We start from the raw sequence: 288,358 nt of genomic DNA, 5'->3' as shown, positions 1-288,358 counted from the left end.
AGGAATTCATATAAAAATCAGTACTTTTTTCAGGTCCTCCAGGAAACTTAGAAGTTCTGGCAACACTGAGCTAGAGGTTAAGTAATACCTGCTCCCCTTAAATGAGGCACGTGTTTCTCTCATTTACATAAACTGCCTGATCATTCAATGCATCTGGGTCCAATCCCTGGATAACAGCATCGTTGCTAGTATTACGTAGGTCCACACGTATATAAAATAATAGGTAACAACATTAATTCTGTGGGTGGTGTATAAGACTAGCAGACAGCCCTTCTCCCATGCCACCACGTTCCAGATCTTATACATTCCGTCACTAAATGTGGGGAGTCCTGCCACACTCTGCCAAAGCACCTCCCCTGACATTCATGTCCAGCCCTAGGGACCAAGGGTTCTCTGCTCTGGGTCACCCCCTGGCTTCCCAGGCTCACTAGCCCCTCAGCAGCTGACCACATTTCATCTGAAACTCACAGAGTGGTGAAAGGTGGCTGAGCGTATGAGGACCTTTTTTATCTCCTTTATAACCCCATCTTCTCCTCTGTTCCCTCTGATTCTTCTCCCCGATCCCATTTTTCCAATAAGAGAGTCACGTCCAGGCTCCCTTAGAAGCCTTTACTTGTCACCAATCTAAAGCCCCACTCCACTTAGCACAATGCACTTACACCTATTTAGTGTCACATTTGTCACAGAGGTACTGTAATCAGAAAGTAGCACCTCAAGATTTTGGTGAGTTAGAGGAGAGCACCATTTCATTGGACCACCTTCTTCTCTTCCCCAATACTGTCACCTGTTCCCTGCATTGGGGTGGTCTCACATTTTGCAGAATTTAGGAAAATAGCCAATAGTGAAACTAAGCCAAAGTGTTTAGCTACAAGTACCAGAAAAACAGAGGAACAGTGGATCTCATTTATTGGGGTAGGGAGACATTTTCCTTACATAATAAAACAGTCTGGAAATAAGCAAACCAAGGCAGGTTCTTTTGTCTTTTTACTCTGACTTCTTTAGTATGCTGGTTTGTTTTTTACCTCATGGTTTCAAGATAGCTGCTAAACCTCCAGGCATCACATCCATGTTCCAGGTAGGAAGAAAAGAAAAGGCTAAAAGGCCCCATCTCATGCAGCTTTTTCTTCCCCACCCCACCAAAGAAGGCCATCCCCTGGCAGACTTCCACTTACATCTAGTTCATCAAAACTGGGTTATATGGAAATACTTAGACCAATCACTAACCAAAAGGAATGAAATTCCCTTAATTGATTTCAATGCTTTATCCTATAGGCTGACAAAGGGTCTGTGTTCCCCAAGATCAACCTGCTATTCCACCTGCTCCCTGGATAAATCAGGGTTCTGTTAGTAGGAAAGAAGGGGGTTGAAAAAGGAAATGGCTCGTGAGTAGGCAATAGACAGTGTCTGCCCCATACTCTAGTGAGGCCCAGGGACTGTGAGGAGCCTGTGTAGCTACGTCTGGGTGGAGAACCCAAATGGGTGCATTCGGATGCTGTTGGCACAGTGACGGAGCACAGAGGCGAGTGGATAACTGACGCCTCTGTCTTGGTATTCCAGCCTCCTCCCCATTCCCTGCCACACAAACACACACACGCACGCACGCTCGCTCACGTGCACTCATGGATGGTAGAGAAGGGACCAAGAAGCATGTGGTCATCCCCTGGACCCAGAGGTCAATGGGAGAAGGGCAACGATCCCTCCCTCTCCAGGTGACCCATATGCGAAGCTTCCCGGGAGGGCCCCTAACAGCTCTGCCCTCTGCTGGGCAAGACCACATCCCCCTCCAAGTCCAGGAGCCCCCTCTCCATCTCCAGCCAAGGACTCATGTTTCCTAACCCACACCCACTTCTCTTGGCCAGGAGAGTGTTTCTTTGCACAGCAGTGTGTTGAACAAAGTAGAGCTGGCTCCAGGCTTTGCAGGGGAACCCATTTTACTAATCACGCGTGTTTTCACATAAAAGTTTACATTTACACCATCAGAAATTTGTAATCGCACAACTGATGGAAACTATTGATCTCTTTCCTAAAGTTTTCAAGATTACAAAGGACATCCACAGCTAACAGACACAGAGAGAGTCCCTGAGTCCATCTGCAGTGTGCACTCCCATTGTCCATGCGGTCCTTAAAAGGTCACACCCTGTCCCATCACTCTCTGCCTAGGGGGCAGCTTGCAACACTGCGTTCACAGGACTCTCAGGAAACCCTGAGACCTTAGCAGAAGCTGCACACTGGCTCTTTAAGATGAAAACAGTGAGCTTCAACAACATGTGACATTAGCTGCATCTGTGCATGCCATGTAGGTTGGAAGTGAGTCATCATTCAGAAATCATTTTGGTACAAAAGTTAAACATAAAGACTCCACCAAATAAACAGTTTTTATGAAAAGGCTTCACGTGACAACAGTTCCTTCTCTGGCATCAACTCCCAGAAATGATGAAATCTGACTCGTTAGCATAGAACAACTCATATTCCAAACAGAGTGCAATTGCTCCTGGGGAACCCGTTCTTATCTCTCGGCCAAGAGGTCAGGCTGGTGATGACGCAGTATCCTTTGCTGTGTTGTCTTGACCTGATCAGCTTTTGCTTCAAAACTGAGCTGGACTGTTTCCGCTCTGCAAAGGTAATGGTCCTGTTCCACTCCCACTGCTTTCGCGAAAGCCTCACCGAATTCTTCTTCCCACAGCAACCTCCCTTCGGGGAGGTCAAAGCACTTGTCTGCCTTGTTTATTGCCACCGTTGTGCACTATCTTAATACTGAATGTCCTAAATAGTTCTCTCTCCTGATAACTGAGCCTCTTTCATTCCAAATTCTAATATAACAGGATCATCACCGGGAGAATTTCTTTTCTGGTTTATGTGAATTATGCAAAACGGAAATTACTTGTGCCGATGGAAATTAGCAAAAGCGGGGGAGGAATATGAGGCATAATAAACAGAAGTGAAGCAGACGGGAGAAAAGGAATGGAAGTTCTATAAGGACAATAATAGTTAACATTAACTTAGTGCTTGCTATGTGCTACATACTGTGCTAAGCAGCTTACATGCCTTTAATCATCACAACACCCATGAGTTATGTACTTCTCGGTAAACCCATTTATACAGATGAGGAGAAAGTATTACAGAATCCCCAACCAATCTCTTCTTCTAGACTCACGGCAAACTATGTTTTCGTAGTAGGTTGAATTATTGGCCCATTTCTTTACCTCAACCCTCTGTACACACCCTTTGTCAAGTGACTGCAATTGCCACCCCCCCTCCAGAGGTGGGACTGGGCTTAGCCATGTGACTTGCTTTGGCCATCATGAGCAGATGTGATGTGCTTGCCTGGTTGGTCTTGCCCTCCTGTAGTGAGTTGAATAGTGTCCCCCACAAATTCATGTCCCTCCAGAACCTCAGAATGTGACCTTAGGTGGAAATAGAGTCTTTGCGGTATAATTAAGGATTTGAGATGAGAGCATAGTGAAATATGGTAGACTTGAAATCCAAGGAGAGTATCCTTATAAGAAACAGAAAAGGACATAGCTGTACAGAGAAGAAGGCCATAGAAAATGAAGGCACAGATCGAAGTTATGTTGCTACAAGCCCAAGGAATACCTGGAGCCATCAGAAGCTGGAAGAGGCAAGGAAGGATTCTTCCCTAGAGCCATCCGAGGGAGCATGGCCCTGTCGACACCTTGATTTTGGACTTCTAGTCTCCAGAACTACGAATGAATACATTTCTGTTATTTTACACCACCCAATTTGCGGTATTTGGTTATGGCAGCCCTAAGAAATGAATACACCTCCTATGTTTCTGCCATCACCTTAAGAAGAGCTTCCTCCAGCTAGTGGCTGCTCTTTGAGCCTGGACCACAGCATGAACATGTGGGGAGCGGACCTGAGCCCAAGCCACCCAGACAAGCCCAGCCCAGGTCATCCAGGCTGCAGCCAACCTGCAAACCCATGAGCGCAACAATGAACGCTGACTGTTTTACAAGCCGCAGAGTTTGGGGTGGCATGTGAAGTAGCAATGTTATGCCTATAGCTAACAGCTAAGGTTTCCCAGGCTCCTGTGAGGCCATTTGACTAAATCCTAGACAATGAAACATGAGCCAAGGTGATACAGACAGCTCTAAGTCCTGGCCCTGAAAACCTCCACATTGACTCCTCCAGGCTCTTTCCTTCTCCAGAGCAGCTTTGGAAACCACATCCCGAAGAGGGAAAACCTGGGAGCCCGCATCACTTCACTACTCAGGAGCACCTGATTTTTTTTACTTTATAGAAATAAGCTTCTACCGGATCCAGCCTGGGCTTTGAAGGTTTACCAGTTACAGCAACTAGCATGACTTTAACTACTAAAGGGAAGGTGAGTAACTTGTCCAAGGTTATATAGTGAGCAAATGATGAAACCAGGATTTGAAGCTACTCTGTCTGACTCCAGTGTCCAGACTACTGCCACTTAAAACAGACGGCCTCCTACATTACCTGTAAAACCTTGGGAAAGGTGAAGGAAGACACCTTAGAGCTGGGCTCTCGTGACATCTAACGACAGAAGAGTTACTAGTGCCTGCCTAACAGTTGATGGAGGTAGATTGGAGAGGTAGGGGGTAGGAAATCAGAGGCAGGCCCTAAAAGAAAAATCTGAGGAGACAGAAATTAGTAACTCCCAAGTAATGTAATGATCATAACTATCGTACACAGCCCTCACTTCGTGGCAGGCGCTGTTCAAAGGGCTTGGCAGATACCTCATACAGCCCTCTCAACAACCCTGAAAAGGGGTAATGAGGAAACTGAGGCACACAGGAGTTGAGTGACTTGCCCAAGAGCACACAGCTAGTCATTGACAGAGCCAGAGAGCAAGCCCAGGCAGTCTGGCTCCAGAGTCGCTGTGCTATGGGGATTCTCTAGAGTGATAAAAGCATCGAACCCTTGGACAAGGACCAAACGCATGGGAGAAAATCTCTTAGCATTTTTACTATCCACAACACAGTTTGAAGTTACAAGTGTCTTGATGAAACTGCAAAGAAGGGTGAACCTGACAAGTTTTACAAACAAGGGACAGAAAGGGAAATGAATAATACAGCACCCATTATTTTAAATCTTCACTTAAACATGGAACATGCCATTGATCTTATCTTTATTTAGCATCAGGTCATTATTATTCTGGTTTAAGGTATAAAATCAGATGCATAAAGGCTTTGCAAAGGCTTTATTGGGCTGTAACCTGGAGGGGTAGTGTGGCCTGCTTGTTCAGAGCTCTGCAGGCTGGCTAATGGTGATTCCAATCCAGACTCTGCTATTTACAGCTAAGTGACCTAAGCCAGTGACTTAGCCTCTAGAAAATACCGTTTCCTCTTCAGTAATGTACAGACAATAAAAGTCTCTATCATAAAGAGCTGTTGTGAAAATTAAACAAGAAAACACACTTAGCACCATGTCTGGCATATAAAAAGGGCTCAATAAATATTTGCTATTCTTTTTAAATATTGTTATTGAATTGTATTGTCTAATTAGCTGCCTCTGCAAGGTCCCTAAATCTAAAACTGCTTCCTAATGCACTTTATTTTAAACATTCATCAACTCCCCTTGGGGACTACTTTAATTGCTTCCTAAATGGATCTCCCCACCTACTGTCTGTCTCGTCTAACCCATTTTTGTGACCTGCTTCCAGTTAATCTTCCCAGTTCACAGCTCCTCTCTCATGCCACTCACCCACTCAACAACCTTCAATGGCTCCCCACTGACTCCAAAGTCTCCCCTCTACATATTACCTTACACTTCGTTGAAACTGGACATCTCACTCTTCCTTAAACATGCCTCGTGATTTCCTGCTTCTGTATCTTTGTCCCCTCATTGTCTCCATCTCTTCTAAGCCAGTTCATCTTTCATGCCCCAGCTCAAATACACTTTCTTCATGAGTTTTACTTTCCCCATCCCCTCAGCCCACTAAGTGTATGACCTTCCCTCTCTCATCCCCAAGGCACTTGCTTTGTGCCTCTTTTATGTCATGTATCATAATATGCCTTTTATCATAATTATTTTGGCATTTGACTAATGTGGTGACACAATGTAAACTTGTTGAAAGCAGAGAGTCTTCCTCAACTTTTTAATATATACATAATGTGTTTCATGTGAAGTAGATTATAAATAAATGTTCACTGATTATTTCAGTTTAATATGCATATGTTTTATCTCCCTTCTTAAATCTGTTGATGGTGGGGACCATATCTAACTTACTGCTATATCCTCCATAGCATTTAACCAGTGTCCTGCATAGCAGCAAGTACTCGATAAACATTTGTGAAATGAGCAAGGTGGTAGACTGGACCAATGGGTGAAGGAATAGATAGATGGATGAAAAGGTAAATGGATGGATGGATGGATGTGGGGATTTATACATTTCTCTAAAGTTCTTTGGTTAATATTTCTTCTAGTCATTGGCCCAGTTGCCAACTCATTTTGAAAGAAGCAATACTCAGTGGTAGCCACTGATGAAAAACAGGGCATAGAGGGAATTCCTGATCCACTTTTGACAACCTGGGCACACATATAAAGCCAACCCTCCTTCCTGAAAGACTGACAAGCTTTTGGGGAGGGAACATCCTCCTTTCTGAACCTCATTTCACCCCACAGGGATCCAGGGTGTTTATACTGCCTTGTTCCCGTTATGGAAGAACTCTAATAAAGCAGATAAAAACTAATTCACAGTAACACGCTGGTGCCCTCTCAAGGGGAATTATACTTTAAAACAGAATCACTAGGGACTGCCCTGGTGGTGCAGTGGTTAAGAATCCACCTGCCAATGCAGGGGACACAGGTTTGAGCCCTGGTCCAGGAAGATCCCACATGCTGCAGAGCAACTAAGCCCGTGCGCCCCAACTACTGAGCCTGCGCTCTAGAGCCCATGAGCCACAACTCCTGAAGCCCACGCGCCTCAAGCCCATGCTCCGCAACAAGAGAAGCCACCGCAAGGAGAAGCCCACGCACCACAACAAAGAGTAGCCCCCACTCGCAGCAACTAGAGAAAGCCTGCACCCAGCAACGAAGACCCAACGCAGCCCAAAATAAATTAATTTTTTTTAAAATTTTTTTAATAAATAAAAATAAAGCAGACCATGAACCCAGACATGTATTTTAGATACAGTAAGTCCACAGAGGCAGCCACTGAAAGGACTGTTCCTATAAGGATGAAGCAGGCCATGGCCTGGCCTAGAATATATTATCACGGTGCTGGCCCAGCGAGAACCTGGACCTTCGACATTCTGCTTGCTGAGGGGGGCAAATTTTTGCATTATATGCCCAAATAAGAGATTTCTGGATGCCAGGGTATAAAAGGCAGTTGATTCTGTTCTCTTCCAAGCTGGCAGACTTCCTACTTCTCAAGGTTGGCCAAGACCAACAAACTGTGGAAGCACCTCCCTGAAATACAAAGGACGCAATGTGACCCATACCCACTCAGGTCCTACATCGTGTGCACCCTTCATACTGTTGATAAGCCACCACAGGAGAAAAGTCAAGTAAAAGCAACCTTGAACCAAATCCCAGGCCTCATTCTCACCCATCCTTCAACAAAGGCCAGTCTCTCTGGCCTAGCCTAGTGCAGCAGTTATTGGGATCTGCTAAGCAAATTTTAATAGATATTAGGTTTTAGTTATGGATTATCATTAGAGCATCTATGAAGATCACAGGAAGGACAGGGTCCACTTTAAAACACTATACAGAAAAGTCTTTATCTGTCCGAAGGTTAACTGATTATACTACCCTCCTATATCTTCTGGTGTAATTGGTATGGCAATTTAGAATTACAGGGCATGCCAAAACCCTAACATGCCTTCAGAATAATCCAAAAACATTAAATGTTTAGTGGAATTTTTACTATTAATGTACTTTACTGTGTTCATTTTTTGGAAAATTGCCACTCTATATGTATACATTATGCTATAACTAAAAATTCCCTATAGCCAAAGTATGTATTAACCAGGACATTAAGTAATATTTATAAAGTTATTTTTCTATTAATAAAATTGCTTTTACATATGGCATCTCAAATCCTCAAAACAACCATGCACGTTGGGGTTTATTATTTTTATTATTATTAACATCATTATTATTTTATAGGTTTGGAAACTATGCTAGCCAACTTCCCTGAACTCATGGTAGCTAGTAAATGATGGTTTCTAGGACTCAAATTCAGGTCTTGTAACTCAATTTTCCATGCTCTTTTCACTGCACTATGATTCTTCAGCAAAATCTTCCAGCATTTTCCCATTTTCTACTAGGCTGGTGGCCCTGTGGAGTCCTGCAGATAAGTTCTCTGGGAGGCACTATTACCCTCAAGAGCCCCCAAAGAGCCAAAAATATGCTGATCAGTTCACTCAGCCTAACTCTGAGGCCCTCGGTAAAGCCTTCTAACTGCAATAAGCATTCTCTGAACGAGTGAGTTCCTCAGAATCTAGACCATACATGCTCATTCACAGGACCTCCATCACTTTCTAGGAATGAGGAACAATTTGGAATATATATACACACATCACACACATTTGTGTATCTGTGTGTGTAAGAGTGTGTGTGTGTGTGTGTGTGTGTGTGTGTGTGTGTGTGTGTGCCTGTGCACCTCTCTCAGTCAATTACCACCAAACCTCTCAGGGGCTAATCAGGACCTAATTTGTGTGAGGTATCAAGCTATAATTTAGGGATCTCTGAGGTTCAGGAATGCCACAATTACTTTCAGTGACTAAACAGGAGGTGCTGACAGCCATAAAATCTCTTGTTTCATCAACATCTCACTAAAATATGGTGGAAACTGCACCTGCAACTTGAATTCCTTAATCTGTGTCACTGTCTTTTCGAAAAGCACTAATAAATGTCAACGGCATGAAGGGCAGAGATTATAGGCTTCTTTCTTCTGGTAGAAAAATACCACTATCTACCGGCTAGAAACTAGCGGCGTGTCATTAGCTGGGATTGTTAAACCATGGCCCTGCTGATCTCTGTGAACAGAGGTGTTGGTGAGGGACTAGAAGCTGGGCCTGTGTGTGTTCTTCAAAACCCATCCAGTCTCATGGACAAAATTCATACACCAATAGCGGAGCAAAGCTCATAAATTAGGACTGCACCTAGGAACCCTTCTGCATCTTAATCTACAAAATTGACCTGTTGACTGAATTCCTAGGGAAGTTGACGGGGATGGATTGTGAGGGTAGGTATTCTAGACCAGAGCTGTACAGCCATTTAAAAAATAAAATAAAATAATGCCATTTGCAGCAACATGGATGGGCCTAGAGATTATCATACTACGTGAAGTCAGAGAAAGACAAATACCATATTATATCACTTATATGTGGAATCTAATATGACACAAATGCACTTATTTACAAAACAGAAATAGACTCACAGACATAGAAAACAAACTTATGGTTACCAAAGGGGAACGGGGGACAGAACAAGTTAGGAGTTTGGGATTAACAGATACATACCACTGTATATAAAATAAACAACAAGGACCTATTGTATAGCACAGGGAACTATATTCAATATGTTGTAATAACCTATAATAAAAAAGAATCTAAAAAAGGAAAATGTATATATATAGCTGAATCACTTTGTTGTACACCTGAAACTAATACAATACTGTAAATCAACTATATTTCAATAAAAAATTGTTTGTTTTGAAAAGGGGGGGGGGGCAATAGACCAGAACTGTACAAAAGAACTATATGAAAGCCACAGATGTAAGCCACATATGTAATTTTTAATTTAATTTAGTTTTTAATTAATTTTTAATTTAATTTTTAATTTTCTTCTACTCACATTTAAAATGGTAAAAGAAACAAGTAAAATTAATTTTAACATTATATTTTATTTAACCCAATAGATCCAAGAGTGTCACTGAGTGTCACCGATCCAAAGAGTAACATATAATCAATATAAATATTATTGAGATGTTTTACATTTTTTTAGTACTAAATTTTTGAAATCCAGTTTGTATTTTACACTTTCATCTCAGTTTGGACTAGTTGCATTTCAGAAGTTTAAAAGCTGCACGTGTATGGAGACAGTATAAAGATCAGTGGTTACCAGGAGTTAAGGAGGGAAGAATAGGTAGAGCACAGAAGATTTTTAGGGCAGTGAAACTACGCTGTATAATACTCTAATGGTGGATACATGTCGTTATACGTTTGACTAAACTCACAGAACCTACAACACCAAGAGTAACACCTTCGAGTAACCCACGGACTCTGGGTGACGACACGTCGGTGCAGGTGCATCAGCTGTAACGATGTACCTCTGTGGCGGGGGATGCTGATGATGCGGGAGGCCGTGCGTGGGCGGGACCGGGGGGAGTACATGGGAAAGCTCCGTACGGTCTGCTCAATTTTGCTGTGAACCTAAAACGGCTCTAAAAATTAAAGTGTATTTTAAAAAAACAGTTACATAAGCCTAATGGCTACCATATGGAACAGCGCAGTTCTAGAACTGCATCACACTGTAGCCCTGCATAAGGGTAGGACTTCTTGGAAAGGCATTTGGGTTGGCCAGCTTGCCCATCGCAGAGATACAATTCAAACTACCGTGGGCAAGGAAGGGAAAGGGCAGAGAGAGCGCTCAGCCTCAAAGATCGCTGTCAGATATCAATGTCTCTATTTCTGCTTCCACATGCCAGCTTTCTCCACAAGCTTAAACTACAACTTCTAGAAGCTTCTGGACCTCATTCAGCAACATGTCCAGAGCAAAGAAAGTTCCTCTCCATCAATTTTGATGTGAAAAATCCCAGAGAAACACTGATTGGGCCAGACTGGGTACCACGTTCATCCACGTGGCTCGGAGGGCAGGGTACTGTGTTTGGTGCTACTGTACTATGCCCCTGAGAGTCTGGTGTAGATTCCAGAACCTTCTGGCTGGAGGGGAGAGGAGGCTCACTTTCCAAAAGAAGTGGCAATGCATGATGCCAGGCCAAGCACACTGTGGCTCTATGTTATAGAAATCAGGGAGGAGGACCTGCCTACGGACTGGCTCCCACTCGGGGGGCCCTTTCCAGAGACCCATCAGGACATGCCAGCAGCTACGAAAACCTCACTGGTCCTGTTCACCCAGAGATTGCTTGAGAAAGATGCGACGTGTGTCCAGGTACTGAAGCTCAGAATTCAGCCTTCCATTAACTACAGGAGTGATTTTCAATGGGACTGGTACCACACCTTAACGGGGTTTTTTAATTTTATTGGGGTAATTTTGATCATCATAGTGATTAGGGGGTATATCGGCATTTAACAAGCAGGAGCTGGAGACACCTGATAGGCAGATGTTTCTCTAGCCCTTATGCACACTTTCAAATATGCTGAAAATTTCTGAGGCCAAAAATACCCAGTTGAATGCTATTTCTCTTAATACCAAGCGTATTCATTATCAGTAGGTGCGAGCATCTGTCTCCTTCATAGAGACTTCTAGTACAGCTGTGCCTGAGCATTTGTGTGTGTGCCTGATTTTATTTTAAACTGATTGCCTTTTATTTTTTCTTTACCTTACACTTAGAGCATCATAATGATTTCTTTAAATTATGCGTGTTGAGCTTCTATGACCTATAGATTGCATTTCAAGATAGTAAAAGGTACATTACAAAATACGTATTTAAAAGGTAGGCACTGCTGGGGTTCAGGATCTCTGAACTACACTAACCTTGAGGGGAGAGCCATGAAGAGAGAGGTAAAGAAGGAACCGGAACAAAGGGTAGGATAAGCAACAATGGGTGCAGACAGAGCTTGAACGTGGGCAGAAAGTCAAAAGAAGAAAGCTGCAGGGCAAGGATGAGAAAGGAAGCCATCTTCCCGGCCCTGGCATCTCTCCCTCCTCCCCCGAGCTCCTCTCTCTCCCACTCTCCAGTCCCGTTTCTCCTCCTTCACGGGCTTCCCCAGCCTGAGGGTGGCATGAAATGCCCAGTGAGAGCATATCCTTGGCAAAATCAGCTACCAGCAAATATTATGAAGATCCTAAACCCAAACTTTGCACTGACTCTACCCCTGGGCTGTGACCTGACAACCAGAGAGAAAAACAGAAGTCACTGGCCAGAGGCAGGAACTGAGAGGAAATCCCTACCAGAATATTACAAGACAATGTTAAAAGTTAATCATGGAGACTAAATAGAAATATCAACATATGTCAGGCACATCCTAAGTTAAAAGGCAGAATACTCCATTTTACGTACCCTATACTACAACAATGTTTTTAAAATTGCATGATTATGGACAGAAACTTGGCAAGGCAGGAGTAAAATATTTTCAGAAAGCAAAAATAATTGCTATGATAGTGTAGTAGGATTTATCAATTTTTTCTTTAATGATTTTGTTATAATTAAATATTTTGCCAAAAAAAAAAACCTGTTCATTTTACTCTTCTTCTGCTTCCCTATTCAAAGCATCCCTCCTTCCCATTGGTTTATTACTGGACTTTCCTAAACTTCCAAATCAAACGGGTCCTAACTTTCCTACAAAAAACGTATGAGCTTTACTAGGAGACTAGCAATTAGCATCAGCTGCATCAGTGTTTCAACTTAAAAACTGTTTTCCATAAATTTCTCTCAGAATGTTAACATTAGTCAAACCCCTCTGCCTAATGTCGAAATAAACCACTTAATTTTAGTAACAGGCCAGGCTAGGCTACAGCAACTCTTTAACATAATAAAAGCCTCCAGAACACATGCACCAGACATATGCATCCTGCAGAAGAGCTGAGTTTAATTTTTAATATGTGGATAATGGTGAAAATTTTTAAATAACATATATACGAGTCACTGGAAAGTTTGTTCAAGCTCGTGCAGGACACCTGGCAATGCCTGACTCAGATTATCTGCACCCCCTTAATCCACAAAGAAACGAATAAATTATTCTACTTATCGACCATAAAAAATTAGATTCTCTAACCTCATTCTCCTCGACTTCTTCGCATCCGTCAAAACTGTTGACCACTCTTCCTTCTTAAAATCCTTCCTTTGGTTTTCACAAAACAGCACTGTCTCAGTTTGCTTCAGGCCACTTCTTGTAGGCAAGGGCAAGGCCACCATTCAGGATGAGGAAGCAGAGAGGAGAACCGCTCCAATCTGGATCCTGCCCAGTAAAAATCCAGCAGGTGAAACAGAACCTCAATCTGGCCATCATGACCTTCAAAGAAAGGATGGTCGAGCAGGGTCAGACGCTTACCTCACGAAAGAAATTACACTTCCAGAAATTCAGAGAAAAGCGCTTGCTCCCTGATCAGAGATTCTAGGGATTTTTTTTAACTCGCTTTAAGGTGGTGAAACCGAGGGTAATCATCAGTTAGATCCATTACACCTGTCACCTGCCTTCACTGATCAAGCTAATTGTGTTTTACAAAAGCCTGCTTGTCCTCCAAGCCTCCTGTAGCATAAATAATAAGATGTTTGCCCGAATTTTCTTCAGGAACTTGGAGTCCTGAAGTACGAGCTCGAGCCGGTTAGGACTGGATTACGGACCCTCCAACCGGGCCTGCGCGAGTGTCCTCTTGGTGACCTTTTGACGTCAGAGGGCCAAAACCTCCACCCTCAGGTGCCGATGCTGCCATTTTCTGCGCATGTGTCTCTTAAAGAAGCACGTAGCTTAGTTGCACCTGCGCAGAATGACGATTCTCTTCCCTTTTTCCTTTCTCCAATTAGCTTTCCCCAGCGCCTCACAACCCAGCTTTATCTCATAAATATCCCGGGCTCCTTGCCTTCCGGGAGGCAGATTTGAGATCTGTGGTCGGGTAATCTAACCTGGTTGGGTAAAAGTGGTACCTCCCTCTCTGTCATTACACCCCACAGGGGCACCCCCCCCAACTCCCTTCGCATCTGTCAGCCTGGAACTCACCTGCTCACACCTCTCTCCACGCCCAAATCCCGTCTTTCCTCAAAGCCCCAGCTCAGCGTCCTTCCCCGTAAAGTTACCTCTGCCAGCCTCAGCCTCAGCAACAGTCCCCTCCTCTGAACGACCTGTCTGAATTCTTTACTTGGCGCTTAGGCTACGCTAGTTTTGTCTACTTGCTTTTGCACATGAGGCAAAGTTCTCAAATGGAATTGGAAGCTCCTCTAGGGTAGAAACTACCTCCTCACTCTCTGTAATCCCCATCGTTCAAAACAGTGGCCAATCAAAATCATAAAGATAACGGTGGTGCCCACTGTCCCTTCTCGACAGCCCATTCCACACCACGATTATTCCGAGTGAGAAGACTTGGCACCTAGGATATGTTCTCATACATTCCCCTGCTTCCCTTTGAGTCACAGGGTCAAACCTGCTAAAATTTGGCTTCTTAATCTGTAAATGAGCTGTAGATACAGCACAGGTGTGGCACACGGCTTGGTGAGTGAGTGGCCATGAATGCTTTGAGCTCCCCGGATGACAGATGCCACTTATTAGTGTTATTCTTCAGCGGATGTTGTCTCGCTCCTGGCATGTTTTGTGGGAAAATAGATAGACTGCTTTGATTCTCCATGTAACTCACTCACCCTTCTGGAGTTCACAGTAGACTCCATGCCCTCAACCAGCAATGCAAGTACGACCTAAACTCATTCCTAGATGCAACTGGTTCACCCTCCTCTTCTTCCTGCTAGAGGCCAGTCTCTAGAGCAGAGAAAACTAGCTACGAAAAGGATGGTGGGGACTTCCCTGGTGGAGCAGTGGTAAAGAAAACACCTGCCAATGCAGGGGACACGGGTTCGAGCCCTGGTCCAGGAAGATCCTACATGCCGCGGAGCAGCTAAGCCCGTGTGCCACAACTACTGAGCCTGAGCTCTAGAGCCCGTGAGCCACAACTACTGAGCCTGTGTGCCACAACTACTGAGGCCCACGCACCTAGAGCCCATGCTCCACAACAAGAGAAGCCACCTCAATGAGAAGGCCGTGCACCACAATGACGAGTGGCCCCTGCTCGCCACAACCAGAGAAAAGCCCGAACACAGCAACGAGGACCCAATGCAGCCAAAAATAAAATAAGATAAAATAAACAAATTTATTCTGAAAAAAAAGAAAAAAGGAGGGGGGGGGGTGCCTATATTAAAGGACTGTGATGTTACACACTAAAAAATTCACACAATGGCAATTACTAGTTGTAAAGACCATTTTAAGTTTAATTCATGGCCTAGAGCATTATACCCACTGAAGCTGCCAGATATGGACCCTAAAAACACTCCAAGTGTTGCAGTGTCTGAAGGCCTGTGCACATTAGAAAAGACTGAAACTTCTCAGTTAAATTAAGAAAGGTAATGTACAACCTGAAACTGTAACTGCCCCTCTGAAAATTTTCTTGGATATATTTGTTAACTACCCTGAGCTTCACCTCTTTGTTCTTTAAAAAAAAAATGAAGAGTCCAAGCTCTCATGAAAGTGATGGCCAAAAGTCCAAGCTCTCATGAAAGTGATGGAAGGGGCGGGGGGGGTGGGAGAGATAAACTGGGAGACTGGGATTGACATATACACATTACTATATGTAAAATAGATAACTAATAAAAACCTACTGTATAGCAGAGGGAACCCTACTCAATACTCTGTAATGACCTATATGGGAATAGAATCTAAAAAAGAGTTGATATATGTTTATGTATAACTGATTCACTTTGCTGTACAGCAGAAGCTAACACAACATTGTAATCAACTATACTCCAATAAAAATTAATTTTAAAACAATTAAAAATAAATGCCTTCTTTTGTTAAGAATTTTAAGAAATTTTCTTCCCATTTACAGTTATAGCTTTTGGGTTGGTGATAATGAAAGCAGTTCTATCAGAGGTGAGAATGATTTTCCCCAGATTTACTTATGGGTTTTCAATTAAACTAATATAAATTTTAAAACTTTCAGACTTTTGAAAAATTCAGACAGATGTTTTCACTTGAGCGGTGGGTTTTGAGCTCTAATTTGTTTTCATTGTTCTGTTTTTAGTCATTCCTTAGGGACAATATATATTTTCCAAGTGTTGTGTCCTAAGTCTTATTTTGGCTCTCCATTCATGGTGATGCAAGGCCCCTATTTTCCATTATGCTCTCTGGTTCGAGAGTTTAGGAGAATTAACAGTCATAGACACAAATGAACGTCAATAAATGCTGCTAATAAATTATCTGAAAATGAGAGTCACTTGGCTGAATTCATATTTAGTAAATATAATATTAACATCTTAACGGATATTTATTTTAGTCCAATCACACACCAAAATTTATTGAATAGCTCTATATTCTGGGCCTGAGGTTGGATACAGGACCCCACAGGCTAGTGAGAAAGACAGACAAGTAAGTAAGCTTTGTACTAACGATAAAAGCTATAATTGACATAAACTGTAAGTGCTAAAAAAACACTAAGTCCTCTAAAACAATCTTAAACTCTGAAGAAGATTTGAGAAGAGGAATGGAGGACAGAGAAAGGTCAGGGAAGACCTCCAAAGTTCAGTGACTCCTGAGTTGAGCTTTTAAAATAAGTAATTGCAATATAATAGTAACAGCAATAACACAACTATGAGCACAGCATTGCACCTAGAATTTTTGCATGCATCATCTCATTTGTCCGGATAGGATCTCTACATTACACACGAAGAAAGTAAGTCTTAAAAAGGGCAAGATTACACAGCCAAGTATATGGCAGTTCAAACAATTTCAACGAGCTAGCCAGAGAGACAAGAGTTGGGGTACATTCAAATTTTCTCTAACTCATCCACCAAGACCAAGTGGATTGAGCTCTCATTACTACACACTTCTAGGAAGGAGGAAGGAAGGAAATGTATTAAATGCCTCATCACCACCACCCTTTCCCATGTTGTCTCATGCCCCACATCCCACCAGGACCCCAGAACAGAATATTTTCAGTCTGAACGCCTTTTCCAGGACAGATGTCTAGGAGGTTGGTCATGTTTATTTATTCAGAACGAAACATTCAAATCCAAAATATATTCAATATCTTAGCCTAAACTTTTTCAGACTCATGCTCGCTCCACTTTTTCCAAAGGCAAAATAATAATAACAATATTCTTCACGAATCCCCCTACAGTGGTGAAAGTAGGATTTGAATCCAGCTGTTTGAATCTAGAGTCTTTCACAAAAATCCATTATAAAAGCATTGTGGTTATAACCTCGCAGCCACCTTTTAGTTTGTATATACATTAGCCCAATACCTTAATTCTTTTCTCACAGATTCTATTTCCCAAGACATCAATCGATTTGTGTATCTGCTTCTGCTCCTTCACCGGCCTCATAGTCCTCGATGTGCACATCCCAGAATCATTAACAAACAAACAAATACAAACTGCCCAACATGATATTGAGGGGTAGGAAAGCAAATTATGTAAGAATACATATTGTTATGTAAAACTTTTTCAATGCAAAATTAAATTATATTTTGTTTATTGATAATACAGATATAGAAATATATATTTTAAAAAATCAATGGAATGGTCAACACACAATTCAAGATAGTGATTTCACAGGGGAAGGGAGGGTGCATGGCACGGGAAGAAAATGAGACTGGGGAGAGAGACTTACATGGGAAGGGTTAATACCCATCAGTCACGTTCTAGTTTTTAAGCTGAATGGTGAGTACATGAGTGTTATTTTGCTATTCTTTACATTATCAACATTAGCTTATATATATGAAAAAATTCATAATTTTTAAAGCAAGCCAATAAGATATTCATGTCAAGAAAAAAATCAATATTCAACCTTTCCATCAAAGGATGTTTATACATTAAAGCTTACATGTCACTATCTTGAAGTCACTTGTACCCATATGGACACCAGATAAAAATATCCCCAAAAGAAGCCACTGTGAGTTTAAGAAGACAGGATCCAGTGAAAGCTCGGAGGTCTAACCTTGGTTATACATTATCACAAAATAGCTGCTTTGACAACTGCTGAGACCAATACTAATTACTTCAGGAAAACTGGCTGGTTATTCGCCCCAATTCCAAAGCATTAAAAAGGGAATATGAAATTTTAGAGGCTACCATCAACAGACAGGCCAAATGATACCCTTGATTTCTATTTTGTTTTATTTTGTTTACTAGACTCACTCAGCCATCTGTGGGAGATTGTACTGGGAACACAGCCATTATTTTATTCAGTTTTTTGTTCTCTGGCTTTAATAAATTAATGAGGTGTTAACCAAACTCACACATGATAGACTACAACAAATTCACAAGGTCTGAGGATCTGTATCAAGCCCTACCAATCATTGTCATTCCTCCAGGTGCATCTTTCCACCCCTTCCTGGAATGTACTGACATGCCAAGCTACATTAAATCTATCACACATACAAATACTAAAAGAAAGATTGTCTACGTGTTGGAGACTAAGAGTGCTTCTTCAGGGACATCAGTAATTTTATCACCTGCACATAATGACCATATTAGCTTTACCACAAGTTTCTAAGGGAGAATGATATAAACAAAATTGGGGGGGGCGGGGAATAAGAGAAAATCAAGAGTTCTGAACAAGGATCTTACATAAGAGGAAAGATGGGTTTGTTTTAATTATTCTGTCCAGATCCAGAAAGCAGTGAAGTTTCCTAATCATCCGTGCAGACAAAAAAAAAAAAAAAAAAACAGATTCTTTCTTGGCTGAAGCCCCACAATCTGGTCCTAGTGGAGAGAGGAGCCCTCAAATCAGGCCAATTTCTAATAGGTTCTAACAAACTCTTCTACCCCCATAAAGACAGTTTCTCTCCTTGCCCCACAGCCCTCCCAAGGGACAGACTTTGTTCTTTACATTTGGAAATAACTTTCCCACCAAATTCCCTCAATAATACAATAAAATAATAAAATTATTATCCTAATAATTTTTCTTATTGTTCATATTTATTTTAACACATACCTACTAACATCAAGACATGATGTTTTGGGGATTCTAAGATGTGAGCTTTATAGATCAATCTTCACAGAAGAATTATCTGTCATAATCATCGATAAGATCAATAACTCATTTTTGAACACTGCATTTCAGAATGGTATGATGGGGATGAGAAAAAAAACTCCGTCAAAGATTCAAAATTAACTTTTCATCCATATCACAACTGCTCTTAATAAAGTCATGATCACAAAATAGATGTCTACCCAATGAATCACAAGGGATGTGTTAACACATGTTCATAGGAATCCAGTAAATATGATGCAGCAAACTTGCAGAAAATCCGTAGCTGTCTTTCTGAGTCTCATGGTACTTGGAAGGAGGAAATTCCATGTCCTATTCCATCCAAAATATCCTAACCTGAGAGCAGAAACATTGGACCTCAGAACAGAAGACTCAAGTTTGAATCCTTGACTCTGCTACTGTGTGACTTGAGGCAACTCACTTGCCTGCTGTGAGTCTATTTCCCCATGTGAAAAATGGAGAAAATAACCCTATATCACAGGGTTGTTGGAGATTAAGTGAGATGATATATATAGGGTCCTGGTTAAAAGTAGATGTTTAAAAGTGGTGATTATCACCTCTGGGGTTTGCTTACCCTCCCAGCCCTCCAACCTCCAAGTTCATTTTCAAATTGCTCCCAAACTCCTCTGTAGTAGTCAGGACTCTTACAATCGCAAACCACAAATACTCAATGCAAACCAGCTTAGGCAAAAAGAGAACATATATTTAGGGATTGAGAAACTGAATATATAAATGGACAATGGTCAGACCATATGTAAAAACAGAACTCTGATCCACAGCCTCTCAACCAACCCAGGAAGTCAAACCACAACCTCTGCAGCAATCAGCCCAAAACATTCAAAACTTGGTCAATAACTTCCAACTTCCCAAGTTTCTTGGTTGAGCGTCCAACTTAGGATCAACCGGAGAAAATCAAATATGTTCCCCTAACCAATCATATAGGATGATCTACTTCTAGTTAGCCTGCCCCCAGTTTCCCTAGGCCAACAATCTCTATATTAGGGCACACCTAAGCCTTTCCATTTTCCACTATAAAGCCTTCCCACTCCTCTGCCTGCCTTTGACTCTTTGCCAAATACAAGTGGTGGTGGCCGACTTCTGTGCTCCAAATAAATAGCCTTTGCCTGTTCTCATTTTGGTGGTCTTTGTTTATCTCCTACCTTGAAAACCATGGGAGGATGAATGGAGGGCAAGGCTGGATCCAGCAGTTCAAGGGATGTACCCCGAACTCTTTCTCCCCCTGTTGCCTGCCTTCGCCTGCCTCTGGGTATCAGTGCTTTTCTCCCCTTCTGGAGTCAGGCTTCTTCCATACATGTGGGCAAAGGACCAGGCTTACATGGTACAGCTTAGGAACCCGAGCAGAAAAAGAACTTTCCTCCCTCACCTTGTTTCCTTGGTAATATCATCAACCACCACTGTCACTGCAGCCAGCTGGCCCTCCTCCAGTCTGAATCCTGGCCTCGGCAGGATAACAGAGACACACAGAGCTCCAGCTACAGGTGAGAGCCTGTTCCTTCTCTAGCCTCAACACCACTCGCCTCTCCCCTACAAACTGCCTCAGAGAAGGCTCTGGTCAAGGTCACCAATGACCTCAGTTTTCCAAATCCAGTGGTCTATTTATTTACACTCCTCACATTATCCAAATTGACTGTTCACCTTAACTTAGGGAACTGCTGCATCTAATCCCACAGCTAATGATCTTGCTTCTTACTTCACTAAGAAACTAAAAGCAATCAATAGAAAACTGCCTCATTTTCCAGTCAGTAAATTTACCAACCTGGCTTCGCCTGTACCATATACTCTGCCTTATGTCAGTGACAGAAGATGAACTGTCCCTAATCCTACCTAAATCCAAACCCTCCACTTGACAGTCATCATATCCCCTCTTACTTTCTCAAGGTCTTTACTATTACAGTTATTCGCTCCCTTTCCTACATCTTCAATTTTCCCTTTTCTATAGGATCATTCCCACCAACATATATGTATGCTGTAATATTTCTTTTCTAAAAGGCAAAACAAATCAAAATTCTTCCCTTAACCCACATCCCTCCTCCAACTACTACTCCATTTCTCTGTTCCCCCAAAGGATTAGTTAAGCTCACTCTCTCCTCTTCTTCAACCCACTCTCTCTTCCAACCCACTCTCTCTTTCAACCCTCTCTAATATGGCTTTTAATCCCCACCTCTCCACCAGAACTACTGTTGTCGAAGCTGATGACCTTCACCTTGCCAAATCCAACATCAGTGCAGTCCTCAATTCACACAACCTCAGCATCATGTATGCAGTTCACCCCTCCCTCCTTCTTCACTTGCTTCACCTTCCTTTGATAAAATTGATCCTCTCAAGGTTTCTCTATGGTTCAGAACCTTTTTCTCCTCTCGGTCATCTTGTAGTGCTAGATGATGCCCCAGGACTCCTCGTTTGGCCCTCTCTGCAACTAATGGAGACTCACTCCATAGGTGAGCTCATCCAGTTCTAGGTCATTACGTGTCATCTACTCAGATGGCAACTAACCTCTCCTCTGAAGTCTGAATTTATATATCCACTGCCTACTTATGTATCAAGCTCTCCACTTAACATCTCCTTTGGATATGGGTCACATACAAAATCCCATGACCCATAGGGGAAGAGTTTGCCAAATGAAGAGAATGTTATTTCCAGTAGGGAGGTGGGAAAGCCTGTCGGATAAGCCAAAGCAATTGTTCCCACAGCCCCTACGTAACCCAGCCCTCAACCATCCTTGCCACCCAGCAGGGGACTTTGCCTTCAGCCACGCTGAGAAAATTAAGCTTTTAATTTTCCCTACACCTGTACTAATCTTTGTCTCCTTTCCTCCAGTTCAAAGCCAGCTCTCCACTTGTTCCCTTGGTCCTTTCCTTCATTCTTCCTCCTTGTTGTTGCTTTATTGTCCTTTCCCTGCATTTCATTCTCCTCCTCCCAACTGAGATCTTTCCATCAGCCTATAAACATGTCAAGTCTGCACCATGGTAAAAAGTTCTAGCTCCTGCCTCTATTTCTTCTCCTCTTCTCGGTCAAGCTTCTTAGAGGTATACTTCACTCTCCATACTTGCTTCCCATTATCCCCTCAATGTCATAGCAACCTTGTTCCTGTCCCCACTGCCCTTCCCCTGCTGACTCACCTTCTCTGACCCGCACCATTTTGGCATCACCTTGTGCTCTTCTCCGCCAAGGCTGGACCCTCGGTACACAGCATGTAAAGTGATCTGAAACAAATAGAATAACTGAATTCTCAAAAAAACAGGCCAGTCCTGCCTAAAAGTTCAGCCTGGGGTGGAATAGCTGAGAAATATGGTTCTAATTTTCTCATATATTAGCTTAGAAAAATATATATATAAACCCTTAATTTTGATTAATTTTATGATAAATATTACTGGCAGAAATAATCAAGTAAAAATAACTGACAAAGTAAAAAATGTTCATGGAAAAATTTTAACAGAATTTTTTTGTAAAAAAAACCTGATTGAAGAATTACTATTTTGTCGAAAACTAAAAGCTGTCCTGTGAAAAATAATCAAAAGCATATGAAACTAGCCACAACTAAAATTTCACATGGTAAAAAATTTTAAGGAGGGACTTCCCTGGTGGTGCAGTGGTTAAGAATCCGCCTGCCAATGCAGGGGACATGGGTTCAAGCCGGTCCAGGAAGATGCCACATGCCACAGAGCAACTAAGCCCATGTGCCACAACTACTGAGCCTGCACTCTAGAGCCCGCGAGCCACAATTACTGAGCCCGCATGCCACAACTACTGAAGCCCGTGCGCCTAGAGCCTGTGCTCCACAACAAGAGAAGCCACCGCACTGAGAAGCCCATGCACCGCAACGAAGAGTAGCCCCCGCTCGCCACAACTAGAGAAAGCCCGCGCACAGCAGCGAAGACCCAATGCAGCCAAAAATAAATAAATAAATAAATAAATTTTTTAAATTGAAGGATTAAATTTGACAGATAAATCAACAATTCTTGACTAAATTTGGGTCTGTAATATTTTAATTGGGCAAATTGGGCTTGGTTGACATAATGACCACAAAATAAAACAATGCAACAACTGTAAACTGGTAAACTGTCTTTGTAAATTTCCCATGAAAAAGAATTGCTCCAAAGGAAAATAATTTTGATAAAATAAGAATGAAAATGGAAAATAATGGATTATTATAACTGTTCTGATGATAAAATTAAGGCATTGACTTGACTGTATAGAATTAGCTCCACAAAATATGCTGTCATGAAATTTTACCAAAGTGGGGATAATATTAAATATGTTACATTCACAAATACAGAGAATGAACATCCACAGAATCAAGTTAGCAGGGTAAAAAATCTATTTGGTTGGAACTGCAGGATTGAAATATCCTTTCGATTCAGGTAGTTTTTTCATCTCCTGCACTGGCCTGATGCTTTGCGTACATTTTTTTTGGCCATTACCACCTTGTACTGAAATTACAAACAGAATGTAAGCCCCTTGAGGGCAAAGTTGTCTTATCCATCTTTGCATCCACAGTGATTAATATAAAGCCGAGCACTTAGTAAATGCTCAATGATTGTCTAACAAAAGTGAATTCAGTAAGTCAACACCTGAGGACAGGATTTTTCAAATTTAATGTACATCAGCCTTAAGGAAGTTAGAGTCTCTCTGAGATTCTCTTGGTTTCCCACTTGTTTGCCTCCTCATGGTTGATAAATGCCTGCTGTAGTTGCAGACATCACATCCATATTCAAGGTGAGAATAAAAGGGGTGAGTTAGAACCGTGTATAGGTCCATCCCTACCTCGCCATGGGGGAGTCAAACTGCAAACAAAAAATATACAATATAATGTCAAGTAATATACTTGTCAAGAATGTCAAGTTAAATAAATGTCAAGAAGAATATACTAGAATAAATGACTAGAGAGGGATGGATGGTGCTAGAATCAGATTTGTGTCTTAATTATTTTGTTTGACATGGAGAGAATATATTGGAGAAGGCAAGTGTGGTATCAGAAAAACAGTTAGGGGACTATTGAGGTGGCCCACATTATTTTTAAAAAATTAATATAGCTTGAATTAGGGTGGTGGCAGTGGACAGAGAGAAATAGATGGGTCGGAGAGAAATGTATTAAGTAAAATTTACCGGCCTTGGTGATGATTGAGTATGGGCTTAAAGGATAACGCAGTATCAGGATGAAGGATGACTTTCAGGTTTCTGGTTTTGTGTAGCTGGCAAGATCATGGTGCCCTTTACTGAGAAAGGGAACCTGGAAGAGGGCAGCCTGGGAGGCGAAGTGGCAAGCTTGCCTTTGGACACGTGAGCCTGGGTGCCCTTTGGGAGATCCAAAGACGCTGAGCAGGCAGTTGGATAATAGGTCAATCTGTGTGTCTGTGAACAATGCTCTGGCCAAGGGATGCAATGTCGGAGAGGCAAGAACTGCCCTGCCAGGGAGGGGGCTGAGCGGTCCCCACCTGCGCTGAGGCTCAAGTCCAAGGATATGGCTCTGCATCCAAGGATGTTGTAATGATAATGATAAACGCTGTGCTTCCACATTTCATGTTAATACCATGACAGCTAAAATTTACCAAGTACCTATTATGTGACAGGCACATGGATTATCTCATTCAGTCCTGACACAGTCCTCTAAGGTATGAACAATTTTATTTATTTATTTTTTAATTTTTATTTATTCATTTATTTTTGGCTGCATTGGGTCTTCATTGCTGTGTGCGGGCTTTCTATAGTTGCAGTGAGCGGGGGCTACTCTTCGTTGCGGTGTGTGGGCTTCTCATTGCGGTGGCTTCTCTCGTTGAGGAGCACGGGCTCTAGAGCACAGGCTCGGTAGTTGTGGCTCGTGGGCTCTAGAGTGCAGGCTCAGTAGTTGTGGTGCATGGGCTTAGTTGCTCCGCGGCATGTGGGATCTTCCTGGACCAGGGCTCGAACCCGTGTCCCCTGCATTGGCAGGCAGATTCTTAACCACTGCACCACCAGGGAAGTCCCTAAGGTATGAACTATTATTCTCTCCATTTTAGAAACGAGGAAACTGAGTCTGAGAATTTTAACCAGCACAAGGTCACAGGTGGTAAACAACAGAGCCAGGACCCAACCCAAGTCTGCCAGACCTCCAGAGCTGAGCTTTTACGTACTGACAGCAACCTGCTAGTGATAAACTCACAGGGGAGACTGGTAGTCTGGGCTAGGGGCAGAGTACAGCCCAGCACAGAGGGGGTTGCACCATCTGAGTGAGGAAAACAGTGAGGGGAAGCCAGAGCTAGGAACCTAGCAACAGTGACAGCCTTGGGGGCGGGAGGACATTTGGGACATTTGGGAAGATTAGGCCTTTCATTGCTGCTAGTATTATTTTGACACAAATCCTTCATTTTAGCACACGTGGGATAATAGAGTCTAGAGAAATACCTGGAGATACGTAGGCAGAGCCTAATGATTAAGCTAAAATGAATGTTGTCCCTAAATCAGTGGTTATTAAACGTTTATATGCTTAAGACTCTATTGGGAGGTTGTTAAAATTTAGATGCTACAATCCCACCTCTAGAGATTCTGATTCAGTAACTCTGAGGTCAGCATTTTTACAAGCACCAGGTGATCTGGTCTGGATGGTACTCAGATCATACCTTGAGAACCCTCCCGGAAGAGCTTTGTCTTTCTTGGCCTTTCATCAAAAGCAGTTCCAGCTTCCCTACTAATTCTCATGAAGTTTCGACTTAGTCTTACCTGTTTATGACGAGGAAGGAAGTTTGCAATGATAAGCAGCAAAACTTGCAGGAGGACGTAGCTGCGTCTCAGAATCTTCCACATTTGCCTGAGTGGTCCTGGCCTCCAATAAAGTATCACAAGGACTTTCTTCTCTATAGAGCAAAAGGTCTCTGGCATCCACTGACAGGTTAAAAATACTCAGAAATGATCAACAGTATTTGGGGAAATTTTTTCATTGACTCAAGAGAGAGAAATCTCAATTGAGGATTTCAGTTTTTCAATGGAATAACCAGTTCTCTGACCCTAGAGACTAAGTGCCCAGATTTCCAGATGTCAATTAAATGACAGGCTCTCTTCCTGGTGGGTAGCAACAAGGCAATTTGGGATGGTTAACAAGTACACAGCAGGCTGAGCCTTCCATAGCTCTCAGGTGAACAGATGACTGAGTATCTCTCTGCAGTGTGTTGACTCCCAGGATTCTCTTTTGCTATTTGTCTGTCTGTTTTTCCCCAGCTGGCACGTATTGATTTTTTGTTGTTGTTGTTGTTGTTTTGGCATATCATCACGTAAGGGTGAAAACTGTGGGCTCAAATACACAGGTAACTATCTCATCTTTGTAACATGAATACCAGTCCTAGTAGGTTCAGATACAAGTTATGTCCACCCGCACACCGCTCCCAAAAAAGGAAACGTAAAAACAGAGACTACACATATACGGGCATTAAAAGCTGTAAAGAAATAAGAAGATGAAAGCACTGGCTTTAATTCCCCCAATGAAGCAGCCAATGCTAGCACTCATTTACTTGGCTAATTGGAACACAGCGTCTTATACACAGGGCTGCTCAAAGAATGATCCTCATACCATTGAATTACAAAGGGAGTCAGCACCTAGAAACTTCTATAGCAATTTGACAATGGCATGCCATCCAGGTGCACAATTAGCGGACTCATCTCGTTGAACAAGCTGGGGACCAGTGGGGGTATGGAGCTCACCTAGTGAATTTCAGGTGGAGTGAGCTGAGTATTAGCACAGGTATGCGATGGATTGGGAAAAACCAGCCTGGTCCTATGCCTCAGAGGGTTTGAGAGCATGACTATAAACAATACGCTGTATCAGAAGAGCCGTTGCCTTGTGACACTGTGGAATAATGAGGCTTCGTCAGGGGACCTAACTCTAACACTCGGAATGTAAGGACCCAAATTTCTGTTACAGTAGGTGCTTTCTCCAGCTGCTATTTTTCAAGTCCCACCTAGATGATTTTATGTTTTAGAAAATGGTGTCAAATACTTAGAAGAAAGCTCTTACAACCCTGGTTTGGGGACCATGGGGGAAGATAGGAAATGACCTTATGAACCAGAGAGTAAATTCCTGATCCTCAAGCACAATCTTAGGCAGGAAAGGGACTGACTGGCTAGAAGGCAAAAGCAGACCAAGATTAGGTGACAACTTTCACACCAGAAGTAAGCCAGAGTGAAAAGGGCAAGCTATCCAAACATGTCTGCTTCCTTGATGGAGTCATTCCCAGGAGCTATTCAACTTGTGAGAATTCTTTTCTTCACATTGATAAAAGCATTCAGAATGTGAGGCTTGGGGTCAGGCTTTGAATCCCAGCTCCAACATTTACTATATGTGTGCCCTTGGGCAAGTTACTTAACCCTGCTGAGACTCAGTTTTCTAAGCTGTAAAAATGAATAATAACAATTTTATCATAGTTTTGTGAGGAATAAAGGAAATATTACACAAAAAGTTATTAGAAGAGTAACTTGTATTTAGTGAATCTTTTAATATTACTTACCATTATTAACATCATTCGAGAAAAAAGTTTCACAGTATGAACTGCTTTAAAATGCTTGTCTCAATTTCTTTCAAGACCTATAGTGCAAAGTGATTTTTTTTATATATGAAAAGCTAAAATGTACCATTTAGACCCCCAAAAGGTAACCTACACCGATCACCTATATTTCTCATAAAACCCCAAGTGAGATTATTTACTAACTTCTCCAAGCTCACTTCTCTAGGGTGTTTCTTACTGCCTATTTTTTAAGTCCATGGAGGAAGAGGGAAGATATATGTTTATACTTATAAATGCATAGAATATTACCAAAGGAACACATGGGAAACAGGGAATGGAGATTGTATCCGGTAAGGGTCAATACATTGCTGAGGAAGTGGGAAAGAGGGAGGAAGAATTATTTTCCACTCTATGTCCTTTGAAACTTTTTGAATTTAAAACCATAGACACACATTATATAATAATTTAAAATTCATTTAAGTTTTTAAAAAGAATATGAATGCTAAAGATGATTTGGTGTAATGTGAAAAATACTACACAAGGACCCAGGAGACCTGGATTCTATCGCTTACGTGCTATGAGATCATGGCAAGACACTTAACATCTTCTTGGATTTCACAGCTGTAAAATAAAGAAAATAATGCCTCCCAACCCACCTCACTGGGTTTACATGAGGGTCAAATAAGATTATAGAGGCAAAGCTGCTTTCCAGAGTACAAAGCATTATACAAATGTAAGATATCCTTATTGTTATTGGAATCCGTCCTCCTCGTTTGTTTTGGCTCCTAGAATCACAAAAGATAGAAAAGTTTGGCTTTGAGAATCAGGAGTCATCTATTATCAGAGTATATGGTGGCCCTCTTCAGGTCAAACCCTTCTCTACTTTATAACATCCTTCACTTCCCACTCCTCAATTCCCTCACCAAGTACAACAATATCCTAGAGACGTGACCAGAAGAGCTAAGAGCAGGAAGCCAGCAAACAAGAGTCCACTGTGGAGATGACCGTACATAGGGGTCTCATCCAACAGTTTTATCTTATTTTTTTGGACCTCACACCTCTTGGGTTTGAGAGCATTTATCCACTGGGGATGCCCCAACATGTTGGCCTTAAAGACAACAATTTGGCCTAAATATCACCTCCCCAATGTCCAGCATCGATAGATGAGATGAATTCCAGAGGTAGACATGTGCTGTGTGCCAATCAGGAGAAAGAAAGATCTAGCTCTAACTATGTGACCTCTCTAATCACCAAAGGAGGCTGTGCAAACAAGAGGAATGCCTCTTCACCAGACGGCCCTGTCAATAGATATAACAACTCAAGATGTCAAAGAGAAAAGCACCAACCAGGGAACAGTTTTTCAACAATCTAAGGACTTTACACTTCTATCCCTGGAGCTGAATGCCATGTGCAGCCAGCCTCGACTCCAACTAAACAGCCCTCTTAAGCCTCTCAAACAGTTCTTGTTGCGTGAAGACATTTCTAAACCGGCATCTGAGAGGCTCACCTTTCTAAAAATTCACATATAACAGCATTATAAGAAGCTATTTCACTTCTACGAGCTTTGCCTTGTAAGAGTAAACCAATATTTACTAAGCATTTATTGTGTGTCAGGCTCTTTCAAACATGTAATCTTGTTTACCCATTGAAACCTACAAAAAAAGCCTCAGTTAACCCTGTTTTACAGTTAAAAAACCTGAGGTTCTGAGAGTCCTAAAGAAACCTGTTCATAAATGTCCAGCCAAGGTTTGAATCCAGGTCCCCAAATACTAGATCCAGTGCTCTTTCTCCTCATCCTGGTTCTCTCCAAATTAAATTGACCACAGAGTACTCTCTGACACTGAAACATTGTAAGTGAAATGTTTAGCTGTATTATATAAAGAGCTAAAGTTAAAGCAAAATTCAGATAATTGAAGGTAAGGCATAAGCTATACAGAGAGGCCAGACCCAGTGGGCAATGGTTAAACTTCACCTGAATTCTGCCACATCAGTGCTGGAGGTGATTGTGGCCCCTCCTTGGGCCACTGCACTCAGTTGTGCAGGTTGTGCACTGCATAATAGTATGTATGGATGTTGCCTCCTACAGATGTCAGTACACATCCTCAACAACTCTCCACAGCAGTCCTACTCCCTCTTGGACATCACTTGTAATTGTGACTACAAAATGTTAAAGTGTAATCATCTTTAGAAAGATAAACTCCCCAAATTCCATATCCAGCAAGTTTGTATTATTATTCAAAGGTCCATTGTGTAAAGAAAAAAAAAAAGCTTTTAACCCTAATTTTCAGCCTGGAAATTATCTATAATTTTGCTACTCTGAGAAGGGTTGGAGGAGCTAAAGAATAAGAGATGTGGAAATGATCATCACTAAACTATTTTATTCACATGAACACTAAAGCCAACACATCACTTTCCAAATAAATCATCCTCCTTGTCCCAGTCCTAGAGCTCTAACCTCCCCAAAATCAATGCTCTGAACTCATCCAAACTGCTGGACACCCAGAAGAGGTCAGGGAATTAGATCATTATTGTCAAGTCTTTGCATTTATCTCCTGAAATTCAGGGCTGAGGAACTGAACCAGAGTAATCCCAATTTCTCACTTTCAAGTGTTGTAAAGGATGACATCTCCCATGGAGATTAGAAGAAGTATCTAGACCTGTAACCATCAGGGTTCTGTGGGGAAGCAGATGGCACATTTGAAATAAGATACTATAAGGAAGATTTACTTACAAAGCTGTGGGTATATGAGGAACCACAGGGACAATGCAGTAACCTGAGGCTTATTAGTAGCCAAAGTGTTACCAACCAGGCCCAAAGAGAGGAGAAAAAGAAGTTACCAAAGAGAATGTGTAGAGGCCATGTCTTGGGAAGAGCTGTGACTCATGGATGGATACAGCGATCCAGGCAACCTAGCAGCAGGGAGCCGGGGGATGAATGCTGGACCTCATTCATCCCTCTCCTCTGATCTGCTGGGACTCCTCGTTGAACAGGCACAACTGGAAGCCAGAAGACAGGGAAACCCTTTGCGTGATCCACACAGATCAACTTTTCAGAGCAGAGCCAGGTTGGGGGAAGAAAAGGAGAGAATGGGGGGAGGGGAGAGAGGAGGTGGTAGGAACCAGGTGACAAAAGGAGGATGTCTGGCACAGCACCTGAACTATCTTTAGAATAAATGTACCTTAATAGCGTCTCCATCCATTTCTGACTCTGTTTTTCATCTTCATGTATATGACTCATTAACAGGCCTCTAGATTTTACTCATGATTTTTTTTTCAATTTTGAGGACAGAGATCTAAAGTCATCTTCACAAATACAATCCACACTCAAGCCATTTATCCATTAACACGTAGCCGCTGGAAAGATCATATTTGAAAAGGGTATTACCTTTTAAACACATACATACAAAGATCATGTTTATTTTTATTTGGGGGAAAAAGTATGTTTAAGTGCCTTCAACTCTTCTTGAATAAAGTGCTATGAATTCATAGCCTACATCTGAGGAGCTGCCTTGTTGGGAATTCCCTCCAGCTTGCCCAGCAGGACCATGAGACACTGTGGTCTTGGCCATTGGGAGCTTGATGAAAAATAGTAACAATGCCATGGGTCACATGTTCCTACTTCATTAAACTTGTATTTGATTGCACCCTGATTTCTTCCTGGAATCACATTTTAAGTCCTCTTCTCAGTTATTCCTCCAAGACTTGGAAATAAAGTGTCCAATTACTTCAGCTAAGGAGAACTGTCCACCCAGGCAGCAATCTCCTCTCCATTCTACTCCAGGCTACTTAGGGAGATTTGGATCCCTCTAGAGGTTCCATACCTCAACAGGCCTCAAAGTCAAAACCTTTATAGTATGTTGGACCAGGGGCTGGGAGGGGGAAAATTGAGGAACACATCCTCTGCCAGACTGGGGATGAATGCTATGCCTTTATTTTTTCTCTGTAAATTTGCCAGAGAGGTAGGACTGGGGTCAATAAACGAACTGGAGATCCGGAAACGGCACTCTAGGAAATACTGTACTTCACTGAATTTAGGACGTCAGCAATTTGTAGGACACACCATTATCTTATGAACCACCAAGAAAGAAAAAGCACCACCAATCAGTGACGCCAACTCCTTGCTCTGTTAAAATTTCTTTGATTTATCCTAAGGGATTTGGGGACGCCCAAAGGACGCCTGCCCTTAGCTGCATCACTTATCCTGTTTAGGCAATCCTGTTCAACGAGGAGTCCCAGCAGATCAGAGGAGAGGGATGAATGAGGTCCAGCATTCATCCCCCGGCTCCCTGCTGCTAGGTTGCCTGGATCGCTGTATCCATCCATGAGTCACAGCTCTTCCCAAGACATGGCCTCTACACATTCTCTTTGGTAACTTCTTTTTCTCCTCTCTTTGGAGACGCCCAAAGGACGCCTGCCCTTAGCTGCATCACTTATCCTGTTTAGGCAATCCTTTTGCACACATCTCGGTAACACGCATAACACAGCTCCAGCTGCTATGGGATCTTTCTTTCTTACGCCCCATAAAACCCTTTAAAAATATGGAATTGTATCCATTCTGCCAAGATGAATATTTGCTTCAACAAGATAAAAATTATGCCTCGCTGCTCTATTTCGTGCCTTTGTGTACACAATTACTTCATTCCAGAGCTGAATCATAAGGTAAACGTTCTGAAAGCATTTCAAACAGCACTAAGTAGTACCAACAATGAACATAACTCACTTAAAATGAGGACTCTGGGACCAGCAATGACCACGTTCACACATCCACGGGAAACAACAACCACTACCTCGCTGGTAGCAAGAGTAAAAACCACCACTTGCAAATCATCCTAATTTTGGAGATGCTGAAACCTATGTGGGAGAGGTGGGGCACATCTTAGAATCACTGAAATATGATATATATTTAAATATAACTACATTTTATTGGCTAGTGCTCTATGATAAGGGTACATTTTGAAAACATTTGATCTAAAGAGTACATGGGTAGGGTTCCTGCAGAAAATAGATGGCGTAGGCAAAAAGGGGTGATTAAAGAGAATTTCATAAAGATACTATTTATCAAGGTGTGAGTAGGGTTAAAGAAAACCAGCAAGCATCTCTGGCTAGCAAAACCAGGAGACTACTACAAACTTTGGGCCTACAGATGTAAGAGGAAAGAGGGAACCCAGAACCCAGACAAACCCACGGTGTAGAAGGGGGCCTTTCCAACAGGGTCTAAGGCCTTTGGTAGAGGAAGGCAGTTTCTTCTAGGCAGCCGGACAGGCAAGGAGAAGAAGGAATAAACAGCCGGACCCCTCTACCTGTCTGCCCTCCAACCTCCTGCCTTTGCCCATGCCACGCTGGTGGTGGGAATGTGGCCCATAGAGCCAGATCCTCACGACAGAGCAGCGTAGACAATGGAGTGGGGCGTGAAAGAGAGTACCCAACACTGAGGGTTCGCCAGAAAGCCGAAAAGCTTTAGCTTAAAGTTAGTGATTTTGTGGTTGTCTTACGACACTTTTATGACCAAGGTAGATATTTCATAGCTCCTAGATGAAAATTATTACAAACAGGAAAGACCAGAATTTTGAACTTGATTGCCCAGTTGTCTGAGTGTCAGATCAGATCCAAATTTGTGTTCTGAAAAAAAATCTTAACTCTACCTCTAGCTATTCCATCTATATATGATTGAGATAGGTAGATGGGCAGGTAGACAGACAGATATAGACAGAGGCTAACATCACCTTGTCCCCACAGGCAGCTCCAAGTGGCTTGGATGAAAATGACCATGGTCAGAATGAGATGAGTTTAGTGGCTCCAAAAGCCAGCTTTTTTAAAAATTACAGTACAGTATAGCTGATTTACAATGTTGTGCTAGTTTCTGGTGTACAGCAAAGTGTTTCAGTTACATATTTTTTTTTCAGATTATTTTCCAGTATAGGTTATTACAAGATACTGAATCTAATTCCCTATGCTATACGGTAGGTCTTTGCTGGTTATCTATTTTATATATAGTAGTGTGTATCTGTTAATCCCAAACTCATAGTTTATCTCTACTCCCCCACTTTCCCCTTTAGTAACCGTAAGTTTTTTTCTTTCTATGTCTGCGAGTCTATTTCTGCTTTTAAATAAGTTCATTTGTATCATTTTTTTAGATTCCAGATATAAGTGATATCATATGGTATTTGTCTTTCTCTGTCTGACTTACTTCACTTAGTATGATCATCTCTAGGTCCATCCATGTTGCTGCAAGTGGCATTATTTCATTCTCTTTTATGGCTGAGTAATATTCCATTAATCACGTATACCACAGCTTCTTTATCCGTTCATCTGTTGATGGACATTTAGGTTGCTTCCATGTCTTGGCTATTGCAAATAGTGCTGCTATGAACACTGGGGTGCATGTATCCAACAGCCAGCTTTGCATGTAGAGTAATAATGATGACAATATGCTTCACCTTGCTGTGTGCTGGACCCTGAGCTAACTGCTTTATAATCAGATCTCATTTACTCCTCTCACAGCCCTCTGAAGTCAGTATTATCAGTATTCCCATTTGGCAGAGGTTAAAAACTAACTGACAGAAACTTCTTTTAAAAATAAACTGTATTATATCACTTCCCTTCCTAAACTGCCTTCTTCTGCACTTAGATTCCAAAATCCCCGACACGGCTGGGTGTGATGAGACCTCCACCTGGCACCCAGCTCCAGGCCAGACTCAGACATCCTGTTTCACACACTCCAGCCATGCTGGGCTTCCTTCATTCGCCTCCTCTTGTGCTCCAAGCTCTCTCTCCTCCGGGCCTTTGTGATACTGTTCTGGCTGCCCAGAATCAGAATGTCCTCCCACTGTTGTGGGGCAAGAGCCTTTTCACCTTTTCTCAGCTCAGCTGTCACCTCCTTAGAGACGAGCCCACCCTCACCTACACCCACCTAAAGTAGATTCACCCACCAATGTACCCCTTTCTTTCCCTCTCCTGGGCTGTTGTTCATTTTTGCCTCGTAGCTTTTCATGACGTGTGTGTGTGTGTGTGTGTGCACCTCCCACCAGGGCATGAGTCCCCTGACTGAAGGAACCATATCTGACTCTCTCAGCCCGTGTTTCCTTTTTAATCTTTATTATAATTGCTCTTCTTTTGTTTTCTCTTTACCTGTCCTTAGACTTCCCCACTAGAATCAAAGTTCCTCTGTTCAGCACTCTATCCTCAGCACCCAAAACTCTCCTTGGCAAGAAATAGATAGTGGAATTTGTTTAAGGACTTGGGGGTCCTGAATGGGCAGGACTTACACCCAGATAGTCTTTGTCCAGAGTCCTCCCTCTTCTCCCCCCTTCCCTCCCCCCAACCAGGACTGCCTCTAAGATGGTCCTCCCCTCCCTGTGAGGAACAGATCACAAATGTTGTGTGCAGTCTGCCTCTGTGGATGGAGAACAGAGCAGACATTCACACTTGTATCTCTGGTGTCCCCACCCAGGTTGGCTGAACTGACGGAAAAGGCCCATGCCGCTGGGCCACAAAAGGAAAACTCTACACCTTATCTCCAGTCCCAGCCGTTCTAGGCCGTGTAGAAACTAGTTCTGTTTCTCCACGAGGCAGGAGAAGCCACTCCTGTCGGCATTCAGAAGACAGGGACAAAGACAGCATCGCTACCCCGAGATATCAGGCTCTGGACTTGTGCCAGCTTTCCCTCCCTCCCCACATTATTCATCTTTCAGCTGAATCACAAAAAGAAACAGGGTGTACAAAGCCACAAACAGCACCATCTCTTTCTCCCGGGGAATATATCACCGCTCCTTTTTTATAATCTCCTGAAGCTTTTATTTCCTTCCTCTGGTGCTGCTTTCTGCTTCTCCCGGCCTAACTCCTCTGCTTTCTTTCTGCCAGAGAATTTATTCAGTGTGAGCCTGTGTGCACGTGTCTTTTAAAGCACAATGCTGGCTGCATTCCCAGCAAAGGAGGAAGCAGCCTTTGTGGCCCGACTAATTCAATAAGTTTCAATTATTCGTGGAATATTTATTAGGTGGGAAGGAAGCAATAGTTCTACCATTTGTTATTAATCCACAATCTATCAGAGGAGTAAATGAACTTCCTGTCACCACAGAAGTCACTGTATCCTCAAATGCAGGAGTGGCTAATGACCAAAGATTGGAAAGTGTTTTACAAAGGGGCCATGACACGCATCACTTACGCTGCGTGGTACACACAGAAAATAGGATTGGGGGCCGGGGGAGATGCCAAGCAGAGAAGTAGCAGAGGGTATACAGTCCTCTGCTCTCCTTATCCCAAGAGCTTCAACCAGGCGTATATTAACCCTGACCCCAGGGTCAACTGTTTTATATTCTTTTATGAGATACTCAGAGGTACAGCCAGGAGAAAAGACACAGGAGAAGCTCAGGAAAATAAAATGTGTTACACTCACAGGCCCTAGAGAGAGAAGGCATGCCACACCACGCAGGACCACACGGAAAAACACCAGCACAGTCAGGAGGCAGAAGACAGGAGGGAGGGAGCACTTAGGCCATGGTTGTTATTGGGGTGTCCTTGGGAAAGGCGACGCAAGGCAGGGGGAAACAGCTTAGGATCAGTTGTTTGAAAAATTTCTGCAGGCTTTGGGCTATTGGGGTGGTCCCTAGTTGCCTGGTACCTGGCCCTGGGATGGTTAAGACAGAGGAATATTGCTGCCTGGGGTGTTCGGGCCAGAGAGAAGAAGTATGGCTCTGGATATCAAAGGCATACTCGCAGCTGAGCCCTTGCTATCTCTAAGAAGTGGCAGTCTCTCCCCCACCAGAAAGGTTTTCTAAGATGTCAAAAATAATAATATACAGAAAAATGTTAAATATATTCACTACATCAGCCTTCCAGTAGAGTAGAGCCCAGCACCATCCAGCTCCAAACATCTGCAAGGACACAGGGCAGGGAATATCTCTGCAGGCATAACCAGGATGCTCTCGTGTCACGGAAGTGGCCCTTTTAGAAATGGAAGCTGTGGAACTCAGGGGCCAGAATCAGCCTGTTCCTCAATCCAGCTAACACAGACCGGCTGAGCCAGGTGGGGAAAAAATGAGCCTCTAGGCCCATGGGACTTTTCTCTCCCTAGAAGCTAAATGGGTTCATTTCCCAGTAAACGGAGCCTGGAGATATTGCCCCTGGAGAAGAAACCAGTGAGGGTTGCTTCATTCATGAGCTCTGCAATCTCAGGAGAGCACAGCAGCCAAACAGTTTGGGATTCATGGTCTATGGGATTTGACAGGGGTGTTCTAAAATGTAAGCTTCATCCAGTACACAGATACAGGGAGCAGACTGGTAGTTGCCAGAGGCAGGGGGTGGGGGAGGGCCACTTGGGTGGAGGGGGTCAAAAGGAGGTACAAACGTCCGGTAATAAAATAAATATGTAATGGTGTAATGTAATAATGTACAGCATGGTGACGACGGTTAACAATGGAGTACTGCATACTTGAAAGTTGCGAAGAGAGTGGATCTTAAAAGTTCTCATCACGAGAAAAAAGATTCTGTAACTATATATGGTGACAGATATTAACTAGACTGATTGTGGTGATCATGTCACAATATATACAAATATCAAATCACTACGTTGTACACCTGAAACTAATATAATATTGTGTCAGTTATATCTCGATAAAAAATAAATAAAATGTAGGTTTTATTCCTTTTCAGGTATGGTAGACCAATGGATCAGGAGATCATTACCATTGAAAAGATAGTTTGGTATACTCAGACGCCAAAAGGACGGGCACGTCTGGCCCGTCCAGGCCTTCATGGCTCTCAGTCAGAATCAGAGCCTTGGGGACTCCTGCCGCAGGTGTCTCTCCATTGCCGCTTTAATGCCTCGTCCGTCCCCCCCCTTCAGCTTCACCACCTTGTCCCTCCCCAACTGCCCCTCCACCAGGTATCTTGGAGGACGCTCCTTGTCCCCGGTCTCCCCAGCCTTCTCCCCAATCCCCACCTGCGTAGCCAGAAGCGGACCTTCCCTCCCCTTCCCACACTCGGTCATGAACGGCCCAACGCTCTGAATCGAGTCCCAATATGCTTCCCCTACGAGAGGTCGCTAACGGAGACCTAGGTACTATTAGGGTTCATGGCCCCTTCCCCATGTCTGTTCTCCCTCATATTCAAGGGAAACTGGGCTCCTTCCGCCAGGACCCCTCCACGTTCATCAGGGAATTCCAGGCCCTAACTATAGCCTTTGACTTAACTTGGCAAGACATTCACGTGGTCCTAACTACCCACTGCACTCACAAGGAACAGGCCAGGATCTGGGCCTTGGCTCAGTCCTGGACAGATGAGGCACATGCCCGAAATCCTAATGAGAACCGAGCAGGGGCAGAGGAAGTCCCACGGGCAGACCCAGGATGGAGATACCAGGCAAATGAAAATGGGCCAGCAGGAGGGCTCACTGGGAGAAATTACATGATGACCTGTCTGCTAGAAGGTGTGAAAAAGGCAATCATCAAACCTGTCAATTATAATAAACTCAGAGAAGTCACACAGGAACCCTCTGAGAATCTGGCCCTTTCTCAGACCTGATTAGCAGAGGCTATGAGGAAATACCTAGACCCTGAGACCCCTGAAGGTCAGGCTATACTTGCAGTTCACTTTATAAGCCAGGCATCCCCAGACATAAGACAGAAATTACAGAAACTAGAGCAAGGGCCACAGACCCCATTCTCTGTCCTACTTGACATGGTCTTCAAGGTTCTTAACAATAGGGAGGAGGCTTCTAGGAACAGACAAGAACTAAGAGAGGAGGAAAAATTAAAACGACACGCTCAATATACGGCTCTTGCCATTGCTCAGTCCCTCCCACAACAGGGACCCACGGGAGCCCCTCTCCCGTCTCGGAGACCACCACTGACCTGCTACCAGTGCGGTCAGCAGGGACACACTCTCAGGAATGGCCGCACCCCACCACCCGATACCCCGTGCCCTTACTGTCACCAAAAAGGCCACTGGAAGAGGAGTTGTCCCTCCGCCCTCAAGCGGGTAGGCCAATTCCACAACCACTCAACACCCGGGGTATTTCGGGTCCCGGCCCCTGGGCCGAAGTCAAGGCCGATTGCCCCTGTCGGTGGTAACTGGCTATCAGGAGCAAGAACCGGATTGCGCTCTAGATCCGGGGCTCCTGGATGCGGATGACTGAAGGTGCCCGGGGTTCAACCTACAGGCCCCTATGTTCCCCATAAGACCGGAGGAGCCCCGGGTAACCCTGGATGTGGCAGGGGCTACTATAACCTTTCTGATTGACACTGGGGCTACCTATTCAGCCCTGACCTCCTTCTCTGGTCCCACTCGCCATCCCTCCATCCTCCTAACCGGGATGGGAACAGGCTCCGCAGGACTCTCAGACTCTATTTCCACTGCCCGACAGCTCTCTCCTGAACTCACGCAACAGACTGCCGACCTAGCAGCTCAAATTAACACGCTACAAGAACAAATAAATTCTCTAGCAGGAGTGGTTTTACAAAATAGAAGAGCTCTGGACCTCCTAACAGCTAATCAAGGAGGGACTTGTGTAATGTTAAAGGAGGATTGCTGTTTCTTTGTCAACCAGTTGGGTAAGGTCCAGACCAACCTTCAGGCCATGTATTTTTAACCTCCTGGTTAAGTTTGTCTCTTCCAGAATACAACAAATGAATCTCCAAATGGTGATGCAACAAGAATACCAGCCAGACAACACTCGTACAACCCTTGAACAAGCCGCCATCACTTTCTATAGGGCCCGCACTCCTCCCTAGATACACTCTGACAGACAGCAGGCAATGGGAACCCAGGGCCCCATGACGCCCCCATTCAGCAGGAAGCAGCCAGAGAGAGTTCACCGCCCCTTCTCCTCGCAAAAGGGGTTCCCGAATGCCTGAGAGGGAATTAAGCAGTTAGGTAGATATGAGCAGGGGACGTTCAATGGGGCCCAGGAATTGGCCCTATAAATAGAGGGGAGGATGTGGTGCTCAAAGGACAATGGTGCTTCAAGGACAAAGGACGACCCTGCCTGAAACAGTTTCAGCGTTACACCCCCTACCGGACTCTTAATCGCCCTCCCCAACATGTTGCGATGGTTACGAAATTCCTGAGCCCACCTGGGCGACGCCCACCTGGGCAACAGGACCGGTCCCAAATAAGGAAAGACATCTGCCCTGTCCCACTCCCACCCTATAGAAGGAAGGTATATGTGCCTTGACCAATCAGTAAATGAAATTTTCACCTCGGACCATTCCTTTGTTTTCTGGCTATAAAAACTGATCAATAGCACATGTCCGGGCTTGACTCTCCCAGACTGCTAGGAAGTCAGCCCGCTGTTCTGGCAGCAACGCTTCCCTCTAATAAATTATATCTTCTTTACATTAAAAAAAAAAAGCCATTCCTTTTCTCTGACTCTTGTTTAAATTAAGTATTGAATATATGCAAAAGAATATTAAAACATACGTCTGGGGTCAATGGGAATAGCCCCACTACCTCACAGGGCAGTAGCGAGTATTACATGAAGCAATACTTAGACAATGGCTAGCACAGTGCCTGCATATAGAAGGTGCCAGGAGAGGTCAGCTTCTTCCCATACCCTCTCCTTCCTCTCTTCTCTGATTCTCCCTAAGCCCTGCCTCCACATCTGCCTTTACTCAGCCAATCCTCTGGGTAATCTGCCAGCACCATTCTCAGTGATGCAGAATTCCCCTCTGTTACGTTTCCCCCAAAACTCATATGTTGAAGCCTAACTCCCAGTGTGATGGCATGTGGGGTGGGGCTTCTGGGAAGTGTTTAGGTTTAGATGAGGTCATGAGAGTGGCATGTCCTCTTGTAAGATGAGGACAACACAAGATCTCCCTCTCTCTCAACCACGTGAGGACACAGCCATAAAGCAGAGGTAGAAGATGGCGGTCTGCAAGACTGGAAGAGAGCTCTCGCCAGAACCTGACCATGCCGGCACCCTATCCCAGGCACCTGGGCTTCACAACCGTGAGAAATAAAAGTCTGTTGTTTAAGCCACCAGCATATGGCATTTTGTTGTGGCATCCCTAGCTGATAAAGACACCCTAAACCTCCTGGAAGGATAAAACTCTCAGTTCCAAAACAGGAAAGGAAGATGAATGTGCCTTTGACGAAATACTCCTGGGCCATAAAGATTACTAAAATGTCTCTCCTTTAATGAATTAAATGAGACAATTTAAAATGAAAAATCCCAGAATGCCTGGATCTCATAGGCCTATGATCTGAGAGGTTAAGACCCTCACTGGCACAGACTGCTGGGGAACCTGGTGCCGATATTTCTCAAAACGTAGCTCCTAGACCACCTTTATCAGAAATTACCCAGAGTGTCTGTTATAAAAATCAGATGTCCTGTGTTAAAAAAAAATAAAATAAAATACCTGGGAATAAACCTAACCAAGGGGGTAAAAGGCTTATATACTGAGAACTATAAAATATTGATAAAGGAAATTGAAGATGATTCAGAGAAAGGGAAAGCTATCCCATGCTCTTGGATTGGAAGAATTAATATTGTTAAAATGACCATACTACTCTAGCAATCTACAGATTTAAAGTGATCCCTATCAAATCACCCATGACGTTTTTCACAGAGCTAGAACAAATGATCCTAAAATTGATGTGGAACCACAAAAGACCCAGAATTGCCAAAGCAATCCTGAGGAAAAAGAACAAAGCTCGTATAATATATGATATCACTTACATGTGGAATCTAAAAAAAAATAATACAAATCGACTTATTTACAAAACAGAAACAGACTCACAGACAGGAAACCAATTTACAGTTGGCAAAGGGGAAAGGGGGGTGGTGGAGGGATAAATTGGGAGTATGAGATTAACAGACACACACTACTATATATTAAATAGATAACAAAGATTTACTGTATAGCACAGGGAACTATATTCAATATCTTATAATAACCTATAATGGAAAAGAATCTGAAAAAGAATATATATATATACCTACTGAGTCACTTTGCTGTACACCTGAAACTAACACAATATTATAAATCAACTATACTTCAATTTTTAAAAACTCAGATATCTACAGATGGCTAAAAAGCACATGAAAAGATGCTCAGCATAATTATGAGAGAAATGCAAATCAAAACGATATCAATACAATGAGGTATCACCTCACACTGGTCAGAATGGCTAGGATCAAAAAATCTACAAACAGCAAATGCTGGAGAGGGTGTGGAGAAAAGAGAACCCTCCTGCACTATCGGTGGGAATGTACATTGATACAGCCACTAAGGAGAACAGTATGGAGGTTCCTTAAAAAACTAAAAATAGAGCTACCATATGATCCTGCAATCCCACTCCTGGGCATATATCTGGAGAAAACCATACTTCGAAAAGATACATGCACCCCAATGTTCATTGCAGCACTATTTACGGTAGCCAGGACATGGAAGCAACCTAAATGTCCACCGACAAAGGAATGGATAAAGATGTGGTACATATATACAATGGAGTATTAGTCATAAAAAACTGAAATAATGCCATTTGTAGCAACATGGATGGACCCAGAGATTGTCATACTGAGTAAAGTAAGTCAAACAGAGAAAGACAAATATCATATGATATTGCTTGTATATGGAATCTAAAAAAAGGGTACAAGTGAACTTATCTACAAACAGAAATAGAGTTACAGATGTAGAAAACAAACATGGTTACCAGGGGGTAAGGGGAGGAGGGATAAATTGGGAGACTGAGATTGACATATACACACTACTATATATTAAAATAGATAACTAATAAGGACCTACTGTATAGCACAGGAAACTCTACTCAATACTCTGTAATGGCCTACGTGGGAAAAGAATCTAAAAAAGAGTGGATATATGAATATAACTGATTCACTTTGTTGGACAGCAGAAACTAACGTAACATTGTAAATCAACTATACTCCATAAAAATTCTTTTAAAAATCAGATGTCTGCCACCTGTTACATACAAAGCAGTAGTTGGGATCCTAGAAGTCTGTATTTTAACAACTCCCCAGGGCAGTCTTATGAACAGTAGTATACGCGAACCCCTGACAGACACACTCTGACCACCACCAGCCCATCTCTACCTGAATACCCTACTACAGACTGGGACGCAGAAGGCCATAGGAAACCTTCCCTAAACCCTTGCACTGAAAACGTGGTCCGTGCTCCAGCAGCATCACACCACTTGGGAGCTAGTTAGAAATGCAGAATCTCAGGCCCCAGCCAGACCTATAGCCACAGAGTGCATTTGTCCATTAGAGTTTGGAAACCATGTTCTGCTCCAGTGAATCCAGGCTGACCCCAAGCCTTGTGAATGCCTTCAGGATCTGCCTAGGAATTCCTACTGTCAAGATTTCAAAATCAAATTAAGGTACTCAGAAAAACACAGAGAAGAACCTAGCAGAGTGTAGCATAGATAGTTAGAGAGGAAAATAATGTTTTCATGAGCTGGGTGACAAGCCTTGCCATTGAAGATCCCACCTATCCATTTTACCCCTATGGCAGAGACTACAAGTTGTCCCCTACTAACCATTCTCCTCTGCTTTCTTTTAATAGCACCCCTGGTGTTTAGCTGGTATTTAACTGCCCGAGATAGAAACCACATTACTCAACCACCCCAAAGCTGACGGCGTGTGCATGGAAGTTCTGGTCAATGAGATGTAAGCAAAAGCGTCTTTTGCAACTTCTGGGAAGTGTCCTTATAGAATGGGGCATGCCATTCTTCATCCTGTCTTTGCTTCTGGCTAGAATGTAGACATGATGGCTGGAGCTCAAGCAGCCATCTTGGAGCATGAGGTAGAAGCTACATGATGAGAATCATGGTTCCTAACATCATGAACTGGATATCTACTTCTGGACTTCTTAAATTTCTATTTTGTTTATCCCATTTTCATTGGGGTTTTCTTTCACTCTCAGTTGAACCAATTCCTAACTGATTTGTACCCCCTTTATACTATAATATGGTTCAGGCAACATGAGTTTAGTGACCCCTGTGTCCTCAGACAGGCAGAGTATCTTGACTATAAGAAAAAAAAATCCCATTACTCAGGAGGATCTAGTACCATTCTGGGCTTGGCTGTGTCTCTTAGCAGGTAGCAAATGGAGGGGGAAGGGGGAGTAGGGAGCAGAGCATCAAGGTCTTACCCCTTTCTTCTACAAGGGCTATGCTTAACCTTTCTGTTGCCATAGGTATCTCCAGAAAGAACATTAACCTTCTTGAAGCTCTTACCAATATTTCTTTCTGCTTGCAGCTGGTAATTCTAACCTATATTTCTCTTACTGCAATTCAGACAAGTCCCTCTTCACCTTTAGTGGAAAAAGAAGTACAGGGACTGCCTGCTACAAACAACATTTCAATATAAAATCCTCTCTTCATTCATTAGACACATGCTTATTTGAGGGCATGCTATGTGCAGGTCACTGTGGTAGGCTTGGGACAGGATAAAATCTTCCTGAAAGCTGTTTTTGGATAGCGTATTTGTCTCTAAAAACCAAACTCCTCACTCCAGGCAATAGGCCAATTAATTATCTCAAAGCCAAGTTTGGGCCTTGACCTTAAAAACATTATTCAAGGATTAGACCCTTCAGAAAATCAGGGGAAAAAATGCCTTCTTTTGATACATAATTACCATCTTTATGCTTCCTCTCAAACTCTTAAATGACTTTTCATAACACTCACATAAATTGCCCTTCTTTCAATGATACAGGATAAGTTCTCCAAAGGGATCTAATCTTTCCCTCTTTCTCTCTCTCTCTCTCTCTCTCTCTCACACACACACACACACACACACACACACACACACACTCACATACACACATCCTAAGGATACACGAAGAACTGAGTGCATTTCCTGGCACGTTGTAAGTGTTCAATAAATTTTCCCCAAATGTGACTTCTTCAGTTTTATGCTTTATGTTCTATATTCTATCTCTTGAATCATACCATGTAGTATTTATATTTGTATAAATCATGACATTTTTTTACTTCTGTGTTTCTAATATTACTGGAAATTACCAATTACACACACTGGTCTTCAGGAGATTCGTACAGAAGGCACCATAATTCAAAGTACAAAGAAATCACATATAATGTCTATATGTCATTGAAATGTGTTTCTGTGGTTACATTTGAATGTGGAAATGTCTCTTCTGAAACCGTTGTAAGAAATCTCTTCGACTAAGTGGAACCATGAAGCCATGAAGATCTGCACCAGAAGCAACTGGAAGGCTGGCTGGCTTCCCCGGGGCTGTGGTTTGGGTTGAAAGGAAGAAATCAGACAAACACTGTGTTAATGGGGTGTGAAATTGGTATGCTCGTGCCAACCAGGAGGCAACCTCCTTCCCAGACACAAGCCAATGGAACTGCCTTCTTCAGAGCTTGCTTCCCTAAGTCCCTGGCAGCTAACGAAATATTTTACTTCGAAAGGGCTTTTCCAGAGCAAAAGATGAAGCTGCTATAGAGCATTCACATGATGATAGGAAAGAGCATTAACTACGTGGGGCAGCCTGCATTCAGGGAAGGAGGAGTCCAAAATCACCCCTACCCCCAGCCCAGGGCCAAGCCCAACTCTCTTTTCTTGGAGTGGCTGAGCTGGGGTAGACCAACTTTTGTACCTTCAACTTGACCCACTCACCCTACTTTCCAGCCTGGGGCAGACAGGCACATAAGCCAGTAGTATAAGACGTCTCCATTTAAAGCCTGAAGGTAGAATTTCAGTGCAGGTCCCTGTATCTAAAAGGAAGCAACCAGGGTTAATTTCTAAAGGCTGCCCTTTGTATAAACAATTTAGCCACACTTAAGGGCATGTTCACTTAGAGGGAAATTTTCTTACTCGTTTCTTTTTTACAATTCTGAAGTTATACACATAAAAAAGAAACAGGGCTTTTTCCATTCATCTGGTTTCATGTACTATTTTTTCTTATCCCTTTCTCTCAACATCCTGTTGGGCTTATGCTGCTAAGAAAGCCTCTTACATATTTGGGGTTTGTGGGGGGGAGCAGGACACGGGGAAGGGAGGATGTAGGAAAGCTCTTGATGAATTTGAACAGGAAATGTCTTTAACAAATGAAGTCTCTCTTCCCTTGCCTAATTCTGAAATGCCTCTGGCTTGAAAATCCCCCATATGCTCGTTATTTATGTATACCACGCAAATTCTAAACAAAGAGTTCCATTCTCGGTCCCCCCTACATACCCTCGAGCTGTGAGGAAATTTTCCACCAGAGAGATATAGGGGGATCCGGAGCAGAACAAAACCAAGGGTCACTGCACAAAACATTCTGGGCAAAATCCAAATCTAAGGTTGTATGTAGAATGTGCAGCTGATTAACCCTGCAGTGATGAATTTGTTTTCTTCCAGAAAGCCCAAACCTTCAAGTAGGTGCCTAGATTCATTTTCTAGGGCTACTGTAACAAAGTACCACAGACTGCATGGCTTAAACAACCGAAATTTCTTGCTTCACAGTTCTGGAGGCTGGAAGTCCGAGATCAAGGTGTTGGCAGGGCTGGTTCCTCCTAAGGCTGGGAGGGAAGATCTGTTCTACGCCTCTTGCCTAGTTCCTGATGGTTTACTGTAATCTTTGGTATTTCTTGGCTTGTAGAAGCATCACCCTGATCTCTGCTTTCATGTTCACATGATGAATACTCCCTGTGTGCATGTCTATCACCAAATTTCCCCTTTAGATAAAGACATCAAGTCATATTGAATTAGGACCCACCCTAAAGACCTTCTTTCCAAGTAAGAGCACATTCACAGGTACTGAGGGTTAGGACTCCAACATAAGAATTGGAGGGGGGGGGACCACAATTCAATCCTTAATGTTGCCCAGTGTAAAGCACCTGCCCACAAGGCTGAAAACGCTGCCCAGGGAACAGCCAGTGGGATGATTAGGTGTCAGCCTTTCAAAAAAAGCTGTGGCCTCCCTGGGCTGGGAAGAGCAGGTTTCTGGGCCGCAGGGATCCTCCGGGAAAAGCTAAGCACTGAAAGGTTCTCTTGAAGAATAAGAAAGCGGACAAATCAAGAAGAGCAGCTCTCCCCGCGCCCTCTGGTTCTCAGAGTGCCGGTCCCATCTCTCCGTAAGCAGGTGGGCAAAAACTAGGTACATCTGAGAGAGCTGCAGGTCTGCTGGGTGCTAGGCTTCCCCTGTTCAGAACCAGCCTTTCCCATTGCTTCTCAGAGATGCAAGGCAGGAGGGAAGGTAGAGATGGGGACTAATCACCAGCCTTTGTTGCCTGTCTGCATTCCACTCTGATTCCTCCCTCCCAGTCACTCCTCCCTGCTTCCTTCTCCTCCGCTCTCTTCAACCCTGAATACCAAGAATGCTGACCATAGGAAATTCAAAGGAAAGTACAGTGAGACAGTAACAACGTTGCAGACAGCAACATGTTTGATGTCTCGGAGTCCCAGCTCGTTTGGACTCCACAGCCGTGGAGGCCCGTCCATGCTGGCAGGTACGCAGGCACTGGGGACCTGAGGATTTTTTTCCTTCTCTGTTTTGATTGAACTTCCTCAGGACTCAAAGGAGTAGGCAAGCTATTTGTGGAGAATCGTTTTCCAAGTCGTTTGTTTGTTTCTTTCGAAGCATCTGTGCCTCCCTCTGTTACGCAGTGCAAGAGGAGGGCTCTAGAGAAAGAAGGTGCAGGAGAGCCAGGGACAAGATGGAGAGGCCGGCCTCCTCTCCCGTGGCCATGCCCGGGCCGGCTGAACCCCAGCGGTCCCTGACCCCCCTTCACATCTAAGGAGAAAGCACTAAAACGGGGACGGGAGCTCTGGGGCATCAACACAGCTGGTCAACTGGTGGGCTTAGCTGTAGGGTAATCATGCCAAACCTCACTGTTTCATTGAGGGACCCCCCCCCAAATGCCAGTTTCCCCAGAGAGGATACATCCCCTTCTCCTGGGGGATGCAAGCCTAGGATGGAGGATTCCAGGGGTCCAGAGGAGGAAGAGGGTAAAGCCCTCGCTGTCCAGGAGGTTGTGATAGGAGAAGTGGGCATTAAAACACCCCACAGAGGCAGCAAATGCCCCTTCTCATGACTCCCGTTTCTCCACTGGATAGGTCAGTTGTCTGGTCTCTCCCATCACAGCTGACCATGAAGTCAGCCATGTCCTACAACTTAGGCCAGCTCCTGATTCTGCCCCTTCTATAGATCTTAACCACACCTTGACCCAGGCCCTGTCACCTCCTGCCTGAATTGCTGTAAATGCCTCCATATCAAAGGTACTGCATGTTTTGTCCTCTGACATCCCAGCTCCCTGCTCCAGCAAAACTTCCATTTCACCCAATTTGCAGTTAGTCCAACACCATACACACCCAGTGGATGGAAAGGCAGACAATCAGTCTCACCTGATGAAAACCATCTGATACTTTTTCCCAGGATATCTGGTAGCCTCAGCATGGGCAGGCCTGAGAGGGTAGAACCCTTTGCCATCAATTAAAATCAGCCCTGGGGAAGCTGGGGGCTATTTAGTCAATACATATTGACTTTTAATATGCATTAAAAGGGAGTATATATGCTCCCTGTAATATGTTAGCTCCAGACTCCAAAATCTGTTAAGTTACAGTCTAATCCATGAATTCAGAGCTTCCGGTTTGTCAAACTGAAACTGAGCAGGACCCTGCGGGGAGCTTCCTAGAACAAACCCCCATGTCCCTCGCCTCTTGTTTGTAGAAAAGCTTTAGCCTCCTAGGCCTTCCTGGAGTTCCAAAGAGCAAATACTATCAGAAAAGTGAGAAAATGCAGAAACAAAGGAAAACCATCCAGCAATACAAAATAATAATTGTATAGCTATAAAACAAAGTCAAGGACCTTTAGTTCCTCATCAAGGGCTATAGATAATATCCTGAGCCGTATCTTTGAGTTGTTTCACAGGTACTAAAACCCCCGCCAGGTGGAAGACGTTAACTGCATTGCTGACCACAAGCACGTAGACCCCAGACCAGCTGAAACCGGAAGGCTGATGACGTGGACTCCCAATTACCTCACCACCAATCAATTAGAAGAATGATCAGGCACCCTAAAACCCTCTCCCTCACCCTGTCTTTAAAAACCTTTCCCTGAAAGCCATCAGGGAGTTTGGGTCTTTTGAGCATTACCACCTTTATGCCTCGCTTGGCCTTGCAGTAAACACTGCACCTTCCCTTACCATAACCCAGTGTCATTTGATTGGCTTTACTGCACACGGGCCAGTGGACCCAAGTTTGGTTTGGTAACAAAATGTCATTTTATTTATTTAGCAAATATGGTAAATAAATTTATTTAGCTAGCAAGTAACAGAGTCAGGATTTGAACCTGCTCCATCTAATATAGAGAGTCCAGGGTCTTAACCACCGCATGGAGGACCAACTGTAACTTTAATATGTCAAACGGAGCAAAAGACAGGAGGAAATAATTGAAAAGGTGTAGCCGAAATGGGGCCCTGTGGACATGAACTCACTTGTGTTTCCCTGTGAAGCGTCTACTGCTCTTCAACACAACCGTTCTCTAGCTCAACCAGGCTGGCCAGAGATTGCACAAAATGCGGCCCATTTCAGCACTGCAGTATAGCTACAACTATCAAAAGCGGTGCCTTTGCTCCTAAGTAGGATAGTACTGGACCCCTGAGGGGTGCTGGGCCACGTTTGTATATCCTCTCACCGCTGAGAGCTTTTCCCCTGCTCTTCTCTAGAGGGGAAATCCAATGTGGCAAACAGAAAAAGTCTGGTACAATTTCTATTAAATGGTGTTTTCTCCACCTAGAAGGAGAAAAATAATATCCAAATCGTCTGTATTTCATTTTCAACTCAGTCAGTGACTCGTGGATTCCCCGCTGTAGCAGGGCCCTCCAGAGGCCGTTTCCACTCCCGCCCTCAGAGAGGGAGAGCCTTTAGACTGGCTTCCTTCGCTTGTAGGTTGGCTCTTCCCTGTCAGGGAGGGAGCCTGTCATTGATAAGTTCATCGTTCTCATCCTTCACCTGGAAAAAGGCCCTGCAAAGTGCTCCTCAGCATTTGGCAAATCCAGATTATAGCATCTGTCAGATGTGCCCACACATTTGTTGCTTCTCAAAAGTGGAAGAACCCCGGGGATTACGGCTGCGGACTAAAACTTAACAACCCAGTTTATTCCAGCAGGTTCCTGGTAAACAGCACTGCAGCTGAAAAGGCTTATCCTGTTTATGTTAGCGTGAAATAGTCTGGGTTAGGGCTCCCAGAGCAGGGCAGAGGCTGAGCTCCCTGAATGTCAGCTGTTTGAAGGCTTTGTGTTTAGACAAATGGTGTTTAGGTAAGAAAGCCGCTGTTGATGTGATCTTTTCTATGCACTTCGAGCATCTGACGTAGATGGAAGCTGTTCTGTTTCAGTACGTGCCAGACCTTCTCTGAGAGGGGAACCATCAGTGTGTGTGTTGCTTGAAAGCTCTCTGTTGACTAAACCTATGTACACAGTTTGACCTTCTTGAGTTTCCGCCTCTGTGTCAGGCTTTCCCAACATGGGCACTATTAACATTCGGACCGGATCATTCTCTGTTGTGGCAGCTGTCTGTGCATCATAGAACATTTGGCAGCAACCCTGGCCTCTACCTGCCATATGCCAGTAGCGCCCCTCCCCCGAGTCATGACATCCAAAAATGCCTACAGATGATGCCAAATGTGCCCTGGGAGGAGGGCAGAATCACGCCCTGCCTGAGTTCAGACCACCACTCAAAGTTAAAAAGAAAGTTTTTCCTTATAAAGGCCAGCAAGGGAAGAGACCATTTGGAGACCATTCAGGAATTCTCACAGCATCTTCAGCCTGGTCCCCTCCTTCACCACCATCCATGTCCACGAGGAATTCTAACTGGTCCTGCTTATTGGAACTTGGAAACACAAATACTTAAAAGACTTTAGGAAACGTTACCAGAAAAATAGGAATCATCCAATGAGTACTGAGTGCCCTCTATGTGCCCAGCTAATGTGGTCTGTCTGCTCTCTAGAACCTTTAAAAAACGTCTGTCCCATCAGCAGCAAAAAGGAAATTCTGACACATGTCACAACATGGGTGACCCTTGAAAACACTATGCCAAGTGAAGTAAGCCAGACACAAAAGGACAAATACTGTATGCTTCCACTCATATGACTATCTAGTGTAGTCAAATTCAGAGACAGAAAATAGAATGGGAGTTACCAGAGATCTAAGGGCAAGGGAAATGGGGAGTTGTTGTTTAATGTATACAGAGTTTCAGTTTCGCAAGATGGAAAGATTTCTGAAGATTGGTTGCACAATGATGTGAAGGCACTTAACTCTACTGAACTGTACATTTAGAAACGGTTAAAATGGAAAATCTTATGTGGTTTTTACCACAATAAATAAATAACAATAATACTGAAGTAAAATAGCAATAAATGGGGGTGGGGAGAAACGTTTGTCACTAACTATCCTCCTTATCTTCTAAGAGGGCCAGAACAGATGCACCAGAATCCCGTAGATACTCGGGCGCAGCATGCTTCACACACTTCTAAGCCCCAATCTGAATCCTGATAATCACGTGAAGTCAGCCAACATCCTAACATACAGTTGATGAAAACTTCTCTTCATCAATTGTAACTTGCTTCTCCAATAAATCTTTTTAAGAGTAGTCAAATTCAGAGACAGAAAATAGATATGTACATTTAAAACCATGTCCTTTCCCTCTTTGGGCCAAATTTCTGCAGGAAGTTCTAATGAAGCTTGTAACACCTGAAAGCCTGAGGGTTGAGGGAATGGGAATTGATACTTTTCCAAATTGCTAATCAGGCCGCAAAGAAGCTGTGATTGAAGAAAGTGTGGAGCTATATTGAGAAACCTCCCTGCCCCTGGCAAGGCAGATTCCACACAGGAACAGAGCAGCAAGGGCACCTTGGGTTGAGAGGGATGGGGCCAGGGAAAGAGGGAGAGAGGCCACTGATTGGACTGGGTGCCACGAGAATCTGGCCCCTCCCAAAAGTTGCCCCAATGGCCAGGAAAGGGCTCCCAAATCTCAAAATTTGTGTGACCAATGGCCACCTGCAGCTTCCCGTTCTCAGATAAGCAGAAACAAACATGGTAAACAACACAAGATTCAGATACTCTTTTGTGGTGTTCAAAACAATTGCCCAAATTTTACACTAATTTCCTTTTGTAAGAACATTCCATGGGAGCAGAGTCGGCTATGCTTTCATACTGCTTACAGGGCCTTGAATATTTCAAAGCTGACTTCCTCGCCAACTTGGGTTCTTTGGCCAGTACCACTTTTATGAGGGTTATTTTGTTTGTTCCCTTTTAACTTACAGTGGTGTTTCTGAACTATGTTCTAAATAAATAAACAATATATAAAATGTGTATAGATAAATAGGTAGATAGATAGATAGACATAGAGATATATAAAGGTAATATTTTTCTTTTAGATATATAAAAATTAGAAAATGCTAAATACGTGTGTATATATAGCTTTATCTTAGTTGTCTAAGATGAAAAATTTTTTTTGCATTTTAATGCTTCTGAAATCAGCCTGTACTTAGTAATTGACATGTGGCACTTAATTTTTTTCCTGAAAAGTATTAAATCAATGGTGTGGCCACAGGAGTCTCAAAGCAATGAAATACTGTATCATGTAACCATATGAGAGGTCACATGACCTGACCTCCAGGCAGCTAGGACTCTAGGCACCAGGCATTCATGAAAACTGTGAGCCCACAGGGCATTCTTGGTGATCTTGGGCAGGGCAAATCATATCTCCAAGGCAGGTTGTCCCACCAACACTTGTCTCTTAAATTATGGCTGGTCTGGAATATTGATTTGATCTTAAGATACCAACAGATATTTTTCATTTTATTGGATACTGAACATGTATACCTTACACACTCATTTCCCACGGTGCTTTTTCTGAAAGAAAGCTATTTTGCATAAAATGTAGAGGTTTGTGGCTCTCAAACTGTGTCTAAATCAAACATGTAAAAGTTTGAAATTCTCCAAAGTAAAAATGAAAATTTTCTGTCTTTGATTTATAAGAAACTGAGAGATAGGTTGTCCAAGACAAAATAATTCATGAATTTTAAAGTAGTCTAGTTCATATTGACCTGAATATTATAAAACATACAAATGAAGTTCATCTTCCTTTTGCTACAACATTCCTAATGCAAATGGAATTTCCAAATTAGACTGTAATTTTAAAATATGTAAGAATGGACTCTATACTGCTTTTGATACAAGAATCTGACTCAGCAATATCAATATAAAATTTGGCAGACATGGAAAAATGGTCATAAACACTGCTCTCATACAGACTTAAAATTCCAATGCATTTGTTTACAAAGATAGAACAAACAATCCTAAAATTTGTGTGGAACCACAAAAGTCCAAATACCCAAAGCAATCTTGGGAAAGAAAAACAAAGCAAGAGGCATCAGGATTTCTGATTTCAAACTATATTACAAAGCTACAGTGATCAAAACAGTATGGTATTGGCATAAAAACAGACACACAGATCAATGGAACAGGATAGAGAGAAAAGAAATAAACCCATGCACATATGGTCAATAAATTTACAATAAAGAATCCAAGAATACACAATGGGGAAAGGACAGTCTCTTCAACAAATTGTGTTGAGAAAACTGGACAGCCACATGCAAATGGATAAAACTGGACCACTGCCTTACATCATATACAAAAATTAACTCAAAATGGATTAAAGACTTGCATGTAAGACCTAAAACCAAAAACTCCTAGAAAAGAACATAGATATAAGCTTCTTGACATATATGTTGGCAATGGTCTTTGGGTTTGACAAAAGTAAAAATAAACAAGTGGTACTACAACAAACTAAAAAGCTTCTGCACAGCAAAGGAAACCATCAACAAAATGAACAGGCAACCTATTGAATGGGAGAAAATACTTGCAAATAATATATTTGATAAATATACAAAGAACTCATAAACTCAATAGAAAAAATTCAAGCAATCCAATTAAAAAAATAGACAAAAGATATAAATAGACATTTTTCCAAAGACGACATACAAATAGACAACAAGTACACGAAAACATGCTCAGTATCACTAATCATCAGGGAAATGCAAATCAAAACCACAATGAGATATCACCTCATACCTATTAGAATGGCTATCATTAAAAAGACAAGAAATAACAAGTGTTGGCAAGAAAATGGAACCCTTGTGCACTGTTGGTGGGAATGTAATTTGGTGCAGCTACCATGGAAAACAGTATGGAGGTATCTCAAAAAATTAAAAATATAACTACCATATCATCCAGCAATTCCACCTCTGGGTATTTATCTGAAAACACTAATTCAAAAAGATCTATGCATCCCCATGTTCAGAGCAGCATGATTCGCAATAATCAAGACACGGAAATAACCTAAATGTCCATTGATGGATAAACAGATAAAGAAGATTTTATATATATATATATATATATATATATATATATATATATATATATATTCATATATATATATATGAATATTATTCCGTCATAAAAAAGAATGAAATCCTGACATTTGTGACAACATGGATGGACCTTGAAGGCATTATGCTAAGTTAAATAAGTCAGGTAGAAAAAGACAAATATCATATGATCTCTAATATGTGGAACCTTAAAAAAAGATGGAACCCATGGAAATAGAGAACAGATTGGCAGTTGCCTGAGGTGAGAGGTTGGGGGTGAACAAAATGGGTGAAGGATGTCAAAAGGTACAAGTTTCCAGTTATAAAATGAGTAAATCATGAGGATGTAATATACAGCATGGTGACTATAGTTAATAATACTGTATTACACATTTGAAAGTAGCTAGGAGAGTGGATCTTGAAAATTCACATCACAAGAAAAAAAAATTGTAACTATGTATGGCAATGGATGTTAACTGGACTTTTGAGGTGATCATTCTGCAAATATACAAATATTGAATCATTACATTGTACACCTGAAATTAATATAATGTTATGTTGTGACTTCCCTGGTGGTCCAATGGTAAAGAATCTGCCTTCCAATGCAGGGTTTTATCCCTGGTTGGGGAACTAAGATCCCACGTGCTGCAGGGCAACTAAGCCCACACGCCACAGCTACTGAGCTCACGTGCCTCAACTAGAGAGTCTGCATGCTGCAACTACAGAGCCCACGTGCCCTGGAGCCCACACGCCACAACTAGAGAGAAGCCTGAGCACTGCAATGAAAGGTCCCATGTGCCGCAACTAAGACCCAACGCGGCTAAGCAAATAAATAAAATAAATAAATAAAATATTTAAAAATTCTTAAAATATATATAATGTCAATTATACTTCAAAAAAATACTTCTCTCAGTAAAAAATGCAAAATAAAATTTTGCTTAATCTTAATATAGTTTATTTTTTATTCCTAAAATTTTCATTTATCTAATTTTGTCCCATTATAAAAAAATTTTTAATTTGATTATTTCTTGCAGGAATCTATTCATATTGATTCCATATTTGCTGTCTACTATAATTCACATGCAAATTTTATTTAATAAGTTCTTTTGGTGCTTTTACAGTTCACTATAGTTTGAAAAGTATCCTTTAGTCAAATGAGTTCAGAAACCCCACCTCAATATGAACTGTACAGTCTCTTGTTGATAGAACAGGCAGCCTCAGTATTTACAGTTATTTGTTAACTTCAGGCATTGTAAAGGGTCATCCTGGTGGCAAGATGTTGGGAGTACCCACGTCTATTTGAGGACTTTTCTGTTGAAAGCAACTAGTAGCTATGTGACACCAGATACCAAGAATCCTAAAAATGGAAGGTAAGTTGAAACCCTAACAAAAACTTTTTTTAATGGAGGAGGAAGATCATATTACCATGTTGGTTTTCAATATTTCATGAAAGGTCAGTGGTTTACAATAGGATATGAAGTGTTCTGATGATGTTGGGTGGTAGCTTGGAGAGTACACTTGAGAAGGGTTTGGAAAAGTGTTATAATTTGGAAAGGAGATTCTCCCATATAAACTTTGGTCAAATTTGAATCCTTTGAGCTGGTCCTATTCCCAGAAGGCCAGTAGCTCTTGTGAACCCCATAGATCATCCTATGAGATCTTGAGCTGTACAAATCACCCTCTTCGGTATTTTTAGAGAGGGGTATACATGGGCGTGTGTGTACATGATGCTCACATATGAGGGAAGTAGTTGTAGTACAGTAGCATCAACTTATGATTTCTGACATCCACTTTATAAGGAAGGGGAGCCAGATGGGGAAACTGAAACTCCATGAGTCTAAGAAAGATGGTTACCGAACAGTGATCACCAAATCCCAGAAGGTCCACAGAGGCCACCTGGATGGGGTGAGGGGGATCAGAGGAAAGGATGAGGGAGCAGCATTCCTAGGAGGAAGCCAACCCCGCTACCACCAGAGCAGCACCATGCCCCCATGCTTTACATACAGGCCTCCACCTAAAATTTCACTTTGAGGAAAGGTTTCAGCTTCTAGAATTTGAAAACCACTAGACTAACTCTAGGTTCCTTTCCCGCTTAAACATCCTGAGATCCCATTAGAGCTGGTTCATTATTCATTTGATGATTTAGCTGGCTAATCCCCCCCAAATTGGGGTCCCAGATATAATCCAGGCACAGCACTAAGAAATAAAAACCAATAAGACACAGCCTCTGTTCTCAAGAAATGTATGGTCCAACGGGATCCAACAACATATAAACCAAAAAAAACTTCTGTCCAGTACTCTAATAAAAGGACTTATAAGTTGAAATGGAAGCAAAAGGAAGGAAGTCTTTCCCTGCGAGGAGGAAAAGGAGGAGATTCAGGAAAGTTCTTCAGGTGGGGCTAGGTTGTTATAAACAACAAGAAGGAATTCTAGCTAGCTCAAGCAGAAATGGGATGTAGTGCATCTTGGAGCTAGGAAGAGCTCGAGAGTAGCTCACCAGATGGAGATCAGAACTGCAGGAGGCGGGGCCTGGGGATGAGACCCAGAAACACGGCTTCCAGGGTTCACTCACTGAAAAGCAGGCCCTCTGTACTACAGAAAAAATATACAGTCATCCCTCTGTTACCCGCGGGGGATTGGTTCCAGGACTCCCGCGGGTATCAAAATGCTCAGACGCTCAAGTCCCTGACAGTCAGTCCTCCCTCTGTCTCTGTGGATGCAGAGGGTCTACTGTATATGGGTGCCTGCAGTCCCAGCTTAACGGCCAGAGGGGAGAAAGCACCACCCCCCTCTGTTTAGTGTTTCTCTATCAATTACAAGGAAGGATCCTTTTTGCCTCTAAGTTATGTGCCGCTGTGCTGGGGGATGCAGTACAATGACTGGCCATGTCAGGGTCATGAGTACTTTGCCCATCCCCCCACCCATCATCAAAGGGGTTAAAACCAAGACAAAGGGAGATGGGAAAGCCTCTGAGCAGAACAGTCAGCACTGCAGGAGGCTTAAAACAATCCAGGCAAAGGAATCCACTGTGTGAAGGATGGCTGTCCCACCCTCCTACCAGCCCTCTTTCTATCACACCTATTATACCATCCAGGTCACCTAGAGCCATTTCTGTGAGTGACGCTTCCAAAGGAGGGAACCACAGGCCCAGACATCATTAGCCATCAGTTTTCTAAGGCTACCATAACAAAGTTCCACAAACTGGGTGGCTTTATTATTTTTTTAAGGTTGTTTTTATTTTTATTTTTTATTTATTTATTTTTAAATTTGTATTTATTTATTTTTTGGCTGGGTTGGGCCTTCGTTGCTGTGTGCGGGCTTTCTCTAGTCGTGGTGAGCAGGGGCTACTCTTTGTTGCGGTGCGTGGGCTTCTCTTGTTGCGGAGCACAGGCTCTAGGCGTGTGGGCTCAGTAGTTGTGGCTCGCAGGCTCTAGAGTGCAGGCTTGGTAGTCGTGGCACACGGGCTTAGTTGCTCCATGGCATGTGGGATCTTCCTGGACCAGGGCTGGAATCCGTGTCCCCTGCATTGGCAGGCGGATTCTTAATCACTGCGCCACCAGGGAAGCCCTGGGTGGCTTTAAACAACAGAAATTTGTGGTCTCGCAGTTCTGGAGGCTCGAAGTCCAAGGTGTTAGAAGGGCCATGCTCCCTCTGAAACCTCTGGGGGAATCCTAGCTTCTGGTGGTTTGCCAGCAATCTTTGGCACTCCTTGGCTTGTAGATGCATCACTCCAACCCTCCGTCTTCACAGGGCATCCTCCCTGTGTGTCTGTGTCTTCACATGGCCGTCTTCTTGTAAGGACACCAGTCATATTGGATTAGGAGCCCAGCCTACTCCAGTATGACCTCATCTGAACTAATTCCATCTGCAAGGACCCTATAATCAGATAAGGTCACATTCTGAGTTATTGGGGGTCAAGACTTCAACGTATCTTTTGCGGGGGACACAATTCAAACCATAACCACCATCTACCTAACCAGACACTGGACTTTAGGGCAAAAACTCTGAGAGGAAAACCTTAAGCCTTTCCTATTTTGGGTGCACCCAAAAACATCTCTTGCCATAAGGTCCAAGACAGTAGACTGAGGTATAATCCAACCAGGAAAACAGAGTTCAGTCCTTACAAGAGTGAAAAAATGTTAAAAATACATAATGCAAAAAGCTCATATTAACATGAAACTCCAAGTTAGAATTCATGGTCTGTGCCTGCAAAGTCCACAGATTTGACTGCCCCATAAAATCAGTATTCTGCAATTTTCCTCATTATACAAGACCATACAGTAATTTATGGAAATATAAAATTGGAAACTCAGTCCTTAAACCATATGTTTTAATAAGTAGCAGCTAATCAGCCATCGTGTTTGCATGTCTGCTATTTTGGGACTGTTTCAACCTCTCCCAGGGACTGTAAATGTCCTTATTTGCAGCAAACTGCACCCAAAGTAGTAGCAAAATATAAGCCACAGCTCTGCAATTATGTTACTGTGAGAATGTGCTCTCAGCAGGTGAGAAAGTGAACCCAGGCAAGGCTTAGGAAAGATACCTAGAAATGAAGTTAGCACTTGGGAGAGACCAGGTGAGGGACTGCAGCCTCTGAGTAGACATCACTTAGCTCTAATGCAAAGAATTTAGCTTTGTCTAAACATTGAGCTACATGATGAGATCAGCTGTCTCCTAGCCTGGGACTGCCCTTGTTACAACCTTGGCTGAAAGGTCAGCTTTACTTACTTCTTACTAAGAGAGAGAAAGAAGCATGGAAAGGATGAGGAAAGCGGGGGAGGGCAAGGTGCCTCTCCTTGTTTGTAAGAGCTCTGAGTGAATCAACTGACCTTTTATTTTTCTGAAATGAGGAACAGTGAACTATCAAGTGAGTTTTGCTGCCCTGACAAATGATAATGCTTATTAAGCAAAGAAGGTCTAGTCACCCAAAGTAGCATAATTTGGAAGCTTTCACCCTATGCATTCACAGGGGTCATAGCACCCTAAATTCCACAAGTTAGCATTTGGGGGAAAGAGCTGCACCTTTTCCTGGGGTCCTGCTTTAAAATGCAAAAGTTCAGGACTTCCCTGGTGGTGCAGTGGTTAAGAATATGCCTGCCAATGCAGGGGACACGGGTTCAAGCCCTGGTCTGGGAAGATCCCACATGCCGTGGAGCAACTAAGCCCGGGCGCCACAACTACTGAGCCTGCGCTCTAGAGCCCGCGAGCCACAGCTACTGAGCCCTCATGCCACAACTACTGAAGCCCGCACTCCTAGAGCCCATACTCCACAACAAAGAGAAGCCACCGCAATGAGAAGTCCACGTACCGCAACGAAGAGTAGCCCCCGCTCGCCACAACTAGAGAAAGCCCGCGCGCAGCAATGAAGACCCAATGCAGCCACAATTAAATAAATAAATAAATGTATTTAAAGAAAAAAATGCAAAAGTTCAGGCTTCAAGACACAACTCAAGCACAATCTCTTCGAAGTAACTATTTGGAATTCCACTCCATGCCCCCACCCCTCAACCCACTGGCTAAGTTGGGCTAAACAGCCCCTTCTTGTTCCCATAGCCCCTGGTAAGACAAGGTGACACACATCCTCTTTACACTTTTCCACTGTGTCTTTTTTTTTTCCCACTGTGACTTTTTACTGTCCCCTTTCACTGTCACAATTTGGATGAAGAAATACACAGTCAACTTACTCATTCTTGTCCCCTGCCTGCCCTGCCACAGTGCCCTGGCATCTCCCATTAGAATGAAAAGACAGAGTGTGTTGCATTTCCTTCTTTACTGCCAGTGGCTAGAGATACCTGGCACTTTAAGAAATGCCAAAACACAAAAACAACAACAACAACTCTGAATTAATTCAGTCTGTGAGTATTATATACACAGGCTCCATATGGGTCATAGCACTGAGCTAGTTGGGGAGAGAGACTAAGGAGGATAAGTTATAGTCTCCACCTTCAAGCGATGTATTGATATAATCTAGTTAAAGAATGAAGTAAACTAAGGGATTCTCAACGGGTGGTCCCCACACCAGCAGCATCTGATGGAACCTCTGAGATATGCAAATTCTCAGGCTCCAGCACAGACCCACTAAACAAAAAACTTTGGGGGAGGAGGGCAGGGGTGTGTCATAACAAGTTCTCCTTGTTAGCACCTCTGATGGCTCAGAGGATAGCTGGGCAAAAGGTAGAATGTAGACGCTGCCAGAAGGTGGCTCCACTGAACGGTCCCGTGCTTGGTGTGGTATCTATCCTGCAATCTGGAAATAAGTGCAAACTGCAGATACACCTGCTCGCATCTGCAGTGGAACTGCAAGTCATTTGGGTGCCCACAGCGCCTCAAGTCCTGCGATTTCCCTGGTGGCGCGGTGGTTGAGAGTCTGCCTGCCAATGCAGGGGACAAGGGTTCGAGCCCTGGTCTGGGAAGATCCCACATGCCGCGGAGCAACTGGGCCCGTGAGCCACAACTACTGAGCCTGCGCGTCTGGAGCCTGTGCTCCGCAACAAGAGAGGCCGCGATAGTGAGAGGCCCGCGCACCGCGATGAAGATTGGCCCCCACTTGCCGCAACTAGAGAAAGCCCTCGCACAGAAACGAAGACCCAACACAGCCATAAATTAAATAAATAAATAAATAAATAAAAACCTTAAAAAAAAAAATCAACAGGATCCTGGGTTGCACCTCCAGGCACCTAGCAGAAGCAAAAGAAAACTGGAGAAAGATATCATTCTAGGCCTCAAATTGTTTTTACGAATAATGTTTTCAAATACAGTGTCCAGCATACAATCAAATATAACCAGGCCTCAAGAATGCAGAACCAAGAGACAACTAATGAGAACATACTGTACAGCTCAGGGAACTCTACTCCATGCTCTGCGGTGACCTAAATGGGAAGGAAATCCAAAAAAAGTGGGGATATATGTATAGGTATAGCTGATTCATTTTGCTGTACACTAGAAACGAACACAGCATTGTAAAGCAACTATACTCCAATAACAATTCATTTTTACAAATGCAGGACAACATGAACAACCAGCACAAAATGACAACAGAAATGAACACATGGGCGGTCCAGATGATGAACCTGCCAGACACAGACTCTAAAACTACTATGATTAACGTGCTCAGAGAGAGAAACACGTAACTAAACAGTTTCAGCAAGGAATTGGAAAAGAGAAAAAGTGACATTGCAGATTTAAAAAGGAAACAAGTTGAAATTCAGGAACTTAAAAACAGTAACCAAAATTAAAAACAGTATACTGGTTTACCAGCAGATTAGAGGAAGCTGAATAAAGAATGAGTGGACTGGACGATATGTCAGAAGAAAACAGAATTAAACAAAAATAGTAAAAGGAATGGGATACAGAAAGGAGTGCAGAAGAGACAAAAAAATCACAGTGAGAAGATCAAGCCTATGTTTAGCTGGAGACCCAGAAAAAGGGGAGCAAGAAAGGGCCAGAAGCAGATAGGATGTCCTATTCTGTCAGGTGGAGTGAATCTCTCTCATGGGCTCCTGGAACTGACCCTACGATCAACCACTAAGTGACAGACACTGTGCCCAGGAAGGGGATGGGGTGGGATAGAGAGGAACCAATCGCATTTATCCATTTCAAATAAATACTTTTTCAACCAATACAATTTAAATATTTCAATTATTTAAATAATTCCCGGGCTTCCCTCGTGGCGCAGTGGTTGAGAGTCTGCCTGCCAATGCAGGGGACACGGGTTCGAGCCCTGGTCTGGGAAGATCCCACATGCCGCGGAGCAGCTGGGCCCGTGAGCCACAACTACTGAGCCTGCGTGTCTGGAGCCTGTGCTCCGCGGCAGGAGAGGCCGCGATGGTGAGAGGCCCGCGCAAGGGGATGAAGAGTGGCCCCCGCTCGCCGCAACTAAAGAAAGCCCTCGCACATAAACGAAGACCCAACACAGACAAAAATAAATAAATAAATTTAAATAATTCCCTCATGCTTACTTTAAATAACAAATTCAACACCAGTGGTTGGTTATCACATTATCCAAAAAGGAAACACTCTAGTTTGGAAGAAAGGTTCTGAAGGGGTTGATTTGAACGTGGGTTAGCAGCTGAATGAGTACATCTAAGGCTGTGCCTGAGGGAAAAGACAGAAGAGGGGCCATCAGCGCAGTCTGACACCCAGTACTCAGGGCTGGACCCCAGTCAGGGCCTCTGGGCAGAAGCTGAAGGAAGTGCTTTCAGGAAAGACACAGCAGACTGCTCTGTACACATGGATGGCGGATAGCTCAGAGCTGGCGATGGAGCAGGCCCCAGTTCATCAAGGAACACAACTTGACATCTCCTCAGGCAGGACTTCAAAGAATGGGGCAGTCAGTTAGCAACTCGGAAACAGCAAACAAAGAGCTCAGGGTACAGCCCTCTGCAGCAGGGGCAGTGGCCATGGTGAAGCAAGTGCCCTCCTGCATTTGCAGCTGACACACAACCCTGGGAATTGTGAATTGGTACCATTCACGTGGCTCCTTTATAACTCGAGAGCAGGTGAGGCGAGCAATGCACAGGTGAGGTCCTTAGGAATCACCATGGAAAAAAGGAGATCCCCGAGAATTAGCTTGCTGTGGTTTATCTACTCTGGTGTATTGACTCTGTTAGGTGTACAGAGAGCCAAAGACCAATTGTTCATCTGACCAACTTTCCTTCCAAGGACTGAATGGGACATGTCAATACAGAAATACTGTACAGCCTTTATTTTGTGCTCACGTCAAAACACTTCCTGTGAGAAGGCAACTGGTAAACAGAACAGAAGCCAGTGGAGAAAGAGGATTCACAATGTAAACAGAAATTTCTCACCCAGTTTTTTGGTTGTATTTTAGGGAAAATCCAATGCAAACCTGAGGCCAAGTTCTGATGGAATACAGTAAGATGGTCATGTTGAAGCTGATGACTTGATAAGAATGACTCAGTTGTTTGAAACATCTCACTAATATGTTCCACCTTCAGAACATGTCAAAACCTCAAATGTCACCAGAAATAAGATGATCTATGCTAATTAAAAGAAATAGTGTTCTTAGTCTAAGGGAAAATTTGGGATCGCTAGGGAAAAGGTACACGGATTAAATGAGCGTTTGCTATTTTTTAGTTTTGACAAAACAGTTTATTTTAGATCTAAACATCCCCCTGCTGTACTGTGAGCCTAAAAATTGATGTATATTTTAACTGGAAAGAGAAACTAACCAGAAATAAAGAAGATAAACACGTTGGCTCAACAGATTCTCAGTTTCCAAGCAAAGCTCCAGGCAAACTGTAAAAAAAAGGCAGGAAAAGCAAAGGCCTGAAATGTTGCAGTTCCAGTGCACCTAAATGAGTCTGTGTGAGAAAAGGAATGTCTTGCTGTCTAGTGAGGACAACACGAGGCATGTGTCTGCCCTTACTCCCAGCTCGGCTCCCTTCCCAGGGACACGAGCAGCCTCCAGCGTAAGGAGGTGGCTGCCAGTTGCGACTGATCACACGGGGCTCATACGTTAATAGGAAGAGCGATGTTCCAGTCTGAGAACCCACTTCATCTTCACAGCAGCTCCACGAGGCACCACCGCCTTACCCGTATTCTATCTACAGGTGAGGGCACCGAGGCACAGAGTGGGCTCCCTGTCACGCTCACTCGGTGGTCAGCCCAGGACGGCAGGCTGCCAGCCAAGCCCTCCAACAGTGCTTCCCAAAGCGTGGTCCACACACCTGTCCCAGGTGGAGGACTGTTTGTTATGGTTCCATTTCAGATAGCAACTGAATGTAAGTCTTCTGAGAATTTTATAGAAATGTGCCACAGAGTAACATTACTGTTGTTTAAATTGAATCATTTTTTAAATGGGGCTTGTACTGGGTTTTTAAAATTTTTTTATTTATTTATTTGTTTGTTTGTTTGTTTGTTTATTTTTGGCTGCGTTGGGTCTTTGTTGCTGCGCACGGGCTTTCTCTAGTTGCAGCGAGCGGGGGCTACTCTTCGTTGCGGTGCGCAGGCTTCTCATTGCGGTGGCTTCTCTTGTTGCAGAGCACAGGCTCTAGGCTTGCAGGCTCAGTAGTTGCGGCGCACGAGCTTAGTTGCTCCTCAGCATGTGGGATCTTCCCGGACCAGGGCTCGAACCCGTGTCCCCCGCATTGGCAGGCAGATTCTTAACCACTGCGCCACCAGGGAAGCCCAGTACTGGGTTTTTAATATCACTTTTCGCAAAGGTAAAAATTCCTTGTTACACAAGTATCAGTCTGTGGTAGACTGGGAAAGATAAATATCATATGATATCATTTATATGTGGCATCTGAAAAAAGGCTACAGATGAACTTATCTACAAAACAGAAATAGAGTTACAGATGTAGAAAATGAACTTATGGTTACTGGGGGGTAAGGGGGGGAGGGATAAATTGGAAGATTGGGATTGACACATACACACTATATATAAAATACATAACTAATAAGAACCTACTGTATAGCACAGGGAACTCCACTCAATACTCTGTAATGGCCTATGTATGTGGGAAAAGAATCTAAAAAAGAGTGGATGTATGTATATGTATAACAGATTCACTTTGCTGTACACCTAAAACTAACACAACATTGTAAATCAATTATACCCTGATAAAAAATTTTTTTTTCCCTCAAACATCTTTATTGAAGTATAATTGCCTTACAATAGTGTGTTAGCATCTGCTTTATAACAAAGTGAATCAGTTATACATATACAATATGTTCCCATTTCCTTTCCCTCTTGCATCTCCCTCCCTCCCACCCTCCCCATCCCACCCCTCTAGGTGGTCACAAAGCACCAAGCTGATCTCCCTGTGCTATGCGGCTGCTTCCCACTAGCTATCTATTTTACATTTGGTAGTGTATATATGTCCATGACACTCTCTTACCCTGTCACATCTCACCCCACCCCCTCCTCATATCCTCAAGTCCATTCTCTAGTAGGTCTGTGTCTTTATTCCTGTCTTGCCACTAGGTTCTTCATGGCCTTTTTTTTTTTTTTTCCCTTAGATTCCATATATATGTGTTAGCATACTGTATTTGTTTTTCTCTTTCTGACTTACTTCACTCTGTATGACAGACTCTAACTCCATCCACCTCATTACAAATCCCTCCATTTCATTTCTTTTTATGGCTGAGTAATATTCCATTGTATATATGTGCCACATCTTCTTTATCCATTCATCTGTCGATGGACACTTAGGTTGCTTCCATGTCCTGGCTATTGTAAATAGAGCTGCAATGAACATTTTGGTACATGACTCTTTTTGACCTATGGTTTTCTCAGGGTATATGCCCAGTAGTGGGATTGCTGGGTCGTATGGTAGTTCTATTTGTAGTTTTTTAAGGAACCTCCATACTGTTGTCCATAGTGGCTGTATCAATTTACATTCCCACCAACAGTGCAAGAGTGTTCCCTTTCCTCCACACCCTCTCCAGCATTTACTGTTTCTAGATTTTTTGATGATGGCCATTCTGACCGGTGTGAGATGATATCTCATTGTAGTTTTGATTTGCAATTCTCTAATGATTAATGATGTTGAGCATTCTTTCATGTGTCTGTAGGCCATCTGTATATCTTCTTTGGAGAAATGTCTATTTAGATCTTCTGCCCATTTTTGGATTGGGTTGTTCGTTTTTTTGTTATTGAGCTGCATGAGCTGCTTGTAAATCTTGGAGATTAATCCTTTGTCAGTTGCTTCATTTGCAAGTATTTTCTCCCATTCTGAGGGTTGTCTTTTGGTCTTGTTTATGGTTTCCTTTGCTGTGCAAAAGCTTTTCAGTTTCATTAGGTCCCATTTGTTTATTTGTGTTCTTATTTCCATTTCTCTGGGAGCTGGGTCAAAAAGAATCTTGCTGTGATGTATGTCATAGAGTGTTCTGCCTATGTTTTCCTCTAAGAGTTTGATAGTGTCTGCCCTTACACTTAGGTCTTTAATCCATTTTGAGTTTATTTTTGTGCATGGTGTCAGGGAGTGTTCTAATTTCATACTTTTACATGTTCCTGTCCAATTTTCCCAGCACCACTTATTGAAGAGGCTGTCTTTTCTCCACTGTATATGCTTGCCTCCTTTATCAAAGATAAGTTGACCATATGTGTGTGGGTTTATCTCTGGGCTTTCTATCCTGTTCCATTGATCTATATTTCTGTTTTTGTGCCAATACCAAACTGTCTTGATTACTGAAGCTTTGTAATATAGTCTGAAGTCAGGGAGCCTGATTCCCCCAGCTCCATTTTTCGTTCTCAAGATTGCTTTGGCTATTCGGGGTCTTTTGTGTTTCCATACAAATTGTGAAATTTTTTGTTCTAGTTCTGTGAAAAATGCCAGTGGTAGTTTTATAGGGATTGCATTGAATCTGTAGATTGCTTTGGGTAGTAGAGACATTTTCACAATGTTGATTCTTCCAATCCAGGAACATGGTATATCTCTCCATCTATTTGTATCATCTTTAATTTCTTTCATCAGTGTCTTATAATTTTCTGCATACAGGTCTTTTGTCTCCTTAGGTAGGTTTATTCCTAGATATTTTATTCTTTTTGTTGCAATGGTAAATGGGAGTGTTTTCTTAATTTCACTTTCAGATTTTTCGTCATTAGTGTATAGAAATGCAAGAGATTTCTGTGCATTAATTTTGTATCCTGCTACTTTACCAAATTCATTGATTAGCTCTAGGAGTTTTCTGGTAGCCTCTTTAGGATTCTCTATGTATAGTATCATGTCGTCTGCAAATAGTGACAGCTTTACTTCTTCTTTTCCGATTTGGATTCCTTTTATTTCTTTGTCTTCTCTGATTGCCGTGGCTAGGACTTCCAGAACTATGTTGAATAATAGTGGTGAGAGTGGACATCCTTGTCTTGTTCCTGATCTTAGTGGAAATGGTTTCAGTTTTTCACCATTGAGGACAATGTTGGCTGTGGGTTTATCATATATGGCCTTTATTATGTTGAGCAAAGTTCCCTCTATGCCTACTTTCTACAGGGCTTTTATCATAAATGGGTGTTGAATTTTGTCAAAAGCTTTCTCTGCATCTATTGAGATGATCATATGGTTTTTCTCCTTCAATTTGTTAATATGGTGTATCACATTGATTTGCGTATATTGAAGAATCCTTGCATTCCTGGGATAAACCCCACTTGATCATGGTGTATGATCCTTTTAATGTGCTGTTGGATTCTGTTTGCTAGTATTTTGTTGAGGATTTTTGCATCTATGTTCATCAGTGATATTGGCCTGTAGTTTTCTTTCTTTGTGACATCTTTGTCTGGTTTTGGTATCAGGGTGATGGTGGCCTCGTAGAATGAGTTTGGGAGTGTTCCTCCCTCTGCAATATTTTGGAAGAGTTTGAGAAGGATAGGTGTTAGCTCTTCTCTAAATGTTTGATAGAATTCGCCTGTGAAGCCATCTGGTCCTGGGCTTTTGTTTGTTGGAAGGTTTTTAATCACAGTTTCAATTTCAGTGCTTGTGATTGGTCTGTTCATATTTTCTATTTCTTCCTGGTTCAGTCTCGGCAGTTTGTGCATTTCTAAGAATCTGTCCATTTCTTCCAGGTTGTCCATTTTATTGGCATAGAGTTGCTTGTAGTAATCTCTCATGATCTTTTGTATTTCTGCAGTGTCAGTGGTTACTTCTCCTTTTTCATTTCTAATTCTATTGATCTGAGTCTTCTCCCTTTTTCTCTTGATGAGTCTGGCTAATGGTTTATCAATTTTGTTTATCTTCTCAAAGAACCAGCTTTTAGTTTCATTGATTTTTGCTATTGTTTCCTTCATTTCTTTTTCATTTATTTCTGACCTGATCTTTATAATTTCTTTCCTTCTGCTGGCTTTGGGGTTTTTTTGTTCTTCTTTCTCTAATTGCTTTAGGTGCAAGGTTAGGTTGTTTATTCGAGATGTTTCCTGTTTCTTGAGGTAGGCTTGTATTGCTATAAACTTCCCTCTTAGCACTGCTTTTGCTGTGTCCCATAGGTTTTGGGTCGTCGTGTCTCCATTGTCATTTGTTTCTAGGTATTTTTTGATTTCCCCTTTGATTTCTTCCGTAATCACTTCGTTATTAAGTAATGTATTGTGTAGCCTCCATGTGTTTGTATTTTTTACAGATCTTTTCCTGTAATTGATATCTAGTCTCATAGCGTTGTGGTCGGAAAAGATACTTGATACGATTTCAATTTTCTTAAATTGACCTAGGCTTGATTTGTGACCCAAGATATGATCTATCCTGGAGAATGTTCCATGAGCACTTGAGAAAAATGTGTATTCTGTTGTTTTTGGGTGGAATGTCCTATAAATATCAATTAAGTCCATCTTGTTTAATGTATCATTTAAAGCTTGTGTTTCCTTATTTATCTTCATTTTGGATGATCTGTCCATTGGTGAAAGTGGGGTGTTAAAGTCCCCTACTATGATTGTGTTGCTGTCAATTTCCCCTTTTATGGCTGTTAGTATTTGCCTTATGTATTGAGGTGCTCCTATGTTGGGTGCATAAATATTTACAATTGTTATACCTTCCTCTTGGATCGATCCCTTGATCATTATATAGTGTCCTTCTTTGTCTCTTGTAATAGTCTTTATTTTAAAGTCTATTTTGTCTGATATGAGAATTGTTACTCCAGCTTTCTTTTGATTTCCATTTGCATGGAATATCTTTTTCCATCCCCTCACTTTCAGTCTGTATGTGTCCCTAGGTCTGAAGTGGGTCTCTTGTAGACAGCATATGTATGGGTCTTGTTTTTGTATCCATTCAGCCAGCCTGTGTCTTTTGGTGGGAGCATTTAATCCATTTACATTCAAGGTAATTATCGATATGTATGTTCCTATTCCCATTTTCTTAAATGTATTGGGTTTGTTATTGTAGGTGTTTTCCTTCTCTTGTGTTTCTTGCCTAGAGAATTTCCTTTAGCATTTGTTGTAAAGCTGGTTTGGTGGTGCTGAACTCTCTCAGCTTTTGCTTGTCTGTAAAGGTTTTAATTTCTCCATCGAATCTGAATGAGATCCTTGCTGGGTAGAGTAATCTTGGTTGTAGGTTTTTCTCCTTCATGACTTTAAGTATATCCTGCCACTCCCTTCTGGCTTGCAGAGTTTCTGCTGAGAGATCAGATGTTAACCTTATGGGGATTCCCTTGTGTGTTATTTGTTTTTTTTCCCTTGCTGCCTTTAATATGTTTTCCTTATATTTAATTTTTGACAGTTTGATTAATATGTGTCTTGGCGTGTTCCTCCTTGGGTTTATCCTGTATGGGACTCTCTGTGCTTCCAGGACTTGATTAACTATTTCCTTTCCCATATTAGGGAAGTTTTCAACGATAATCTCTTCAAAAATTTTCTCAGTCCCTTTCTTTTTCTCTTCTTCTTCTGGTACCCCTATAATTCGAATGTTGGCACGTTTAATGTTGTCCCAGAGGTCCCTGAGACTGTCCTCAGTTCTTTTCATTCTTTTTTCTTTATCCTGCTCTGTAGTAGTTATTTCCACCATTTTATCTTCCAGGTCACTTATCCTTTCTTCTGCCTCAGTTATTCTACTATTGATCCCATCTAGAGTATTTTTAATTTCATTTATTGTGTTTTTCATCATTGCTTGGTTCCTCTTTAGTTCTTCTACATCCTTGTTAAATGTTTCTTGCATTTTGTCTATTCTATTTCCAAGATTTTGGATCATCCTTACTATCATTATTCTGAATTCTTTTTCAGGTAGACTACCTATTTCCTCTTCATTTGTTAAGTCCAGTGTGTTTTGAGCCTGCTCCTTCATCTGCTGTGGGTTTTTCTGTCGTCTCATTTTGCCTATCTTACTGTGTTTGGGGTCTCCTTTTCACAGGCTGCAGGTTCGTAGTTCCCGTTGTTTTTGGTATCTTTCCCCAGTGGCTAAGGTTTGTTCAGTGGGTTGTGTAGGCTTCCTGGTGGAGGGAACTAGTGCCTGAGTTCTGGTGGATGAGGCTAGATCTTGTCTTTCTGGTGGGCACGTCCACGTCTGGTGGTGTATTTTGGGGTCTCTGTGGCCTTATTTTGATTTTAGGCAGCCTCTCTGCTAATGGATGGGGTTGTGTTCCTGTCTAGCTAGTTGTTTGGCATAGGGTGTCCAGCACTGTAGCTTGCTGGTCGTTGAGTGAAGCTGGGTCTTGATGTTGAGATGGAGATCTCTGGGAGATTTTTGCCGTTTGGTATTACGTGGAGCTGGGAGCTCTCTTGTGGACCAGTGTTCTGAAGTTGGCTCTCCCCCCTCAGAGGCACGGCCCTGATGCCTGGCTGGAGCACCAAGAGCCTTTCGTCCACACGGCTCAGAGTAAAAGGGAGAAAAAATAGAAAGAAAGAAAGAAAGAGGCTATAATATAGTGAAGTAAAATAAAGCTATTGTAAAGCAAAGCTATACAGACAAAATCTCACCCAGAAGCGTATACATATACACTCACAAAAAACAGGAAAAGGGGAAAAATTAATATCTCCTGCTCCCAGAGTCCACCTCCTGAATTTGGGATGATTCGTTGTCTATTCAGGTATTCAGCAGATGCAGGTACATCAAGTTGTTTGTGGAGCTTTAATCCGCTGCTTCTGAGGCTGCTGGGAGAGATTTCCCCTTCTCTTCCCTGTTCGCACAGCTCCTGGGGTTCAGCTTTGGATTTGGACCCGCCTCTGCGTGTAGGTCGCCTGAGGGCGTCTGTTCCCCGCCCAGACAGGACGGGGTTAAAGGAGCAGCTGCTTCGGGGGCTCTGGCTCACCCAGGCCGCGGGGAGGGAGCGGTACGGAGGAGGCGGGGCGAGCCTGCATCGGCAGAGGCCGGCGTGACGTTGCACCAGCTCGAGGCGCGCAGTGCGTTCTCCCGGGGATGTTGTCCCCGGATCCCGGGACCCCGGCAGTGGCGGGCTGCACAGGCTCCCGGGAGGGGAGGTGTGGAGAGTGACCTGTGCTCACACACAGGCTTTTTGGAGGCGGCAGCAGCAGCCCCAGCGTCTCACGCCCGTCTCTGGGGTCCGCGCTGATCGCCGTGGCTCACGCCCTTCTCTGGAGTTCGTTTAGGCGGCGCTCTGAATCCCCTCTCCTTGCGCGCAGCGAAACAAAGAGGCAAGAAAAAGTCTCTTGCCTCTTCGGCAGCTGCAGATCTTTTCCCGGTCTCCCTCCCAGCTAGCTGTGGTGCGCCAACCCCTTCAGGCTGTGTTCACGCCGCCAGCCCCAGTCCTCTCCCTGCGATCCCACCGCAGCCCGAGCCTCAGCTCCCAGCCCCGCCCGCCCCGGCGGGGGAGCAGACAAGCCTCTCGGGCTGGTGAGCACCGCTCGGCGCCGAGCCTCTGTGCGGGAGTCTCTCCGATTTTCCCTCTGCGCCCCTGTTGCTGTGGGATCCGCGCTGATAGCCGCGGCTCGCGCCCTTTTCTGGAGTTCGTTTAGGCGGCGCTCTGAATCCCCTCTCCTTGCCCGCCGCGAAACAAAGAGGCAAGAAAAAGTCTCTTGCCTCTTTGGCAGCTGCAGACTTTTTCCCGGACTCCCTCCGGGCTAGCTGTGGTGCGCTAACCCCTTCAGGCTGTGTTCACGCCGCCAGCCCCAGTCCTCTCCCTGCGATCCCACCGCAGCCCGAGCCTCAGCTCCCAGCCCCGCCCGCCCCGGCGGGGGAGCAGACAAGCCTCTCGGGCTGGTGAGTGCTGCTCGGCGCCGAGCCTCTGTGCGGGAACCTCTCCGCTTTGCCCTCCGCATCTCTGTGGCTGTGCTCTCCTCCGTGGCTCTGAAGCTTCCCCCCTCTGCCCCCCGCAGTCTCCGCCCGCGAAGGGGCTCCTAGTGCGTGGAAACCTTTCCTCCTTCACGGCTCCCTCCCACTGGTGCAGGTGCCGTCCCTATTCTTTTGTCTCTGTTATTTCTTTTTTCTTTTGCCCTACCCAAGTACGGGGGGAGTTTCTTGCCTTTTTGGAGGTCGGACGTTTTCTGCCAGCGTTCAGTGGGTGTTCTGTAGGAGCAGTTCCACGTGTAGATGTATTTCTACTGTATCTGTGGGAAGGAACGTGATCTCCGCGTCTTACTCTTCCGCCATCTTCTCAAGAACCCCCCTGATAAAAATTTTTAAAAAATAAAGATAAATATCTATTTGCTTTAAAAAAAAAAAAAAAAAAAAAAAGGCAGGTTCTTCACCACATAGAGTGTGAGGAAGACTGGCCCCAAAGCTCAGGGACCCTTCAAGTTCAGGGCTGATGAGCAGGACCCTGGCTTCCCATCTGTCTCCAGCAGGGGTCGCTGTTAGTGGCAGAGCTCGTGTCCTGTGAAGGGGCCACCTGCCCACTGAGAATGACCACAGAGAAGACATGGGAGCCAGGGATGTTGGGGGCGCACGGGTTCAAGGCTGGCCATCTCCTAAGTTCTCTTTGGTGATCCCAGAACTCTCCTGCTGCAGTAGGTATGTAATTTTAGGAAGAAATTGTGTTTCAGTGTCCTGCAGAGATCCGTAAAAATGTTAGCGCTATAAGTGACCCTAAACAAGGTCGTCTAATGCCTCTCCTTTCCCTTGGGGAATGAAACTATGAGGGGACAGGGCACCATGTTCCTCAGGAACAACAGCAGTCGCTGTGGCACCTGCAAGCCCATTTCCTTGGCTCCTCTGATCCCAAAATGCCTCTCCCAATAAATATGATGTTTGTGTTCCCTCCTCCTTGTAAAACAGGACACAAATGCACCAATCCCTCTCCTCAGTCTAGAAAGAAAGAAAGGAGCGTGGAAAAGGACCCTCAACGTCTAAAGCAAGAAAGGAGTAACTGGAAGCCCCAAATGGGTAGATGAAAGCCCCCCTGCCCTACGGGGTAGGGATGAGGAGGACAGTACAGGACACACTGGGGTCAGTGTCCCTCAGATTCACGGGTTTGTTTTCTTGGAAAGCCTATCCCAAATAAACCAGGATGGAGCTTTTGTATCTCCAAAGCCATAAAACCTAACATTTACAGAGAAAGTAAACAACTGAAATGGGGAAGGCTTCAGCTGAGGTACTTTGGACCACAGGGTACATATTTTGGAAGATGAACAACATGCGTGTGAAGGGAGCTTTGGAGAGGAGGCAGCTGAGGCCAAGCATATAAAGACGTGGGTTGTTATGGTTCATGGAAAGTGAAAGAGAAAACCCAGAGAGGTCATTCACCATGGACAAACTAAAATCCAAACTAGTCTGTTGCTACCTTTAAGAGATGCAGCCTGAAAGGAAAAATCCCAACGCTTCTGCTCAATAGAATTCGTGATAGCAATAATGGCAATGTTAACATTAAGGTTTTATGGGTTTTTATAATTTACAAAGTCACATTATCTCATTTGATCCTAATCTTCATCCCGAGCAATAACCAGTAGAGTTTTTATAATCCCCTTTGGAAAGTAATAATGAGCAAAGATGAAGAAACTCAAGACACCTTGCCAAGATCACACTGAAGAGTCAGTGGCAGAGTAGCTTCTGGCACTAGAACTTCAGAGTCTCTCTCCTGAGCTCTTCATGCATCAGCTACTTGATTCAATGCCACTCATTTCTCGGTTCATGTGTCCTAGGGGGTTTCATTTTGTCAGCTACTTACCAGGTCAGTGAGACTTAGAAAGTAAAATAATGATATTAATGTAACCTAACCAAGTGTCTATTACTATACGAATTGGAACAGTGGTTTGTGTGTGTGTGTGTTTGGCATAGTCGGTATAATCTTCCTAGCCATTTTTTAACTGGATCTGAATTGCAAATGGACTCATAAAGACCTTTACATCAACACATTTTTACTAAGTTTTTGATGAATAAACGAATGAGTGAATGAATGAATGTCAGTTAGAAGGAATACTTGCTATGTTCTAGCCTGGATGTTCGCACCCCGGGGAGCTGACCAGAATCACCTGTAGTGGGTTGAGTTCCCCTTCTCCCTCACCCCCACCACCCAAATACACATGCCAGGGGCCCAGCCCCAGAGACTATCATTCTGTGGGAGAGGACAAGGGCCTGGGGATCGACATGCTTCAAGTCAGATTCAGAGGTATGCTTCTGATTAAGAGCCACTATCTAGGCCAACGCCTTCATTTTACAAATGAGGAAATAGAGGTTACATGACCTGTCAACATCACACAGCTCATGGGGGTGCAACACCATAGCCCACCCCTCCAGTTTATGCTGGGACCACCATTAGAAGCACTTATGAGAAAACATCACATGGTACCAAGGCTTCTATGAGTCCCAGATGAAGACCTCCACTCTCTTGCCAAAAACAACTACACCTGGCCACTTGAACAATCAGAATGCAGCACACCCCTTTTTCTTCCTCCAGTTTGGATGAACTATGGAAAGTTCTAGTTAAGAAGATATCTTGGGTAATAATTCCCAGACTTAGCAGAGGAAACAGACTTAGGTGATTCAGAACAAAATATCTAGCCAAACGCAATTTAGCCTTTGACTAAACAGAATGTCCCTCAGGACAGTGCAGCACCTCCTGCTTGCCGCTGTGAACACACAGTGGACTTGGTCTCCTGGAGTCCCGTCACCTGTGAGGTCTTAGCAGACACTGTACTAACTGAGACACCCACGGGTGGAGACCAGCCCCTCATCCCTCAAGATACAGGAAATGTACTAGTCCAGCTGATCCTTTCCAGAAGAGGTGATGTGCCCTTGAGGATCAACTCTAGGAGATTTTGGGAAAGGAACCAGGAGTTTCCTGAAAGGAAACAATTGAGTGTAGTGTGTGAATGTACTTCACGGGAAGATATGCAGATATTGGGGTGATGTGGTGGGAAATGTTGAAAAGATTGAAACTGTCAGTCAGATGAGAGCAGCTCTGACATCAGGGCTGCCCTTTATAGAAGACAGTTAACAAACACATCACATTTTTCAAGAAAACAATTTTTTTGTTTTTTTTTTTTTTGCCCTACTGAATTTGTGCAGCCCGTCCTCTGAACGGTGATTTGCTGCCCCCTAGTGTTCATTTTCTTTTATTAAAAGTTTCACAAATTAGTCTTTTTTCCTTTCCCTCCCAGTCTCTCCAAAGAAAATCATCCCTTGACTGTCAGTGCAATAGCCAAATTAAATGATGACAAAGTTAACTTAAAGACAAGAGCCTTCTTATCACACACATGACAGTTGCTCAGCACAGAAACATGCTCTGTCTGCCTCTCCTCCTGTCGCCACTCACCAACCTAAGTCATCACAGATGGGAAGGAATCCAAGGACCCACACGACAAAGCCAGAACTACAAAGTCACCAGCATGTCACTCTGACTCGGTCTCTTTAAGGAGAGTGTAATTCTCTCCCTGAGGGAAGGCATCAGCCACCCCAATGGTTCCCAAACCAAGCTGGGCATCTCAGGAACAGTGTTTAAAATACCGAGTTCTGCAAGGGATTGCTCTCCAAAATATACAAAGAGCTCATGCAGCTCTATGTCAAAAAAATCAACCCAATCAAACAGTGGACAGATCTAAATAGACATTTCTCCAAAGAAGACATAAAGCACATGAAAAAATGCTCAACACCACTAATTATAAGAGAAATGCAAATCAAAACTGCAATGAGGTGTCACCTCACACCGGTCAGAATGGCCATCATCAAAAAGTCAATAAACAATAAATGTTAAAGAGGGTGTAGAGAAAAGGGAACCCTCCTGCACTGTTGGTGAAAATGTAAATTGGTACAGCCACTACGGAGAACAGTATGGAGGTTCCTTAAAAAACTAAAAATAGAGTTACCATATGATCCAGCAGTACCACTCCTGGGCATATGTCCAGAGAAAAACACAATTCGAAAAGATACATGCACCCCAATGTTCACTGCAGCACTATTGACAATAGCCAAGACATGGAAGAAGTCTAAATGTCCATCAACAGATGAATGGATAAAGAAGATGTGGTACATACATACAATGGAATATTGCTCAGCCATAAAAAAGCATGAAATAATGCCATTTGCAGCATCATAGATGGACCTAGAGATTATCATACTAAGTGAAGTAAGTCAGACACAGAAAGACAAATTATCATATGATATCTCTCATATGTGGAATCTAATTTTAAAAAATGATACAAATGGGGCTTCCCTGGTGGCGCAGTGGTTGAGAATCTGCCTGCCAATGCAGGGGACACGGGTTCGAGCCCTGGTCTGGGAAGATCCACATGCCACGGAGCAACTAAGCCCGTGAGCCACAACTACTGAGCCTGCGCGTCTGGAGCCTGTGCTCCGCAACAAGAGAGGCCGCGACAGTGAGAGGCCCGCGCACCGCGATGAAGAGTGGCCCCCACTCGCCGCAACTAGAGAAAGCCCTCGCACAGAAACGAAGACCCAACACAGCCAAAAATAAATAAATACATTTAAAAAAAAAAAAAAAAAGAAATGCTTTCTGAATCTACATTCCCCTCCAGTGATCATCGTAACTCTTATCACATTTCATTTAAAAAAAAAAAAAAAGATACAAATGAACTTATTTACAAAACAGAAACAGACTGTACAGATAACGAAAACAAACTTATGGTTACCAAAGCAGAAATGTTGGGGGGGAAGGATAAATCAGGAGCTTGGGATTAACATACACACACTACTGTATATAAGATAGATAACCAACAAGAACCTACTGTATAGCACAGGGAACTCTACTCAATATTCTGTAATAACCTATATGAGAAAAGACTCTGAAAAAGAATGAATATATGTATATGTATAACTGAATCACTTTGCCGTATACCTGAAACTAACACAACATTGTATATCAATATACTCCAATAAAATTTTTAAAAATAAAAAAAGGAAAATAAAATAAAATACCGAGTCCTGGGGCTTGGCCACAGGTCTTCTGAGTAAGTAGGGCTGGGACAGCTGTATTTTTTAAAACTCCCCAACTATCAATAACTCCACTACACTTTCTGGTTTGAGAAACACTGAACCACTACATGAGCAAGAACTGATGTGTACAGAGCAGGCCTAAGAGAGAGGATATAAAAATCTAAGTCAAGTTTTGATGGCAGAGAAGGGTAAGGAAGCGTACTGGAGTTTGGGGCTTTGTCTGGGGCCAAGAAGGGGCCCCATAGGGTAACACTTGGACTTGGGAGATGGCACCCAGCTGAAAGGAACGCCCTTATGGGAGGGGTGGAGGGCTCTGAAGAAAGATGACTCATGCTGCTTGTCTGCCCCAAGCTGGTCCAGGCCCCAACGCGCACACCCCTCACAGTTTGCTCTTCCGTCTTCTCCTCCACAGCTTGGCATCACCAAGTCCTGTTAGTTCTTCCTCATCCATCTCTCTGAAATGTGACTCTTCTGTGTCTACAGCTGCCACTTTAATTCTGGTATCAAGGCAGGAGCTAAGGTCAAAAGAGGAGCTTATTCTAAAGCTTTTCCCTTACAAAGCCATTTACTTAAAGATATTCTGCTGTTTCTGAGTATTTCAAAAGATACTTCCCACAGATTTACACTGGACTCCTCTTCCAATAAACCTTCACAAAGTGATGACATAAAGACACCTGGTTTACTATGGCCAACCGAGCACCCATATTACCTCCTCAACCCTTCTGCAACTTTGCTAAAGTAATAGGTATAAACCGGCAGGGACAAAGTTACAGGGGAGGACATGACAGCAGATGTCCTGCTGGAGGGAAGAAAGTACAGAAACACAAGAAAATTTCCAAGAACTGAAAAGACCGCCTCACTGACCAGCAGAATTAAGTGAAAGAGATCCACACAAAGTAATATCTCAGAAAATTCCACGGGCCTAAAGATAAATAAAGCTTCTGGAAAGAATTAAAGCAGGTCGCATACTGAGGATCATAAATCAGAATGCCATCAAACTTCTCAGTTACAACGAGAGACTGGGAGGCAATGGAGAAATTCTGCAGGAAAATGATTACCCACCTGGAAATATATATCCCACCAAAGTATATATCAAGAATTAAGACATGTTCAGACCTGTAAGGAACTCAAAATAGTAACCACGCACGCTCTCTTGAGAAGTTCCTGGAAGATGTGCTCCAGCAAATGAGGGAATAAGCCAAGAAAAGGAAAACGTGTGGTAGAAGAGAAACTGAGGCCTATTAACAATTTTAAGTGTTGATTTGAGCAAAAACCTATTCAAATTGAGCAGCGCCAAACCAGAAGTGGTTAGGAGCACTCTGCCAACAGGAGCCAGGAGGAGACTGACACAGAGAAGGTGCAGAAGCAAAGCAAGATTATTGACTGGCTATAGCTGAAAGCCTGGTCCGCTGTTTGTGAGGAGTTGTCCTTAGGTTTCAATTTCTTAACCTTGAGGCATTTACAGGCTTAGGTTTTGGTTTGTTCACGTAGGCTCCAAGGCATTAGAGCCCCCTCTGTCTGGTGGACTCCTTGATACTTAAGTTAACACATGGGATCCAGACACAAGGAGATTCCACAGGGTAGGGGGCGAAGGCAAGTTGGAGGGTGAGAGCTCTGTACAGGCTCAGAGCACAGGCAGTTCCGTTTAGAGCAAGAAGACAGAAAGTGGAAAAAGATATGCAGTACATTTGGTAATTTGGAAAATGTCATTGGCATTTGACAAATCTGATGATATGCATGGAAAAATCAGTGACAAGGGCATAAAAAAAAGCCAAGCCAATGAAAAAGTGAAGCAATGAACTCCAGGAAAACCAAATATTTTATAAAAAAGGAAAAAAATTACTCCAGTATTTAGCTCAGCAGTAAGAATACTGTCTATCAAAACAATGTGATTATTATGTTTATATCAGGAGGTGGGGGAAGGGAGTAGGATGGGGAGTACAAGCGCAAACTTTCATCTGCCATGTTATCAAGCCAGTAGCTAAATTCTCAGGCTGATAAGTGGAAACATAGGACTTAGTATGTGGACTCTGAGAGACACAGATAGGAAGGAGACTTTTCTTTGAATTCCTATTGGAAGCTTTTGAATTTTGAACTATGTGAATGTATCGCCTTTCTGGAATTATTGTATTTGTTAAAAGACTCATCACATGGAATCTCTCTGGCAGGATATTCAATGAACTAATTACAGCGGTTGCCACTGGTGAAGGGATTTGTACTTTTTTTTTTTTTGGAGGGGATCTGTACTTTTTAAATCTGTACTTTGTTACTGTATTATTAAAAAGATACATATTTTTCCCCAAGGCAAAAGAAACAAGAGTTGAAAATGATGGCCTCTGGGGAGTAGGACTGGAGAGAATGAAGGGGTGGAAAAGGGTAGGGATATTTTATATCATTTTGTGTTTTTATTATATACAAAAAGGTTTTTATATTAATTTTTGGTATTATATTTTAAACAGTGTACATGTTATTCTACATGTAAATTAAAATTAATTTTTTAAAATGAAAACTATGGCATTGTTTCTTGAACACCAAGTTTAAACACTGTATATTCTGCACCTTTAGGCAGGCAAAGGTGATTCTGAGCCTCTCTTCCTGTAGCCAGGGTGTTTCTAAATCATGGAAAGCTCTTTGGGCCCCTCTGCTGGTAAGAGATACACTTGTAAAAGAGTATTAAAGTCTTAGCTAAGAACCTCAGGTAAGCTAACAAATTCATTAATTGAGTGGTTTCATTTCCATTAAAAATCCCATTAAGCTTTCTGAGTATGTTCCACATTCACTGGTGATGTCATAGAAGGAAAAGTTTCATACTTTTCTGTGAATTCCAAAAACCTTTTTTTCCCCTCAGCCAATATTTTCACATACTCGAATAAAATCTTGTTTTCTGATACTCAGAGATGCTTTCCTCTTGTGCTAGAACAGTAAAGAGAACAGCAAATTGTAAACTTATGAATTTTTCAACCTTGTCAGGTAAGTTCCAGATGCCAAGTGGACAGAAACAAGCTGTCTGAAGACTTGTTAGTCTTTGCTTTTTGAGGCAACTTTCTCCACCTCCTGCCTCAGGTGGGATGGCTCCCTGGAGAGAGCCCAGACAGGTGAAAATCTACCTGGTCTCACCCACATATCTGTAGGACATAGACAGTTAAAGAATGCCTTTACAGAATACCTTTACCTCTTTATTTTTGAATACCTAAGTAATACATGCTTGCTTTAAAAGTTAGACAATATTTTTTTAATTGGCAAGATTCTTTTAAAGGAAATTCCAGATCTATTTTAAAACTTTTTTTAAAATTTTATACCCTATGGATCCATCAATTTCACTATTTGGTGACTCTCCTATAGAAACAGGAACACATGTACAAGGCCACAAGAGTGGCCACTGTGACACTGTAATAGCTAAAAAATGGGAACAATCTAACTGCCCATCAGCAGGGGAATAGCTAAACAGATGGTTGATTACTTATGCTATGGCATCTTATTCAGCAATTTAGAAGAATAAGATAGTTTACATGTACTAACATGGATTTTTTTTTTAAACACTGTGGAATTAAAAAGTGTATTGTAGAAAGATCCACACAGCATGGTATCATGTATTTTTAATACTATAAATTCTCTCCATGTACATATATAACCATGTAAATACACAGAAAATATCAGGAAGGCCACATACGAAACACATAACAAGGGAATGGGAAGGGAGGAGGGCCAGGAGTGGTATTCAAAAGGGGCAACTTACAAAATATGGATTCATTAATTACTTGAGTAATTAAAAAGTAATGTAAAGATAATCATCTCTCCATCCTCATCCAATCCCACCTCCCCAGAAGTAATCAACCTTAAGAGTCCTTCCATAACTTTCTCTATTTTCATGCAAAGATATACAAATATACATGCACATACAATGTTTTCTTTTTTAAATTTTCTAAAATAGGATCAGACTATACATAATATTTTACAATTTTCTTTTTTCACTTAGTAATATTTCAAAGACACCTTTTCAGGTAATATATAGATATATTTCATTCTTTCTTAATAGTTTCACTATAATCCATAGTATGAATGCATCATAATTTATTCAAAATTCCCTTATTTATGAACATTTCAGTTTTTTCTAGTGATTTCTTGCTACCATATCGCCTGAGTATATGACATATACACATGTATCATTTAAATATAATATGGCAGCAAAAATACAGATGTATATATAGAAATATAAACTCATGAAATAGAAAAAGAAAGAACCAGAACTATTTATCTCTGCACCCTGGCACTCACACACCCACCAGCAATACACGAGGGTTCCCATTCCCCCCCCACATGCTCACCAGTTTAGATGTTATCAATCTGCTACCAAATACAAGATTTGGAAGAGCATCTAAGCAAGATCATCTACTACAACCTCCTTGCTTTACAAGTGCAGAAGCTAAGACCTAAAGACATTACATTATTTACCCAAATCACACAGCACCTAAATAAATGAACTGGAAACTAGATCCCAAGTCACTTGCCTGGCATCCACTCCCCCTTCACCTAGTAACAGCTCCCTGATCTGGCAGAGGGTGGTGGGCAGAATATTACCCACCCCGTTGCCACCAAAGATATTCATGTTCTAATCCCCAAAACCGTGAATGTGTTACCTCACATGGCAAAGGGACTTTTCTGGTGTGATTAAGTTAAGGATTTTGAGATGGGGAGATGATCCTGGATTTATCTGGGCTGGAGTGATACGATTGCTGGCTGTGAAGACAGAAGAGGGCCATAAGCCAAGGAATGCATGTGGCCTCTAGAAGCTGGAAAAGGCAAGAAATGGATTCTCCCCTAGAACCTCTGGAAGGAATGCAGCCCTGCTGATACCCTGATTTTAGCTCAGTGAAACCCATTTCATAATTCTGACCTCCAGAACTGTAAGATAATAAATTGGTGTTGTTTTAAGCCACTTCGTTTACGCTAATTTGTTACAGCAGCAAAAGAAACTAGTATGGGGAAAGCACCGGCTTCCTACTCTGTAGTTTGGATGGGGAATACAGAAAAATCAGCCAAGGGCATATGACCCAGGCTTGGGTAGTCAGCATATGCCATGCCCCAGGCCTATGTGACTCATGGATCGGCAGGTCAACAATATTGGCCTATGAAAGTCAGACCCAAAATTTGTATTGGAACTGTTTGCTAAACAGAATTTCTATTTTTCACTGGACTTTACCTGAAAGCATAGAAGTTTGGCATTTCCCAGGACTACCATGAGGGGAAAGCCAGCCTGAGAACAGAATAACACAGAGATGGACAGAGCTAAGAGATGGATAGAAACAGCTCCCTCCTCAATGCTGTTTACACGTTTGATCAATCTGAGTCTGAAGACAATTTCAGTCTGTTTTTCATCATTAGTAGCCTAAAACAAATTCTGCCTAATTCACCAAATTCCCAGTCATATACTTTTGTCATTATGGTTCTTTCTGAAGATAATTTTAAGTTATATTTTTAAGGCAACTGATATACTAAAAAACTATACAAAACCATAGAGCTAACTAAAAGCACAAGATTAATAATTACCTGATAAAGCATTAGCCAAGATCCCAGGCTAGTGGGTTCCTTTCCTTAAGTACAATAAGGAGCATCACGTTTCAGTTAAAAGCGAATGAATTTAAGTTTGACATGGAAAAAAAAGACCTATGGCCTTCATAGGTTGTAAGATATAAACATATTCTAAGGGACTTCCCTGGTGGTGCAGTGGTTGAGAGTCCCACCTGCCAATGCAGGGGACACCGGTTTGATCCCTGGTCCGGGAATATCCCACATGCCACAGAGCAACTATGCCCGTGCACCACAACTACTGAGCCTGTGCTCTAGAGCCCGTGTGCCACAACTACTGAGCCTGCATGCCACAACTACTGAAGCCCACATGCCTAGAGCCTGTGCTCTGCAACAAGAGAAGCCACTGCAATGAGGAGCCCGCGCACCGCAATGAAGAGTAGCCCCCGCTCGCCGCAACTAGAGAAAGCCCACACACAGCAACAAAGACCCAATGCAGCCAAAAATAAAAAATAAATAAAATAAATAATTTTTTTAAAGAGTATATTATTAATATTTTTAAAAAACATATTCTAAAATTACAGTGTTTTCCAGAAATCTTTGGGAATATGCAAGCCACTTGGGGACAAATACCAGGAGGAATAGTAAGTACCTCTGGCCTTTTGCTCTGACCCTTGGAAAGAAAGTGCATGTTCTGTTGGTTGCAGATATAAGCCTAGTTGTCTAGAGCAGGGGTAGCCACTTGATTTTGTAAATAAAGTTTTACTGGAAAATATCCACACTCACTTGTTTACATATTGTCTATGGCTGCTTTCCCACTACAAAAGTAGAGTTGAGTAGCTGCCCACAAAGCCAAAAACATTTACATTTCTCTGGACCTTCAGAGAAAACATTTGCCAACCTTTGAACTAGAGAGTTGCCTTATTCTGGGTCAGGCTGGGGAATAATGGCTCCATGAGAAGCATGGTTAAAGGTATGAAAGCAACCTAAGTGTCCATCAAAAGATGAATGAATAAAGAAGCTGTGGTATGTATATGCAATGGAATACTACTCAGCCAGAAAAAAGAATGGAATTTTGCTCTTTGCAAGAGCATGGATGGACATGGAGGGAATTATGCTAAGTAAAATAAGTCAGAGAAAGATAAATACTGTATGTTATCACTTATATGTGGAACCTAAATTATAAAACAAATTAATGAATATAACAAAATAGAAAAAAGAAGAAGAAGGATTAAACCAGTCTACCAGGAGGGTTAGACTTCACATCAAACCAAACACTCCCTAATGCAGTAGTGCCTGTTACGTGCAGGCACGGGGCTAGGTGCTGGGAGTATAAAGATGAACAGCATCCAGGCCCTGACCTCTAGGAGCTTTCTGTCTCTGGGGAAACAGATACATAAACAAACAGAGCACAGCACATATGGGATTTGTGCATTTAAACAAAGGTGCATTTAAACAAAACAATAAGCAGAGAATGCTTGGCACAGTGCCTAATACATAGTAAGCAATTAATAGATGTAGCTCTTAACTTTTAACAATTTTTATTGTAATTCCCCAAATGCTTTGAGAGCCACCTAACCCTAGCGGAGGTCAGAGGTATTTCACCAGATTAGGCACTGAAGCAATGGAGCAAGGAGGAACAGCATGACTCCAGGCATGCGGGATTAGGCTGTGAGTGCGAAAAATATCTATTTTGTCAGAGTGCAGTGAGTAATTTCGAAGTCTTGGGCTTAGCAGTTGCAGAACGGAAGAATCTCTTAAAGCATCTGAGACTCAATCGTGAAAGATTCCTCGTGTTGCTAACATACAAAGAGCAAAAGGAAGAAGAGAAAGACAGGTTCAAGGAAGAGTTTGTTTTAGGATTAAAAAAGCACTAAAAGGCTTGTAGGCACAGCAGAGGGAAAAGAAGGGAGGGAAAAGGAGACCAAAAGCCCAGGCCTTGGGAAGTAGGTGTCTTCCTTGGAGAAAGCAAAGAAGAAGGGTGTTGCTTTGAAAACTGGCCCCGTACACTGAGGGTAAGGAGAGACGGAAGCAAGAGGCAGGCCCCTCATTCCAGATGGGCAGGTGGCAGGTTTAATAAGCAGGGAAAAAAAAAAAAAAAAAAAAAGCAGGGAACTTACATACCAGGCTTGTCTTGGGCGCCACAAGATGGAGCAGACCTCCGCACAGGCCACCAGAACCTTAAAATGTATATAAAGGCTTTAATGGGGTTCAGTCACGTATACGGACCATCCGGATGGTCTCAGCCACCCGTCGTACTCTCAAGGCTGCGTCCTTGGGGCAGCTCCTGGTGCGAGGAAGGCAAGCAGATGCATATTCCAAGGACAGGGGAGAAGGGAGGGGCTGCCAGTTGCCCGGGTCCAGCGCAAGGGTCAACCCGCAGTCACGTCCTCTCCATGACCTCCTCCAACACTCCACCCCTCAGACAGGCTCTTACAACCTTACACCCGCCCTCTTCCGTAGCAATCGATCCTTCAGCAGGGGGTCCATCAGCATGGAGGCAGCTGTCAGGCAGCTGGGCCGGCAGCTCTCAGGCTACACTGGAGGCAGATCCCACAGCAGCAATAGAGGCACAAGCAAGAGAAAACACAGATCAAGATAACGATTTTGAAATAAGTAATTTTTTCCACCAAGAGCTCCATGATCTGAAGCACTGATCACTTAGTCCACAGGGCTGGGGGTCAGATCAACCAGGGCAATCACTTGTGTCCTCATGTGATTGAATAAAGACGATACCTTAGCAGACCCATCAGGTATGAACACATAACACTTCATGTGGATAATGGCACAGGTGTCTCCTTGTGAGGCCGTCATAGTGTCCAAGGCCATTCTGTTTTGAAGGACAGCTTTTCTCATTAGAGGCATTTCAGTGTTCAGTAAAAACAGGCTTTGATAGCTACAATTTAAGACCTGCTGCCAGAGTTTACTAAGAGCTTCTGTGTGTGCTTTCACGCCCTCCAGGCCAATGGAGCAGCCAAATGATGGAACCAGTGGAAAACAGAACACCACCTGGCCTGAAGGAGAGGGAGGCTGGTGGTGTTAGGGGTCTGATCCGGTTGTGTCGATCATACGTGCTGTCCGGAGGAAGAGGCGGTGTCTGACGTGAGATATGCTGGGGGTGGGCAGAGTTAGGGTTCAAAGCAAAGCTTTCCCAACTCTAGTGTTAATTACCTTACCATTTCCCATAGTGTTCTTCATGTGGTTAGCAATCATCTCCGGCCTTTGACACTTTATCTCAAAACGTAGTCTTCTCTCTTCAGCCACTTGCCAGCATTTGACGCCATCGTCCACCTCCCTCCCCGGCTGCAGCATACCCTTCTAGTTTTCTTGCCTTCCTGCCCTGCCTGTTCACTCGCTTCATGTCCCCTGCACCTGGCCTTCCTCTGCTGGGCTACCCCTCTGCACATGCTCCTCTCCCAGCTCAGTCCGGTCGACACAGATCCTTGTTAATTTCTTGCTGATTTTAAATGAAATACTGACTTAAAGAAAATATATAATTTACATGTCATTATGACAAGAAAAATGACAACAACCTGGTTTATAAGTGTCACCCTTTTAAAGATTAATATTAGTCACTGGGACTTCCCTGGCGGTCCAGTGGTTAAGACTCCACACTTCCACTGCAGAGGGCACAGGTTCAATACCTGGTCAGGGAACTAAGATTCCGCATGCCAAGCAGTGCACCAAAAAAAAAAAAAAAAAGATTAGCCACTGAACAAGAAAAATAGAAATGCCTAAAACCTAACAGTTCTCTGTGTGAAATGTGTGAAACACATTTGAGAGGTTTTCTCCAATTAACAATTCTAAAAATGTGTAAGTTACGAAACTAAAAGAAACTTTTCTAAACTATCAATAACGAAAGATAAATTTCAGTTAATGACATTAGGAGGAAGAGTGGATTCTATTTCTATTCCACTTTAAAAAATAAGAAAATGGTGTCATATGAAAAAGAGATCAGAGAAAATGCAGCCAAAGACTGTACTGGAAAAAAGTATTATAGAGGTATGTCTGTGAACTAATTTTATTTTATTTTATTTTATTTTTTAACATTTTTATTGGAGTATAATTGCTTTACAGTGGTGTGTTAGTTTCTGCTTTATAACGAAGTGAATCAGTTATACATACACATATATCCCCATATCTCTTCCCTCTTTCGTCTCCCTCCCTCCTACCCTCCCTATCCCACCCTTCTAGCTGGTCACAAAGCACCGAGCTGATCTCCCTGTGCTATGCGACTGCTTCCCACTAGCTATCTATTCTACATTTGGTAGTGTATATATGTCCATATATATACTACCACTCTCTCACTTTGTCCCAGCTTACCCTTCCCCCTGCCCATGTCCTCAAGTCCATTTTCTAGTAGGTCTGCGTCTTTATTCCCGTCTTACCCCTAGGTTCATCATGACCATTTTTTTTTTTTTTTAGATTCCATATATATGTGTTAGCATATGGTATTTGTTTTTCTTTCTAACTTACTTCACTCTGTATGACAAACTCTAGGGCCATCCACCTCACTACAAATAACTCAATTTCGTTCCTTTTTATGGCTGAGTAATATTCCATTGTATATATGTGCCACATCTTCTTTATCCATTCATCTGTCGATGGACACTTAGGTTGCTTCTATGTCCTGGCTATTGTAAATAGAGCTGCAATGAACATTGTGGTACATGACTCTTTTTGAATTATGGTTTTCTCAGGGTATATGCCCAGTAGTGGGATTGCTGGGTTGTATGGTAGTTCTATTTTTAGTTTTTTAAGGAACCTCCATACTGTTCTCCATTGTGGCTGTATCAATTTACATTCCCACCAACAGTGTATGAGGGTTCCCTTTTCTCCACACCCTCTCCAGCATTTATTGTTTGTAGATTTTTTGATGATGGCCATTCTGACCAGTGTGAGATGATATCGCATTGTAGTTTTGATTTGCATTTCTCTAATGATTAATGATGTTGAGCATTCTTTCATGTGTTTGTTGGCACAATCTGTATGTCTTCTTTGGAGAAATGTCTATTTAGGTCTTCCACCCATTTTTGGATTGGGTTGTTTGTTTTTTTGATATGGAGCTGCAGGAGCTGCTTGTAAATCTTGGAGATTAATCCTTTGTCAGTTGCTTCATTTGCAAATATTTTCTCCCATTCTGAGGGTTGTCTTTTGGTCTTGTTTATGGTTTCCTTTGCTGTGCAAAAGCTTTTAAGTTTCATTAGGGCCCATTTGTCTATTTTTGTTTTTATTTCCATTTCTCTAGGAGGTGGGTCAAAAAGGATCTTGCTATGATTTATTTCATAGAGTGTTCTGCCTATGTTTTCCTCTAAGAGTTCTGTAGTGTCTGGCCTTACATTTAGGTCTCTAATCCATTTTGAGTTTATTTTTGTGTATGGTGTTAGGGAGTGTTCTAATTTCATTCTTTTACATGTAGCTGTCCAGTTTTCCCAGCACCGCTTATTGAAGAGGCTGTCTCTTCTCCATTGAATATTCTTGCCTCCTTTGTCAAAGATTAGGTGACCATATGTGCGTGGGTTTATCTCTGGGCTTTCTATCCTGTTCCATTGATCTATATTTCTGTTTTTGTGCCAGTACCATACTGTCTTGATCACTGTAGCTTTGTAGTATAGTCTGAAGTCATGGAGCCTGATTCCTCCAGCTCCGTTTTTCTTTCTCAAGATTGCTTTGGCTATTCGGGGTCTTTTGTGTTTCCATACAAATTGTGAAATTTTTTGTTCTAGTTCTATGAAAAATGCCAGTGGTAGTTTGATAGGGATTGCATTGAATCTGTAGATTGCTTTGGGTAGTATAGTCATTTTGTGAACTAATTTTAAAATGCTATTTTTCTGGATTTTGTGAGTTTGTAGCACTTGTCGTCTTTTTAAAATTTATAATTTGTTGTGATTTGTTCTCATTCTAAATAGTCTCTTCTGTAATCTTTAATTTTTCTTAAAGGAAGTCCCCCAAACTGCATAAGATTTAGATTCCACAAAACCTGAATCACCCCAACTAAGCTGGGATGGTATATTAGTTTTGTACAGGCAAATTACCACACACTTAGAGGCTTAAACAACACAAATTTATTACCTTACAATTGTGTACATCAGAAGTCCGACATGGGTCTCACTGGGCTAAAATCAGTAGCGGGGCTGTATTCTTTCTGGAGGCTCTAGGGGAGAATCTGCTTCCTTGACTTTTCCAGCTTCTGAAGGCTGTCTGCCGTTCTTGGCTTGTGAGCCCTTCCTCCATCTTCAAAGCCAGTAATGACGGTCAAGTCCTTCTCACATCCCATCACTCTGACCTTCAGTATTCACAGCTCCCTGACTTACTCTCCTGCCTCCCTCTTCCACCTTTAAGGACCTCTGTGACTCCATTGGGCCAACCTGGATAATCCAAGATAGTCTCGCTACTTTAAGGTCAGTTGATTAACAATTGTAATTTCATCCGCAGTCTTAATTCCCTGTTGCTATGTAAGGTAACAAATTCACAGGTTCCTGGTCTCAGGACGTGGGCATCTTTGGGAGTTATTCTTCTGCCTTCCACAGAGGGTGTAAGCCTGGACCACTGTGCACCGGGTTTCTCCACACCCATACCCACACCCAAAGGCTGAAGCTATCAACAGAAGGGAGAATAAGGGTAAACCTCAGGAGACAGGCAAGGTGTGTACAGAAGAGAGGGAGAAGGAGAGGAGACAGGGGGAGAAAGAGAGAGAGGGAACACTCATAAGCCCTGGTAACACCGAGTTCCTGACTCCACCCCCTGTTCTTCCTTGCCCTTCTGCTTGAGCAAGCTAGAGTTCAGTTTCTGTCACTTGCCACCAGCAGAATCCTGATTAATAGTTCAGTCATTTATTGAGAGTCTACTATATGGCAAGCACTGCGAAACGCTTCACATATACTTGGGCTTTTTTAATCCTCACAACCACCCGGCAAAATATTAGTTTTTTTGCATTTAAAAAATGAATAAGCTAAGGTTCTATGAGCTGAAGTTCCTTGCCCCAGGTCACACACCAAGGTTCAAACCTCAGTCTGTCCAAAGATTTAAACAGACTTCATGGATAGAATTTGTAGCTCCTCTTCTGTGGGTCTTTTCCTTCTGGAATTCCCCCCTAACTTTCTGTCCTGTAGTTATTCAGCCAGAAAAACTACAGGTTTTCTATTGGGGTTTTAGCTGTTCCTAACTAGGGCCTGACTCAAGACAGAAGCCATGAAAACAGGAAACTCAGGCAGTGCCATTCATTTCTCCAGAGTCAAACTCCCTCCAGATTTTGCTGGCTGGTCTCTCTCCAGTGCCCCTCTTCTGCCTTCCAAATCTGTATGACTAGACATTGCCATTTGAACATCTCAAATCCAGCATCCAAGGCTGAATTCTTATTCCCAAGGTACAATGTTCCTTCTGTATTTCTTATCTTAATGGCTGACACAACCATCTAAGCCAAACACAAGGCAAGTATCTTTGACTTCTTCACTCCCTTACCTACCAAATCCTATTGACTCTCACTCCTTAACACTTCAATTTCATTCCCATTGAATTGAATTGCCTGAGCTCACTTCTTTTCCATTCTTTGCCAGTATTATTGTAACATCCCAAACTCACTCCCTATTCTTCAGTTTACCCCCTTCCCATCTTTTCTTTACACTGTGGCCAAAGTGATCTTTCTGAAATATATGTTCTGTTCATATGACTCCTCTGCTTAAAACCCTTTAGCAGTTCATTGCCTCCAGGAAAACATGCCAGACATTTAGTTGGATTGTCAAGATCTCTGCCTGCCACTTTAGCCTTTATATATTCCTCCACACACAGTCCTCCGATACTGTCCACACACTAACCCCTCTGTTGAAACACCCTTTCCTCCACCATCCAGCTAACACCTAATTATTCCTCAAAAAAGGATCAGAATTTTACCTCTGCAGAGAATTTTCTGACATGCCTTTATGAAGAGCTTCATGAAGGATGAGACTCCCTTTTCAATATCTGTGTTCCCAGAGCCTAGGACAATGGCTGATATGTACTCGATTCTCCATAAATATTTGTTGAACAAAAAATGAAACAAAATGTTTAAATAATAGAAGGTAGTCATATTGTAAATATACTTTGTGGATGCTTCTACCCTAGACTTTTCCCTATCTAGATAAAGTATTTTAGTTCTTCCAAACTTTCAACACTTTGGTGAACCTCCACCAAAAAAAAAAAAAAAGAAAACAATCTCCAGCTTCATCATACTGCATTCAACCTGAAGTGAACAGCCCTAAAGCAAGTGTATTACTCTTGGCTCTTTCCACTACACTGACCATCAGCGTGATTGAGTGACCTGAAAGTTTTTTTAATAGTTTGGGTAGGGGCTTCCCTGGTGGCGCAGTGGTTGAGAATCTGCCTGCTAATGCAGGGGACACGGGTTCGAGCCCTGCTCTGGGAAGATCCCACATGCCGCGGAGCAACTAGGCCCGTGAGCCACAATTACTGAGCCTGCGCGTCTGGAGCCTGTGCTCCGCAACAAGAGAGGCCGCGACAGTGAGAGGCCTGCGCACCGCGATGAGGAGTGGCCCCCGCTTGCCGCAGCTAGAGAGGGCCCTCGCACAGAGACGAAGACCCAACACAGCTATAAATAAAAAATAAAATAATTTGGGTAGCAAAAGGAACTCAATACACCTAAGGCATGTCATCAGAATTGCCAAATTTCTTAATAATAACTGGGAAGAGCACCCACATTTTCCATTTACGTAAGAGTTCCCTGTGAATGTGGTCACCCTCGCTCTTTTGGTTAGAAGTATGCTAGTGAGAAACTATTCAGTAATGAATATTATCATTTCAACCTGTATCAACATGAAATGGCACGTAGGAATGGAATACATGCAAAGAATTTGTTTGACATTAGCAAGATAATTTGGAGTGGAAGAAAAGTCTTATTAATACAGAGAAGCAGCAACCCAAACACAAATTGGGCTCAAGATTAAAAAATAATGCATGCAGTATTTTTCCTAAGCTGCTTTGTAGTATTATGCCACTTGAGGGCACCAAAGATTTTAAAACATTTTCACGTTTTCTGATGAAATAAAAAGTTCTCAAATTTTTTCAATGAACATTTATTGAATTTACTGTTAATATATTTTATGGACAAGGAGCCGTAATAACGATACAAAGATAAACAAAACATGATCACTGGCCTTGGTGAGCGAGCTCAAGGTCTGGTGGGAGTGGCCTTACCACTACAACGGAGAATGTAATTTTTTGAATTAATTATTGGCATTAGGTATAAGCATATCTAATCTATCCTTGACAGTGGTTCTCTAAGTAGGGTCCAGACTCCTGAGACTCATCTGAGTCCCTTTCGGGGTTTGGGGAGGGCAGAACTACTTTCATTATAATACTAAGATGTTTTTGCCTTTGTAATTTTCATTTCCTGGTGCATGTACAGTGGAGTTTTCCAGAAGCTAAGTGACATGTGATAATGTTATTGCTCTGCTAACTAATGGAATGTGTGTTCGCATATTGTAATTTTTTTTTTTTTTTTAGAAATCTCTAAGGTGTAGTTGGTTTAGGGTATGAATTCATGCATTTTCTGAGATTAACTAAGTTTGTTTTCTATTCTCCTACTGGGCTCTTGCTAACTATCTTCAGTTATACTTACTGTGATCTCTGCAAACTCATTATCCAATAAATCATGGTTTTGAAGCCCACAAGTTTTTCTTGTACCTCTATGGAAACAACACTACTAAGTATACCTTGATATTTTTATATTAATATTGAATATAAAATTCAATATTTTTAAATTCCTGAAACTTTTAGATTTTTTTACCTAAAATATTATTTCATAACAATATTTTTATATGAAAATTAACTAACTATATGTTATGTTTCTTATGTTTAAGAATAGATGGCTTAAAATAGGGAGATTGAAAGACTGGTTTTTTTCAGTGCACAGTTGTGCCAGGGAGGCTCAAGAGGGAGGGGATATGCGGATATATGCATGCATAAGGCTGATTCACTTTGTTGTACAACAGAAACTAACACAGTATTGTGAAGCAATTATACTCCAATAAAGATCTATTCAAAAAAAAAAAAAAGAAAAGAAAAGATGTTGAAAGAGCTGAAACCGACATCCAAGTGTTTTCTATCTCACTGAAGGGAGGAATTTACTCCAAAGAAACTGGGTAGGGACTTCCCTGGTGGCACAGTGGTTAAGAATCTGCCTCCCAATGCAGGGGACACAGGTTCAAGCCCTGGGCCGGGAAGATCCCACATGCTGCAGAGCAACTAAGCCCATGTGCCAGAACTACTGAGCCTGTGCTCTAGAGCCCGTGAGCCACAACTACTGAGCCCGTGTGCCACAACTACTGAAGCCTGCGCACCCTAGAGCCTGTGCTCTGCAACAAGAGAAGCCACCGCAATGAGAAGCCCACGCACCACAACGAAAAGTAGCCCCCATTCGCCGCAACTAGTGAAAGCCCATGTGCAGCAATGAAGACCCAACGCAGCCAAAAATAAATAAATAAGAAAGTATGAGGCAAATAAGTTATACAGAATATCTAAGGGAGAAGCAGTTGAAGTTATTTATGACCTTGTAATAAGTCACAATGAAAAATGACACTTTAAAAAGCATGAGTTAACAAATTTCATCTATGTAAGAGCATACAATCTAAGTCAAAAGGGCCATTTCAGTTATCTAGGTCAAGATTTTCCCAAATACAAAAAGTCCTTTATAATATCTATCAAAATTGGTCACCCAGCTCCTGCTTGACTACTGCCACTGCTCACCCCCCCTCAAGCAAACCACTTTGTAAGAACTCTAATTGCAAGATTTTTCATTCAGTGAGCTGAAATCTCCACTGTTCCTCCAACATTCTTCGCTTGGCCCTTAAGGTAGCCTGACATAGTGGAAAGCACACTAAATTAGGAAATTAGAAGACCCCATTCATAATTTCCACTGTACCCACATGCTAGCAGGGTGACTTTGGGCAAATTACTAACCTCCTAGGATTTCAGCTTGTAAAAATAAAAAGTACTAATCCTTTCAACTACACTCCAGTCATTGGTGCAAGGATCAGTGAAGAATATATTTAAAACTACTTGGTAAACATAAAAATGTTTATTCATGTGGTACATTTTTTAGAAAAATTCCCTGGTCTGGGGAGATCCCACCTGCCACGGAGCAACTAAGCCCATGCGCCACAACTACTGAGCCTGTGCTCCAGAGCCCATGTGCCACACCTACTGAAGCCCGCTAGCCTAGAGCCCGTGCTCCGCAACGAGAAGCCACCACAATGAGAAGCCTGCGCACTGCAATGAAGAGCAGCCCCCGCTCGCCGCGACTAGAGAAAACCCACACGCAGCAACAAAGACCCAACGCAGCCAAAAATAAATAAAATTTTAAAAAGACTTATTTTAAATAATCTTTGATAGCAGCACTTCTTGGCCTTAGAGGACACTGCATAGCAAGTTGTGAAATGTTTCCTTCCTCTCAATTGTGAAACAAACCACGGAAAAGTACATACAACATATGAAGAATTTGAACATGCTTTAAATGTAAATTTAATGTATTTTTGGAAATACCTAAAGCACCTATTCAAAGATATTTTTTTTAAACAAATTTTCAGGTACTAAGAATGTACCTAGGTATCTATACAAAGAATCTAAGACTTATGTACCCTGGACTTAGTTATGTATAGATATAAATACAGATATTTAGGTAAAAAGGTCATGTCTCTTTAGGAAGGGCCACATCTTTATATGCTGAGCCTCCTCATTCACTAACACTACATTTTGTTTATGGTAATTGCCAAATAATTATTCAGTTACTTGCTTTTTAGTACGAGTTACTTTGGACAAGAGAAAAAAAGGTTATTTATTAAAAGAGAAAAATTACTTATTAGAACCTCATTTTTGTGGGGTCATTACCTAACAAGGTATTATTGATGGACTGCCTTGGGGAACTTCTCTTGTACAGGCCAGATCCTTGTTCAACCTAACCCCCAACGTGCCAGTTATAGTTTCCTCTTCTATTGCTAACATGTACCCCTCAACCTAGATGACTCTTTACCTACTCACACCTGCATGAGGCATTTGCAAGTTTTCCCTCCTACCTGTAAGAAATCATACATATGAACCTTGATGTTAAAGGATTTTTAAAGCTCCAGCTTATACTGAACCCCATAAGGTTTCCTGAACTCGATAGTCTACACAGGCCTAAAATTTGCCTAAAATTCCCTTCTGCCTTCTGTGTGCCTTATTATTCGTTAAAACTGAGCTATGACATCCTCTGGAAAGCCTCCCCTGAACCCTCTTACCCTGCCCTTAAGTAACCCTACACACCGCACATACTTGAAAACTCATTTGCAATATGTTTATCCTACAGCGCTGTGATCAATTTCAGCACAGGGGTTATCTTTATATACTTTGTACTTTCAGCACAGGGCCTGGCCTAGCAGGCCCTCATTTTACTGACTTTACTATTTGTTTTAACTTGGGAGGTTGCAGATATAAGAAATATTTACTACTAAAGAAGTCACTGATCAAATGTAAATGTAAATGTAAATGTAAACTGGGGGCTTCCCTGGTGGCGCAGTGGTTGAGGGTCTGCCTGCCAATGCGGGGGACACGGGTTCGGGCCCTGGTCTGGGAGGACCCCACATGCCATAGAGCAACTGGGTCCGTGAGCCACAATTACTGAGCCTGCGCGTCTGGAGCCTGTGCTCCGCAACAAGAAAGGCCGCGATAGTGAGAGGCCCGCGCACCGCGATGAAGGGTGGCCCCCACTTGCCACAACTGGAGAAAGCCCTCACACAGAAACGAAGACCCAACACAGCCATAAATAAAAATTAATTAATTAATTAATTTTTTAAAAAAAAGAACTCTAGGAGGTGGGACTTCCTTTAAAAAAAAAAATGTAAATGTAAACTAACAGAGTTTGTACCTCCACAGTTTTTCACTCTCCATTCTGGATCAGATCCCCTTATTATCTAGGTTGGATGACAGAGCAGGTTAACTGAACCTGGAGCCAGTTAAGACTCTGTTTAGCCCTGCCTCTAGTGAGGTATGGTAGGGTTTCTCAGTCCTTGCTACAGCAACTTATTCCTTATTCTTTTCTATGGATTTAGAGCCCATGTGGTACCTGTGGAATGGCTTAACTACATCGTTTTGCAGCTTCACTAGCTGAGGAAGTTTCCTATCTCTAGTTTCCGGGTTCAGATTCAATACACTGATTTTACCTTTTTCCCCCATCACAGACATGAGACCTTTCTCTCACTCCAACCTCAGGAATAATTTTGGTACTGTCCTCTGTGCCAAATTGTTGGCCTGAATATGCACTACTCAGAGATTATCCGAGCTATTATCTGGGCAGTCTTACAAGCATCCATCCACCAGACTTCAAATGCAGGCACCAAAAATCTGATGGGAACCTGATGTCTTGTAATAGTAACTTCCAATACCAAACCTTGGACCCTGACTTGTTTCAAAGCTCTTGTTCCAATTTATTTCCTGTTGCTGGTACAGAGATGCTTCTGATTCTCGACTCATGTCTAACAAAGAGGATAACATACTCTTCACCACAAACTCCCCCATCGCTTCAGAGAAAAGCTCTAATTTCTACCAAAGGCTTTGCCTAAAGGCTCTTCCTTTAAAATAACTGATTCATATTACTGTCGACAAAATCAAGAATGAAAAAGACATTTTTTTATGTTTATAAACACACAAAGTACAGAATGCTGGCAGAGTAACGGAAGTCAAGAAATTACTGCACTTTTAGGGGATAAAAATGTTTGTCCTTCTAAAACTCTCCATGTTTTACTAAAGTTTTCCCACTTTCTCAGTAGAAGTCTCTATTTGTATTGCATTGATAAATCTGCATTTCCTTCAGTGTGATTCAGGATTCAATGTATTTTATCTGGATAAATACTACAATCATCTTTACAAAAACAGGAAAAATATTTTCTTAAAAGTATTTTGCAAGACTGAAAAATCATCCAGGTAATGGTGCAAAGATCAAATACCACAACCCAACTTTTACTTTACTTAAGTTTCCAAAGGTCTGGTCCTTAAGACTTAGAAGAGGGATCAGCAAACTACTGTCCCTAGATAGCTAGTTTTATTCGAACACAGAACACATCCAATCATTTACATATTGTCTATGGTTGCTTTCATGCTATAATGGCAGATTTGACTAGCTGCAACAGATTATATGGCCTAAATATTTACCATATGCCCTTTATAGAAAGTCTGCCAACACGCAATTTTAAAAAAATCTCCCAGAAGGAAATTACAGACATCTTAATAGGTGGCATGAAGCCTCTATGCCTCTCTTTGGGCATAAAGATGGTCCCTATATGCCTTACTTCTCAGTACCCAGGTTTTATCCATTCTGCCAAATGACTCACTCTATAACTCACTTCACCAAAATAATAAATGCTAAACATTGTCAGGACATTAAGTTCAAATTTGAGGGGAAATACTAACTCCAAATAAAATACTTTTTCACCTCACCAAATTAACTTCTTATAAAGCAACTACTACTATTACAGTATCCAGACTAACCGAAGAAAAACATCAGTTAATTGCTAGTTTGCCCATTTCTCCAGTCTTTAAAGAAAACCACATTAAAGATGCATTAAGGCTGAATTTGACAACAAATTCCTTACTGAAAAGGCACTCTCATATCTAAAATGTCATTACAAGGGAACCCTCCTACACTGCTGGTGGGAATGTCAATCAGTACAACCACTACGGAGGACAGTATGGAGGTTCCTTAAAAAACGAGGGTTACCACATGATCCAGGAATCCCACTCCTGGGCATATATCCAAAGAAAAACATAATTCAAAAAGATACATGTACCCCAATGTTCACTGCAGCACTATTTACAATAGCCAGGACATAGAAGCAACCTAAATGTCTATCGACAAAGGAATGGATAAAGATGTGGTAGGGACTTCCCTGGTGGCGCAGTGGATAAGAATCCACCTGCCAATGCAGGGCACACGGGTTCCATACCTGGTGCGGGAAGATCCCACATGCCGCAGAGCAACTAAGCCCGTGCACCACAACTACTGAGCCCAAACGCCACAACTACTGAAGCCCACAAGCCTAGAGCCTGTACTCCACAACGAGAAGCCACTGCATGGAGAAGCCCGTGCACCACAATGAAAAGTAGCCCCCGCTCGCCGCAACTAGAGAAAGCCCGCGTGCAGCAACGAAGACCCAACACAGCCAAAAATAAATAAAAAATTAAATCTTAAAGAAAAAAAAAGATGTGGTATATATATACAATGGAATTATTACTCAGCCATAAAAAAGGATGAAATAATGCCATCTGCAGCAACATGGATGGACCTAGAGATTGTCATACTGAGTTAAGTCAAAGACAAATATCATATGATACTGCTTATATGTGGAATCTAAAAAAATGGTGCAAATGAACCTATTTGCAAAACAGAAATAAGGGTCACAGATGTAGAAAACAAACTTATGGTTACCAAGGAGGAAGGGTGGGGGGGGAGGTGTTGGGAGGGATAAACTGGGAGATTGGGATTGACATATACACACTATATATAAAATAGATAACTAATAAAAACCTGCTGTATATGTATAGCACAGGGAACTCTACTCAATACTCTGTAATAACCTAAATGGGAATAGAATCTAAAGAACAGTAGATATACGTATAACTGATTCACTTTGCTATACAGCAGAAACACATTGTTAATCAACAATACTCCAATAAAAATTAATTTAAAAAAAGAAAATGTCATTACAGAATCACAAACCTCTTAACACAAAAGTTGATACCTAAATCTAATTTTCTCAAGTCATCAATGTCTCCCAGACCTAATGAGCTTATTCCATGATCTAGTGTCCATTTAAGAAGGGTAAGCAGCTTTTAAAAAGTCATATTCCTCTCATCACCATCTCCAGGCCATTATCTGTTCATCTTTAGCATCCCAGAAAAAGGAAGAAACCTTGACAGAAATGGAGTTAGCAAGTCAAACTCCAGCTTTGAATTGTTATTTCCACAAATCACATGAAATGATGTCATTATTGGAGGCAAATCTATTATTAAAAGTTTGAAAGCACTGAAGCCCATCTTTGTAATTAGTTCACAAGAATATGATTTACCACTAAAGTTTGATTACATTTCAGAAAACTGATTTTACTTAATCTTTAAGGTGAGGTTTACCAAATTATCAAGCTTAGTTCATAACTGAGCATAATGTCAAACAAGTGAAGCAGAGATGAAACAGTTCAGTTTTAGTTCACTGTGAGAACTCAACCAGATGTTTCACACCATACACAACCATTTAAAACAGTTTCTGCCTGTTTAATCTAACATAATTTTTAAAAATATGTACTACATGCTACTGGGAGTTCCTGTTGAATAACATGGTGTTAACAGTAGTGATTAAACAGCTAAAATTTATGGAACACCTACTATGTACTCAGGATTTACACCAAGTGTTAGTGATTCTCTTCATCCTTACAGTAACTCTACGGAATAAACCTCTCAAGAAGCTATCTGGATTAAGATCACAGCTCACATAAAAGGCAAAACCAGAATTCAAATCGTGTAACTACTTCCACCATACTGCATGTCAATACATTAGAATCGGGCTTCCCTGCTGGCACAGTGGCTGAGAATCCACCTGCCAATGCAGGAGACACGGGTTCCAGCCCTGGTCCGGGAAGATCCCACATGCCGTGGAGCAACTAAGCCCATGCGCCACAACTACTGAGCCTGTGCTCTAGAACCCATGAGCCACAACTACTGAGCCTGCGTGCTGCAACTACCGAAGCCCACGCGCCAAGAGCCCGTGCTCCGCAACGAGAAGTCACAATAAAGAGAAGCCTACACACCACAACGAAGAGTAGCCCCCTCTCTCCACAACTAGAGAAAGCCCACGAGCAGCAACGAAGACTCAACACGGCCAAAAATAAATAAATTTATAAAAAAAAAAATTAGAATCACCATTTTTTAAAGCTCTCTAATGACATCAATGTGCAAATTTGGTAACTACTACAACATGGGGTCTTATGTATACGAAGAGTTAGGACATGGCTGCATTAAACATGCTACAGTAATGTCCTAACACACCTAATGATTTGACACATTACAAATTGCAATCACTGTTTCAGATTAGGTTTCTACAAAACAAATATTACAAATGGATAAGGTAGAGTGAAACGTACAGGATAAGTTAAATGTCAGCAAATGATTAACTGCACAAGTTATGCCTCACAAGTACACAAGAGAACTTCAATTACAAAACCTTTTAAAGTAGGTGATAACTGAATTACACATATTCTCAAGCCCTTAACTACTAACTTTTCAGACCCATGTGTTAGATAGCACCCAGAATTATATATTAAAATAATCAAAGCTCTCTTGGGAGCTCCATCATTTTTCTAAATTCTAGCATTCAGCCCTAAGGCAAGGAAATTAACATTAAATAACAAAGTAGGATTGAAACTTCACTGCAGCACTTGGAGGTTTTAGGGATTTTACTATTGCTTGAAATGCCCTGCTCACTCATTCCTCAACAGCGAAGTAAGGATTATAACCTCCAGAAACACGACTGTGCAAAAGAAAAAGTCACAATATCCACCTCTCACAATTGGTGATACTCTACTATTTAAAAGCCTAGCAATATATCTCTAAGTATATAAGCCAAAATAAAAATCTCACTTTGAAGAAAAATTTCACAAGTGCCTTTTCTAATCCAAGTATCTGAATTCTAATAAAAGCACATTTTAATAAAACATCTTTTACAAACTTTTTGAGTAAAAGATTATGGATCATCCCAGTATAATGTGATGTCAGGTTAAGGTTAATTATGTTTTGGGGGGGGGTCAATAAGTTATTTAGGACATTATTCTTATTTAAACTTATTCCTAAATAAGTTTAAAATGTTTATATAATCATATTCTAACAACATTACATATAAACACTAGCAAAAGGAATTAAAAATGTTTAGATACCAAGCCCTTCAACATACTGAACTGTAATTAAGGTAAACCTATTATTATCAAATCGATCTGATTATTTTTAGATTAACACTTCTACATTTCAACTTTAATAAAAATATATTTATGGAAATAAAAGTTATTCTAACCCTTAATATAAAACAAGATATAATTTTGGAAATGCTATTTTAAACCCATTACCATAAGAATTTTGCTCATTTCATTAAAAAAAAAAAAAAAAAGGCTGGGAAGACAGGAGAGTAGTAGTAAAAAGGATCACAAAGGAGGAAACACTAAAAAGCTTTTCAGCGTGACATGTATTCACTACCTTAACTGCAGCAATGGTTTCACAAGTCAAAGGTTATCAAATTATATGCTTTAAATATGTAGTTTATGCCAATTTATACCACAATAAAGTGGTTGTAAAAAAGAACGTGCTGCAGAGAAACTGAGTTTGAAGCAATCAAAAGTAGTACATTTTTTTTTCAGGCCTCCATGTCCTGGGTTTGGCAATTTCACACTAGATGTACAATTTAACTAGTTTCTATACTACTTGTGGGCTCCCTTTCAAACAATACAGTTCAAACTCTACCAGCTGCCTGTATTTCAACAGCAACTTAAAATTATGCTAAGCTTTAACCCTTCTATCAAAATACATTTGTATGGCTCCACCCACTCAGTAGCCAAACTGGTTAAGCCTATAATGTAACACATAATCACACTGTTGTATCTTGCCACACTAAACACATTCAATATAACAATGTGTGAATGCACAATAAACAATAACTGCTGATAAAGAGTTAAGGCAAAAAAAAAAAAAAAATCTGAATAGAAAGCAGAAAATGCCAGAAAATTAAAAATTCCAGAATCTTTTCTGAAAGCTATTTAGAAAACACATTAGATTTCAAATGTAAACCACATTTCTCAGATCCCTTCTAGCTTGTGTTAGCAAATACAATTTGCATCTGATAGATTTTATTAACCCATAAACGAAATAGTGAAATCTAAGAGTCCCAAAAACATTCAATATATGATACTGACAGGCTTTGTGAAAGCATACTTTCAGGTTCTCTTGTGGCTAATGCTACATTTTACTTTAAGTGATTGGACTGACTTGTGGCATATTATATAATAAAAGCTGATTTTAAATGATAACTTTAAGATATATTTAATACTTTGTTACCGCTCTATGCCACCCTCCATAAATTCTGTGGGGTTGAAATTGTGTTTTGTTTAAATTTCCCCAACATCACCAGTCTCAGTGTGAACCAAAACAATCTGGCTTCTGGTGGAAGCTGGGGAACTTGAGTAGGATTACTGAAATGGAAACAGCAAAAACACTGAAGCCTTCTGAGAAAACACAATTTAAAAATCTTGAGGATTACCTCAATCAGACATAAAACCTAAAACATTTTTGCTCTAAGATTATGTTCTTTACAATCAGAATGTATTTAAACATGGGAGTGGGATGGAGAAAGCTAAAGCAAATGTGGATAAACAAAATCAGAAAAATCAAAAATACAAAAAAAAAAAAAGAGCAAAATTACTCTTCCAGTGAGCAGTAAACAGAAATGATTCTAAAATTAATGTGCAAATGAAAAATAAAGTGGTTAACATTCATTTAATAAACTTGTTAAGCAGTTGATAATAAAAAAGCTATTTTCCATAGCTTTCTTTCTCTAAACTCAAAAGGTAATCACCATCTTTAATAAAGTTTAACTTAGTTTTAATAAGTGAATAAACCACATTATGTTTACAGACCAATACCTTTAACACTACAGAGAACGACACTATTCTGAAAATCCAGTTTATTTTTCATGTTGTGGACAGATCCAGTCAGTGTGATCAATTTTTCTGCATGTGTAATAATTTATCAAAATAAGTTTTCCCACAAGACTCTTTTCCATCAACTCTGAAAATCCTGGTATGACAACATACCCAAATAAAGCTCTTGAAAATCACCTCTTAAAATTTGGAAGAAAATGTAGCAAGTCTTTCCTGTAACATTTACTGAACTACAAATGGCTAAAGAGCAATTTATGTTTTAAAAGGTGACTAGTACAATAGTTGAGTTCAGGAAATTAATGTTTTAGTGCACTTTGCTCCAGTTTTAGCCAACATGCTACATTGTCCTTTTTTTGCAGGGGGGGGGGGGAGGGGTGAGGGTGGGGGGAGCCGCACAAAGTGGACTTGAGGATTTCCACTGTACGAAAAAGATATGACTCTGCAAGCAAAACAGTGTAAGCTGCCTTTTTTCTTAAGACCTGGACATTTTAAGACAGAAGCTTTGCAAAACATTACACAATTTTTTTATTATTAAATGAGAAAATCTCATTTGTTACATCGTCACATTGCTAGTCAGAGAAATGCTGCAGTGATGAAGAAAGTCAATGTTGGATCAACCAAAGTCCTCATTTCTACAACATTCATTTAACAAAGAAATAATGTTCAACACAGCCCAACACAACATTCTTGGTTTTCTTCATATTGAAGTTCCCCAAAAAAATCATCTTCTAATGGGGTATTTTACTACATAAATTATAGTTCTTCATTTTTACAATTCACCCCAAACTGTATGAGAGATGTATCACACTAAAATTTCTAAAGCTGTTAGGAAATCCTTCACACATCGTCGTCATCTGATGTGTCACTGCTACTTGTCTCTGTGTCATCATTCTCAATAGTGGGTTTGAAAGTGCTGTTTTTCCAGGGTCCAAACTTGAAGTCACAGATCAGGCCATTTTTCAAAATACCATTTTTCCTCAGACCGTTCTTCTGTAACTAAAATGTCAACAAAAATAAAGTGAATAAATAAACTATCCTCCAAGAGTTACTACAAATTAAGAATGCTCTAATAATCAAATGTACCCATGAATGCAATAAAGGTAATAAAACTCCATAGATTATGATATCATTTTTGAAAAACTAGTTAGATATAGGTAATTGATCCAACCAATATAACAAAGTATTTCCTATGAATAAATCACTACCTTTGGGAGAACTGCATTTATCACTTACCAAACCACTATTAAAAAAATATATATATATGGTGTATAGTACTAGTCTAGTGAAAAGATTTTGGATCCAGACAGGGTAGGTGTGAATTCTAAGTCTGTCACTTGTTAAGGAATTAACCTTCCCAAATTTTCATTTCCTTAATGAAAACTGTAATAAATATCTTCAGGTGCTACCTACAATATAATCAGCAACCATTAAGCTACAGCTGTTATTTTTATTATTCTGACCTAACTGGGCTATTAACATACCCCACAATCTGCTTTATTCATAATCTGCAGAATAACCAGAATACAAAGTACTCCAGTAAGTAAGGAGTATTCAAATAAGGTAAGTACAAGGTAACAAAATCAAACAGAGGCCTTTGCTTAACCACAGAGATTAAGATATTGAAAAAAATAATAAGTTATTTCTGAAAATCAGAACTGATGGGTTAGTATGGTAAGTATGGTATAAGTAAGAAAAATGTCTGAGACTCTGGTAATTTTTATCAAAATGAGAAATACAAATTTCTGTAAGACCAAATCCAGTTATATAATAAGTTAATATTTGGAACTATCTATAGGTGTCATAGTCTAGAGGGCTTTTTTAAGTCATAAGGATTAGGATAAGATCCAAACCCAAGGGGAAACTTAGATCATAGCTAATTTTGCTACAGACCTTGATAACTAGAAATAACAAGTCTAGAGTCTTATTAGCTCTCAGTTTTCCTTTTCCCCTCCCTATTTAGCTACCTCCCTTTACTTTTTTTTTTTTTTTTAAGAGGAGGCTGCTTTTTTTTTTTTTTTTTTAATTTTATTATTTATTTTTGGCTGTTCTGGGTCTTCGGTTCGTGCGAGGGCTTTCTCTAGTTGCGGCAAGTGGGGGCCACTCTTCATCGCGGTGCGGGGACCGCTCTTCATCGCGGTGCGCGGGCCTTTCACTATCGCGGCCCCTTCACTATCGCGGCCCCTCCCGTTGCGGGGCACAGGCTCCAGATGCGCAGGCTCAGTAGTTGTGGCTCACGGGCCCAGCCGCTCCACGGCATGTGGGATCTTCCCAGACCAGGGCTCGAACCCGTGTCTCCTGCATTAGCAGGCAGATTCTCAACCACTGCGCCACCAGGGAAGCCCCCCTCCCTTTACTTTGAACAAATGACCTGACCACCATCTTCACTAAGGAAAACAAAAGTCATGTTCTCAGTGTTCTCAGTCTCTGGCGTTCTCAGCCACTGTGATGGTTACAAATATGCCTCATCTCTCTTTTAAAGGTACACCTTTCTAATCCCTCAAAGTTCTATCCTTGTTTCACATGATTTATCACCCAGTGCCACCTAATCTTTCCACAGCTTAAAATCAACTGTGGACAATTATGATAAAAACCAAATCTGATCTTTATCTCTGATTTCTCTAAATGCCTGCACCCTCCCCCCACCCCAGGGTTGGGGGAAATACACACACACACACGTCTATTTTACATATACATGTATATATGTAAAATGCATAGAATTACACATATACATACATATGTGAGTGTGTGTGTGTATATATATATATATATACACAGTCTCCTAAAACCAGCTCCTCCTTCTCCATTCCTGTCTATAATAATGATATAATTATCAGTTCATAGGTTGAAATTTCAAAATCCTGCTGATTCTATTTCAGATCTCAGTCTCATCAAGACCACGTTTTACTGTCATTTCTCTACTTCAGGCCCTCATTTACCCCTTCCAATTATTACAATATATCCCCAACTAACCATCCTGATCCTAGTCTTCCCAATTACGCTTCCAATATACACCTTACACTATACCTGTACTTCCACATACCTAAAAATACCTCAAAAGGTTTCCTATAATAAAACACAATCTATACTCCTGACATGGCAAACAAAAACCTTAATATGACCACAATGTGTTTTTTCAACCTTATATCACAGTTATAGGCACAGGCTATGAAGTTAGCCAGACTTGGGCTCAAATTCCAACTCCACTAATGATACACTGTACGGACCTAGAGAAAGTTACCCAACCACTATGAGCCTAATTAAGTTTTGTCATCTACACAGCAGGACTAATGGTATTACCTACTTCATACAAATACTACAAAAATACGCTTAGCACAATTTCCTAGAGGGCATTAAGAGTTCACATGACGTTACTCACAATTAGGGAGGCCACGTTAATTTATCAAACTAGGGCACTTTTGAGAATGAGTAAACATGTGCCATTAATAAATACAGTGGGATTAACATGCATAAACTGGGACTCTCCAAGGCAAACTAGGACTTAGACTCACCCTACTTATTACTGATATCAAGATCTTTCATTAAAATCTTTCTACCCCATGCTCCAGCCACTCTGAACCCCAGCATACCCTGAACTCTTACTTTTGCCTTTGTTCACTCCCTACACCAGGAATGTCATTCCCTCATCTTACCTGACAAAGGCCAATTCAAACCCAACTCAATTATGCTCTTCCAGATCACTGCAACTAGTGTTGACCTCTAGATTAATTAATGTAAATTCTACGTGGGCAAAAATATTTTTGTTTTCCCAGCACTCTAGAATAGGACCTCAAGAAACATTTGATGAATTTGCATGACACTCTCTCTCCTGTCCTCACCTTAAATATTTTGAAAACTGCTACCACATTCTGCTTTATATGGGAGTCTACCTATCTTCATTGAACTGCAGCACTATGAAGGAGCTCATCTCTATAAACTTTAAAATCTTGGGCATAGTGAACACTTGATAAATGTTTGCAAAATTTGAAGAGAAGGAGTTTAAACTCAGATTCTCAACTATTACCAGATACAATATGAATACTTTTATAAACAGCATCAGGCCCTAATGGTTTTTTAGGCATCTAAATGTCAAATGACATGTCATCATTAACATAAATATACCCATGTCTTTATCTTTAGTTTTTTAAAAAATGGACATTATACTTACAGGCCATTGCTCTCCAACCCACAGTATACACAAATTTTTTATATCAGTTAATTATTTTATTATCAATAGGGTTTTATCTACCTGCCCCAGTCATAACAGGGTTTTAAAGCCAATTATCTTGGTCAGGCAATATTATGTTTTCCTTGACTACTACCATATGGCAATGATACTAAGTTGTTTTTCTTGATGCCTTTCTTCAGATTCAAAACAAATCCTTCAAAGAGATACACAAAATGGCAAACCCACACAATGGACCACTACTCACCAAACATGGGTGAGTTTCAAAAGCATGAAAGCAACCAGATCCAGGACTATAACAATATATGGTTCAATTAGTAAAACACTGTGTAACTTGGGAGATTGGGATTGACATATACACACTACTATATATAAAATAGATAACTAATAATGACCTACTGTATAGCACAGGGAACTCTTCTCAGTATTCTGTAATGACCTATATGGGAAAAGAATCTAAAAAAGAGTGGATATATGTGTATGTATAGCTGATTCACTTTGCTGTACAGCAGAAACTAACACAACATTGTAAATCAACTATACTCCAATAAAAATTAATGTAAAAAAAAAGGTATTCAGGAAAAACAAATTGTGGAAAGGCAAAACTATAGGGACAGAAAGCAAATAATCAGTGTCTGCCAGGGGCTGGAGCTGGGAGTGAAAGAACTAAATGCAAAGAGGGACAAAGAGGAACTTTTGGGGATCACAGTCATACAGCTATATACATTTGTCAAAACTCACCCAACTGTACACCTAACGTGAATTTTTTGTTTGTAAATTGGACAATATAATAAACATAACAAAAAAATCCTTCAGAAGTATTACCCATAATCAGCTTGTGAAAAATAACATGGTTCACTAACTTCCAAATAAAAAATTTACATTAACTGGGAAGGAAGAAATATGAAAGTGGAAAAGAAGTAAAATTATCTGTTTACAGACAACATGATCTTATATGTAAAAAGCCTAAAAATTCTATTTAAAAACCTGTGAGAACTAACACACGTAGCAAAGTTGCAGGACATAAAACCAATACATAAAAATCAGCTGCATTTCTATAACAATGAACAATCCAAAAAGTAAATTAAGAAAACAATTCTTAAAAAAAGAAAACAAGGGCTTCCCTGGTGGCGCAGTGGTTGAGAATCTGCCTGCCAATGCAGGGGACACGGGTTCGAGCCCTGGTCTGGGAAGATCCCACATGCCGTGGAGCAACTAGGCCCGTGAGCCACAACTACTGAGCCTGCGCGTCTGGAGCCTGTGCTCCACAACAAGAGAGGCCGCGATAGTGAGAGGCCCGCGCACCGCGATGAAGAGCGGCCCCCACTTGCCACAACTAGAGAAAGCCCTCGCACAGAAACAAGGGCCCAACACAGCCAAAAATAAATTTAAAAAAATAAAAAAAAAAGAAAACAATTCTACTTATAAAAGAAAAAATACTTATCCCTAAGTATAAGGAATGAACTTAACAAAGGAGGCAAAACACTTCTACACTGACAACTACAAAACACTGCTGAAAGAAATTTTAAAAAACATTAACAAACATCCCATACTCACGGATTAGAAGTCTTAGCATTGTTAAGATGCAAATATTACCACAATCTACAGATTCAATGTAATCCCTATCAAAATCTCACAGGTATTTTTTGCAGAAACAGAAAAACCCATCCTAAAACTCCTATAAAAGCTCAAGGGATTCCACAATAGCCAAAACAGTCTTTTGAAAAGAAGAGCAAAGTTGGAAGTTTCATACTTGCTGATTTCAAAACATATTACAGAACTTCCCTGGTGGCACCGCGGTTAAGAATCCGCCTGCCAACGCAGGGGGCACGGGTTCGAGCCCTGGTCTGGGAAGATCCCACATGCCGCAGAGCAACTAAGCCCATGCGCCACAACTACTGAGACTGCACTCTAGAGCCTGCAAGCCACAACTGCTGAACCCACGCACCACAACTACTGAAGCCAGCGCACCTAGAGCCCGTGCTCCACAGCAAAAGAAGCCACCGCAATGAGAAGCCAGCTCACCCCAACAAAGAGTAGCCCCCTCTAGCCACAACTAGAGAAAGCCCACACACAGCAACAAAGACCCAATGCAGGCAAAAATAAATAAATTTATTTTAAAAAAAAAAAGAAAAGAAAAAGGTCCTGGCTTTCCCAAGGTCCTGAATTTAGCTGAACTCAACACTAAACATAGCCTCCTCCATCCTTTAAAAAAAAAAAAACAAACAAAAAAACAAAACGTATTACAGAGCTGCAGCAATCCAAACAATGTGGCACTGGCATAAAAACAGAACTGAAGGGACTTCCCTGGTGGCGCAGTGGTTGAGAATCCGCCTGCCAATGCAGGGGACACGGGTTCGAGCCCTGGTCAGGGAAGATCCCACATGCCATGGAGCAACTAAACCCATTCGCCACAACTACTGAGCCTGCACTCCACAGCCAGTGAGCCACAACTACTGAGCCCACGTGCTGCAACTACTGAAGCCCGCACACCTAGAACCTTCTCTTGCTCCACAAGAGAAGCCATCGCAATGAGAAGCCCGTGCACCACAACGAAGAGCAGCCCTGCTCACTACAACTAGAGAAAGCCCGTGCGCAGCAACGAAGACCCAACACAGCCAAAATTAAAAAAAAGTAAATAAATTTATAGGGGAAAAAACCCCCACAAAAACAGAACTGAAGACCAATGAATAGCAAGCCCAGAAACAAACCCTTGCATATACAAATGATTTTTAACAAGGGTGCCAAGACCATTCAATACAGAAAGCACAGTCTTTTTCAACAAATGGTGTTGGGAGAAAAATACAAGAAATGAGAGGGAAGAGAGCACCACTGGTGGGAATGTAAAATGGTGTGGCTACTACAGAAAAACAGTACGTCAGCTTCTCAAAAAGTTAATAATAGATAACCATATGATGCAACAATTCTACTTCTGGGTAAATACTTGAAAGAATTAAAAACAGGGACTCTACAGATATCGATAGAGTCTACAGCTATCTATACACTATCTATCTATCTATAGATATAAATGCTGCTGTGAACATGGGTGTATAGGTATCTATCTATAGACAGAAAGATATAGATAGATACAGATACCTATACACCCATGTTCACAGCAGCATTATTTACAACAGCCAAAGGTGGAAGCAATCCAAGTGTCCATCAATGAATGAATGGATAAACAAAATGTGGTACATACACATATAATGGATTATTGTGTCTTAAAAAAAGGATATTCTGATTGACCCGTGCTTCAACATGGATGAATCTCAAAGACATTCTGCTAAGTGAAATAAGCCAGTCACAAAAGGACAAATACTGCGTGATTCCACTTACATGAGGTACCCAGACAAATTCACAGAGACAGAAAGTAGAGTGGTGGTTTCCCAGGGTTGGGGGAGCAGAGAATGAAGTTATGGTTTAATGGGTACAGAGTTTCAGTTTTACAAAATGAAAAGAGCTCTGGAGGTGAGTGGTGGTAATGGTTGCATAACAATGTCAATGTACCTAATGCCACAAAACTGTACACTTAAAAATGGTTGAAATCATAAATTTTATGTTATGCGTATTTTGCCACAAATTTTTAATTAGGACGATAAAGTCTATTTTATTATGAAGTAAACGTAACTAATTTCCTCAAAGATTTCATTCAAAACATTTAAGAAGTGTTTTGAAGATTATAATATAAATTATAATATCTCCATATAGAAAATCACTTCTGCATGACCAGAACTATTTTAAAAAACTATAATGGATTTGAAAAAGAAAAATGTCAACTCCCTGACACTCTATTGTACATTTTCTAAGGAATACTCTTTCAAAACAGCAACTATGAAGACATTAAAAAAAAGATGTTCTAGAATATAAAATATTCCTATGCCAAGAAAAGGATAAAAAAATGAAGCTACATTTGGCAAAGCTACTGTTGTTTTCTACTTCTTATCCCCAAGTCATTTTTTAAATACCTGAAAAGTGACAAATCATATTCTTTACACTAATTCCTAAGCACTGCAGATCCATGGATTTAAAGAAGTCAGCATTGCAGACCTATTTAAAACAAAGGCAAATCTGACCTACAGTGTGATGTTTAACAAATTCCTAAATAAAACTGTAAAACTTTCTCCCCACCCCTCAAAAATGCTTAGTTATATGTTGTTCTGATTAAGGAAGGGCAATTTTTAAAGTGAATTTATATGATTCAGCTCTTCTTACCTGTTCACTAATAACCTGGAATTCTCTCATTTCATCCTCAGTTAAGGGAGCACATGTTTCATCATTTTCACTGTCTTCTTGCCAGCCCATCTCCTTTAACAATCTGGAAAGGGGGGAAAGAATAAATTTAATTTAGAACTTAACCCAAGTAAGATAATTCCTTTTACACTGTGAGCAAGAAAACATGATCCATTTTATTGGGTTAGCCAAAAGGTTCGTTCGGTTTTTTCTGTAAGATGGCTCTAGTAGCGCTTAGTTGTCTTTAACTTCATTTGAAACAATTTTGTTAGACTGTATTGTAACAGCTGTCATATTCAGCATGCATTTTAAAAAAAGCTTATCAAAATTGGTGAATTTTTGTGTAGCCATTTTAACAGTGAAGATGGAACAAAGAACATGTTTGGCATATTATGCTGTATTATTTCAAGGAAGATAAAAATGCAACTGAAAAGCACAAAAAGATTTGTGCAGTGTATGGAGAAGGTGCTGTGACTGATCGAACGTGTCAAAAGAGGTTTGCGAAGTGTCGTGCTGGAGCTTTCTCGCTGGACGATGCTCCATGGTGAGGCAGACCAGTTGAAGTCGATAGCGATCAAATCGAGACATTAATTGAGAACAATCAACGTTATACCATGCGGGAGATAGCCAACATACTCAAAATATCTAAATCAAGCGCTGGAAGTCATTTGCACCAGCATGGTTATGTTACTCACTTTGATGTTTGGGTTCTACGTAAGTTAAGCGGAAGAAAAAAAACCCTCTTGACCATATTTCCACATGCGATTCTCTACTTAACTAACATAACGAAAACATTCCGTTTTTAAAACAAGTTGTGACGGGCGATGAAAAGTAGATACTGTACAGCAATGTGTAACGGAAGAGATCGGACAAGCAAAATGAACCACCACCAACCACACCAAATGCCCGTCTTCATCCAAAGGTGATGTTGTGTATATGGTGGGATTGGAAGGGCATCCTCTGTTATGAGCTCCTTCCGAAAAACCAAACGATTAATTCCAACAAGTACTGCACCCAATTAGACCAACTGAAAGCAGCACTCGACGAAAAGCATCCAGAATTAGTCAACAGAAAATGCATAATCTTCCATCAGGATAACGTAAGACCACGTGTTTCTTTGCTGACCAGGCAAAATCTGTTACAGCTTGGCTGGGAAGTTCTGATTCATCAGCCGTATTCACCAGACACTGCAGCTTCAGATTTCCATTTATTTTGGTCTTTACAAAATTCTCTTAACAGAAAAAATTTCAACTCCCTGGAAGACTGTAGAAGGTACCTGGAACAGTTCTTTGCTCAAAATATTAAAAGTTTTGTGAAGACGGACTTCCCTGCTGGCGCAGTGGTTACGAATCCGCCTGCCAATTGCAGGGGACACGGGTTCGAGCCCTGGTCCGGAGAGATCCCACACGGCACAGAGCAACTAAGCCGGTGCACCACAACTACTGAGCCCACGTGCCACAACTACTGAAGACCGTGCGCCTAGAGCCCGTGCTCCGCAACAAGAGAAGCCACCGCAATGAGAAGCCCACGCACTGCAATGAAGAGTAGCCCCCGCTCGCCGCAACTAGAGAGAGCCCGCGTGCAGCAACAAAGACCCAATGCAGGCAAAAATTAATTAATTAAAAAAAAAAGAATACATAAACAACAAGGTCCTACTGTATAGCACAGGGAACTATATTCAGTATCCTGTAATAAACTGTAATGAAAAAGAATCTGCATCAGTTTGCTGTACACCAAAAACTAACACATTGTAAATCAACTATACGTCAACTGAAAAAAAAAAAAAGATTAACAGGGAATCAACCACTTTCTCTAGTTGGGCAAACAAGAATACTGTAGCCATGACTGCTGCATCTGACTTAGAGCCTTTAAAGCTTCTGTTTCTTATATGGCCACATATCTTGTACTAGTCTGATTATACTGTTTTTTTTTTTAAAACATCTTTATTGGAGTATAATTGCTTTACATTGTTGTGTTAGCTTCTGCTGTGTAACAAAGTGAATCAGCTGTATGTATACATATATCACCAAATCCCCTCCCTCTTGCGTCTCCCTCCCACCCTCCCTATCCCACCCCTCTAGGTGGTCACAAAGCACAGAGCTGGTCTCCCTGTGCTATGCGGTTGCTTCCCACTAGCTATCTATTTTACATTTGGTAGTGTATATATGTCAGTGCCACTCTCTCACTTCCTCCCAGCTTACCCTTCTCCCTCCCCGTATCCTCAAATCCATCCTCTATGTCTGCGTCTTTATTCCTGTCCTGCCCCTAGGTTCTTCAGAACCATTTTTTTTTTAAGATTCCATAATAACATCCCTTAAGCATACTCCTTTTTTTTTTTTTTAAACTTTGGTTGATTGGTTGGTTGGTTTGTGTGTGTGTATGTATGTATGTATGTATGTATGTACGTATGGCTGTGTTGGGTCTTCGTTTCTGGGCAAGGGCTTTCTCTAGTTGCGGCAAGTGGGGGCCACTCTTCATCGCGGTGCACGGGCCTCTCATTATCGCGGCCTCTCTTGTTGCCGAGCACAGGCTCCAGACGCGCAGGCTCAGTAATTGTGGCTCACGGGCCTAGTTGCTCCGCGGCATGTGGGATCATCTCAGACCAGGGCTCGAACCTGTGTCCCCTGCATTGGCAGGCAGATTCTCAACCACTGCGCCACCAGGGAAGCCCCAAGCATACTCCTTTTTACACCTAACTCATCTTTCAAATTGAACCTGTCATATATTGGCTACTTTGTAGCCTTTACACATTTTCAAACAATCTCATAAAATAACAGTGCTCAGAGACTGGAAATAAAATATAACACTATACCCATATTTTACAGATGAAGAACCAGGATCACTTAAGTAAAAACAATTTGCCTACTTGACAGCAAAGAAAGGAGGAGAATTCTGGTTTTTTGCCTCCTAAGTTAGTATACATTGCACCAAACTCTGCTGCCTCTGGACTAAAATGTCACAGTCACCATCACTGTTAATTACTATTTCTCACATTTCTTTTACTCATTTAATGCTTTGTCTTCACTGTAACCTAGATGGCCTCCCTGTGGAATGGCACTTCCATTCTCAATGCCACCCAGTCCAGAGTCTACAGATCTAGACTGGTAAAAACAATCTCACACCTTTCACCAGATCCTTACTTTTACTTGTTTCACTTTTAAAAACTGAATCATAACTAAATAATAATGCAGATGGAACAAATTATTTCAAATGTTATGAAAAACAAGTATTCCTAACTGTCCATTCTCTCCTCTTTCCACTTCCCTCCAAGGGCTGTAACTGTTAACTGTTTCTAGAATAGCTTTCAAAACAAATACTCTGTATTTCTCTATTCCCCACAATTAGGAATACACCACAACAGTGATCTGCACTTTGCCTTTTCATTAGCATTTCTTCCCATTCTCTTTCAAATTATTACCAAATCACCCTGATACCATTTTCACAATTACCACCCTCCACTAAATATTTTCAATGGCTTCCCACTTCCTAAAGAACAAACTCCTTAACCTTAACACCATGACCACAAATTCAAATTCCTTACACTAGAAAAAGCACAGGACTAGAAGTGGAAGACCTGGGTCACAAATCCTACTCTCCACAAACCAGGTATAAGACACAGGCTAATTTGTTCACTTCCCTATTTCTTCATCTGAAGCATTGAAAGAGCTTGAATAGATCTCTAAGGCCCTGCCTTTTCATTTTATCTCTAATTCCATTAAGGACTCCACACTCCTGTCAAGATATTCTATTCACTAACCCTAAAACAAACTAGGTATGTATTCAACTCTAAATATCCTTTCATGCCCCTTTGTATTCCAAAATGACTACCCAGTACCCTTGCCCGTACTGTCTCACCCTTTCAGATTTAATTTAGGTCCCAATTAAAACTCTGACTGGTACTCAAGCCATATGCTATCTACCCCCAAACTCCCTTGAATTTCTCTGGCACTCATTTCTATTAATTCATATGGTGCTTAGACAAGGTTAACAACTACCCCTCTGTTGTTGAAGCTATCCTCAATACCTTGACGACATACTGAAACTTGATAATAATAGTAATATATGTGCCTATTTCATGTTTTATATTTTTTAACAAAAAAATTGTCATCCTTGAGAAATGTATCACTGATGCCTATGTTGTTAAATCAAGCAATATAAGTACTTAAATATGTATGTAACTTAAGAATCAGAAAGTTTACAGGGAGTTCCCTGGTGGCCTAATGGTTAGGATTCAGGCTTTCACTACCGTGGCCCAGGTTTGATCCCTGGTTTGGGAACTGAGATCCCGCAACCAAAAAAAAAAAAAAAAAATTACATAAAATTTGAAGCCATGGAAAAGAAATATCACTCAATTTTCAGAGAAACACATGCTACAACATGGATGAACCTTGATAAAGTATTACTGAAAGCAGACTGGTGGTTACCTAAGGACAATGAGTAACAATGAGGAGTAACTGTAAATGAACACAGGGTTTCTTTCTGGAGTGAAAGAAATGTTCTAAAATTAGACTGTGGTGACAATTACACAACTTCAAATACACCAAAAATTAGTGAATTGAGTAAAAAAATTATAGTATATAAATTATATCTCAATGAAGCTGTTAAAAAATAAATCAATTTTCTATAATAAAATCAAAATTCTGGGTAGAGACAAAAGTAAAAATACTAACCTGTGTTCTGCTTCCAGTGAACTAGAAAGAACATCAGTTTGTGGGAAGGTTGAAGACCGAATGATCTGTTGGGAAATTACTGAGGCATTGCCATTCTCTTGTGGAATTTCATTTTCATCAAAGTTTCGGTTTATATCCCTTTCTTGGTGAGTACTGTTGCTGTTATGCAAATTAAATGAGTCGTCATCCTGATTTTTGAAGAGTTAAAAAAAAATGAGTTAGACAATAGAATTGTTTAAAAAAAAAACTTTAATAGATCCTGGTTAGATTTTCATTGATAAAACAACTGTAATGCTTATATAATCATTTAGGAGACAGTTTCATAAGACGTAAAACTAAGTTGTGAAGGGTAGCAACAGCTTTCTGACTCTATGTATTCACATCTATTCAATAAAGACAAAACTAAAAGGATAAATAAAGGTAGGTAAGATGGGGAAAACCAAAAACACAAACATCAACAGGAATTTTTTTTAATTTCATTTTTGCACAGGAACTACAGAGTAAGAAAAATCTATTTTAGAAATGAATTCATTATTTATGCAAATAGCTAGCTAGCCTTGCTTTCAGAAATATGAAAATATTCAAAGGTCCTAAATAAATAATATTGGCCCACCTATTCCAATGACATGCTAATGTCAAACCAAGAATTACACTGCAAGTTCAACTACCTTTTCTGAGCCCGCATGGCTTTCATCTTCATGTTCCTCTTCTACTCTGTCCCTTTTCAATGCTTTCAAAAATTCACTCTTCTTATCAGTGCGCATACGTGTCAGTTTGGTTAGACGAGGCTGCTGATTAAGCTTGTCAACAGGTGAAGAGGAATTTGAGCGATTACACTAAGAAAAGAAATAAAAAATGTTGATAAATGTAGACAGAGAACTAATATCAATCAATATAAAGTTCACAACTACCATGACTTTCTATTTCACCTTCTTCCCAATACAAAATTGATTTTAAATTCTATTTTAAACCTGTTTTCCACTATGACTGCCATTTTTATCTATCCCACTGAATGAGTAAACATAAAAATTTTATCCCAGAAACAATTAAGGTCTGATAATACCAAGAACTATGATTCTAAATTAGGACTTTAAATACTATTTTATAAAATGAATCCTGAAATTGCTTAAACATTTCTATAATTCAAAAAAAAAGCAGTTTTTAAAATTGTGTTCCACAGAGTTCTAAGGCTCTAGTAACAGCTTCCCGTACGAACTATTATAATTCTTTACACACAGGTACACAGATAGGGTTTTACGAGGGAAAATTTTTGTGGAAGAGCAGGAGGGGACAGTAACAGAACACGTACTGGAGCCCTTTTTGTTTTTGATATTTTGACAGTGGAGTACAAAAGAAAAGAGAACGTTAGAATTCTGTCACAGGTATTTTAAGCCATGGGAATAAACCAAAATGCTTAACTGTTGGCAATAAAGTCTGCAGACTATAATGAATTTAAGCCACAACCAACCAGCTGAGAATGCTGGTCCTTCCATCACAGCTCTAAAATTCTATGATTGAGAACTAGCATATGAGGGGTTATAATGTTCCACTATAGTACCCAGACCAATCTCAGTTATAACAATACAGTCACAATCTCAGTCACAAGTGTCTTTTGACCCTGAACTGGTCAGGGAAGTCCCTGATCTAGAAGTTTCAGTCACAAGTGTCTTTTGACCCTGAACTGTTCAGGGAAGTCCCTGATCTAGAAGTTTCAGAAAGCTGGCTAAATGAGAAAGAAATACGTAAGCTACTTCAAGGTCAGTAAAATAATAATATGCACCTTTCCCTCTTCTTCCTCCTCTCTGCCCTCTCTTAGTGTCCATCATCCCCAAAAGAAGATTATATAATAAAAATCCTTATTTTTAGTCAAGGTTCAATCAGACAGCATAGCATAACTCTGTGGCAAAAGTCAAAATACCCATTTTCACAATTCTTCTCTTAAAAATTACTCTTTCTGGTTGATAAGTATATGGGTGTTTCACTCTATGATTTTCTCTACATTTTAGGATATTTGGAATTTTGTTAGAAATTTTAAAAATTATCCCTACTTAAACTGCAAAAAAAGCTAGCAAATGGAGGGAAGTATCTGAATCAAGTTTTCTGAAAGAACTAAAATATCTCATTTTAATGCATTCATTTAATGCATCTATGCCTTTTGTTCACTGTTAATTAAATTACCATGATTAAGACACATTTCGCTCCTCAGGAGTAATTTTAAGTGCCATACCTCTTTCACTGAAGTTGCTGATGGACTAAAATTCTTGGCAGTTGATTTAAAAGTATTAAAGTTTCCGACACCATATGTAGACTCATGAGGGAAAGAAGTCCCAACTTTATTTTCTTTAGTTTGGCTTTTCCACTGTGTAGGCTAAAGAAAAACACACAAATGTTAATTTGTATCTAAAACAGAGTGTATAGAAGAGAGAGAAAACAAACTGAACACATAAAGATGACTAAATGTGGCTCATAAAAACAATTATTTTTGTATTATACCTTAATCATTTCTACATGGTTCTCATCCATCTTTTTTTACAAATAAAATCAATACCTGGTATTCAGATAAAACATCTAACTACACTGATGTTTTTTCAAAGTTTTATAAACCTTAAGTTAGGTTTCTTTTGCCTAATACCAAGAAAACACAAGTGACCGAGTTTCAAAAACCTAAAACTGAACACGAAGGACAGAGTATTTTATACATTATTATTAAGCAAATATATCACAGATACATCTTGCAAAACAAGTATTTATAGATTTCATTTACTACTGACTACTAAAATAAGAAAACATACATGGACAAACACACAAGCCACTTACAAGACAATTAAAATCAATGACACACAGTGGGCCAACAACGCTTTCCACTTAGAAATCAGCAGTCCACCAATACCCCCACACTTCGACGTGAAATTTTTAACATTTTTTCTGTCAAAGTAATTCAGTTGATATCAACTTAAAACTTGCGTGTTTAACAACTTAGAACTTACTTTTGTAGGTGGAGCGGCAGGCTTAGGGACTAAGCCTTTATAAACACTTGGACCAGTCCCATTCTTAACTGGCTGTGACTGAAGATTTCCTACTACTGGGAATCCAGATAGCTGTAAGTCTTTTGTATTACCTTTCTTAATGACCAGCATCCTTTGAGTTCTAGATTTAGGATTCGGGGGATATTCTGCATAAATAAAGCACGAGCAATAGTTACACAGTTTAAATTTTAGCATAAAATTAAACCACCAAAAGAATCGTATATTCCAAACTTGATTATATTTAAAAACAACAGCTGCTTCCTGAGTAAAATAATTAAGCTAAGTATGAACTATATTCCTGCTTGAGAAATGAAGCTAAAACAATCAAACAAGTGATAGCAAGAATTGAGCAATGTCAAGTAACAAAGACGAATTAAGCTACTAGATAGGTTCCTAGAATGGTTAACTATGACCCAGCCAAAATTAACTACATTCTAGCATACTTTTCATTAATTTTTTTAAATTACAAATTTCATCCTAATGGCTCTTAAGACTTAAAATATACAATATATTATATTTTCCTCTTCTCCATTTTGAAAAGAGAATTTTCCTAATTCCTTCATTCTTTTTATCTCACTCATAAAGTTATTACTAATTAGAAAGAAACTACAGTCCCTCTATTTCTAAATTCCTACTTAAGTTATGACTAATGAAGAGGGGAATTGTTTTCATAATACCAATTCATTCAAATATTTACTGGCCATCCAAACTACACTGAAGGCATTGTGCAAGTCGTAGGGGATCCAACTCAGTCCTGGCTTCTGAAGATAGTACTAGAAATAATAGTTGCTAACTGAAAGCTTTTCTCAGTACACCCACAGTTGCTAAAATACGAAAAATTACTCCTAGAGTTTAATCAGTCAATGTGTAATCAAACAGATGTTACAGTGAGCATATTCACAATTATGGCAGTGACGTATGTCTTTCTTCCCTTAGAAAAACTCTGAAAGCATCAGTTTCACAGTTGGAGAGTTTAGAAGAAAAGAATTAACTCAAAGAAAGAAATCGCAGAAAAACTAAATTAAAATTAGCTTAAGATACGACTCTGTGAGATGGTGAGTAGCACAGATGTATATGATGATGCCCTGCGTCAAACAAACCAAACTTCCTACAGGATTATCTCAAAAACTAAACTAAACAAGGACTCCTAGGGACATGGAGGGACTCTCGAAGTCCATCTGAAACCGAACTCTTCAAACTATAGACCTGATATGGTATGTCATTTACTGTAATGCTAAAGGATTAAAGAACAAGGACCTGGCAATTCCTTGGCAGTCCAGTGGTTAGGACTCTGCGCTTTCACTGCCAGGGCCCAGCTTCAATCCCTGGTCAGGGAACTAAGATACCGCAAGCCATGTGGTACGGCCAAAAAAAAAAAACACAAACACAACAAGAACCTAAAGCAAAGTGAGAAAAGATTCATCTTTCTGAAAGTTAAACACTGAAAGTTTATCTACTAGGGCAAACATTCCAACTGCTCAGCTGCCTACAAAGGCCCAAGATATTAAGGCTAAGAAAGATATTTTCAGGCACATAAGGACACAAATTATATCACCAATATATAGTTTTTCTGAAAAACTAACAAAATGAAGTCAAAACGAAAATGAAGAATAATGATCTCAAACAGAGGCCAATGAAGAACACTAGAAATAGTGCTAAACAATTTAAGTTACAATTACTTCCGGTAAACAGATGGTTACAGCATAACTAAAATTCTTGAAATTAGCAATTCTTTAAATTAAAATATAAGAGAAAATCTTAACAGTTTGGTACTCAAAATCTAAATTAAATGAAGCTCAGGAATCTGAAGAATGATTGACTGATGCTGGGAAATGCAAAAGGTAGTAAGAGTTTGCAAGGTCTGATCTCAGAGGAATTCAAGTGTTAAAGCAAGGGGTGTTTCTATCAGTACAGCACAATTAAGTTCAAACATGACTGATGAAGACTTCTATTCCAATATTACGAACTAAGCACACAAGTTTATCTTCTTTCTCTTCTAGATCCTTATGTTAAAATTACTATAAGGGAGGAAAACAAATAAAACAGTAAAAAAGAGGAGAAGGGGACTTCCCTGGTGGCGCAGTGGTTAAGAATCCACCTGCCAATGCAGGGGACACGAGTTTGATCCCTGTTCCGGGAAGATCCCACATGCCTCGGAGCAACTAATCCCATGTGCCGCAACTACTGAAGCCCACACGCCTAGAGCTCCTGCTCTGCAACGAGAAGCCACCACAATGAGAAGCCCGTGCACCGCAACGAAGAGTAGCCCCCGCTCGCCGCAACTAGAGAAAGCCCGTGCGCAGCAACGAAGACCCAACGCAACCAAAAATGAATAAATAAATTTATTAAAAAAAAAAAAAAGAACAGGAGAAGGTTCATCAGCAATGGATGACCTCAACACATACTTCTAGAGAGTGAAGTAAAGGAAAAAACTTCAGCTTAGAGTGTGTGCACAAAGGAACCCAACAGCTGAGGAGGGGGCTAATCTGCCCTGTAGAATCCTAGATTGTAGAACTGGGACTTGGAAGTGCCATATAAGGCAGAAGACAGAAATGAAATCTTTTCAGACAAAAATCAATCACCAAGAAAAGATCTTTACTAAAGTAAATCCTAAACAACGTATTGATACTTTAGGCAGAAGTAAAATGATCCCACATTGAAGGCTGAAGGTACAAGAAGAAAAAGAAAATATTTTTATACGTAAATCATCATTCATCAAAACTAGAAGACAGAAGAAGAGAACAGATAAGCAAGCAGGCATTGTTTAAGCCTCAATATAATTCCTGACTACAAAGTTCACCTTTCCTAAAACAGGATTTCTAGACACCTAAAGGTACCTAAAAGATGATGATAGGGATTGGGAAGAAAGAGAAGCAGACATAGTGCTTGCTGATGTGCTTAGGAAGTATTCACAGTCAAGCAGTACAGAGGTTAAGACCATGTGTTTTTGTGCCAGATTTACAGAATTTTAATACTTGCTCCAACCTCACTAGTTTATCTCTCATCTGTAAAATGAAAAACAGTTCCTGTCTCAGAGTTGCAGTGAAATGTTTTCTTTAAACCAAATACCAGAAAAAATGTCCAGAAGTCATATACAATCTCCACTGTACTAGGCTTCCAATTGTATTTCAAATTAAAGGTGTCCTTTTTCAAGAATTTTAAACCTAAAATTTAAACCTAAAATCCAAGAGAGTATGGAAGATGAGAAAAACTATAAAAGAAATAAACACCTTTAATAAAGACTAACCTATATCCTATATAACTATGCTGAACATACTACATAAACCTGCCTGTTTAAGAACAAGAAAAGTGTTCTTAGTCTAATAGGCCAGAATGGCGGCCACCAGCAGTGGTGTTCACGTTGTAGAGTGTTCCCAAGTGTGTGTGCCACCAGTGTCTATGTCCCCAGGGTGAGCTGCAGCCTCTCCAGAGAGACTCTCCAAGACCAGCAGCTGCTGGTTATTGAACTGCTGGTATCATGAGACTGACTGACCAAAATCGAGGACTTGGACTCCAGAGACCCTGCTTTTGATCGGGAGACACCCTATCTGAGAGCTTGAATTAATAAGAATGTGTTAAATATCAATACAAGAACAAACAAGCCAAAAAGAACGAATGGGGGCAGGGGGAGTATTGGAGGGAGGGGGAGGGGTGAGGGAGGGGGAGGAGGGGAGGAAGGAGGGGAGGGAGGGAAAGTTAGTTCTTGATGGTAATAATCACATATAAGTAATGGAAAAGGTGATGGCAGCACTAGTAACTTAAATCTGCCTCATTTATATTACTTATAAACTGGCTCATCTATTCATAGATTATCTCTACAAATTCTCCTCACACAAACCTTCTGAGTTAAAGTGTTGAATCTGTTGGATTCAAACAGTATCCAATGACGACACCTACACTTTCTCCATTTACTTTATCAACTGGTAAACTACAGGAAAAAGACCCAAATTGTTCATTTTTTTAAAGAGAAAATTTATATATTGATGAAAGACTTTAACACTTATAAACAAGAATTAGAAAGTAAGTGACTTTGGTGACTTCCTTCTGTTAAGTCATATGTGCTTATTATCAAGCTCATATAAACAGTTACTCTTATTCAAACTGCCTTCAAAATACCTCAAGGCAAATGTTTTGGATTTTCATATCATTATTTCCCTCTATCCTCACAGACAACTGTGACCTGATAATAACTGACTTTAAATATCCTTTTATTATCTTGTTACTTCATGCTCTTCCAGTATCTTTGAATGTTACAATTAGTTTTGTTCCTTTAAATCCAAAGCCAATGGTGGAGGGGAAAGGCTCAAGCCTCTGAAGAAAGATTAGAATTAAAATACTGCCACATATAATATTGATACAAAGTAAGCTGGCCAGACATAAGTCAGAGGTGACATCTCAATTCCTCATCTTCTTTTCTGTCTTTAACTATACTCTCCATATAGTTGCCTTATATATACATATATACATTCTGATTCAATCAGTTTTTACTTTTATTTTTCAATCTATCACTTAGGACATTCTTTTTTGCCCTTTATTAAATAAATCTACCAGAATCTCCCTCACTTATTGGATTTGAACATAATTAGCTAACATGTATTAAAAACCTGTGACATGACCAAGGATACGACACAGTAGACAATTTAATATTAACAGTGCTTTTTCCATTAGTGTTAGTGTAGTGATCCTCCTCATTTCACAGACAAGAAAATTCACTCAGACATTAAGTAATCTTCCCAAAGTCTAAATAATTAATAAGTAAAAGACCTAACATTAGGGCCCAGACCTATCTGATTCCAAAACCAATGCACTTAACCACTATATTATACTACTGGAGAAAATGGAAATTAAAGTATTGCTAGGTCAGATACTTCAAAATGTATACTATCTCCAACTAAAAATACTAATAACAATCCTGTACTGAATGGTCAAAATTAAGAGGCTTGTAAGTATACACTACTAAGTCAGGGGTCCGCCCTTTCCCTCACCATCACAGTGATGTCAGTTAATATATTTTTCTTTTTAATCAGCCAGTTAATAATTTAATTTGCTCATCTTGACATAAGAGGCAACTTTAATGTGTGAATAAAAGCATACAGCCAAGGGAAGGATAAACAGTATTTTAATTAAGTTTTCACACTAATTTGAAGAGGAAACTTAACCACATAAGATACAAAAACATACAAATATCAAAAGCAAACAATCAGTACCACAGCAATTAAATCCAGTTGAACACTAATTTTAAAACAGAAAAATATTTTTAAGATTATTTTTATACAGATTGATGTTGTTTGAATTTTGCTGGTTTTGAATTTTTTATTTAATGTACAAATCTTTTGTTTTACAGTAGTATGAGAGTTTTAATCAAATGAGTTTCACTAACATAATTTATGTCAAAGCAGGAGTATGCTATTCTTTCCTTTAACAAGGTCCCCATGTTACTCATATGAAAAAAGAGTAGGCTTAAGTAAATATATTTCTAAAACAAAAACAACTTAAATGAACGCTACGTGTAACTCTGACCAAATAAAACTTACTTGTGTCAAGTTGTCTAATCAAACTATTAACTTTTCCTTCTCAACCTTGAACACGTGTTGCATTACCTTTTCTTCTTGTTATAATGTTAGCAATTGTTTTCATATAAGAAAGACATTGAAGGAAAGTGTAGTCATATCAATATATAAACAATCTACCAACAGAATGCTTTTATACAAAGAAATTTGATAAAGATTATTCCCTTCTCTTAATCCTTTTACAAAGTCACTTTAAAAACTTCACTTGTTTCATGACCTAAACGCATTTAGTGCAATCATGTCACTCAACCTGTATGCTAGTGGTTAATACCATTAGAATTCTCTCTAGAAAACAACCCACCTTTAAGAACTGGTCACCAGGGACTTCCCTGGTAGCACAGCGGTTAAGAATCCACCTGCCAATGCAGGGGACATGAGTTCGATCCCTAGTCAGGGAAGATCCCACATGCCACGGAGGAACTAAGCCCGTGCACTACAACTACTGAGCCTGCGCTTTAGACCCCACGAGCCACAACTACTGAGCCCATGCACCACAACTACTGGAGCCAGTGCGCCTAGAGCCCGTAATGAGCCCCTAGAGAAGCCCGCACACCACAATGAAGAATTGCTCCCGCTTGACGCAACTAGAGAAAGCTAGTGCGCAGCAACGAAGACCCAACACAGCCCAAAAAAAAAAAAAGAGCTGGTCACCAATTTGCTTTGATTTAGAAGGCTAAAAAAATGAATAAAGTTCTTAAAGATGAGCCTTGATGCTCTTAAGTACTGTATCAAATATGAGAAAAACTCAGGAATAAATTCATCAAATTCTCAAGGAATAAACACAAATATATATGCTGAGCTGAAACAAGACTATGCTTAAGTTAATTACTAGTGACTGAAGTTTTTCATTATTTAGTATCTTAAGCACAAAACGTTAGGCTCTGCTAGTGATATGTTCCTGACATATTACGCCAACACAAATAGACAGCAGGACTTCTAAAAACACACAAATCAATTTGATAGTCACTAATGTCTCAAATTGCATACAAACACACAAACACATCATTTTCTCTCTCTCTTTCTCACTACCCAAATCAGTCACCCAGGTAAATTATTTTAAAATTCTCACAGGCACACTGAAGTGCCCTAAATTTCTGTTTACTTTTAAATCATTAGGTATATGAGATAATTAGTAAATATTAATCTTATGCATCAAGCAACAGTGATCCTGGTTAAGATCAAAACACTACAGAAGTTACAGATATAAACTGTAGGGTGTTTCCAATAAAGCTAATTAAGATCTAAGTAGAATTAAACTTATATTTAACTATAGTTTAAATAGCTTGACTACTTTCACTCAAAGTATTTTTTATTTGGGATATTATGTTTAGACTCTTGCAATTTTTGATCTACAAAAGGACAGTTTCAGGGACAAACTGGTGGTGTTTGCTTTTTAATACATATTACATTTCCGTTATTAAATTTTGACTTACCTGGAAGGAAGTAGCACTAGAAAAGTTCTACTGAAGTCCTTCCTAAAATTCTCTCATGTCTTCCTCAGGAACATAGCTATTTTAAATGTTGCAATGGGGAAAACAATATTTGGGAACCCAGGGGGTAAAGTAAGAAAGAACTAGTGAAGTGTGATACAATGAAAGTTTCATTGTATTCCTATGGGAAGTACTGGGAATTTAACAATTAATCAAGCCACAATTAACCATTTTCTTTTTTCTAATGCAGACACACTTTTTAGTTTACCTAAGACACAGTAAAGAGTACATCTTCCTTTTAAACATCTTTTCAACTAGTGCCCAAAATCCTTAGACCAACCCTGAAACAGGAGAACCAAAATCTTTATATTAATACATTTTATTCTCAATATTTTCAAAGATGTATTTGCCTTTAAATCATTTCTAAAATTATTATATTAACCAAGGATCAGTACCAATAGTATCTATAGGTAGTTTTATATGACAAATGCTCACTAACATTCTTGATTTTTTATTTACTTTCATTTTAATCAAATCCAAATTATTCCTAATTTCTTAGATTTTATTTAACACCTTCCAGGTGGTTCTATATTCTTATGCAATCAGCTGTTCCCAGAAAAACTGAATAATAAGGAAACATACCTAAGAGAGGAGCTTGGGAGATTTTTTTGGTTGGGTATGTGTGTGTCTGGGCGTGTAGGCCTGGGGAGAGTGGCAGAAATACTAATTTGCAATACAGAAAAAACAATGCCATTCACATGGTTCTAACAAAAGTGTCTGACCACCCCCACCCCCACCCACAAGAAGCCCTTAAATTGGGAGATCAAAAGAAACAAAATAATTCCTCCAGCGTATCACCCCATAAATACAATAAAGAACAGCACAGGAAGTGGCAAAGTTTAAAATAATGCCTTTACTGTTAGGACTAGGATGCTGTCATAAGCCACAATCCTTTTGTTTTGGTAAGTTGTTGATTTTCAATAGAAAACACAAATGAACATGTGTACAAGTTCCAAAGTGGATACATCACCTCTGAATTTGATATCAAATAATTAAATTTATTTTTCAGATATCAAATCTTCGTATTTTAAGTTTTTTCCATTATTTTAAACTTCACTTGAATCTCTAAAAAGCTAACTAAGTTGTACTATATGAGTGCAGTTTAATCTTCTGTAAGATGCTATCAAATTAAACTCTCAGCAGTTTTAAAGAAAAGGGAGTTATTACCAGAAAAACTCATTAAGATCTGACAATCAAAAAGGCAAATAATTTCAAACAGACTAGTTCCGTAGGCAAAATTTATACAATTATTTTTTAATACTGTCTATGTGTAACCATTTTCATAAGTAAAAAAAATTAATTTTTTTATATCACACTATGATTGATTAAAAGTACTTATCTTTCCAGTTAAGTTTTCAACTCTGAAAAACTACAGATTAAGTTAAACTAAATTTTTTGTTTCGTTAGATTATCAGGCTGCTCTCAAAATGACTTTAATTCATTACATTAACTTACAACCATTTTTTTCAAAATGCGTATTTGAGTGTACTTAATGGTACTAACATGTAAATCAACTATCCAAATCAAGATCTTCTCCTATCTGCAATATCTTGGTTTTTAAAAGGTAAGTGCTACCTTTTTTGTAGCTCAGCACATCAAAAACAGGTATTTAAAAGAGAAAGTTTAATTCTAGCCTATTTATTTTAAACAACACAAATGTGAAACCTAAAAATAACATATATCCCTCAAAGATAGATCAAGAATTACTTACCCCATACACCTGCAGCTAAAGATTTATTCTGATTTGGTTCTCTCTCATACTCAGGATTTAAAGATGGCTGAAAAAAAGTTGGAATAAAAAGAATACAATAAATGTTTAAACTGCTCACATTTAAGAAAAAAATCCTTTTAAAAGTAATCTCAGGGACGTCCCTGGTGGTCCAGTGGCTAAGACTCCATGCTCCCAATGCAGGGGCCCAGGGTTCGATCCCTGGTCAGGGAACTAGATCCCACATGCCACAACTAAAGATCCCGTGTGCCGCAACTAAGACATGGCACAGCCAAATAAATAAATATTTTAAAAATAAAAAATAAATAAAGGTAATCTCAAAACTATATGGAAAAATCTGACATATTAATATATTGAACTCTTTACTACTAAACACTAATTATTCATAAATCTTACTTTCTGCTTATTCTGCTAACAATTAAAATGGTTACTATCTACACTCACTCCAAGTTGTAGAAAACAAAGGAAGGGTCTTTAAATATTCTCCTCATCCCCAACTACGTGAGGAAAAAGTATGAATTTTTAAAAAAAGCAAATGTTAATAGAATGTAGTCTTTGCATCAATAAGAGAAATCATCCTTTCTTAGCATAAGGTCAAGAGCAGGGAAGAGGAAAACCAGACCATTCCTCAACTCTTCTGTTAGGTTTGCATCACTGAATGCATGTTTAGTTAAACATGCTCATTTTCAAAGCAAAGTACAAATTTATATTTCAAAAAGTGATGCTCAGGGTATTAAAAAGAAAACTGAGCTGAGCACTGAATGTGTACTCTAAAGCTAATCTTATTAGATGTTTACTCTCTAGAAAAGGGAAATTGTTTAAATTGCTATGAAGAATAAAACGACATAAATTTATCCAAAGTTTTAAAAAACCACACGGTGAGATACAGGAATATAAGTAGGAGGGAAGGAGGAAGAAGACTGGGGAAGGGAAGAGTTATGTACAAAAAGCCTCACAAAATGTAAGGATTAAAAATAATTGAGAGTGGGCTTCCCTGGTGGCACAGTGGTTGAGAATCTGCCTGCCAATGCAGGGGACACGGGTTCGAGCCCTGGTCTGGGAAGATCACACATGCCACGGAGCAACTGGGCCCGTGAGCCACAATTACTGAGCCTGCGCATCTGGAGCCTGTGCTCCGCAACAAGAGAGGCCGCGATAGTGATGAAGAGTGGCCCCCGCTTGCCACAACTAGAGAAAGCCCTCGCACAGAAACGAAGACCCAACACAGCCATAAATAAAATAAATAAATAAAATTAAAAAAAAAAAAATTGAGGGACTTCCCCAGCGGTCCAGTGATTGGGACTCCGAGCTCCCAATGCAGGGGGCCTGGGTTCGATCCCTGGTCAGGGAACTAGAGCCTGCATGCCGCAACTAAAGATCCCACGTGCTGCAACTTAGACCCGGTGCAGCCAAATAAATAAATAACTATTTTAAAAATAAATAAATAAATAATTGAACCTGTCAAGTGTGATCTCTGTAGAAAATGAGCTGTACTGATAAAATCTGAGAGAGACTTGATGCTTACATAGCACTTACAGAAACCTCATTTGTATTAAAATTATAAGAAACTTACAAAATCCTCAGCCTCAAACTGTTTGCGTTCTCTCTTGTCTTCTTTCCTCCCCGTTTCACTGTCAGGTATGCTGTTTTCATGTAGGCCTTGGCTTTTTCCAGAATGGAAAATACTGCTACGAGAACGGGAACTTCCACCATGGTATCCCCCTCGATGATTTATGTTTTCAGTACCATTTCTTCCATGTGTACGCCATCCATTTTTTTCTTTCCTTCCAAAGTTACCTTTATTTAATAATGGTAAAGTATTATAAATTCAAAGAAGACGGTTATGCTTAAAAATTTAATCACAATCAAAACATTCTTATAAGAATGCGAAGAAAATTATTCTTAAACTCTACTGTTCCTTAGCAAATTTTACCTCCATTAGGACGTCCAATTCCAGAATCAAAGCCATCTGAAGAGTTGTGTCGTCGACGATTCACATCATAACGATTTTCTGTCCATGAAAAGTTTTCAGAATGCTTTTCAAAATTCAGTGACGACTGAAACAGATTATAAGCATACAGGTAAACATACATATAAAACTTGACTATAACTTGAAAAACTAGTAATACTCTGGCTTAATTTATTTCCAAGAATTTTAAATCGTTAAGAAGAACATTTTATAGTTATTTTCAATGTGTTTGGTAACTGGTAACTTGTGAGTTCCATTGTTCATCTATTTTTTTCTACCTAACAGAAACAAGAGCACCATTCTGAGCTCAACAACTATATTCATCCAAAAACTTTAAAGGTAAAAGACCGCTGTAAGGAAATCAAAGCAAATATAGTACCCTTCTTTTATAACAAATTGTAATATTGTGTATCACACACTATTTGATTTAAATAGCTCAAGGTTTTCTTCAACATCAGAAAATTATGGCAAATGAAGCTAGTTCTATTTTAAGTTCTGTAGATTTATTTCCAAACTCCTCTTCTCCAAAGCAAATGTTTTAAGAAGAATTTATCAAAGGAAGAATGTGTAAAAATGATTTTAAAGAATTAGAAATGTATAAAAACATAAAAACTCACAACGATTCATAAAAGTTGCTGTTTTTCCCCAATATTAACCCATTAATCTGATAAAATCACAATCAGAACTCCAGAACTTTTTTGTTTTAATGCCCTGACCATTCCTCTGGGTTGTACTAATATTACAGTTCTCTCCAGGACAAAGAGTAGAGTTCCTCAGTTACAATACAAACCCACTGCACATACCCATTTCATCCAACTGGGCCCCGCCACATGGCTGCTGTGGGACTTAACTGGTGCAAGTTCCCCTACTGCCCCTGGCTTCATCCTCATGCTGCTTCTGTGCATGAAAGGTAAAGCCTTTGATTATCTGTCTTCTGCCAGCATCCATGAAACAACAGTAACAGGCTAGCTTGCTAAGCTTTTAAGTAGGGTAAAAACCCAAGCCCTTCACAGACCCTAACAGTTTTGGTGATGAGGATGTCACGCTCTCAGAGTTAAAACCTTCTGGAAAAAGAAAAACAAGGGTATGGTCTCTTGGGCCAGACTGGGGCATAGGAGAAGACTCTCCAGAATCTGGCAGCAATTGCTCTCACCCAAGTGATGGGTGGAAGTAAGGGTCCCTCACTGTTTAGCGACCAAGTGACAAGGGGCAGGACTGAAACAAGGTGTCCATACAGTGCTCTGATTGTTGCAAATCTACTCTGAGTAGAAGGAAGGGATGTACTGTCATGAGATGGGGTCCCACCTGAAAGGCAATATGGCTGTGGCTGCCGAAGTCAAGAGGTCTCCAAAGCGGAAGAGCAATGAATATAGAGAGTTTTGGAAAGACTGAAAACGTTAGAAGTAAGTTTGTTAAGGCTGAACTGCTGCTACTACTGGAAACAAAGAAAAGGCAGAGTGGAAGTATTCTGTGTTCTTCGTACTCCCTGATCCCTTCCTTCCCCACATCAAACTCAGCTGCTTTAACAAGAAAGTCAACTGTGCAAGAACTTAAGGAAAGAAAGAGACAAACTCTTTTAGTTCTGTTGCACACACGTACCCAAGATACCATCCTAACCACTCCCATGGAGGGGAGACAGTACTAAGCACAAGAGTGGCTGAAAGTTTTCAGTATGGGGCAAAGCCATGGCAGTATGGTACATGGGGGCATGAAAGGCCCCAGACTGAGTGTCTGCTGGGGCCAGGAGGCACACAAGAGAGAAGGCAACACCAATCTTGGCTTCAGAAGCCAAAACAGCAAAAGCCTCCAAGCCACCCATGCAATCCCCAAAGGGGTAGTCTTTCTCTCCACCCTGTACTTTCCCACATTCCAAGCTAAAGAAATCATGTAATCTCCTGAAAGCTTAGACTGTAACTCTGATATGCATGTACTAAACTCCTTAGTCTGTGTCCCCATAGTGGGAAAAGGGACCTCAGTGCCCCAACGTGGCCGATAGTTTGCAAAAAACTCAGCAGTAGGAGAGAGAAATTAAAAGCAATCTTGCAGGTGGGGCTATTAGGCCAACTCAATGTACTGTTGTGTTTTACAGTTAGCGCTAATGTTACATGCTTGTACTGAAAATGCAAGATTCTCCCATTCAGGAAATGTCACAGGTTGACAGGTGATTCCCATCCCCTTCCAAGTGGTCTAATAAAAAGCACAGCTCCCAGAAGGAAAGAAAAGAAAATCAGATTATGTGGCTGAAGACTTGACGGCTCTGGAGTATTCAGAGAGGCTATTTCCCAGTATGGCAGTGCCATCTGCCTGACACACGCACCAAGTACACTCCTTTTTAAAATGGAATGCGGGGAGTTCCCTGGTGGCCTAGTGGTTAGGATTCTGGGCTTTCACTGCCGTGGCCCAGGTTCAATGTTCAATCCCTGGTCAGAGAACTAAGATCCCAGAAGCTGCACAGCCAAAAGAAAAAAAAGAAGAAAAAGTGGCTCTTGCCCTAATGCTGAGCTCTTATTGAAAGCAAACAACTCAAACTAAGGACTCACCAATAAAGTGGTACACCAATAAAGAGCCCAAGAGGGCTCCTGACCAAATGGAAATCGTTGTGTTCAACAGCACAGCTGGCCTAGCCCTAGAAGTGGCAACTACGCTTTGGAGTAAACTTTATTCCCCCGCCTGTCACCTGTAACAAGCCACTATTTCGATAAGGCTCTCAAATCAGAAAAGTTCCCTTAAATGCCTGAGCCTGGTTCACTGATGCTTCAACTAAGTTAAAAGATGATGGTGCACACAGCAGCCATCCAGCCCCAACAACTCTGGAAAACCAAATGGGTAAGTGCTAATCAGCTAAACAGAATAAAATAAAAGCTGCGACCCTCGCCTTAGATAATATTCTTAAGGACAAGACATTTTATATTTTTCTAACTCTTTGTCTGTTGCCAATGGCCTAGTCATCTTGTCTGTCACCTGAAAAACTACAGACTAGCAGATTAAAAACATCTCTTTAGGGTCACACACTGTGGGAAATTGCAGCTGTTGCTGAGGCAATCTGAGTCACTCATGTTGATTCAGTAAGGCTTGTTGTCTGATGAGAGTGAATGGCACTGAGAATGACTGAAATTACAATGCTGATCAAGTCTTTGGCATACCACCTAGATCCATCATCACACCAGACATGGAACACATCCACTATCATAGACTGACTACAAAATAAAGGACTTTATCTTTCTGATGCAGAAGCCACCACTGCATGCCAACTTGTGACTCCTGCCAACAGTTGGTCCATTTGTCTCACTGTGAAGAAGACCATATCACACGAGGAGAACTACATCAAACCTTTGACTACTTCATGGAGCTCTCAACGGAGTCTCACTACCACTGAAACTTTCAGGCTACACTGTTACTGCTGCAGTCTGATGGGCTAACTCTGGTCACACTATTGTGGCTCTTGAAATTAATTCATGTAATGTTTTTGGCATATTCCAGACCACTAACAGTACATCTTTTGTCAAAAAGGTCATCCCTGCAATGAGCCAATATTCAAGGTACTCAATGAACATTCCATATTCCCTATCCACAAGTACTGACAAGCATTTTAACACATCCCTCATCTCTTCTCACATCTTAGTAAGACAGTCTGGTCAATGAATGCAGCATAGCCAAAAAAGGATCATGTCCTCTTAGCCACTTCCTGGGTAATAATCAGGATGAAATAAGTGGAGAGTTATGAGATTATACAGACCTACATTAAAAATTCAAGATTCTGCCCTGATTATCTTGACATGATGTTTCTTTCTTTCCCCTAAGAACAACTGCAGGCCAGGCCACCCCTCAGGCTGATGGCCAACCAAAAAGGAATTCAAACAATCTGGTTTGGCCACCTGGATTCTCTTGTTGAATTGGCATGGTCCTACACATACAGACAATGACCATTTGCTTGTGTACACTTCTCACCAAGTCCCCACTACAGTGTCCAATGTGGACCAAGGTGAGGGTGAGACACCTTTATAATGGGTCTCTGAAAATCATTTTAAAATGCCCCTCTCCAGTCACGTCCAGTCCCTCTAGATAAAAAAAACCTGGGTGCAAGAAGGGTGTCCGTTTTGTTTTGTTTTAAGTAAAGTTGGAGCTATGGGAACGTGACACACTGATTTCATGGCTGTAGAGGGAGAGCAAAAACCCTAGCACTTGGAGAAGAAACATCTTTGACCCCAGAAGGCGCAGGTAGGAAGGAGAACAATTAAGGCTCTCCCTGTCCCCTAGAACCAGCACTACTGCCTGAATCCAACAGCAGCTGGGGATAAGATTCTGACCCACTGGTCGATTTGTCATCCCCATCCATATGCTTTGAAATCAAAAAAATTAATGTGGTCATGGACAGTCCTTAACTATTCTGCTATACCTGATGTCAACATCAGCTCCTGAACATTAATGTGTAAAAAACACCCTTGAATTTAATCCATGTTATGAATTTGGTGTTCCAGACCGCTAACAGTTCAATTAACAGTACCTCTTTTGGGACTTCCCTGGTGGCGCAGTGGTTAAGAATCCACCTGCCAATGCAGGGGACACGGGTTCGAGCCCTGGTCTGGGAAGATCCCACATGCCATGGAGCAACTAAGCCCATGTGCCACAACTACTGCGCCTGCACTCTAGAGCCCGTGAGCCACAACTACTGAGCCCCATGTGTCATAACTACTGAAGCTTGAGCACCTAGAGCCCGTGCTCTGCAACGAGAAGCCACCACAATGAGAAGCTCAGCACCGCAACGAAAAGTAGCCCCCGCTCGCCTCAACTAGAGAAAGCCTGTGCACAGCAACGAAGACCCAACGCAGCCAAAAATAAATAAATAAATAAATAAATAAATAAATAAATAAATAAAAAGAAAAGAAAAAAAAAAACAGTACCTCTTTTGTCAAAAAGATAACCTTGCCATGGGCCAATATTCAAAGTACTCAATGGACATTCCATATTCCCTACCTGTACAACCTGTTTCATTCTGACTAATAAAAATTCATATGATTCTCTTAACACTTAAGTGGTCTTAGGTTATGCCATGTATGGCAACTGAGGTTGCAACTAATGATGACACTGTCCCTGTCTCTTAACCAAACCACTGTAATAGTAATCCAAATCAAGTTTAACAACAAATTGGAGTGATCTGTGTCCCTTTGGACAAACTGGAGTGATCTGTGTCCCTTTGGGTGGTATGTTTGTAAAAGGAGCGGGGGAGGATAAGCCACAGAATGTCTTCTATTGAGGATAAGTGTTGCTTTTTGGCCCATCTTATTGCCCCTATAACTGTAGGTAATAACACCAAACCTCAAGTCAGTCTCCCTTGAGTGGATTTGGGGGGTGGGGAGGTGCATGCTGCGCAGCATGCGGGATTCTCAGTTCCCTGACTGGGGATGGAACCTGCACCCCCTGCAGTGGAAGCATGGAGTCTTACCTTAACCACTGAACTGCCAGGGAAGTCCCTCCCTTGAATGGATTTTAATGGCTATAACAGAGTGGTCTTAGACCATATACTGGTTGGCTGAAATAAATCATTTACTGGCCCCCCCCAAGTTATTCACAATTGGCTAAATCCTGGTCTCACTCACTGTGCTGCTTGGGACACTGGTAGTAGCCTTCATTAAATGCTGTGTAAAACAAATTAAATGGATTTGGTTCTAGCCTCTGTTTGTCAGATTAATCAAAGTAGTTGAGTGAGTGGTACAACCATGTGAAAGTTCAAGTTTGGCCAAAAACATGTATGGCTGATGGGCGGACTGTTGGGACAGGCAACCCATCATGGGCCTTGAGCATCCCTGCATGTTCTTATCGTATGCCAAGAATGCAAGGCTTTGACAGCTCTTTGTATGGCTCATTTCTCAGGGTCATGTTCGCAGAGAACACTGAGGAACAGGTAACGTCCTACTCTGCGACAAAGAGCAGGCTTCTTATAAATGCGGTAGATTTCCCTCGCAGTGCAAGAATAGCATCCACCTGGGCCCCCTCCATGTCAACTCCCAGAGGTTTTAAGGGACATGAAGAACCAGTGCCACAATCATGCTGTGCTGCTTGTTGTGCTAAGAGTAATAAAGCTCTCTGGGACTTCCCTGGTGGCGCAGTGGTTAAGAATACGCCTACCAATGCAGGGGACACGGGTTCAAGCCCTGGTCCAGGAAGACCCCACATGCCGCGGAGCAACTAAGCCTGTGCGCCACAACTACTGAGCCTGCACTCTAGAGCCCGCGAGCCATAACTACTGAGCCCGTGTGCCACAACTACTGAAGTTGTGGCACTATACGCACCTAGAGCCCATACTCCACAACAAGAGAAGCCACCACAAGAAGCCCGCACACCACAACAAAGAGCAGGCCCCACTCGCCACAACTACAGAAAGCCCACGCGCAGCAACGAAGACCCAATGCAACCAAAAATAAATAAATAAAAATAAATAAATAAAAAATAAAGCTCTTTGTCTCTGACCCGGAAGTCTCACGTCTTTTGCCAGCATCCATAAAACAGTAACAGGCTACCTTGTTATAGTTACCTTGAAAGTAGGATAAAATTTCAGACCCTTCACAGACCCTGACATATAGCCAGCACAATAAAATATGAATAAGAAACACAGTAAGAGGACTGAAAATGCAGAGAGAAAACTGATATTATTTGTGAGTGAACGTTTTTCCACATTAAAAAATCCAAGACAGGGCTTCCCTGGTGGCGCAGTGGTTGAGAATCTGCCTGCTAATGCAGGGGACACGGGTTCGAGCCCTGGTCTGGGAAGATCCCACATGCCAAGGAGCAACTGGGCCCGTGAGCCACAACTACTGAGCCTGCGCATCTGGAGCTTGTGCTCCGCAACAAGACAGGCCGCGATAGTGAGAGGCCCGCGCACCGCGATGAGGAGTGGCCCCCGCTTGCCGCAACTAGAGAAAGCCCTTGCACAGAAGCGAAGACCCAACACAGCCAAAAATAAATAAATAAATAAATAAATAATAAAAATAAAGGAATTCCTTTAAAAAAAGTCTTAAAAAAAAAAAAAAATCCAAGACATTAGAGTAAAAACTACTGAAGGTTGCTAGAAACAATACTAACACAGGAGACAATATATCTGCAACAAAGACTTAATATGAAAGCTTTTTAAAACAGCATTTAAGATAGCAACAAGTACTATAAAGTACTTGAACATATATCTAGTGAAATACATGGGAGACAAAAAAAAGAACTATGTGACTTCACTTAAAACATTAAAGATCTCACACACACACAAACACACACACACACACACACACACACACACACACTTCCTAAACCAATCCCCCCCCAAAAGGCAACCCAAAAGAAATAACAAAGGATGTGAACAAGCAATTCAAAGAAATATAAGCCAATGTCCAAGAAACAGTGAAAATACATTTCACGACAAAGACTGGCAAAAATGTTAACTGATAATCTGACAAAGTTTTGGCAAGAGTACAAAGTAAAGACAATAGTTATGCACAGCATACAGGGGTATAAATCAGCATACCACATGGAAGAGGAATTTAGCAATATAGAACTAAATTCCAGCAATTTTTCTTTTTTTTCTTTTTTTTTTTTTTAATTTTTTTTTTTTTTTCCCCTACTTTATTTTATTTATTTATTTTTATTTTTGGCTGTGTTGGGTCTTCGGTTCGTGCGAGGGCTTTCTCCAGTTGCGGCAAGCGGGGGCCACTCTTCATTGCGGTGCGGGGACCGCTCTTCATCGCGGTGCGCGGGCCTCTCACTATCGCGGCCCCTCCCGCTGCGGGGCACAGGCTCCAGACGCGCAGGCTCAGCAGCCGTGGCTCACGGGCCCAGCCGCTCCGCGGCATGTGGGATCCTCCCAGACCAGGGCTCGAACCCGTGTCCCCTGCATTAGCAGGCAGATTCTCAACCACTGCGCCACCAGGGAAGCCCCAGCAATTTTTCTTTTAACTATAGGTTAGAGCCTTGCTATTCAGAGTGTGGTCCACAGACAAGCAGAATCAACAGCATTTTGAAGACTATTAGGACTAGGACCCCATTAGAGACCTACTGAAATTAGAATCTGCATTTTAACAAAATTCCCAGGTTATTTTCATAGCCATTAATGTTTGAGAAGCAGAGGCCAAAAGAATTCTTATCCAGGACTTCCCTGGTGGCACAGTGGTTAAGAATCCACCTGCCAATGCAGGGGACACGGGTTCAAGCCCTGGTCCAGGAAGATCCCACATGCTGCGGAGCAACTAAGCCCGTGCACCGCAACTACTGAGCCTGCAAGTCACAACTACTGAAGCCCACGTGCCTAGAGCCCATGCTCCGCAACAACAGAAGCCACCGGAGAAGCCCACGCGCTGCAACAGAGTAGCCCCCGCTCGACGCAACTAGGGAAAGCCCGTGTACAGCAATGAAGAGCCAACGCAACAAACAAACAAATATAAGAATTCTCATCCATGTATACAAGGAGATAGTACATGAATAGTCAATACAGTTCTCTCTAGAATAGCCTAAAGACATAAACAATCTCAGATTAATGAGACAAATGAAATGTGATACAGAGGCACAAAACAGAATACTGTACAGAGTTTTAAGATAATTACAGCATTATCTACAGATATCAATGGGGGAAAAAAATCTCAAAGATATAATGAATATAAAAACAAGGTGCAGACATAAATGATAATCGTTTATATAAATGTTTTTAAACATACAAAACAATACTATTTATTGATATTCACATACTTAGTAATAATATAAGAACATGCATCGAGAATACCTCTGGGGAAAAAATGAAGACAGAAAAAGGACTGTGATGAAGTATACAGCAGACTTCAATTGTTTATTTCCAGAAGAGATACAGAACTAACATGACAAAATGTTAAGATGTGACTCTTGGATGGTTAAGTGTTTGTTTAATTATTCTTTATGCTTCTTTGTATGTTTAAATATTTTATTAGAACCATCCACATGGTTCTTTTAGAATTATCAAGACAAACACACTGGAGGAAAATATCTGCAGAATATATAGCAAACAAACCCCTCAATATGAAAAGAGCTATTACAAATAAATCACTAAGAAATAAATTACATGAATAAGCAAGTTCTTAAAACAGTTCCTAACACAAAAATATGCTCAACCATAATAATGCAAATCAAAACAATGAAGTGCCATTTTTCATCCAATTTCACAAAGATGAAAAAAATGGGAAAGCATCCAGTGTTGCCAAAACTGAAAAAACTGGTCCCCCCTTATAAAATTTTTATAAGGATTATAAGTTGGTACAACCTTTTTGGAGAGCAATTAGGCACTATCTACCAAAATGTATAAATCTTCCAATTCGCTGATTCTGCTGCTAGGAATTTCCCCTACAAATATATTCAAGAGATGCCCAGGCATTCCTGTGGCTTAATCCACTAATAAGTAACCAATTAATCTCTGTAAATTCACTCAATAGAAGATTACAGTTGACAGTTGAACAATGCAGGGGGTTGGGGTACCGACCCTCTGTGCAGTCAAAAATCCATGTATAACTTTACAGTCGGCCCTCTGTATCCACAGATCACACAGTACTACAGTACATATTTATTGGAAAAAAATCCGCATACGTGGACACAAATAAGTCAAACCCATATTGTTCAAGGGTCAACTGTACATAGCCACTGAAGAGTTAGATACCCACGTACAAAGTATAGAAATATACTGGAGATGCTATCCTTGAAAAAAAAAAAAAAAAGCAATTTCATTTGTTTATCCAAACCAGGATAAAAATATATTCTGGTGTATGCATAAAAACATCCTGGTATTTCACTTCTAAAAATTGGTCTACTTAATAATCAAGAAAAGAAAGTTATTAAGCTGATTAATCTTTAAAGTCAGGCACACATGGGCTCCTATCCTAATTCTAGCATTTTGGGTCAGGTTACTTATCTCGCTCAACCTCAGTTTCCTCATCTGTAAGTGGGGGGAAGAAAACCGTACTTTACCTCTTACGATTTTTGTTAGCCTTCTTATAAAGTGTTTTACACAGTGATTGGTATGCAGTAATGACTCAAGAAACACTAGTTATTACATTTTAAATCTTTTTCTGAATTCTTTTTCAAAATATAGCACCATTTTCTGATTCCCAGAATACCTAAATCAAAAGTTAACAGAAGGGCTTCCCTGGTGGCGCAGTGGTTGAGAATCTGCCTGCTAATGCAGGAGACACGGGTTCGAGCCCTGGTCTGGGAGGATCCCACATGCCGCGGAGCGGCTGGGCCCGTGAGCCACAGCTGCTGAGCCTGCGCGTCTGGAGCCTGTGCCCCGCAACGGGAGGGGCCGCGATAGTGAAAGGCCCGCGCACCGCGATGAAGAGCGGTCCCCGCACCGCGATGAAGAGTGGCCCCCGCTTGCCGCAACTGGAGAAAGCCCTCGCACGAACCGAAGACCCAGCACAGCCAAAAATAAATAAATAAATAAATAAATAAAATTTAAAAAAAAAAAAAAAAGTTAACAGAAACCACGTAGTAAACAAAAGTTTCAATGAACTCAACTACAAGTCTGACTACATTTTCTCATCCTCTCTTAGCCTAAAGCACACATTTTCAATGCAACCCGACACTGTTTACGTTATTGAAGGAAAATAATTACAACGTTACTTTTCAAACTGCAGGTCAGGACCCATTATAAAGGATATGAAATTAGTAGCAATTTGCATTTTTTATTGGAATAAAAAAGAAGACCAAAAGAGAAAGAAGAACACAGGTATATGACTTTTGTTTTAGTTATATCAATGTGCATATAAAAACATTATGTAAAATTTCTTACTGGGTCCCAATCAACAGTTCAAAAGCCAATGCCCCATTTCATAGACATAAACAACCACATGCAGTTTAAAATTTCACCACATGATGGGGCTAAACTTCTGCACACCTCAGAAAACTGCTCAGGTGCAGTGCTGAAAACACTGCTACCCTTAACTCAAGTGCTCCTATCATCCCTTCAAATAACAAAGAAAAGACTTAACACTAAATTGAGGGGGGGTGGTGGTGGGATGAATTGGGAGATTGGGATTGACATATATACACTAATATGTATAAAATAGATAAGTAATAAGAACCTGCTGTATAAAAAAAATAAAATAAAATTCAGAAAAAAACCCCGCTAAGTTGAAATAGAGAACCCAACAGTAATTTAAGTCTATCTTATTTATTCAGGATAAGATTAAAAGGGCTCTGGCAGAAAACAAGAGGTTAATTATAACTGAGAATCCATGAATAGTGATTTTGAGCGATACAAACAGTGTAAGAAGTCATTACTAAAAGTATATACTTGTTTGTGTTCGTCAAAACCACTTTGGGTAAGGTCTAAGGAGATAGTTTCAAATACTGCTAGTTAAGAGTTCAAACTGATACTACTTTCTGTAGATAATTTAAAATAAATTAGAATAATTGATAATTTAGAACAGGCAATCCCAAGTCTCAAAATCATCATCTTCATTCATGATCTATATATCCAGATCAAGAGTCTGGTTCTAGAAAGCAGTAAGGATTCAAGAGTCTGGTTCTAGGGCTTCTCTGGTGGCACAGTGGTTAAGAATCTGCCTGCCAACGCAGGGGACACGGGTTCGAGCCCTGGTCCAGGAAGATCCCACATGCCGCGGAGCAACTAAGCCTGTGCACCACAACTACTGAGCCTGAGCTCTAGAGCCCACAAGCCACAACTACTGAGCCCACGTGCCACAACCACTGAGCCCGTGCGCCTGGAGCCCGTGCTCTGAAACAAGAGAAGCCACCGCAATGAGAAGCCCACGTACCACAATGAAGAGTAGCCCCTGCTCGCCACAACTAGAGAAAGCCCGCGTGCAGCAACTAAGACCCAATGCAGCCAAAAATAAATAAATAAATAAATAAATAAAACAGGCAAAGTACATAAATAGACATTTTAAAAAAATGAAAACAAGTCTTATACTCATTTCAGAGAAAATGAACTAAAGAGAAAAAGGAAACAAAGGGAGGAGCAAGAAACTCATATGTATCCAGGCTCTGAAGTAGGCCTGGAAAAAAACGAACCCAGGAAAAGCATAACTGAGAGCAGCCTGGGGGGTGGGGGGTGGACACAAACAACAGCAGCAACAGCGAAGCAAATTCCAGAGACCTAAACAGAAGAGGAAAGGGGGCAGAGTCTGTAACTAAGAAGTGATCTCAGTTGCTTCTCAGTAATAGTCTACATTTCCTAACAACTATGATTCCATTTTATGTCTATGAAATGAAATGTTCAATCATTTCACGAAATTCCAAAATGAGTCCTATGGAAATATTACAGAATAGAAAATGCATCCTAGATTCTAGTCTAGGCTCACACTAATTACATGAAAACAGGCCAGTCAATTAACCTTCCAGAGAACCATCTGTATAAAATAAAGTCAGTTCACATGATCATTAAGAGCCATCTTCAAACTTTAAAATTCCCCTGTCTAGGAGAATTTTCTCTCTCCAATGCAGCTTTTTCAATATATTATGATTTGACAAGTCCTTACTAGGGAACAACCTTCCAAATTGTAAAATTGTTCCTATAAGAGCTGTTTTAGTAAACTCTTTTATAAGAACTGCCTGTACCCCCAAAAGGTCCTAGATGAATGCCTAGCATGGCAGAGCTTGATTAACAGGCAAGCAGATGATCAAGACCCCCTCTTGATTCCTTTGCACTATGGAAAAAACAAAGTGGAAGACAGCTATTGAGCCAGACAGATTGATTCTAATCAATTTCAAGGTCCCTCTTAGCATGCCTTGTAAGTGGGTGACAATTTCAATGTCAAGCAAGTCTTATACAAACCATGTTCTGTTTTGGTTATGTAAAATGAACATTTTTAAATTAGTGAGTCACCTGATACGTAACAACACTGCAAAGTTCTCAGAACTCCTAAAATTTGAGTAATATACCATTCACAGTCTCATTTACTTGAAAAAGAAGTCTTCCGGTTATGAGAAAAGACTTCAAAAACTTCTGATTTTTTTTTTAAAAACATTATCTATAGGAAAGTAAGTAAAGCAAGTTATCAAAAGAATAGTATAGGAAAAGGTAAGATGCAAAAGTAATGTGCAATGTACTTACCTGGTTTGAATTTTAAAATGCAGAGCTTTCAAAAGACAACTTTTGAAAAAAATGGTCTAGTATGTTGATGGTATATTGAAAATTGACTTTTTAAATAATAAAAACCAACAGATTAAATATAAAATAACTTAGAAAATAATATAAAAAGTATTTTACGACAAAAACATTAAGCTTTAGTTTAGCTACATCTGTGTAGAACATGAACTAAACACAGGCAGACAGAAAGACAAAAAGGAAAAGAGAGATGCAAGGAAAAATACCTTTGTTGATGATGGTGGGGTAGGAAAATTAAGCCAGGCTGGAGCAAAGTCATGCTGCGCCATTTAGGTCCAGTCTCTCCAACTCAGCGAAACAAGGCTTCAACACCTCATGGCAAGTCCCTGTCGTATAAAAATAGAAGGCATTAGATCTATACAGCTCCTGGCCCAAATTATCTTCTTATACCTCCTTTAAATTACAATGATCTGACCACTACAAGATTTCAATTATAATGAAATTCTAGAAAAGGCAAAAATACAGTGACAGAAACTAGATCAGCAGAGTGCAGGTGAAGGGCCTGGGGAGGACGGAAATGACTACAAAGGGAAGGAAAAAATTTTCAAGGGTAACTGAGTATTTATCCTAATTGTGGTGATGATTATACAAACTATACACTTGTTAAAACTCATCAAATTGTGCACTTAAAACTGGATAATTTTATTATAAATAAACTATCTCAATGACGCTTATTTTTAATTACAATAGTCTTATCACAAATAGATGAGTTATCAAGTGTCTCCTGATGTGACACAATAGGATGCATGCAGCACTATCTATGTACACAGCACAAGTTATTCTTGCGGCCAACCTATACAGAATCTGAAATCTGATTTAACTAACAATTTGCAGGAAATTCAACATAGAAAAACAAATTAAAGGACAAATGAAGGAAGTAATCCACCAAATGCAGATCACACGATACTCTTCGAGTCAAATGATCTGGTTTCTTCAACAAATAAATAGCTTTCATAGGCAGAGCAATCAAATACAACATGTGGCCCTTACATAAATCCTTACTCAACCAAGTTTAAAAAGTGAAAATTATGAAACAGTCAAAAATTTGAACATGAGCTGAATGTTAAATGACTTTAAGAAATTACTAATCATTTTAGATGTGATGACTGTTAGTGCAATGCTGGTACAGTGGCCCCTTAAAGAACAAGGTTTAGAACTGTGAGGGTACACTTATATATGGATTTTTTTTTTTCCACTAAATACATACTATAGCCCTTCACAACCTGAGGTTGGTTGGATCCAAGGATGTGGAGCATCGCGTGTGGAAGGCCAACTGTAAAGATCTGACTTTTCAAGTCAGACTTTTCAACTGCATGGATGGACAGCACCCCAACCCCCAACCTGCTCAAGGTTAATCTGTACATAAAAAGACATACACAGAAGACTTTGCAATTAAATCAGTACATCTGGAATTTGCTTTAAAAAAACACAACAGGGAATGCTGAATACGGGTGTCACTGAAACAAGGTTGTCCATATGTTTATAAATGTTAGTACAAGTAGGTGTATAGTCTTTCTACTTACACATATGTTTGAAAATTTCCATAATTAAAAGGTTTTTTTAAATTACAATCATCACAATGGGTATCCACTGCTGTTGCATTCTAAACTTAACTTTTTGGAAGCCTCTCTCAATTGCATCAATAAAAATTTCAAGTTGCCAGCCCAATCTAAACACAGTAAACTCATAGTTTTTTAAAATGAGGGAGAAGCCAACTGGGCAACTGTACTCATTTCAATATAGAGCTTACATATTAGTCAATGAAGAAATCAAATTTTCTGAACATTAATGTCTAAGTTTACTAATAAATGTTTCATATTTACAACTGCATAATAATCTCAAAAGTGGAACTTTAAAAAGCAAAATGATCAATACCATTGTTAATCTTCCTTTTTCAAAATCTTTCAAATATAAGTAAGTGCCATGGCAGAATTCGTCATACCAATTTCCTAAAATACTTTAAAAATTGTCAAGATACTACAGAAACATTCTACTTCTATCCCAAACTGTACTGGTTCATTACAAGAAAGGTTAAGGAAAAAAACCCAAAAAACAAAAAAAAACCCTGATACAATTTACCAATACCAATAAAACACTTATGAAACAAATGCAATATTTTAAGGCTGTACCTAAATCAAAATGAACTACACAAAAATCTGGACATTTTGAGCTCTAATTCTACCACCACCATACATTATATTTTAAAGTCTTCTGAAATAAAAATGAAAACTCAAGTGTTTTAGGATGTATAAAAAATTTTATTATCTATTTTGACATGAAGCTAAATACTGTTTTGAGGTGTCTGTGATAGGATGTTACTTTTCCAACAACTTTTTAGAAACTTTTTGTTGGAAACTCTTAAAATTACAAGTCCAATAACTCAATGAGAATGAAAAATTATTTTTATAGCTTGTTCCAAATAAAAATTCACAAAAACTCCAAAGGACCTAAATAAAATAACCAATAATTTAAAGCTTTTTCATTTTATACAGGGTCTCATCCCAAATGATGGTTAAATGAGAAGTTATATTCTAAAACTTATCCCTAGGAGGCAAACCACTACTACTGTCTCTGTTTCTGCAATGTCCTTATGAATTCTAATTTAAATCGAGTTCTTAAAGAATAAAGCATGGACAGCTAATGGCATAGGTCTTCCTGTTCTGAAAAAAGGTAAAGAGCAATACTAGCTAAGTTAGGACATTTACACAAGTGTGTGAAAGGATCAGGATATGCTATCCCCAAAATATGCCACTTGGACATGAGAAAAATTTTGAGCTGAAGGCATGTGAGTTCCTGAAATCTCTTACCTACCTCAAAGCAGAGCCTCCCAAAAGAATTTATTAATCCAGTCCCCTGGAGCAACTCTAATCTTCTCCTTTTGGGAGACAAAAAATAAAATAAAATAAAATCCAGCACCACCACACCCAGACATTGCCACAAACTCCTAAGGACCCAGTTATCTATCTTTTCTCAAAAGTCATTTGCTTTTTCTATTAAGTATCCTTTTTCCCTGTGAAGTTAGGTATAGAGATCCCAAATTCTACTCATCTCTTTGAGTTACTCATCTCTAAGTACTGCCAGGTGTGAGGACAAGCTAATAAATTTTTGTTTGTTTTCTCTTGTTAATCTGTCTTTCCTCAGTCTAATTTACAGGGCCCCAGACAGAGAACCTAGGAAGGTAGAAAAGAAATTTTACCCCCTACACATATAAAAGCAAATTAAAGTTTAAAAGCTCCACCTTATCCATTTTCTCTTTTTTTCCTTTGAATTTCTGAATTTTATTTATTTTTTATACAGCAGGTTCTTATTAGTTATCTATTTTATACACATTAGTGTTTATATGTCAATCCCAATCTCCCAATTCATCCCACCACCACCACCCCCGCCACTTTCCCCCTCCATTTCCTTTTAACTGTGCTTTATGCCATCTGATTTCATTCCATCTTCCTTTCCCTGTATGTTATAGGCTGAACTGTGTCCATTTCCCAGCCCCCCTGACCAAAATTTCATCATGCTGAAACCTAACAAACCTCAGAATGTAGAAAGAAAGAAGGAAAGAGAGAGAAAGAGGGAGGGAGGGAGGGAAAAATGCTGCCAGTATGAAAATCCTAATTTCTCATCTCACCCAATTTACAACTTGTTCACCACTGACAATAAAAATCCACCAGGGGAACACTGGTTCTGAAATAACCCAAATCTAAACTCTATACGTTCTAAGTGTACATGCCTGACTTTAAAAAGAAAGACCACTAACTACTTAGAAGTCCCAAATATAGTTCTTTGAATTGAAAACTAATATACTTTGGCAAGAAATACACAAATAGATGGGACTTTCCTATTTCTGGTAATGTTTTACTTCTGAATCCACAAAATTTGTGCCAAAGAATGAGCATCAAACTTACATCTTTATAACGGTTTATATTTCAGATAAATAAGCTTTAAAAGTCACGAAGCCTATCAAAAACACCCAAATCAACCAATAGCTGAAGCATTCTAACTAAAGGCAGAATACAGATCATCGTTAAAAAAAGAACATGGGGGGACTTCCCTGGTGGTCCAGTGGTTAAGAATCTGCCTTCCAATGCAGGGGACTCGGGTTTGATCCCTGGTCATGGAACTAAGATCCCACATGCTGCGGGGCAACTAAGCCCACACACCACAACTGCTGAGCCTGCACCAGAACTAGAGAGCCCGCGTGCCACACCAAAAGATCCCACATGCCACAACTAAGACCTGACGCAGCCAAAAATAAATAAAATATTTTTTAGAAAAAGAAAAATAGAACATGGGCTTCAGAGTCCAACAGGCCTGGATTCAAATCAGCTCAACCAGTTACTAGGCTGAGTCTCAGTTTCCTCTCTTCATTAAAATTAAGATAACTACTATTTACTTACCTAATAAAATTCATCCTGAAAACTGTTAGTTATTTTAAAAAAAAAGAAAAAAAACTAGTACCCTTCACCACCATAATAGTTTTATAACAACCCTTAAATAAGGTTAAGTTTTTCCAACATTAAACAGCTAACATTCCTTCATTAGGAAGGCAAGAATCAGAAGACCACTATTCATAGTCATCTTTAGTTCTCTTAATAGTAAACCTGTGGAATACTCCTTTAGTAAGCTTAGTTTAATACATTAACAGATTTCCTTTAAAAAGTAGTCTTCTTCCCAATTCAGGCCTAAAGCCATTATACAGGGCAGAGCAAAGGAGCCAAGGGTCTAAAACTAAGTGTTAGAGCCAGAGTAGGGATGAGAGGGTATCAACACATGAAACTGGCCCAGCACAGGATGTCAGCATCAAAGCAGAGCAACAAAGGACATCCATGAAGAAGGGACAACCAGGGATGGGGCAGTGAGCCCAAAAAGAGGAAGGCATCCATGCAGTAGAAAGGAAGCAGCTAGAATAAGGAGTTATAAGACTAAGCAGGGAGAGAAGGGTATCCACATGGAAGTGGCAGCTGGGGCTACAATAAAAAATTGGTTATATACAAGGAGAACGATCAAATAAATATATTTAGAATGATGAAAGCTAATAAGTTTCATACTGTTAAAGAAGACGGGAACTAATAATGGAAAGGATGAAAACTAGAGTGAATGATGTGTTGTATGATTAACACAAGTCACGTATTAATAAAATACTAATATTCATATATATCATAAAGATAAATATTTTCTGGTTGTGTGTGTGTGTGTGTGTGTGTGTATGTATATATATCCCTCCTCTTCCCCAGCTCTGAGCACTGAACGGGCCAGGCCTGAGCATAGTGACACTCCAATAGCAACAAGCATACTTAACATCCAGGTCTTGTCTTCCAAAAACCATTTTCCAATGAAAGAAACCAGGGCTTTTTTGAGAAATGAACAGCTGATTCCAGGGCTAGGAAAAGATGACAAAGTCAGTCTGGAATATTTTGTTGTGGCAAAAACCAAAGAAGTGTCCAAATAACAACTGGGAAATATCAAAAGGACACAGAAACCAGCTTGAGTGAGCTCCCATTGGTCAAATCAGGGACAATTTGAGCATTAAAAATGAGAAAATATATGGGAAGGACATCAACACAAATGGTGAAATACAGAACTCCAAGAGCCTACCCCTCCACACAAACACCAAAAAATCAAGCAAAATCTGTCAGAACCAACTTTATCAGAACTCTGAAAAAGTCAAAGGTTTACAACAATTAGGGTAGCACTGAATCAAGAAAATGGAAACTTTAAAATAATAGTAAAGCTTTATGGCATTTTCACTTGCCCTTGACCCACATCTTCTCCGGGGCACAATGGAGGTTTTGAAGACCCAGTGTAGGGCTCTGGTCTCTGGTTCCAGAGTGAGCAGAGTAGACCTTATTCTCACAGAATTATGTTTGTCTGTGTAAACCTGTCTGGGGGCTACGTGAGGACCAAGGAGAGGCACTTGCCTTCGTTTTGCCTAACAGGGAAGGAAAATGTGTCAAGCAGAGAGCAATCCTCCAAAACATTCTAATGCAAATGCAGAGCCCCCTGCCAAGGACAGAGGTTTACAATTCAGTGAACAATAGCACACCCAAAGCCTGGGAGAAAAGACTGAGAGGGAATTGGGTGGAGGGTGGGGGACAGTTATGGCATTGCCAACAAACTCCCTCATGCCCTATAAGGGAAATTAGAAAACCACACCAACGCTCCGGGCAAGATGCATGCTCAGGAAAAAAAAACCTGAGAAGGTCCTAAGCTTTCACCCCTGGCTGATCATTAGGTTCAGCAAAACCAGTACATGAAGGCTAAGACAGTTATAAACAGTGTGTAAAGAAATGCCCTAACACAGATATAATAAGAAAAAAGTGGGAGAGTTCTTATTTTTTTCCTTTCCCTTTATTTTTATTCCCTTTTGGCTCCAGGCATGCATCTGCAACAAAACACTAGCTGACAAGGTAAAGATGGCTCTTGTTTGAAGAGCTCGGAGAACAGCAGTATCCATGGACAGCTGAAATAAAACTGCTATTGTATTGCACTGAAACTACTTTTTGTAACCACTGAACCTTTAGTAAAGTCTTACTAAAGGCTGCAACCTGTCTCACCTGTGCTGTGAGCACCAAGATGGTTTCTGGCTTGGCCCATGTGTGAAGGATTTGCAACCTTTAGACAAGATAATATATTGACCCTGATAACTTTTATATTTTGTTCATCATGGATTTTTTTGCATTAATTTAAATTTCATTAAAATGTTATTTATCTCAAACAACAACAAAACACTAGGTGATCGCAATCTAAGGGACAGAGACTTCAGAAACTAACCAACACAAAGAATACAGACTTTCAGAAATAGTTTAGAAAAGTCACTAAATGAACACAAAACCACAACCCACAGCAAGCAACCTCCAAGGATGGGAGGAAAAAAAATTTGATCCCTAGAGTCTCCAAATTACAATATTCAAAATGTTCGATTTTCTAACAAAAATTACAAAGCGTGCAAAGAAACAATGAAGTATGGCCCACTGCGGGGGGGCGACGTGGAGGGGAGGTTGTGATATTAGCAGACACTGTCCCTGATGATGAACAGACATCAATTGTCTTAAATACAAAGAGCTAAAGGAAACCAGGAGAACAATGTCTCAACAAGTAGAATATCAATAAAGAGACAGGAATTACAGCAAAGAACCAAACAAATTCTGGAGCCAAAAAGTACAATAACTGAAATGAAAATTTCACTAGACAATTTCAACAGCAGATTTAACCGGCAAAAAGAAGAATCAGAGAACTTGAAGAGGTCAATTAAAATTATCAGTCTAAGGAGCTGGAAGAAAAAAAAAAGAAAAAGAAAACTGAACAAAGCCGAAAAGAAATGTGGGACACCATCAAGCATACCAACATACAGATAATGAAAGTTTCAGAAGCAGAGAAAAGGAGGGGGGCAGAAAGAGTCTCTGAAGAAATAATGCCTAAACACTTATCAAATTAACTAAAGACACAGAATATACTTATCCAAGAAGCTAACCAAACTCCAAGAAAGATAAACACAAAAAGATTCACACCAAGACACATAACCAAACTGTCAAAAGCAGAGAATCTGCAAAGCAGGGAGCCAAAGGCCAAAGGCAACTGGTGGCATAAAAGGGATCCTCAATCAATAATAGGCCACACTGTAATGAACAAGGACCTACTATATACAGCACAGGGAACTATACTCAATATTTTGTAATAACCTATAAGGGAAAGAATCTGAACAGGGATATTTATATGTATGTATACTTAATCACTATGCTGTACATCTGAAACTAACATGACACTGTATATCAACTGTACTTCAATTTTTAAAAATTTTTCAATAATAATAATATGCCACATTAACAAAATGAAGGAAAAATACCATATGATCATCTCAGCTGCTGCAGACAGGCACTGGACAGAACCTAACACCCTTTCATGATAAAAACACTCAACCTGATAAAGAACATCTATGAAAAAAACACAGCTAACATCATACTCAACACAACTTGTGTATGTATTCAGTGGAAAAAGACACATTCTATTAGGATTAACCATGAAAACATGCTAAGAAGAAGAAGCCAGACACATCCAGAAGCCAGATCACATGTTGCAAAATCCCAGTTTTTATGAAATATCCAAGATAGACAAATCCATAGAGACAAGAAGCAGAGACAACCAGGGACTGTTGGGAGGGAGGAACGAATGGGTACTGGTTGCTAAATGGATACAGATTTTTCTTTTGGGGTGATGAAAATGTTCTGGAACTTGGTAAAGCTGGTGATTTCACATCATTGTGAATGTACTAAATGTCAGTGAATTATACGTTTTAAAATGGTCAATTTCATGTAATGTGACTTTTGCCTCAATAAAAATAAATAAAAGTGCTGTATTACAACACCTTGAATAAAGCATATGAATCCAGAGAGATGAATACATACACTGAAAAATTTTAGGAGGAAGAGGTTATTTATTCAATTTCTAAGAACCTCAAAAAAAGAAAAGTTACTACAGTTTTGCAGTGAAATGGCCTGGCAAATAGCCTGGGAAATCCTTAATCAACAGATCAAAGTGAATCATCAGTAACAGAACAAACTGAAATTGTGTGCCAATGAGCAAAACAGAGCACCACTTCACTTTTATAATACCCTAATCAAAGATAAAGAAGCACAGCCTGTCTAAACAGGAGAAAAGCTAACTTGAGAGACATTACATGTACTAAAACAACTGGCCCATAATCTTCAAGAATCAGGTTATGCAAGTCAAGAAAAATCATTTTTTAAAAATGATGACGCTGTGACACATTTATTCTATATTTTTATGAGTCATGTTTTTAACTTTTGAAAGTATACTTTGACATTTTATTCCATTCAGTTTTGTTTGCTTCACTACTGCAACACCATTAATAAAGTTTTATTAATATTTAGTAAGCACTAGGTGATTTCCAGACTTCCCTAATAAAAAGTAAGAGGCCCCTCCCCTATGGAGTCTGATTCAACAGGTCTTAAGCAAGGCCTAGAATTCTGTTCTTAAACAAGCACTTAAAGTAATGATAATCAGGAAAAGATGGTAAATACTGTAATAAATATTAACCAAGAAGAAAAAAAATCCTTGCCTATGGAACATGACCTCTAAAGGAAGCAAAATAATCTATTACTTTACTATTTTTTGCAGTTTTGGTCATGACACAGTGTCCAATATCTTCTGTTATCAAACTCAAAATTACAGATTAGACTCTCTCAAATATAAAACAACATTAGCAAATTTCACAAGAAATCTAGACTATCAGAAATTTCCATCCTTTAAGAAGTTTCATATTATTAATGCTTGCTTTAACCTGGAATTTTGTTAGACCCCCCCTATCCCCCTCAGCTTACCTCATTAAGCTGTTCAGAACCTTCCTATGCTTTACTTACGTGAAAAAAAAAAAACAGAAGAGGAATGTTATGAGAATTGTTATTATTTGTTAAATTGCTACATATGGAAAATTGCTACTTTCACCCCTACAAAAAAGAATTTTATTTAAGGAGAAAAACACATTACTGGAAACAGCATGCTTTCAATTCTCAAGTTTTTAGATTTAACACACAAAACGTAACTGAAGTACTCCAAAACTTATAATGAGCTGACTTAATTTTCATATAAAATGCACCAGTACAAAAAAATAAGCCTTACTCTATAAACAAATTTTTACTCATTGAGCTTCTCTTTCCCTCACAAAACTAAACAGTTTAAGTCATCCCTGAATGAGATGTTTTTTTTAAAGTTTGGTAAAGGTAAACTTTAATTCAGAATTATACTGCAAACAATATGGACTAAATGGCATAAAATGTAATTCAAATCAACTCATTTACTAAATAGCCAATGTAAGCAAAAACAGGTACTAAACACTGAATATACAAGGGCAGTTTTCCTTCTAACTGCTAACAAGCTAACAACTGGAAAACAAGGTTGCTGCCTCAAATCCTTTATCAGAAAACGTATAAGCAAATTATTTATCTGAAGCACTTAACCATAAGAAAAGTGCCAACGTTATCAGAGTTCAAATAGAGTAAACATATACACGTAAAAAAATATATATGCTGGGATCAGCTTAGATATGTTCTCTGAAAAGTGGGCAGAATCAGAAGAGATAAATAATTTACCGCTAGGCTACACAGCCAGTAATATGAACTCAGATTCTTCTACCTCAAAAGCCATGTTCTTTGTTCACTACCAGTATATTTCTCAAACTTTCCCACAGAAATTACTTAAAGCTAATAACAAATCCATTCTCCTGCCCCACCAAAATGTATTTTCAGAAAGTAATCAAAATAACTCATCCTCAAGTCCTATTGTTTTACAAACTTATGAAATTTCTGCATTATACTATAATATATCCATGTATGTTTTAATATAAAAAATTTTAACTTACCATCAAGTAAAATAACCTTGCAGCAAGAGATGACTGGTTTACCCTATGTGTTTCTTAAACCATGTGTGTAAGAAAACACTGCTATAACAATGTAAAATCCCAGCGATGACTTAGTTCAGCTGGAATATCAACATGAACAAAAAAGAACGTAAGTATATATGACTATGGTTAAGAAAAAATATCTTGGATACAACTGACAATGTCTCATATAATGTAGAACTGGATTTTTTTAAAAACCAGGATATTATATACTACAAGAAACTTCTAAATTACCATCCCTTAAGATTCAAGGATAGTCTTTCTTATTTAATATGTTCAAACTTATTTTATTTAGCCCAAGACACAAAACCATAATGCTTAATGTTTTATTTCAATTAAGCAGAAAACAAAATTACCCTCTCCGGCACTGATGCAGGAAGGAAATGGAATTTATCACTGTTTCTCCCCGCCTGCCCCCACACCTTGGCCAGTAACATAATTCTAAAAAATAAAAAATCTGAAGCAATCAGTCACTCTGTGTGAAGAATTTAGAGTAAGCATGGAGTATCTCTGAACAGGTCTCTTAAAACTATTGGGGGCTTCCTTTCTAAATGGTACTAAACCATTATGTTACAAATATATCTGAACTAATGAATCTAGTCACTATACTCTAAACACATCAAGCCAGTAATGAACAGGTCAACCAAACACCACTTAATATGCCAGGTATATCTAAAACCGAGTAGAGAAAATACTCCAGGGACAGTAAGCAGCGTGCTTTGAACAGCACACAGGAATAAGAAATCTGAACTACATTCAGCAGGCAAGGGAAGTACTCAGAAGTTTTAAAGTTGCAATTACATGTGTGGAAATGTGCTTTCAGAAAATAAATCTGGTAGCTTGTTGTAAAATAAAGGGGGTGGGGATGATTCAGTAAATCACCTGGAGAGGAAAAGGTATTAAAATCTAGAACTTTAGTTCCCATTACCACCCATTCATAACAAATGTTTTCAAAAGTTTCATTACTTAATTTTTTTTAAGGACTATTCATGAGTTCAATTCCAATGGAAAAGAACTTCCCTCAACTTTCTAAAAACTACAATATAAAAGCCAAACTCAAAGCTCTCTTATAAAAAATGGAAGTAAAGAGAGCAAGAGTAAGGGAGTAATACAGGCAATTCAATAAAGTTGGAACACTCCCTCACACCATACACAAAAATAAACTCAAAATGGCTAAATATAAGACATAACACCATAAAACTCCTAGAAAAGAACATAGGCAAAACATTCTGACATAAATTGTACCAATATTTTCTTAGATCAGTCTCCCAAGGCAACAGAAATAAAAGCAAAAATAAACAAATGGGACCTAATTAAACTTATAAGCTTCTGCACAGCAAAGGAAACCATAAAGACAACCTATGGACTGGGAGAAAATACTTGCAAACAATGTGACCAACAAGAGCTTAATTTCCAAAATATACAAACAGCTCACACAACTCAATAACAAAAAAAAAAAAAACAAACAACCCAAACAAAAAATGGGCAGAAGACCTAAATAAGTTTTTCTCCAAAGAAGATATACGGACAGCCAACAGGCACATGAAAAGATGTTCAACATCATTAAGTGTTAGGAGAAATGCAAATGAAAACTACAATGAGGTATCACCTCACCTGATCAGAATGGCCATCATCAGAGTGTCTACAAATAATAAATGCTGGAGAGGGTATGGAGAAAAGTGAACCTTCCTACACTGATGCTGGGAATGTAAATTGGTGCAGCCACTGTGGAAACAGTATGGAGGTTCCTTTAAAAACTAAAAAGAGTTACCATATGATCCAGCAATCCCTCTCCTGGGCATATATCCAGAAAACACTAACACTCTAATTCAAAAAGATACATGCACCCCAATGTTCACAGGAGCACTATTTACAATAGCCAGGACATGGAAGCAACCTAAATGTCCATCAACAGATGAAAGGATAAAGGAGATGCGTACACACACACACACACACACACACACACACACACACACACACACAATGGAATATTACTCGGCCATAAGAAAGAATGAAATAATGCCATTTGCAGCAACGTGGTTGGACCTGGGATTATCATACTAAGTGATATGTCAGAGAATGACAAATATTATCTTATATCTCTTATATGTAGAATCTAAAAAAACAGTACAAATGAACTTATTACATAACAGAAACAGACTCACATAGAAAACAAACTTAGGGTTACCAAAGGCAGGTGGGGAAGGATAAATTGGGAGTATGGCATTAACAGATGCACAACACCATATATAAAATAGATAAACAACAAGGATGTAAACAACTACACTTCAATTAAAGAAAAAACTCAAAAAAATAAAAATAAAAATAAGGGGGTAGTAACAATGGATATGGAGTGGGGAAAAAATGGCAGAGAGAGGGAGACTGCAGAAACAATCTACAGGTGAGTGATAGTAGATGACTGGATGTGGAGAGCTAAGGAGGCTGAGAAACCAAAGATGAAAAACATTTCAAAGTTAGGAAATGAGGGGGACACAAAGATTTGGGGATGCTAGTAAATGGTGTTAACATCGTGTGTTCATTTTGTGAGAATTTATCAAGCTGTATATTTAAAATCTGTGCACAGTAGTGCATGTGTGTTACAATTAATAAAACATTCAAATGCAAACCTTTTTTGAACAGAAAACCAGGAACAAAGTTCCCAGGAACTATTTGGTAATTTGGAGTGAATCACTGAAAGTCAGTGATTTAACCATTCATGCCCAGGTACTAGAACCTCTGTAAAAACCCTAAAGGAAGGGCTACAGAGAGCTTCCAAGTTGTGGTACACCCCAAACTCCACAGGGACCCTTCCAGACCTCACCCTATGTACCCCTTCATTTGGCTGTTCAGTCGTGCCCTCTAGCATATCCTTTAGAATAAACGAGTAACAGTGGTGTTTCCTTGTATTCTGTAAACCATTACAGCAAAATATGGAACCTAAGGATGGAGGAGGGTTTTGCGGGCATGGGAATCTCCAATTTGCAGCCAAATCAGACAGAAGTGTGGGTAACCTGGGAATCTACTATTTGAGGTTGGTATCTGAATTGGGGGCAGAAGGGCAGTCCTATGGGACTGAGCCCTTAACCTGCAGGGTCTATACTAAAGGGTCTATACTAACTCCAGGTAATTGGTGTCAGAAAATCCTAACTGAATTCAACTGTAGAACACCCAGTTAAGTGTGTCCACAAAAAATTGGAGAACTGCTTGCTGTCTGGTATATGAATGCACACAAGAGTATCTAACTATCACGCAAAAAAACAAAAAAAGGAATCGGGGTAGATTCTCCAAATAAAGAGCTAACATGAGCGCTGACACGACAAAGATATTTGGCTTTTCAGAGTCTTTCAACATAACAGTCATTCAATAAACACTGCTCACATACACAAAAGTCCCAAACAGCTTTTTATCACCTCATTCTTGAATATGAAATAATCAAACATTTTAAGGAAAAGTGGCAATAGGAGAGAGACCACTAAAAACCACGAACACAAAGGAAACAAATAATTCAAGAAATAACTAGTGAAATGGAATTTTCAGAACCCCAAAGATAAACAGCAACTTCAGGAGAAATAAAAAAGAGAACACTCCTGTAAAGGAAGGAAAAAAATCAGAATGCATCAAACTTCTTAAAGATCTCCTGCTGTAACACAACAAAATAGCAATCAAAGTGCTGAGGGAAAAAGTATTTTGAATCATGAAAGCCATACCCAAAATATCAAGTGTGAGGCAGATAAATACATTCTCAAACAGTTCCTAACAGCCAGGAGGAAAGAGAAAGACCAGTGAGACTTCCCTGGCGGCCCAGCAGTTAAGACTCCGCGCTTCCACTGCAGGGATTGTAGGTTCAACCCCTGGTCAGGGAACTAAGATCCCACGTGCTGCATAGTGCAGCCAAAAGAAAAAAGAAAGAAAAAGACCAGTGATCAACATTTTCTAGTCAGTCCATTAAAAAATTAACTATTAAACAGGAAAAGATGCCCTGCTACTCTCATAACAAGAGAAGCACAAATTAAAATACTGGAACTACTCACCTACCAAACTTGCAAAAATCTTTGTTAGGGTGGGTCCAGAAAAGCTTGTAGTCTAGAGTTAATTTTTGCGCCACTAATTGGAGCTAATCCTTTTGAAGACTTTGCCTATACTCCATTTACTGCCGGTGCTCCATCTATTAGGTGGTCTTTCCACTGAGGCTGATGGAAACAAAGACTTTTCCTAGTCCTATGTAAATCTTTGGAATTGTTTCACCTACTCCTTTCTGGTGGTTCTACTCCCTGGCTTCAGTCGCTTCCAAATGCGCATGTGCAGGTCAGTCCTAAGTCAAAGCCTTGAAGCCTTGAGTGGACCCTTTTGAGTTCTCTCTCTTGCCAAGTTTCCTATTATAATACTTTGCCCCACAAATTCTACCTACTTCGACCTTTTCAAATTTTCAGTTGTCTCCTTAACTTTTAGTAAGACCACCAGACTATGCTTGAACTCACCCTCCCTGTGCTGTAACCTATTAATTTTCTTCAAGCAATGAGCTGGGGCATGTATAACATTGACCACCTCCTGTCAACCAGTATCTAAAAGCCTGTTTCATACATTTTGCCTGGCTTTTTAGATTTCTCAGATGAGTGGGTAAATGTGGTTATCTGGTTGCCTGTTAGTCCATCACAGCCAGAAGTAAAAGTCTGCACGTCAATTCAATTTTTTTTTTAAATTTTTTACCAGACCGACACGTGTCTATTTTATTTTATTTTAAATATTTATTTATTTATTTGGCTGCGCCGGGTCTTCGTTGCAGCATGCAGGATCTAGTTCCCTGACCATGGATCAAACCCAGGCCCCCTGCATTAGGAGCACAGAGTCTTAACCACTGGACCACCAGGGAAGTCCCTGCCAACTTAATTTTAACACTACAGGATTTTCACTAAATTGAAAATTTTACTTGTGTAAATTTTCCCATGGAATTTTTCTTTAAAGGATCCAACTAATTCCAATTTAACTGTTTCCCAAAGCAAAGTCCAACAACAAAATCTAGCACTCAACAAAATGAAATTCATAATTTTCAGCAATCAAAAATTACCAGTCATGCAAAAAAGGGGGGGCGCTGCAGGAAAATACTACCAATAACAAGAAAAAAAATCTATCTTTATAGAAAGATATCCAGAAATGATGGCTATGACAGAATTAGCAGACAAGGTAATTAAACCAACTATATGTTTAAGGAAAGGGAAAATAGGAACACAAAGGAAAAACAGAAGATACTGCTAAAGATAAAAAAAAGTAATATCTGAAATGAAAAACACTGAATAGGATTAACGGCAGATTAGACAATGCAAAAGAAAATGATCAGTAAGTGTACTGCTACGGTAGCGTTCAAACTAAAAAGCATTAAAGGAGATAGACACTTTATAACTGAAATGTATGTTTAGCAAGATAATTCTAATATTTATGCACCCAATAACAAAGAAACACTTTTATAAACCAGAAAATACAGTTGATACAAGAAAAACATAGAAGACCTGAACACACCTTGCTCAGTCCAATAAAAATCTAATGGATAAAAAATTAGTAAGAGTATAGAATATTTAAACCATACTCATTTAGGTGTTCACAGATTTTATATATCAAATACTAAACCCCCAAATACAGAAAGTATATCTTCTTCAAGCACCCATCTTAGGCCACCAAAAAATCTTTAATAAATTTCAAACATACCTACAAACAGCATTATCTGACCACAATTCAATGAAACTAAAAATAACAAAATCAAAACAACAAAAAGACTCTTCTACACATAATTTTAAAACAAAGTAAGTGAAAAGAAGCAAATTCACAAAACCAATAGTTAACAAACTGGAAAAGCTGAAGAACTACAAATAAATCCCAAAACTGTTCTGGGGGGGGCGGGGGAGGGAGCAGAGATCAATAGAGAAGCTACTAGAATATAAAATCAAAAATGACAAAAAATCATAAGAAATCATCTGAACGACTCTATGTAAATAAAGTTGAAAATATAGAAATGGACAATTTTTAGAAAAATACAATTTACTAAAAATATCCCCAGTAAAGAGAAAACCTAAACAAATTACCATGAAAGCGTTCCATTACAAAAAACAAACAAACAAAAAAAACAGTCCAAAAGTCTCCTTGAGAACCAAGATTCTAGCACTGAAGGAAGGAAATGCACATGGTAAGACAGAAGGCAATAAATAAAAACCCTGTGGTCCTAAAATTGAATTGGAAGTATCAGTATGAACTTGTGCAGTACTGTAGGGTAAATACACATTAAGACTGGCTTAGAATTTAAATTCTACTTTAAATATCAAGCATTCAAAATTTAATTCAATGAGATAAAGCAACTATCACTTTTAAAACTCTTCCATCCATGGATGAATGGATAAAGAAGCTGTGGTACACGCTAAAAAACAAACAAGGAAACCCTGCCATTTGTGACAACACGGGTAGACTCTGAAGGCATTATGCTAAGTAAAATAAGTCAAAGAAAGACAAATACTGTATGATCTTACTTATATGTGGAATCAAAAAAAAAAAAAAAAACCAAACTCATAGAAAGAGATTAGATTTGTGGTTACAGAGGTGGACTGCGGAGGCCAATGGATAAGGGTGGCCAAAAGGTACAAACTTCCAGTTACAAGATAAGTACTAAGGGTGTAATGTACAGCATGAGATAATGAATAATAACTAAACTTACTATGGTAATCATTTCACGATATATGTTAAGTCAAAACATTATGTTGTACACAAACTTACTCAATCATATATGTCAATTACATCTCAATAAAACTGAAAAGATTCAAGGCATAAAAAAATTTTTAAAGAAAAACCTTAACCATTTCACTTCAAATTACTTATCAAAAGATTCAGCATATACATATATATATATATGCTATTCCATTCAACACAATTAAGCTTCTAAGAAAAATATTTGACATGTTTTCTGAATAACACAATTCATCAACAAAAATGACATTTATGGAGCAGATACTCCAAAACACCACTTTAAACAACTTTCTCCACAAGAACACATACTAGTATGGAATGAATGAACAGGAGGGAGGGAGGGGGGGAGATCAGCTCATTCTTCCAAGGTATCAGAAATGGCAATTACACGTAAAAAAACAGAGGCGCGATACTGGTAATGATTATCCTCAAACTACCAAAACGTGAAATCCACCAGACTAAATTACAATGAATGTGGTATCAATTTAATTCCATAATTGGTTACTTTGTGCTGAAACTCCACATAAGTAGATTTATTAGCAAAGAACAGTAGAAATCTTTAAGAAGGGAAGTAGAGATAAAAAATTACTGACAAAAGTAAACATTACAGAGAAGGGAAAGAGAATACTTACTGAGCATCTACAATGCAGATACCATGTTAACACTTTACAACTCAATCTTCTTAATAAGAAAAAGTATTTTACAAGTTAAAAAAAAAAAACAAAAAACGTTAGCTTGAAGAGGTTATACCCATGGTGTCACAGCTAGTTCCAAACCAGCTGTTTGGAGTTACAAACACAAAAATCTTACTCAGTCTTTTCATCTAAATTACAGCATAGAATCCGTTTTTTAAAATACAACTGTCCTATTTACAGAATAATGGGCTTGATAATTTGCATTTCAAATCAATTTTCTAGAATTAGGAAACCATAAATTTAAGAATATAGTTTCTTTAATTCCAGATTAAATAGTTCTTTACCTCCTTTTTATCTAACGTAACTCCACTTTAAAAGCCACAATTTCACCATAACATTAATATGTGAATTGAAAGAAACATCATTGGTAGACAAAATATACCCGACACATACAGAAATTTAGTATGTGAGAAAAGCTGGGACAACCCTACCTCAAAGCTTACTCAATATAATCATCAAATGGATCAAAGACTTAAAGGAGAAAAAAGCAAAGTCATATAAAAAGTAGAGGAAATTTTTATTATCTCAGAAAGGGGAAGGAAGGCCTTTCTAAGTATGACACACAAAAACAGAAGTAATAAAAATATATTTACATATGAACTCAAAAAGCGATCTATATGATAAAATTCACAACCAAGATCAAAGAAAACATCATACTGGCGGGGGGGGGGGGGAGGGTGGGCAGGGAATACTTGTCACATAAAGCACATATAAAGGGACTTTTCCCTTCCTACATAAAATGTTGCTACAAATCAACAGAAAAAGAACTCAATAGAAAAATGAGGAAAGAATATAAAGAGTTCACAGAAAAAGATCTTACATATAAAATTTTCATTCTCGGGAGTTCCCTGGTGGTCTAGTGGTATTAATATGGAATAAACTTCCAAGATAGTTCCTTAGTAAAACAGGTTACAGAGCAAAGAGGACATTATGCTACTACTTGTATAAGAAAGAAAAATATAATGTGCTTATATATACATAAGGTCTCCCTAGAAAAATTCATAAAAAAGTTTCTTCAGACAAGAACTATTGCTGGACAAAAGGACAGAGAGGGTGACTTTTCCATAAAAACCCTTGTACTATTTGTAATTTGCACGAGGTGCATGTATCCAAAATAATTTTAAATTCTCTTTAGTCTGACTCAGCTCAAACTCTTTAACATAATCCACCTTTTTCTGAAGCCAAGTTAGGCTGAAGAGCAGGATCCCAAGAGCAGCAAACAAGTTTCAACAAATGAATTTATAAAGCCTAACCCTATGAATAAGTTCACCAAGGGCTAAGAGATACAGGACCCTTGATATGAAATGAAAAGATCTGGGGAATTCCCTGGCGGTCCAGTGGTTAGGACTCCGCACGTCCACTGCAGGGGGCATGGGTTCAATCCCTGGTCTCAGGGAACTAAGATCCCACATGCCTCGTGGTGTGGCTAAAAATAAATAAATTTTTAGAAAATGAAAAAGACTGGGAAATTCAGGTACCTTAATTTAACAACATAAATGGCTATAAGACAAAAATATACACTGAATATATATATTCTCTCACACACGCACACACAGACACACACACAATCTGCTAGGCAATTTGCTTTAGGGCTTTACAAGTACTATCTCATTTAGTCCTCACCACATCCCCAGGAGGATGATATTGTCTCTTCTACAAAACAAGAAAAACAGGTTTTTATATAGATGTGAAGCACATTTTAAAGTTCCCAGGGTCACAGTACAGTCAGTGGCAGCTCAAATTCTTAACTACTCTACACACCCTACACATGCTGTAAATAACCCAGGATACATTAGGTAGAGACCATGCATTATATAAAATATTAGCTTTAAGTTTAACAAGCACCTAGGTCAGTCTTTAAGTTCTGAGTTTAAGTTTTAATCTTACCTGTCAGGCACTGTCTTCAGCTATAGCTTTATATCAAACCATACAAAATACAGATCTCAATTTGCTAGACAAAAAGTCTCTTACGTGGCAAAAAAACAAAAAAAAAGACAAGTAATTTGAACTACCACAGCAGTCACAACTTGCTTTCCACTAACCTAGCCAACTTTGTCTCCAAATAAGACTCTTGCCCTCTCATCAAATTCAGTCTTTGGAAGGCCCTAATTTTAAGGACTAAGGTGACAACATTTTTACTCACTTTTCCCCATTTCCACAATGTGCGTATAAAAGGTACTCATTTTAAATGAAGAAAGACCAGAGACTACAAATCTAAAACTATCAGTTGAGTTAAAAAAACTTGAGGCAACTAAGCTTGCACAGGAAAAGTTCTTAAGACATCTTGATTATCAGGTAGTTTTCAACCTAGCTGGCGTGCATGAAGCAATGATTTCATTATTCACCTAATGACACTTGCTGCAGTAGCCTCAAGTTTAGCATCCTGCTAGAGCTTTAGTAAATAAGGCCCCCTGCAAGGGATCTGTAAGATCCAAAGCTAGACCAAACTGAGAAAATTTGTAATAATACCAAAAATAATTAAAGCTCTATGGACATAAATCTGCATTTGCATCTTTGAGGAGACAATGTAAAAGGATTATGTTTCCTCAAATAAAGACATTAATTAATATAAGTGAACTATTATGGCCTTCCTGATTTCCAAAAATGAGGAGTCTCAATTAGCCACCCACATATTTCAAAGTCACTCCTTGAAATCTAAAGTGTGTTTTATCTTTTTAAACCTGAGAGGGCAATTTCACTAGATTTCAATCCCTCTGACTGAACACTTCAAAACTGGGGAAATTTTTTGAAAGGCCAGGGTCATAATAAAGAAGTCTTTATCAGGCAGTCCCCTCAGAAAGGCAACAGCAAATCCAAAGCCAGCCTTGAATCTAGCAAACAGACTAGAAGCTCACGTAACGATTTAAGTCTAGGCAGATAAAACCGCTTCTAAATGATCAGACAGCAAAGAAACTCGGCTGTAAATAATCTCCTAACAAATTTTACCTAGTCCCCAAGCAGTTAAACAGCAGTTCTATAATAAAAATACCAATTATATATACTCAATTTGGGGGGAAAAAGAGTTAAGTTACATTATCTAAGATGTTAACAATTCTTTTGCTGTTAACAATTCTCTTGCTCTGCAAGTACCTGCACTGAGCATATAACAATAAACAAATGAGACAAGGTACCTGCCCTCAGAAGTTTACGCAATAAACATGGGTGATAGTAAATAAGATAACTAAGAGACTGACCTGAATGAAATAAACAGGATAATATAGAGTAACAAGAGAAATCAAAGGATACAGGAAGGGGGTTGACCACTTTACATAGAATGGTTAGAGAAAGTCACTCAGAATGTAACATGAGTCAAAACTGAGCTAATGGGCTTCCCTGGTGGCGCAGTGGTTGAGAATCTGCCTGCTAATGCAGGAGACACGGGTTCGAGCCCTGGTCTGGGAAGATCCCACATGCCACGGAGCAGCTGGGCCCGTGAGCCACAGCTGCTGAGCCTGCGCGTCTGGAGCCTGTGCCCCGCAACGGGAGGGGCCGCGATAGTGAAAGGCCCGCGCACCGCGATGAAGAGCGGTCCCCGCACCGCGATGAAGAGTGGCCCCTGCTTGCCGCAACTGGAGAAAGCCCTCGCACGAACCGAAGACCCAGCACAGCCAAAAATAAATAAATAAATAAAATAAATTAAAAAAAAAAAAACTGAGCTAACAAGGGAAAAAAAAAGGCAGAACATAAAGGCCCAAAGACAGGAAGGAAAATGCTTGGTGTAGTCAAGGAAGAGAAAGAAGGCCAAAGGTCAGTGGTCTAGGAAGACAGTAAACAAGGTTGCAGAGAAAGGAAGGGGACAAACAATGAAGACGCTGGTAGGCTATGAAGTCTGCATGTTATTCTTAGGGTCCAGTGGAAAGACACTCTGCTCTGCGAATCATGAACTACAGGAGTGTAAGAATAGCACAATAACAAAGTTACAAGGCTATACAGCAAATAGTTCAAATAAGAGACGATGGCGGCTTGTATAAGCCCAGTGACAGAGGAATAGAAATGGACATATTTGGGAGAGCAAATAGATTTGCTAATTGATTAGATGGAAGGAAAAGAACGAAATCAAAAGTGAGCCCTGGTTATTTAGCTTGAATAGGTTGATACTGTATCCATTTATTGAGCTAGGGAAGAATGGAGAAAGTATGGGGCTGTGAAACACTCAAAAAAGTTCAGTTTTGGATATGATAAATTTGTAAACTAAATGGAGAAATCAAGGTTAGTTAAATTACAATAGTAGAATATGGGGAAGATCTTTTGCATAAAGATGCCATTTAAAACTATGGTACCATACTGCAGGTTAAACAATTACCTCAGAAGAGTGTAATGCATTATGCTTCAACAATTTTAAACTGGTCATAATGCAACCTAAATATACCTGGTTTCTGCTCAGTTCTGTCCCTTCAACTTACATTTATCCATTTTCCCTTATCCACAATCTTCCTCCTGGTTGATCATATGATCCTCAAACACTACTATCTATCTGACCCAGCCATAACAATACTACTACTACTACTGTTTGTTATCATCTTACAATTTCAAAGCATTTAGCATTCATTATTTCACTTGATTCTAATGATAACCTTGTGAAGCAGGAAAAGAACCAGTTTTACTACAGCAGGATATAAAAGTCTTACAAAGGCTGGCCTGGCCAACAACAAATAGCTATTATTTACTAGATGGGATGAAATCAGCGTTCAAATTTAAGGACTCTGTTTACTCTGTATTCACAGAACTTCAGAGCAGACAAACTACATGAGTTCAAGAACCTTACAATTTTGCCTTGTTACTAAACAAGAACCAGTGGAAGTACAGGCACATAGACACTCAAATATCTACTAGGCAATGAACATCTCTAGCCTAAACTCGTACTCAAGAAATAAAAATCCCAGATCCACTGTTGAGCCAATGTTTTACAGTAAATAAGATGGTATGTTTGTATCCTACTTTCTCATTTCCAATATAGAAATGTTGTCATTTATTTTCCAAGTATGCTCAAGTATAAATTAGATAATATCTAACATTTCAAGCCACTCAAAAGAAGATTGCTCTATGAATTCAGGATGGCATTATTTTGCAACCAGTCTTACTTCACATATCCATAAGAACAATTTCCCCTTTTAATCCAAATTTCCTGTAAAAGATTTTAGGAAAGAAAAGATGTCAAACAGGCTTTACAATAGAGCAGAAAAAAAGATCAAAAACTACCATTTGTATTTATCGACTACTATTTTGTGGAACTGACATAATACATACATATCAAGGAAGAGGCCACAAATAGTTCCACATGCATAAGGTCAACTGATATTCAACAGAGGTATTCCAACATGATTCAATGGGAAACGAAGTCTTTTCAACAAATTGAACTGGGAGAGTAGAACATCTAAATTAAAAAAAATAATAATAATAAAGAAATGAACCTAAACCCTTTCACAGGCCAAAAAATCATTCAAAATGGATCACAGACATAAAAATATAAGCTAAACTACAAAACTCTTAGAAGAAAGCTAAAAAGCAAGAGAAAATCCTGTGACTTGGGGTTAGGCAGAAATTTCTTATGACACAAAAAAGCACGAATCAGGGCCTACCCTGGTGGTTCAGTGGGTAAAACTCTGCGCTCACAATGCAGGGGGCCCAGATTCGATCCCTGGTCGGGGAACTAGATCCCTCATGCATGCCGCAACTAAGAAGCCACGTGCCGCAACTAAAGATCCCATATGCTGCAACTAAGACCCGGCACAGCATGCATACATGCATGAATAAATAAATAAATAATTTTTTTTTAAAAAAAAGCACAAATCATGAAGAAAAAAGTAACCAATTTCACTACAAATTTTGAACTGCCTGCTCTTCAAAATACACTGTTAAGAAAATGAAGACAAACCATAGATGGGAGAAATGTGCAAAACGTGTATCTAATACACTTGTAGCGAAAATATATAAAGAATTCTTACTATTTAATAAAACAAGCCAATTTTTTTTTTAATGGACCAAAGACTTTGACACTTCACCAAAGCACATAAAAAGATGCTCATCATGTCACTACACCATATGATAGCTTTAATGCTTTAATGTTGGATAACTACGCACTCAACTACCCTGGTAGTAAATACTATAAAAATAAAGGAAACGTACTCCAATTAATCACTGTATTATTAATCAACTTGAAGTACTTTTCTTCCTTAAAGGACAAGAGTACTTAAGAACAACAGATCATCTGCTTCTTTTAAGAAGGGCAAATAACCTGTACAGGGTGTTTTGGAAAGTGGGGGGCAGGGAGGTGGGTGTCTGTGCTATTACATATTGAAATACATTATTATAAATGTCCTTTTTTTTATACCTGTGTATCATTGTGATATTATATGCATAGGATATTTTATTTCAGGATAGTATACACACTTTAAAAAGTGCACTTTAAAAAGGTCAGGGATCTGACTGGATTCTGTACCACTGCTCTAGAGCTGTGCTTTCCAATATGGCAGCTAATAGCCATACATTGTAATTTAAATTTAAACTAATATTAAATCTTAAAATTCAGATCCACATCTGCACTAGACACATTTCAAAACTCCACAATGACATACAGCTAGTGACTATTATACTGAACAGTATAGACAAAAAAATGCTTCCATCTTTTCACAAAGTTCTACTGGACAGCACTGCTCTTACAATACAACCTACTACTTAGAACACTAAGGAAGGTAACTGTAACAGAAAAATGAAGATAAACAGAATTCAAATTATGGTTCTGTCACTTACTGAGAAGCCTGGGTAAACTATTTAATTTCAGACTGAGTTTCTTAAACCATTGAATGGAAATAGCATTTCTTCTACATGATAATTGGGAAAAGCACTTTCTAAATTAAAATATTATATAATATTAGTTATGAAGTGATCCTAAAGGAGAATATTCCTGAAAAAGAACCCATTAGAACATTTTATTATAAACAAGTCACAACTGTATCATATTAAGGAAAATAAAATTTAGTTGCTGGCTAAGAATAAAATATCTTCTAAGTTCCTGAAACAAAATAGTATTTGACTTTCTTTATATTGTCACCCTACAACTCTAACTATGAGCCATAACGGGTGAGAATCTAGGTTCTGGATACAGAATGTATGGATTCAGAAATACCACTCACTTACTGGCTGTGTAACCTTAGCAAGCAATTTAAAATCTGACTTCATTTTCTCATCTATAAAGTTAGGACAATAGAACCTTCCCACACACCGTGTCTATGAAGATTAAATTAGTTAATACAGTTAAAAAGCTTAGAACACTGCCTGGAACATGGTAAGCATTAATAAATATTAGTTATTAAAATCCATTCATTATGGTAAATGCTGATATCAAGAATAAAAAACTATTACTCAACAACAAAAACAATCTGGTTTAAAAATGGGCAGAACACTTGAATAATATTTCTCCGAAGACATACAAATGGCCAATAAGCACATCAGACATCACTAATCATTAGTGAAATACAAATCAAAACCATAATGATACCACTTCACACCCATTAGAACACAAAACGTGGAAAACAACAAATGTTGGGAAAAAATAAAGAGAAACTGGGACCCCTGTGAACTGCTGATAGGAATAAGAAATGGTGCAGCCACTATGGAAAGCAATATGGTGGTTCCTCAAACAATTAAAAATAGAATTACCATATGATCCAGCAATTCCACTTCTAGGTATCCATCCAAAAGAATTAAAAGCAAATCTTCAAACATATATTTGTACACCCATGTTCACAGCAACATTATTTACAATAGCCAAAAGGTAAAGGCAACCCATGTGTCCATCAATGGATGAATGGATAAGCAAAATGTGGTACACACATATAATGGATTATTGTATCTTAAAAAAAGGATATTCTGACTGACCCATGCTACAACATGGATGAACCTCGAAGACGTTTTGCTAAGTGAAATAAGCCAGTCACGAAAACACAAATACTTCATGATTCCACTTATATGAGGTACCTAGTCAAATTCATAAAGACAAAAAGTAGAGTGGTGGTTTCCAAGGGTTGCGGGGAGCAGGGAATGAAGAGTTATGGTTTAATGGGTACAGAGTTTCACTTTTACAAAATGAAAAGAGCTCTGGAGCTGAGTGGTGGTAATGGCTGCATAACAATGTCAATGTACCTAATGCCACAGAACTGTACACTTAAAAATGGTTGAATTGGTAAATTTTATTGTTTTATTTATGCATAATATGTCATGAGTTATTCTGCCACAAATTTTTAATTAGGACAATGAAGTCTATTTTATTATGAAGTAAACGTAACTGATTTCCTAAAAGATTTCACTCAGAACATTTAAGAAGCGTTTTGAAGAGTATAATATCAATAGGTATGAGGTACCTAGAATAGTCAAACTCATAAAAGTCGAATGGTGATTGCCAGGGGCTGGGGAGAAAGGGAAATGGGGAGTTAATGTTTAATAGGTACACAGAGTTTCAATTCGAGAAGATAAAAATGGTTCTGGAGATGGATGGTGATGATAATTGCACAATAATGGAAATGTACTCAAGGTCACTGAACTGCACACTCAAAAATGCCTAAAATGATAAACTTTATGTTTATTTTACCATAATAAAAAAGTTTCCTTATTACACAGATTGGGAGATTAGTGCAAGGGGTGGAAAACCTTACATATCTCACAGTGGTTCATAAGGTAGAAAGACTTAAATCTTCTAAAGTGATACAAATTTAGAATACACTTTCTTCTCTAAACTTATAACTCAACCTCCTATTTGTGGGGTGAAGACTTTTAGCTAGTTATACTGACACAACTACTGGTTGTAAAGAATTACCCCTATTGTAGTTTTTAACTATGTCCACAAATTCTTTTGACAAATGGTGGAGCCTAACTCCTCACCCCTTGACTGTGGGTTAGACTTAATGACTTGCTTCTCATGAAGAAAGTGTGACTGAAGTGACTTCTGAGAATACGTCATAAAAGGCATCACGCTTCTACCTACCTCTCTTCTCAGATCACTTCCTCTGGGAGATGCAGCTGCCATGTCAAGAAACTCAAACAGCTACAGGTCTGCATATGGTAAGGCATATGGTAAGGAAATCGAGTTCTCCAGACAACAACCAGCATCAACCTGCCAGCCCAATGAGTACACCTTCTTGGAAGGAGATCCTGCAGCCCCAATCAAGCCTTCAAATGAGTACAACCCTTGAGATTTTCATGAAAAGACATGGAGGGAGCCAGAACCACTCAGTTAAACTGCTACCAAACTCCTGACCCACAGAAAATCCATGTGCGATACTATTTTTCTTTAAACTCACTGGTTAGAAGAATATACAGTTGACCCTTAAACAACAACACAGGTTAGAACTGTGCAGGCCAACTTATATGTGGATTTTTATCAACAGTAAATACTACACTATCCACAACTGGTTGAATTCGTGGATGCAGAACTGCAGATACTGAGAAACCTCAGAAACAGAAGGTCGACTATAAGTTATGTGTGAATTTTCCACTTCAAGGGTAGGTGCCCATAATCCCCACATCATTCAAAAGTCAACTGCGTATTTATGTTCACTGAAAAGCTAACTTGTTTTTACTAGTACACATATGTAAAGACAAAAATGACACTTTTTCAGTTGAAGAATGTTTTCTAACATATCTGCCAGTTGACTTTCAACAGAAAAAAACCTATGTAAGATTTTTAAAATTCTTATTCTTGCTTAAAAAAATTGTTTTCAGTACGGAAAAAACTTTTAAATATGGTTTTAAAAATATATAACCTGGGCTTCCCTGGTGGCGCAGTGGTTGAGAATCTGCCTGCTAATGCAGGGGACACGGGTTCGAGCCCTGGTCTGGGAAGATCCCACATGCCGCGGAGCAGCTGGGCCCGTGAGCCACAATTGCTGAGCCTGCGCGTCTGGAGCCTGTGCCCCGCGACGGGAGGGGCCGCGATAGAGAAAGGCCCGCGCACCGCGATGAAGAGCGGTCCCCGCACCGCGATGAAGAGTGGCCCCCGCTTGCCGCAACTGGAGAAAGCCCTCGCACGAACCGAAGACCCAACACAGTCAAAAATAAATAAATAAATAAATAAATAAGAAAATTCTTTAAAAAAAAAAAAATATATATATAACCTGAAAACTGGATTAAAGGGTAGAAAATGAAGATCAAAAACACTGCACTCCTCAAGCTGTGAACAGAAAGATGACTAAAGAACAAGAAACTGAGTAGGATATCTTGTATAAAATGATGCAGAAACCAGCAACTACTTGAAAAGATACAGAGCAAAAGCCTATAACTATTCTGCTAGGTGGGGCAGCTAACAAAAAGGGAAAAAGCAAGCAGGTAAAACTGAAAAAGACAGACCCAACCACAAAGGGTCTTCAACAATTTTAACATTTTGTTTCTCACGATGCTACTGTTGAAAGAAATGAACCTGCTCTCCAAGAAAATACATGGAAGCACCACCAAAATTATCAATTTCGGAGACTTCTCAAACCACATAGCCAAAAAGAATTCATGTTAGGAGCCCCTCACACATACATCATTAAAAGCAGGGAGGGCAGGGAATACATCTCTTTCCAACCTACTCTTCCCTAAATATTCCAAATACATGACCCTAAAGGCTGCTAAAGCAACAATACCAAGAACTATAATTTAGTAGACTTCTCTGGCCACAGGAGACTTTGTGGAGAACTGAATGTAACTAAAGGCTAACACATGAGTTAGGAGGTTATTTCCTTAGTCAAGGACCAAACTAGCACAATAAATGAAACTGGAAATGAGTAGGCAGGGCATGACTGGCATGCAGGTAATGCCATTAACAGAAACAAGAGATAGAATAATTTCAGAAACTAAAATACTGGTTTGACATGTAAAATACATTAAGCAGAATTTTAAAATATTACAATTAAAATAAAACTTTACCTCTATATTACACCTCACAATTAACAAAACCATCAATTTTATGAAGACACTAAGGCCAAAAGAGATAAGTAAATATACAAGGTTACACAGGCCCTTTTCTAGATATTCCAAATCCCAGACCAAAAATCTCCTAACTTCCAGAAATTACCCTTTTTCTACATCACTACTCTTACCTGGATCTAAATTGTTATCAAAACATTTTCATCAAAAATTAAGCAAAAAAAGTGGCTGACTCAAAGATAATCTGGCCTGGGTTTAGGTTCTATCCTCACTTGTAATTTTACTTTCAGATTAGAGGTTCCCATCCTTATTCCCTTCTCTTGTTAACTTCAAATTTTATCTTTTTCTCTCTTATGTTCACTCCATAACCTGAAACAACATTTTAATTTTTAGCTAACCAAAGTTATCACTCAAATAGCTACTAACAAATAGCAAAACTAACAGTAGTTTATCTTCTTTCAGCTGGCCCCCAAGCTCCACTAGTAATCAATATTAACCAAAAAGAAGCAGTAAATAAGAAAAACAAAAACATCAGTGATAATGCTCAAACAGAATGAGTTAATAAAGTTAAATCCACATGAAGGCAGTATTAAATATGACTAGTGATTAAGCATTTGGGACTCTGGAGTCAGACTTGGAAATTTGGTCAAGACTCCAACCTAACCTTGGTCATAACCAAGTAACTCTCTCCCAGTCTCAGTCTCCCTAAAATCTTAAATTTCTCACCTATACCACTGTAACAGTAGTACTTTCCTCTAAGATATACTATGTACACAGCAAAATACATGACACAATCATCTATAAACGTTAGTCATTATAATTGTTATTTTAAACCTATATATTGTTCAGGCACATAAGGGGAAAAAAAGGGGGAAAAAAATGGGAGTGGGGGAGACAGAGGTACTTAAGGGGGGAAAAGAAACAACCCAGCAATTGTTCCAGTTACTACTGGTACTGTATATTTCAATGCAAAGAAAATAATGAAATATTTATCAAAAACTCAAGTTGAGTGAATCTGTCCTTGAACAACTGCTGTAAGCAAATTTCACAAATGTCAGACTACCCAAGGATTAAAGTTACTAGAACCTGGTCGGGCTTCCCTGGTCTCACAGTGATTAAGAATCGGTCTGCCAATGCAAGGGACACAGGTTCCATTCCTGGTCTGGGAAGACCCCACATAACGCGGAGTAGCTAAGCCCGTGCACCACAACTACTGAGCCTGAGCTCTAGAGCCTTCAAGCCACAACTACTGAGCCCACGTGCCACAACTACTGAAGCCTGCGGGCCTAGAGCCCATGCTCCACAACAAGAGAAGCCACAATGAGAAGCCCGCACACCGCAACGAGTAGCCGCCCCCGCTCACCCCAACTAGAGAAAGCCCACGCACAGCAACGAAGACCCAACATAGTCATAAATAAATAGATAAATAAATAAATTTATATTTTTTAAAAAAACCCTGGTCACGGAATAATCGTTATCCTGATACTACTCCTTGGAGTAACAACATCAATAGGAAAAATTTAAAGAAAAATGATCACAAATAGTAAATGTTATGTGGTTCTTTTCTATAAATAAAGGCCATTCACTTCCAGTTCAACTTCTCAATCACGTTTAAAATGCATGCTCTTAAACAAGTAACTTGAACATCCACTAAGTTAAGGAATACATAAAATACAGGCTCTCCGAAGCATAAAAAATAAGGGGGGGGGCGGGGGGGAAGGGGTTGTTCTCACCATAATTTTACAGAAATCAAGGTGGAAACTCAATTAGAAGTACTACACACAGCTCTGACCCAGAAAACACAAATATCCTATTCTATTCTAACAGATTTATTGAACTCTAATCTCAATTTTACATCAGAAAATAAATACCATATATGTATATCTAAATACCTACAATCTTTCGGACTCGCCTACCTCTTCTGCTCTAAGTGAGCTAACAAGATACAACAGTATAACAACAACAAAAAGTTCTGGGTTCAAAATAAATGAGCAACTGACCAGTTAGACCATCTTGGCAAAGTGTTCAAAAATTACAATTTTTTAATGTCAGAAAAATAATTAAATGAAATAAACTCTAATTTTAGCTACATTGATCTGTTAATATAAATTGCTTTAAAAATAAACTTTAGTTAACTTTTTAAAAACAAACACTTCTACTCAATGCCTATGATTCACTGAAAAACTAAATGCAGTAACAAATCGTAACACCACTCAATACTCAAATATACAAATATTATTAAAACATGATACTCTTATTTGTCAAAAGATTTCTATTACAGCAATTAACATTCACAACTTTTTTAACAAGCTTTGTTTATAAACTTAAGGCAGTATAACCTTCCAAGGGAGAAAACATACTCGTTTTTTTTTTTTTAAGTTATTTGAAAGGTTCTTAGTGCACCTTGTTCACTTCCTCTCAGTTTCTGTTCCTAGTAATGAACTGACTTTTTGGAACTCAGATCTTAAGGAATAATTTGAAATACGAAACCACTTCAAAAATTGTTTCAAGAAATTTCTATAATGGATTAAAAAGTTAGGAACTGTTACCCCTTAAAACAATTTACTTCATGAAATACCAGATTAAAAGTCAAGCCCTATAATTTGTTTTAAACAACTACCTAACTCTAATTTGGAACACTAAACTGCACTTAGAACACAATTTACACTCATATTTAGAAAAATAAACTGGCTATTTGTTGTGTTTTTTTCCTACCTTTCTACCAATCCATAAAGCCATACTGACCATATGGATTGTCTTTTACTTTAGAAGTACGAAAACTTCAAATTTGGACTGTTCCATCTGAAATATTCTTAACTTTTAATTCTTTCTGCATTTCAATTTACTTAATAGTTGTTTTCAGACTGCCCAGGAAACTGAAGCCAAGCAATCTTACTGCAAGAAACTGAAAGGCTTCCAAGAATAACACAGGGATAAAGTTGACTCTCATTACAGTTTACAAACGGACATTTGATTTGCTCACCATACGGTACTTACAAATTCCAACAGGACTGCACAGGAAGGTGTTGGGTTTTTCTCTGTAATCTTTATGTTTTCCAGTTTGTTTTTTTATTTTGTATCCTCTGAAATAAAATCCAAGTTCTTTGAAGATACTTAACCTATGGCTACTTGACATAGAGTTACTTCAGTCAGCTACCCATACTTCTGTTTTAAAGTTTTCATATGGCTATCTCCAGAATTAGCCAAGTTCCTTGGATTTAAGATTTTAAAGTCTTCTTTATTATTCCATGTACTTGTCACTGTTGTACTTATCCACTCCAGATGAAATATCCAATTTACGAGCCAAAAAGCAAAAACAAAAAGAAAATTTCACATCTGAAGAGCATTCCTAAACATCAGCATAAACAGAGACACACAGCTATCTCAATACTACCATGCTGCTGGGAAACTGCAACATCTTAAATTTCCATGTAAATAAAAGATAAAAGCAAAAAAACTCTGTATTCGTTCAATGTCTTCATTTAGAAAAGCTGTCCCATTGTGACATGAAAAGGGCTGAGGTCAAAAATTCCTAAAACTTTAAATAAAGGTAAAAATAAACTGCCATGAAACTTCAGCAATATTTAAACAGTAATTTGAAACTGCAGAGAAACTACTCAGTACACAAATCAAACATATCTTACAGTTCTGGCTGAAGAACACCAACAACAGGGGAGGGACTGGGGGGTGGGGGGGAGGCAAAAATACCACCAGCTGAAATACTTTAACCAGTTATATAATCCGTCTGAACCAAAATACTGAAGAAATGCCTGGGTCTCTTTAAAGCTTGTAGAATTGTTCACTACTATCAATTCACTTCAGAGATGATTCTTGCCAATTTTAATAAACTTCTGGGGCAAAATTATCCAGAAACATTGTAATTCCAAAATGGCCACTTGAAATATCCGGGGCCTTTTACACAAAACCTAGAAGATGATCTTCATATCTGAGTAATTCAATCACCTGTAAAAGTTATAAAAAAACAATTTAAATTACACAGTGAGCTTTAATTTTGAGCTAAAAATTAATCCCCATCCTAAACAGTCAACCTCTGGAGAGAAATGCACTTCTATACCAAGCAAGCACCCAAAAAAAGTCAACAGTATGAAAAGGACTTCAGGATATGTAGAGACAAGGGAAAAACGATGGGAGATGGTATTATGGAGGGCAAGCGCTGATTTCAACTGGGAAGGGGGTGCGGATATAAGCTAACAGGATTATATAAGCAAACCTCCTTATACTTTGAGTAAATATTACAAACTGTGAAACAAGCAAACAATCTTACAAAAGACCTTCTGTATTTTCTATTCAATCTACCAAAGGAAAACGAATAGAAAGGTGTGCTGCCACCGAGCATTACTAAATGCAACTTAGAGAATGAGGGATATAAAGAGAAAGACGCTCCCTCCAAATCAGAATGTCCAAAAGAAGAGGCATGTTTTCCCCGCTCAGAGTAGGAAGGTTAGTGCCTGAGAAGTGGGGCGAGAACATTCCTTAAATTCGCCCGAAGGTGAGACTTACCCGGCTTCTAAGGGCAGCAAGGAGATGTGAGGGCTCCCAATTTCCTTTAATTAAGGAAACAGATTTCCTTCTCACAACACTGAAGGGGTGGAAGAACCTAGCCCTTCTCGTAAACCGCGTTCAGAGTGGTTCTCTCCCCCAAACAGACCAGTCCCCTCAGACCCCACGGGAATCAGAGGGACTAGGCAGCGCTCGCCTCAGTCCACAGCTCGGGCCACGGACCTCGAGAGGCGGGCTGACCGGGCGCGCTGAGAAACCACCGAAGGCCACAACTCGGCCTCGACTCCCTCAGCTCTCCGAGAGCGGCAGCGGTGCGGAAGGAGGCGGGCGCGTGCGAGAGGCCGGAGGGGGGAAGACCAAGCACGGACGGCGCCGGACTCTTTCCCAGCCTCCGCCAAACAACACCCCCCCCCCCACCAGCCGCCCAGGCTAAGCCACCCACCCCCTCCCCACGACTGCCACCTCCGCTCCACCCGGGCCAACACCTAGAGGGGCCTCCCCGCGCTGTCCTTCCCTCTCTCTCCTTGCTCTCCCGCCACCTCCCCCCCCGCCGCCGCCCGCGGGCAGCCTCACACCTCGCGCCGCCAACGCCGCTCCCGACCCCTCAAACCTTAACGCCGACATGGGCACCCCCCCCTCCCCTCCCCAGACCCCGGCGCCGAGCCCAGAGGACGCTGTTACCTTCTGCGACACCAGAGGTGCCCCTGGCCTGGGGGTGCCGCTGCGCTCGATCCCGGGAGGAGGTTTTCGGTACTTTGAATAATCCCCTTTTGCCGCTTTTCCCTCCCCCACGACCAGTCTCAGTCCCAAAATGGCGCCGACCCGATCCGCAATGTTCTGAGCCAAGTCTCGCGAGATCGTGGAAGGTGGCGAGGCGGGGAAGGAACTAGAGGAGCTGAGGAGAAGGGAGGGGAAAGGCGGGGCGAGGAGAAGGAGGAGGGAGATAGGGTGTGGAAGAATCGGTACGAACAAACCTACTGGGCGGGGCAGCAGGAGGAGCGCCTCCACCAAAGAACCTTCTGGCCCAAGCAACCGTTCACGCCCCGGCCAAAGCAGCTCCGCCCTCTACGTCGGGCGGCTGGGGGGAGGGGAGGAGGGCGTGGTTATGCCTAGGGGCGGGGCTTCGAGGAGGTCCCGGAGGCAGGGGCGCGCAGGGGGCGGTGGCTCCGCGCGGTGACGTCAGGAGCAGCTGGAGTTGGGGATTACCCCCTGCTGCTGACGTGAGGACGGTGAACAATCGGGAAGGTTCGGTGGAAGGGGGAATTCCCCGCTGCTCCCTGAGGAGCCCCTCCTCCCGCCCTTCCCCCAGTCCGGGGCCAGCCCGGAGCCTGGGATGGTGGAGCCGCCGGGGTGGGGGGCGGGGGGGTGCCAGAGGGGAACGATGCTTCGGGAGGCGGCCGCGCGGGCTCGAGTGGCGCGCGCCGCGGCGTCTTCCACTGCTCAATGTTCGGAGGTGCCGCGGCGCGCGCGATGCGCCGAGTACCGCGCTGGGGCCTGGGCGGCTGCGAGATCACATGCTCGCCTGCACACGGCCGCTCCGCGGGCGGAGCGCCGGCAGGGTTGGCGCAGGGCTAATCGGGCGCCCTGAAGCAGTGGATCCACTACCGTGTGCAGATATTAGAGGGTGTCGGACATAAATAATATACGTATGGAAGGCTGGTGACTGAAGAGGCGAGACTCGCTCGTTGGAAACGAAGCCCAGATTCTCAAGGGATAAAAATGGCTACTGGATATAATCATGCTAATTATCGTTTCTCTCTTTATTAAATCTACAGCAGGGGAGAATTATTTCAAGTGTCTCGGTCCCACACAGCTCAGACGATTTTGTGTAGAATTCTGTGGGCGTCACCATTTTCTAGTTGCGATACCTTTTCGCGTTGTAACTGAAGGCTCACTTTGAAACTTGTGAAATTAGCCTTCCAAGAGGAAGAAAAGTAACCATGTTTGTTTACGGATTATGTGGGGCGAAGGTGTCTTAACGAGGGAAAATCCAGAGAATAAAAAGTACTTGGCTCTTCGCCCTCCTCCAAGCCACGAAGACTTCATACACGGAAACTTTATGGTTCTTTTATATGCATTATGGGGTTTGTAGTTTAATGGACTGCTTCTAAAAGCTCCTTGAAAGAATATTTGAATGTAAACTCACCAAAAATTACACCTCCCAATCTTTTAGTCTTCGTAGGGGAGGTGGACACTTGGCAATTAATAATGCCTCGCTGAGTGCAAAGAAATTAACACTTGCTAGATTCCTTGTCTGTGCCAAGCACTTAATCCTTATTCCAGTCTCTGAAGTGGGTGTTACTTTCCTCATTTTGTAGATGAGGAAACTGGTTCGGGTTACACGACATGGAAGTTGGGTGCCACAACTTGCCTGTACCAGACTTTATCGCAAGTCCGTTTGGGTCTTAATTCACCTTCTTTCCACCACACCACATTGCTTCCGTAGAAGTAACTTATGTATTGGGACAAGACCTGCTTCTCCTTCTGTTTCTAAGCATGATGTCAATTCAATAAACAAAGGAAAATTATTGATTTAATTTAAAAACACGAATTGTGCCTTTCCTATGGCGAAAGACATTGTGAAGTTGAAAACCAAATAATGAAGTAGAGAAACAGTTGTAACATGGATGACAAAAAGGTTAATACTTAATTATAGACACTTGGCTGCTATCCTTAATATCTAATAATGTTTAATTTACGTAATAAATACATCAAGAGCTCTTAGAAATTAAGGAACAGATAACCATACTGACTCTTTTAAAAAGTCAAAGGACATGAACAAGCTAATCATGTATGTGTCAGTAATTAATGGAAAGATGCTCTACCTCACTAAAATCAGAAAAAACGAAAATAAAACTAATAGTGACCTACTACTTTCTCCTAGCAGATCGGCAAAGATTTAAGAGTAAAACCTAGATGAAGGTATAAGGAATAGGCATTTGCATTAACCCGTATCAGCTGATCTTCTACATCTTAGTCTTTTTATTTGTAAAAAATAGGAAAGGTGTCCAATAATTTATAAAGATACTCATTGATAAGTTGCTTAAAATTACAAAAAAAAAAGGAAACAACCCAAATGCATATAAATACAGTGAGTAAATAATGGTACATCATAGATGGAATATGAAGCCATTAAAAATGAGGATATACTTCTTTGTAAAAAAAAAAAAGGTCACATGAAAAGATGTTCACAGCATACCATTAAGAAAAATAAGAGGTAGATTACAGGACTGTCCATTTTTTGTCATCTAAAAAAAGTATATATCAAAGGATAAAGTCTGACTGAATAGATACCAAAATGTTACCAATGCTTATTTCCAGGTAGCAGAATAATAGAGGATCTTTATTCTTCATACCTTTTAAGGGCCTATGTTACTTTTCTAATCGTTAGGAAAAAGCTAACTAAAAAATTAGGTACAAGAACTTGTCTCCAACCAGTAACATGTTCTCCATTATTTTATTCATTTAGTGAAATCTAAACAAAGGATTTATCACATAATAGAGTATTTTAATTTTTTAATGAACATACATTATAGTAGTTTGAAAGAACACTTTTTTAACCAAGCCCTATATAAGAAATATTGAATAAGTTTGGTAATTCTTTCAATGGTTTTATAAATATTAGTCACAAAGAGATTAAGTAGCTTGCTCCAAAATAATGTTAGCCCAAGTATATATGATGTGTAAATGAAGGTATTCATTTCCAACTTATTTGTAATAGTGAAAACCAGAGAACCTAAATGTCTACCAACCGAGTACTGGTTAAAAAACTAAGGTACATCCATATAGTAGAATACGGTACAGCTGTTAAGAATAAGGTAGGCCAACATATGCAAAGATGTTCAATATGTTAAGAGATAAAAGTATGTGGCAAAACAGTATATATAGCATCAGAATCTATTATTTTTTCAAAGTAGGTATATTTATATAGAAGTAACTAAAGAATAACTTTAATATCATCAAATCAGGATTTTTTTTTGTTTTCTTCACTGCTGTACTATTTGAATATACTATTTTATAACAACAATGTTTAAAACTTTATTGCCCCAAAATCTGCAGCAATTGGGGAGCAAAATAAAATGGTTTCTGTAGGAAACCATGTAACTATATCCAGTGTTCCTTTTCTGTGTTCCCATTGTACAACCCTGTGCTTACCTCTATGATTATCTACCCATTTTTACCTCTACCTTGATCCTGGAAAGTGTCCAGGAGCTTCCTTATCATCCCCCTACACTTATTATACTAGATTATAGTTGCTGATTTTCTTACTTGTCTCTACCATGGAACTCAAAGATCCCTGAAAGCAACAACTATGTCTCTTTTTTTTAGAAATACAACACAATAGAGACATTAGAGGTAAATAAGCAAGGCATCTTTATTTATTTATTTATTTATTTATTTATTTATTTATTTATGGCTGTGTTGGGTCTTTGTTTCTGTGCGAGGGCTTTCTCTAGTTGCGGCAAGTGGGGGCCACTCTTCATCGCGGTGCGCAGGCCTCTCATTATCGCAGCCTCTCTTGTTGCGGAGCACAGGCTCCAGACGCACAGGCTCAGTAATTGTGGCTCACGGGCCTAGTTGCTCCGCGGCATGTGGGATCTTCCCAGACCAGGGCTCGAACCCATGTCCCCTGCATTGGCAGGCAGATTCTCAACCACTGCGCCACCAGGGAAGCCCCAACAACTATGTCTTATTCATACTTATTCATAGCAACTAGTATAGTTTCAGCCACAGCATAAATATTTGTTAAGTGCATGCCTTCCCCACCTTTACTCTTTGTTTTAGCCACACAGTACTCACAGTTCTCAGAATTTCCCTTGTTCTTGAACATTCTGTGCAGATATTATTCCCTTTTACTAGATTACCTTTCTCCTCTCCACTCTCTACTTTGCAAATTCTTTTTTTTTTCTACTTTGCAAATTCTTATTTCTTATCCCCAGAGACCCTGTTCAAATGGCACTGAGGTAAATAACAATCAGATAAAGGTTGGAATGTCCTTCTCTGGACTCTCACATGGATTTACACTCACTTTTATCACTTTGTGTCCCCCTTTTCTAGACGGTGAGACTGTGGTCAGGGACAGTGTTCTATTCATCCTCTGCCCCTAAATCAATGCTCAGCCCATAGAACATCCTCAGTGAATATGACTGGCTGGGTGGTTGAATGAAGGGTCCAGAACCCACTCAGCTCCGTTCCTATGCACCAGCACAGCCTGACCAGTCTCTGAGGTCACTGCCGAGGTACAGAGGTCCTCTCATATTCTCTGTTTACTGCTGATTGTGGTCCTACTGTTGCACTCTGGTGGTTCACAGACAATCCGAGTTGAGGCTCAAATATCTCGCTTGAAGAAAATCAGAGACTCACACAGGTTTTCTCCTTGCTATCACCAAAAATATTTGCATGCTTCTCTTTTTTCTTGGCAAGTTTCAAAACTTTGTGCTGATCTGATTAATGGGTCCCTCACCTCAATGAGTTTGATAAGTGGAGAGCTCATTCCCATTTTGTTCATTGCTGTGTCCCCAGCACCTGGCACGACGCTGGGCACAGAGTAGGCATGCCATAAATATTTCCTGGATGAATGAAGGATTGGTTAATGAAAATAAAAACATTTTGAAGACAAATGTTTCAGGAGCAACCCTGCTCTACAAGAAATAAAAAGGTTTTTTTTTCAAGTTATGTAACAAATGAAAAAATGATAGAGTATAATTCTAACTTTGAAAAGATCTGTTTTGTCCTTAATCTTGATGACATTTAAAGATAAATTTGATTGATAAATTTGGGGTTCATTAATAAAAATTTTTAAGTACAGAAGTTGTACATGTAGAAAGTTTGACAGACACAGAAGAGTATAAACAAATGAAAATTACCTATAATCCACCACCCAGAAATAACGGCTCTTAAATATTAATGTATTCCTTTTAAGTATTTGTTCTTTGTATATCTTTGTATCATAGTGTATACAAAGCTTTATATCCAGGACTTCCCTGATGATCCAGTGGTAAAGAGTCCACCTCCCAATGCAGGGGACGCGGGTTAGATCCCTGGTCAGGGAACTGAGCCCTGTGCACCACAACTACTGAGCTCGCGCACCTCAACTAGAGAGCATGCGTGCCGCAAATGACAGAGCCCCGCGCCCCGGAGCCTGCATGCCACAACTAGAGAAGAGAAAACCCACACGCCACAACTAGAGAGAAGCCCGTGCGCCGCAAGGAAGAGCCCGCGCGCTGCAACAAAGATCCCCCGTGCCGCAACTAAGACCCAGTGCAACCAAAAATAAAACAAAATAAATAAGTAATAAATAAATAAATCTTAAAAAAAGAAAACACATTTGTTTAAAAAAATTTTTTTAATAAACCTTTATATCCATTTTTTAATCCATGTGTTCAAAATTTCCCATATTTAAAAAATTCTTCCTTTTGTCTATGTTCCATTTTAAGGATTAACATAACATTTGATTTCTAAATTCAAAATTTTTGTACTAGTCTTTATGCTCTCTTTATTTTAACACAGTAAGGATGGTTACTATTTTTGAGCCACTTTTCTAACCTGCCTTCCACTAGAAAAGGTTCCTGATCCTATTAAGTTTCACTCAATTTAATTCATGATTATAAACTTATATTTACCAAGCATTTTCTCCTTTTGATGAGTTTTTCAATTGTACATAGAATTAATTACTGGAGAATTGACCACTTACTCCTTAATCAAAGCCGATACGTGGTTGACAAGTATTCCTCCCGGGTCCAGTTATGGGTAGCCCAGTTTTCCTAATTGGCACTTCCATGTCTGTATTCCTCCCTCTGTCCTAGAAGGTATGCAGGAACACTATTAGCATGAACACAATTATCAACAAAATTTTTAAATGTTCTCTCCAGTATGTGACTTCCAAAACTTCTTGCATGGCATCTATAATTTTAAAGCTACAGCAGGAATAAATGCATGTAAATCGTTGTAGATAAAGTGAAGAAAACGTTTTGTAGAGTTTTTAAAAGATTTGTGATCTATTTCAATATGTTGTTTCCTCTTTCATCTCTGGAGATGGAATACGAGGAACCCTGGAGGTGTAATTGCCACCACCCCCTGCACCTTGTTACTGACTGAGTGACATGAGAGAAATTCAGTCAAGAGCTGGGCTACTCTGCTACCTCTTGATTCTAGGTACAATAAATATGTGGGGGACTGCTTAGGAATATTCTCTGTGATGGAATTTCCCTGATATTTATCCTCTTAGCTTTCCAAATTCATTTTGGGGTAGCACCCTCCAACATTTTTGGCTCTGAATACCCATTTTATGAAAGGAAATCCATCATGTACTTTAGAAAGTTTATTGAATCAATAGCTTCCCAGTGCAATTCAGTGGAAACCCCTGCCCCTCCAAATAATACTACTTAAATGCATTAATGCCTCTTGTAACACTGAGTCTAATTGCCTAAAGAGCCTATAGGGACACAGACTGGAGGCTAAATTGCATGATCAAAAGCCAGTCAAAGGATATCAGATATGGAAGTAAAACTAAAGATTTCTCATTTTGATACCTAGTATTAAGCGTTTAAGTTTCAGAATTAAACAATCATAGCTCACTTCAACTTTACTAAGACCAGAAGCTGTGTTCACACTAACTGGCTTTTAAAAAATTCATAGGAATTAATATGGTAATAGTTTTTGTTATCAGAGCATCTTTTAAATTTTAACCTTTTTCTTCCTTTTTAATTATGAAAATGATACAAGTTTATTATAAAATCAAATAATACAGAAGTGTATAAATTAAACAACAAGGTCCTACTGTATAGCATAGGGAACTATATTCAATATCTTGTAACAAACTATAATGAAAAAAAATCTGAAAAATAATACATATATATTCTTTTTCAGTTGTATACAAATATACAACTGAATCACTTTGCTGTATACCAGAAACTAACACAACATTGTAAATCAACTATACTTCAATAAAACATTTGAACATTAAAAAAAAAAAACCTATTGGAGATAAATAACATTCACGGAGGACGTCCTAAACATCAGTACTCTACATAGATGGCTCAATTTATTTTAGGTCAAGGATCATTGTGAGAATCTAATGGTAATAATGTACACCGTCCCCAGGGGGAAAAAAGTACATTTCTACATACATACAAAAGGTACATGCTCTGTCAGAGGGTGCACAGCCCCCTGTAGCCCATCTGACAATGATCTAGGAGAGTCAGGGGTGTCTGTAAATTAAGAATCACTGTCCGACTCACAGACATAGAAAACAAACTTATGGTTACCAAAAGGGAAAGGAGGGAGGAGGGATAAATTAGGAGTTTGGAATTAACATATACACACTACTATATATAAAATAGATAAGCAATAAGGGCCTACTGCATGGCACAGGGAACTATAGTCAATATCTTGTAATAACCTATAATGGAAAAGAAGCTGAAAGAGAACAGATATATAAATATGTATAATGGAATCACTTTGCTGTACACCAGAAACGAATACAACATTGTAAATCAGCTATACTTTAATAAAAAGTTGTTTGTTTTGAAAAAAAAGACTATGTAAATTAGAAGTGGGCTTCCCTGGTGGCACAGTGGTTAAGAATCTGCCTGCCAATGCAGGGGACATAGGTTCGAGCCCTGCTCCAGGAAGATCCCACATGCTGCGGAGCAACTAAGCCCATGCACCACAACTACTGAGCCTGCGCTCTAGAGCCCACAAGCCACAACTACTGAGCCCACGTGCCACATCTACTGAAGCCGGCACGCTGTAGAGCCTGTGCTCCGCAACAAGAGAAGCCTGCACACCGTGATGAAGAGTAGCCCCCACTCACCGCAACTAGAGAAAGCCTGCGCGCAGCAACGAAGACCCAACACAGCCAAAGATAATAAATAAATAAAAATAAATAAATAAAAAATAAAAGCACTCCTTTACGAGTGGACATCTGGTTTAAAAAAAATAAATTAAAAAAATAAATTAGAAGTAAAATCCTACTATACCTCCAGAGTTAAGCTTTTGGGAACAGTTTGTTGTGATCCTTGCAGATTTTTTCCTATGCATATGTGTTGTACACATATATATTTTAACAAATTGGTCTATACATACTATTCTGCAATTTGTTTTTTCAACTTAGTAATATATGGACATCTTTCTATGTCAGTACACTTAGTGCTAACTTACTTTTAAGAATTGTGGGGGCTTCCCTGGTGGCGCAGTGGTTGAGAATCTACCTGCCAATGCAGGTGACATGGGTTCGAGCCCTGGTCTGGGAAGATCCCACATGCCGCGGAGCAACTAGGCCCGTGAGCCACAACTACTGAGCCTGCGCGTCTGGAGCCTGTGCTCCGCAACAAGAGAGGCCACGATAAGGAGAGGCCTGCACCGCGATGAAGAGTGGCCCCCGCTCGCCACAACTAGAGAAAGCCCTCGCACAGAAACGAAGACCCAACACAGCCATAAATAAATAAATAAATAAACAACCCCCCCAAAAAAAACCTACAGAAGTTAAGTGTTTACTGAACTAATTTAAAAAAAAAAATTGTGTAATAATCCATTGGAAGAATTCACCTTATTTAACCAGTGTCTTATGGAAGAGCATTTAGATTGTATCTAATTTTTTCTTCTATAAACTGTAGAGTAATAAATGTTTCTGAATTTAGAGAGTGTGTTTGGAGAGGAAGGAGAGAGAAGTGGTGGAAAAATTATGGTAATATGCCAGAGGGTGACCCATTGAGCCAAGGATGGTAGTTTAAAAGGAAGATTTGGCAAAATAACATTATTTATTGAACATTTATGATGAACCAGGTCCTAGATAGATGCGATCCATGCTGCCATTGTTCATTAATAGTGTTACTACTTTTACTTTAATAGACTCAGGTTCATCTGGATTCCACATAGTAATGGAAAGATCATGGGCTTCGGAATTAGGCAGACCTTGGCTTGAATACTAGCTCAATTCAATTCAGATTTAATTATATTAGGCACTGCTGTGCTGTTGAGGATACAGAAATGATTAAAACACAATCTGTCCTCCAGGCTCTTACAACCTGAGCGATGAAGCTGACATAATATCTGTTTTCTTCACTGCTGTATCCTCCAGTGCCTAGAACAGTGCTAGCAATAGTAACCACTCAACATTTGTCAAGTGTATGGATCTCAAGACTTTATCCCAAGTGCTATGTTAGAGGTATGCAGACTGCTGTGAGGTGGCTTTCAAAGAAGCCTTTGAAAAACTGAGTCTGATGAGTTGAACAGAATTCCAGGAGGCAAGGGCCTTCCAGTTAAAATCTGTTGCAGAGCCAGAGGTGCAAAGATGAAAATAAACCAGAGCAAGGCATTTCCAAAGATGCAAAAGAAGTGACTGCCACCACACAGACTGCTAGGAGCCATGAGGGAGGACCAGAGAACAACACAGAGAACATATCCCAAGAGCCTTGACCCTGTGCTAGGGAGATTAGGTATTTATCCTGAAGGCTTTGGAGAATCTTTATTTTAAGTAAGAAAGAGACATGTTGGATTCATGTTTTACAAAGAGCCTCCTTGTGATCCTCTGAAGAAGAGATTAGGAAAATGAAACTCCATGAAGGGAAAAGCTAAAATGCTATGGCAGTGATCCAGGTGAAAGACGATGATGTCTTGAGACTGCCGTGGCCATCTTTCAGTTTCTCCTACACACCATAATTCTCCTCCATGATTCTTCTAACACACCACGATTGTGTAAAGGGTCATCACACAAACTGTTCCTTTTGGCTGGAACATACGTGATCTCCCACTTTCTGCCACCAGTTCTTACGAGCTTTCAAGTTTCAGCCTAAATGTCACTTCCTTAGGTAGTCGTCCCTGACCCCCTAGTTCCCCCTTGTACTTATAGCACTGATCGTAACTATAAGTTAAACAGTTACTTTTATGGTTATTTGTTTGATATATGCCTCACGCACTGGACTCTGGATTTCATGAGGAATTGAGTGAGTGTATAGGTGAATGGACAGAGAAAGATATGAACAGATTCAAGAGTGGATACAGAAAATGTTATGTTTAAATGTTTGTGAAGGTAAGGCAAGAAAAAACTAGTTTCTAATTTGGTCACCTGTGTTGATGCTGGTGGCGTTTTCTGAGCTATGAAATTAAAGCAGAGAAACAAATTAGGTGGAAGATGGAAATCACAATTCAGATTGGGACATGTAGTGAGTATGAATCTCAGATCACAAACTCAAGTGGGCAAGAAATAGAACTCAGCTAGGTTTCCATAATAAGCCCTATATCTCAGTGTTAATTTCAGTCACCTCCAGCGCCGACTCCAGTGATAACTAAGGCTACTGATTGTCTCAGTCATAACTATCCAGCTTCACTCTTGGAGTTATTTTGCATCTATTTTATTTGTGTCTTTTCCTCCTTTTTTTTCTTTTTCTTCCTAATTTTCTCTCTTTCCAAGCCATTAAGTCATTAAAGCAAAGTTATCATAGTTGTTTGACATCTCTGTCAAGATTCCAACAAAAGTATGTGTGCTTATAACTTAGAGCATGAGTGATCTTGATTGGAAATAAAGAGATGATTTCTGGCAGAAATTTACTAAATATTAGAATGGATAACAGAGTAGTTTGAAGAATTGCCATCTTTTAAGTTTCAGACTTGAAAGAAGTTTAAAGTGGAGACTTTAAAAAAAAAATGGCAGGGGAGGACTTCCCTGGTGGTGCAGTGGTTAAGAATCTGCCTGCCAATGCAGGGGACACGGGTTCGAGTCCTGGTCCAGGAAGATCCCACATGCTGCGGAGCAGCTAAGCCCATGAGCCACAACTACTGAGCCTGTGCTCTAGAGCCCGTGAGCCACAACTACTGAGCCCACGTGCCACAACTACTGAAGCCCGTGGGCCTAGAGCCCATACTCCACACCAAGAGAAGCCACCGCAACAAGAAGCCCGCGCACCGCAATGAAGAGTAGCCCCTGCTCGCTCCAACTAGAGAAAGCCTGCATGCAGCAACTAAGACCAAAAATAAATAAATAAATAAATTTTTAAAAAATGGTGGTGGGGCATCTAGCCAGCACTCCTTCCATTTGAAAACAGAATGCCGGTTTCTTAAGAGAACCCATTCTGTGTAATATGAGTGGGACTGATCCCACCCCATTAGCCATTTCCCTCCCTATTCCTCAGTTCCAAGTGTGGATCTGTGTCCTATTCCTGCCTAATTGGAATACTATCTCCATGGCTACAGTGTTGATTTGGAGCACCTGACTCAAGCTAGATCCACCAGAACCTTCTCTGAGACTTTTCTACAGATTCTATCAGGAAAGCATTCTCTTTCTACTGGGGTTACTAAAAATTGACGGGGTGTAAATCTGGGATTTCCAGTGGAGAAACTCCTGCCTACCATGTAGCTCTCAGAGGCAAACATAATCAGAACCCTAACATCATTTTAGTCCTTGGATCTAGTCCTTCCTGAAGTAATGACCATCTCTGGACTTCATAGTAATGCAAGCAAATAAATTTCCTTTATTGCTTTACTAGTTTGTGTTACATTTCTGTCACTTTCAGTCTAGGAGTATCTGTGAATTCAGGATCTTTGTCCCTTAGGCTGGCTGATACTATGCAATGTTTTCTTTCATCCATGATATCCAGAGTCAATTGTGAAAGACCTTTGGTTTCTGGTAAAGGAACTGGCCATCTGAAACAACCAATGGGGTAAATGAAACAATTCTGGTGTTTTTCTCCCTTCTTGTGTCAACACCGTGGCTAGCCCAAAGAAAAATCAACTTCACTTATTCTATCTATAAATAAGTTTCCCTTTAAAGCAGGATTTCTTTTGTGGAAAATAAATTGAAAAGGAAGCAATTTATCCTATCCAATTGTCCTCCATCATCCAGGGCAGAAGCTCTTTTCACTTCAACAGAATGAAAAGGGAATCTGAGAAAGACTCTGGGAAGTCTCCCTACAGTTAACATTCTTTTCTACTGCAAAGGATGAATTCAACCAGACTTCTAGAAGTGTAAAATGAATAGGTGAAGGAAGGCAGTCACTTTGAGGGGAAAAAGTTGGTGACTCAAAGAGTGAGAGAAAAGCAGAATTGGAATGAGAAAATAAATTGCATAAGAGAGAAAGAAAACTGAAACAGAAAAATAACCTGATTTAGAATTTTCTTTGTTGTTCTTTGCTTTAACTTACATGCAAAAAATGTATTTATCGATGCCATAATCATTCATCCATTAAAAAAAACCAAAGTCATATAAAGCCTACTCTGACCTAGGCACAGGCTAAATGCTGAGGATGCAACAGGAATAAGATACACATGACCCCATCTATATTTATGAAAAACAAAGTTTGATTGCAGGCAGGATTGAGGAGAAGAGAGAAATAGTTGAGGGAGATTAAGAGGTACAAATTTCCAGTTACAAAATAAGTCATGGGTATGAAATGTACAGTCATGGGTATGAAATACAGTTGCTAAGTATGTAATATCTGTGTATTGTAACAGATAGTTAACTAAATTTAACATGGTGATCATTTTTTAGCATATTATATGTAATATATATGTAACATATATTACATAAAACATGCATTGTATAATAATGTAATCTAGTATAATGATACATAATTATGTGATCTATTATATATGATAGATTATATGTGTATAAATCTTTATATATAACTTTGTACCAAAAAAAAGCAGTATTACACATTCTTGCATATACTGAGTATCACTAAAAATCATCAAGTATCATCAAGTAAAAATCATCAAGGAAATTTTCAACAAATTACAAAAAAACTGAAATCCCGGTCTTAAGTTTGTTTGGGTCATTATAACAAAATACCGTAAACTGGGTGGCCTATGAACAACAGAAATTTATTTCTCAAATTCTAGAGGCTGAAAAGTCCAAGGTCAAGGCACCAGCAGATTCAGTGTCTGGTGAGAGCCTGCTTCCTGGTTCACTGTGTCCTCACATTGTAGAAGGGTCGTTGTGATCATTTTGAAATGTATAGAAATATAGAATCACTATGTTGTGTACCAGGGACTAACATAGTGTTGTAGGTCAATTATATTTCAGAAACAAACCAAACAAACAAACAGATCAGATTTGTGGTTGCCAGAGGCCGGAGGTGGGGGAGGTAGGAGGAGGGGCAATTGGATGAAGGTGGTTAAAGGGAACAAACTTCTAGTTATAAGATAAGTAAATCCTAGGGATGTAATGTACAACATGATAACCATAATTAACACTGCTGTACTGTCATCCATACCAGCCCCTGAGAGCTAAAGGATCCCTGCCTTAATTTATCCATGTGTTGGTTTCTAAAGCACCTGGTATTTGACAGAGATGTTTTGCAGCTGTGCTTTAAGGGAAATGCTGTGGTCAACTGCTCTGAACCGGCCAGCTCTGACCTGACCACAGGAACATGCCCGAGCAGATGAGACCTGGAGGTGTCCAAAAGTTACCTTTGCTTCATTACCATGCTAAGGTCTCCGCCCAAGGGGGGATGTGTACTCTGCTAGGCACAATTTGTGCCATGTGCAAAGAATCGTGGAAAACTGCACAAGCCCCAGGTGCCTCTGGCGGCTCCAGGAAATCTCTGCCCCTTTCCTAGAGCCCTGATGACAAGTCTGCCTCCTACCCCTTAAAATTCCCTTAGTCCCCTCCCCTGGGGGAGAAGGTGTTTTCAGAGCATGAGCTCTCCCGTCTCCATTCCTTGGTCAATGAATAAAGTTTCTGCTCTGCTATGCCAAACCTTTGATTGGCATTTGCAACTCCGGGCAAAGGACCCATCGACGGGTCATTGATCCATTGGGGGTCAGTAACAGTATGTTATATATGAAAGCTGTTAAGAGAGTAAATCCTGAGAGTTCTCATCCCAAGGAAAAAAATATATCTATATATCTATACATATCTGTATTTTTTTCTATTTCTTTAATTTTGTATCTGTATGAGATGATGGACGTCCACTAAACTTATTGTGATAATCATTTCATGATGTATGTAAGTCAAATCATTATGCTGTACACCTTAAACTTACACAGCACCGTGTATCAATTACATATCAATAAAACTGGAAGAAAAAAGTTTAAATAAAGACAGGATGAGTAAGAAAAAATTGATTGTAGGAAGAAAAGAGAAGTGAATAGCAAGAATCTACTATATTATTGCGGTGATATTCTTCCTCCCCCCCCAACTGCTCTGGGTACTGGGCAAAGGGAGGAGGGTGCTTAGGCCATCCTCAAACCAATGAAGAGGGAAGCTTGGAAGACAGGACACCTGACTCAGGCCTGAAAGTCTCAAAGTTGTGGTGACCTGCTTTTCCGACAACAGAGCTAAGCAGAGAACTGTGTTGGGAATGGCCTGCACCTGAAGCTTGGTGGGGTAGGGGATGCATGAGTGACCCACAAACCAGATGTGGACTCAGGGAAGGGAGCTGGACTTGACCCAAGATGACCACCTGAAAGGGCGTGGTGACTTCAGCAGAGAGGTGGGTCACTGGAAATCCCTGAAAACGATCAAAGTAAAGCAAAGCCGGATGCTAAAGTGGTAAGGACAAATTTTAATCAGTACTATACTACTGCAATAGGAAAAAGAGTCCAGTGTGAACTGAACTCAACTTTGAGTTGAGTTTGTTCAGAGGTGGCTGGGCAGTTTAAAGGGAGAATAGTGGAAGAGGGGAGAGCAGGGGCTCAGTAGAGTCAGGGAAGTGAAAAATTATAAAAAGCTGGGAGGGCAAGTTGGTGCCTGTGAAACCCATCCGTGTTTGTTAACTGGCCCTTATCAGTTAGACGTCTATGCTTCCACAGAGACTAGGAGGCAAGGCTCTATCTGCAGGTGTTGGCTGGAACAGTCAATTCTTTTGGCAGCCTTGAGGTTTCTAGGGAGGCACTTTAAGGGAGTGAGGCTCATCCTAGGGATGCGGCCTTGAGCTGTTAGAAACTATGTTTGCATTTGTTCTAATCTTTATAGACCAAGGTCGAGGCCTACTGGAGAGAGGGCTCAGAGGTGCCTGGCTAGAATGCAGTCAAGGAGAGAATCTTTGTCAAAACCAGGGGCCAAGGGAGGATCTCACATGGCCAGTAGAGGAGCCAGTAGGAGCCTACGAATATAGTTTTTAAGGTTAGATATTCTCAAACTGGGAAGTTTACTAAGTTTTTAGAAAAGCACTCCGTGGGAGAGAATCAGCATTTGGAATCTGTCCAACCCAGAAGGCACCAACACCAGATTACAACTGTGTAACACCTTTCAGCCCCTTGTCCCAGTTTCCTCTTCCCAATCCCCTCTCAATAAAACAAGAGGCAATGCAACCTTGACATTGGGGGTAGGGGAGTAGAAAACAGGGAAGAAACTGACCACACCCCTCCCCCTACTAAATGTTTAAAATCTGAAAAGATTAGAGCCTGAGGAAGGAGGGAGCTTGACTTGGTGTGAGCTTGAAATATAGATTATTGGACCGAATTGGCCTATTTATTATCTGAAAGTGACAGTGAAAATACTATGGAACATGTCCAAGATTTTGTGCTGAGACAGATAAGAACCATTCTAGAGAATTTAAACACAGGCTGCAAAAGAATAAGGGCTGTTTTCTGTTTACACCCTAGCAAGTCTACCTTACTTATTAAACTATTCACACACCCTCCTCCAGTACCTCATCTTCCAAATATCCCTTAAAAATGACTCTATTTGCATATACAAAGCATAGGGTGCTTATGCAAATGTTTATGCTTGTATGTAGAAATTAAAAGAAGTCTCCTGGTTTTCATGATGTTCTGAAAGGGTCTATTGATCCCAAAGTAAAAAGGTCTTACGCTAGGCCAGTGGGTCTTAGCTCTACGTATCTACTCCCTCCTCCCTCCGTTTTTTAAATAATAAATGTTTTCTGTTGCCCCCTTTACTCTAATAAACTGGAAGTCATTTATAATAAAACACAGTTCAATGTGTAAATGCTTAGTCACAGTTTTACTAAAAGGAATGCATAATGGGATACTCATATGTCTGTAGTGTTAAAAAATAAGATAACAGGCCCCAAATGGAATCACTTATGCTAAGGCCCATGTTGCCAAACCAAGATTTAGTTACAGTTTCTGTTCTCCTTACAGTTTCTGTTCTCCCAGAAATGGAATCTTAAACCAGTTAATCAGGCATCATCTGATCAGCACTAGTTAGGTACTCTGCCTGATAGATTCCTGCCACCCCCTGAAGGAAAGTAACTTTGCAATAACAAAAGGCTTTTTTGCCTCCTGTAACTTCCTTGTTCCTACACCCTTCTGTTCCTGTTTCATATTGTACAGCTCCTCAGAGCTCCTTTCTACCTGCTAGATTGGATGCTGCCCAATTCTAATCAATTTTTGCCTAAACTCTTAAAATTTTTATTATGCCTCAGTTTATCTCCTAACAGTTCCCATATGTGGAATTATTGACTGCAAAAGCTACAAGTGCAGACTAAAACAAGTGTATTATACTGATTTAAATAACATTAGCTGACATGTTACTAGTGGTATTATTTGGAAAGTTCTGAATGCTTCTTGGTAAAGTTCTCCATAAAAGGAGGTACAGTTTTCCTTCAGTTTATTCAGTAGTTGCATTCCTAGAAAATTCAGCTTACCTTAAAGCCAAGCAAGAGAAGTGAGGTTGATTAGATTTTAGCTTTACTAAATGCTATCTTTGTAACAATCAAGAAAACACCCTCACAAATTCCCAGCTCACCCTCAGGGGCTATCCTGCCCTTGGCTGTTGTGGTACTGGGAGGGTCTGTGGTGAAGGGCATCTACTCCCACTTCTCCCTCAGGCTTTCTCAGTTCCTGCCTACCCCTCCCTCCTGCTTTTCTAGTTTAAGGAGAATTTCTGGATTAAAGAGAAACCTCTTTGTAGTATTTTTCTTTTAGAAAAATTGAGATCTGCTAGATTTCATTACCTAATAAAGCTAAATCTTGATTGTATTTTGGATGCTCTAAAACTCCCCAAATCACTCATGTTCTCAACCCTTCCTTTGTAGTGATTTTGTTTTCAGAGGGTTCTCTGTCTGTATTTGGGGACTCTCCTGCCGAAAATCCCAGAACCATGCTGACTGACCCTATTACAAATTTACAAGTCTCCATTTCAGGTCTCCTGGAGCTGCGTGACCAGCTTCTCCCATTTCCCTCAGCACTGATCCCCACCCCTACCCCTTTCTTCAAGCCTTCTAACCAATCCATCACTCCAGCTGAACCTCAGTTCCTGCCTCACTGAGAGAAAGTTATATAACCCTTCCATTTCCTTGCTTCTCTCACAACAACTTTCCAAAGTTGCCAAAACAACAACTTTCTACAGCAGCATGCATCCTGGCACCCTGTTACGGAGGAAAAGGTGGAGTGCTGAAGAAAGTTTTTACTGCCAACAGGAGGGTCCCAATCCAGTTGAGTCTGGTCTCTAGGGGATGAGGTTTAGGGAGAGAGAAATAGTGTAGTATTTTAAAGCCAAAACCCACAAACTGTCTCTATCCTGTATTAGGACAGTTTTGCTGTGAGCAAGCACTGGGTGGGGCTGGAGGACATCCTCTGCATTTGTGGGGTTCCTGCCTCAGGAGCAGAACTTTCATCTGCCTCTGTTGCAAGCTAGGTGGCCAAATCACGATTTGAAACCACCTTCCTTTTGATGCAATCTCCATGCCATTGCCTCCATCTAGTAAGAACCAGGAGTATAATTTTAATCACCCAAGAGGTCCACTTGGGTCAGAGGAAACCAACTGGCAGAAATTCCTATAGAGATAACTTTATCATTCCGAAATTGGATGAAGAAATAAATTTGCAAAAAGCATTTTGCTACTTACAGAACCAAAGGAAAATTGTTTTATGAGAGTGTTTTTTTAATATATATAATTTTTAATTTTTAGAGAGAGGATTTTTTTTTTAAATTGAAGTATAGTTGGTTTACAATGTTGTGTTAGTTTTCAGGTTCTTTTCCCTTATAGCTTATTACAAAATATTGAGTATATTTCCCTGTGCTATACAGTAGGTCCTTGATGGTTATTAGAGAGTGAATATTTTTTGAAGTAAATGGTTTTGTGAATTAGATGGCAAAGTTCTGAAATGTGTTCATATGGAATTAAAAGTGTTGCATAGGGCTTCCCTGGTGGCGCAGTGGTTGAGAATCTGCCTGCTAATGCAGGGGACACGGGTTCGAGCCCTGGTCTGGGAAGATCCCACATGCCACGGAGCAGCTGGGCCCGTGAGCCACAATTGCTGAGCCTGCGCGTCTGGAGCCTGTGCCCCGCGACGGGAGGGGCCGCGATAGAGAAAGGCCCGCGCACCGCGATGAAGAGCGGTCCCCGCACCGCGATGAAGAGTGGCCCCCGCTTGCCGCAACTGGAGAAAGCCCTCGCACGAACCGAAGACCCAACACAGCCAAAAACAAATAAATAAATAAATAAATAAGAAAATCCTTAAAAAAAAAAAAAAAAAAAGTGTTGCATAAATTATTACCATTGTGTTGTAATGTTCTGATTGTCTTAAAATTTTACTATTCTTCATCTGTGTCAAGTACGCCATTATGGCCCCTGACTTATTTTTAAGGATCTGCTATCACTTGTTTTCAAGTGCAGTACTTTCCTCTGCTTTCAGATGCCACATCCGTAACCTTCATAAAACTCTTAGATGGTTGGTCCATTTTCCCTTCACTAAGAAATGGGTACTGACATTTAAGAGTAACCTCCAGGTGGTTAAATGATGAGTAATTATTTTACTTTTTTGTATTTTCCAGATTTTGAATAATAAACATGTATTGTGTTTTTTCTTTTTTAACTTTGAGAGATGTTTAAATACAGAAAAGTGCAGAGAAAAACATAACTAATACCTGTGTTCCCATAATCCAGAGCTCATCTATAACGTTTATAATCAAGAAAGTAATACAAAATTAGTAGAGGTTACAGAATGGAGGCATGAGATGATGTGCTTACCTGAAAGCCTGAAATCCACCAGGTGGGCTTTCAGCATGAACTCCATCCCTATCACCTTTGTGCTGCTGATTTTTTTTTCTAAATATAAATAAAACATTATCTTGTAAAACGTAAAAAGGCAGACTGAAAGGGACTTCCCTGGTGGTCCAGTGGTAAAGAATCCACCTTCCAATGCAGGGGACACAGGTTCGATCCCTGGTCGGGGAACTAAGATCCCACATGCTGCAGGGCAACTAAGCCGCAACTACTGGACCTGTGCACCTCAACTAGAGAGCCCACGTGCTGCAAACTACAGAGCCCACGCTTTCTGGAACCCGCACGCCACAATTACAGAGCCTGTGCACCACAACTACAGAGCCTGCATGCCACAACTAGAGAGAAGGCCGCACACCACAACAAAGATCCAGCGTGCAGCAACTAAGACCCAATGCAGCCAAAAAGAAAAAGAAATAGAAGAAATGTGTATACTTAAAAAAAAAAAAAAAAAGCAGACTGACAGTGGAATCTGAATAAAGAGGTCATTCCTAAATGTGTAAAAGTTAAATTGTATTTTCTCAAGCCCAGCTGCTCTAGAGAGTAAAATCACAGGTAAGGAATAATTTTAAAAGATTATGAAGCTGCCTTTGCTCTGAAAATAATGATATAAAGCTTACTATGTACCAGATGCTGTTTAAGTGCTCATTTAACCTTGACAACAATGTGGTAGGTTTATCATTGTTATCATTATTGTCCTATTTTATGGGTGAGGAAACTGAGGTGTAGAGAGTATAAGAGACTTGCCTACAGTCACACGACTGGTAAATGGCGGAACTGGGAATTTTAACCAAGAAGTTCTAACTCCAGGGTCTACATGATTAACCTCTATACTCTGCAGACTTCTCATAGGTCGAAATGTTAGAACTTCAGACCTAAACCAAGAAGTCCACCTTTCTCCCAGTAGAACCCAAGTTGTATACCAGTTATCCATTGCCTCACAAAAAGCCATGCCAAAACTCAGTAGTTTTAAGCAACAACAGTCTTATTTAGCTCACAAGTCTGCAATTTGAGTAGGGTTTAATGAGGAAGGCTTGTCTCTGCTCCATGCAGTGTCAACTGGAGCAGGTCATTTGGAAGCTGGAAGATTCACTTCCAAGATGGCTCACCTTCATGGCTGGTTAGTTGGTGCCGACGATGCTGAGAATCCGCCAGTGATGACAGCTGGGGGACGTGATTCCTTCCCGTGTAAACCTCTCCACAAGCTGCTTCAACTTCCTCATGGCATAATGAATGGGTTCCTAGGGCCAGTGTCCCAAAGAGATGGGAAGTGGAGTCTGCCTGGAGCTGGAAACTGTCATAGCATCAATTCTGCCATATTCCATTGGTCAAGCAAACGCAGAGCTACCTCTCAATGGGAGGAGAGCCAAAGCATTTGGGACCATGTTTTAAAACCTCCACAGTCCCTATTAGAGTTCATCTCCAAGTTTGTATAGCTGGGATTCCTCAGCTTTTATTGACCCTGTGGCTCCCAATGAACTGAACTGACTTCAGGCTCTGTTGTAGCCTGCATACCAAAGTTACTCCTCTCATCCACACCCCGGAAGACCTAATAAGTAACACCCCACTCTAGGAAGGAGAAAGATCCACCAGCCCCCATGCTCCACCAGTGTTGACAGTGGTATTAGACCTCAAACCTTAAACCAAGCTTCTTGCCACTTACAACAGTTCTCTTGTTGTAGGACTTTTCTGAAGCGCTCTGTTAGTTTCTCACAATATCCCACCTGGAGCCGTCATCTTGTAAGCCTGGGTCAGAAGACACTGGAAGACAAGGACCTACTGTAGAGCACAGGGAACTCTGCTCAATGTTATGTGGCAGCCTGGATGGGAAGGGAGTTTGGGGGAGAATGGATACATGTATATGTACGGCTGAGTCCCTTTGCTGTGCACCTGACAGTATCACAGCATTGATCGGCTGTACTCCAATATAAAATAAAAAGTTAAAAAAAAAAAAGACACTGGAAGAAACAGCACACAGTACTACTCTCGAAATCAAACTGCTTTCTATTACCAGTCTTCCCTGCCTCTGCCTGTGTTCTCTGACTGTCCTACTTCAGAATGATTCCTTCTGCAGCCCAGATACTGAGTCTATGAGGTTAAGAGGGGCCCCTAGGTGTCCGCCCCACTCATCTCCCTATTATTCTCACTGTTCCCATCTTTACCCAATACACATCTTGTTTGAGAGCTTCAGCTTCAGGCAACACAGGCTGCATAATTTTCTTTTTTTGTTGTTGGGTTGTTTTTTTTTTTTAACATTTTTATGGGAGTATAATTGCTTTACAATGGTGTGTCAATTTCTGCTTTATAACAAAGTGAATCAGTTATACATATACATATATCCCCGTATCTATTCCCTCTTGTGTCTCCCTCCCTCTCACCCTCCCTATCCCACCCTTCTAGCTGGTCACAAAGCACCAAGCTGATCTCCCTGTGCTAAGGCTGCATACTTTTCGAGGCCCAGTGCAAAATGAAAAGGTGGGACATCTTGATCAAAAAGCAAAAATAAAAATGCCCTTAAAGTCACCAAAATATAAAGATTTTTCTTTTCTTCTTCCGTCTCTCCTGACTTGTAATGGTATTTTATTGTTCTAAGTAAAGAAAAATTAAAACAAAAAATTATTGGTATGAATTTTACCATTCATGTATGCAATGCAATGTTAGTTTTAAATGCAAATATCAGAGCATTTACTTTCATGCAGTCACCAAAATTACACAATTCATATTTCATAGTTTGTATTTGCATTTGGCATTTTGCTCTTACCAGAACAGCGAGAACAGCGAGACAGTGAAACCCTGAACAAAACTAACTCAACTGTTTTTATTTTACTTTTTTTTATGCGATAATTAAAACCCAGATTCTTTTATTCATTTCCAAAGAGAAATTAGAAGGTAAATGTGAAAAGAGTTTCAAATGACTACTACTCTGGGTACAGGGGTTCTTTTGGAGTGATAGAAATGTCTTGGAACTAGATAGAGGTGATGGCTGAACAGTTATTTCACTTCTTGATATGCATACATTCTACTAACACATTCTACCTTCAGCTTTCTGATGAATAAGGAATGACGAAAAAGGAAAGAAAAAAGAAAAAATGAGTTGCCTTATATTATATTTCCCTTTCCTTTTAAAGAAACTTTTTTTTTTTTTTTTTTAGCTTTTTTTTTTTTCTTTTTTTTTTAAATTTTTATTTATTTAATTAATTTATTTATTTATTTTTGGCTGTGCTGGGTCTTCGGTTCGTGCGAGGGCTTTCTCTAGTTGCGGCAAGTGGGGGCCACTCTTCATCGCGGTGCGGGGACCGCTCTTCATCGCGGTGCGCGGGCCTTTCACTATCGCGGCCCCTCCCGTTGCGGGGCACAGGCTCCAAACGCGCAGGCTCAGCAGCTGTGGCTCACGGGCCCAGCCGCTCCGTGGCATGTGGGATCTTCCCAGACCAGGGCTCGAACCCGTGTCTCCTGCATTAGCAGGCAGATTCTCAACCACTGCGCCACCAGGGAAGCCCTCCCTTTCCTTTTATGTCATCATTTTCACTTGGTTAGTACAAGGGATTAACATAGGTAAGAAAGGATATGATAAAGTTCCTTGGTGATTGTTGTTTCTTAGGACACCACTGCCTTTTCCCTCCCCCCTGTTTTGGAAACAAGTTCTGGTTCGATAGCAGATAACATAGCCTCTGGGGCCTGTCAGGGCCTCACTCTTTACTCAGTCATAGATGCAGTATGCTACCTTGCACTTGCTTTGAGTCTTATAGAGCTCCCACACATTGTTAATCCACAGAAATTCTGTGCCCATGGGCCTCACAAATGTTATGTGCAAATAGAACAGCAACAAGTAGTAGACACGTATATTGTGCATATCTCCTCTCTTGATGCATGGGCTTCATTGTCCTAACAAACTTCACTTGCAAAACATAAGTTCAAAGATAAAATTTTTAAGAATTTTAAGACTGCGACAGCAGAGCATTAAACCCTTTCTGAGCTCAGAGTCCTGTGCTACTGCGTAGGTTGTATGTCAGTGAAGCACACTATGGTTCCAGGGCACAAATTCAGCCTTCTCAGGATGTTTACCAGGTCCTTAGCAAAAGGCATAGCCTGGGAAACTACTGCGATATTTGGTGACCTCATTTGGAATCAAAATAGATTTTAAAAAATTATTTTATTTCAAAATGGGATGGAGAATTTAATAACATTATGGGTTGAGAACTTAGACGTTCTCTAACTTGCAGCTCTCTTCTCTAGCCCTGTCATGGTTTGATTTTTCTAATTTCCTTTTCTTTATCTATTCTATCTCTCTAGTTTAAATTGAAATATAATTGACATTTAGTACAAGGCACAGATTTTAAGCATATAGCTCACTGACATTTTACCTATGTATACACCTATGTAACTACTTCCTAGGCATGATGTGGAATATTTCCATCACCCCAGAAAGTCCTCTTGTGCCCATTGCGAGGGAGTAATCACCAATCACTCGCTAAAGTTTGCCACTATTCTGATTTCTAGTACCCTAGAATAGTTTTGCCTATTTGTCTTTTCTAAAACTTTATAAAAATGGAAGAAACAAAAAATAATTAAAAAAAAAACCAGAATTAAAAAAAAAAAAAAAACGGAGCCCAACAGGGTATATTCTTTTGTGTCTGTTCTGCATAATGTTTTTTGAGATTCATCTGTGCTGTTGCAGGTAGAATTTGTTTATCCATTCCAGTGTTAATGGACATTTGGGTTGTTTCTAGGTTGGGGCTACTGTAAATTAAGCTGCTATGAACATTTGTGTAAAAATCTTTATGTGGACATTTGTTTTCATTTGTCTTGGGTAAGTATTTAAGAGCGAAAACACTGGATCATAGAGTGGCATACATTTTACTTGAGTAGAAACTGCCACAGAGTTTGCCTACGTAGTTATATAATTTTACACTCTCACCAGCAATATATGAGAATTCTCTTTTCTATTACTTCCTCCTTTTTCTTTTTGTTTTGCCTCCTTGCTTCCCCAACCTCATATTCGTTTCCATATAATTGAGAGGAGAGCTCTTAATTTAGGAGCAAACTATGTTCATGGCTTAAGAAGAGAAGGAATTGAAAGTCTGAGGGTCCTTAGCAATTTAATTCTTAGTAATATCTCAAAGAAAACTTGTGCGTGTACATCGTGTGTGTGTGTGTGTGTGTGTGTGTGCGCATGTGTGTGTGTATGTGTGTGTGGAGGGAATGTGTGTTCTTCATGTGTTCTTAGATAATCCATGGGCCAGCCAAACTTAGGAACCAATGTTCCTGAAGTTCCCACCCAGCTGGAAACTTTAGGAACATTGAACATACTCCCCTACTCTTCATATTTCAATTTAATCTTAAAAAATTCGCCATCCAAGAATAATGTAAGAAATTACTTTATTAAAAACTTTCAGATATTTATTAATGGTGATGATGTGCAACCTACATGTGACATTTTTAGAAGAGATAACAGATAGTACCAGGATAATGTTATCTGTTTTTATTGAATTCACTTAATGGTTTATTATTTGAGAGGCCTCAGCATTTCTTCTTTTTTTTTTTTTTTCTTCCACAAAATCTTCCTTGTTGGTAAAATAGCTACAACATTTGAGAGATGAAAAAAGAGATATCTATAGGTAAAATAACATTGCTAAGATCCTACAGCAGCAGTAGGGTCCAAATATACATCTGTGATTACCCCGCCTGTCCCAGTTCAAAAAGAAGCTGGGCTTGCTGGTCCACAGCACTGGCTGAGGGACCTGATCCCAGAAGAGGGCAGCCAAGAGCTGAGGAGAGACTCAGCTGAGACCGAGGGTGACTATAAACGCGATTCTTGTCCATTGTAGGAATTCCCAAAGAGATACAAGACCAGTTTGGGGCCTGATGAGCTCCAGCTTGACTAGACTAGGAATAAAAGTTAGCAGAGGAAGCTAGGAACCAGCTCGGGTACCCCAGAGTGAGATTAAGAAAAAGCAGAAAGTTGCTGGCATGTGTCAAAGTCAGGGACAAGAGAGAGATGATACAAGATCAAGATCCACAAAAAGAACAGATTGACCTACAAGCTTTTTCTATCTTTTAAAAAATATTTTTCCTTTAAAAACATTCATGATCATTATGATACACTGGAAATTACAACAATGGTTCGTTCTAATGATGAGTTTGGGGACACTTTTAGGGCTAGAAGCCAGAAGAAAATTGTGATATACCATTGTACCAGGCCTTCAGCCTCCCTTGGAGTATTTTTTGGAAGTAAGGGCTAATGCTTAATTAAAAGCCATCCAGATGTTAACTGAGGCCTCCTATGTTATGAGACCTAGATAGGATTGTCTTGAATGCTCATTGCTTACTGTGGGAAGTCCAAAGCCCTCTCTGAGATTGCTGGGAATCTCTGGGAAGGAGGAGGCAGGTGTTGGGTATTACATTCTCATGGTCACCCTTATATGTGAAAAGCAAAAGCAAACCCTGGATTACTTTACAAATAATTGTTATTTCCCCCTCTTCTTTCTTCTTTCTCCTTCTTTTCTGCTTCCTCCTCCTTTCCCTTGTTACTGTGATGGCCTCTGGCTCTGAGTTCCTGTTTCCACTGGACACTGGTCAGTTAACAGATTGTCTATTTCTTACCCAGCTTGTCACATTCTGCACCATGTGAATCCATTTGTGAATCCCATTCCCTTTCTCAGCTGATACATACTCATTAACACCACCACTTCCCTTTCCCCCTCAATACACACAGACGTGTTTATCTGTTAATGTGAGATATTTTTGCTTTTATCAGAATTTAGTGCAAATTTAGGGTGACCAATGGGGTATGAATATTTACAGCTCAACAATGAACTCCTACCACTTGAAAACTAGGCAATTCTTAAAAGTCTTTTTCCCAGGAATTGTTCTGTTGGCTTCCCACCCATATATGGGCTCAGCAACACACTAGCTAGCTTGTTTCTCTTCCTTTCTCCTGGGTCCTATTTCCTCAGCACTCTCTCCTTCCTGGATTGCAGCCCCCAATGCAAATTCTTATGCTTTATGCAGAGCACACAGTTCTGGCTGGTGTCTACTTCCAAGCTAGGGTTCAGACCCACTTTTGCATATCCAAACCCATCCAAATATTCAGCAGAACAAAAAGGCTTTTATTTATCATGCTCTATTCTCCTTCTAAGAACATTGCGGTTGTAAATTTCATTTTCTACTTCTCTGCCCTGGGCAAGTAGAGTGAAGGAGATTTAGCAGGAAGCTGCTGGGAAGAAGACACCTTAGTAGAGAAGTGGAGCATCCTAAGGAAGAGATTAACATTTGGAGAACAAGTATCTGCACTAACATGGCAGTTTCAGTCTGAAACCCAAAACTTAGAGGAATTCAGTTTGTAGGGAATAACGCATGCTAAGAATTCTACCCAAAACAAATCAAAGGAAAGGAAGAGTAGAGACAAGACCCCCAAAATGGGGCTAACAGGTAAGGTGATCAACAAGTTCCAATGCACTTACAGTCTTCCCTTGGTATCTATGGGGTATTGGCTCCAGGACCCCCTGTGGATACTGAAATCCAGGGATGCTCAAGTCCCTTACATAAAACCGTGTAATAGTTGGCCCTCGGTATCCACAGATACAGAAGGCTGATTTTACTAGGAGACCCAATAAAGCTTGCCCATATTCCTGGCACCTGTGTTGTGGGACCTGAAGAAAGGGTATGGAAGAAACCCCAAACTTGAAAAATCCATGTGAAAAGGATTTAAGCAAACATCCTAGCTGCTTTATATGGATCTGAAGACTCTCTGACATCCATGATGTAATTAATATTATTTCCATTTTGGGAGGAAACGTGTCATTAAATAAAACTTGTTGCCATCTACCACTCTTAAATAAGTCACAGTAATCACTATGCAATTCCCCTTCCTATAAGATAAATTGTACCTATTACAACAAAGGCAAAGAAAATGTATTGATAGTATAATTTTACTGAAAATCTATGATAACGATAGTATAGAGCTAATGTAGGAAGACAAACAGACCACTGGAACAGAATAGAGAGCTCAGAAATATAAACTTGATATTTGATAAAGGTAGCACCAAAAAACAATGTGGAAAGGACAGTTGGCTTCTTAGGTAGCATGAAAAAATTGGATCATTATACAAAGAAGAATTGAGCTTGATCCTGCATTTTTACTACATGCTAAGGAAATTCAAAATGGATTTTACAACCTACTAAGGTGATAAAATATGTGAGGACTATCTTTATGAACCAGGGGGAAAACTTTTTAAGCAAGACCCAAAAATACAAACATGAGATAAAGAAACAATTCTTGTAACTGCATAAAATTTAAGGATTTCTGTTCAATGAAGTACAAACTTGGGAGACAGATGACTAAGAGAAGATATTAGCAATGACTAAAATCTACAGGGCATTAAAACTAGAATATACAACAAGGACCTACTGTATAGCACAGGGAAATATACTCAATATTTTGTAATAACCTATAAGGGAAAAGAATCTGAAAAAGAATTTATATATATGGCTGAATCACTTTGCTATACACCTGAAACTAATACAACATTGTAAATCAACTATACTTCCATTAAAAAACAAAAAACTAGAATATACAAAGAGTTCCTGCAAATCAGTGGGAATAAAATTGGAAACTGAATATAAACATAGATAAAAGATATGATTAGGCAATTTGAAGCAAAGGAAGCCCAAAGGGCTAACAAATAATGAAAAGATACTCAGCCTCACTAGTAAGCAGAAAAATAAAAATTAAGCAAAAATGATACACCATTTTACACCCATCAAATTGGCAAAAATTAAAAAGAATGATACATATCAGTTTGGCAAGGATATGGGGAAGTACTGTAAACTGGTACAGGTATTCCGGAAAGCGTTCTGGCAGAATTCAGTGAAAATAAGTTAGTGCATGCCTCAGACTCAATTATCTCAGGGAATATACGTACCAGAGAAATTCTTACATGAATCTGAAGGAGAGTTATACAAGGATATTCGTTGCAGTGTTTATGGTGGTGGTGAGCCAGAGGTATGCTAGGGGACAGGTACATAAAATGTAGTGAATGTGAAATGCTATGCAGGTAGAAGCAAGATATATATACAGCAATATGGGTAGATCATAAATCTTAGTGCTGAGGAGGAAAGAAATAAACAGAACAGAAAACATAGCATATATCATTTATGTAAGTTAAAACCACAGGTGTATGCAATATAAAACTATATATTTTACAAGAACATATGCATATTTTACAATCTGTATCACACACATTAGAGTGAGGAGAGGAAGATGAGATTTGGAATGAGGTTAAAAGAAACTAAAATAAGCCAGTAATAAGCATTACATAGGTGGTCTTGATATTAAGCAATGAATTGAGAGGTAGGATTAACTAAATTTTCCATAACTGAGGTCTAATATAAAAGGTAAAAGATAAATAAATGATGAAAACGTATGCTTATTGAGCATTAACCACCTTGAAAATATTATAATAAAAGTAACAGATAATTACAATAAACATGGTGAAAATACATTTAGGAACAACTGCATTACTGGATATTTAAAGATGACGTGAACTACAGGATTTTGGAAGGGGGAAAAGAAAACAAAACAAATACCATAAATACATTATTCTTTCCTAGTCAGTTTATAACTTAACATCATTCCAATCAAAACACCAATAGGATTTTTCTTAGCACTAGATAAAGCTGATGGAAAGTTCACTAAATATAAAGCGTAATAAACAGGTGAAGGTTTCAAAGAATAGCTTCAAAAAGAAGAGCAGGGCTTCCCTGGTGGCGCAGTGGTTGGGCGTCCGCCTGCCAATGCAGCGGACGCGGGTTCGGGCCCTGGTCTGGGAGGATCCCACGTGCCATGGAGCAGCTGGGCCCGTGAGCCACAACTACTGAGCCTGTGCGTCTGGAGCCTGTGTTCCGCAACAAGAGAGGCCACGATAGTTAGAGGCCCGCGCACCGCGATGAAGAGTGGCCCCTGCTTGCCACAACTAGAGAAAGCCCTCGCACAAAAACGAACACCCAACACAGCCAAAAATAAATAAATAAATTTATTTTTAAAAAAAAGAAAAAAAAAGAAGAGCAAAGAGGAGACAGTAGCTTTCAAGATGGTAAATCATATTATGATGAAACAGTAATTAATATAATGGCACAAAATAGACCCATGTAACTGAATAGAAATTTCAGAAATAGAGCATTATTACATACCATAATTAAATATAGAATTAAAAATACACTACAAGGGGCTTCCCTGGTGGCACAGTGATTAGGAATCTGCCTGCCAATGCAGGGGACACGGGTTCAAGCCCTGGTCCAGGAAGATCCCACATGCTGTGGAGCAACTAAGCCCGTGTGCCACAACTACTGAGCCTGTGCTCTAGAGCCCGCGAGCCATAACTACTGAGCCCGCATTCCACAACTACTGAAGCCCGAGCGCCTAGAGCCCATGCTCCACAACAAGAGAAGCCACCGCAACGAGAAGCCCGCGCACTGCAACGAAGAGTAGCCCCCCGCTCGCCGCAACTAGAGGAAGCCTGCGTGCAGCAATGAAGACCCAACGCAACCAAAAATAAATAAATTAATTAATTAATTGTTTAAAAATACACTACAAAACAAAGGTAGAGGAAAGGATGATTTCTTAAGACAACTAGATGATAATCTAGAGAAAATTAATTTAGAACTATAACTTATATATGTACCAAAATAAGTCTGAAGAATATTTTCTTTTTTAAATCAACTCTTCTGAGCATTTTACATGTAGTATTCCATTTACTCTTTACGATAACTCTGTAAATAGGTATAATTATTATAATAATTTTATACATGAAAAACTAAGGCAAAGAAAACAAAAATTATTTTTGGCCACACCGTGTGGCTTGTGGGATCTTAGTTCCCCAACCAGGAATCGAACCCTGGTCCCGGCAGTGAAAGCTCCGAGTCCTAACCACTGGACCACCAGGGAATTCCCCAAAGAAAATTTTAAAAACCTACTCACCATCAAACTATTAGTACGTGCAGAGTCAGGATTTGAACCCAAGCAATATAATACCAGAAATATGTTTTGTTTTGTTTTTCAGAAATCTGCTTTTACCCAATGCATTATGAAGAGCTTACTGTTTGCCAGGCACTGTGCTCAGTGCTATGTAAACATTGTCTCAAGTAATCCTTGTGGTGGATTGTTTGCCAAGAGAGTAGCCAAAATTCCTCCCATCGCTGTAGGCACTTACCACTCCTCCTATCAAGAGGTGGAGCCTATTTCCTCTCCCCTTGAACTTGCACTGGCTTTATGACCTGCTTTGACTAACAGAATGTAGCAAAAGTAATATTGTATGAGTTCCAGAGGTCAGGTCTCAAAAGGTCCTGCAGCTTCTGTTTTTATTCACTTGGAGCCCTGAGCTGCCATGTAAGAAGTCTAGCCACCCTGCGGGAGAAACTAGATGGAGAGGCTCAACCAGGCCCCAGGTGTTCTGGCCATCCCAGCTGTGAATGATTTTGGATCGTCCAGCCCCAGCTGAGCCTAGGCAAGATGAACAGAAAAACTACTCAACTGAGCTCAACCCAGAATGCAGAATCGTGAGCAAATAAATTGTTGTTTTGAGCTACTAAGTTTTGGGGTAATTTATCACACAGCCATAGATGACAAAAATTTTCCTTTTAATTCTATGAGGTAGGAATCATTATTGTTCCAAGTCTGCAGAGGAGGAGCCAAGGTTCAGGCTGGCTAAGTAACATGTCCAACATGTGACCAGTCAATAACTTAAGCTGGGATTTGAAACCAGGTGTGTCTGATTGCAGAGTGCCAGCCCTCAAACTCAGGTCATTCTGTCTCTGAAAAGAGAACTCACACCCCTGAGTCATTCTGTTTCCCACACAGAACTTATTAGTCTGTAGAGACGCATTCCATGCTGCTTCTTGGGGGACCAGATCCCTAAATGAATCTTCAGGAATATAGAGAAATCTGTGGATTAATAATGGTCAACAGAATCTGAAAGAGGAGGAATGCACACATTGAGGGAGGAGTATTTCAATATCAGGTATAAGTTATCCCACTTCTGCATTTTCAACATAGACAGGTCATCACCTGGAAAGGACAACTCAGGCATCTCCAGTGCAGAAATATGCCCCCCATGGAATGCTGGGTGAGGCTTTGGTTTACCGTCTGTGAGTATCACTAGCCCAAAAGTGTCTTTATCCTTTTTGTTGGTTGGAATTAAAGTCATTCTCTCCCAGACATTTTCTTCCTTCTGTGCCAAACCTGTGAAGAAATCAATTTCTGCTTTCAATCCGGGCACTAATAGTGACTGTATAAATTGGCTGGACCTTGGGGGAGAATTTACTGGAGACCTAAGTAAGATGTTTGGGAACTCCAAGACCTTCATTTTGATCCAATCTTGAATACAAGCATTGCGATGGTATCCAGAGTGTTTCTTAGAGCCTTTTCCAAAGGAAAAAAATAGGCTACTCAGGGTCCTAGTCATGGAATTTAGTTCCAAAGACTGATTTTGGCACCTGAAGAAGTTTGTATGCCTTTGTTATGACAGTTAAAAGATCCAACTCTATCATCTCTCATGAGATCCAAAATCAATGTTCCTTAAATCCTGTTGCTTTGTTTGATTATTCTAGTAAATTGTTTTTGGCCCTCTTGTGCTTTAAATCTATATTTTTTGGCTAGGCACTATGTGAGTTGTATTTGTCTGTGCTTTCCACAGGACAGACACCACAGAAACATTTTTTTTAATTAATTAATTTATTTATTTGGCTGTGTTGGGTCTTCGTTTCTGTGCGAGGGCTTTCTCTAGTTGCGGCAAGCGGGGGCCACTCTTCATCGCGGTGCGCGGGCCTCTCACTGTCGCGGCCTCTCTTGTTGCAGAGCACAGGCTCCAGACGCGCAGGCTCAGTTGAGGCTCACGGGCCCAGTTGCTCCGCAGCATGTGGGATCTTCCCAGACCAGGGCTCGAACCCGTGTCCCCTGCATTGTCAGGCAGATTCTCAACCACTGCGCCACCAGGGAAGCCCGGAAACATTTTTTCAAAGGAGAAATGACAGCATCAAAAGCACATCACAGTTCTGTTAGCTCATGGCCTCAGCTTCCCATTGTGCACGTACCTTTGCTTCCAGAGGAATTAGCTGCTTATAATTTAAGAATATAAAAAAATAATAAATTTAACCAAGCGGTTATCAGGTATCACTGAAATTGCAGGTTTGAAAATTCTCTCTCTGTTTCTTTTGGGGAGAAAGATTAAAATGAAAATATTGTGGTTAAAAACTAGAACAAAATTAAAAGAACTGATAGAGTAAGATCAGTGAAGCTAAAATATCACATGCATGGGGATTACAGCAAGGTACTTCCCAAATTAAAGTTAATGAGAAATGAAATTAGGTAGATTCAAAATGTAATGGATGAGTTCAGCCACTTGTACAAATGATATAACAAAGAAATTGTCTTTAACATTAACTGAAGAATTTGGAAAATATCCAAAATCTAATCAAGGAGGCTTGCATTTCAGGGAGGCATGTTAAATGTTGTGACCAAGAAAATATCAGCTAGGGGTCAGAAATTCAAATGCCCAAAGGGACCATGCAGGTAATATAAATATGTAAATCAAGATGAACTTTCAAAAAAATAGCAACCTATGGATTGGGATATTTGCAAATCATAGATCCTATAAGGGGTTAATATCTAGAATATATTTTTAAAAATTTCTGGGAATTCCCTGGCGGTCCAGTGGTTAGGACTCTGTGCTCTCACTGCCAGGGACCCAGGTTCAATCCCACAAGCCACGCAACATGGCCAAATAAAAAGTTAAAGAAGAAAGCTCATGTTGGCCAAATAAAATATGTCAGCTGGGGCTTCCCTGGTGGCGCAGTGGTTGAGAATCTGCCTGCCAATGCAGGGGACACGGGTTCAAGCCCTGGTCTGGGAAGATCCCACATGCCGCAGAGCAACTAAGCCCGTGCGCCACAACTACTGAGCCTGCGCGTCTGGAGCCTGTGCTCCGCAACAAGAGAGGCCATGACAGTGAGAAGCCCGCGCACCGCGATGAAGAGTGGCCCCGGCTCGCCGCAACTAGAGAAAGCCCTCGCACAGAAACAAAGACCCAACACAGTCAAAAATAAATAAATAAATAAATTAATTAATTTAAAAAAAAATGTCAGCTGGCCACGGGCTACAAATTATAATCATAGTGCTCAGCACTAAGAATACAACTCCTGTGAGGGCAGGGATTTCTCCTCAGTGACTAGAATGGTGCTGGGAACATAGTAGACAGTCAAGTAGTGTTTTTGGAATTAATGAATGAAAGAAGGAAAACACATCTTTTAGTAGTACTTGTGCAGGCATTGTGTTGGGCACGTAACACTATTGCTGTATAATTGTGCTTTATCTTTTTCTAAAGAAAGATTTAACTTATACAGAATGGTCTTCATTGCCTGTATAAAAGATGAGTTCAGAGAGACTGTGTTTGTTTTCTATTGCTGCTGTAGCAAATTACCATAAACATAGTGGCTTAAAACAACACATATTTATTCTTAAAGTTTTGGAGGTCAGAAATCCCAAATGGGTCTCGCCGGGCTAAAGTCAAGATGTTTAGCAGGGCTGCATTCCCTCTGGAGGCTCCATGGGAGAATCTATTTCCTTGTCTTTTCCAGTTTCTACAAGCTACCTGCAGTCCTTGGCTTGTGGCTCCTTCCTTTTTAAAAAAAAAAAAAAATTATTTATTTATTTAATTTGGCTGCGTCCGTCTTAGTTGCGGCACGTGGGATCTTTGTTGCAGTATGCAGGATCTTTTGTTGCGGCACACGGGCTTCTCTCTAGTGTGGGCTCTTCTCTCTAGAGTGCTTGGGCTCAGTAGTTGTGGCACGCGGACTTAGTTGCCCCGCAGCATGTGGGATCTTAGTTCCCCAACCAGGGATCAAACCCAGGTTCCCTGCATTAGAAGGCGGATTCTTAACCACTGGACCACCAGGGAAGTCCCTCCTTCCTTTATTTTCAAAACCAGCAATGACAGATCCCAGTCTTTCTCACCTTGCATCACTCTGACTGTGACACTTCTACCTGCCTCTTCCACATTTAAGGACACTGTGACTACATTGGCCCACCCAGATAATCCAGAATAATCTCTCTCTCTTTTTTTTTTTTAAGGTCAGCTGATTAGCAAACTTAATTCCATCTGTTATCTTTAATTCCCCTTTTACATAGAACCCAACATATTTATAGGTTCCAGGGGTTAGGATATAGACATCTTTGGGGAGGGCATTTATTCTGCCTTCCCAGGGACTAAAGTTGGTACCATGTCTCCATATCTGAGCACCAAAGAGGGCACACTAGCCACTGATAGTATCCCCATAGTGCAGACAGGTGGACCTATCTTTCATACACAGGTGTGTCTGTCTTTCATACATATGTGTATCTTTCTTTCATAGATAGGCATATCTGTCTTTTTACAGCTTGATCACAGTGGATATTAAAATCATATAATTTCCCTTGTTCTAATACCACATTCAACCAGTTAACTTATGATTTTACCCATGTACATATTTTTTCAAGATACAGAATATTCTGACCAGGCAATATTAATACCTTCTCCATTTGGCAGGTACACCTCTGAGATGCTGGTTTTAGCCTTTTGTACATTTCCTGGACAATTAGAAGCTGATTCTCTTGATATATTAAAAATGGTGGACTTTTTGAACTTGAGGACTCACCTCTAGATTGTGGTGAACACAGCAAAGTTCTGCCATTACATGTGGCTGTTCTCCAGTCACTACCTGTCTGTCTCACTGGGCATTTCTTAAAAACAAAGCAAGGACCATCAGTCATCATTAATGGAAGTTTAAATGAGTTCTGACTTTTATACAAAGATGACGTTACAGACAAAGAAGGAGAACTCTGACTCTCATGATATGAAAGCAAGAGCAAAGACTTTTAAGGCCAAGAAGGCAAGTGGAAAGGCAGTCACAGCCTCCGGAAGGCCCAATAGTTACTTGTCTTCCTGGAGTATAACACACTGCGACTCCAAAGGAAGCTTGAGGGCCAAGGAACACACTAGGTCACAAAGAAGATGGAGAACAACACTGGTTTTTCCTGTGGCTTCCAAGGCCAGCAAGCCTTAGATCAAGCACTCTTTGAAAAATCCTCATGACATTGACGTGGATGAAATTGACACCTTGATTAGGCCTGATGGAACATACATTCAAATGGCCCTTGACTCTGGTGATTTAACGCTGCCAACAAAATTGGGATCGTCTAAACATTTCTAAATATTTTTATTATTCAAAATAACGTTGGGGGGGTGCACATTATGAGCAGAAACAGTTATTTCTGACAGAAAGAACTGTTTAATATGTGCAAACTCTTTAATATGTGCAACTCAGAATATTTTGAGATATTAGTTTCATATTTCTCCCCACATTTTCCACTTGTTCTTCCCTCATTCAAGCAAATAGCTGGTTCTTTGCTTCTTTAACAGTGCAGAAAACACAAGCCTGTCAGACACCTCGTCTGTATCTGCAAAATCTCAATCGCACAAGGGAACTGAGAGTTTTCCAGAAGTAGAAAGGAAAGGGTGTGTGGGACAAAGGGCTTGGATGAAGCCGTTGAGAGGTGAGAAGGTCCTTCATCCAGACTGCAGGGAGGTTCCCAGGCTGCAGGGCGGAGAGGGAAGTCTCTGGGGTTTTTGAGCAGCTGAGGGCCCCATGGTGCTCCTAGGCACCGTCCTCCAGAGGGTGCAGCGAGATTTCCAAGAGAAAAGACCACATGGGACACATAAGGCAGGGACTGCAAACTCAAATAACTGCAGGGCCAGGTACGTTCCACTAATCAGTGAAGGGGCTTTCAAGGATGAAGCCACTACTTACATCCAGCCTAGTGTTGTCAGGTGAGAATGTGGAACTCAAGTAACCATATCTCCCAATTAAAAAAATGAATAAATCTGGATTTGTTGTAAAACAAATCTCGTGATTGTTACATGTTGCAGTTAATTCACATGTCTAAATTTTAAGCCACTATGTGGGCCAGAATAAAATCATCTACAGAGTCCCATGTGTCGAGTGTGACAGGACCACACAGAGCCACCGGACTGGTACGGGCTATTTGCACAGGAACTAGGGCCAGCTCCACCGTGGCCTGTGTACAGAGATAGCCAATGACCAGAGGACCCTACTCCACTCCTGCTGCTTTGACTCTATTAGAGCTTTCTTTGTTGGCATATATCTAGGTGAAACGCAAAGAGTGACTGAGTTCATTTCTCATCAGCCCAGCAGGATAGATCTTGAAGAAATAATTAAATTCACTCATAAAAAGTAATGGATTGTGACATATCTTTCAGGCGTGAGTTTATGGGCTGAGATTCATGCCTGTTACACAATTAAAGACATCTAAACCCCTGTAATTAGGCCCATGTCCTACCTTATAACCTTTTCTCCACTTCAGTCCATCCTCATGCTAACTGAACTCACTCACACCATATTCTTCGATGACAAAGCCAGAAGGGCCATTCCCTTTATGTGCTCTCTCATTCGCCCCAGGGCTTTGCTTACTCTGTTCCTTCTCCTGGAATGCCCTTCCCCACCCTCATTTCTGCCTACCAAAAACTATCATCTTTTGAAGAAGCCCAGAATTCTATTCAGAATCCATCTTTATCTTTTACCCGTCTGTTCTCAGGAGCACGTTGCCTTGCCTGTACTGTGACTCTTCAGAGTGTGGCCTTGTGTTACACTTAATCGTAAATGTTTCCCTTTGCTTTATGAATGAGCCTTGTCTTATGATCTTTGCTTCTGCCATGGTCTCAGAATAGGCCTGAAAAGTGATGGCTGACTGGACTTGAATGAAGAAATGTGTTGTGGCTTAGGAGATGCAGCCATGTGACTTTTCTTAGAGTTTGGAAACCAAACAGTGAGTTATACTGTTTCTGTGGTGGACACTGTCATGTAACACCTAGAGCCCTTTCGGAAATGAAGGATTTGTTACCCCAGCTGCCAGGAGTGTTGGGAGGAGTTAGCCCTCAGTTGTCAGCCCTCTTTGGTGATTGCCTGGCTTCAACGAAACTGTCTTGCTTAAGATCACCTGTCCTTTCAGGGCTGGCCTGCAGCCAGTGACTAATAAACGTGGAGCATAAAGGCTGACTGTCTCTCCCCAACTCTGGACAACTCTGAAGGGCCATCAGTCTGCAGGATAACTTTGTGGGGCTAGCCGACGTCTTTGCTGGGCCTGCAACTCAGCAAGATTTCCTAATCCTGCTTTCCACCTTCCTTTCCTCAGGTGTTGATCCTGAGAGCATTCCCTAATAAGGAAATTAATTACATGCTAACTTCTGTCACAGAGTCAATTTCTGGGAAACCCAACCTGAAAAAGGTTTCATGTCAACTAGCTACTATTTTCTTGTAAATTTACTGCTGTTCGTACAGACAACAGAAATGTCAAATCCACATTAATTATGTTTATTTTGTAATATAAATTCAGTGAAAGAGAAAGGGAGGAAAGATGAAGGCGTAGGGTAGGAAAATAGGTAGTAATTACTGAATTGTAAAAGCACATAAATTAGTGTCATGAATTTAAAATTGAGTTTATTACTATTTCAGTTCCGTGAAATAACTTGGTGTGTTAGCGATCATTTCAATAAAATTAACATTGTGCCCAGCAAAATTTACAGAGCATTCTAGCTTTTGTGCTGCTGGCTTTATGTCTCTCTCCTCAATTTTCTTCAGTCAACAGCTCTTTGCCATGAAAGTTTGTGTTTTGGTTTGTTACCAGGAGCATCCAGGCCAAACATCTTCTGTGGGGAAAAAAAAATTAAGTGAATTCCCTTTCAGTAGCTTCATCTCTACATGTGCTCGACAAAGATAAGGAAGAAGACTCATCTATGTCAAGCAAGTGGGCGACAAAGATGCTGGCAAGATCCTTTCACCTTGTTTTGCTCTTAACCACGAGCAGTAAGTAAGAGCAGAGATAACATGAAGGTGGCCCCGTAGGCTAAGGGTGAGCAGGGAAGTGCTGAAGGCCAGGAAGTAGAGGCCATAGAGCTGCAAGAGGTGGAGGGCACAAAAAAGGTCAGGGTGCCAACCGGAAAACTGTAAGTTCTTCATTATTAACATTTAAGGGTACAGGGTCTGGATCAGACTGCTTGGATTCAAAATCCTCTAGCTGTGTGACCTTGAACAAGCTCACTTAACTCTTCTGAACTTCCGTTTCCCGAAACTTAAAATAAGGATAAGGATAATTCTTACTCCATAGATTTGTCAAGATGAATAAATGAGTTATTACCTATAAAGCACCTGGAGCAATGCCTGGCCAGGAAATTGCTTAATGAATGTTAAGCCTGGCCCTTCTAGATGGGAGTTGGAGGCCGACCTCCCCAGGCCTCCAGGAATGACCAAAGTGCATTGGAAACAGCATCAGCAAGAGCAGGGGAAGACGGCCTACCTTTTATTATATTATTTAATTCAGCAGACATTAATTAGCACCCAATAAATGGAGTGACCTGTGGGGACACAAAGATAATTCAGACAGAGACCCTATGCCCCCAAAGCCTATTGGCAGGTAAGGAGCATATGGTCACCTGGCTTCTGGTGAGCAGAGACCCATCCTTTGAGATTCACAGTAGAGTGAGGGCTGGGGTGACACCCCACTGGCCAGCAGTCATTCTACGCAGAAAGCCTTCCTTGCATGAGGCCACCGGTGTAGGGCAAAGAGCACAGGTGTTGGAGTAAGACAGGCCTGACTTTGAATCCCTGGTCTGCTTTGGGCATTGCTGAGCATTGCTGAGCCTCAAGTAGCTTCATCTGTAAAATGGGGATCACATTTACCTTATAGGATTGCTGTAATAATTGAGATGATGCAGATTAAATGCCTGCACAGATACTCAGTGAGCATTAATTCACTGAATAAACATTTATTCAGTACCTATTCTTTCAGGTGCTATGCTAGATGGTGGTGATATCAACCAAAACAAAACATAACAAAACAAAAAGAAAAAAGACCTGGTTCCTGGTGTATTTGGGAAGAAAAAAAAAAATTCAGAAAGAGAGAATATGCGCAGAAAGATTTGCTGATAATATGTTGGAGTGCTTACTGTTCCCAAGAGCTATGGCAAGTTGAATGCTTTACACAGGTTAACTGGTTTGCTTCTCGTACGATTAGCGGTTATGAATTGGTCACTGTTATCCCCTATTATCCCCATTTTACAGGCAAGAGGCTAGAGAAGAGGCAAGAGAGGTAGGTGGTGCTCAAATCGCAGTGAACCTCAGAGCACAGGTCATACAAAAGGTTTGAGGCCTGTGCCGGACCCTGTGTTTGCCCCTCTCAATCCCCTCTCCACCCAGGTCCTGCCTGGCTCAAGGCCCAGGAGGCAGAACTGTGAGGCCTGAACCATGGGCTCTGTGCCTGTCTCCCACTGGGTTTCAGCCACTGGTTATCCCCAAAGAGGACACAGGGATGAGCTGAGGTCAGGGCACTGATTCTCCTGGCTCCCTCCCCATGAGCTGGACTTAGCTGGCTGTGCTCCTCACCGAAGACCACTTATTTTCTAAGGGAGATCAACTTCACGTGACTCTTCCCCTCTCCATTCCAGCTAACGCTCCCTCCCCTCAAATCTCTACACCTGAGGGACCTGCATCCAGGCTGCCACCAGCAGTGATCACGGAGCTATCCTTTGTGGGTCTCCCCACAACCACAACTTTGTAAACAGTACTGTTGATGAAAAAATTAATCAGTCTAAGAAATGGAAATTTTTATTTAAGCCAAACTGAGGATTATAACCCGGAACAGCCTCTCAGAAACCTCCAAGAATTGTTCCTCCTGTTAGAGGTCAAAGCACAGTTGTATAAGTTTTTGACACAGAGGGCTGTACCTTAAATGACATATTATTGACAGTTTATACAATCCAGGTCTACAGTACAAAGCGGGTAGTGGGTCATGGGTCATCGTGGCCTCTTAGAAGATTAAGAAGGAAGGTTATCTCTTAAGGAGTTGTGACCCTTGATGAGATTAAGAAGGAATGTTATCTCCTAGGGAGCCCTGGTTAATGCAGATGCACACTAAAGGGGAGGGAGGAGGCCCAAACAGGCAAAGAAAAATTTTATGTTTAAATTTTTCTCATCTTGCCATAAAATATGAATTCTATTACATCAGTCCCTTTTAAAATTAACCCATATGTTTTCCATCTCCACTGCCACTTCCCAAGTCCAAGCTTCCCCAGACCAGGCTGCCCCTTTAGACCACAATAGTATTCTAGTTTGTTTTACTGTATCTACCCTTTTTTGAGGGGTGGGGGGAGGATTGAGGGAAGAGCATAAAAATGAAATGATACCTTCACTCTTCACTCTGCTCTTTTTTTTTTTTTTTTTTTGTGGGATTTTTTTTTTTAATTCAGACAGAAAGTCACAAAAATTATACTCATCCTCATCAGTTCACTCAGTCCCATGTAATTAATTTCTTTTTTTTCATCTTGATCTTTTGTTAGCACTTTTATGAGTTCATCAGTTTTTCATTAGAGTTCTGAAAATGCTTATTCATTCAGTTCAGCAGTACAGTCAGTTACCAGAAACCTGTACTTGTCAGAGTCTTTTCCATGAATTTCTTGAAGATGAAACTCTTTTATAGGAACATATTTGCAAAATCATCAGAGTACACCCAGAACTGTCTGTAAATGACAAAAGACTTAAAAATGACCATGGTTAAAGATTTGATGAAAGTTCATAATAATGCAGTTGACAAGAAAATTAGTTATTTCTGAGATATACATTTTAAAGTAATAACTAGGATTATTACTTATAACATTATACCAGAACATATAAGATTTTTAGACGTTTCCTGTAATGTCTGAAACATTTATATTAACATATTTCCATACATATTTCCACACAAATACAAATATAAGATTTTTAGAAATTTCATGTAATGTCTGAAACATTTATATTAACATATTTCCATACATATTTCCATACAAATACAAATATAAGATTTTTAGAAATTTCATGTAATGTCTGAAACATTTATATTAACATATTTCCATACATATTTCCATACAAATGCAAATATAAGATTTTTAGAAATTTCATGTAATGTCTGAAACATTTATATTAACATATTTCCATACAAATAACCCAATGAAAGTGTAGTATTAGTTGTTTTGTTTGTTTTTTTATACTGCAGGTTCTTATTAGGCATCAGTTTTATACACATCAGTGTATACATGTCAATCCCAATCACCCAATTCAGCACATCACCATCCCCACCTCATCGCAGTTTTCCCCCCTTGGTGTCCATATGTCCATTCTCTACATCTGTGTCTCAACTTCTGCCCTGCAAACTGGCTCATCTGTACCATTTTTCTACGTTCCACATACATGCATTAACATACGATATTTGTTTTTCTCTTTCTGACTTACTTCACTCTGTATGACAGTCTCTAGATCCATCCACTTCTCAACAAATGACTCAATTTCGTTCCTTTTTATGGCTGAATAATATTCCATCGTATATATGTACCACAACTTCTTTATCCATTCGTCTGTTGATGGGCATTTAGGTTGCTTCCATGACCTGGCTATTGTAAATAGTGCTGCAATGAACATTCGGGTGCACGTGTCTTTTTGAATTACGGTTTTCTCTGGGTATATGCCCAGTAGTGGGATTGCTGGGTCATATGGTAATTCTATTTTTAGTTTTTTAAGGAACCTCCATATTGTTCTCCATAGTGGCTGTATCAATTTACATTCCCACCAACAGTGCAAGAGGGTTCCCTTTTCTCCACACCCTCTCCAGCATTTGTTGTTTGTAGATTTTCTGATGATGCCCATTCTAACAGGAGTGAGGTGATACCTCATTGTAGTTTTGATTTGCATTTCTCTAATAATTAGTGATGTTGAGCATCTTTTCATGTGCTTCGTGGCCGTCTGTATGTCTTCTTTGGAGAAATGTCTATTTAGGTCTTCTGCCCATTTTTGGATTGGGGTGTTTGTTTCTTTGATATTGAGCTGAATGAGCTGTTTATATATTTTGGAGATTAATCCTTTGTCCGTTGATTCATTTGCAAATATTTTCTCCCATTCTGAGGGTTGTCTTTTCGTCTTGTTTATGGTTTCCTTTGCTGTGCAAAAGCTTTGAAGTTTCATTAGGTCCCACTTGTTTATTTTTGTTTTTATTTCCATTACTCTAGGAGGTGGATCGAAAAAGATCTTGCTGTGATTTATGTCAAAGAGTGTTCTTCCTATGTTTTCCTCTAAGAGTTTTATAGTGTCCAGTCTTATATTTAGGTCTCTAATCCATTTTGAGTTTATTTTTGTGTATGGTGTTAGGGAGTATTCTAATTTCATTCTTTTACATGTGGCTGTCCAGTTTTCCCAGCACCACTTATTGAAGAGACTGTCTTTTCTCCATTGTATATCTTTGCCTCCTTTGTCATAGATTAGTTGACCATAGGTGCGTGGGTTAATCTCTGGGCTTTCTATCTTGTTCCATTGATCTATGTTTCTGTTTTTGTGCCAGTACCATATTGTCTTGATTACTGTAGCTTTGTAGTATAGTCTGAAGTCAGGGAGTCTGATTCCTCCAGCTCCATTTTTTTGCCTCAAGACTGCTTTGGCTATTCGGGGTCTTTTGTGTCTCCATACAAATTTTAAGATGATTTGTTCTAGCTCCGTAAAAAATGCCATTGGTAATTTGATAGGGATTGCATTGAATCTGTAGATTGCTTTGGGTAGTATACTCATTTTCACAATGTTGATTCTTCCAATCCAAGAACATGGTATATCTCTCCATCTGTTGGTATCATCTTTAATTTCTTTCATCAGTGTCTTATAGTTTTCTGCATACAGGTCTTTTGTCTCCCTAGGTAGGTTTATTCCTAGGTATTTTATTCTTTTTGTTGCAATGGTAAATGGGAGTGTTTCCATAATTTCTCTTTCAGATTTTTCATCATTAGTGTATAGGAATGCAAGAGATTTCTGTGCATTAATTTTGTAACCTGCAACTTTACCATATTCATTAATTAGCTCTAGCAGTTTTCTGGTGGCAGTTTTAGGATTCTCTATGTATAGTATCATGTCATCCGCAAACAGTGACAGTTTTACTTCTTCTTTTCCAATTTGGATTCCTTTTATTTCTTTTTCTTCTCTGATTGCCGTGGCTAGGACTTCCAGAACTATGTTGAATAATAGTGGTGAGAGTGGACATCCTTGTCTCGTTCCTGATCTTAGAGGAAATGCTTTCAGTTTTTCACCATTGAGAATGATGTTTGCTGTGGGTTTGTCATATATGGCCTTTATTATGTTGAGGTAGGTTCCCTCTATGCCCACTTTCTGGAGAGTTTTTATCAGAAATGGGTGTTGAATTTTGTCAAAAGCTTTTTCTGCATCTATTGAGATGATCATATGGTTTTTATTCTTCAATTTGTTAATATGGTGTATCACATTGATTGATTTGCGTATATTGAAGAATCCTTGCATCCCTGGGATAAATCCCACTTGATCGTGGTGTATGATCCTTTTAATGTGTTGTTGGATTCTGTTTGCTAGTATTTTGTTGAGGATTTTTGCATCTATATTCATCAGTGATATTGGTCTGTAATTTTCTTTTTTTGTAGTGTCTTTGTCTGGTTTTGGTATCAGGGTGATGGTGGCCTCATAGAATGAGTTTGGGAGAGTTCCTTCCTCTGCAATTTTTTGGAAGAGTTTGAGAAGGATGGGTGTTAGCTCTTCTCTAAATGTTTCATAGAATTCACCTGTGAAGCCATCTGGTCCTGGACTTTTGTTTGTTGGAAGATTTTTAATCACAGTTTCAATTTCATTACTTGTGATTGGTCTGTTGATATTTTCTGTTTCTTCCTGATTCAGTCTTGGAAGGTTATACCTTTCTAAGAATTTGTCCATTTCTTCCAGGTTGTCCATTTTATTGGCATAAAGTTGCTTGTAGTAGTCTCTTAGGATGTTTTGTATTTCTGCGGTGTCTGTTGTAACTTCTCCTTTTTCATTTCTGATTTTATTGATTTGAGTCCTCTCCCTCTTTTTCTTGATGAGTCTGGCTAATGGCTTATCAATTTTGTTTATCTTCTCAAAGACCCAACTTTTAGTTTTATTGATCTTTGCTATTGTTTTCTTTGTTTCTATTTCATTTATTTCTGCTCTGATCTTTATGATTTCTTTCCTTCTGCTAACTTTGGGTTTTGTTTGTTCTTCTTTCTCTAGTTTCTTTAGGTGTAAAGTTAGATTGTTTACTTGAGATTTTTCTTGTTTCTTTAGGTAGGCTTGTATAGCTATAAACTTCCCTCTTAGAACCGCTTTTGCTGCATCCCATAGGTTTTGGGTCGTCGTGTTTTCATTGTCATTTGTCTCTAGGTATTTTTTTATTTCCTGTTTGATTTCTTCAGTGATCTCTTGGTTATTTAGTAACGTATTGTTTAGCCTCCATGTGTTTGTCTTTTTTACGTTTTTTTCCCTGTAATTCATTTCTAATCTCATAGCGTTGTGGTCAGAAAAGATGCTTGATATGATTTCAATTTTCTTAAATTTACTGAGGCTTGATTTGTGACCCAAGATGTGATCTATCCTGGAGAATGTTCCGTGTGCACTTGAGAAGAACGTGTAATCTGCCGTTTTTGGATGGAATGTCCTATATATATCAATTAAATCTATCTGGTCTATTGTGTCATTTAAAGCTTCTGTTTCCTTATTTATTTTCATTTTGGATGATCTGTCCATTGGTGTAAGTGAGGTGTTAAAGTCCCCCACTATTATTGTGTTACTGTCGATTTCCTCTTTTATAGCTGTTAGCAGTTGCCTTATGTATTGAGGTGCTCCTATGTTGGGTGCATATATATTTATAATTGTTATATCTTCTTCTTGGATTGATCCCTGGATCATTATGTAGTGTCCTTCCTTGTCTCTTGTAACATTCTTTATTTTAAAGTCTATTTTATCTGATATGAGTATAGCTACTCCAGCTTTCTTTTGATTTCCATTTGCATGGAATATCTTTTTCCATCCCCTCACTTTCAGTCTGTATGTGTCCCTAGGTCTGAAGTGGGTCTCTTGTAGACAGCATATATATGGGTCTTGTTTTTGTATCCATTCAGCCAGTCTATGTCTTTTGGTTGGGGCATTTAATCCATTCACGTTTAAGGTAATTATCGATATGTATGTTCCTATGACCATTTTCTTAATTGTTTTGGGTTTGTTTTTGTAGGTCCTTTTCTTCTCTTGTGTTTCCCACTTAGAGAAGTTCCTTTAGCATTTGTTGTAGAGCTGGTTTGGTGGTGCTGAATTCTCTTAGCTTTTGCTTGTCTGTAAAGCTTTTGATTTCTCCATCAAATCTAAATGAGATCCTTGCTGGGTAGAGTAATCTTGGTTGTAGGTTCTTCCCTTTCATCACTTTAAGTATTTCATGCCACTCCCTTCTGGCTTGCAGAGTTTCTGCTGAGAAATCAGCTGTTAACCTTATGGGGGTTCCCTTGTATGTTATTTGTCGTTTTTCCCTTGCTGCTTTCAATAATTTTTCTTTGTCTTTAATTTTTGCCACTTTGATTACTATGTGTCTCGGCGTGTTTCTCCTTGGGTTTATTCTGTATGGGACTCTCTGCGCTTCCTGGACTTGGGTGGCTATTTCCTTTCCCATGTTAGGGAAGTTTTCAATTATAATCTCTTCAAATATTTTCTCTGGTCCTTTCTCTCTCTCTTCTCCTTCTGGGACCCCTATAATGCGAATGTTGTTGCGTTTAATGTTGTCCCAGAGGTCTCTTAGGCTGTCTTCATTTCTTTTTATTCTTTTTTCTTTAGTCTGTTCCGCAGCAGTGAATTCCACCATTCTGTCTTCCAGGTCACTTATCCGTTCTTCTGCCTCAGTTATTCTGCTATTGATTCCTTCTAGTGTAGTTTTCATTTCAGTTATTGTATTGGTCATCTCTGTTTGTTTGTTCTTTAATTCTTCTAGGTCTTTGTTAATCATTTCTTGCATCTTCTCAATCTTTGCCTCCATTCTTATTCCGAGGTCCTGGATCATCTTCACTATCATTATTCTGAATTCTTTTTCTGGAAGGTTGCCTATCTCCACTTCATTTAGTTGTTTTTCTGGGGTTTTTTCTTGTTCCTTCATCTGGTACATAGCCCTCTGCCTTTTCATCTTCTCTGTCTTTCTGTAACTGTGGGTTTTGGTCCACAGGCTGCAGGATTGTAGTTTTTCTTGCTTCTGTTGTCTGCCCTCTGGTGGTTGAGGCTATCTAAAAGGCTTGATGGGAGGCTCTGGTGGTGGGTAGAGCTGACTGTTGCTGTGGCGGTCAGAGCTCAGTAAAACCTTAATCCACTTGACTGTTGATGGGTGGGGCTGGGTTCCCTCCCTGTTGCTGTGGCGATCAGAGCCCAGTAAAACCTTAATCCACTTGACTGTTGATGGGTGGGGCTGGGTTCCCTCCCTGTTGGTTGTTTTGCCTGAGGCAACCCAACACTGGAGCCTACCCGTGGTCTTTGGTGGGGTTAATGGCAGACTCTGGGAGGGCTCACGCCAAGGAGAACTTCCCAGGACCTCTGCTGCCAGTGTCCTTATCCCCACGGTGAAACAGAGCCACCACTCGCCTCTGCAGGAGACCCCCCAACACCAGCAGGTACGTCTGGTTCAGTCTCCCCCAGGGTCACTGCTCCTTCCCCTGGCTCCCGATGCACACATTACTTTGTGTGTGCCCTCCAAGAGTGGGGTCTCTGTTTCCCCCAGTCCTGTCACAGTCCTGCAATCAATTCCCACTAGACTTCAAAGTCTGATTCTCTAGGAATTCCTCCTCCCTTTGCCGGACCCCCAGGTTGGGAAGCCTGAGGTGGGGCTCAGAACCTTCACTCCAGTGGGTGGACTTCTGTGGTATAAGTGTTCGCCAGTCTGTGAGTCACCCACCCAGCAGTTATGGGATTTGATTTTACTCTGATTGCGCCCCTCCTACCGTCTCACTGTGGCTTCTCCTCTGTCCTTGGACGTGGGGTGTCCTCCTTGGTGAAGTCCAGGGTCTTCCTGTCAATGATTGTCCAGCAGCCAGTTGTGATTCTGGTGCTCTCGCAAGAGGGAGTGAGAGCACGTCCTTCTCTTCACTCTGCTCTTGATACCCTGCAATCTAGTCTCCAGATAGCATCCAAGTGATTTTTAAAAATATATAAATCAGATAATATCACCATTACCCTACCCCCATGATGCTTAAAAACCCTCACTTGTGTCCTCTGGCTCTAAATCCAAAGATTAAAATCCTTAACATGGTACAAGAAACTGCTTTTCCAATTTCATCCATTTTCATTTCATTACATTTACTGTATTCCACCCACGCTGGCTTTCTCTCCATCTCTCTCAATCACAGGCTCCTTCCTTACTCAAGGCTCCAGAGCTTGGTATTTCCTTTGATAGGGACATTCTTCCCTCCTCTCTTCGCCAAATTAATTCCTTTTTCTTTCAGATCTCAGATCACCTTAGTTCCTCAGGGAAGCCATCCCTGACTGCCCAGTTAGGATTCTTTACTCTTTCAGTTCCAAGTGACAAGAAAGTAAGAAAGAAAAAGAAAGAAAAAGAAAGAAAAGAAAGAAAGAAAGAAAGAAAGAAAGAAAGAAAAACAATGAAAGAAAGAAGGAAAGAAAGAAGGAAAGGAAGGAGGAAAGAAAGAAAGGAGGAAAGGGAAAGAAAGAAGTCAATCACTCAATGAAACTGGCTTAAGGGCTTCCCTGGTGGCACAGTGGTTAAAATCTGCCTGCCAATGCGGAGGACATGGGTTCGAGCCCTGGTCCGGGAAGATCCCACATGCCACGGAGCAACTAAGCCCGTGCACCACAACTACTGAGCCTGCTCTCTAGAGCCCGCGAGCCACAACTTCTGAAGCCTGCACGCCTAGAGCCCATGCTCTGCAATGAGAAGCCTCTGCAATGAGAGGCCCGAGCAACGCAAGGAAGAGTAGCCCCCGCTCGCCACAACTAGAGAAAGCCCGTGCGCAGCAACGAAGACCCAATGCAGCCAAAAAAAAAAAAAAAAAAAAAAAGTCGGGGTGTTTACATGACCTTTGCTTCTAAAAGAAAAAAAAAAAAGATACTGGCTTAAGCAGGAAGAGGGGAATGAGCTGGCTCACACCACTGAGATGTTTATTGGTTTATTGGTAGTTGATACGAGGCTGGGTCCATGTGTTTAATATCTTTGGAATGTCAGTTTCTTGGCTCTGCACTCCTCCGTTAGCTTCATCCTCAGGTTGCGGCCTCATGTCTCAGGTTGCTCTCCTCATGTTGTGGCCACCAGCATCCCCAAGTGTCTTGTTTTAGCCCTGCTGGTCAATTGAAGAAGTGCATCTCATTCTCAATGGCTCCAGGAAAAGTCCCAGAGCTCTCATTGATCTGGCCTGAGGCACATGAAGCATTCTTGAACCAATCACTGTGGTCATGGGGGTGCAGTACAGGCATACCTCAAAGATATTGTGGGTTCGGTTCCACACCTCCACAATAAAGTGAATATTGCAATAATGCAAGTCATGAATTTTTTGGTTTCTTAGTGCATATAAAAATTATGTTTACACCATACTGTAGTTTATTAAGTGTACAATAGCATTATGTCTAAAAAAATGTACATACCTTAATTTAAAAATACTTTATTGTTGAAAACTGCTAACAATCGCTTGACAATGCAGGGTTGCCACAAGCCTTCAATTTATAAAAAATGCAATATCTGGAAGCGCTGCAAAGTGACATGCAATAAAATAAATTATGCCTGTGCTTTTGTTAGTCAGTACTGGGTTATGTGACCCTCAGTGAAGTCAGTGGTGGGGTCAGCCTCGCCTGAACTACACAGTCAGAGGATAGGGAAGGGGTGGTCCTCCAGAGGAAAACTGAAGGGCAGTTTCTAGGAGAAGAGGGAATGTTGGCCGGGTGAAGAGAGATGTCTACTCTGTTAGGTTAGATTCTTATTACACACTCTTACGGTGCCATGGATTTTTCCCTCATAGTACTATTCACAAATATAATTTTACGTTTATTTGTGTGACAATTTAATTAATATGTATTCTTCCACTAGGCTATAAGCTTCATCTGGACATGCATGTTTTTGTTGTTTTACCTTATTATTAAATCCCCAGTGTGTGCCTGCCTCCAGTGGGAGCACAATAAATATCTTTTGAATAAATAAATGAACTGTGTTTTGGATATGTATCTGGGGGTATTAGGTCATGGTGCTTTTGGAGTTAGATGAATCAGAATTTCAATGTTGACTCTGTCACTAATTTGCTCTTAGACTAATTAATAAATTGACCTAAGATTTACTTTCCACACCTGTGAAATCATAATAATACATGGTTCATTGGACTGTTTGGAGGATTCAATCAGACCATGAATGCAAAAGCTTAGTATACTGTAAGAATTGATTATTCTTTTACTCCATCTATTGCCAGGAAAACTGGCTATCCAAATATCCATGGTAGAATGGCTGTACAGTTTACTCCCCCATCCAGACACTCCTTTAACTGTAACCATGTCATATATCCCAGTATTTTCCACTCCATAAGGCTCCACCCTTTCATCTATTACTGGAGAAAGCTCAAGCTGCATAATGTTCATGGACCACCCTCCAAGTGACTGCGAGAGAGAGAGAGAGAGAGAGAGAGAGAGAGAGAGAGAGAGAGAGAGACTAGGCAAGTCCAATGAGCAACATGCAGCAGTTGGGGGCCTGGTGTGGCTTTTGTCCCTTCCAGTCACTCATTGCTTTGTACATACTCAGCAATCAAACCAATTAACACAATGGCCTTTTATCTCCGGTTTCCACTTCTATTTGCATCCCTGCCCTTGTTTATAGCTTCATCTAACAGAGGGGGTCCATCCCACACCGAAAGTATCTGATCTGCTCTAATAAGCAGGGAAATGGGTATATGTTTCTGACCAGCCTGGATGCTAAGGACCACAGACACCTGGTACAATAGTCAGTGAACCGGAAGAACCGTCAGACTGAGTGACGCTAAAGGAAAGTGTACCACGCTGAGGCGGCTCCTGGCTACCTGCCAGCATTCTGCCCTGGCGTGATGGACTTACTCTTACTCCTCCCTCACTCGAAGTGCATGGAGGTCAGTAACAAGTAAAGCACAAGACCTGGATAGGAAGGGAACGAATTCCCTGGAAAGGGCTGGTGTGGGTGTTGGGAAGTGGGCAGGACAAGACACTGGAAGGCTGGCACTGTATAAGGACAAAGCTATGAGGGGTTAAAGGTGCCTACAGGAGAGGAACGGAAATGACCCAAACAATTGATATGACCTAGTTTTGGCATTGAAGGAGTTATCAAAGGAGACAGACATGAAAACTAACAATAATACAAAATACAAAATAAAAATTATAATAAAAGTCTGTGTAAAGTTCTGTGTGAGAGAGTCAACCTCTGCTTGGAAGAATGAGAAAAGAGTTTAGTAAAGATTTCAAAGAGCAGAAGACATCTGGGATAAATTTCAAGCAAGGTGAGGTTTCTTGCATACCTGGTGGATAAGGGCGATCCGAGTAGAAGCAACACATGAGCAAAGGTATGGAGGCATAAAAGGGCAGTAGGAGGTAACTGTTGAGCAGGTCATTTAGATATAGCTAAAAATTAAGCTACGTTTGCAGGAATAGCAGGCATAGACGTTGGACATAGGACAGAGTTCAGTGCCAGGTTGTTCAGAGTCTAGATGTGGCAGCAGAACATTTAAACGAAGAAGATGGGAAACTCAAATGCAGTGTCAGGACAATACATTGTCATTCCAGTCCCACACCTTGGGAAGTGACTCTCTGTTCAGGAAGTTGTTGGAGGCCTCAAATTCACAAAACAGTCACTTTTCTCATGGGTCAGCCCCATTGCCTGAATGTTACCCGGTCTCTAGTCACAGGTTCAATGACTTGGGGGTGATATATTATTAGTAAGGTCAGGTTCCATCTGGTTTCTTTAAGACATAAAGCCAGTTGACCCTATACTATAGATTTACCCTTTCAAGACTTCACTTCTTAATGTCAGATACGTGAAAAAATTCAGAAAACAAGAGGGCTGGCTTGCAATAGACAATGGTTGCAATAGAAAGCAGAAGGCTGTGTTGCAACAGACCACATCTGGTGCTTCTGTCTTTATTGGATTCCCTCTAAGCTTTACTTTGGTAAGCACTTGGTTGGCAAATCTCTTTGTTCTTCCACAGAACTTTGGCTCATGGGACACCCAACTTCCTCATTTAGGCTAGAAAGAGTCTTCTGGAATGTCTTTGACTTTACAACTTATGTTGACCTGGCGCTAGACCTCAGATCTTCATTGCATTTGCCATGAATAGGACTTTTGAACACACTGCCTGACACGAGACATTTGGGCACTGAGTAGTTTGTGATTAGTTAATGTTTCACCAATGTTGCCAAGTACTGACACACACCTAAGATACCTTTTTAATTTTATTCCTTTCTTATTCTAATTAAAAAAAATTTTTTTTTGCTGAAAATATGAAAGTTGGTGAGATCATGACCTGTCACCTAGATAGTAAATCTTTTTTTTTAACGTTTATTGAAATATTGTTGATTTACAATGTTCTGTTAGTTGCAAGTGTACAGCAAAGTGATCTATCTATATATACAGTTTTAGATTCTTTTCCATTATAGATTATTACAAGATATTGATATAGTTCCCTGTGCTATACAGTAGGTCCTTGTTGGTTATCTACTCCATGTAGTAGTGTGTATATTTTAATTCCCAAACTCCTAATTTATCCCCCCCCCAACAGATAGTGAATCTTAAGAACAAGAACATTCAGATGTAAAACTGCAGAGTGATGATCTAACTTAAGAAATTTAATATTGATAAAATACTATTATCTAATATATGCTCCACATTTGCTTTTCACTGGTTGTCCCAATATCATCCTTAATAGCAACTCCCCCTTCCCCCAATCTAGGATTCTGACATGTCTCCTTACTCTGGAACACTTCTTCAGCCTTTCATTGAAATTAAGATATATTAATAATTTTTATTAATAAACACAGAGTACAAAGAGTACAAGTAATGAGACACATGCTGGGGGGGAATATTTTAACTATCATTTCATTTCATAACAGGAGGCCTTTGCAAGAGTCCATGCAAGAGATGATGAAGTTAAACGAACTAAAAAGACACAGTTTTCAAAAGAGCCATACAGAGGACTCAAATGATTTGGTGTGAGAGGTAAATGAGAAGGATTTGTGATGACTCCAAGGTTTCTAACATGGCAGTCAGTGTAGACAGTGGTGCTGCCCATTGCTAGAAAGAATACTGGGAGGAATCATGTAGAAGATGAAGATGGTCAATGAATATTGGATATGTTGAGTATAAGGTGCTTCAGAGGTGACTAGAGTTATTTAGTAGTAAGGTGACCAACTTGTCCTAGATTGCTTGGGTCTTGCCCAGTTTTAGCACTGAAAATCCATGTCCTGGAAATCCCCTCATTCCTGGGCAAAATGGGACAGTTGGTCCCCCTATAATCAGTAGGTCATTTGTGATATGAGTCTGGAGCTCAGAGAGTGGATGAAGTTAGTGACAGAGAGGGGCACGTCCATGTAAAGGCGATAATTTGAAACCTTGGGAGGACTGAGACAGTTCAGGGAGAGAAGCCAGGTGAGAAGGCTTCAAAGCCTATACAGGAAGCTGAGACCCAGAGCGTCTCTTTAGCCAAGCAATCATAAAACAAACATTAATTTACTTACCGTGTACACGTTTCCCTCGCTATCCAAAAGCAGAGCGTTCCTATGAAACTTTTCCTAGATCGAAATGGCATAAAGTGAAGAAGCAATTACCTTAGTTCACATCTCACTAACGGATGCACAAAATAAATGGAGAGAAAGCAAGGATGCTCACAGACACAGTTCAAAGCTAGGGCGGCTTGATGCTGAGTGTAAGCTCCTGGGAAGGAGCTCGGTGGTGCCACTCTAGCTGCTTGGGGTGCGCTGCCTCTATATCTGCTTGCTGCAAAGCAAACGTTGAATACTATTCTCACTTTTTGCCTTTTTTTTTTTTGTGAAATGAAATTGTCTGGATTTCTCTCAGTTAGCAAAAACGGGTACTAAGTTGCATAAGGCAAACTTTCCAAAAGTGAGGGATAACTGTATATCAAATTACTTTTCAGACAACTGCGAGCTGTTCACAAACTTGTCAGGAACAGAAATGACATCAAATTCATCAAGGTGGTTATCATCACCCCTTAATCTGTAACTTCTTTACTAGACTCAATATCAATTTGGGAGATTTCACTTCTTTTTCAGTGTTACTCATTTTCAGTTCAATTCTTCACAACCATTTTTTTCCACATCACAAATACCCCAAGCCCCTGGCCTCCTTCGAAGAGAACTTGAGGTCTGTACGCGTCCATGCCCCCTCCCAATCACGTGCACTCCCTCCGGGATTGCGTGCTCGCCAGCCTCCAGATCAAGTGCCGCCAGCGTCCAGGTCACGTGCTCCCTAGCCTCTAGGTCACGTGCACCCCACACCCCGATCTCCGGGTCATGTACCCCTGGGGAATCTGTGTTAAGTGCTTCCAGACTCCCGGAGACCTGCACTTCCACACCCCTGTATCTGGGTCGCATGCCCCCTTGGCCTCCAGTTCACTCCCCCACCCCAACTTCTGGGTCACGTGGCCCAACACCCGTATCTCGGGGTTACATTCCACCTGGCCTCCTGGTCACGTGCCCCCCAGGGTCGTGTACCGCCCCATATTCTAGGTAAGGTAGCCCCCTAACCCAGTTCCGTGGGGCACATGCCCCCCCACCTTCCACACATGTGCCCCCAGCTTCCAGGTCACGTGCTCGCCCGTCCTCCAAGTAAAGTGCCGGCCCATAGCCCAATCTCAGGGTAAGGCGCCGCCCATCCCTGTTCAGTGCTTCCAGGCACAGAGTCACGTGCCCCTCCACACAGATCTCTGGTTCACCTACCCCTTGGACTCCAGGCCATACGGCCCCACTCCCGGTTACTCGCACCCTGGCTGGGGGGTCAGGTGCAGGAAACAGGCAGATTTCTAAGCCCTCTGTTAAATATTTTGGAGTTCTGAACTCAGAGACAGAGCGTCGATCCGTGATGGGAGGGAAATTCTCGCCAGGGTTGGTTGCAGGTCCCACCAAGACAACTGCCCAGTTTCCCGGGAATGGCTGCAGTCTGCCACATCTGGCTTCCCAACTTTGGACTCATAGCAAAACCCTTCGAATGAAGCTTGTTAAGAGGAGACCGTGACCCTCTAGACTGAAACCCTGGAGGATAAAAATGCAGAGGACCAGCCCCGTCCCTGCTGGACAGGACCTTATGAGAAATGCGAGTGGGAATGTAAACCACGCTGCTGAAGAAAAATCGTGACCAAGATCATCCAAACTTGGGCTGGTTCCAGACCCCGACACTGACTTCTCCCAGGGGGCAGGTGAACCCTGACAGATGGTAAGTTACTTTTCAGAAGCTGTGAGAAAGAAATCAAGGTGAGTGGGCATGTTGCAGTGGTGGCTTTGGTCAAGTCAAACTCTTTTTTTAAAAAATTAAATTATTTATTTATTTATTTTGGGCTGTGTTGGGTCTTCGGTGCTGTGCACGGGCTTTCTCTAGTTGTGGTGAGTGGGGGCTACTCTTCATTGTGGTGCACGGGCTTCTCATTGCGGTGGCTTCTGTTGCAGAGTACCGGCTCTAGGTGCTTGGGCTCAGTACTTGTGGCTCGCAGGCTCTAGAACACAGGCTCAATAGTTGTGGCGCATGGGCTTAGTTGCTCTGCGGCATGTGGGATCTTCCTGGACCAGGGATCGAACCTGTGTCCCCTGCATTGGCAGGCGGATTCTTAACCACCGCACCACCAGGAAAATTCCAAGTCAAACTCTTAAGAAGGCAATTTCAGTCACTTGCTGGGGTATAAGAAGGATCTGTTCTTTTGTTAGTCCTTTGTTTTTAACCTCCCAGTCCTGGAGAGGACAACTCAGGTGACCGGGATTTCTCCATTTTGGCAAAAGTAGGTAATCTCTCTAGTAATGGATCTGTCATCCAAAGCCTCTTTCTGTACTTGATCATTATGTCCCCTTGGCTGTGCTGGCCAAATTTTCGCCCATCCCTCACTTTATGGACTTCAGATGTAACCTATTAATTAGGCTGATTATGTGGCCCCTGTCTTTCCCTCGACCAAGCCAAAACTTTGTTCTCTCTGTATCATTGGAGCCTGGGATTAAAATAACAAATAAATACAACCCTGATGTCTTACCCCGTCAAGGTTCTACTTGGTCAGGATATTGGAGAAACCATACTTTTCCCCACCTGTGTCCCTTCCATGTTGAATATCTAAGTGTTTCACCTGAAGAGATAATGATTGAGGCACTACAACATGTCAAAAGATGAAACACAATCCCTGCTTGACTGTGTACTAGATAAAACACCCCAAAACCCCAAACATGAAACATGACTGTCCCTCTTTGTGTCCCCTGAGGGTATATCTTGCAGATTCAGTTACCAATCTTGGGCCAGTGTTTGCCTTGACATCTGGCACATAGGTGGTATTTGTTGACTGGGCTCAAAATGTGAACTTGAAACTAGATACAAGAAAATTCTCGGGCTTCCCTGGTGGCGCAGTGGTTGAGAATCTGCCTGCCAATGCAGGGGACATGGGTTCAAGCTCTGGTCTGGGAAGATCCCACATGCCGCGGAGCAACTAGGCCCGTGAGCCACAATTACTGAGCCTGCGCGCCTGGAGCCTGTGCTCCGCAAAGGGAGAGGCCGCGATAGTGAGAGGCCCGCGCACCGCGATGAAGAGTGGCCCCCACTTGCCACAACTAGAGAAAGCCCTTGCACAGACACGAAGACCCAACACAGCCATAAATAAATAAATAAATAAATAAAATGCAGTAATTAAAAAAAAAAAAGGTATTGGATTAAAAAAAAAAAAAAAAGAAAATTCTCTCGAAAAAGGGCTAACCAGTTTCATTCCTGTGATCATTACTTTTCAATTTGAGTTTCTCAGTATAGCCTTTTCTACAACATGGTCTATTTTCTGCATCAACAAGTTCAGCAGAGTGGAACTTTGGTTAAATAAAAGGAGAATAAATTTAAAAGTTGCTAAGCTCTGTACCTTATAAAAATCATAGGAACTAGGCTTTTTTATTATTTTCCAAAAAGAATGAGTATACTTGGACCTCAGTCTACCTATAGATTCATTGTATTAATATATATATATATTTAATAGATCTTTATTGGAGTATAATTGCTTCAGAATACTGTGTTAGTTTCTGTTGTACACCAAAGTGAATCTGCCATATGCATACATATGTCCCCATATCCCCTCCCTCTTGAGCCTCCCTCCCATCCTCCCTATGCCACCCATCTAGGTCATCGCAAAGCACCGAGCTGATCTACCTGTGCTATGCTGCTGCTACCCACTAGCTAACTATTTTACGTTCGGTATTGTATATACATCGATGCTACTCTCACTTCACCACAGCTTCCCCCTCCCACCCCGTGTCCTTAGGTCCATTCTCTATGTCTATGTCTTTATTCCTGCCCTGCAACTAGGTTCATCAGTACCATTTTTTTTTAGATTCCAAATATATGCATTAGCATATGGTATTTGTTTTTCTCTTTCTGACTTACTTCACTCTGTTTGACAGACTCTAGGTCCATTCACCTCACTACAAATAACTCAATTTTGTTTCTTTTTATGGCTGAGTAATATTCCATTGTATATATGTGCCACATCTTCTTTATCCATTCATCTGTCGATGGACATTTACGTTGGTTCTATGTCCTGGCTATTGTAAATAGTGCTGCAGTGAACATTGGGGTACATGTCTCTTTTTGAATTATGGTTTTCTCAGGGTATATGCCCAGTAGTGGGATTTCTGGGTCATATGGTAGTTCTATTTTTTGTTTTGTTTTTTTTTTAAAGAAATCTCCATTTTAATTTTTATTTATTTATTTATTTATTTATTTATTTATTTATTTATTTATGGCTGTGTTGGGTCTTCATTTCTGTGTGAAGGCTTTCTCTAGTTGTGGCAAGTGGGGGCCACTCTTCATCGCGGTGCGCGGGCCTCTCACTATCGCGGCCTCTCTTGTTGTGGAGCACAGGCTCCAGATGTGCAGGCTCAGTAGTTATGGCTCAGAGGCCCAGCCGCTCCACAGCATGTGGGATCTTCCCAGACCAGGGCTCGAACCCGTGTCCCCTGCATTGGCAGGCGGGTTCTCAACCACTGTGCCACCAGGGAAACCCTATTTTTAGTTTTTTAAGGACCCTCCATACTGTATTCCATAGTGGTTGTATCAATTTACATTCCCACCAACAGTGCAGGAGGGTTCCCATTTCACCACACCCATTCCAGCATTTATTGTTTCTAGATTTTTTGATAATGGCCATTTTGACCAGCATGAGGTGATACCTCATTGTAGTTTTGATTTGCATTTCTCTAATAATTAGTGACGTTGAGCATCTTTTCATGTGCCTCTTGGCCATCTGTATGTCTTCCTTGGTGAAATGTCTATTTAGGTCTTCCACCCATTTTTTAATTGGATTGTTTGTTTTTTTGATATTGAGCTCCATGGGCTCTTTGCATATTTTGGAGATTAATCCTTTATGTGTTGTTTCATTTGCAAATATTTTCTCCCATTCTGAGGGTTGTCTTTTTGTCTTGTTTATGGTTTCCTTTGCAGTGCGAAAGCTTTTAAGTTTAATTAAGTCCCATTTGCTTGTTTTTATTTCTATTACTCTAGGAGGTGGGTCAAAAAAGATCTTGCTGTGGTTTATGTCAAAGAGCATTTTTCCTATGTTTTCCTCTAAGAGTTTTATAGTGTCTGGTCTTACATTTAGGTCTTTAATCCATTTGGAGTTTATTTTTGTGTATGGCATTAGAGAGTGTTGTAAGTTCATTCTTTGACATGTAGCTATCCAGTTTTCCCAGCACCACTTACTGAAGAGGCTGTCTTTTCTCCATTGTATGTTCTTGCCTCCTCTGTCGTAAATTAGGTGCCCATATGTGCATAGGTTTATCTCTGGGCATTCTATCCTGTACCATTGATCTATCTTTCTGTTTTTGTGCCAGTACCATACTGTCTTGATTACTGTAGCTTTGTGATATAATTTGAAGTTGGGGAGCCTGATTCCTCCAACTCCGTTTTTCTTTCTCAAGATTGCTTTCGCTATTTGGGGTCTTTTGTGTTTCCATACGAATTGTAAGACTTTTTGTTCTAATTCTGTGAAGAATGCCACTGGTAGTTTGATAGGGATTGCATTGAATCTGTAGATTGCTTTGGGGAGTATAGTCATTTTCACAATGTTGATCCTTCCAATCCAAGAACATGGTATATTTCTCCATCTGTTTATGTCATCTTTGATTTCTTTCATCAGTGTTTTATAGTTTTCTGAGTACAAGTCTTTCGCCTCCTTAGGCAGGTTTATTCCTAGGTATTTTATTCTTTTTGTTGCAATGGTAAATGGGATTGTTTCTGTAATTTCTCTTTCTGATTTTTCATTGTTGGTGTATTTGAATGCCAGAGATTTCTGTGCATTAATTTTGTATCCTGCAACCTTACCAAATTCACTGATTAGTTCTAGTAGTTTTCTGGTGGCATCTTTAGGATTTTCTACGTATAGTATAATGTCATCTGCAAACAGTGACAGTTTTACTTCTTCTTTTCCAATTTGTGTTCCTTTTATTTCTTTTTCTTCTCTGATTGCCATGGCTAGGACTTCCAAAACTATGTTGAATAATAGTGGCAAGAGTGGACATCCTTGTCTTTTTCCTGATCTTAGTGGAAATGCTTTCAGTTTTTCACCATTGAGAACCATGTTGGCTGTGGGTTTGTCATATATGGTCTTTATTATGTTGAGGTAGGTTCCCTCTATGCCTACTTTCTGGACGGTTTTTATCATAAATGGGTGTTGAATTTTGTCAAAAGCTTTTTCTGCATCTATTGAGATGATCATATGGTTTTTCTTCTTCAATTTGTTAATGTAGTGTATCACATTGATTGATTTGCATATATTGAAGAATCCTTGCATTCTTGGGATAAACCCCACTTGATCATGGTGTATGATCCTTTTAATGTGCTGTTGAATTCTGTCTGCTAGTATTTTGTTGAGGATTTTTGATTCTATGTTCACCAGTGATATTGTCCTGTAGTTTTCTTTTTTTGTGACAACTTTGTCTGGTTTTGGTATCAGGGTGATGGTGGCTTCGTAGAATGAATTTGGGAGTGTTTCTCCCTCTGCAAGTTTTTGGAAGAGTTTGAGAAGGATCAATGTTAGCTGTTCTCTAAATGTTTGATAGAATTCACCTGTGAAGCCATCTGGTCCTGGATTTTTGTTTGTTGGAAGATTTTTAATTATGGTTTCAATTTCATTACTTGTGATAGGTCTGTTTATATTTTCTAATTCTTCCTGGTTCAGTTTTGGAAAATTGTACCTTTCCAAGAATTTGTCCATTTCTTCGTGGTTGTCCATTTTATTGGCATATAGTTGTTTGTAGTAGTCTCTTATAATCCTTTGTATTTCTGCAGTGTCAGTTGTGATTTCTCCTTTTTCATTTCTAATTTTATTGATTTGCATCCTCTCCCTTCTTTTCTTGATGAGTCTGGCTAAGGGTTTATCAATTTTGTTTATCTTCTCAAAGAACCAGCTTTTAGTTTTATTGATCTTTGCTACTGTTTTCTTCATTTCTATTTCATTTATTTCTGCTCTGATCTTTATAATTTCTTTCCTTCTACTGACTTTGGGTTTTCTTTGTTCTTCTTTCTCTAGTTGTTTTAAGTGTAGGGTTAGATTGTTTATTTGAGATTTTTATTTCTTGAGGTGAGATTGAATTGCTATAAACTTCTGTCTTAGAACTGCTTTTGCTGCGTCCCATAGGTTTTGGGTCATCGTGTTTTCGTTGTCATTTGTTTCTGTTTTTTAAAATTTCTTCTTTGATTTCTTCAGTGATCTCTCATTTATTTAGTAGTGCATTGTTTAGCCTCCATGTATTTGTGTTTTTTACAGATTTTTTCCTGTAATTGATTTCCAATCTGATAGCATTGTGGTCAAAAAAGATGCTTTATATGATTTCAATTTTCTTAAATTTTCTGAGGCTTGATTTGTGACCCAAGATGTGATCTATCCTGGAGAATGTTCCATGTGCACTTGAGAAGAAAGTGTATTCTGCCACTTTTTGGTGGAATGTTCTATAAATATCAATTAAATCTATCTGGCCTATTGTGTCATTTAAAGCTTGTGTTTACTTACTTATTTTCAGTTTGGATGATCTATCCATTGGTGTAAAAGGGGTGTTAAAGTCCCCTACTATTATTGTGTTACTGTGGATTTCTCCTTTCATAGTTGTTAGCATTGCCATATGTATTGAGGAGCTCCTATGTTGGGTGCATAAACATTTATAATTGTTATATCTTCTTCTTGGATTGATCCTTTGATCATTATGTAGTGTCCCTCCTTATCTCTTGTAACAGTCTTCATTTTAAAGTCTATTTTATCTGGTATGAGTATTGCTACTCCAGCTTTCTTTTGATTTCCATTTGCATGGAATGTCTTTTTCCATCCCTTCACTTTCAGTCTGTATGTTTCCCTAGGTCTGAAGTGGGTCTATTGTAGACAGCATATATATGGGTCTTGTTTTTGTATCCATTCAGCCAGTCTGTGTCTCTTGGTTGGGACATTTAATTCATTTACATTCAAGGTGATTATCAATATGTATGTTCCTATTACCATTTTCTTAATTGTTTTGGGTTTGTTTTTGTGGGTCTTTTTCTACTCTTATGTTTCCTGCCTAAAGAAGTTTCTTTAGCATTTGTTGTAAAGCTGCTTTGGTGGTACTGAATTCTCTTAGCTTTTGCTTGTCTGAAAAGCTTTTGATTTCTCCATCGAATCTGAATGAGATCCTTGCTGGGTAGAGTAATCTTGGTTGTAGGTTTTTCTCTTTCATCACTTTTTTCTTTTTTAAATAAATAAATTTATTTATTTATTTATTTATTTATGGCTGCATTGGGTCTTCGTTGCTGTGTGCAAGCTTTCTCTAGTTGCGGCGAGTGGGGGCTACTCTTCATTGTGGTGTGCGACCTTCTCATTGTGGTGGCTTCTCTTGTTGCGGAACATGGGCTCTAGGTGTGCAGGCTTCAGTAGTGGTGGCGCGTGGGCTCTAGAGCTCAGGCTCAGTAGTTGTGGTGCATGGGCTTAGTTGCCCCGTGGCATGTGGGATCTTCCTTGACCAGGGCTCAAACTCGTGTCCCTTGCATTGGCAGGCAGATTCTTAACCACTACACCACAAGGGAAGCCCTCTTTCATTACTTTAAGTATATCCTGCCACTCCTTCTGGCCTGCAGAGTCTCTGCTGAAAAATCAGCTGATAACCTTATGGGGATTCCTTTGTATGTTATTTTTTGTTTTTTCTTTGCTGCTTTTAATATTTTTTCTTTGAATTTAATTTTTGTTAGTTTGATTAATATGTGTCTTGGGCTGTTTTTCCTGGGGTTTATCCTGTATGGGACTGTCTGTGCATCCTGGGCTTGATTGACTATTTCCTTTCCCATGTTAGGGAAGTTTTTGTCTATAATCTCTTCAAATATTTTCTCGGACATTTTCTTTTTCTCTTCTTCTTGCTGGGACCCCTATAATTTGAATGTTGGTGCGTTTAGTGTTGTCCCAGAGGTCTCTGAGATTGTCTTCAATTCTTTTCATTCTTTTTTCTTTATTCTGCTCCTCAGCAGTTATTTCCACCATTTTGTCTTCCAGCTCACTTATTTGTTCTTCTGCCTCAGTTATTCTTTTATTGATTCCTTCTAGTGTATTTTTCATTTCAGTTATTGTGTTGTTCATCTCTGTTTGTTTGTTCTTTAGTCCTTCTAGATCTTTGTTAAACATTTCTTGTATTTTCTCAATCCGTGCCTCCATTCTATTTCCAAGATTCTGGATCATCTTTACTATCTTACTCTGAGTTCTTTTTCAGGTAGATTGCCTATTTCCTCTTCATTTATTTGGTCTTGTAGGTTTTTACTTTGCTCCTTCATCTGTGACATATATTTGCTGTCTCTTTTTTTTTTTTTTTTATGAGTGGGATTGTGTTCCTGTCTTACTGGTTGTCTGCCCTGAGGCTTCCAACACTGGAGTTTGTAGGCTGTTGGGTAGAGCTGGGTCTTGGTGCTGAGATGAGGACCTCCATGAGACCTCATTCCAATGAATATTCCCTGGGGTCTGAGGTTCTCTGTTAGTCCAGTGGTTTGGACTCAGAGCTCCCACTGCAGGAGTTTCAGCCCGACCCCTGGCTCGTGAACCAAGATCCTGCAAGCCTCACGGGGTGGCAAAAAAAAAATTTAAAGAACAATAACAAAGTCAAAAATAAAATTAGACTAGGAAACTAACAGATATGTTAGAAAGAATATAAAAATAAAAATATAGATGAATCAACAATGGGAAAGTACAACAGTACCATAATAGTAAAAAAAAGAGGAGGAGGGAAAAGAAAAAAAATGGGGGGGACAAGGCCTTGGATGTGGAGGGCGGGACCTAAGCAAGGGCGAGGTTTGGGTGGTGAATGGGGCCTATGCTTAGGACCCACAGGGCTGGAAAAGGTCCTGGGGGCTGTGGGGGGTGGAGCTTAGGCTCAACAGAACAGAAGGGGCCCAGGCGTGCCCCCCACTCCTGGTCTCAGAGGGCAGGGAGACCTCACCTGGGAGCCCAGCAGGCTTCCTGGGCTTGAGTGGGCGGGGCAAATGCCCTCTGCTCCTTCCCACTCCTCCTGGAGGGCCCCTCTCGCCTGCCTCTCCTGATCTCCCCAGCCTCAGGGGCGCCGATCCTGTCTGGCCTCCACTTCTCCTCTCCCCTCAGTCCCCCCACATCCTACCGGTTCACTTGGGGGTTCCTCCTGTCTCCTTGGGCATCAGGGTCCCCCACCAGTGCCTGGCAGGTGCCCTAGTTGTGGGGAGATGCTAATTCGGTGTGTGCCCACACTGCCATCTTGACTCCACCCCTGTATTAATATATTGAACACAGCTTTGTCATTTGTTAGTTGGCTCACACTTTGTCAAAAAAGTTTTAATTCGTAAGTCAGGCATAAGTAATTTGTTGGTTAAGGGTCTTAATTGCAGGGCCTCTGACAGGGCCTCAAAGGTCATCTATACTGCATTCCCATCCAAGGCTGTTCCTGTTTTTGCTTCTGCACTATGCCTGTCTGAAGACAAGAGATGCTAAACTTGACACTTTCATATAGTATTGTAAAACCTTATATTTCCATGGCATTTTGTCATACTTACCTTGTTTAATTCCTCCAGCTGTCAAGTGAATAGGTCAAGCATTGCTATCACTTTCATTTCAAAAATGAGGCACCTGAGACATAATGTCACAAGGCATCACAAGATGAATCAATGGAGATGCCAGTAGAAGGAGACAGAATTTCTGACTCCTAAGCTGATTGTCTTTTTACCACATCAGGTGGTCAGCTCCCACTCTGCATTCATATAAAGTCACCCAAAGTTATAAAATACACCTGGGGACTTCCCTGGTGGTCCAGCGGTAAAGAATCCACCTTACAATGCAGGGGACGTGGGTTCGACCCCTTGTCAGGGAACTAAGATTCCACACGCTGCAGGGCAACTAAGCCCATGTGCCACAACTACTGAGGTCATGCGCCTCAACTAGAGAGCCTGTGTGCTGCAAACTACAGAGCCCACGCTCTCTGGAGCCTGCAGGCCACAACTAGAGAGAAGCCCGTGCACCGCAACAAAGAGCCCGCATGCCTCAATGACGACCCTGCCTGCCACAACCAAGACCTGACACAGCCAAAATGAAATGAAATGAAATGAAATAAAATAAAATAAAATAAAATTCTTTTAAATAAATAAATAAATAAAGTATGCCTGAACTGTGAACAGATGACCTTGCAAGCCACATTGCTCTCACTCTTTGCCATCATTTAGGAATTCCAGTCTATGTTTAAAAATCAAAGGGAAAAAAAACACCCTGTAGAACCCACAGGCTAGAAATGGACTTATTAGATGTGGAAGACTGTGAGAAGGATCTGAGAGAGTGATTTTCCTTTCTTCCCCTTGAATTTGAGCGACTGGGTGATGTGATACAACTTCTGAAGCTAGACTATAAAAGATGACACAACTCTGCCTGGTTCTCTTGGGACGCTTGGTCTTGGAACACAGCTGTCATGCTGTGAGGATTCCCCAGCAGCCACATGGAGAGTTCATGTGAAGGTATTCCAGTTGATAACTCCAGCTAAACTCCCAGACAATAGTCAGCATTAACCACCAGACATGTAATCCGTGAGCCTTTAGATGATTCCAGTCCCATCTAGAGGGACTGTCCTAACATCCCCTCAGTCCTCGGCAAACCAAGACAGTTGGTCACCCTACCCTAGGTGACCCGCCCTCCTCAGAACAACTTCTGAGGATTTAAGATTCTCCACTCTTACATGGCCTAAAGCTTGAGGCAAAATATCTCCTTCAAAGTGAAACAATTCAGGCCTAAGCCAAACTGAGATGTGAGATTTCAGGAGACCGAAATCTCCCCAGCCTCGCAATCTGACTCTTAACTTACATGGTAGATTTACTCCATAGTCCAGTTGAAGGGTGTGGAATGCTAACAGTTAAACTGCTGTCAGTCTTTTTATGCATCTGGTTGAGGACTTAGAACGTATGACTTTTAATGGTACATCCAACTCTAGAACGATAGGGTTACATGTTAATGTAAAAGAGTTGATTATTTCAACTGCTGGAGGTGGTTTCTTACATAGGACCTGGGAGGGAAGCTATGAGAACAATGTGTCTCTAAAGAGAAGTGGTTTTCTTAGTCCACTCATTGTTCTTTCTCTCCTGTGCTATCTTCAGCCTGTGTCTGCAGTTTCCCTTCCAGCAGCATTTATGAGACTAAGGTGCTGCTCACCACGCAAAGAGGGCTGCCTCCTCCACATTTACACACGTTCAAGTCTCTCCTACTACTCTTAGCTCTCTATGCCTTTTCACAATTGAGCTACTTGACTTTTAAATTATTTATTTATTTATTTAAATTTATTTATTTAATTTATTTATTTTTGGCTGCATTGGGTCTTCGTTGCTGCGCGTGGGCTTTCTTTAGTAGCAGTGAGCGGGGGCTACTCTTTGTTGCAGTGCGCAGGCTTCTCATTGTGGTGGCTTCTCTTGTTGCAGAGCACGGGCACTAGGCGCACAGGCTCGGTAGTTGTGGTGCACAGGCTTAGTTGCTCTGTGGCATGTGGGATCTTCCTGGACCAGGGCTCAAACCTGTGTCCCCTGCATTGGCAGGCGGATTCTTAACCACTGCGCTGCCAGGGAAGCCCCACTCTTTTTTATTTTTAACTTTTAAAAATGAAAATAGGGAATGCCCTGGCAGTCCAGTGGTTAGGACTCTGTGCTTTCACTGCCGAGGGCCTGGGTTTGATCCCTGGTCCAGGAACTAAGATCCCGCAAGCCGCATGGTTGCAGCCAAAAAAACAAAACAAAACAAAACAGTGAATATTGCTAACACCCTAGAAGCCCCTCTCATACTCCTTCCCAATCAGTACTCCCTCCTGTATCCCCCAAAGTAATCTCTTGACTTTAACACCACAGTTTACCTATGCCTATTTAAACTTTATGTGAAATCAATTTCATATTTTATGGCAAGACAAGAAAAATTTAAGCATAAAAATTCTTCTCTGCCCTTTGGCCTCCTCACTTCCCCCACTGTGCATGGTGTGTCTGCATTATGCATCAACCAGACCTCCGCCATCAGCAGGAATACCTGCTCAACCATAAACAGCAACATTCTCCTGGCACCAACAAGACAACTCCTTAAAAGATAACATCCCTTCTTGATCTTGTAAGGGGTCACATGACCCACCACAACGGTGCTTAGATATGGATGATGTAAACTGTCAATAATACATCATTTGATGTACAGCCCTCTGTCTCAAGACAGTTATATAACTGTGTCTTGACTTCTAACAGACAGAACAGTTCTCAGAGCTTTCTGAGATGCTCTTCCCAGATAATAATCCTCAAATTTGGCTCGAATAAAATTTTCCATTTTTTTCTTAGATCAACTGATTAATTTTTCATTGACATTTATGTAAACAGAATCATGCAGTATGTAATCAGTGTCTGACTTTTTTTGTTCATCATTATGTCTGTAAGATTCATTCATGGACTTCCCTCATGACGCAGTGGTTAAGAATCCACCTGCCAATGCAGGGGACACGGGTTCGAGCCCTGGTCTGGGAAGATCCCACATGCTGCGGAGCACCTAAGCCCGTGCGCCATAACTGCTGAGCCCGTGCTCTAGAGCCTGCGAGCCACAACTACTGAGCCCGCGTGCCACAACTACTGAAGCCTGCATGCTTTAGAGCCCGTGCTCCACAACAAGAGAAGCCACCGCAATGAGAAGCCCATGCACTGCAACAAAGAGTAGAAGCCCATGTGCAGCAATGAAGATCCAATGCAGCCAAAAATAAATAAATAAATAAGTAAATTTAAAAAAATAGATTCATTCATATTGCTTCATGTAGCTATTTCTGTGTAGTATTCCACAGTATGTACATACCACACTTTATTTATATATTCCATTGTTGATGGGCATTATGTTATTTCCAGTTTTCAGATATCATAAATATGTTGCTATAAACATTCTAGTACATGACTCTTGATTAATTTCTGTTAGACATATATCTAGGAGTGGAATTACTGGGTCATAGGATTCTGTGCATGCTTAGCTTTTTTTTTTTTTAACTTATTTATTTATTTATTTATGGCTGTGTTGGGTCTTTGGTGCCGTGCGCGGGCTTTCTCTAGTTGCAGCGAGCGGGAGCTACTCTTTGTTGCGGTGCACGGGCTTCTCATTGCGGTGGCTTCTCTTATTGCAGAACGTGGGCTCTAGGCGCACAGGCTTCAGTAGTTGTGGCATGCAGGCCTGGTAGTCGTGGCTCATGGGCTCTAGAGCGCAGGCTTAGTAGTTGCAGCCCATGGGCTTCGTTGCTCCGTGACATGTGGGATCTTCCTGGACCAGGGATCGAACCCTGGTGTCCCCTGCATTGGCAGGCAGATTCTCAACCACTGCGCCACCAGGGAAGCCCCATTTTCACTCTCTTAATGGTATCTTTTGACAATCGTTTATTTAGTCCAATTTATCAAACTTTTCCTTAATGGATAATGCTTTTAAGTGTTCTATTTAGGAAACATTTCCCTGCCCAAAGTTATAATCTCCTCAGGTACTGTCTAGAAACTTTACCTTTTTGCCTTTTACATTTAGAACCAAAATCTATCTGGAATTAATTTTTGTATTATTGTGTGAAGTAGGAGTCAAGTTTTGTTTTTTCCTAACAGGGTACCCATCATTGAAAATACTGTCTTTCCTCTGCTTCTCTGCAGGGCCACCTTTTACAGAAAGCAAGTGTCCAAAAGCGTATGAGTCTCTTTCTGGACTCTGTATTTCTCTATTCTTGTAGTGATAACTTACTGTCTTTGTTACTATAACAAGTCTTGATATCAGTAAAGCAAGTGCTCCTATCTTCTTCTTCTTCAATGGTTTTTGACTATTCTTAGCCATTTGCATTTTCATGTAAATTTTAGTATTGCCTTCTCAAGTCACAAAATTCCTGTGAGATTTTGGTTGAGATTACGTTGAACTGGAAGTCAGTTTAGGAAGAATTGACATCCTTTCAACTTTGAGTCTTCTAATCTAAGAACATGTTATATCCCTTTGTTTATTTTGCTTTTTAAAAATTTATCTCAATAACATTTCATTTGCTTGATTTACTACCACATATTTGATATTTTTGAAAGTGTAGAAAATTATGTCTTTTTAAAAACTTATTTTCTATTTGTTGCTAGGGTATAGAAATAGAATTGAGTTTTGTATATTGATTTTGTACCCTCAATTTTAATGAAATTTTATTAAATCTAATTTATCTATGGACTATATTGAATTTTTATGTTTAAAATGATATTTGAAATTAATCACACATATTGTTTCATTTCCAATCTTTATAACTTTTATTTCTTTTTCCTGGCTTTACTGCACTGACTAGTACAAGATTGAGTGGAGAGCAGACATCCCTTTCTCATTCTTATCTCAGAGGGAAATCTTTGAACATTTTACTGTTAAGTATATAGTTGCTGTAGTTTTTTTATAGATACCATTTGTCATATTATGTAAGTCCTTTTATCCCAAGTTTTATAATAGTTTTATCATAGATATATAATGTATAGAATTGCAATCAAAGGCTCTACCCACTATCACTTATTTTAAATTATTTTAAAATAGTAGTATTTATTTTTTAATTGAAATTTTGCACAGAAATTCCATATGTAGAGGATAAAAGTTGAACTTCACTCACACTCCTCCCCCTCCCCTCCTCCTCCTCCTTTTTCTTCTTCCCCTCCTCCCCCTCTCCCTCCCCTCTTCCTCCTCCCCCTTCTTCTTCTTCCTCTTCTTCTCCTCCTTCTTCTTCTCCTTCTCCTCCTCCTTTTCCTTCTCCTTCTTCTTCCACCAAGCAGCAGCTCTGTAGAACCACTGCACCAAACCAGCTTGCTTTCTTCACATCATTTCCTTCCCGTCTAAAGCTCTTACATACGCAATTCAAAAAGTGCAATAATAGGACTTCTCTGGTGGCGCAGTGGTTAAGAATCCGCCTGCCAATGTAGAGGACACGGGTTCAAGCCCTGGTCCAGGAAGATCCCACATGCCGCAGAGCAACTAAGCCTATGTGCCACAACTACTGAGCCCACATGCCGCAACTACTGAGGCCGGCGCGTCTAGAGCCCGTGCTCCACAACAAGAGAAGCCACTGCAATGAGAAGCACATGCACCACAACGAAGGGTAGCCCCCACTTGCCGCAACTACAGAAAGCCCCCACGCAGCAATGAAGACCAAACGCAGCCCAAAGTAAATAAATTTATATTTAAAAAGTGCAATAATAAGTAGGTAACATCTATTGAACATTTACCCTGTGCCAGGTATATGTGTTATTAATGTATGTACTCCTAGGAAGTACATACTATTCATACAGATAATTTCTCATTTTATAGATGAGAAGACTGAGGCTTGGGAAGTTAAGTTAGCTCAAGATCACGTAACTAGTAGCTGGTGGATTTTATTCCATTATCTACTACTCTTAATGGATAAACTAATCTGTTTTCCAGTGCAGACACCTTTCATCCCTAACCAGTGTAGCTAGCAATGTTTGAAATTGCCTCATGCTTTAAGTTCTAGGAACATCTGTTACATGTTTGCTTTTGCCTGCACAGCAGCACAGCTGGCTAAATAGGTGATGACAAGAAGTGCTGTTTGCTATTTGAAAATTTGTACCCAGGGTAACACATTCCTTCTGAAAATGTATTATGGAGGCTAAATATATTAATTATTCAGATGTCATCTCAGATGTGGTATTTGTCAAAAACAGAGAGAGCTGTTTTCCCAAAACACATCACACTCAATGATCCTAATATCAGAAGCTGTTTATGTTCGTTCTAAATTACTGCGGTGCTCCAGTTTGGGCCTTTTCTATTAAATATGCATTGCCTTAGGTGAGTTATTCATTGTGTTAAAATATCTAGGGACTGAGATACTGATTTATTTTATGTTCCAATATGTTGCACTACAGATGACATTGAACCTGGTCTTTCTTTCTTTCTTTTTTTTTTTTTTGGTAGAATTTCTGAAGGATTACTTTCTCCCTCTCCCTCTCTCTCTCTCTCTCTCTCTCTCTCTCCCTCCTTTCCCTTTGCCCCCTCTTTCCCTCTCCTACTTTCTTCACAAACACCAATTATTGTATTTACTTCTCAGAGATTTATTCTTTGGTTTAACACATCCTAACCTGGAGGTGTATAAAGCTGCATATTTAGATGTTACACTACAATGGCATTTTTCTATTTATTTACATTTGTGACCAAACATTCCTCTCAAGACAAGACAGACAGCTCTTCCTTCTGAGCTAGAGGTATGCTGACGGAAGCCCCCCAAAGGAAATTCCATGTGACCTCATCCAGGACGCAACCCCCCTTAACATGTGTGTCCTTCTCTCTCCATTTCCTCCTGTCTTGGGCATTCCAAGTCCTTCTTACCCTCTTCTGCTCCTCCCTCTTTCCTTTACTCGGACAAATGTTCTCTTAGTTCCTCCCACTCTTTCCGTCCCAAGTGCAGGTCAAGGCCAAGAGAAATAAAGTCCAAAGAAAATGTATCCATTTATTTCTTGGTAGGAATGAGCAGGTGAGTAGTGTATACAGAAACATTGCTTTGGGTGCAGATATATATATATATATATATACACACATATATATATATATACATATTTTTTTTTTGGCTGTGTTGTGTCTTCGTTGCTGCGCATGGGCTTTCTCTAGTTGTGGTGAGCAGGGGCAACTCTTCGTTGTGGTGCACGGGCTTCTCATTGAAGTGGCTTCTCTTGCTGCGGAGCACGGGCTCTAGGTGCCCAGGCTTCAGTAGTTGCGGCACATGGGCTCAGTAGTTGTGGCGCACGGGCTTAGTTGCTCCACAGCATGTGAGATCTTCCCGGACCAGGGATTAAACCTGTGTTCCCTGCATTGGCAGGCAGATTCTTTACCACTGAGCCACCAGGGAAGTCAGATTCTTTACCACTGAGCCACCAGGGAAGTCTGGGTGCAGATATTTCTAATCCAGGCCTCTATCAGTCTTCAAAACTGGATTTCTTACAGACCATTGGCCATTCAGACCTTCATCCTAGCTTTTGAACTGACTGTTATCTTTACTACTTAGATTCCTAAATGGTTGTGAGTCTAATTCTTTTAATTTTCTTTCAAGGAAAATAAATTGTTGCTTTCATTAACAACTCATGTCAGAGTTTAATGGTTCTTCTACTTTCATCAGAGATAATTATTTTCATGAAACACTCGGATCTGCATTCCAAGTTTGCATACGTGAGTAAGAATCAGTCTCTTTCATATGTTGTCTGTCCTGGCTGCACTTGGGAATTTTTTTAAAATACTGCACAAATGCCCAGGATGCTACCAAATAAGAATTACAGGAAAAAACAAGGCAGATTAATAAATTTAAAAGATTGAGGGAAGGACTCTTCTAGGTACCAAATGAAAATCAAACATGAAGCTGAGTTTCTGGGGATGGGAGGTGGATTATATATGAAGATAATGAGCTACTTAGCAAGAGGAGAAAACTATAAACCAGTAGGACTGGAGAGATGGGAGAAAAAATTTCTCCTCTGTTCTCTTAGAGTCTCCAGCTGGGCCTAAGAATTAAACTGACATAAGACAGGTTAACAGGAGAAAAGTATACATGTTTTATTAGAATTTTACATGTACATGGAAATCTTCACAAGAAAATGAAGGCCCAAAGAAGTGACCAGAGCAAAAAGCTTATATACCCTTTACAGAGAGAGAGACAATAAATTTGAGAAGAATTGATAAGACTAGGGGCAGTAAATTGTAGGGAAGGGACTAGGAGATACATGGGGGAAACTAGTGAAAGACAAGGATTATTTTATTAAGTTTGTACAGATCCAATTCAGTGTCAATTCCCAGTTTCTGGTGATAAGGATGTTCTTTTCTTCCTGCTACAGGGAGGGTACTTTTTTCATGGGAGATTTTATGGTATGTTTTCCAGTAGAAAAAGGGAGGTCAGAGAGCCCTTCCTGCATCTGTTGTTTTTCAAGTGCCTTCAGTTCAAAATAATCAATATGCCAAAGTGGCATATTTTGGGGTGTTATGTCCTGAATTCTTTCGGGCGATGTCTGTGTGGAAGTCAGAGGATGTTCTGAATATCTATTACTCAATGTACTAAATCACCCCCAAAACTCAGTGGCTTTATACAATAGTAGTAATTTATAGTTTTTCATTGTTTTCGTGGGCCAGAAATTTGAAGTGATGTGATTGAAGGGTTCTGGCTTGGGCATCTCACGAGGCTGCAGTCAAAGGATGGCTGGGACTGGTGTCATTTGGAAGACTCTTTACTCACATGCCTGATGTTGGGTTGGGAACATTCTGGGTCTGGAACAGCTGAAGCACCTTGGGCACCTGTCTCTGTCTCCATGTGATCCCTGTTCATCGTCTCTCCAGGCAGCTTCAGGGTACCAGAATATTCATGTGGTGGTTCAGGGCTCTAAAGCATGCATCTTGAGAGAGAGAACCAGGAGGAAGTATATCATCTCCTCTAACTTAACCTCAGAATTCATGCAGCATCACTGCCAACATATCCTATTACACACATTCTATTTGTTAGAAGAAACTCATAAGGCCGGGCCATTTTTAAGCCAAGGGAAATTAGACTCCATCTTTGATGGAAGGATTATCAAAGAATTTATAGACATGTTTTAAAACTACCAGAGAGGTCTGGGTTAGAAATATGGATTTGGGAGTCATCAGCATAGAAGATGAGGAGAGAAAATTCTGTCTGGAAGTTCAAAGAAAAACAAATTGTCCACTCAATACCTCAGTTGTTGTGTCTAGATCTCTAGGCTAGTTCTGGAAGGAGTAATCATAAAACCTGAAGTCTGCTAGAGTGTGTTAACTCGAGGTGTCAACTACAAGAAAAGCAGAGAACAGAAGTCCATCATGATCCTTGGATCTATTAAGAGAAAACTACAATTTGGGCTCAAACTTAATAAACCATTTCCAACTTATGGAGAATGGCACTTAATGTTTCAGTTTGTTTTTTATTTTGGAAATTTCCAAGATTATACCGAAATAGAAAAAACATTGCAGTGTACTCTTTACTCAGTTTTAACAGTCTTTTTTCAACTAGCACTTTTTTTTCGGCTAGAATATTTTAAAGCAAAACTCAGGCATCATATCACTTCACCCCTAAATAATCCAATATCCACCTTAAAAATAATGATTTTTCTTAAATAACTAACAAAAAATAATTCCTTAATGTAATCTAATACCCATTTCTTATTTAAATTTCTCTGATTGTCTACAAAATATTTTTTTTACAGTTAGTTTGTACCCAAGCAATGGCCACATGTTGCATTTGGGTGTTAACGTCTCTCAAGTATTTTTAATCCAGAATAATGTCCCTCTCCTCTCTCCCCCACTCATTTATGCCACTGATTGGTTGAAGAAACTGGTGAGTTGTGCTGTGGGATGTTCAACAAAAGTTTTTGGATGGGTGCTTCTTCATGGTGTGGTTTAACTTGTTTCTTTAGCTTCTAAATGTCCTGTATTTTGGAAGTTAGATCTAACCCCTTGATAAGGTCTTTTTGGCAAGAATAGTTCATAGGTGGTACTATGTACTTCACAATCCATCATATCATGATGTGCATAATGTTCAATTATCCCACTTTGATGGACAACATTGATAAGTGGGTTCCAACACTGCAAGATTGATCTCTTCATTATAAAGCTTCCTATCAACCATTTACCCATTTTTTTTAACATCCACTGATTTTCACCTTAATTATTTTATGAGAGATTGAAAAATAATTACTTTCTTTTTTAAAAAACGTTTATGTGCTGTGGAGTTTCAGGAGAAATGTGTACTTTGATAAATGTCTGAAGGGCACGCTCTGAGTTGACTATTTATTTATTTATTTAAATATTTATTTATTTTTGGCTGCACTGGGTCTTCATTGCTGCACGTGGGCTTTTCTTTAGTTGTGGCGAGTGGAGGCTACTCTTCGTTACAGGGTGCGGGCTTCTCATTGTGGTGGCTTCTCTTGTTGCGGAGCACGGGCTCTAGGCACGCGGGCTTCAGTAGGTGCGGCACATGGGCTCAGTAGTTGTGGTTCACAGCCTCTAGAGCGCAGGCTCAGTAGTTGTGGCGCACGGGCTTAGTTGCTCCGCGGCATGTGGGATCTTCCCCGACCAGGGCTTGAACCTGTGTCCCCTGCATTGGCAGGTGGATTCTTAACCACTGTGCCACCAGGGAAGTCCAGAATTGACTATTTAGATAGAGCAGAGAGATCAATAACAATTAAACACAATCTGATTTGAAGCAATTTATTTTAAATATTTCATGTGTCTTAGAAAATAAAGCTTTTACAAAGAAAAAAATTTTATGTGGAAAATTTCAAGTATTTACAAAATTAGAGAAAATAATATAATGAATTTCCACATAGCTTCAATATTTATCAACACAAGGCTAATATCTATAGCTCCCACTTCCACCATCCCAGATTATTTTATTATTTTAAAGCAAATCTCAGATGTCATAGAATTTTATCTGTAAATATTTGAATATGTATCACTAAGGGTGTAGGACTCTTTTAAAAAACTTAACAATATCATTCTCCCACCTAAAAAGTTTTTAAAAGAATTCATTTACATCATCAAATAACCAGTGTTCACATTTTATTTATCATATTACTTAAAAAAAAATCATACAGTTTTTCTTGGTCAGGATTAGAATCCAAATATGTTCCATTCATTGCTGAATGTCTCTTTAGTTAGTCTCTTTTAATCCAAACTTATCCCATTGTGATAGATATTTTTACACGTCAACTTGACTGGGCCAGATATTTGGTCAAATATTATTTCCCAGATATTTAGTCAAATATTTTTCTAGTTGTTTCTGTGAGAGTGTGTTTGTTTTTGTTTTTGGTGGTTTTTTGGGGGGGAGGGATGAGTTTAACATTTAAATAAATAGACTGTGTAAAGCAGCTTGCTCTCCCTAATGGGGGTGGGCCTCACACAATCAGTTGATGGTCTGAATAGCACAAAAGGCTGACCCTCTCCTGAATAAGGGAGAATTCCACCTACTGACTGCCTTTAAGCTGGATTATCATTTTTTCCCCTTGCCTTTGGGTTCGAACTGAAGCTTCAGCTTCTCCTGGGTCTAGAAACTGCTGGCCTTTGGAGCAGAAGTACACCATCACCTCTCCTGGGTCTCCAGCTTGCTGACTGCAGATCTTAGGACTTGTCAGTCACCATAATCATGTGAGCCAATTTCTTATAATAATTCACTCTTGGGCTTCCCTGGTGGCGCAGTGGTTGAGAGTCTGCCTGTCAATGCAGGGCACACGGGTTCGAGCCCTGGTCTGGGAAGATCCCACATGCCACGGAGCAACTGGGCCCGTGAGCCACAGCTACTGAGCCTGCGCGTCTGGAGCCTGTGCTCGGCAATGAGAAGCCGCGATAGTGAGAGGCCCGCGCACCGCGATGAAGAGTGGCCCCCGCTTGCCACAACTAGAGAAAGCCCTCGCACAGAAACGAAGACCCAACACAGCCATACATACATACATACATACATACATAAAAATAATAATGTAAGCAGACAAGAATAGCATTAAAAAAATAAAAAAAAATAAAAAAAAAAAATAATTCACTCTTCTCTAGATTGATCTATCTATCTACCTATCTATCTATACTATTGGTTCTGTTTCTCTGGAGAACCTTGGTTAATACACCCATAAATCTTCTTGTTGTTGTTGAAGAAATTGGGTTGTATTTCCCATAGTTTCCATTGTCCACTGGATTTTGCATCCTAGTCTTGTCATTTAACATGTTCCTCTGTCCTTTAAGTTTCCTGTAAATTGGATCTAATGATTAACCTGATTGACATTGGATTTTTAATTTCCAAGACAATTTTTTTTTAGTTTTTTACAAGAGAACAGATCCACACTTTTATTTATTTACTTTCAATAAGTTTAAGTCCTTGAAGGGTACAGCATCACATGGATTCTGTGTCCAATGGCCTTAGCAGGAAGGTTGCTTCGGAATTTGGCACAAACCATGCCAGTGTTTCCATGAACATGAGTTATCTTTCCTCAGATTACTCTGGTTTTGTTAGGTTTTCCACCAGGAGTTACTGTGTTGTTCTTTGCTTTGACACATTAGCACATCTCTTGCCTAGATAGAATTCAGTTTCATCTCGAGCATATACACCTTCAATTTTCAAGAGAGCTGTGTGTTCCCTCTGGTTCCATAGACCCCACTTATAGCCAGCAAAAATGGCCTTGGACCACAGCCTTCCAGACATATTTGTTGTTTTAGAAGTCCTGTTCCCAGCAGGCCTCCACCGGTTCCAAGATGACTGAGCTCCAGGACAATTTTGTGAGTAGTGTTGTGTGTACTTCTATCAGGTGGTACAGAAAGTTCAGTTGTGTTCTTTGTGATGTTAGCAGCCCCTGATGATCATTGACTAGATGAATTCATTAGAGATTGCAAGATGCTGATATTCTAATTCTATTGTTCCTTCTTTCCGTGTGTAATTCTATAAAGAGAAAGTTTGCTTGTCAAGTATTGGTTACTCTGAAGTAGTGTGTATAGGAAATACAGGAGTAATGATTACTTCTTTGCTCTAGTTACCAGTTTTCAAGTTTAATGAATCAGTTCACTAGCACCCTCCAAAAGTGACCAATTAGTTGGAGTTTTTTAAAGTATTATTTTAAACACAGGGCTTAAATACATTTGATGTGTTTTAATCTGTTGCAGTTATTAACCTTAGCGATGTTCAAATTAACCATTCTTGGCCAGTGAGAGTTTATTCTAGAAGGCCCTGAGGTTTTTCTTTTTAATTAATTAATTAATTAATTAATTATTTTTGGCTGCATTGGGTCTTCGCTGTTGTGCATGGGCTTTCTCTAGTTGCAGCGAGTTGGGGGCTACTCTTCGTTGTGGTGCGCGGGCTTCTCATTGTGGTGGCTTCTCTTGTTGCAGAGCACGGGCTCTAGGTGTGCAGGCTTCAATAGTTGTGGCACACGGGCTCAGTAGTTGTGGCTCGCAGGCTCTAGAGCACAGACTCAGTAGTTGTGGCGCATGGGCTTAGTTGCTCCATGGCATGTGGGATCTTCCTGGACCAAGAATTGAACCTGTGTCCCCTGCATTGGCAGGTGGATTCTTAACCACTGCACTACCAGGGAAGTCCCTCCTGAGTTCTTTTGATATGAACCTGGTAGTCTCTGGAATCAGCCACTTCTCCAAGGAGCTCGAGTTCCTTTTAATGAGGAATGATCTGTAGAAAACACAGCCTGGCCACTAGAGTTCTCCTTGCTCCATGTGTCTAAAACAAAATGAGCTCGGAGTAGACCTCCCTTCCTGACTCTTGGACTGAAGAGTTCCTATAGAAAGTCACTTTGCTCTACAGACAAAGAGTTACCCAATTTTTTTTTTTTTTTTTTTTAATTTATTTATTTATTTTCGGCTGTGTTGGGTCTTCGTTTCTGTGCGAGGGCTTTCTCTAGTTGCGGCAAGCGGGGGCCACTCTTCATCGCGGTGCGCGGGCCTCTCACTGTCGCGGCCTCTCTTGTTGCGGAGCCCAGGCTCCAGACGCGCAAGCTCAGTAGTTACGGCTCACGGGCTTAGTTGCTCCGCGGCATGTGGGATCTTCCCAGACCAGGGCTCGAACCCGTGTCCCCTGCATTGGCAGGCAGATTCTTAACCACTGCGCCACCAGGGAAGCCCCGAGTTACCCAATTTTTAAGGGTTATGTTAGAAAGTGATAAGAAGTGGAGAGAGCTGGCATGGATTCTGGACAGACACCTACAGTTTATGATCCCTGCCAGAAAAATCAAGTCTTTCTGATCTGAAAACAGCTTGAGGCAGAAATTAACTATGGCATCCCTGGGTAGTGGAGACAATGTAAAGAGGACATTCCATAGTCTACCTAGGCCACCCTCAGGGTCTACATGGCTTCAGATTCTGCCAAGCTGATATCCAATTGGCATGAAAAAAAGACCACAGACTCAAAATTTAAAAATAAATCTTTGTTATTTCCAACAATTGCATGGCAATAAGGGAGGAGGGAAATGCTCACCAGCCAGTAGCCAAAGGGCCATCACACCCCGGTTGCCTACCACACCAAGGTTGTATGATTCCTTTTATTCTTAAGAGGACAAGCTGAGATCCTCTGGTCAGTAGGGAAGTTGTAGCCTCAGGACTTTCAGGTAAGGAGAAGAGGGTCTCCTGACACTTAGGAAGCAGAGATAAAATTTTGTGATACTTATCAGGGAAGAAGAAAGTGGGCCTTATTTATAATTGTAAGTTAAAAAAGGTAAAAAATGCTACTTTAAAAAGGGACTGAAACATGCATTTGAATGGGATCACACTGTTAGTCCTGTAAAATATTAAGGACTTGTCATTTTGTGGAGAATTCAACTCTCTTTCTGTCACTACAACCATTTACTCTCTCTTATTGTGGAGGGGCTGATTTTATCTTCCTTGATCAATAAGACCTTGCAAAGACACTGGCATTTCATTTCTTTTTCCCTTTCCTTTTTAAGGGATTTAACTTTGGAATCTTGCAAAGGAAGTTTGGCCAATGCCAGATCCCCAGAAGTTTGGGGATTTTTCTTTGTTTTAAACAAAAATTGTATCTGATTCTTCTTGTTCATGTTAGTGATCATCTAATCACAGAGTCGAACACTTTCTCCCCATACAGAAAAATAAACTAAACATGCTTTGCAATAAAATCTGTCTTTTCTGATAGAAGCCTGGGCCACTGAAAATAAGAGAAACAACTAGAAGCAGAGTAGAGTCCCAGACTAAGGTCTATGTTTGAGAGGCTTTGAGAGTAATCCTGGGGTTTGGATTATTTTCACAAGGGTTATGAAATTTTATTCAAGTTTGTTGCTCCGTTTTGCACCTCTGCAATAAAAGCAAAATGACAACCAGTACATAAGGGGTTAGCTTGACAAAGTAGACTTCCTTGTGTTAATTTTTAAGTTTTTTTTCTTACTATATCTGTCTATAGGCAGGTACAGATAGATATATGAAAATGTCCTTGCCTGTAAAATTTGTATTTATAAATGTGTTGCCGATGGATCACTTGGGCCTATACACATACCAATTAGCGTGACCACTTCCATCTTAAAATCAAATCTAAAAAACAAAATTTATTTTATATACGTATGTATATATATAAAGGACTGTGGGTTGTATACAAACTATTGCAAACACTTGTACAATCTGTCTTTTTTTTTTTATAAATTTATTTATTTTTGGCTGTGTTGGGTCTTTGTTGCTGCGCACGGGCTTTCTCTAGGTGCCGCGAGCAGGGTCTACTCTTCGTTGCGGTGCGCGGGCTTCTCATTGCGGTGGCTTCTCTTGTTGTGGAGCACGGGCTCTAGGTGCACAGGCTTCAGTAGTTGTGGCACGTGGGCTCAATAGTTGTGGCTCGCGGGCTCTAGAGCGCAGGCTCAGTAGTTGTGGCGCACGGGCTTAGTTGCTCCGCGGCATGTGGGGTCTTCCCGGACCAGGGCTCAAACCCGTGTCCCCTGCATTGGCAGGCGGATTCTTAACCACTGCTCCACCAGGGAAGTCCTTGCAAATCTGTCTTGATATAAAGGAAAAGCAAAATCTGTATAACATTATTATTACCTGAATGCCTCTGTGACTGATTTGTTTTTTCATTTTAAATATAAATTTTTTTGTGGAAAAAAAAAAAAGACCTTGCATTCAAGAACTACCCCTTCACCCTTGCTCTGATATGCTGATATATTGCCCCTTCACAAGACTTTCTGATTAGATCTCTCTTTTGTTCTTCTCACTGAGCAGGAAAACCAGTTTAGGCCCTCTTATAACCAGAAAGGATCTCACTGTCCAGGATGCAATAGGGAGCTTCGTAATAATCTCGGTCACCTCACTTTCTTAGGTTTGACCCACAGTCAGACTCCCCAAATTTCAGATCCTTCCTCCTTATCTGCAGAGCTGTCTCATCAGAGGAGCTTGTGGTCCTCTTAGGTCACCTCCAAGAACACAAGTCCCAGAAATAGATGAATGACACTCAGGCACCGGAGCAGTTAGGAGGGTGGGTTCTGGCATTAGATTGCCTGGGTTCGACTTCTAGCCCCATCACTTGCCAGCTGAGTGACCTCAGCCAAGTATTTAACTCATTTTGGTGTGTTTTAGCGTCCTCTGAAATGGTGATTATATTAATTCTCTACCTTGTATAACTGCTATGAAGAATGGGCCAAACACTGTATGAAAAATTCTTAGCATGATGTTTTAAGTTCTGGTATATAAAGTGTTCAGTAAATGATATCTGTTATTATTATCTTTCACGTGGCAATGTAGTCTTCTGAAACAGAGACAGTTCAACATCTCTGGACAGAAAATTCCAGCCTTAGTCGTTGTCACTCATCAGTATTGCTTTGATATTGGATTGCATTCTTTTGTTTGAATTAATAACCTTCTTTGTTCCTAGAAAAGAAGGTTTGGCTTCTGGTTTTACTTTCTAGAAATCTTTAAGGGGCCAAACCATCCTGCCCATTGTAGAGGGGGAATCCCTCCATCAGACACCTGGCATGGGAGAGTCCTCACTCGTGTTTAGTGTGATCTTCCCTGTACAGAGCCAGTTTAAGACAACCTTCTCCTCCACCTCCCCCCACGACCACTAACTTGCTGTTCCTGATGTCAGGAAGTGGCAGCACCGCCCCACTCAGTCACCTGTGATCTCTCTCTCACTCAGAACTGGAATCCAGCCTTGTCGGCCCTCACTGACATCACTTTGTTTCCAGATGCCATTTTCTTTCACCTAGGTTTGGGGTAATAGCCTCCTTCATTATTCACTTATCTGCCTGCAGTCTTGCCTCTTTCAAGTTCACTGCTTTGGCCATAAGAAGGTTATTTCTGTGGATGGTGAAGGTCTAGGTCAGACTGGAAACTGAAGAGAAAAAAGAAAATGGAGACACTGAATGCAGGGAACACATAAGGAGCTTACCTGACAGCAGAGGAGAGAATGGAGATAAAACAGGTTTTCCAGAATGATCAGGAGGAAAATTCCTTAAAACAAACATGATTAGGGCCAGGGGGACAGGGATGAAGGATGAAGAAAGCAGCCTGTGTCCCAGGATCTGGTGCAAGAAGAAAAGAAAAGATAGGGTCATTTAAGGCTTTAACTATGAAACATTTTTGTGTGTTTTTAGACATCATGATAAAAATATTTAAGTTCATTTTCTCTATTATGGTCCAAATGCATAAGTCAGCAATGTTTAGATAACATTAATATAGTACAAGGAAAAATTAGTTAACAATATATTATTTTTTTATTCCTTATAGAGATACGAAAGGAGCATTCTTTAAAATGTTGTACCCATTAATTTTAACTTGTCTTCAGTTTCTATACCCCAAATGAAAGGTTTTTCCCCCCAACACCAGGGTGATTTTCTGTCGGTAATTGAGCGCACTGGCAGTAGCAGCTTTCACGTGAATCCTCCGCCCACAGAGGACAATAAAATGCACTCAGAGCCTCAGCGGGCTCTGCTTCTAAACCCAAGATGAGTCTCATTCAGCCCTCCTTTCCTTAGCTTGCAGGTTCCTGTTTTGTTTTGGGTAATAGACTGAGGGTTTTTTGTTTCTGTTTTTGTTTTTTCATTTGTTGACTCCTTATAGGAACACTTGAATCTTAATTCTAGATTGAAGTTTCCCACCAGGGAACACCATCACACTTTCAATCTTTGTGTTCTACATCAAAGACCACCTTTACTGGGCTTTGTCTTCATCTCATCTGATTTTTCTGGTTTATTGCATTTATCTTTAGTTAGTGAATTAAAACGTTCCATCTGCACGATATATCTCCCCAGTGGTTAAATACTTCACAGTTTACAAAACTATTTCAATGCGTTGTTCCTCAACGCTGCTGTGAGGTAGGCTGCAAAGTTCTTTGTGGCTTCATTTTATTTTATTTTATTTTTTAACATCTTTATTGGAGTATAATTGCTTTACAATGGTGTGTTAGTTTCTGCTTTATAACAAAGTGAATCAGCTATACATATACATATATCCCCATATCTCTTCCCTCTTGCATCTCCCTCCCACCCTCCCTATCCCACCCCTCTAGATGGTCACAAAGCACCGAGCTGATCTCCCTGTGCTATACATCTGCTTCCCACTAGCTATTTTACATTTGGTAGTGTATATATGTCCATGTGTGGCTTCATTTTATATAAGAACAAACAACCACAGAGATGTGGGGCTCAACTAAGTTTACGCATCTTAAAAAAAAGCCAATAAGTATTTACAGATAAGCATCTATTATCTTCTATAACTTTAAATAAATGTCATTTATATTTAATAATTGGATAGAAGATGCAAGGATAAGTTATGAGAACATAATATCACTTAGGACACCTACATTGTTTCTAGAATTTATATGATATTTATCATATTTATATGATTTATATATTCATTTTGGTTTATGTTTGATGTATTTTATTTCAGATCTTTGTCTTATGGGTGAATGTTCATAGGACAATTTATACACTGGAATATAAGAGCATACATAGAATTTTTAACATTTGTTGTCAATCCTACATATAATTTTGAACTAAGTAGGAAACGAAAAATATGAAATATTTTTCTTTCTAGTTTATAGAAGAGCAAACACTAAGATATCTTTTAAAATGATCTCATTAATTTATAAAATAGGAAACTGAATTGTATAATTAAAACTGCAAACAGTTTGATTTGTGGTGGCATTGGGCTTATGGGTGAAATTTTCTTCATTTTATTTCAATTTATGTTAAGGCTATTACAGCTATCATGTATGACAAATAAATAAAATTAAACTATTGAAAAAAACCACAACATTATACATGATGTATTTATAAAGTAAACTATTTTTTTCAATTAATTCTATGTTTAAAAACATTGAAAACTATTAAAATATCTCAACATTTTTGTAATTGCATCTGAGGCTAATAATTTTCAGAGGATTGGTTATTATCATAGATAAGATTAAACCAGGTAAAGAATCTGATTGGTCGTTAATAATTGACCAATAGAAAGATGTAGCTATTATCTAAAGTAAATGAAGTATTTTAATTTAGTTGCATAACATAGAATACAGTGAATTCTCAATTAGAACAAAATTAACCCACAAATAACCAGAGTTTCCTTTGGTCAATCTTTTAAGGAGAAACAGGGAAAATCAAGAACACACGTACACTATGTGTCTATATCCGCCAACTTTTAGTATGTGTTTGGCTCTGCTAGAGACTGAGGTCAATTGTTTTGTCTAGATTTAGAAAAATTTTTATGAAGTTTGAAATTAAAGGTCAGTACTGAGTTAAACAAACAAAACTCAATTAAAAACACTGATGTCCCCAGAGAAAATAAATATTTTTTACTCAGTATAAATTAAATAATGCATAGTAAGATAAATAGAATCACAGAACCACAGCAGCATTTTGTCTTTGACATAGAGTAAAGATGAGAACTTTAGATGTAGCCTGTGGGCTCTGCAAGATATTTATTCTTTCAAATCATGTCACATTGCCTAAGCCAGTTTAGTTGAGCCAGCACTTATAGACCTTTCGCCTGGGGTAGACATTGTGCCAGGAGCTAGAGACTCCAAAATCGTCAAAGTTGGTCCCTTTCCCTACTGCCCCACCCCCCTGGAATCGAGCAATGGTATTTTGTTTGCTTAGCTATTTAAACAAGTGAGAAATATTATGGAAAAGATGTAAAACATAAAAGTATGTATAATGAATAATTAGAAAGCAAATGCAGGTATAATCACCCCACTAAGTCAAGAAATAATACAAACAGTAGTGTGATCACTTCCCAGAGCAAGGGATAAGACAGTGCTAGCATCCCCAAAGCACCTACTACTCCCTGTGACCTTTGCCAGTAACATCCCTTTTCATCTCCCCTGGAAGTAACTTCTCCTGATTTTATAGTAATTACTTCTTTGTTCTTCTTTCTAGTCTTTCAAACCTTCTCCGTATGCATCTCCTCAACAATATAGTTTAGTTTTGCTTACTTTTGAACTTTATGTAAATACAACCATACTGTCCATATTATTTTTTTCTTGTTTCTGTCATTAAACATTGTTACATTCATCCACGTTGCTCCATGTAGTTTATCCATTGTAATTGTTCTTTACCACGATTTTACTTATCCATTCTACTGGGTTTTTTTTAAAATTAATAAATTAATTAAATTTTTTTGGCTGCATTGGGTCTTCACTGCTGTGTGTGGGCTTTCTCTAGTTGCATCGAGCAGGGGCTACTCTTCATTGCGGTGCACAAGCTTCTCATTGCAGTGGCTTCTCTTGTTGTGGAGCACGGGCTCTAGGCGTGTGGGCTCAGTAGTTGTGGCTCACAGGCTCTAGAGCACAGACTCAGTAGCTGTGGCACACGAGCTTTGTTGCTCCGTGGCATGTGGGATCTTCCTGGACCAGAGCTCAAACCCATGTCCCCTGCATCGGCAGGCGGATTCTTAACCACTGCACCACCGGGGAAGTGCCATTCTACTGTTGATGGAAATTAAAATTGGGTCCATTTTGAGGCTCTTATGAACTGTGCTTACTCTTGACATGTCCCGTGGTTCTCATATGTGTGAGTTTCAGTCTCTAGGTGTATACCCTGGGGTAGAACTGGGTGGACGTATCTTTCACTTTATGTGTCAGACTGTTTTCAAAGTCGTTGTACTAATTCACATTTCCAATGCAATGTGTGAGAGTGTGCTCATTATAGAACAGTGGTGTGTGTGCTATGCTCCACATAGCATCCTTCAGGGGCTGCAGAATAGGGCAGGGTAGGAGTTGGCCAAGTTCTGTGTCCCTCCCCACCCCCAGTTCACTCAGTGCAGTTTTCATGTTTTCCATATTGAACATCAGCAATCTTTTACTGGAAAAAAAGTTTGCATGACTTAAAAAGAAAGGGATTGAAAATAATTGATCTGGAAGACAGATTATATACCTAAAATATTAGAGGCTCAATAAATGTCGAATGTTGAATGATGAACAAATGAATGAATGACAAAAAAAAGACTGAATGAATAGATTTTCAGAAATAAAGGTTATAAGAGAATATCTAGTTCTTTCCAGCTATGGCCTTTGTTCACAGGGAGATAGGCGACAGGGAAAGGTTATGTGAAGAGCAGGGATTTGTCTTTGCTTTTATTTCTATTTTCCAGTAATCCAGAGAGGAACAAAGAGAGTAGTGTGAGTTAGAGAGAAGAGAAAGAAAGGGGATAGAGACGGAGATACAGAGAAAGATGAGAGGAAGGAAGGAAAAGTGAAGAAAAAGGGTAGTTTTTTTTCTCTACAAGTCATGCTCTTCCATTTTGCTGAGTAGGTTCCCAGAGCACAGTCTGAAAACCAGGTGACCACCATGAACTCCCCTTTCTTGGTCTCATCACAGCTCAGTTTCTCCACCTTTGAGTTATTTTGTTCTTGATGCTTCTTGGGAGCTTGCGTTTGTGTTAGTCTGGAGGACCTCACCACATCCCATTGGTCTCCCCAGCTGCCCTTTGGCAGGTCATTACAACTCCCTTAAACACAGCTACAAGAACTTACCCATGACTGGGTCTCAGGGTTCCTAAGGAGGCCAAGGGCCTCCAGAAACTGTCCCCACTGTTGATGTCCTACTTGTTGATGTCCTTCACCACAATTAGCTTGTAGGCTCTTTTAGTTCAGACAACTCATATATAAGTATATATGCCTGCTACACACTTATATAATCCTTGATGCTATATCAACCAAAAAGGAAAACATTCAAGAATCTTGGGAGCCTTTTATTCCAAAAATGATTAACTAAAAGGAATGTGATCTTCTTAATAACATTTGTCCTCATTTTATTCAAAGTGCTTGTATAATTTAAATTCTGTCGGTGATGAGAATGGTGAGTTACCTGAAAGTAATCAATACTATCTACTTTAACTTTTCTCTTTTCTTTAAGGCTCTATTTCACGTTCTTTCACTTGTAGGTATACACATTTTCCAATTTCAATAGAGGCTTTTCTTCTCTTTAGAAAAAACTCACATAATTTTTTTAAGGTTAATATTAATATGGAATTCAAACCCATTCATATGGTAATTCCATCATTCAAATTTATGACTGTAATTGAGAATCTTACATTATTTGATCTAAGGATAATCAAAATGAATAGGGCTATGGTCAGATCAAAGTGGGTTTTCAACACATGCAACACCAAAACTAAATGGGGTAATTTAATACTGCCTAATATAATATTCAATATTCATGGAGTGCTTCCCTCTATTTTCTCAGACGAAGTTATTATTCTCTCTAAAGGACAAATCTGAATAAAGAAACCACCACAGATGCTATTGCATATCAGCTTTAACACCTGGAAATTCTTACCATATGTGAACCACTTTTCAAAGACATTCATTTATTCATTCTATAATCACTTGTAGAGTGCCTATTAGACACTGTGTTAGGCAGTGAGAATACAAAAGCAAATGAAAAGAAAACAAAAAATGATTGGTCCCTTACTGATTGTTTGGGTGGCAAAGAATTGAGAAAAGAGACCTACAGAAGAGGTGAGACAATTGAAATTACTAAATAGTGGAATACACGCTATGATTGAGGTACATGGAAGGTAAAATGGGAATTTGGGGTAAGGAGAGCATACGGCAATGATGGGTGAGATTTGGGAAAACTTCCTAGAGCAGCTGAATCTGAAAAATAGTAAGACCCAGGCAAAGGTAGACTGTAAGGACATTCCAAACAGAAGTGGGCAGGAAATGCAAAAATCCAGAAGTAAGAAAGAGCATCTTGTGGTTCCAGAATTGCAAGGGGCTTAGTATGACTAGAGATTATATGAGAGCTGGAGAATGATAAGAGATGAGGCTGGAGAGATGAGTAGACACCATAGCCTATCATCATAAAAGACACCTGTAGGCCATTGTAGTGGGTTGAGGAGTATTCCCCCCAAAATTCATATTTACCTGGAACCTCAGAATGTGAGGTTATTTAGAAATAGGGTGTTTGCTGATGTAATTAGCTAAGGATCTCAGATGAAGTCATTCTGGATTTAGGGTGGGCCCTGAATCCAGTGACTGGTGTCCTTATAAGAAGAGGAGAGGACTCAGACACACAGAAAAGAAGGCCATGTGAAGATGAAGGCAGAGTTTGGAATGATGCAGCTCAAGCCAAGGAATGCCAAAGATTGCCAGGAGTCATCAGAATCTAGAAAAAGGTGAGGAAGTATTCTTCCCAAGAGATTTCAGAGGAAGCATGGCCGTGCCAGCATCTTGATTTTGGACTTCTAGCCTCCAGAACTGTAAAAGAATAAACTTCCGTGGTTGTAAGTCATGAAGTTTGTGGTCATCTGTTACATCAGCCCTGGGAAACTAATATAGTCATGATAAGAAGTTTGAATTGACATACAGACACCTTGACATGTCAGGTGTCAGCCTTGACATGTTCTATGAAAAGATTTAAGTAAAGAAGTGACGTTATCATATTGGTACTTTAAAAAGGTCACTCTGGCTGCAGTGTAGAGGATGGATGTGAAGAAAGAGAGACTGAATATAGGGACACATTGGAAGGACCTAGGAAAGGGCAGCCTTAACTAGAGAAGTGAGAGAGGGGAATGAAGAGAAGTGGCTAGATTTGGGAAATATTAGAAAACTAGACTTGACAGAACTTCATCATTATTTCTTAGATGTGAGGGTGTGTGAAGACTAAAAAGTCAAGGACTATCGACGTACAGCCTAGCTTTCCCACAACGTGTTCAAAAAAGCATCTGTTCTCACCTACAGATCCAGCTAAGGCAGAGGACATAGGCAGACATGTTTGCACCACTTGAGTTGGGTAGGTTGGGGCAATCTGACTCTCTCCTGGTATGAACAGGGAAATGCTGCTGTGAGCTTGCCCTGAAAGGTCATGCTGGATTGGTGTTAGTCTTAGTGAGCCATATATTAGCAGAAAAATCTAGTTCACAGAGGGAGGAAACAGATGAAAGCCAAAAAAATAAAAACTTAAAAAAAATTCAAGTGAACTTGGGAGATAGAGATTTTGAGGAGATTCCTTTGAGGTCTGATTATAATTCTTATAAATGCCTTCCATGAAATTATCCTTAAGCATATGATAAATCTTCTTTTTACTTGCAATATCGAGTGGCTTTTCTGTTTTGTAATCATACTATCTCATGCCATCACACCAGATCTCTGGCATGGATCACTGGATAGATGGCAGTACCATTTATCAAGAGGGAAGGATGGGAGGAAAAACAAGTTTTGAGGAAAAATTATGAGTTCACATTTGGACATTTTGCCTTTGTGGTGCCTCTAGGACATCTAGGCAAGTCCAGTGTGGACACAGAAGACCTTATCAGAATGTTTTGGACCAGAGTTCAACGCTGGAAGCCATCTCCCGGTAAAGATTAATTGGTGTCATTTTCTTCCAGGGTAAGTGGGAAAAGAAGGCTAAGGACAGTGGGAAGTCTGACATCTGAAGGACTTCTCTATTCCAGAAAGAAAGAGGAATCTGCAGAGGAGGCTAAGAAGGAATGGCCAGAAAAGTAGAAGAATAGTCAGGAAAAGTGTGAGGGTGGGGTCCAAGAAAGTGGAGAAAGGAAAGCATTTCAAGGAGGTCAAGAGCATCAGATGCTGTGTGAGTGCCCTGTTTTTCGGCAAGGAAGAAACCGCTGCTGACTTTGGCAAGAGGAGATTTAGGGAAGTAATGCGGGTGGAGGAAAGATCATGAGTGGAAACAATAGATTATGTTTTCAGTGGGCCGGCTGTAATGAGAAGAAAAAACATACAGAGGTAACGAGAAGGGAACATAGGATAAAGGGATGTGTCTGTTCGACTAAGATGGGAGAGACTTAAGCCTGTTGACAGACTGAAGTCAGTTGATAGAATTTAATGATAATTGAGAATCATCCATTAATGACTCAAGGTCTGTAGGAATGTGGGAGGGATAGATGCAATCCTAGTTGAATAATTACCAACTTTCACGGTGGTGAGAGGGAATGGGAATAGAGTTTTTTTTTTTTTGTAAGTACAGATTATTTTTTAGATTTATTTATTTATTTATCTATGGCTGTGTTGGGTCTTCGTTTCTGTGCGAGGGCTTTCTCTAGTTGCGGGAAGCGGGGGCCACTCTTCATCGCGGTGTGCCGGCCTCTCACTATCGCGGCCTCTCTTGTTGCGGAGCACAGGCTCCAGACGCGCAGGCTCAGTAATCGTGGCTCACGGCCCCAGTAGCTCCGCGGCATGTGGGATCTTCCCAGACCGGGGCACGAACCCGTGTCCCCTGCATTAGCAGGCAGATTCTCAACCACTGCGCCACCAGGGAAGCCCGGGAATAGAGTTTTTAAAAAAAGGCAAGAATGCGGGCACGCACCCTCCGCCGTCCGCAGAGGGCGGCGCCGGGCGCGGGGCCCGGGCCGGGGGCGCCCCGGGGCTGGAGGCGGGCCTGCAGAAGCTGGCGCTGCGGCGGAAGATGGTGCTGGGCGCCGAGGAGATGGAGCAGTTCAAGCTGGCGCAGGCGGCGGGCGGCGCCGTGGACCCCGACGTGTGCAAGATCCTGGTGGACCTGCTGGAGCTGAACGTGGTGCCCCTCGCCGTCTTGCAGATGCTCAGTGCTTGTGCGCCGGGCGGAAGCTGGCGAGCGAGCCCCAGGACCCCGCGGCCGCGCCCCTGCCCACGCCCGGCGTGCCTGAGACCCGAGGGAGAAACAAAGGCAGCGGTGCCTTCGGCGGCGGAGGCCCGGCGCTGCCAGAACGCGGCGTCCGGGAAGGATCCGGCCAGAGGATGCCCCGCCGACCCAGAGCCACCAGGCTGCCCAAGCGGGGTGGGCCGGGGAAGAGCCCCGCGTGGAGCAGCACCTGAGCGGGAGGCCTCGCACGGGCCCACCGCGGGCCGCCAGCCTCGCAGGCAGGCTGCTCCTCCCGTTGGTAATAAACCTCTTTGAAAACCTGAAAAAAAGAAAAAAAGGCAAGACTGCAGATAAATTTGTTGACAAGAGGTAAAAAGCAGAGGAATTTTTTCCTGATGATTTCTAATTTGGCTCTGGATAGTAAAATTAGGTACAAGAAGTTGAATCTGTGCAGAGGAGACGTACCAGAAAGGTAATTTGGAACTATAAATTACCCAAGAATCCCTACCCACCCTCCAGACTAGCTCCAAATGTGAAACAAATGTGAGTACTTGCAATCACTTAGGAAGTGACCTATAGAAGGGAAAATAACTTCTGGGGTCACCAAAAATATATATAAACCTAAACTGGTTCTTTGTAAAGATAAATTAAAATACAAACACAGATGCACACACACACACACACACACACACACACACACATGTATACACATACCACTTTAAAGTTTGAAAAAGGAGATATGGTAGAAGTCAGAAGAGTTATACAAGAATATTTTGTGCACTCCGTGGTAATAAACTGAAAATCTAGAGAGAAGGAATTTTTTCTAGCAATATATAAATAACTAAAAGTTAAAAATCTCCAAATGCCAATATCATAGGAAGTATTGGACAAGTTAAATCTACTGCTTAAGAAAAGGTACCAGCCTCTCTTTTCTATTTGAACTGTGTTTTAAGGTAACTAAATAGTTGATAAGGGAAGATTCTTTGTTGAGGAATTTTAGTTAATAAATGCAGAAGGAATGATAGAATAAGAAAGTCACCATTTTTGTAAACCCTAATGAGACACAGTGGCTCTAAGGAATGTTCATTAATGGCTGCTAAAACTATTAGGTGAAAGGCTGATGGGGAACTTTATAATGAATGGATCAGGCTGACAATACTTGAATTCATGCACCAATCTCAGTGTCATTGTGAGTGGAACAACTTGACATTAAGGACAATCATGTAATATGAAGTATACCTCACCACCTATGAAGAATCCTCCACACACAAAAATTGAGCTTAAATATAATCAAGCCTTTATCTAACTTTCAGTCTACAAAAAATGAGAAAAGAAGAACAAGTTAAGCAATACTAAAAGGAAACAATCAACCAAGTCCAGAATCTGGAATATTCTGTAGGACAAACAATCATTTATTTCAACAAATAAATGGCATGGCAGGGCAGGAAGGGGTAGTTGAGAAGGTGAGAGGACACTTTTATAAACTGAGAGAATCAAGAGACAGAACAAACAAAATACAATGCTGTAGACCTTGTTTGGATTCTGGTTCAAATAAACCAACTGTACAAGGATATTTTTAAAACAATCAGGAAATTTTTGTTAGGTATAAGGTGGCCATGGAAAGGACGCTAGAATGGGGGCTTATAGAAAAGAAAAGGAAATGGGAATAGCAGTAACAGAGGAAAATATAAAACAAAAGAGGGGCATTGGGGCTTCCCTGGTGGCACAGTGGTTGAGAGTCTGCCTGCCAATGCAGGGGACACGGGTTCGAGCCCTGGTCTGGGAAGATCCCACATGCCACGGAGCAACTAAGCCCAGGCGCCACAACTACTGAGCCTGCGCGTCTGGAGCCTGTGCTCCGCAACAAGAGAGGCCGCGACAGTGAGAGGCCCGCGCACCGCGATGAAGAGTGGACCCCACTTGCCACAACTGGAGAAGGCTCTCGCACAGAAACGAAGACCCAACAGAGCCAAAAATAAATAAATTAATTAATTTAAAAAAAAAAAAAAGAGGGGCATTGAATGAACTGATAATGATAGTGTGTGATATACTGAAGAGTATGACCAATTTGGTTCGGTACATGTGATGTCACTGTTATTCATTGACACTGCAATCCCACGTTCAGTAGTTTTTTAATAGAAACAAACGTATTAGTGTAAAGGGATATATGAACAAGGATGTTTATTGTAGCAATTTTTGGTAATAGCAGAAATCAGGGCTTGTACATCCATCAACAGGTGAATGGTTGAATAGATTACATTCTGTCCATATAATGGAATATTATGCAGCTATTGAGAAGACTTACTTAGAGTTACACATATATTGATCTGGAAAGATGTCCATGAAACTTTAAGTGAAAAATGCAAGCTGCAAAGTAATGGGCATGAATTATCCCATTTATTGTAAACCATACAGAAATAAGGAGAAGAAAAAATTCCAACATATGTATATTTCTGTGTCAGTCAGGGTCTAGTTGTCAGAAGAGAGAAATAATACAGTTATATATGATTATATGATTTTATATATGATTAAATATAAAATAATGGTGAACTCGGCACCAATTTGCTAACCAGATAACTGAAAGAGAACTTGGAGAACTCTAGGTTAGGAGGTGTGATGACTCTGGTTCTGCAGTTGTGGGAAAAACTACAAGTTGTATTCAGCTACTGTCTGGGGCCATGGCTGTGGCTGCAGGACTGAAGAGCATTGGTCAAGTGATTCTCATGGGGTCCATTAGCAAACCGGAAGGAAACAAGGATCCTGACAGGAAGCTAGGGAGTAAAGGAGAAATGTGGTTTGCAGAGTCACAATCCCAGCATCACAAAACACAGAGGGAGGTTGGAGCTGAGAGACAAGGGCTTAATAACTGATACCATGTATTTGCACATAACTGTATGGATATGCAGAAAAGCATTGAATGATACAAATCAACCTGTTCATATGAACAGCAGTAACCTCAGAGGTAAGAAGAGACTGGGAACTTAAAACAAAGAAAAAATAATAACTCCATGTAGTGTATGATGGATTGCAGTGTGTACATACTATATGTGTAATAATAATTTTTAAAAACCCACATAACCAATGAAGAATAAAAATAAAGAAAAATTAAAATTAGAAGTAGAAATACCCTGAGGTGTGCCCTGGGGAGAGAATAGCTCTGTCTCTGCACGGAGGTGGATGCCTGAGCTGTCAGTGCCCTTGGACCTGAGAGGCAACTGCTTTAAGGGAGTGATTTGCACTGTTAAACATAAAGCTAAATTTATGATTGGATTTTAAAGTGTGCTAAACTGTGGCAACTTCTTGATTATTGAATCTAGATAATGGGTACATGGAAGTTCATTGTATTGTTCACTCTACTTTTGTGTAGGTTGATATTTTTTTCAAGATAAATACCAGGAAAGGAAGATTCTGATAAAAATCACGATTTATTTTACAATCATAGCCCATGAAAGGAAGAAAATAGATGTATTTTTCCTAATTCCAAGAGAATATGGAGAGTTCTTTATACTTGTTGAATTAATTACAAGATCAGTTACAGTTTGATGAGTTAATTCAAATTGAACTTCCTGTAACAATGAGGAAATAAAATTTCTTAAAACAAACAAGTAAAACAAGCAGCATTGTCTCAAAATTAAGGATAATATAACAATAAACTATTGTAGTTAAAAATCAAGATGTAACTGGTGGGGACTTCTCTGGCAGTCCAGTGGTTAAGACTTCACCTTCCAATGCAGGGGGTGTGGGTTCGATCCCTGGTTGGGGAGCTAAGAGCCCACATGCCTTGCGGCCAAAAAACCAAGACAAAAACAAAACAAAACAAAACAAAAAAACAGAAGCAATATTGTAACAAATTCCATAGAGACTTTAAAAATGGTCCATATCAAAAAAAAATCTTAAAAAAAAAATGATGTAACTGGTGAACTTCTTAAATGCACCCTAGGCAGAAATTTCATCATGATAAGAAACATAAATCTGTCAAGAAGGGACCTTTGCCCCAACCTGGCTAATGTTTAAATTTATAGTTGTCCTCAAAACATCTGATTGGTTAATAGAGTCTGTCTTTGATCTTAATCTCTCTAATAAGCTGCATGATCAGCTTAATGTATTATAATCTTAAAATGTATGTGTCAACATCTCATCTGCCCAAGGTTCCTGTTATTGAAATATAGGGCACCTCTGCTATAATCTGGAATTAAATTTAATCAAAGCAGAATCAACAATATCTGGATATTTTTATTTATTTATTTCCTCTGCTCTAGGTCTGTAATTTGAGAACCTTAAGAATGCAGGAGGCGAGGATTGGAACCAAGATGGCGGAGTAGAAGGACGTGCTCTCACTCCCTCTTGCGAGAACACCAGAATCACAACTAGCTGCTGGACAATCATTGACAGGAGGACACTGGAACTCACCAAAAAAGATACCCCACATCCAAAGACAAAGGAGAAGCCACAATGAGATGGTAGGAGGGGTGCAATCACAGTAAAATCAAATCCTGTAACTGGTGGGTGGGTGACTCATGGACTGGAGAACACTTATACCACAGAAGTCCACCCACTGGAGTGAAGGTTCTGAGCCCCACGTGAGGCTTCTCAACCTGGGGGTCCAGCAACGGGAGGAGGGATTCCTAGAGAATCAGACTTTGAAGACTAGTGGGATTTGATTGCAGGACTTTGACAGGAATGGGGGAAACAGAGACTCCACTCTTGGAGGGCACACACACAAAGCAGTGTGTGCATCGGGACCCAGGGGAAGGAGCAGTGACCCCAGGGGAGACTGAACCAGACCTATCTGCTAGTGCTGGAGGGTCTCCTGCAGAGGTGGGGGGTGGCTGTGGCTCACCGTGGGGACAAGGACACTGGCAGCAGAAGTTCCAGGAAGTACTCCTTGGCGTGAGCCCTCCCAGAGTCTGCCATTAGCCCCACCAAAGAGACCAGCTAGGCTCCAGTGTTGGGTTGCCTCAGGCCAAACAGCCAACAGGGAGGGAACCCAGCCCCACCCATGAGCAGTCAAGCAGCTTAAAGTTTTACTGAGGTCTGCCCACCACAGCAACAGTCAGCTCTACCCACCACCACTCCATCCCATCAGGAAACTTGCACAAGCCTCTTAGATAGCCACATCCACCAGCGGGCAGAGAGCAGAAGCAAGAAGAACTACAGTCCTGCAGCCTGTGGAACAAAAATCATATTCACAGAAAGACAAGATGAAAAGGCAGAGGGCTATGTACCAGATGAAGGAACAAGAGAAAACCCCAGAAAAACAACTAAATGAACTGGAGATAGGCAACCTTCCAGAAAAAGAATTCAGAATAATGATAGTGAAGATGATCTAGGAACTTGGAAAAAGAATGGAGGCAAAGATTGAGAAGATACAAGAAATGTTTAACAAAGACCTAGAAGAATTAAAGAACAAACAAACAGAGATGAACAATACAATAACTGAAATAAAAAATACACTAGAAGGAATCAATAGCAAAATAACTGAGGCAGAAGAACGGATAAGTGACCTGGAAGACAGAATGGTGGAATTCACTGCTGTGGAACAGACTAAAGAAAAAAGAATGAAAAGAAATGAAGACAGCCTAAGAGGCCTCTGGGGCAACATTAAACGCAACAACATTCGCATTATAGGAATCCCAGAAGGAGAAGAGAGAGAGAAAGGACCAGAGAAAATATTTGAAGAGATTATAGTCGAAAACTTCCCTAACACGGGAAAGGAAAGAGCCACCCAAGTCCAGGAAGTGCAGTGAGTCCCATACAGGATAAACCCAAGGAGAAACACGCCTAGACACATAGTAATCAAATTGGCAAAACTTAAAGACAAAGAAAAATTATTGAAAGCAGCAAGGGAAAAACAACAAATAATATACAAGGGAACTCCCATAAGGTTAACAGCTGATTTCTCAGCAGAAACTCTACAAGCCAGAAGGGAGTGGCATGATATACTTAAAGTGATGAAAGGGAAGAACCTACAACCAAGATTACTCTACCCGGCAAGGATCTCATTCGGATTTGATGGAGAAATCAAAAGCTTTACAGACAAGCAAAAACTAAGAGAATTCAGCACCGCTAAACCAGCCCTACAACAAATGCTAAAGGAACTTCTCTAAGTGGGAAACACAAGAGAAGAAAAGGACCTACAAAAACAAACCCAAAACAATTAAGAAAATGGTCATAGGAACATACATAATGATAATTACCTTAAACGTGAATGGATTAAATGCTCCAACCAAAAGACACAGGCTTGCTGAATGGATTAAAAAAAAGACCAATATATATGCTGTCTACAAGAGACCCACTTCAGACCTAGGGACACATACAGACTGAAAGTGAGGGGATGGAAAAAGATATTCCATGCAAATGGAAATCAAAAGAAAGCTGGAGTAGCAATACTCATATCAGATAAAATAGAGTTTAAAATAAAGAATGTTACAAGAGACAAGGAAGGACACTACATAATGATTAAGGGACCGATCCAAGAAGAAGATATAACAGTTATAAATATATATGCACCCAACATAGGAGCACCTCAATACATAAGGCAACTGCTTACAGCTATAGAAGAGGAAATCGACAGTAACACAATAATAGTGGGGGACTTTAACACCTCACTTAAACCAATGGACAGATCATCCAAACAGAAAATAAATAAGGAAACACAAGCTTTAAATGACACAATAGACCAGATAGATTTAATGGATATTTATAGGACATTCCATCCAAAAATAGCAGATTACACTTTCATCTCAAGTGCGCACAGAACATTCTCCAGGATAGATCACATCTTGGGTCACAAATCAAGCCTCAGTAAATTTAAGAAAATTGAAATCACATCAAGCATCTTTTCTGACCACAGTGCTATGAGATTACAAATCAATTACAGGGAAAAAAACGTAAAAAACACAAACACATGGAGGCTAAACAATACATTACTAAATAACCAAGAGATCACTGAAGAAATCAAAGAGGAAATCAAAAAATACCTAGAGACAAATGACAAAGAAAACACGATGATCCAAAACCTGTGGGATGCAGCAAAAGCAGTTCTAAGAGGGAAGTTTATACCTAAACAAGCCTACCTCAAGAAACAAGAAAAATCTCAAAGAAACAATCTAACCTTACACCTGAAGGAACTAGAGAAATAAGAACAACCAAAACCCAAAGTTAGCAGAAGGAAAGAAACCATAAAGATCAGAGAAGAAATAAATGAAATAGAAACAAAGAAAACAATAGCAAAGATCAATAAAACTAAAAGCTGGGTCTTTGACAAGATAAACAAATTTGATAAACCATTAGCCAGACTCATCAAGACAAAGAGGGAGAGGACTCAAATCAATAAAATTAGGAATGAAAAAGGAGAAGTTACAACAGACACCGCAGAAATACAAAGCATCTTAAGAGACTACTACAAGCAACTCTATGCCAGTAAAATGGACAACCTGGAAGAAATGGACAAATTCTTAGAAAGGTATAACCTTCCAAGACTGAACCAGGAAGAAATAGAAAATATGAACAGACCAATCACAAGTAATGAAATTGAAACTGTGATTAAAAATCTTCCAACAAACAAAAGTCCAGGACCAGATGGCTTCACAGGTGAATTCTACCAAACATTTAGAGAAGAGCTAACACCTATCCTTCTCAAACTCTTACAAAAAATTGCGGGGGAAGGAACACTCCCAAACTCATTCTATGAGGCCACCATCACCCTGATACCAAAACCAGACAAAGACACTACAAAAAAGAAAATTACAGACCAATATCACTGATGAATATAGATGCAAAAATCTTCAACAAAATACTAGCAAACACAATCCAAGAACACATTAAGAGAATCATACACCATGATCAAGTGGGATTTATCCCAGGGATGCAAAGATTCTTCAATATACGCAAATCAATCAATGTGATCCACCATATTAACAAATTGAAGAATAAAAACCATATGATCATCTCAATAGATGCAGAAAAAGCTTTTGACAAAATTCAACACCCCTTTATGATAAAAACTCTCCAGAAAGTGGGCATAGAGGGAACCTACCTCAACATAATAAAGGCCATATACGACAAACCCACAGCAAACATCATTCTCAATGGTGAAAAACTGAAAGCATTTCCTCTAAGATCAGGAACAAGACAAGGATGTCCACTCTCACCACTATTATTCAACATAGTTTTGGAAATCCTAGCTATGCCAATCAGAGAAGAAAAAGAAATAAAAGGAGTATGAATTGGAAAAGAAGAAGTAAAACTGTCACTGTTTGCAGATGAGATGATACTATACATAGAGAATCCTAAAGATGCCACCAGAAAACTACTAGAGCTAATCAATGAATTTGGTAGATTTGCAGGATACGAAATTAATGCGCAGAAATCCCTTGCATTCCTATACACTAATGAAAAATCTGAAAGAGAAATTAAGGAAACACTCCCATTTACCATTGCAACAAAAAGAATAAAGTACGTAGGAATAAACCTACCTGGGGAGACGAAAGACCTGTATGCAGAAAACTATAAGACACTGATGAAAGAAATTAAAGATGATACCAACAGATGGAGAGATATACCATGTTCTTGGATTGGAAGAATCGATATTGTGAAAATGACTATACTACCCAAAGCAATCTACAGATTCAATGCAATCCCTATCAAATTACCAATGGCATTTTTTATGGAACTAGAACGAAAAATCTTAAAATTTGTATGTAGACACAAAAGACCCCGAATAGCCAAAGCAGCCTTGAGGGAAAAAAATGGAGCTGGAGGAATCAGACTCCCTGACTTCAGACTATACTACAAAGCTACAGTAATCAAGACAATATGGTACTGGCACAAAAACAGAAACATAGATCAATGGAACAAGATAGAAAGCCCAGAGATAAACCCACGCACCTATGGTCAACTAATCTATGACAAAGGAGGCAAGGATATACAATGGAGAAAAGACAGTCTCTTCAATAAGTGGTGCTGGGAAAACTGGACAGGTACATGTAAAAGAATGAAATTAGAACACTCCCTAACACCATACACAAAAATAAGCTGAAAATGGATTGGAGACCTAAATGTAAGACCGGACACTATAAAACTCTTAGAGGAAAACATAGGAAGAACACTCTTTGACATAAATCACAGCAAGATCCTTTTTGATCCACCTCCTAGAGAAATGGAAATAAAAACAAAAATAAACAAATGGGACCTAATGAAACTTGAAAGCTTTTGCCCAGCAAAGGAAACCATAAACAAGATGAAAAGACAACCGTCAGAATGGGAGAAAATATTTGCACACGAATCAACGGACAAAAGATTAATCTCCAAAATATATAAACAGCTCATGCAGCTCAATATTAAAAAAACAAACAGCCCAATCCAAAAATGGGCAGAAGACCTAAATAGACATTTCTCCAAAGAAGGCATACAGATGGCCAAGAAGCACATGAAAAGTGGCTCAACATCACTAATTATTAGAGAAATGCAAATCAAAACTACAATGAGGTACCACCTCACACCAGTTAGAATGGGCATCATCAGAAAATCTACAAGCAACAAATGCTGGAGAGGGTGTGGAAAAAAGGAAACCCTCTTGCACTGTTGGTGGGAATGTAAATTGATACAGCCACTATGGAGAACAACAGTATGGAGGTTCCTTAAAAAACTAAAAATAAGATTACCATATGATCCAGCTATCCTACTACTGGGCATATACCCAGAGAAAACCATCATTCAAAAAGAGTCATGCACCCCAATGTTCATTGCAGCACTTTTTACAATAGCCAGGTCATGGAAGCAACCTAAATGCCCATCGACAGACGAATGGATAAAGAAGATGTGGTACATATATACAATGGAATATTACTTAGCCATAAAAAGGAATGAAATTGGGTCATTTGTTGAGACGTGGATGGATCTAGAGACTGTCATACACAGTGAAGTAAGTCAGAAAGAGAAAAACAAATATCGTATATTAATGCATATATGTGGAACCTAGAAAAATGGTACAGATGAACCGGTTTGCAGGGCAGAAATTGAGACACAGATATAGAGAACAAACATATGGACCCCAAGGGGGGAAAGCGGAGGGGGGGGGGTGGTGGTGGTGTGATGAATTGGGTGATGGGGATTGACATGTGTACACTGATGTGTATAAAATTGATGACTAATAAGAACCTGCTGTATAAAAAAATAAATAAAATTCAAAAATTCCAAAAAAAAAAAAAAAAAAGAGTCATGTACCACAATGTTCATTGCAGCACTATTTACAATAACCAGGACATGGAAGCAACCTAAGTGTCCACGGACAGATGAATGGATAAAGAAGATGTGGCACATATATATACAATGGAGTATTACTCAGCCATAAAAAGAAACAAAATTCAGTTATTTGTAGTGAGGTGGATGGACCTAGAGTCTGTCATACAGAGTGAAGTATGTCAGAAGGAGAAAAACAAATACCACATGCTAACACATATATATGGGATCTAAAAACAAAATGGTTCTGAAGAACCTAGGGGCAGGACAGGAATAAAGACGCAGACGTAGAGAATAGATTTGAGGACACGGGGAGGGGGAAGGGTAAGCTGGGACGAAGTGAGAGTGGCATGGACATATATACACTACCAAATGTAAAATAGATAGCTAGTGGGAAGCAGCCGCATAGCACAGGGAGATCAGCTCGGTGTTTTGTGTCCACCTAGAGGGGTGGGATAGGGAGGGTGGTAGGGAGACGCAAGAGGGAGGAGATATGGGGATATATGTATATGTATAGCTGATTCACTTTGTTATACAGCAGAAACTAACATAACATTGTAAAGCAATTCTGCTCCAATAAAGATGTTAAATAAAATGTTAGGAACAGAAAAATAAAAAAATAGAGCATAGAAGTTTAAAGGTACATTTTCTTGGAATCTATGTGTAGAGCTAAACTGAAACACTGAGCAAGGAAGTTGGTGAAATTTGTGCGTGGTTTTGACTCAGTTTGAAAAAAAAAAAAAGAATGCAGGAGGCTTGGAAGAGATTAATATTATGTGAAGGAGATTGCCTTTTTTTGAAGACTCCAGACAACTCTGGCAGGATCATCAAGAGAGCTAGCTAGTATGGTTAAGTGTCAATAATATGTAGGCCAGCAAGAAGTCAGGAAGTGGGTCCTAATCAAACTCCAGAGCCATCTCTACTTGGGTGTGGAAGGTAGACTGACCCTCTTTTGGCAGGGAAACCCTTAGGGCTTTAAGACAATTCAGAGGAAATGTGGAAACTTCAAGAAGGAGATACTAAAGTTCCTGCTAACAGTGCTTATGGACGGTGGGCTCTGCAGTGCCACGATCCCCCAAGTGTGTGCAGCACCTCCAACTGAATACACTTGGGAAGTGCAGTCAGTGTTCTAAGTCTGTGGAGTAGGGGAGTCAGGAAAGTGGTAGAAATTTGAAATAGCTGCCATGAGGAATGGGAAAAACAGCTGATAAAGTATTCGCCTAAGAACTTTTGGGCTGTGAGGAAGAATAATCCGAGGTTGGAGAACCTTATTACATGATTTTCTCAGCAGCCCTAAAGCAACGTGAGTTCAGGGGCTGAGAGGATGGATGAATGAAGACTGGGGTATGATGGGAGGCAAGAGGACAAAGATGGTGAGCTCACTGATGAGACAGTGATTGAACCGATACAACTTGGGGTCTGGGCTGAGTAAAGAAAAGAAAGAAGACAGAAGAGTATGAAAGTTAGGGGGAAACAGGAGGCAATACATGGCGGGGGGTGAGGGGGTTGACTAGATCAAAGGCCAAGGGGAGGAGTAAGATGTGGAAGAGCTAGAGGGTTGTGGTCAGTGAGCAATTTACCGGAATTCAATCTATCAGAGGTGGGGCACATACACATAGATGTACAAAGGTCCTCAGGTGTGCCCCTGGGAGGAGGTGGTTGTTATGGAATAAAGGTCGTTGAATATATCAAGGCACTGTGAAGCTAGAGTACTGGATGACTTATCCATGTGGGTGTTAACACTGATGGCAAGGAGCAAAGAGAAAGGCTCTCTGGTATGAATTTAGGAGAATACCAGAAGATTAATAGATGACAGGCTGCTTTTACCTGGGACTGTTAGTCCCAGCCTCTGATCTCTATGCATTGCATTCTGGCATCCTGGAAAGGAATTCAAGGATGCTGGTCCACTCTTCTCTGAATATTCCCACCCGACACCTACAGCCAACTCCCCCTCATACACACACACAAACACACGCAGCCCGGAGGGAGGCCTCTCTCATTCTAACTCAGCAAAGAGCGATGGAAAGGTCCTAAATATAAATCGCTCATTAAAATCAGAAGAGAAAAAAGTGAAGATGACAACCGTTTATGAGGAAGATGAATGGTTTATCATATTGTTATGAGTCAAGAAATCAGGATATTTATTTCAGGTTCACTTTGTGCTTAGCTTAGAGTTTAAGTGTTAGGGCTGTGGAGTTCAGTAGTCCAAAGACCAGATCTACTGCTTAAGAGCTGCGTGAGCAAAGCAAATTACTTTACCTCCGGAAGCTTCAGATTGTTGTCTTAAAATTATGATAATACCACCTACTTCATAGAGTTGCTATGAGGATGAAATGAGATGTTCCCTGTAAACTATAAACTACTTAGAAGAGTAAGTGCTCAACCCCTGCTAGGTATTATCATCCTTCTCCTTCCTTGTTCCTGAAGCATTTTTCTCATGCACTTCTCTTTCCTCATTCCAGAAATGAAGAGAAATTCATCCACCTGTTTGTCAGGGAATGTGATGGATTCAGCTTATAACAACTGCGGAGTTGTTTGCTTCTCTTCCCAACTTGTGGTTCGGTGATATTGATAGCTGAGATCCACCACACTGGGAGTACTTACATCATGGAAATTGGCAAATACTTCAAAATAGGACTTTGCGGGGGGGGTGGGGGGGTGGGGTGGGGGGTGGTCTGGTTTACCAGCACACGACTGCCATTGGGTTTCCGCTTGAGTGTTTCCCTGTCAGATCAGTAGCTAGACGGCAGGCTGATGCGCAGCTCCTAGCCTGGTTCCCAGCCTCTCGTAGGTTTTCATGTAGTAAGACTCTGCTGGCCTGAGATATCTGCTATCTTCTTCTGCCCCAGTGCCTCTATCAACCTCTGACCACTGGGCTCCATGAAACCTCACCATTGCCAGATCCCTCTATTTCACAGCTCTTTCCTGATGTCTCTACAGTGTTCACTTAGGCGACTACAGCACCTCCAGTATTATCCCAGCTCCTTCCTAGTTTTTATCATGGAATTTAAATGTCTTTAGAGAGAAGGAAGGGAGGACTGGGAGAGAACCCTCTAGCTCCCTCACACACAGCTCCCATATGAGGGAAGGTTGGCTGTCTAAGGTTTCTCATTTCTGCAGTCTTTTATTTCTTCCTTCAGGGGCAAAAGGATGGGCTCTTCCATTTTCCCTATTTTCCCCAGTGGCATAGAAAGGGAGAGCAACTGATTGAACTTTTCTAGGTGATTCCATCTGACTTATCCTTAGTGGAGTTTTCCCTTTCTTCTGCCCATAGGTTAATTGTCAGTTTTTATTTTGATTTGGGTATTCATCTTCTTTCTTCTTCTTAAGTATTTTGATTGGAAGTTGAAAAAGGTTATGTCAGGATAACCTTTTTATATGGGAAATCGTCCCAAGAGAAACTCAATTTTGCTTACAAAGTTTATTTCTGTTCTATCCCTTTTCATGCCCCACCCCCATGAAGTTGTTAACAGAATTATTGTGCATTATATTTCCTTACAGAAAGTACAGATAGCAAGGACAGGATCCAATTCAACTTAGAGTTTCTAGGAATTTCTTGGAATGTACCATAGTGCCCTGACTAAAAAGATTCCTTCAATATGCACAAATTAACAGAATTATGAACTCTGCCTTGAAGGAGAGCTGAGAGCCAGGAAATACTCAGATATATTAAAATATGTTTTCAAAAATTACCTTTTAACCTCAATAGATAAAACCTATATCCAAATTGAAAGTTTAAAATCCCCTCCAAGCTAATGGATTTAACAAGAAACAAAGCCCCAATTCGAGTACGTATTGTATACCATCTACCAAAATAATTTCTGGCAGAGAAAAAGTTTTATCAGAAGATCTTTCTGTGCCAGAAAGACCTGTATTTTAGGACCATCCTTAGGAATGAATGTTATACAATTGATAGTGGATATTTTCTGAATAAGAACGTGGACAGAAAAGGTAGTGAGAAGGGTATCAGTGGGTTATTTAGAGGCTGCTCTTGTGCTGGGGAGCTCTGTGGACTGCGTGCGAGTGCTGGGAAACAACAGGGGTGAGGCTCTACCCCTCTTTCCCACTTCTGTCATCAACTGGAGGTCTGGGAGGATGAGTAATGTAGCTTGATTTACTTTACCTGCGTGCTTCCAGGTTGTGATTAGCTGTCAAGGGGAGTAACCTCTCTCCTCTGAGTGAGTCATCAGGTTGTTTTATTTCTGGAGAAGTAACGCCTTCCCTTCCACGTGGGGAGAGCCAGGTGAGCGTGAATGCTGGGCTTTGTTAAACAAATCAGAATCCTTTTATATGGCAGGAGGCGCCAGCCTGGGTTCATCAGGAGCAAGGCATGCCAAAGTAACCTCATTTACTTCCTTACAAGGGATTGGTAGAAGAAAGGAGAGCTTTTTATATTTATTCTTTGATTTAGTGAGATAGCTGACAAAGACAATCATGACATCCTTGTAGAGGAATCCAGGAAATGTAATGTGGAAAATAATACTATGGATTATGTGGATTAGATTCTTAGCTAATTTAATAATAGTAGCCAAACATCTCTAATTAATCAATCCATGTTGGCTTAGAGGTTTGTTTTTCTTTCTGGTGTGTGTAGTTTTATGCAGGATTCATGAATATTCATATTTTTATAAGCTATCTCAATGAAGACCTAGGAGAGATACTTCCCAAATGGGCAGATGACTAAAAGCTGGAGGCACGGATTACAGGTTGGGTGATAGAATCAAGATCTCCACAGACTACGTGATAGACTCTCAAAAGATAAAATTTGGCATGGATTAATGTCTACACTTAAATTTTAAAGATCAGCCTCACAAACAGAAGTTGAGGGAGACTTAGAACAGAAAAAAAAACTTCTTTAAAAAAAAAAGCCAAGGGTTTTGGTGATTTTAACCTTATGCTACCTAATAGTTTACCACTAAGAAAAAGCAAAGTGAAATCTTAGGTTGTGTTAATAAAAGTATAGCAAAAGAGGACTGGAGGCCGGTGTTTTCTGTAATGATCAGAACACAGTCATTCATGCTTATTTATTACTATGGTGCTGGTTGTCATTCTAGAAGTTATGGGAATCTGAAAATGGATCAGAGTTACTTCAGGAAGCTTCCAGTTTATTCAGAGGTAAGTCTGTACTTTAATAACCACAGCAGAAGACAGGAATCGAGGTATCATAAGAGAGGTATAGGTATAGGTGAATTCAGAGAAGCCAGAGATTATTTCTAGGAGTAAGGATCAAGAAACGTTCATTGTGCAGAAGGCATACATAGCTGGAGGAGAGAACATGGTCAAATCTCTTGTGTTATGTGTGAATCTTATAGGCGGCTGGCCAGCAGATACTTGGCACATGGCTTCAGAGGACCAACTTGAAGTGTCAGAAGCAAAAGGAAACTGTTTGGAAATCCTGAGTGCAGAAATGGTACAGAGAATAGGTAAGTTGGGCTGAGTTTGTCAAGGGCAATAGTGTAAAAGAAGACTTGAAAGGTAAATTGGAGTCATATAATTGTGCCTTATTAATATCAGTGGGAAGGGGTCACAGGTCTTCAAAGAGGTCCTTTCCCCTCAAACAAGGGTTGAATCTCCCAGCTTTGCCTCTGTTCTCTGACCATCACAGTCTAACTCTGGATTATTATTCTCCAGCTTATGCTGTTGGGGGTTTGATGCCTTCTATCTGCACTCTCTCCAAAACCAACCCTAATCCATTCATGTGTTATTAATACTTGTAACAACTACACTTCATGCAGAAGATGTTTGCATTTTACAGAATATGCATGGAAGAGGTGTAATCAAGGAAGTGAATTGAACAACTAATCAACCATAAAGGGTAGATAGAGTGGAAAGAGAAAGATTGAGGCCGAGAAAGAGGTAATGAAGGTCAGACTTAAGGTTGTACTTATAGCAATATAGAGGAGGGAGCACTTTTAAGAGATATACATAATGACCTCTAAAGCAGGATCTTACTTACTGGGGAAAAACTGTAGACATTCCTGCCTGAGTTAGGAACCAGGTAAGAATGATCACCATCTCCACAACAAATTAATTCCATCGGACTTCAGCCTACATAAGCACTCAAAGTGGAAAATAATTAGAAGGTTAAAAATTGAAAAGGAATTGAAAAGGAAGAGGCAAAACTATCTTTTTTTCCAGATTATATGATAGTTTACCTGAAAAAATAAATAAAACTCTAAAACTGAAAGCAAAGTGAAACAAATCAGTCTAACTGTATATCAAATTGGTGCTATAACCATAAAGAGGAAAAAATTATTTCAACTGTCTTTAGCACATAGGACTCTGACTATATATCCTTAGTGAGATGTATCATAATAGTGAAAAAAAGGGCAAAGAAATCTTGCACTTTACTTGGTAGCAACTTTGGTATTGTTATTGATATTACAGTTTTGAAACTAGCTCATGTACATCATAAGATAAAACAAAAAAAATTATGTTCACATTATTAGGAACCAGTATTTTCAGTGTGAGAGAAGAGATATAAATATGAAATGAAAGAAATGAAGAAAAGCTTATGTCATTCTCAGCAAACTAGGAAGGAAACTTTGCCAATTTGCTAAGGCACACACCAAAACAACAACAACAGCCAGTGTTACTTTAATGGTGAACTATTTAACATTTCTCCCCTAAGTTGGGGACAAGACAATAATATCTATTTTTACCACCTCTATTCACATTGTACTGAAGATCCAGTACTGGAGACTTACTGGAGATAACACCAGTACAATAAAACAATAAAAAAAATAAAAGGCATGCAATTGGAAAGGAAGAAGTAAAATTCTCTCTATTCACAGAGGATTTGATTGTATACTTACAAAATCCCATTGAGTCTACAGATAAATTTCTAGAATAATAAGTTGAATTAGCAAAGGTATCTGGATACAAGGTCAATAGGAAAAATATATTTTTACACATTAGCAACAATCAACTAGAAAATAAAAATGTTAAAACTATCATTTACAATGGCACAAAATAATAGATACCACAGGAGTGAAGTCAATAGAAGATGTGCAAGATTTCTACAATGAAAACTACAAAACACTGTCAAGAAAAATTAAAGAAAACCTAATTAATAGAGAGATACACCATTTCAAGGATTGGAAGGCTCAGTATTGTTAAGATGGCAATTCTCCCCAAATTGATATATAGATTTAATGCAATTCCATAAAAATCTCAACAGGTTTTTTATAGAAATTCACAAGTGATTTAAAAATTTATATGAAGAAAGCAAAATATCTGTAATAGTTAATCTTGAAGAAGGATGGATTTGAAGGACTAACCTACCAGACAACAAGAATTAATCTAAAACCTAAAAAATTAAAAAAAATTTAAAAAAACAGAATTAATCTAAAACTTATTTAAAAGAGTGAGTCTGTGTGTATTGGCATAAGGACAGACAAATAGATCAGTGAAATAGAGACTCTGGAAATAGACCCATGCATATATGGTTACTTGATTTACAACAAAGTCACCAATGCAATTCAGTGGGAAAAGGGTGACTTTTTTTTTCAGTGAATGGCACTGGAACAATTTAATATTTACATGGAATAAAAAGACCCTAGTAACAGGTTCTTAATTTTTTTTTTTTTTTTTTTTTTTGGCTGCACCACGTGGCTTGCAGGATCTTAGTTCCCTGATCTGGAAACCAGGCCATGGTAGTGAAAGCCTGGAATCCTAACCACTAGGCCACCAGGGAACTCCAGGCCCTTCATTTTAACGTGCTCAAAAATCAACTTGAGATTAAATCATAGATCTAAATGTGAAAGGCAAAACAATAATATTTCTAGAAAAACACATAAGATAATATATTCATGGAATTGGGGTAGGCAAAAAATTCATAACTGGGACACAAATGAACTAACCATAAAAAAAGAAATGTTGACAAATCAGACTTCATCAAAATTAAAAACCTCTGTTCATCAAAAGCACCCTTAAGACAGTGAAATAAAACTGTATGTCTACAAAGAGAATTGTACTAGAATATTTATAGCAGTTAGACTCATAATAGCCCCAAACTGGAAATGGCCCAAATGTCCATCAACAGAAGAATGGATAAATAAACCATGTGCTTATTCACTGGACAATCCTTTCAACTTTTCTATATTTTTGAAATGTTGTATAATAAGATTTGGGGCAGAAAACTACAGGAAAAAACAAACACAATAGGATGCTTATACTTTTAAATTATTCCTGGGTATTTAAATCTGGAATGAATTTATGAACTGGCAAGGACACACATCACATTTTATGTTTTATATAGCATATCTGGGTATTTTTTAATTGAGTTTACATAGTTCAATAAATCATGAATTTTACTTTATCATGTGGTACAAAAAGAAAAAGAAGCATATGTACATTCTGTTACTGAGCTGCACCTATGGTCGATTCCATACAAACATAATATTTTCAATGAGATTTTTAGAGGTATATGGAATTGTATGACTTCTTCATAATTATTCTTTGAGTTCATATTACCAAATATGATAGTTATTTTAAAAAATGGGAAATACAGAAACATCTGTAGTCAGCAGTAAGTGGGATGTATTTCTTTGCTATTTAAGTTGGAAATTTCTTATGTTGCTGAAACTATTTGTAGAATTTTTAACTTAAAAACACAGGCAGTATATTCACAGAATTAAATGTACAGTTATTTTAAATTTTTTAAAATGAAGGTAATATATGGCTTTCCAATACAAAATATATGAAGACAAAATTTTTTAAGAAGATAGAGAAACTGGCTGTAGGAGACAAGGCACTGACACCAGTCAGAGAAAGCACAGAGCTTCAGGCTTAAGTGAACACGTGCAAAGTGAACAAGACCGTGGCTCAGAATGCTAGCTTCGCCCACAGGCCCCTCTGAGAGGTTCCTTCCCTGAACCCCTACAGAGGGGAGCAGCCCTGGGGGGGTGCCCCTGCCTCAGTACTGCAGCAGGTTGTCCCAGAGGGATGGCAGTGATTTTCTGGACCAATCAGATCCTCTCTCTTGGGGAGATTGGAACGTCGCAAGAGCTAGCTGAGCAGTTGGCAAATTGCAGTAGAAGCTAAACTCACAAAGAGAGGAACCAATATGTAGATTCCATGAGGGGGTGGAAGACATGAGTAAACCAAAGCCATCCATGAGCAGAAGCCATGAGCACGAGAAAGGATAGTAGGTATTGGTTAACAGGAGAGAGAAGAAGCAGAAACAGATTTAGCTGTGTCGATGATGATTGGGATTGACATATATACACTAATATGTATAAAATAGATAACTATTTATAGTTATCTATAAATAGTTAAGTATAAAAAATAGGTAAAATAAAATTCAAAAATTCAAAAAAAAAAAAAAGATGATGCTCATATAGTACTTACTGCTTGCCAGAGAAACGTCCTAAGTGTTTTATGTATATCAACTCACTTAATCCTTAATTTAAGGTAGATACTTTTATTACTGTCATTTTGCAGATGAGAAAAGGAGGCAGAACAGCATGAAGTTCCTTGGCAATCTGGTTCCCGGGGCCCTGCTTTTAGCCACTGCACTGTACTGCCCCACCACATGGCCCCACCGGGATGGGGGAGATGGGGTTTCTGCTGCAGAGGCCGCCTGCGCGTGTGGCAGGATTCAGGCCCAGCTCTAGAGCTGTTCCCCGGTTTTCCTCATGAGTCTTGCCTGTGTGACCTGTCCTGAGTTTGTTATGAAGCCTAGCTGGATGCCTGAGGGTCTTATAACACATAAGGATGGAGAAGAAAGAATGGCCTCCAGGAGGGAAAGAGAGCTGAGACTTGAAACGTAAGCAGTGACCACATCAGAAAGGGCCTTATAAGCCATGTTAGGGTGTTTGAACTTTATCCACCGAACAAGGGGTGTCATTGAGGTGTTGTCATCAGGGGAGGTGGGGGGAGAATCGTGATGAGATTTGCATCATGATGAGATGATTCTCCTGGCCGTCTCGGTGGACGAGTGAGTTAGGAGGCAGCGGGAGTGGTAGAGGCTAAAGCAGTCTTCTAGGTGAGGGGTGATGAGAGCCTGAATTAGGGAGATTGGCATTGGGGATAAAGAGATGTGGGCAAATCTGAGAGATACGTTAAGTGGGAGATTTCAGGACTTGGTGATTTATTAGGTGTGAGGGATGAGGGAGAGGAAAAGCTGGAACGATAACCAGGGAAATTAGGTAAATGATAGTGCCATTCACTGAGATAGAAAACAAAGTAGGAGAGAGTGTGTCAGGTAGGGCTGGCTTCGTGGGCACATGCACTGTGCAGTCACACAGGGCCCTGTGCTCAGAAGGGCCCCATGACTGGCTTAAGGAGCTGCTGCTGCTGCTGCTCTTAGTAATACTGAATGAGAAACTCCACACTTTGATTTTGCACTAGGCCCAGGGAATGATCCAATGAAAGAAGAGGCACATACACAGGAGAGAGGCCATGATGGATGGGGCAAAGTTTTGAGGGCAAGAAAGAATTCAAACCAAGGACACAATTGGAAGACTTACTTTTGGAAAATAGGCAGGGTATTTCTTTAAGACAGTAGGAAAGAACAATCCACTACAAAAAGACATTTGGAGGTGACAAAGGAAAACTTGAAAAACTTGATGGAGTCTTCAGATGGTTTCCACCTTCACAGTAACTCATAAAGTGAGGTGATTTAAAGAAAGTGAAAAGTTGAATATTTCATTTAGCTCTGAATAATAAAGATTTTTAATGAGTTCAAAAGTTTTAGTGGAATGTATGGAATTCTTTTTTGTTTTCACTTTTCTTTGCAGGGAAATAGTTATATAACCCTTTTATAGAAAAAGTGTTTTTTTGCAGGTTTTTAAATTGAAGTATAGTTGATTTACAATGTTGTGTTAATTATTGCCATACAGCAAAGTGATTCAGTTAAATATATATATATATACATTCTTTTTTTTTTAACATCTTTATTGGAGTATAATTGCTTTACAATGTTGTGTTAGTTTCTGCTGTATAACAAAGTGAGTCAGTACATTCTTTTTTTTAAATTGGAGTATAGTTGATTTAAAATGTTGTGTTAGTTTCTGCTGCACAGCAAAGTGAGTCAGTTATACATATCCACACATCCATGAAGAAAACTCATACCTGTGGTCTTGTGACCCTAATATAACCAACATCAACATTTTGATGAATTTCCTTCTGGTCTTTTTAATGCATTAAAAAAAATCTTAATGTACTCAAACCGTATGAGTAATTAGTATCTTGAATTTTTTTTTTAACTTTTTTACACTCATGAGTCTCCTAACCCCTTCCTCCTGCCCTGTTCCCCATGATGGCATGTAAACTTAATATAGCAGCCATTTTGGGGGGCTGCATAAAGTCGATAAATAAATTTGTTATAATTAAACAATAAGTCTCCACTCATTGAACATTGGTTCTAGTTTTCCAATGCTATAAAAAAATATATATATTTTTTATATTTTCATACCTAGTATGGTCTGTTTCTTCAGAATAAATTAACAAGTAGAATTGCTTGGTCAGAAACTATAAATAATTTCATGCTTTATAATATATAGTGTTAATTCAAGTACAAACTTGAGAAATGATATCACTTCACCAATAATTAAAATAAAAACAACATATCATTTTTGGCCTACCATCAATTTGGCCTACCAAATTAGCCAAAGAAGAAGAATAATAAATGAAAATATTTACATTAGTAAGTTGTCATGAAGTTTCTTATGAAGCAAGTTGACAGAAAATATCGATGACCGTAAACATTCTTCTACCCTGGTTGCAACATATTTCAAGGACATTGCCAAATCTGAGCATGTTTAGCAAAGGTATTCAAGATTTTCCATTTTGGAGAGAGGTGGTCTGCTTAAATGTCCCAAACTTGAAAACAATGGAAATGAGCAGCCTTCAGCTGGCTCTGATCATGATAAGTTAGCAAACAGAACATTATATTACAAATTCTGTGTTTAACAAAGATTTAGTTACTCATCAAAAACAATAAAGGGGCAAGAAAATTATTCTCTTCAAGTACACAACTTGAACAAAGAGATGAAGTTTCTGCAGCTTCAAATTTTTTTTTCTGGGCTCTACTTTTGTCTTTTTCATTTCTAAATCAAACAGTATTCAAGGTATCTAAACATTAAATATATTTACAAAAATGTAAATTAATGTAAAAGTATAAAATAAAAACATATTTATGTATTTTATAGATATTATTTTATAAAAAATATTTTATATATTTCATGTATAAAAATGATGGTTATTTTTATGTATCAGCTTGGCTCAGCTGTACTAGACAGTTATTCAACCGCACTAATCTAGGTGTTGCTGTGGGGGTATTTTGTAGATGTGGCTAACGCCTACAGTCAGTTGGCTTTAAGTAAAGATTATCCTCAGTAACGTGAGTGGGTCTCATTCAACTAATTGAAAGGCCTTAAGAGCAAAACCTGAGGTTTCACAGATAAGAAGAAATTCTGCCTCAAGACTGCAGCATCAATTCTGCCCAAGAGTTCCAGACTTGGTGGCCTGCCCTATAGATTTCAGACTTGCCAGCCCCTACAATCTCACGAACCCATTCCTTGAAATAAATCTCTCACTCGAATCCTGACTAATATATCATGTTTTTAAAGTAAGGTGTTTTTTCTTCTAAAATATTCAAGATTATTTATTAAAAGTAAAAAGCCCAGTACAAATCATAATTCATAAATAGAAAAAAATTTAATCTCAAAGTATTTAAATAAAATTGTACTTTAATTTGTTCAAAATTTAATTAAATCTTATTAAATAAGTTTATAAAAATAAAGCCATTCACAATTCCAGCACTCAACGCCCATCTAATTGCGCTGTGAAGAATTATTGTTATGCTTCATGCTTACTGCATTCAGACCTATTGTATCAGTAAGGTCCAGTGAGGAAGCAAAAACTTAAGGAATTGGTAAACAGGTGTCCTCAGACTAAAATACTGAAAAGGAGTCATGAAAGTAACATGAAGTCAGTAGCTGTAGAAGCCACCAGCCCAGGGCTGGGAGAACAAAGAAGAAACTAGAAGCTGGGAGGAGGGCACTGCACAACTGGGGAGGAGACTTTGAACGGAGAGAGTTGTCTTGGCTAGTGGATGCTGTGGTGCTGTTTCTGGGACTGCCACGAAAAGCAGGACGTGAACCAGCTGTCGCTGCCGCATTGAAGGGCTGTCGTGGAGGT

The 288,358-nt window shown here is 40.3% G+C and overlaps 1 protein-coding gene and 2 pseudogenes across 8 annotated transcripts; 1 reads left to right on the top strand and 2 right to left on the bottom strand.

The window, feature by feature from the left end:
- Window positions 1–71,670: 71,670 nt before the first annotated feature.
- Window positions 71,671–175,857, bottom strand: GPBP1 (GC-rich promoter binding protein 1). 8 transcript variants are annotated; one of them, XM_057540319.1, is made up of 15 exons: window positions 175,595–175,852; window positions 173,390–174,355; window positions 144,470–144,533; window positions 141,865–141,984; window positions 129,333–129,426; window positions 128,494–128,617; window positions 128,134–128,357; window positions 126,543–126,609; window positions 125,414–125,473; window positions 117,733–117,917; window positions 116,973–117,113; window positions 115,414–115,581; window positions 114,746–114,933; window positions 110,058–110,160; window positions 101,513–102,658 (listed from the first exon to the last, which is right to left on the bottom strand). In XM_057540319.1, the coding sequence occupies exons 4-15, from the start codon at window positions 141,915–141,917 to the stop codon at window positions 102,500–102,502; spliced, it is 1,566 nt and encodes a 521-aa protein (XP_057396302.1). In that variant the 5' UTR covers window positions 141,918–141,984; window positions 144,470–144,533; window positions 173,390–174,355; window positions 175,595–175,852; the 3' UTR covers window positions 101,513–102,499. The 8 variants fall into 8 exon arrangements, with proteins under 8 accessions (XP_057396305.1, XP_057396302.1, XP_057396303.1 ...); XM_057540320.1 differs by lacking the exon at window positions 144,470–144,533 and adding an exon at window positions 174,914–174,957 and having other exon boundaries at window positions 101,514–102,658; window positions 175,595–175,857; XM_057540322.1 differs by lacking the exons at window positions 101,513–102,658; window positions 144,470–144,533 and adding an exon at window positions 71,671–71,697 and having other exon boundaries at window positions 175,595–175,850.
- A 75,466-nt stretch (window positions 175,858–251,323) lies between these two features.
- LOC103016677 (60S ribosomal protein L35a-like) lies at window positions 251,324–251,655 on the bottom strand (annotated as a pseudogene).
- A 10,344-nt stretch (window positions 251,656–261,999) lies between these two features.
- LOC103016409 (mitotic-spindle organizing protein 2-like) lies at window positions 262,000–265,203 on the top strand (annotated as a pseudogene).
- The last annotated feature ends 23,155 nt before the right edge of the window (window positions 265,204–288,358 follow it).

The sequence above is a fragment of the Balaenoptera acutorostrata genome, chromosome 2, assembly GCF_949987535.1.
Source record: "Balaenoptera acutorostrata chromosome 2, mBalAcu1.1, whole genome shotgun sequence".
In the NCBI taxonomy this organism is placed as follows: domain Eukaryota; kingdom Metazoa; phylum Chordata; class Mammalia; order Artiodactyla; family Balaenopteridae; genus Balaenoptera; species Balaenoptera acutorostrata.
The sequence above is the reverse complement of the archived record's forward strand: the minus strand, read 5'-3'. Positions and strand labels throughout refer to the sequence as shown.

Coding starts and splice junctions, on each gene's coding strand:
- GPBP1 (XM_057540320.1), bottom strand. CDS start 141,917: ATGACTTTGCTCCAGCCTGGCTTAATTTTCCTACCCCACCATCATCAA. Junction 117,918..125,413: donor CTCCCAAGCTCCTCTCTTAG/GTATGTTTCCTT, acceptor TTATTTATGCAG/AATATCCCCCGAATCCTAAA. Junction 102,659..110,057: donor TCCAGGTTATTAGTGAACAG/GTAAGAAGAGCT, acceptor TTGACATTTTAG/TTACAGAAGAACGGTCTGAG.